This window comes from Mytilus trossulus, chromosome 1 (genome assembly GCF_036588685.1).
Source record: "Mytilus trossulus isolate FHL-02 chromosome 1, PNRI_Mtr1.1.1.hap1, whole genome shotgun sequence".
NCBI lineage: Eukaryota > Metazoa > Mollusca > Bivalvia > Mytilida > Mytilidae > Mytilus > Mytilus trossulus.
The window spans coordinates 62,906,110-63,169,927 of NC_086373.1; the positions used below are offsets into that span (position 1 = coordinate 62,906,110).

General features: G+C 31.5%; 5 protein-coding genes across 16 annotated transcripts; 3 read left to right on the top strand and 2 right to left on the bottom strand.

The window, feature by feature from the left end:
- Positions 1 to 1,028: 1,028 nt before the first annotated feature.
- Positions 1,029 to 9,970, top strand: LOC134681448 (F-box only protein 25-like). Its single transcript, XM_063541083.1, has 8 exons — positions 1,029 to 1,278; positions 3,626 to 3,725; positions 4,155 to 4,247; positions 4,733 to 4,826; positions 5,997 to 6,166; positions 6,644 to 6,909; positions 7,561 to 7,633; positions 7,922 to 9,970. Exons 1-8 carry the CDS (start codon positions 1,151 to 1,153, stop codon positions 8,006 to 8,008), a joined length of 1,011 nt encoding a protein of 336 aa, XP_063397153.1. The 5' UTR covers positions 1,029 to 1,150; the 3' UTR covers positions 8,009 to 9,970.
- On the bottom strand, positions 7,929 to 18,751 carry LOC134681455 (transmembrane protein 234-like). 3 transcript variants are annotated; one of them, XM_063541094.1, is made up of 6 exons: positions 18,628 to 18,751; positions 17,539 to 17,701; positions 17,037 to 17,103; positions 15,791 to 15,883; positions 14,809 to 14,883; positions 7,929 to 8,059 (listed from the first exon to the last, which is right to left on the bottom strand). In XM_063541094.1, exons 2-5 carry the CDS (start codon positions 17,692 to 17,694, stop codon positions 14,819 to 14,821), a joined length of 381 nt encoding a protein of 126 aa, XP_063397164.1. In that variant the 5' UTR covers positions 17,695 to 17,701; positions 18,628 to 18,751; the 3' UTR covers positions 7,929 to 8,059; positions 14,809 to 14,818. The 3 variants fall into 3 exon arrangements, with proteins under 3 accessions (XP_063397164.1, XP_063397172.1, XP_063397178.1); XM_063541102.1 differs by lacking the exon at positions 18,628 to 18,751 and adding an exon at positions 18,241 to 18,302; XM_063541108.1 differs by lacking the exon at positions 7,929 to 8,059 and adding an exon at positions 13,764 to 13,822 and having other exon boundaries at positions 18,628 to 18,750.
- Positions 18,316 to 176,819, top strand: LOC134681379 (multiple PDZ domain protein-like). 7 transcript variants are annotated; one of them, XM_063540991.1, is made up of 42 exons: positions 18,316 to 18,374; positions 21,768 to 21,829; positions 23,046 to 23,261; positions 25,038 to 25,332; positions 42,956 to 43,175; positions 51,851 to 51,985; positions 59,385 to 59,708; positions 61,210 to 61,339; positions 74,142 to 74,233; positions 79,336 to 79,471; positions 80,649 to 80,783; positions 83,166 to 83,245; positions 87,962 to 88,135; positions 91,296 to 91,685; positions 94,129 to 94,368; positions 95,800 to 96,495; positions 96,813 to 96,914; positions 101,022 to 101,093; positions 105,473 to 105,695; positions 105,881 to 106,082; positions 113,828 to 113,923; positions 124,335 to 124,513; positions 125,372 to 125,499; positions 126,030 to 126,140; positions 127,346 to 127,426; positions 128,327 to 128,510; positions 149,622 to 149,818; positions 150,829 to 150,923; positions 156,214 to 156,280; positions 157,579 to 157,677; positions 158,393 to 158,491; positions 161,169 to 161,243; positions 162,557 to 162,686; positions 163,713 to 163,873; positions 164,383 to 164,466; positions 165,006 to 165,230; positions 165,807 to 165,923; positions 166,383 to 166,527; positions 172,389 to 172,558; positions 173,038 to 173,149; positions 173,485 to 173,581; positions 174,122 to 176,819. In XM_063540991.1, exons 2-42 carry the CDS (start codon positions 21,814 to 21,816, stop codon positions 174,396 to 174,398), a joined length of 6,807 nt encoding a protein of 2,268 aa, XP_063397061.1. In that variant the 5' UTR covers positions 18,316 to 18,374; positions 21,768 to 21,813; the 3' UTR covers positions 174,399 to 176,819. The 7 variants fall into 7 exon arrangements, with proteins under 7 accessions (XP_063397061.1, XP_063397054.1, XP_063397066.1 ...); XM_063540984.1 differs by lacking the exon at positions 18,316 to 18,374 and adding an exon at positions 18,399 to 18,560; XM_063540996.1 differs by lacking the exon at positions 18,316 to 18,374 and adding an exon at positions 18,399 to 18,560 and having other exon boundaries at positions 80,691 to 80,783.
- Positions 176,820 to 186,608: 9,789 nt separating this feature from the next.
- LOC134681348 (uncharacterized) lies at positions 186,609 to 200,576 on the bottom strand. 3 transcript variants are annotated; one of them, XM_063540945.1, is made up of 5 exons: positions 200,388 to 200,576; positions 192,551 to 192,611; positions 189,884 to 189,974; positions 188,932 to 188,984; positions 186,609 to 188,239 (listed from the first exon to the last, which is right to left on the bottom strand). In XM_063540945.1, the coding sequence occupies exons 3-5, from the start codon at positions 189,972 to 189,974 to the stop codon at positions 187,331 to 187,333; spliced, it is 1,053 nt and encodes a 350-aa protein (XP_063397015.1). In that variant the 5' UTR covers positions 192,551 to 192,611; positions 200,388 to 200,576; the 3' UTR covers positions 186,609 to 187,330. The 3 variants fall into 3 exon arrangements, with proteins under 3 accessions (XP_063397015.1, XP_063397024.1, XP_063397005.1); XM_063540954.1 differs by lacking the exon at positions 192,551 to 192,611; XM_063540935.1 differs by lacking the exons at positions 192,551 to 192,611; positions 200,388 to 200,576 and adding an exon at positions 190,138 to 190,228.
- A 22-nt stretch (positions 200,577 to 200,598) lies between these two features.
- Positions 200,599 to 210,919, top strand: LOC134681364 (recQ-mediated genome instability protein 2-like). 2 transcript variants are annotated; one of them, XM_063540967.1, is made up of 4 exons: positions 200,599 to 200,717; positions 205,715 to 205,905; positions 207,312 to 207,414; positions 210,699 to 210,919. In XM_063540967.1, exons 2-4 carry the CDS (start codon positions 205,738 to 205,740, stop codon positions 210,848 to 210,850), a joined length of 423 nt encoding a protein of 140 aa, XP_063397037.1. In that variant the 5' UTR covers positions 200,599 to 200,717; positions 205,715 to 205,737; the 3' UTR covers positions 210,851 to 210,919. The 2 variants fall into 2 exon arrangements, with proteins under 2 accessions (XP_063397037.1, XP_063397044.1); XM_063540974.1 differs by having other exon boundaries at positions 200,608 to 200,675.
- The last annotated feature ends 52,899 nt before the right edge of the window (positions 210,920 to 263,818 follow it).

Consider the following 263,818-nt stretch of genomic DNA (forward strand, 5'->3'; position numbering starts at 1 on the left):
TGAGTTACTTTCGTTTGAATTGTCACACGTTTACATTTGTGATTTCGGTGTCTTTTATAGTGGACTATGTGTTGTGGGCTTCATTGTAAGTGAAGGCCGTACGGCGGTGACCTATACGTGTGCATAGGGGGCTCACGGGTCTAAATCATTTATTTTATTTATTTAATATAGGATTTCTCTATATTTTTCTATAACTGAACTTTATCTTATACTTAATAGAAAAATGAAATAAAAAAAATAGGGTCACCGTTCATTTACACTCAAACTCTGCCTCCGAAAGAAGCATACATTCTTGTAAATGTCTTTTTTTCTCTGTTGAACAAATAGAAGAAATACTGAGCGGTAATATCGAAATAAAAAAATAACTGACATAACTGAATATTACAGAAATCGCGTAAATTTTACAATTATTTAGGTTATGTACTTATTCGAAAACAACAATAAACAATATAGGTCACCAATGAGTTAAAAAGATATTTCAATGTTAATGCCAAAAAATGCATTTTTGCACCAAAGGGAGATAATTTGGAGCTTTTTCAATGATATCTACATTTCAAAAGTCACCTGGGTTTAACACGAATTAAATTTTTGGAATAATTTTTGTACCATATGATAAAGATCGATAAAGTTACAACTAATTAAGGTAATACATAAAATTTGTAATGAAAAAATAATGTTTATTTTTTTCCCTGAAAATCTTATACCACCCGCGAGCCTTCTATGTTATCCATGTGTTAATTTAATCAGGTAATTGGCAGGAAATTATGCTTATTAAAATAAGGACGTATATGACTAACATTTACGTCCTTGATTAAAATTTGATGTGAATATCCTAAAACAGTGCACTTTACTTGTTTCCGATTTCTACGGTTACTAGTACTGCTTTTGGCATATTAACAAATATGCAAGCCACTAGCAACAGACACATAATTATTATAAAGGAATGATGTAAACAAAGCCATGTGACACAGTCACATGTATTTGTTGATATATATTTTTAAACCAATCAAAATTATTCTAATTTTACGAACACCAATCAAACAGAGTTATAATCTTCAGTGCCGAAACATTTTTTCTACTTCCTGCAAAATATAAACAATTACGCACAAACCAAAACAAAGGAAAGTGAAAAGTGAAAAATTGTTAAAACATGCCGTTTCTAGGACAAGACTGGCGATCACCAGGGGATCAGTGGGTGAGAACAAAAGAAGGATGGGAAAGACTTAAGTTATGGAGGATAAAAGTGTTTGAAAATTTAAACGAAAGCATCCTTGCAAGGTAAGTAGCTATAAATATCGATCAGCTGATTTTCTTGTAATATTTCCGCACGTTTAATTTTAGTACATCTTAGTCATGACATTAGATTTACGTGTCAAAACAATATCACGATACCGTTAAAAAATCATCGCAGTTGTAAATAATGTAAAAAAATATATGCAATATTGCATTTCAAAAAATAGTTATGCTAATTTATTCCAAAGATTGACAATATTAATCGAAAATAGTTTATAAAGACTCAAGGAATAACCCAATTTCTTTTCTTAAAAGTATGCCATACTTAAGAGTGGTCTAATAAAACAAAGACTCCAATTTTTTATTTTGTCTAATAATTTTTTATATAAAATATTTTCGGCCTATGGAATGCAACAAACAGGCTGTACGGCTACTTGGCTATATCTCCATGGTTTCCACGGCGGATACACAAATAATATTTATGGAATAGTTGCGAAACAAAAGAAAGGAATATGCAATCTGATTCCCCTCATCCTAGAATAAGTGGTTTGCCCTGAAAAAAAATCTGCTCTTGTTTCAGGCAAATCTAGTTCAGTAAGCCCGGAAAACTTAAGGGAAACATTATATATATAAGTCTAAAGATTAGTACAATGGATATATAAAGATATATAAATTGTCTAACAATGTTATTTTAACATCTTATTACATCGAGCATTTTTTTAACACACTAGTATGTTCATTTAAAAATGATAAAAAAATTATAATTGCTCCATAACTATTACATAAAGATTAATATTAAGATTTCATGGATTTTTATGGTCCTCGATTCACGTTTCAAAGTACTCCAAAACCGGCTGTAGCTCTTGATATCAGTCGAAAATCACGGTTGTTTGATAACAAATTTGTTGTTTTCCATTTTCGAACGTGCAATGTTCACCAGAAGTTAGACATCAACAAACGAAAACCATGCACTGAATTACAGCCTCCTGGCTTGGGACAGGCACTTACATGTACATACAGAATGTGGCGAGGTTTTACATGTTAGCGGAATCCCAACCCTCCCCTAACCTGGGACAGTGGTATAACAGTACAACATAAGAACGAACTATAGAAACCTGTTGAAAAAGCCTTAACTCATCAGATGAGTACAAATAACATATATCTAACAATACACAGTACATGCAATTAAACGAGCACAGTTCACCAAAATTGAATGACTCCGAAGATAAGGCGAAGAATAAAAGGTTATTGACATCTAGCCACATATATCATTTGTGCTTAAATAGTTTCCATAAAAGTATGCTTCATATAGATTTGATTAAATATTTGAAATAAGACCGGCTAAATAGCAAAACTCTATGTAAAATGCCGGCAAAATAGCGCCAAGGAGGCTGTTATGCCGGAGCCGGCAACATAGCCACTGCCTATTCTTTATCTTTCTTGTCTTTTCTCTTTTTCTCGTCTTTTTCATTTATTATTTTAAAACATAATCAAAATGATGTGTCTTATAGCGGCGACTGAGATGTCTTGTGAATGGACAAAAATTGTTGGTCAGTTTGTACCATGATCGATGGTTATTTAGCCGAATATAATTTGTCAATTGTTCCTCTCACGTACGTACAGAATGAAACAGGTGATATTTAAATTGAGGTTTTCGTTCAAGTTACAGTTGTAATTTACATATAGGTAGTTTTGTATACAGATTTGTATTGACCCTTGAATTTCCTGAATTGTTATGAAAGTGCATGTATCTCGACAAACTTTGTTTTCCTGTTTGCTTGTGAAAAGGTGTTATTGCTTTCTTTATTTTAGAAACTTACAATCTTTTTTTTGTCTTCTAGTCCTTCGATATCTCCCCTCAATAAAGATGATAAATTTGTCCTCTCTATGGGATAATTTAGGTATATAAAGTGACTGCTCTCAAAACTGTGTAAGCAGGGGCGGATCCAGCCATTTAAAAAAAGGTGGATCCTAACCTAGGACAAAATAAGGGGGGTGGGGTGGGGTTCCAACTACATGTCTCTATTCTAATACATTGATCGTCAAAAAAAGGGGGATCCAACTCCTGGAGAAGACTTTATGTTTCAAAACCCTACTTACCTGCTCGGCTGCAAATGCATGGCAAGATGTATATATTTATGAGATCCATTATACGACTGTCACCGGAAAGATGTATATAGTTAAGAGATTCAATTTGCTGTTGTGTTTCTGAAACCCTCTTCCGATATGACATATAATAATACTGGAATTCAAAAAAAGAAGAAAAAATGTTTATATATCAGTCAGACTACTTGATAAGGACCACAAGCACACTTGTCTAAGCCCCCTATATACCTTAATATGAGTTATATAGGTGTTTTTTTTTTAACTTAAACCATCTTGTCTTTTACAGGTTAATCCGATTGGCTGTATTAAATTTTGAAGGCGAGAATGGCAATGACCAGTACACGCACCAACCAAGGATTCATTTCATCAAAACTTTGTCAAGAGAGGTAAGAATAACCAAGACTGTCTTGGAGAGGTAATTATACATGTAAGTACATTCGATCACACGCGAAAACGGAATCGGATATTGTAAAAGTAAAGAAAAGAATTTTGACTATTTTTAAATTGATCATCCATGGTAATATCGTTAGTTCTCTTTAACGCGAAAACGGAATCGGAAATCGTTAAAGTAAGAGAAAAGAATTTGGACTATTTAATGATCATCCATGGTAATATCGTTAGTTCTCTTTAACGCGAAAACGGAATCGGAAATCGTAAAAGTAAGAGAAAAGAATTTTGACTATTTTTTAAAATGACCATCCATGGTAATATCGTTAATTCTCTTTAACGCGAAAACGGAATCGGAAATCGTAAAAGTAAGAGAAAAGAATTTGACTATTTAGTGATCTATGGTAAAATCGTTTGTTCTCTTTCAGCGTAAAGTCGTGACGACATTGAGCGAATCTTTCATCCTTCTAGATATGACAGGTGCTGTGAAAGATATCAGAAGGTTTAATTATGTCAAAAAGGTAAGAAACATCAGAGGCAATCTCGTTATAGGAACAAAAATTGTGTACCAGTTAGCCAATATTCAGACTTTTCTCCGCATTTTGAGAATATAGATGCTGTACGCGACGTTGTCGACTCTCTAAGTTTGATTGATTGATAAGTGTTCCGGGATTGACTTAGTTGGACCTAATCTTAAGTATAGCATAATGTTACCATAATGACTGTGACCACCGTGGCTACATGTAAATGAAAAAAAGTAAACAGTCAAGTTAACTTTACTTCAACAGGTAAATTAAGTGAAATAAAGAACCGTATCAGAGTTGATAAGCACCGAAAAAGGGTTATCATAGTGATAATTGTGTGTGGCACAAAAATAGTAAAATAATAAAAATAAATAAATCAGTGAATGTTTTTTTTTATTCAAATCGAGTACCCAAGCGCCTATATGTATGAAGAAATCATGTATACTATATAACTATAAGTTCAGTATTTTTTTTTTTTATAGATACTTCATTTATTGTTGAGTCAAAGTTTAGTGAACATGTCAGGAACTTCACAGAAATATATCTTTAGTATATTAGACGAAATGGTAAATCAAGGTAAAGATTATGTTATATGATAAGGGACATTCTTAATCTTTCGCGATTTAGGAAAAAACATAATTTGGGGACTGTACACAGTAACGCTTGGATAATCATTATTTTAAATTTATACAGAGGAAATTTTCAACTTTTCTTAACTCATTTTTTTTTTTTATTTTTTTTTTTTTAAACTTTTTACTTTTCTTTCATTTTGATTAATTTTAAATTTTTTTTGATATTTTTTATGTGGGTTGTACATTCTTTTATATTATTCTATTTAACCGACAATCAATGTTTTATTTTTAAACGCCACTGCTCAGAAATTGTATTTATGTGATTGTATATTTTGCTTTTACCTTATGTATCTTATTTTTTTGTTTATTCATGTTAAGCGCTTAGGGTATTTTTTTCAAATTATATAATGCGCTATATAAATATTGTATAATAATAATAATAATAAATTGGTTTATGGCATTTGACTCGGAGGTAGTATCATCTGACTGTGATCATGACCTTCACTTTTGACCTCAAGTTCAACATATTAATTGATTTTATTCAACATTTTAAAACTGAAACAACTTTTTTATCCTATGAAATCAGCTTTGATGTTTGACACAATGGAAGTGTTGCATGTCATAATGGAATATGACCTTTGGTCTTCAAGGTTGAATAATTGATTTTTAACCGGATTTTGAAAGAAAAATTGGTTATTGCTTTGGGGATGCACAGCAGGAAATCAGGCTGGCTGTTGCAAAACCATGTCAGTTAATTTAAGATATGTTGTTCTCTACATGACAAAATAAAGGTCAAGTTCAAATTTCACCACTTTAGCTTTTCTCGTAGTGATTATAGACCCTCACAGTAGCCAAAAATGATACTTATTATGTGATTGAGTTATTTCCCTTTGAACAGAAATAAATAAGTTTATGTTTAGATAGTTTATCAATGATTGTATCAGATCAATTGATTAGGCAAAAACTTTCTATAATGGGTGTAATTGTCCTTTTATTTACTTAAATGACTTTTATAGATGAATATGATTTTAGTCAACTAAACCAGTTCACCTAGCTCATATCTAAATTGTTTTCAAATCATTATAAAAAAATGTTCTTAATTACAACTACACCTAGACAAGAATGAGTCTAATGCAGTGCATTTTCTGACCAAATATTTACTTGTAATTTTTAGTTGTAAAGACTAAGAACAACATGAAAGCCATGACAGATTTACTTGATTGTGCCACAAATTCTTTAAATGACGGTAGATATAGCCATATTGGATGTACGACCTTGTGGAACAAACATTTCCAAGCAGTTCAAAAAATGAAAAACAAATTGAATGGTTGCAAAACTTTCACGGTAAGGATGCAAGAAGGACATATAGTAGTCGCAGGAATTAATCTATTATTAGGATAAACACATCATTATTATTATTGCATTGAAGTCACATGGGTGGATTCAACTACTTTTGAAAAAAAGGGGGATTATTAGGTCCTGGATTTTTTTTTATTGAAAATATTGGGATGAATTCTATTCTTATTTATACTAATTCTGCTTAATATTTCAGTAATATTCTAAAGACCTCCCCTTTTTTTCATCACAATATAATGGCCAATACAAAAAGGACATCTCATTCATTGGCACATTGGCACTCACACCACATCTTCCTATATCTATCATTTACATTTACTGAAGAACTATTCTAGGGCACTTTTTCACTTTTTACTAGATAATTTTTGTAAAACCATAAGCACTAATGGATCGTCATATATATGCCATTATTGATTGATGATTTGATGCAGTCACATTTATATTTTTACATTGCTTATCTTATAGAGAAAGGAAGATGGTAAACCTACAATATCTGATTTACCAGAAGATTGTATAAGATGTATCTTGGAAAGACTGGCCGACCATAAAGATGTAGTCCACACTGGCATGACAAAGTCCAGTATCTTTCATATCACAGAATCACAGCTCATATGGAAACACATGAGTTTCTTCCATTTCACGGACAGACAGTTACTTACCTTTGTACCAGACCAACTTGGTGTGGACGAAGACTTTATTAACTGGAAACATATCTACAGAAAATGCTTCTTGTAGGTTTTTTAAGCAGAAAGGGAAAAGGGTGGGAAGGGATAGATTAATATGAGGAGAAAAAATATCAATAAGACTACATATTATAGTGTTGGGTATTGAAGAGATATATTTTTGGGTGAAATGTCTCGCAAAATATCATTGCATCTTAAGACAAGTTGTGAATCAATTAAACAGAGAAGATCAAATATCTAAAACCAGTGCTAAATTTTCAATAGACACAAAACAAAAACGTATAGAAACAACCACTTACGAAAAAACTACATGTAGTATTTAAAAGGCAAAAAAAAAAAAACCCTGACAAAAGACCTAAAAATAAAAGATGCTTGCTTTAACACAGTCAACATCAACAGTATACTAAAAACAGTATCAATCTATTCAGATTAAATAGTAAATGCATCAAAAGACATTTCCGTTTTCAACACATTATCAACAGATCATTTTAAACTATTGAAGCATTCAAATGTATGTAATGAAGCTGAGACTATCATGTGTTCATTAACAATTATAACAAACAAGTTAAACATACAAAACATTCAGAAATATTTTTGTGTTGATGTATAAAAGTAGGTTACATATATCTCTTTGTTATCAGTTCAATAATGTTGGCAAATTACGTTGCAATTTATTAAAAAAAATTTAAACTTGTATAGGAGATATGGAAGAAAAGAAATCTATGCAGATACATTGGCAATATGTTTACATTGTGACAACATCTTTTGGAAGGTAAAATATACATGTTGAAATGATACATTTATTGACCTAGCCTATGCTAGTTTAAAATATCATATTCATATTCTTACAATGTTTTCACAAAGAAATAGAATTTGATTAAGATTTTTGATAAAAACATGATATCCATTGGGGAGATAACTTGTGGTATAAAACATAGAAAATTGACTAAATAAAATCAGAAAATCTCTGCCAATGAATTTTTAAATTAAGTTCTGCAATGTTAAAAAATGTTTGATTGTTCTACTACATCATTTATATTTTGTATTGTTTTTATTTTAGTCAATTGGTCATCCCTGTATCAGTGAACAAGAGCCAGCTGCCAGAATCCTTCAGCCAGAAGCTTTTCTGAAACTGTTCCATTTCTGAATCTCCATGGTAACTACAGATCTCAGCGCAAGGATAATCATACAATCAGATCTGAAATCGTAAACAATGCAATAAACATTTATTGGAATACAAGTGTTCATTAAGAAAATGCAATAAATAAGTGATACTTAAATGGCTGGAAAAGTCCAAGCAACTAAAATTGCCAGAACATGACAATTTGTTATTTTAGAATCTTAAGGTCATATTTTCAAGGGCATCAAAATATTGTTGCGATTGGTTATAATTAACCAATGAACATTCAGCAAATGCAATGGCATATTGTTTTTTTCATTTTTGCTTAACAAAAACAAGATACAAATGGCAAGTCTGATTTTGAAATCCAATTGGAAATATGTTATCTTTTCTTGTTTGTGTGTTGTTTATGTTGTTTGTTTAATGTACTATTTTTTTGGTCCAATACTGTTATACATTGTTTGGATTGGACCAGTTGTATATATTAGGTAAAAATATTTTTCTATAATAGATGTGATGAATGCTTGCCTATTTTCTCAACATTAATCTGTGATATACCACTTTTACATATTAATTACTGTTGTCATGGTGATATTCTGCCATTTTACCACAAATTATTGTTGTCTGGGTATATTGTTAATCATCTAGTCTAAACTGGCTAGTTAGATAGTCTTTCATTATTGTCCCATTTAAAATTCTGATTAGTTTGTAGTACATGTGCTAATATTTTTGCAATTTCTGTTTATTTTTCCTTTAACTATTTTAAGTTCAACAATTATAACAAATTGTGTTTAAATGCAAACTTGCCACAAACTGTTACATGTTTTAATAGTATAGCAAACTTTTGTTTAATAATAATAATAATAAATTCTTTATTTAACAAAGGTAACTCATTTAACATACAATTGTTAATCTCACACAAGGCCTTCACACATTTAAATGAATAATTCATATAACAACGCATATGGAACAATAACAAATAAATATGTACACAATTACAAAATATTTATTAAGTCTTGCATTAAATTATTTCCTGTTTTAACATTATAGATCTTTGTTTCATGTTCTGTCAAAATTTAATATTACAGAGTTGCATAACATTTCAAGTTCAAAATGTATAACATAAAACTTTTAACAAACTCATTGGATATTTATTTACTTTAAACAGATCTGGATTTGCTTATATTAAATCCTAACTAGAGGCAAACATATGGTTTCACGAATAGTGAAATATGTCATGCGGCTGCCAACAATTTCCGTGCAAAACAAAAGTAGTGTAAACAATGCTTTTAAAATATTCTTGAGGGGGATAGGAGGGTCCTGATTCCAAAATCCCGGGCTTAAAAAACAAAATTCCGAAATCCCGAGGTCCTGAAATGCGAATAAAGAATTCCCAGATCCGGAAAGGGTCAATCCCGAAATCCTGAGCTTAAAAATCCCCGATCCTGGAGTCCCGATAAAGGTCCTATCCCCCCTCATTCTTACAGTGACTAGAGTAGTTCATTTGAATCTCAGAAGACATCATAAATTGTGCTGATTATAAAGAAAATTTAGTGCTTTGTCCTGTTACATTCAGGGAAGTTTTATTAGTGCATTTACTTTCATTTGTTATATATTCTGGAGTTTGAAATTTTTTATTGACCATGTCAATTTTTATATAAAAACATGAATATATGTTTTTAAATATATTCGTTCAAGTTGAAGTTTTGTCTTTCATGTTGTTGGTATGAACTGATACCAATCTATATCTATATCATTGTTACATATTATTTTACAAGTTTGTTTTTTTTACTTGTCTCAAGCATTTATTGTTGTTAAAATTTATAAATCAGAAAGTTTTTGTGTCTCTTTTTTGATGTTGTTATGTTGCCCATGCATTTGAGTAAACATATAAATTCTATTTAATGCAATATAGCTTTTTGCCTATTTGATAAACATGTATACAAATTAATACAAGATCATCAATCAAGTTTGTATATTGTTCATAATTGGGTATAAAAGTAGGTCAGCTGGAGCAAAGGTCACATTTTGCAATTAGTGCATGTATATGTTCAATTTCTGACTGTATCAGTCTTTATTGTTATATTTTTACTAGCATAGCAAAAATATGACTGAGGCCATGCAAAAATTGTTGATGGTTTCCCCTTATCCTTCTGGGTCAGTTTTTACCCTCCACCCTTTTGCTCAGTCCTCTTTTTTTTGGCAGATGAAAAAAAAATGTTCCTTCGGTTCCGTTTGACAGTTTTCAATGATGCTTTTTAAAATGATAATCTCTTAAATTTGTGTCATAATTGCTCAATTATCATCCCTTCAGCTTACACAGTTTATACCACATAATAGTATGTCTGACAAGAATTTATTATCTGAAAGTTAACAACAACATTCACTGACTCTGTATAGTGAAACTGATTTTTCACACAAGAAAAAAAAATCTTGTCTGCCTGGCCTTAATAATTTTCACATATTAGGGAAAACTAACATTCATTTTTCTTTGGCCTGATCATGCGTGAATCTCACAGACCTGAACAAAAATAAAAAGTTTCAAGTGAGGGCAAAACTGTGTGTAGACTGCAGTTTGTATGTGATATTATTGTTGTTCATTATGTTATTCTTGTTCATTTTAAGAAAATATTAAAATTTATGAAGGATGTTTTTGTGTTTTTAATGCCATATAATCATTAAAATGAACATTTTGCTGTCCTGTATACAAAAATGTGTATTCAATTCTTCATTGACACACATTTTCATGGATTTAGAGATTAAGTATTTTTGTAGATACTTGATTTCACTGTTTTTTGCTTTTACAAACAATCCTGATACATGTGTACTTAGCTCAAAAATAAAATTTGAGGTTTACTTATACCATTGCAATACACAAAAATTTGGACCAATAATTTTATATAATAATGAATTTACTGTATATCATTCAGGTTACTGTGGATTCCTTTATTTTCGTGGGTACCAATTTTCGTGGATAAGGGAACACTTGCATGTTTGTCGATATTTAATTTTTGTGGTTTCGATACAGTCTACATACAAGCCTATTGTTTGTGGTACATTTGATTTCGTGGTTCATGTGACCTGTAACCACGAAATCCACGAAAATTGGTATCCAACGAAAATTAATGAATCGACAGTATTATGATGAGGAACACAAACTACGGTGAATCATAAAAATGTCATAAACATGCATCAACAAGATAATTGATTGGTGTTTAATGCCACTTTCATCACTTATGTTCCACTTCTTGGAATTCAGTTTGTATTGATGAGAGGCTTGAGAGAACCATGACCTTTATAAGGGAAACTGACAATCAATTAAGATAAGAATCTGGCACACCTGCCACACAGAAGATACAAACTGACAACCTCAGTGTTGACCAGCTAGTGTCTGTGATACAGTAGTTTGAATACCTAGACCAATATAACACCAAGAACCCTTTCAAAAGATAAAATCTGAGCTTTTGCTCACTAGTGATGCCCACTTATGTGATAGTTATTATATAAATATAATATGAAAAGATACTTGTAAAACATTTAGCATTCACTATAATTATAACTTTCAAGTGTAAATATTAATATACTATACATTTAATACAATCTCAACTCATAAATGCATAGTTGTAATAAGTTAAAGAGACACACAGAAGTCACTAATCAATAACAAAATTTACAAAATTTCATTTGAAAAGTTAAGAATATAGAGTTATCTTCCATTAGTTATAAATTTGCTAGTAGTTCAAACATCTCAACTTTTGGGATCATATTTAGAGGTATCTCTCCTTAACTATTAAATTGCTAACACAATGTAATGGTGCAACATCTCAACAAAACTGAAATTTGCATGCTCTTTTTATAGGACCGCAAAATTTGAAATTTTTTTCGTCGTATATTGCTATCACGTTGGCGTCGTCATCTGCGTCGTCGTCCGAATACTTTTAGTTTTCGCACTCTAACTTTAGTAAAAGTGAATAGAAATCTATGAAATTTTGACACAAGGTTTATGACCACAAAAGAAAGGTTTAGATTGATTTTGGGAGTTTTGGTCCCAACAGTTTAGGAATTAGGGGCCAAAAAGGGACCCAAATAAGCATTTTTCTTGGTTTTCGCACCATAACGTTAGTATAAGTAAATAGAAATCTATGAAATTTAAACACAAAGTTTATGACCATAAAAGGAAGGTTGGTATTGATTTTGGGAGTTTTGGTCCCAACAGAATAAGGGGCCCATAGGGTCCAAAATTAAACTTTGTTTGATTTCATCAAAATTGAATAATTGGTTTTTTTTTATATGCCGAATCTAACTGTGCATGCTGTGTATGTAGATTCTTAACTTTTGGTCCCGTTTTCAAATTGGTCTACATTAAGGTCCAAAGGGTCCAAAATTAAACTTAGTTTGATTTTGACAAAAAATGAATCGGTTGGGTTCTTTGATATGCTGAATCTAAAAATGTACTTAGATTCTTGATTATTGGCCCAGTTTTCAAGTTGGTCCAAATCGGGGGCCAAAATTAAACTTTGTTTGATTTCATCAAAAATTGAATAAATGGGGTTCTTTGATATGCCAAATCTAACTATGTATGTATGTAGATTCTTCATTTTTGGTCCTGTTTTCAAATTGGTCTACATTAAAGTCCAAAGGGTCCAAAATTAAACTTAGTTTGATTTTAACAAAAATTGAAATCTTGGGGTTGTTTGATATGCTGAATCCAAACATGTACTTAGATTTTTGATTATGGGCCCAGTTTTCAAGTTGGTCCAAATCAGGATCTAAAATTATTATATAAAGTATTGTGCAATAGCAAGTCTTTTCAATTGCACAGTATTGCGCAATGGCAAGAAATAACTAATTGCACAATATTTTGCAATAGCAAGATTTTTTTTTAATTGGAGTTATCTTTCTTTGTCCAGAATCAACTTAAATCTTTGTTATATACAATATACAATGTATATTCACTTTTTACTACCAACTGATAAATGAATATAATCTTTACCATTCAGTGATAACAAGCAGTTTTTTTACATCTTAATATTTTATGATGTATTTGAATGAGTAGTGATTGTTGCAAACTCCATTAGAAATTTTAATTGAGATTAGTTTTGCAATAAGGGAAAGGGGGATGTGATTAAAAAAATTGGGTTCAATTTTTCTCATTTGAAATTTCATAAATAAAAAGAAAATTTCTTCAAACATTTTTTTGAGAGGAATAATATTCAACAGCATAGTGAATTGATCTAAGAGAAAACAAAAATTTTTAGTTCATGAGAACACATTTATTCTGTGTCATAAACCTATGCTGTGTCAACTATTTAATCACAATCCAAATTTAGAGCTGAATCCAGCTTGAATGTTGTGTCCATACTTGCCCCAACCGTTCAGGGTTCAACCTCTGCGGTCGTATAAAGCTACGCCCTGCGGAGCATCTGGTTGGAATTGGTGCTGATGAATCTTTCAGTGTGAGTAAATTAAATCAACAAAGATTTTAAAAATTTTTCATTATATCTGTGTATTGCAAAATCTTTAGGTGTTTTCCCTATGGGCAGGATGTTGGTATCTCTTTCAATCTCTGAAAAACATTTTCAATATAAGTGAGGTCATCTTGGGAGAGGTATGGTACAGTGGCGGATCCAGAACTTTTCATAAGGGGGGGCCCGCTGACTGACCTAAGGGGGGCCTGCTCCAGTCATGCTTCAGTGATTCCCTATATAATCAACCAAATTTTTCCCATGAAAGGGGGGGGGGCCGGGCCCCCCAGGCCCCCCCCCCCCCCCTGGATCCGCCTATGTGGTAATATGATAATCAATAGTTCCTCTGGCAAGGTCTCAATCATCATGAGGGTTTCTGGGAAGAAAAAGAAACATCATAAAATAAATCTACTCTCAAGGATTTAAAGACTGTATATTCAGAAATTATTGCTAGGATATTGCCTAAATGGGGGCCCACTCCAGTCAATCTTTAGTGATTCCCTATATAATCAACATTTTTTCTTCTAAACAGAGAATGGCCATATGACCAGATTATCAGTGATAAATATATGTATTAAGGTGTCATACCACCAATTACTCCCTCAAATTTAGAAAGTATGCAAAAGTAGGCCTACTTGGACAAAAAAATAGTGCATTTGATGTCATTGTTCACCTAAACTGACCAACAAATTTGCAGAAATAAAACTTTTTTTGAAAGAGAAATATATTAAGACCATTTTGAGCCAAATTTTACCTGTCTAGGAGTTTGCATTTAAAATTGAGGATTAATGCACTCCATGGTATACTAATTTAAGATTTCCAGAAAACCAGGGGTTATTTTTAGTGGTACCTCCTTTCGGGAGCTCTCTTCTTACTTATATGATTTTGAATGTATGTTGAAAATTGGCATGCAGAAAGGTGACACCTGTACAATTCAGGATATACCTAGTTTCTATGAAGTTAAACTTAGGGTAAAATATTTAGAAAGCTGTGAAAATTGCAAAATTTGGTTAAACATATAGGGACTTTTAATTGGTGGTATGACACCTTAAGGATCTACAAAAATTTGTAGTGATTGATAAGTTATTTTTAATTTCTTAAAATACATGTACCGTACATGATATTCAATATTGTAAGCATAACTGACCTGACTTGAAACATATATACATGTACTGTAATAGACAATTCATTCATAAATCATTTGGGAATATGACATCCTCACGTCAAAATTAACCAATGTGCAAAGACACAGAAAAATCCTGCATTTCTGTACTTTCAAAATATTTCACTTGTCTGGGACAAGACACAACATAAAGTAAAGCTGTTTATTTTCATGATCAACTAATAGGATAAGATACTTACTTATACCTCTTTAAACCTTATTTGAAACACACAATGCTACTCCTAATACAACCATAGCCACTCCAATGAATGTTTCTGAAAAAAATATATTTAAAAGTAAAATGCTAATGAATATCTTTCAACTATAAGAAACTAGAATGTGTCCATAGTACATGTACATGGATGCCCCACTGGCACTATCATTTTCTATGATCAGAAATTGAAATTGGGGTAAAAACTCTAATTTTGCATTAAAAAGTAGAATTTATAGAAAAATCATATCAAAGGAAATATGTACATATGTTTCAAGTTGATTGGACACCAGCTTCATCAAAAGGTACCTGGACTAAAAACTTGAACGAGACAGATGAACAGACAAACACACAGACCAAAAAACATAATGCTCATAAATGGGGTGTAAAAAATGTACAGGGCAAAATAACCTCATTGAAAATTGAAAAAAAACAATCTAAATACAACTGCAATTATATAAGATATAGACAAAGACAACCACTGAAAAGGTCTCTAAATTTTTACAGGAACTTTATATATAATGAGTAAGTTAAAATGAATGAGAGACAAAGTCTGTAATCCATTTGAAAAGAAAACTAGCATCTATCTAAGGGCATCAAAATCCTTCCTTTCTCATTAGTATATCATTGGTTCATGTTTAATAAAAAGGTCATATACTTGTGGCCCGGTATAAATCATAGTTCATACCTGCCAATTTTTCAAAATCCCCATGGGGGTTTTAAGTGCAAGAGGGTTCTTGTGGTCCCAAAAAACCTTTAAGGGGGCCTTAAAATGCATTTTAATGTTGTTGTTTTTTGCTTCTTCATACTTTAAATAGCTTAAAGCATTTATAAAATTAACTGTTTTGTTTAAGATTGTGGACAAAATTGCTCTTTCAAAACTTCCATTTGGGAGCTTTTAATGGGGGAAATCCCCTGCAAAAAGTGACTGTTGGCAGGTATGATAGTTGAATTTTAAAAATCTAACTCACCTAAACTCTGAATCTTTTCTCCCAAGAAATGACCAGATAACATAGTAAATATAAAAGTGAGAGAATTCGTCACAGGAACAGCTAAGGACAACTCTACAATTAGATCAGACAGATAAAAATTGGTTATTAAAAATCTAGTGGCTTTTATTTTAGACTGTCAATGAAAGTTAAACATATTGTGATAAGCTGATATACTCATAAAGCAATCATTATATATGTTATGAAAAAAAAGAAGAAATCCTGCATGGCATGTGAAATTAAGAAATACATTCATAGGTTCCAGACAAAAATAATATAAATTGTTTTATTCTTTTATAAGAAATGCATACAAAAATGATAGCTAATAATTTTTTTCCCCCCTTGATAGATATAAATTCTTTTTTATTTAAAAAAATCTTTAAAAAATTTGATACACTATCAAGCTGATTTTGATATACATTTGTTTCAGATAAAATAAAGAGATAAATGGTTCTGTTTGAAATTTAATTTGAGAACTGCTGAAGGGAGATAATTCACGCTTATACATATACAGCCAAACCGAGTTATATCAAAGTGTGGATATATTTGACCTGATTATTGTCTTATAGGTTTACCAATGTAAAATTAATCAGACTGTTTTTTTTCCTTCTTGAATTGTTGCACATTTAAAAGTTTTATCAACCCAGGGCTTTTTATAGATTAAGCACTTTAATTTATTGGTTATGGTCACTCTTTATTTTCCTTTTTTTTTACTGGTATATATATTTTATTCTAACATGACGTCCTTCAAACGCTTTGAGTACACACCCGTGGTAAAATATGAATATATTGTTAGGGCTGTTCCGATTGTTCTCCCACGTCATATATTTTTTTATGAATTGGCTACCCGACGTCATAGAACAATGACGTCAGAATGTAAGCATTTTACGGGATAATAAATGCCATCACAACAAGGAAACGTAAACACACGATTCTAAAATGTAATATAAGCCATTTTTTTAAACATATAAAACATATAAGTAAATAATCATGATTTAATTCAATCAAAACTATCTTAATACGTTATTGTAAATAGTTTAAGCATGTCACTAATGCAGTTTGCTCCGTTCTTTTACGCCAATCTAATAGTGAGTTTATTCATGGGAACGGCATATAGCTATCGCTCAGGGTAAAATATTTGTCATAAAGGGACAACCCGTGGTAAAATCGCGATATATTCAAGCCCCCATGAATTATTTCTTAATCAGTTTAAACTTCATGTACATACCAACTGAAGCTAGAGTCAGGTAAAATAACACAGATCCAGATTGATTCAGAAGAAATGCCATACAGTACTAAAATGAAAAGTTATATGGTGTTTCTGTAGCGTTCTGCAATTTCAAAAGCAGGTCAATAGTGTACTGTAATTAAATAAGTCTTACTGTGTTCCTCACAATAATTTGATACAACTGAGTTATTACAACAATCAAAGGTGAGTATGGGATCCAATACAAAGATATTATATGAAATTTTTTTATGTTATTTCTTCATAGACAGAAAAAATATTACAGTCATTTCTTAACCCTTTCCTCCATTGAAATTTTTTTTTTGCATACTTGATTCGCAAAAGGCGTCATTATGGAGGAAAGGGTTAACTATTTAATGAGTCACATGGTATTTTGAGAAACTGCTGCGGACACAGATTCATATTTTGAGGGTTTGTACTGTTGAGGAACTAAAATAAATATTTAAAAAAAAGTAAAATGGAATAACTACATAAAAAAACAAACCTTCCAGTTAGAAAATAGGAAATAGAGCTCTGCAAGAATCTGCTTAACTTTGCTATTTCTTCTTATTCTTTCAACTCCTTGACTTTCTCTTTTTATGAGAGGATTTGTTCCACCCCACAGGGTGGCCACAACTACAAACCATAAGACTTGTGACATAATATTTCTGAAAATAAAATCAATATTTTAAAAAATCTGATGTAAAAAATGTTTTATACTGACTAAATTTTATATAAAACTGATTCGTTACATTGTAAGTTGCAATTGGTCATCCATAATTCTATTTGAGACATATTTGCCCTTCACATATATTGCATATTTTTCTGTTACCATGAAGCTAAATTCAAGGATAAACTTCATTATATCTTAAAAAGCATAAAATGAATTTTTTAGTTGATAAATAAATATTTAAAAAGATTTACTGACAGTTTTTTTTAAAATAATTTGAAATTTAGAACTATCAGAGCTATGAGATGAGTTAAATCTACTGTTTAAAAGTAAGATGATAGGATATTTGCCATAAAGAGAAAATTTCACCTATCTCACTTTCAGTAAATAACATTTGTTCCAAAGGCAGGTGTGCATTTTACACCCATCCCCCTTTTTCAAACACCTAGCCACTGACTGAGTACTGTACAATATTTGAAGTCATGTGTAATTTTGTAAATAGTGACATTTATAAAAGCATAAGAACAATATTAAGACCTGTAGATTACAGTGACACTGTTTTATGTTTCATTTGGCAGTGATGGGGAAAGTCCAATTTAGGGAATGGGTCAAGGACGTCTGTGATTTATGCGCCACCTTCCATTTGTCAACTTCCGGTATATTTTCGAAGTGTAAGTTGTCACTTTTATTAGTTTTTCTTTAACAGACCTGCTGTATTATCTTATGTTTGTGTACATTGTGTAGGAAACCAAACTAATATAGTTAACTATGAAGAAGATAGATATATCAAAACAAAGCATTATTTACCTCCATTGTTTACAATGTTGCCCCTACTTTGCTGCAAAAATGTATGGAATGTAGGTGTAATTTACGTGTAGCCGCTAGTCTGATGTATCATTTTCAAACAAGAATTTATCTCCATACCTTGAATTAACGGACTCTCAGGGAATATAAACCGTACATCGAAAACATTAAATAAACGAATTTGATGTATTTCTATCATAACAAAGTACATGTATGCAGTGGTATGATCATGATGATGTACAAATCATATGATAACATACACATATGTTATTGTTTATGTTAAATGTTAGAACAATGTATGTAAGATAAATGTCCCAGATAAATAAATGTATAGAGTAGTGAATGTTTTATTTAAACAAAACCCAACAATTAAAATCAGATCTTAATAAAGAAGTAAAAGAAATCAGTACATGTACAATGTAGTTGCATTTCAGTCCAAAACTGTCTTGGTGCACATCATTTTCGAGTTTATGGGCGTCGTCACTTCTGTTCTCATGTTGAGCGATCATATTGAAAATAAAATTGATGCCAATTATTAAATTGCATGAATTTTCGCCAAATTAAACTTAAAGCCTTGCATAGGAAACCTCAAATCAAAAAAAATAATTCATATGTTTTTATAACTCAATGGATAGTTTTCATTATAAAACTTATGTACATATACTTTTTTCTGAAGAAAATTCTTTATTTATTCATATTTAGAAGAAGTTTACTTTATTTGAACTGCTTCTTTCCAGGAAGCAATTCCCCTGACATATTTTCTGTATGCAAAGTGACCTCAGTGTGACCCATGGTGAAAAATCCGGTGATCGAAATACGCATGGATGTCCTTAAAATAAACTATTATCTGAATTTACATGTTAAACATGTGCTCAATTTCCATGCTTTTTTGTTTATTTTTCGTTGACAAACAGGTGACAATCGTTAAACTTTGGCTTCAAAACACAAACTTTAATTACCTGCCATATTTTCACAACAATACTGACCGATTGAAAAAAAAATTAACGATTATACAAAATTTACATGAAAAAAATGATAAATTTGAGCACAGGAGACTAAGTTTATGATGTTTGTATGCATTGGTTCATAAATTGGAAGAACATTATTTTTCACCGGTCACTCGTTTCTTATGACTTTAATTAAACTAAGGTCATCAGTAAAAGAGGGTAAAAAGATACTGGAGGGAAATTCAAACACATAAATCTAAAATAAACTAATTATGCCATGGCTAAAAAAGAAAAAAGACTTACAGAAAAAACTATAATTCACAAAACACAACCATGACAACATAGAAAAGTAAAGACTAAGGCTAAGCAACACCAACACCACCAAAAACTGGGGGTGATCCCAGGTGGTCCTGAAGGATGAACAGATCCTGCTTCATATGTGGCACCTGTCATGTTTCTAATGTTAGAACAAACTCCACTAATAGGTTTAATTCGGTGGGTCACATTCATGAAAAGGAAACAGGATTGCAGTTACTACATAAGGGTTATATCCACTATCATCTGTGAAATGGATCTTCCATTAAGATCAACCAACTTCACCATTTGGAATTCGTAATTTAATAACTTCCTATTGCATGTTGTGAGCAGCAACCCTATATCAAGGAAATCATGATAGGAAATACAAGCCCTTGAATATAGTATCAATTAGGAGATACATGAATATACTCCTTGGTCAGGTGGAAAAAAGCATCAATTTTTACGATTTTTTTGTCCTATTTCTTGACCCAAAACACCCAGGGATGCTGATACAGGTATTCAGCTGTAGTCTGCATGTCGAGTGGATCCCAGTTACCAAATCGACCCCAAATTTGTAAATTGGGAGTGAAACTGATCTTGGTTTTAATAGCAGTCTAAAAAAGTTCATTTGGATAAAAAATATGGAAATTTTTTAAATTTTTTATTTCAACTGGACCTGAAACCGGAAGTAGTGATTTCCTATGATTATTTCAGTAATAATTACGATCAGTAGTTGTATGTCTACGGGTTTGCACTATTTTTGCAAGTTTTAGGCCTCTGAACTTTCTGTGTATGACATTGAAGGGAAGCCCACCCATGCAGAAAACAAACCTAGTTATCGTCCCATTTCAATTTTCCAAGTCCGTATTTGAGCTAAATATATATGCAATTTATGCATGAGAAATATGAAGGAACATGCATAACTTTCGAAATAAGTATCATGAAGTTGACTTCTAAAAGTCTAAGATCAAACTCCTTATATATTTGTTGTGCTGATTATATATTTAATACAATGTATTAAAAATTGATTTACTTTAGATGAAATTTTTATTGAATATAATAAACTGTGGTTTTCACAATAAAAATACTTAAAATGCAAACACTAGAAATGTTCAAGCAATTGAGTTTTGTGTAAATGAAATATATTGCAATCTGTTTGTTTTTTTTAACTTTATATTTTCCAATTGTTTTTCAAGTTTCACTTTGTTTTCAACAATTTCTCCTGCATTTACATGTAGTTAGAAATTATCCCTTAATATAAAGTGACATTTTTTGGCCTATTTGGTAGATTTTTCATATTTGAGCTTGAATCGGATCGTTTTTAATGACTAAATCAGCTAAAATCTTTCACATGAACTAATTGAATCAAGTGAAATAGACACTTCAGTGTTTAAAAAGTGGTCAAAATCTTTCGTCAGATGAACATGAAATTTGAGGCCAAAATCAGCCCTTACTGGACCTTCTCCTTTATAAACATGATAGAATAATGTGAAAGCCTCCAGAGCTTTGTTCACAATGTATTACAATAAATCATATAGAAAAGTCCATAAAAATCATACAATTTGTTCATGAAATTGAATGTCAAATAAAAAGTTATTTCACAAAGATTTACATAAAATGCCCTAAAATTTTTTTCTTCCAAGTTTAACACACCACAATGGTGTCGAAAGTCAAGTGATATGACAATATACATGTATATAGATCCATGATAAGATTATAATTAAATTATTAGCGTATACAACATTAAAGTTATTAATATATCATGTTTGAAAAATATTATTTTGTGAGATGATTATTTCTTATTAATAATGATGATGTTACCAAAAGGAGGATTGGACTGGCTAAGCAAAATAAACATATACATATTGTCACATGCATCAAAAATACATTGTTACTAAGCTTGATCTACACATTTGTAAATGGAACACACTCAGAAGCCTACATGTACATTCATGTACCTTTTCATGTTTATATATACATTGTACATTGTATGTGATTTATTTTGTTCTTTTTCAGATTATTATGGTAATTTGAAGATTTTATCCACCAGAGAAAATTTAAAATGTCGTTAGTGACAGGTGAGTTAAAAAAGGATTAGATATGCACTTGTCATAAAATCGTTACATTCGATCACCACACTGTGATTTTCCAGACCTGTATGAGCTATCTTCAGCTGTCAGACAATGTTTTATTTAAATACAGTCTTGTCTTATATTGTTTTCTTATGAATGAATATTTCATCATTGAACAAGTCTTTAATAGGGATAAAAGTCCTTAAACTATTTCGTTGTGTTGCTTACATGAATTTTACAAATGGTTGATTGCTTAGCTGAAATCTAAGCAATATTAAGTCATGAAAATTGCATAGCAAACTTAAAAAACATCTTAGCTTGGATAATGGTAAAGTGTCATCAAATTTCTTGTTGCAGTACAAAAATGTATGCTTTGGACAAATTTTTGTGATAGGTAATTGATTATTGAAAAGTTAGTTTTCATTTGTTATGTCATGGTCAAATGAATTTTTCTTGCTTATCAATTGCTGCAATCATGGTGTACATGAATGTAAACTGAAGCAGTTTTCTAAATTTTAAAATGTGTTGTCAGTGTAAATATTATTCATACATCAAATAGTATTGAACAGATTATCAATGAATCATTGATTTATATGGTGTAATATCCATAAAACATAAATCAAGCTATTTTGTGGGTAATCTCTTCCCTCATGCAGTGAGACAAATTACAAAATAAATCTAGCTGATACATATGAAAAATGATATGATTTTATGATGAGATACATCACTGGCAGTATCTGACAGAATGAAAAGCTGAGGTTGTGACATAGACGTCACATAGCCTATTTTTCTAAAGCATGTACAATGTATTATTGTCCTGTAGAACATACATTTTTTTTTGTAGAAGTGCAATTTATGAACTGTTACAATGGTTTTGATTTATCAAGTTGTTGAGATAAAATATAAGTTGATCATTTATATTTGGTTTGTATTGAAACCTCTGAAAAGTACAGTTGTACATGTATAATAAATCAGAAGAAACCCAAACAAACACCATTTAATTCTGAAGATCTTCTTTCACTTATATAGATAAAAAGAATTTATTGAAGAAAAACAAGTCAAATTTAAAAACGTAACTTGGTCTCAGCACTTCAGACAATGTACCCAATGTATTTATATAAAGTAAATATTTGTACTGAGTCAATGTTTTCAGTCTGATGTATTTTTATTATACCAAGTACTTGTTGGAAGTTTTAAAAAACATGTTATACATATTTTGTAGACACAGATCAAGCTTCAGGATTCCTGGATCATTTACAGAACAAGTTACGTGAGCAGGGGGACTACACAAAGGATGATGACATCACATCAATCCTTTCTATGTTGGAGAGTCCATTGTTTAAACAGCTCTTAACTCTACAAGAATCACTTCATGAACTTAAGCAGGTCACCAAAACTTACCCTGTAACTGAGAATGCATTTGAAATCTCTAATTCAGGTAAAGAAATACACTGTATCTTTTAGAGTTATTTTCATAGGGTAGAGAGAGGGGCTTCGGTGGCCAAGTGGTCTATGTAGTTCTACTACTGTGATTATTATTATTTGCCATTCAACACTGAGGTTGAGAGTTCAAAGACCGCTCGTGTGAGTGCACTCTACTCTAATCTTACTTGGCCAGGATTGTCAGTTTTCCAATCAAAAGTTGTTGTTTTATCCAGGCCCCTCCCCCTTTCCTCCACCAATAAAAAGTGGACACCATGAAATAGCCCAAATATGGTGCTTGAAAGTGGCGTTAAACACAAAACAACCAATGAATCAATCATGGTGTAGTGAGGTTTTTCCACCTTATGCAACATAAACTGATATAGTCCAATTGTAGGATTGAATAGTTTAATACTTCTCGTACCATTGTATATAGTTTTTGCAAAAACAGAAAGACATATATTGCTGGACACTTTCTCCTTAACAGTAAACTTAAATGTCAAGACATTTAAAAAATGCAAATAAGTTATACATGGAATTTTAATACCTCTTTAAATCTGTCAAATCTTTATTCCTGTCATTGCACAATAATGGAACATTATTTTCATGGTATTAAATTAAATTCCAATCTGATTTCAAGAGTTGCCCCTCCAAATTTTCATTCATACAAAATATTCCGGTCTGGAAGTCATATATTAAAAAGATACCAGTTGTAGATAAGTCTATTAGTAAAAGATTATTGTTAATGTTAGTATCAACTACAACCCCATAATATAACCAACCAAAGTTAGAATCGACTTAGTAAAGTTTTTCTGTCAAAATTTACATCAAAATTATGACATTATATATCACCTGTCATTTTAATGTGAGAATGTAATTTCTGGCACTTTCAGTTATTCATTTTCTCATTTTGTAAAATTCAGGGTAGATTTGTAAGATGAAAATATAGTGTATGCCAATACACATAGTTAACAGTGTCTGACTGGTTTAAATATGTGACATGTCAAAAATTGTCAAAATTATGACATTATATATCACCTGTCATTTTAATGTGAGAATGTAATTTCTGGCACTTTCAGTTATTCATTTTCTCATTTTGTAAAATTCAGGGTAGATTTGTAAGATGAAAATATAGTGTATGCCAATACACATAGTTAACAGTGTCTGACTGGTTTAAATATGTGTACAGTATATATGTAAGGGATTTGTAAGATAGTAATTAAGTGACTAAGTGTAGAAGAAAATAAGATACTCTAATCTCTTGACAAAAGACAAAGAAAGATAACTCTGACTCTTAAAATTTTATTTCGTATTTAGGTCTAACATTTCGATTAGATTTAACACGTTTGTTGTATAAGGAAAATATATATATGTGATATCAACATGAAACTGCATCAGTTTGTACATCAAAATATATGTCAAAATTCTATTATGATCAAATTGTTTAAGTTGATCTTTTGAGGTGATGGTTTATGTGACATGTACAAAATACATATAATTTTATAAAAAATTGATGTCAGCATAAAACTTTATCAATGTAATATTGTAGATTTAAACAAAAAAAAGTATGTGTAGTTTTATTACAAGGTTAAGGGGTCACAGTTCTATATTATTTTTTTTGTACATTTAAGCTTTGTTATTAGTGAGACATTCAACATGCCTAATGAATTCTCATTACATAGAAGCGTATAATGTACATTTTATAGTCATTTGCCTACTTTAAGAGAAAATATTAAAAGAAAACAAAATGTATTATAGGTTTTTCAAGTTCAAGTTAAATTTTTCTTTACAGGAGAATTGATCTTAAATGTACCTCCAGATGGAATCACCAATCCTAGTTTTAATGATACGACTGCTGACCATGATACTTATGCTGTTTCTGAGGGACCTATTGCCATGCCTAGTTACGATGTTGAATTCCAAAGGGCAGTTGAAAGATCAGCTCAAGGGAGAGAAGTGGAAACTATCAAGTTATTTAAGCCAGAGAACAGCAGCTTGGGATTCAGTGTTGTTGGGATGAAGAAGAAGGATAATGCTGAGTCTGGAATATTTATACAAGATATACAGCCTGGTGGAATAGCTGCAAGGTAAGCAATTTATATAGAATACTGCCGATATATTGGCACTCATGGGTTCTCAATTTTTATAGATTTTGTGAGAAAAGGTAAACCATTAATTTAAGTGTTCACAGAAGTTCACATTTTCATTAGGCTTGTAAATGGATCTGGGCTGATCCTTGAATTCAAATATCCATGAAAATACAAATAATCCTTCAACCAGGAAAAAGTTATATTCATGAAAATAAATGAATTGCTGCAAGTTAGTGGAATAATATACGATACACACAGCCTCATGACAAAGTAAGGCATTCACACAAGATATGCAGCATAGTAGATTTTCTTCAAGGTAAAGCATTTAAAGACAGACTTCAGCCTCATGGAATCTTGAAAAGTAAGAGATTTATCCCAGATATGCAGTAAAGTAGTTGTAGATTTGCTGCAGGGTAAGGTATTAATTCCTGACAGGACAGGAAACCTCACATTTCACCTGTTTCTAAGCCATTTACAAATAGATTTTATATGCCTGGTCAATGTATAGGTGTTCTGAATATATTTAATAACACACAAATAAGAAAGCTCACTTTTGTTTTGAAAATTGAACTTCTTCTGATACGATGTATACATGTACATTACACTCAAGCATCCTCTAGATTGAATAAGGCTTTTCAAGTTCTTCCTACATGTATGTACAAAAAGAATACAAGCACTAAATAATTTGTAGGACTTTTTTTATGCCTTTTCCAAGTGCTGCAGCATTATGAAAGGTTTAATTTACCATTGTCTGTCAGTACATCCCAAAATTGGTTGCTGTTCTCTCACTGTAGTTTGCCTCAATCAAATGTTCTTAAATGTACCACCAAAACACAGATCAAGTTCAAATTTGGGTGGCATCACTTTTATTGTTCCATAATAATGGAAATTTGTTGTTTTAGCAAATGTTCTGAAACTTATATTCAATAATTATAAGTTATTACCATGGAAAATGTTCTTGAGTTATGTCCCTTCAAAAATAAAAAAATAAATGGTGACTTTGCTGTTTTGCACTTTTAACTTGACTTTGACACAACCAAATCTTCTGAAACTTATTTGCAATGCTAATTACTACCAAAAACAATTTCGAAATTGGGTGGTGTCACTTTCTCCATTCTTGAGTTGCATTCCTTTATACATTTGTACCATAAATGGAAAAATTGGTGAATTTTCAGTTTCCACACTCTAACTTTTCTTTGCCTCTACTAAATTTTATGAAAACTTAGGTGGTGTTTAACTGACATCATTCTCAAGATGGCTGATAACTGGTTGTCATTGAACAATGAGAGCACTCAAAAAACCCAAGCAAAATTTTAAAGGAAACAAAACATTAGTAGGTAAGAATTAGTATGTTAACCTTGCATATTTACCAGGATAGGGGCATATGTGCCCCATGGACACATTCTTCTATGGCCATATAATTTTACCCTTATTTGTCATTCCTTCATTCTGTCATTCTGTCATTCCATCTTTCGGTTATTCTGTCATTCTTTCATTACGTAACAAACAGTTATACAGATTCTTTTAAATGCCTTCACATTTTGAGCTGATTTTGAGTATGTAAGTTTACTATGATTCAGTTGACGTCTGGTTCTGCTCCATTGATTTATGACAAAATCACTGACTTTGAACTTTGAAAAGTTCGTGAAATTTTTTTTTTAGTTCTCAGGTTTCTACCAAAAGTTGCTTTAAGCTGTTTTTGCGAGTACAGCCATTAGTGTCGTCCTTTCATATTTACGGTAGTTTTATTTTGAAACCTTTCAAACTTTCTTCAATATCCATATAAAAAAAAAGATAGTTTGATTAAAAAAAGTAAGTTTTCAAAATGACATTCCTAAATTATAGCAAATAAAATGCAAGTACAATCTTCACACCAAATATTAGTTCTATTGATTGGTCATTTACATGTATGTTATAGGCAAACCTCATTTACCTTAGCAATCATCATTAGTTCTATTCATGGTAGCTAAGTGAAGGACTCTTCAGCAAAGTTATAATCCATAAAAAGTAAATGAATTATGGCTTCATGTTAGCTAAATAGAGCTCATGTTTTCTTTCTGCTAATAATTAAATAAGACAAAGTCAAGGCCGTAACTAGGCAAGTTATTTTAGTGAGGCAAAATAATTGAGCCGAGCGAAGCGAGGCAAAATTTTTTTTTTGGAGGGTATGAAATGAATGGTGCAAAATCCTGCATTCTAGGCATTTTTAGAAGGTTTGATAATGTTTTGAATTTGGACACTTTTTGTATAAATTTTTCATATTTTTAAGACTTTTACTAACACCAAATATTTAACAACTTTATTTAAATTTATATGTAAGATAATCATCCAAATATCACTGATTTGAGTCTGCTGTCAGAACATAGAACAAACATCGATTCAGTAGAGTTTTTTTCTATTGCTGATTCAGTCAAATCGTTTCAGAATCATAATTTGGTCTGCTGATATCCTTATCGCGATGAACATGGAGCATGGCAAGACCGCACAATCTCTCGCCACTGATGCATGCTCTTTTCCAAGTTTTCAGGCAGTCTGTGTTTCTAAGGGTAGCATATTATCATCAACACAATGATCAATGTCTTCTTCCAATTCCTTCTCCATCAGCAATTCGGTAGCAGCATCGGTAGTAACAGGGTGTTTTTTTTGCAAAAGGTAATTAAGCTTTCCTGTAAGCACCATCATACAGTTGCAGTTTCAAAAATATCAAACTCGCTTTTCTGCTGACAAAGAGTAGACAAACTAGGGATAGAATGAGATGAGATACATGTATATGATTCTATCTATAGAGTAAGTATATCTGATATGGGTACAGGGGAAATTGGAATGGAGTTTTTGACGTTTACATGTAGATCCGTAATTTCTAATTATTTCTGAAAATAGTTGGTGGTATTTTAGTTACAGAATCTATAAATTTAGGGGTTAGGGGTTGGGATGTTCGATTCCGTAACCCCGAATATAAACAAATTAAATTCCGTAGTCCCGAATAAGTAAAGACAAAATCCTGTGTTCTACCATTACTCAATAATATCAAATTGGAATATGGGATATTCTTTCAATTTTTAAGGTTAAAGAAACATGGATAAAAATTAATCCATGCATGTTTCATATTATTTATATTTTATTTATCTGTAAAGAGAAAGATTAAAGTTCGTGGAATGAATACGCAGACAGGACTACCCCCTTGCGATGCCCAGTACTTGATTTGTCAAAAGTTGGTGAAACGGAGAAATGAATACGCAGACAGGACTGCCACCTTCCGAAGACCAGTACTTGATTTGTCAGTCTACTTATCGTTTTTGGATTGTACTAATGAAGTTATATGCAATACTCAGACTCTGTTCACAAAAAAAATTAGTTTAGAATTATTCCTTCTTTACCTTCAGTATCGCTTTTCCTTTCTCTGCAAGAGCCTGTTTTTAACTAAAGATCCATGATGATTATCGTTACTAAGTTAATGTTATCGAGAAACATCACCCGTTGAGATGCTGAGTTATATGCAGGAAGAATAGTTTATAAGGAATGATGACAAGTTATAAAAATCAAGGTTAAGACAGACCAACAAATGGCTAAAACCTATTATATTCATAAATATGTATAAAAAAAAATAATCAGTGTCGAAATTTTAGTGAGGCAATTGCCTCACTTGCCTCAAGGGTAGTTACGGCCTTGAAAGTGAAATCATACTAGTTACACAATCTTGACAATTGGGACATTTCAATGAATTTTTGTATTTCCATTTTCCAGAGTTACTTCCCCTGTCAAGGGCATTTGACTGTACTTTAAGCAGGAGACATTTATTCAGAAAAAAAGAAGTTAATTTATACTTTATATTTTCTTGGTGAGAAAGTTTTTTTCTGTACTATACTTTGTAACATTTCTATTTGTTATAATTCTATTATTAAAACTGAAATGGAAATGGGGATAGTGTAAAAGAAACAACCCCAACAATGATCAGAAAACAGCTGAAGGCCATCAATGGGTCTTCAATACAGTGAGAAAATCCTGCCACCGGAGGTGTGCTTCAGCTGGTCCCTAAATTAAATGTGTATCCATAATTATTAATCAACATATGAATATTTATAAGTGTATTGATAATCATTGATATCAGTAAATGTGGAATAGATTCTCAAATGACTTGTCAGAGGCAACCAACATTTGATCTCCAGTTTTGAAAGACATTGATGAAATTTTCAGGACAAGTTTAAATTTGGCAGACATAATTTTTTTCAGATTTGGAAACAGTGCTTTGTATGTGAAACTAATGTTGCCAATAAATAATATTATTTAATGGATTTAAATAAAAATCATCTAACTTATTACTTGAAAAAAAAAAGATTTGAATAAAAGGAGCAAAATGATTACTGTCCAGTATTTTAAAGAAGGTATTTAAAGAAAAAAAAACATAAACAAAATCTTATGTTATTTGAAACAAAGTCAAGGGGTGCATATGTTTTTACCCTTATTCACAGTATCTCATGTTTCATATGAAGTGAAGTATTTATATAATAGGATTTTTTGATTTGATTACATGTTTAACAGGATGGTGACCTTAATTCTTATTTATAAATTGATACTTTTTATATAGGCTAAATATTCAGCATATTTTAAAATTCATTTTATTATATTTTCTGTGTAAATTTTTTTTTTTTATTAAAAAATCATATTAATAATATTATACAGTATTTTCTACAGTAAAAAGAGGATGTTAAACATATGTTTTAAAAGTGTTATTTGTTATCTTTCCTTTTCACAAGTCATTTGTTATTATTTTATTGTCCAACAAAACAAATCAATAAACTATATTTTAATCAGATGTGTTCAAGTTTATGAATATTAGGTTATATTGGAAAACTTGAGTTACTCCCCTTGGTTATTGCTCTTCATCATTTATCAATCAATACTATTGATCAGATGGACTTCACAGCTGTTCGGCTTCTGTCTGTCCTTTTATATTGTATTTATCTATTAATTTTTACAATTTTATTGACGGCATAAAATTACCATTAAATCACCAATTTCAAAAGGGAAAATTGGAAATAAATTAACAGGCGTCAATAAAAATACCGGTCTATTTTATTTGTCCTCAAATAAAAAAAAAGTGAAATTGACACAATTTTCTATCTATTGACAGTTGTAGCATGATTATATCAATAAGAGCTAAATGTGAATGTTACACATTTAGCATTCCCGATCAAAAGACAACTATGTTATTGATTCAATATTGGAAATCTCAATACATGTTTGTGTACACAAAAGGCAGTAATAAGAACAGAGCTTTCCTAGTCCTCTCTCGGAATCAGTCTGTTTAACACAGATTATATTGGGAATGAGAGTTAACCCATTAACCGAAGACAATCATTTCTCCAGCTACAGTTGAGTGTTTTAATTAAATTAGATGATTGGAAAATCTACTGTTTTTCATCAATGTGTCAGCTAAATTTAGAATGATTGCCAGGTTGTAAAAATTTGAGCATTTTCCACAGTCTGTTGCAGGCAGACTTTGCCAATGGAATTATTAATGTTGCGATATTAGATATGGATTATTACCCTGGATCTATAAAAAAAATCTAATTAATAGGTGATCTAAGTGTTTGTGTTGATGACTAGTGCTAATTAAACCGTTATGTTTGTGTTGGAATGTGTGTGCAATTCATCCATGTTTTCCTCGGATAAGCTCTTAAAAACAGGTAGGGTTATATTAGATGTATTTTGGCATGTTATGATTGTAGTTGATCACTGACAGCTTCTGTAATGGAGGTTGCAGATTTGATCAGATAATATTTTAGTAACTTGATATCCATGTTTAATTTCAGACTACATGTACTAAGTACAAGTTACACAACATTATCTTCCCAAGTCTAAACTTTAATTTCTGTACAATTTCCATGCAATGGAATCATTTTTGGGTGTTATTTTTGAATCTTTGGAATTCTTACATCATGAATTGTTATTTTGGAAATTCCTCCAGTTTTTACCACAGTAATTAGTGGTTGTAACATCCCTGTTTATATTAAGAAACTAAGCTATTTTAGTGTGAAGGATGATTATCTAAACACAAAAATAATTGCACAAATTTTCTTCTATAGCACATGTTAATTTTACCGCCAGCATAAAGCCAAATGTTGTCAGTTGTTCATTTGCATATTAGCATAATCAAAATAGAATAAACAAGTTGTTTAGGGTTGAGCTAATTTCGAGCTTGTCTATATTGATGATATAAACTTTCTATAAAAATCTTTTTAATACATCTTTATATTAGGTAGACTTTCTACAAAATCTCCTTTTCTGCAAACAATCTCTTTAGACATAAACTGTTATGTGTTTACTGACTGCCCTAGGGCACTGATTACTCTTAGCAGGTGTTAGTCACTTAGGGCAAACACTTGGTTATAGCGTGAAAGTATACTATTGACTACCATGGTCATAGCAGTATATTTGTAATGGGTTTATAAAAGATACAAAAACATTAGGAATAGACGTTTTGCAAGTCTACCATTTAGATTGCTGTCTCATTGACATTGGTCCAACACCTCTGTTATTTAACAATGTTTTGTACATGGAAATTCACAATTCCTTGAAATTATCTAAGCTGTCATGCTTTGATGTGGTTTCATACCATATTCTCAAGGATATTATAGTATCATTTTAATTGAGGCTGTCATAATCAATGACAGGTTTCCTTTCCTCATTTTAAAGGAGAGAAAATATGCCAAGAAAAAAATCTATACGGAAATTAAAAAGAGTGTCAAATAAATTGAATTTCATTTTTTTTAAATGGATTTCCTTGGGGAATAATTTGATAACCAGAGGTTCAAAAGGTTAAGACATGGTGCTACACATTTTATGGAGTAACACAGCTCATTTATAATGATATTTTTTTTGGTACTAGAAACAGACAGGATCTTGTATCCACACACATTTGTATGATATTTTCATAAATTGACCATGGGGTTGTCCTTTCAGCATGCCATAAGGTATGATTTCAAAAAAATTTCATTCTTGAAGACATTTGCAGCTAACTCTTTTGATGAAAAGCCTAGTAACCATTTATACCATTTTTCAGGGTGACATGTGATTTTTCTACATAATATACCACATATACTGTTCCCATTGATCCAAGAAACAGCACGCATTGTAGAGGAGGGGGCATTAAGGTTTACCCTTTTCCATCTGAACTTCCCTAGTTGGTTTCTGTTTTCTAACATTGCCTCAACCAAATGTTATGAAACATATGCACACTGCTTATTACCAGAATACTCAGATCAAGTTTGAATATGGGTGGAGTAACTTTTTAGTTTGGAAGATATGTCCTTTATAAGATTATATGCAAGCAGGGACCTCATGGACACATTCAAGTGCAAGATTATTAAAATGTAACCTTGAGTGACACCACAGTATCTATTAGTATTAATCATCCCAATAAAGTGGCTGTAGTTATGCCCCTTTATCAGTTTAAATGCAAATGGGGACATTATCTGTGTCACATGGACACATTCAACATTTATTTTTTTAAACAAAACTCCTCAACAATGTGTTAACTGTCTTACAAATCTGTACAGAGAGTTTATTTATATATTTATGCAATGTATGATTTCTCCAAACAGATGAATCTAACAGAAACCGTTTGATTATAGAAGTAAAGATCAAAAGTGCAAGATTACAGTATGTAACCTTGAATGAAACACTACAGTATCTATAGCATTAATCATCTCAATAAAGTGGCTGCAGTCCAAAGATAAATTAAAGTGAATCACCTCATCACAGCTCTGTAGGTTAGGGTTAGAAATGTCAGGAGTGTACTAAAGTCAACAACAGAAATCTTAGATGGATATAATAGGCATTGAACTGGCTGTTGTATAGATATAAAGTCATAATGGGGCTAGTTTAATGGAACCACATAAATGATAAGTGTAAACAAACTCATTTTTGTGAACAATTTATTTTCTCTACTTTCATGACTTTTGCAAGGAGAAAAAATATGCAAAAAGATCACCTCAATTTTGAGAAAATACATAAAGATAGAACAAGAAAAATAGAAAATTGTGAACATTAAAGAGCTACACGCAAAACAAAGGACATGTATTTGTGATAATAATTTGGTTTAAAGTAAAGAAATCTGAAGTCATATCAAATTTACTAGACACTTTAATTTAAGAATTAGGAACTGTCAATTCTTTTCCTAAGGCCTTATAATTAGATGTCAAGCCAGCACTACTAAATTGATAAAAATTTCAATCAGGTGTTAGCTGCTGCAATCTTTTTTACATCAATGTATTGTAAACAAACATATGATAACATTCGAACAGTATAAAAAGCATATTTCTGGAACAATATCAACAGCATTGCTCAAGATTATATTATTGGAGAATCCAACACTTGAAAATCTATGTTGCAACTTTCAGGTATCTGTTTCTCTAATTTGTCATTGTGATAATATGTGATTATGCACATTCATGTTACAGCTGTTCGACTCATGTTACTGCCTGAAGAATCATATTTGTGCTATTAACTACTACTATATTGTGAGTTCCAGTCTAAGTTACCACTGTCAATCAATTTTATAATGTTGGGTTTTGGACTAGGTTGTTGAAGTTGACCCTAGCTATGAAGTTTTTGGACTAGACTACAGTAGTTCAGTGCAACTTCTGTTTGAGTTTGAAGACTATTGCTGTGTTTAAGACCCTTTGGTGGCCCTTACCTGTTTTCTGCTCTTTGGTCGGGGTTGTTTTCTCTTTGAAACATTTCTATTCTCTATTTTATAGGTTACCGTATTCTATTTCTTCTTTGATTATTGTTTCACTAAAAGATACTGCAGTCTATCAGTGCTATGTTGGTTTTTTGAAGTGATGGTTACTGCAGTTTATTTAGTTTCAATTCCAGGTAATGGCTGTGTTTTACTAGTTATCTTGCTGAATGTGGGTGGTTATCTCTGGATACTCTCAGTACAGGGTTCTCATTAAAGTGAGTCCATGAGTCCTGTACTCATTAAAATCTGTCTGGACTCACCATTTTCAAAACTGGTGAGTCCACAGATGCATCAAGATTGAAACATTTTGTATAAACTGAGCATAGTCATTGACAGTTAAACACAAATATCATCATTTTATAGCAAAAGTTTAAAAGTGATCTGAATTTAATGTCATTTCATTAATATTGCTCTGTTAGGAAATGGAGACTAAGTTATTACATTATATTGCAATAAAATATTTTCTTCTTGCTGTTTGACTCATCATGGCTAAAAATGGCGAGTCCCTGGACTCACCTTCAAAAATCCTTAGTGAGAACTCTGCTCAGTGCATGCTACTTTATTTACCTGGGTGGTCAGTAAATCTATCCTCATAAAAAAATCCCAAGGTACAGATACCTTATCTTACTTGCAGACTTTGAAAGGCAACCAAATGAAGAAAAAAAACACCATGTTTTGGGGCATTCAATATAATTTGAAACATTTGCAATAAAATCTGAACAAATCAATTTCCTTTCACAAATAAAATTGCACTTAAAAATCTGTTTAAACATAAAGGTTAAGCTTTTTTTTTTTTATTAATCTGTAGAAATAAGGCTTGAAGACATTCTAGAATGTAATAATTTGTAAACAGTCAATTGATATTATTTAATAGCACTTGAAAAATGAATTCCCATTGGTAAATAAACAACTAGGAGTGAAATATAAAGTTGTTTGCCAAAGAAAATTATGGGTTAATAGCTCTGTTGTTTTTCATGTAAAATACAAATATTTACAAATTTACTTGTAAATAGTTTCTCCAACAAAAGTCAATACAACGTGCAGTAGAGGTTAATTACATACTGTTTGTTACATGAAGTGCCCATTGAAGCTATAACCTTGGGATTGAGTCATATGATTTTTATCTGTTTTACAATCAGGCCTTGCAGCTTGTACATGTACCTGAATATCTTGTTTCTAAATCACTAAATATATTTTACCTTAAACCTTTTACATGAAGGTGAAATAAGATATTAATTCCTGAAAATTCAAATATTATTGCTTCTATTTATTACATGTATTGCAACTTTGAAGAAAGTAGAAAGTGTGGGATAAATTATTGGGAATTCAGAGAAATCTGCACACAGATATATGCATTAGATATCAGTTTGTGAGCTCTTATTACTACAAACCTCATTCAGTCGCATTATTTGCATAAATAAAAACCAAGCAATAATTTCTAAATTTACAATATAAATTGATTGAACTACACAAATCTTGCCTAATTACAATCTGCTAAAACTTTATCCCTGAAACCCAAAACTCTCTCAGATGCTATTAAAACTTTTTAAGTCATGGTAATGCTGCAAGATGATCATTAAAACCAATAAACAGAGCTATCAGTATTGATCACTTGTGTTTTGTAATCAGATCAGTTTAACACCCCAAGAAAGTCACTTATCCTGCATTTGTTTTAACAAATTGACAGACAGTCCATTCAGTGAACATAATTTCTTGGATGCATGTGATTTAGTTATGTAAATTTGTTGTTTATTAGTCTGGCTGTCAAGTCATCTACTAAAGATCTGCTTAGCCATTTCTTAACAATTTATGTCTGTTGTCTTCAAAATCATGATGAGATTGTCTTTTAAAAATAAGAAGAAAATTGTTCCTATACATGCCATAACTGAAATCACCTGAAAAAATATTACACCACTATTCTAGGTATGGAGTAGGGTAGAGTGAACACAAACATGTTGGACTCACAAACTCGACTTTAACAGTCACAATTCGAACATTGACTTTAATAGTGTTTATTTGTTTTCAAGGGGGGGTAGGGGGTTCGTCCGAACCCCCCCCCCCCCTGGCGGCGAGTATGTGAATAGTAGTCTCATTAGCAATCATACCACATCTCCTTATTTTCATAATACCGTATAGCGGGTTATTTTCGCGGGTGTAAAATTTCGCGATTTTCATTGAATAAGGTATACGAAAAATTTTGGCGGTTATTATTTTGGCGGATTCTTCATTTTTAACATTACCTTTGCATGTGCACTTTTAAATTGGCGGAATTTATTTTGGCGATTTTGTTCTTTCCGCGAAAATAAGCGAAAATTTACACCCCGCGAAAATAACCCGCTATACGGTACCATTATTGTATTTTGCATTCACCATTATGAAAATCAAGGGAGAGAACATGACTGAAAAACAAAGCTATATTGATATTGTTTTTCTTTAGGTAATACAACTATATCTAATAAGCTAAGACATGCTTGAAAATAGCTATGGTACATGATGTTTCTTCATTCTAAAATCTAAATCCCACATGCTTGAAAATAGCTATGGTAAATGATGTTTCTTCACATTCTAAAATCTAAATCCAATATTGTAACTAACAAGTCTAAATTGTTTACACGATTGTACCTTAGCCTTCTTTAACAGCATCATCAAGTTTTTTTACTGTAATTCTTGGTTCTAATACATAGCTTAGTCATTTCTGTCTACATTCAATTGAAAATGAGTCAGCGTCTTTTAAAGTAATGTCTGAGATTGATCAATATAGGCCAGACTTCCTCTAAAGGTTTTACCTCTAGTGTGGGGATCTAGAAATAGAAAAGGGAAAATTCCAGTGGGAAAAAAGGGTCCAAGAACTATTTTTTCTTTCACCAATTCAACTCTGTAAGAATATTTAAAGTGTATGGTTTAGTTCATTGATTATTTGCCTTTATTTTATTCACTCAGCTCTGTGCATGCAATACCATAAAATCGTTTTATTTGGGCTCAAATGTCTTAAAATGAACCTATTCTTTTTTGTAAAGAAAATGTTATCAATGATCATTGATTCACACTTTATAGAACTTGAAGCCATCAAGTCCTCCCCCATCAACCAATATTCATATTTCACCTTAACGTGTCATCTATTGATGTCTTTTTTTTTTATTGAGCCAAGAATTAAATCACTACATAACTACCGTTAATATACTAAGTACATATGTTGATTAATAAGAAAATTCCTGTGCTTACATCTGTACATATTGACTCGGCTTTCATCATCAATTTTAGCTTTAAGAATCAAATTATGCTCAGCAGACCTTCAAACTTGCAGCCTGTAAGCGTTTATAAATTGCTTCTACTACTTAATTAAGATTCTAGCATTGAGAAGAAGGAACAATTTGATTAGAGCTCCTGCTTAATTACACACCGAGGAAATTGCTTTTACTTCAGTAGTATTTTTGAAAATGTTGAACTGCCTTGAGAAAATTTATTGATGATAATTATTGTTATTTAATTATAAGTTTGTTATCACCCTATAAAATAGTGGTAAGAAGTGGCATTACACTGTAATTTTATACTGAATTGCCATCTAATGTATATTTTAAAGATGGTTTGCAAGATTTCAATGCATGATTATATTTATATTCATATAACATAGAATTGAGACTGGAGATTGGAAATGTTCATTTAAGAAAAAAAATAAACTTTTGATTGAAGCACAAATGACTAAGACATAACTAACAATGGGACACGAGTCTCATGACTCAGCAACATGCTAATTATGTACAGGATGGAAACAAATTAACAACTTATACAATAGGAAGGTCCTGCAATAAATGCTATTATTAAATGATATGAGCAAATAAGCCCTAATACGGATAAATCATCATGTGCAATACTAAAAACGTTCCACTGTCGATATAAATCAAGATTTAATATTGCTCTTCGAACAGGGCCAATACGGAAAAAAACAGGGCCAATACAGAAAAAAAGCGGGAAAAAAGCCGTATTAGCCGGACGTTCACTTCCTGTTTTCAATTTTCTTACACCATTACTTAACTTTAGAAGTATCGTTATGCATAAAAACATTTGTATAATATATTTTAAATTAAAGTCATAAAATAAACAGGTTAAATGATGTGCAATGTTTTGTAACGTCTTAAAGTTTTGAAACGTAAAAAACAGGGCCAATACAGAAAAAAGCAGGAAAAAAGCTGTATTGGCCCATGGGCTAATACGGGACATTTACTTATGGTTTTTAATTCTCTTATAATCATTTAATAAAAGTGTTATAAACTGGCTGTTTCTGTATTGGCACTGGTATAGATTCTCTACGGTGTAATTTTTGAAAAAAAAATGTAGTCATTGGATTTCAAAAGTCAGTTTCAACAGTTTTTGTCTCGCATACCTACATTTGTTAGGCATGCTGTTTTCTGCTAAGACCTAGTTGCCCTTTTCAGCAACATTAATAGATTGTTAAAGTTTGTTTAAGTGGAACCAATAATGCTATGTCAATGTTTTAATTTTTATATGTTGTTGTAAAAGCATTGACACATCATTTTGACCCTGCACTCTCAGTCCTCGTCCTGTAAATAATTTGAAACTTTTCTTACTGTGATAAGTTTTAAAGAACCTACTTATGGTAGGGTAAAATAAGAATGATAATGATTTCAATTTTTTTTAAATTTTTCATGTTTAGAATTCAGAAAGCATTTCTATTTAACTGAAATATTTAAAAGCATTACTGAAAATATAGTTTGGAGACCCATTTGCTGAGAATCGTCTGCTTGATGGTTGCTGACTCGCTGTAACTCATTGAATATTTATTACTGAAAAAAACAAACGTGTACATGTCTTTTGTTTAATGATCTCTAGTGCATATGTCTCAATGCATTTAAAAAAATCATAATGAACATTATATTTCAAATGCTTCATTCTGTATAAACTATGTACATCTATACCTAGTCAATAATTGACGCTGTATGTTTTGAGGAAATCAATAGTCTTCTTTCACATTTTGTTCCAGGTTCATAATTTATTGATGTATTTTGTATTGTAATCAAATTTCTGATGTTTTTCACTGACTTACATAAGATTCAAATCAAATTATTTAATGGTATTTACGGGAAATCCACGATTTAATACTTCATCCTGTTAATTGACTGTTCAACTGCGACTAAAAATCACATATTGGCAGTCGTACATGGTATTTGAACAAGACAGTGTGTTTTAATCAAACTGTGAAAAAGCTATTCTTTTAAATAAATTGTTGTTCATTTGAGATTTTAATGAAATTTTCCTCACATAAAATGATTTGATTAAGACCATAATGGTATAGCTTGTTCAAATAACAGGCCCTTGATGCAAACACGTTGGCTTATTTTGCCTGCAAGATCGGATTACTTTCAGAAAAGATATATTTAATAGCTTGTAATTTGGTATGTATCTATTAGTGTCTTTTCTGTCTGTGTAAATAGTACTTAAATGTATTGCCAAACAGAACAATTTGAAGCTGTATTGATGTATTTGTATTCTTATTGAGGCCCGAGTGGAGTAACTACCCTAGGTCATTTGGTCATGTTTTTAAAGGTCTCAGGTCACTAGGCATCTTTTGAAACTGTTTTTAAAAAAAATTTAAAGGTCACATGCAGGTTGTCAGTTGCATGCCCACCAAACCCTAGAGGTCACAGGTTGGATTTGACCATGTTGAAGGCACCTTATAACTTTTCATTGAATTGTTTATTTCAATTGAACTAATTGCCAATAGAGAAAAAAGGCATACAATTATTATACGACCGCAAATTTTGAAAAAAATTTCGTCGTATATTGCTATCACGTTGGCGTCGTCGTCGTCGTCGTCGTCGTCGTCGTCGTCGTCCGAATACTTTTAGTTTTCGCACTCTAACTTTAGTAAAAGTGAATAGAAATCTATGAAATTTTAACACAAGGTTTATGACCATAAAAGGAAGGCTGGTATTGATTTTGGGAGTTTTGGTCCCAACATTTTAGGAATAAGGGGCCAAAAAGGGCCCAAATAAGCATTTTCTTGGTTTTTGCACTATTACTGTAGTTTAAGTTAATAGAAATCTATGAAATTTTGACACAAGGTTTATGACCACAAAAGAAAGGTTGGGATTGATTTTGGGAGTTTTGGTTTCAACAGTTTAGGAATAAGGGGCCAAAAAAGGGCCCAAATAAGCATTATTCTTGGTTTTCGCACAATAACTTTAGTTAAAGTAAATAGAAATCAATGAAATTTAAACACAATGTTTATGACCACAAAAGGAAGGTTGGTATTGATTTTGGGAGTTTCGGTCCCAACAGTTTTGGAATTAGGGGCCAAAAAGGGACCCAAATAAGCATTTTTCTTGGTTTTCGCACCATAGCGTTAGTATAAGTAAATAGAAATCTATGAAATTTAAACACAAGGTTTATGACTATAAAAGGAAGGTTGGTATTGATTTTGGGAATTTTGGTCCCAACAGTTAAGGAAAAAGGGGCCCAAAGGGTCCAAAATTAAACTTTGTTTGATTTCATCAAAATTGAATAATTGGGGTTCTTTAATATGCCAAATCTAACTGTGTATGTAGATTCTTAATTTTTGGTCCCGTTTTCAAATTGGTCTACATTAAGGTCCAAAGGGTCCAAAATTAAACTTAGTTTGATTTTAACAAAAATTGAAACCTTGGGGTTCTTTGATATGCTGAATCTAAAAATGTACTTAGATTTTTGATTATTGGCCCAGTTTTCAAGTTGGCCCAAATCGAGGTCCAAAATTAAACATTGTTTGATTTCATCAAAAATTGAATAATTGGGGTTCTTTGATATGCCAAATCTAACTGTGTATGTAGATTCTTAATTTTTGGTCCAGTTTTAAAATTGGTCTAAATTAAAGTGCAAAGGGTCCAAAATTAAACTAAGTTTGATTTTAACAAAAATTAAATTCTTGGGCCTCTTTGATATGCTGAATCTAAACATGTACTTAGATTTTTGATTATGGGCCCAGTTTTCAAGTTGGTCCAAATCAGGATCTAAAATTATTATATTAAGTATTGTGCAATAGCAAGTCTTTTCAATTGCACAGTATTGTGCAATGGCAAAAAATATCTAATTTCACAATATTGTGAAATAGCAATTTTTTTTTTAATTAAGAGTTATCTTTCTTTGTCCAGTATAGTAAGCAAGAAATATCTGCAAGAATTTTTTTTAATTGGAGTTATCTTTCTTTGTCCAGAATCAACTTAAATCTTTGTTATATACAATATACAATGTATAATGTATATTCACTTTTTACTACCAACTGATAAATTTGAATAATCTTTACCATTCAGTGATAACAAGCAGTTTTTTTACATCTTAATATTTTATGATGTATTTAAATGAGTAGTAATTGTTGCAAACTCCATTAGAATATTTTAATTGAAATTAGTTTTGGTATAAGGGAAAGGGGGATGTGATTAGAAAATTGGGTTCAATTTTTCTCATTTGAAATTTCATAAATAAAAAGAAAATTTCTTCAAACATTTTTTTGAGAGGATTAATATTCAACAGCATAGTGAATTGCTCTAAGAGAAAACAAAAATTTTAAGTTCATTAGAATACATTCATTCTGTGTCAGAAACCTATGCTGTGTCAACTATTTAATCACAATCCAAATTTAGAGCGGAATCCAGCTTGAATGTTGTGTCCATACTTGCCCCAACCTTTCAGGGTTCAACCTCTGCGGTCGTATAAAGCTACGCCCTGCGGAGCATCTGGTTACATATGAAATGAGTCCAACTTCAAATGAGACTAGACTGCAGGAATATGTCATCTGGTTTGAAAACAAGTTGATTATTAAATGTGACTGGTTGTTTTTTACACAGCTAAGTGATGTCACTGCTGTCTGTTTGAAATTGGCTATTAGAGTATTTGACACAAGATATTATTTAACGAACAAGGAAGTCCTTTTAACTATAGATGTCAGTCTGCTCTGTAACAGACTAATTCATCTCATGATTTATTTACAGTACCCAAACAATAGCAAAGGATATATTCACAATAATGCTAAATAAACAAAACCAGTTTGATTTCTTGACATAAAAACAGAATGTCAACATATACCAGTAGTCTAAGCTGGGAATAGTCGAGGAAGTGGCAAAGAATTTAATGTTAAAGATTAGACTCCTTTCAATCATTTATCAGAAAATTTATATGAGTTTATAATCCTAAAGGTTTAACAAGTCCATAAAAACAATGATTCAATTTATATATAATGGATATAGTTCAGCTTCATTGGATTGCTCAGCTGAAGCAATGTTTGTTTTCGATCTTCTTTCACATTTATTTCAGATCTCTTTTAACTAGGAATGCCAGTTTCCTGGTGAAAGGTCATGGTCCTCTTCAATTAATCTGGCTTCCTCCAGCCATACAATTTGCTTACAGGCCGTACAGTGACCTATAGTTGTTAATGTTTGTGTCATTTTGGTCTTTTGTGGATAGTTGTCTCATTGGCAATCATACCACATCTTCTTTTTTATATGATATAGCTTTGCCTTCTCCTAGAATTTTCAAGAGTTATTCCATGTTTCAGGGAAGTGTAACCTATACATATAAATAGTGAGATTGTCATTTGCATGCAGTAGAATACCGTAAAGCGGGTTATTTTCGCGGGTGTAAATTTTTGCCAATTGAAACCATCACATTCAAAGGCATTCATAAGGTTTTGAATCCGCCAAAATAAAAAAAAGGCAAAATATTTCATATACCGTGTTAAATGAAAATTGCGAAATTTTACACCCGCAAAAATAACCCGCAATACGGTAATTTCCAACCAAAAAACCATTGCTTTAATGTTATAGGGGGAAATAATGCGCAATTAAATATATATGGAATTTTTTATGTTTTTTTTGCTATTTACAGAGATGGAAGACTTAGAGAACAAGATCAGATCCTAGCTATAGATGGACAGCCACTAGACTTGTCACACCACGAGGCTATCCGCATTCTTCAGAGTGCACAGGGACTTGTGCAGTTAGTGGTAGCCAGAGGACAATATCCAAACCAACAAGGGGATCCTCCACCTAGTCCCCACAAACAACAGTTGTCCAATGTACAGTCGGAGGGTTCAGCCGATATGGTTGTAAGTTGTTGTCCTACTTTTAAATATATGCAATAGGTCTGTATGAGTTTCAGAAACCATTATTAGTTTGATTAATTCAAGTTGAGGTTATTGTGAATTCATTATTATTCATTGGATACCAATTTTTCGTGGATATCATGGTTACTGCGGTACCGCTTATTGAAATTATCAAAGAATTACAAATTTTATATTCATGCAGACTTTTGGCAAAACAAGAAATTAAAAATACACGAAAATGCAAGTTTTCCTCAATTCACAAAAAATTGGTACCCATGAAAATAAATGAATCCACAGTATTGATGAATGAATGAAAGGTATGTGCTGACATACTTATAATTCAGATTCTATTCAGGTAGTAGCTACTTTTACTTTTACCTTTTGCACTGATTAAAATATCTCTGATTCAGGAGGAATTCAGAGATTTTGTATGCATCATAGGTAGAATCTTCAATAGCGCAGTAAGAAATTGATGACAAAAGACATCAACAGTAGGTCAGTCATAGTCAAATCTGGTGGGAGTAATGTCTTTAACTACAATTTGTCTGTTTTATCTGTAGTATAACAGACTAATGATGCCATTTTGAAAATGTCATTAAAAGGAAATAATCGTTTTCTTTCCTTCTTGAATATTGTACAAGACATCACTTTATCAGATAAAGTTAAATGGACTCATTAAATGCAGTGATTTTACACATTTAAGTAGATGACTTTTATGTCTTTTTGTCCTTGTTTTATTATTAAGGACAAGTAGACCCATTTGAATTAAATAACATATACACAGTGCATTATTATTGATCAGGCTGTAACATGTTTTGTTTAATGGTATTGTATTGTTAAATGCATTTTCTGAACCGATTTCTATTGTTCAGTTTTATGTGTGATTGAGATAAAAAGGGGGAGGGATATGATCTAAAAAAATTAATAATCAAACCAAATTTTCTTGTGTCTGTCCAAGGTTATATAGATAGCTTTGAACAGCTAGATCAGACGTTATTTAATTGGATTCACACATACTTTTAGTAAGCTATGTTCTTAAAACCAAAAAACACTGTGATATGATCAGTATCTTTTGTGGTTAAACTGCTTATCTAGCATTTAAAAATAAGAGGATGTGTAATGATTGCCAATGAGACAACTCTCCACCAGAGACAAAATGACGCAGAAATGAAGATCTAATGTCACTGTAGGGTGTTCAACAATGAGCAAGCCCTGTACTACATAGTTAGCATGCAAATGTCTAGAGGATGTTTGGAGTGGATATTCTTTTAGTTTTCCCTGCTTGTGAAGTCAATCATTGAGATCTGGATTAGATAATTACAGTTATACAAGATGGCCTGTTTTATAATATATATAAAGATCTATCCAAATAGATCACCTTGACCTACATTTATTCATCAAAAACACATATTCATTGCATTGTCTCAAGGATATCAGTCAATACTAATGAATCAATGACCCCATCTGGACAGTCTTGAACCTAGAGGCTTACGCATGTCTGCCAAATGATTTGGTCATAACAACCTATATTTTTATGTATCATATTTCCACTTATATTGTAAGTTTATCAATCAAAGCATTTCTGATATAACTAATACAGACAAGTGGATTATCTCATCTAGATTCTACCATTTCTGCTTTATAACATAGAACCTGAGTTACCTATGTAAATACTTATTTGTAAATTAACAATCAAAGCATTTCTGATATAACTAAAACAGACAAGTGGATTAGCTCACCTAGATTCTACCATTTCTGCTTTATAACATAGAACCTGAGTTACCTATGTAAATAATTAATTATATCTACCTTGTAATGATTATAACAGTAGGATTACATATAAACAACAACAGACGATAAACACAACGTCTGTTTGATTAATTCTATATAATGATGAAGTAGATATATCCTAAAACCGGTACCATCAAATTAATAGCAGAGAATAATTAATGATCACTTCCAATTTTTCTGAATCAATAATTGCCTAATAGATAACAACCAGAGGTACCATTATATAGATTAAATTATATGCTTCTCAATCACAGTAGTTTTACCGTTAATTGTAGAGAATCTGGAGCATTTCATTTCGCACTCTAACTTTAGTAAAAGTGAATATAAATCTATGAAATTTTATCACAAGGTTTATGACCACAAAAGGAAGATTGGTATTGATTTTGGGAGTTTTGGTCCCAACATTTTAGGAATAAGGGGCCAAAAAGGGCCCAAATAAGCATTTTCTTGGTTTTCGCACTATAACTTTAGTTTAAGTTAATAGAAATCTATGAAATTTTGACACAAGGTTTATGACCATAAAAGAAAGGTTGGGATTGATTTTGGGAGTTTTGGTTTCAACAGTGTAGGAATTAGGGGCCAAAAAAGGGCCCAAATAAGCATTATTCTTGGTTTTCGCACAATAACTTAAGTTTAAGTAAATAGAAAATAATGAAATTTGACCACAATGTTTATGACCACAAAGGGAAGGTTGATATTGATTTTGGGAGTTGAGGTCCCAACAGTTTAGGAATTAGGGGCCAAAAAGGGACCCAAATAAGCATTTTTCTTTGTTTTCGCACCATAACTTTAGTATAAGTAAATAGAAATCTATGAAATTTAAACACAAGGTTTATGACCATAAAAGGAAGGTTGGTAATGATTTTGGGAGTTTTGGTCCCAACAGTTTAGGAATAAGGGGCCCAAAGGGTCCAAAATTAAACTTTGTTTGATTTCATCAAAATTGAATAATTGGGGTTCTTTGATATGCCGAATCTAACTGTGTATGTAGATTTTTAACTTTTGGTCCCGTTTTCAAATTGGTCTACATTAAGGTCCAAAGGGTCCAAAATTAAACTTCGTTTGATTTTGACAAAAAATTAATTGGTTAGGTTCTTTGATATGCTGAATCTAAAAATGTACTTAGATTCTTGATTATCGGCCCAGTTTTCAAGTTGGTCCAAATCAGGGTCCAAAATTAAACTTTGTTTGATTTCATCAAAAATTGAATAAATGGGGTTCTTTGATATGCCAAATCTAACTGTGTATGTAGATTCCTCATTTTTGGTCTTATTTTCAAATTGGTCTACATTAAAGTCCAAAGGGTCCAAAATTAAACTTAGTTTGATTTTAACAAAAATTGAAATCTTGGGGTTCTTTGATATGCTGAATCCAAACATGTACTTAGATTTTTGATTATGGGCCCAGTTTTCAAGTTGGTCCAAATCAGGATCTAAAATTATATTAAGTTTTGTGCAATAGCAAGTCTTTTCAATTGCACAGTATTGCACAATGGCAAGAAATATCTTATTGCAAAATATTGTGAAATAGCAATTTTGTTTTTAATTAGAGTTATCTTTCTTTGTCCAGAATAGTAAGCAAGAAATATCTAATTGTAAGAATTTTTTTATTTGGAGTTATCTTTCTTTGTCCAGAATCAACTTAAATCTTTGTTATATATACATTCACTTTTTACTACCAACTGATAAATTAAAATAATCTTTACCATTCAGTGATAACAAGCAGTTTGTTTACATCTTAACATTTTATGATGTATTTAAATGAGTAGTAATTGTTGCAAACTCCATTAGAAATTTTAATTGAGATTAGTTTTGGAATAAGGGAAAGGGGGATGTGATTAAAAAAATTGGGTTAAATTTCTCATTTGAAATTTCATAAATAAAAAGAAAATTTCTTCAAACATTTTTTTGAGAGGAATAATATTCAACAGCATAGTGAATTGCTCCAAGAGAAAACAAAAATTTTAATTTCATTAGAACACATTCATTCTGTGTCAGAAACCTATGCTGTGTCAACTATTTAATCACAATCCATAATTTAGAGCTGAATCCAGCTTGAATGTTGTGTCCATACTTACCCCAACCGTTCAGGGTTCAACCTCTGCGGTCGTATAAAGCTACGCCCTACGGAGCATCTGGTTATTGATGTTTTATTTGCCTTGTTATAAAAAAATGTGTAAGGGTTCCACGGAACCCAGTGTCTGGCCTATTTTTGCTGTAAATCGCAGGCTCAACAATTATGAGGAAAAAAATCAATAAAAATATTCCTCTTGTTACTTTTTTATGATTGTAAGAAAATCTAAGTCCATTTAAAAGTAAATTACAGAAAAAACGGAGTAATCTTTTTACCATCTTTACTTCTTGATACAATCTTATGATCATAAATAAGCTTCTGTCCAAGTTTGGTACAAACCCTGGATAGTTTAAGAAAGTTATTAAAATTTTAAAAACTTTAACCACAGAGTGAATGTAATGGTTCCCCGCAGAAAAACTAAGTCCATTTAAAAGTAAAATATGGAAAAAATGGATTTATTTATTTACAAAATTTACTCCTGGATACTATCTTATGATCATAAACAAGCTTCTGTCCAAGTTTGGTACAAACCAAGGATAGTTTAAGATAGTTATTAAAATTTAAAAAACTTTAATCACAGAGTGAATGTTTTGTTTCCCCGCAGAAAAAAACTAATTCCATTTGTAAGTAAAATACGGAAAAAATAGAATTTTATTTTTAAAAAATTTACTTCTGGATATTATCTTATGATCACAAACAAGCTTCTGTCCAAGTTTGGTACAAACCCAGGATAGTTGGAGAAAGTTATTAAAATTCTAAAAACTTTAACCACAGAATGAGTGTTTTGTTTCCCCGCAGAAAAAACTAAGTCCATTTATAGTAAAATATGGAAAAAATGGAATTTTATTTTTACAAAATTTACTTCTGGATACTATCTTATGATCATAAACAAGCTTCTGTCAAAGTTTGGTAGAAATCCAGTATAGTTTAAGAAAGTTATTAAAATTTCAAAAACTTTAACCACAGAGTGAATATTTGTTGATGCTGACGACGACAGAATGTAGGATCGCTAAGTCTCGCTTTTTCATCTTAAGTCGAAGGCTGGACAATGAGGAGATTCAGTTTAGTTGTCAATGAGAGAGCTATTCACCAGAGTTTAAATGAACTAGCCAAGGCTCCGTGTTGAAGGCCGTACTTTAACCTATAATGGTTTACTTTTTAAATTGTTATTTGGATGGAGAGTTGTCTCATTGGAACTCACACCACATCTTCCTATATCTAGTAGTAGCAACTATCGTATGGCCTTCAACAATGAGAAAAAACCATACCCTATTGCCACCTATAAAAGGCCCCTGCAGTTTATACGAGAAAACTATTTACTATAATTGATTGCAAAACAAATATGAAAGACCTGAATTAAAGACAACCACTGGCACTGTACTGTGTAGAGAAAACATAAGATTTTTGTTTGTCTGGGCCAATCCTTTTTCATCATATCAAATTGTGTAAGTGTAAAACCCATGTTATCTGTACAAGCTTTATATTACAGTCTTTGGCATATTCAGATCAATTGCTGTCTTTTTATATAGAAAAAAATCTTTTTTATTTTCTTTCATCAATGTTTTTAAACGATATATTGAAATTCTTTGATTCACATGATGTCACACATTGTAGGCACAATAGAACTAATGTCATACTTTCTAATCCTAATGAACTTGAAAAGGTTTCTTCCTGATTTCTACATGCTTATTTTTCCAATCTAAGGACAGGTTAAATTGCAAAACTGCTGAAATATATTTCTGATTCCAATTCTAACTGATTCGGGAATAATCTTAATCCATCTTAATATTCTGAAACATAGTTCGGACACATTTGAAAGTATTGACACATTTTTCAGTATATCTAAATTTCTCTAAGTAAAATTCGAATTTAATCAGAAATATTCATAAAAAAAATCAGAATGTTGTCAGCTTCATTCAGAAGAAATATCAGGATTCTAAAAAATTCAGACATTATTCCTTTTTAATTAGACATAAGATAATTGAAATAAAAACAAAGTATGTTTGTCATGGATTAGAAGACTTTGATCTTCTCATTAGTAAATGCAAGAATTCTTCTTCAATCAAATTATATACAAAATATAGTGACAGTACATGTATCTATTCCTAAAAAAGAATTGCTATGCATTGCCATTGGTTCATTGTTAAAAGGATTTTGTGTTCTTTTTTAATTTAATTTATATACATGTATATCATAACATTTAAGAAATCAACTGTTTATCTATTCTAAGCTTTAATTTCAACTCTGATTGAAAATGATGTTTTTCAAGAAAGTTAAAACAAATAAGTTTACTTCTTTAAAAAAAATGTAGTACAGAACTTAACGAAAGACAGACACATTTCTTATTAAAGAACAATTTTAATTTATTATTTCAAATCTATTTTCTTATTTAAATATTAAAGCTCTTGAATTATTGACAAGCACATACATCTATTTGTTTCAAAAGCTAGATATAAAGTAAATTTAGGTAGGGTGTCTGGTTACTCATAATGCAGCTTGAGACAATACATTTGTAGATAGAAATAAGGCAGTTGCTTAACTCTCAAGTATTGTTGATGCATAATTTTGTATTTTTAGATGTACTGCAAATTAATAACATACATATTTTCCTCTGAAATAGGTTATTTTCATCAAACTATTTTACTAAATTAATCGAAAAGTAATCGATGATTACATCCAATTCCTTGCTGTAATCGTTTAAATTACGATTTCATGTAATCGAAAATTTCTTCGATTACAGATTACAGTTGGTTACTTGAAAAAATATAATCAGTTACAATCGATTACGATTACAGATTACGATGACCCCATCCCTGATTGTGTTGTACCTTCTTGGTCATCTGTCTGTCTGTCATTCTCACATATAGGGTATAGGATTGCCAAAACCTGAACTTTTTGCTGATAAATGATAACAGTTCTATGTTAAGCTACCCTAGTAACAATTTTGCAGCTAGCAGCCATTTTCAGCCATGATTATTACAGAATGAAGCATACAGGATGTTCAAACCTATTTCCTTGCAAATGAACAATTCTATGATATTTTGATTTTATCACGAGCTCTCTAAAAAAAAAATCTGATGATGAAGCAAAGGTTAATCAAGTTGTCCATCCAGTCAGTATTGATTTTGATATATCTACCAAATTTTTTAATAGCTTTTGTTTAAATATAGACTAAATTGATCACTTGCAAGAAAAAGTTTGTTAACACATGATTTGGTTATATTGGTATATATAAATGTAAACTGAAAAATCTGTATATTTCACCAACATTTACAATGATCTGTCTCTAGTGGTATTGATAAATCAAGGACATTAGTAATTTTTGTCGCCTGCGATGGCGGAAGGAGATGTCAACAATTGCTGAGTTTTCTGCGTGGGTCAGTTTGATAGGAACTACTTAAACTTGTGATAGATCAATGATATTTTCTATAAAGTTGCATTACTATCAGTACATATCAGTTTTACAAGTATTTCCTGGCTCTGCCCCTTATGTAATTGTTAATCACTTTGACTTAATTTAATTAGATTGTCTTTTTTTACCCCTGCAAACACGTGAGACATTTCTTTGTGTCAACAGATCTTTACCTTAGTCATGAAATGAAAATAAAATACAACGTAACCTTTGACAATTCTGCTCTTTGTTTCTAATTTTGTAAACTGTTGCTTAAAATAAATGTGAGTTGTAATACAGTAATAAAGTTAGCTCAATTTGTCCTTGAAAAGAAGTACTTCCTCAAACAAAGTTAATGATTGGTTTAGATAAACTGTTTATGGGACATAGGTTTGTCTAGCCAGAAAAAAAAACCCAGTTAATCAATTCTGTCTTCAAAGCATTCTATTGAAACAGCTGCCAAATAATTACCACAAAACTTAGAAATATTATATAGCAATTAAATAAAAGGGGATGCTACAGTGACACTAGAACTTCGATGAAATAAAGTGTCGATTTATTGAAAAAACTAAAGTGTGGATTTAATGCAAATTCTTAAGTGTTTCAAATTGAAAAATAAAATGGAAATGGTTTGATGCCAAGAAAGATGTTTAAATTATCGAATGTGATAGCTTAATCCTTAATGATTTTATTTCGTCAAGTCGGTGAATATTGATGACATCAAATTATTAAGTCTTTTACTAGAGAAATGTCACAGGTCTCTACAATACCAAAGAGATGCATTTAAGAGTTGAATTATATAATATAGGAATTCGGTTACCATGGTACTTCACATATAAAACAGTAGTAATGATTACTGAAGAATGCCAAATACCAATGTATTGGACTTTGAGTAAAACATTTGATTCAGATTTCGTGCTGACAAATATTTATACACGATAATGAAGGTTAGTGTGGCATGTAAATGGCATCATCTATGGGACGGACATACCAAAATACTATCTGTGGTGCTGTACTTGCAGCCTTATGTTATCTGAAAGCTCGTCAAGATGCTCAAGAAGCATCATCGGCTTCTTCTGTTAGATCTGAACCAATTATTAAAGCAGAACCGGTAAAAATATACTTGAAATACACATATTTAGATATCGGTGATAAAAAGTAGCAAAAGAGTTTTATCCGTTAGATAAAATGTATTTGAAGTTACTACTATGTGCTATTAATTGACCACACTATTTTAGCTAGTTATGAATATATCTGATGCTAAAATGTGAACTTTTGCTTTGTAAAAAATTTGACGATCTAATAATAAGAACACATGCAAGTGTTATAGAAACAACAAAATTAAATTAAGTTTTACATTCAAATGATAAAAAAAAAGAATCAAAACTTTTCTTTTACATTTAAATTTGCTTTTTGCTTTTAGCTGAATACAGAATGGACTCAAATTGAAGTAATTGACTTAATAAATGACGGAACAGGATTAGGATTTGGTATTATCGGAGGTCGTAGTACAGGAGTAGTTGTAAAGACCATTCTACCTGGTGGTATAGCTGATATTGTAAGTACATTTGTACCTCAGACTGAAAAGGACAAACTCTCACGCAAGATTTTTGAAATACTTATAGATTATCGTTGATCATCTCAACAAGATTGATTTTCTCGCTTGAGCTGGAACAGCGAAAGTGAGAAAAGCAATCCAGTTGAGATGACCCATGATAATCTGTTTATCGCTATTTTACCTATGACAACGTTGTCAATTTCAATGTCAATTTCGTTAGCAACGCCACATGGTCTCCTTAGGTTCTAGTGATAATTTTTCCATCTCAAGCGAGAAGCATGATATGAAAATTATCACAAAAAAGATTAAAGGAAAAATGCACAAAATAGCGATAATGTGGATTCTTTTATTTTAGTGGAAACCAATTTTTGTGGATTGAGAAAATCTTACTTCTAGGACATTTGATTTTGTGCTTTCCAAAATCTGCATATAACACAATAGAAAATTCCTTTTTCATTAAACACGGAAATTGGTATCCTATATGAACAATAACTAATCCACAGTAGGCAAAGACATTACATGGTGTATGGTGTTGTATTAAGTATGTTGAAAATAATGTTAAAAAAATCTTAGAGGTGTAGATGGTAAAATATCTGTATGTATATATATTTTTTGCCACTACATCAAATGTGATACAAAATAGCTCTACTTGAGACAGTTTTAAAAATTTTCAAATTTAAAACGTGTGGCTTGTCTAGCTTTTTAAATATAGGATATTTAATTGTTTATTGAGAATGGAGAAATATTTTATTGCATTAGATTCAGTGGTTGAATAAAAAAGCAAGAACTCATAATTGAATTTATTCCAATAAAACACTGATATCAAATGAACCATACATTGATTATAAAAAAATAATGAACTGGTTGGGAAAAGGTATTACTTGGGAAAGAATTATAGAAATTGTTTAATGTGAATATAAGAAGATGTGGTATGATAGCCAATGAGACAACTCTCCTAAAAGAGACCAAATAGCGTAGAACGGTAGAAGGTTAGAAAATATCGGTCAATATTGGAAATTGTTAAAAAACATGTTTTTGTCACTGATGAAGCTTTATTTGTACTAGTGCAATATTGTATTTTATTGCATGTTTACTTTTTGTTACATTTCCTATGAATTATGTTCTTACTATACAATAAAAATTGATGTTTGTTTAAAATTTCAATAAAGCAGAAATCCATCAATGAAAGGTAAACAAAAATTGAACATTTTGGATTTACAAAGAATTTTATTGATGAGAAATTAATTCCATGCATTTTACAATTTAAAGTTTGCATTGATTTTTTAAAAGATGTCCCACAAACAGATGACTTTTAAAATAAACCTAAAAATTGAATTTAAGCCATATTAGAATGAACACTTCTGTTTGCATCAGCCTGAATAAAAAGTCACTATGTAATTTTTCCATTTTAGCATAAGCCAAATGTGTCTTCTTAAGTGGTATACTATATATAAACAACAATATGGGCAAATTCTTTACTGATAAATTGCCAAACTTCGTTTTTAGAATTGCAGTTTATTGAATGATTGTGTTTTATAAGAGGGTTGTAATGGGGTACCTTCATGACGAATAATGGTAATTTTGTTGTAAAGAAATAAAATGTACACTCTGTTTTAGTAGGTACCCTCATATAAGACAACTTGTAGACCACATACAGACAACTACACTCAAAGCTACTACTTTGTTGAATGTTTATTAAATTATGCATAGTGTCATCTTGAGAAACATATGTTGTCTATATATATCATCAAGACAATAACAGCATATTATTTGGTATCCACTGTGGGTTAACCTACTTTATTGTTCAAACGATAGGTGCATTGGTTCACAAAACCTTACAAAGTGTAATTAAACACATCTGTTTATAGTGGAGTGACAAATCACGAAAAAGGTGCTTATTTTACGAGTTTAATGGACCGGCATACCTGCAGGCTGAAAATCAATTTTTGCTAAGCCAATACATTAATCTAACTTTTTTGCCCGGTCGTAGACATTTCGTACGGTGCAAATTTTTTTGAGAGTGAAAAGAAAATGAATTTTCGATTTTAACTTGAAATGCATTCCAAAAACATTTTTTATCATGATTTCATTTTTATAATCCACAAACTCTTAATTTTGGATTTTATTAAGAGAGTAACTACACATGTATATTATAAAATGAAAATTTGTTCTATTGAACCTTATTTTTAACTTTTTTATCCCCTTTGAAAAATGCATACTCTTTTTTTATTTGAACGGAGAGGTTGCAAAACTTGTAATTCATAATTTATTGATATATTACACATTTTTTTATGTGAAAAGTAATAAAACTTCATTTTCTAAACTTATGAGACCAACTTCAGCTCCTTCGGATGAGTATATCTATATTTTTAGCAATTTATAAACATTGCTATGAAATTCATTGAATTTCCAGATTTTTAATTCCTTACCGATACGACACTATAGATGGTAAGAATACTTTTCACTCAATGGCTAGAGCTGTTTTTCAGTATCAAAATGACACATCCAACACAAGTAATAGTTCCATTAAGGTTAAACGCGGACCAGAAAGATCTCTGACGTTGGATGATTCTAATACCAAACTTATGGCATGCTTACCTTATGACAAGCCAAAAAGAACGTGATGGCCCCCACGATATGCAGATGCTTATGACAAGATTGTGTCGAGCTTTATTGATTCAAGACTAGATGTTGCTAAAATGTCTTGGGTATTCATTTGAATACTGTCGAGACGCAGTATTGATCATATTCCAATTCCCTAGAAAGTAATGAACAAATTGTCCCATTTTGGACCGGTTTCTACAAAAGATTATCTGAATCAAAATATGAATTTACGTTTGTAGCCTATGCTCCGGTCATTGACGCCAAACCTAGCGACATGGGAACAGTATATACCACCATAAAACAATGTTTAGATATGTCAAATCGTGCTGATCAACAATACGCTGTACAAACTTTTGATCAGCAATTATATGCTGTCGCCCAACAGGTGAAATGGTCTATGCCGGATGTTTTTCACTCCCATATAATAAGACTCGGTGGGTTTCACGGGCTTTCCTGTTTTATAGCAACAGTTGGTAAGTTATGGGCATCAGCTGGGCTCTCTGACTTACTTGTAGAATCTGGAATTATGCTTCAAATACAGTTAATCAAATGCTAGTTGGTAAACAGTTTAATCGTGGTGTTCGAGGATTAACATTGGCCTATGAGGCTCTTATGGTTCTTTTGTTTAAGGCATTCTTTAATTGGCGTAGAGATGAAAACCGTGTGTAAACGATTCAACCAAATGTGTGGAAGGTGTTCCTTGACTGTCATAGCTTATTTGCTGTCCCCAGCACACCACAAAGCACTGAAGATATTGAGGAGTTCTTCATTGTTTTTGAAGAACATGTTTTACCTTTGTTTGAAGAATTCAGAGCACATTATTGTAGTATATCACCAACCTTTGCTTTCTTCGTGCAGTTGAAATATTGTTACAGAATATAAGAGCTGAACGGGATGGTTTGTGGCTTTTACATTTATAGCGAACCCTATTGAACCTTTCTATAGATTCACCTGCAAGTTACCTGTCCATTTAAACTTTTGGCAGTTCTATTGTCCCATCTAACAAATACAACAGGTATTGTTCTCTGTATAGTTTATTCACTCAGATCTTTAAATTTCTTCTAAGAGAAATATATCACTCATTGATTAATCTACCTCAGTAGAAAATTTATCTGCTAAATTGATAGAAATTACATGTTTCACATAAAAAAAAAATGCCTGTGATTTCGTGTTTATTAAACATTTATAATATTTTTTTCAATATGTTCAAAATAAATAATAACTTAATCATAAACAGTTTGTTTTTAAAATAAAAAGTATTGTTCGTATGAAAATTTGCATTTTTTAGTTTTTGTTTAGTTATAGAATACTTTTAAGAAGGCCTTAATATGGAAACATCAACATTTTTAGGTTTTGTTTTATCAATTTGTTTTTGGAAATAGGAATAATGTTAATTTTTTTTAGGAATCAACTTTTATTAATGTTTAAATCAGTGTTTACATTCAACAGATTGAAAATATAATACATTCAAACTCATATACAGTTTTTTATAAATAGTACACATATTATTTCCATCTAATTTAGCAGATAAATTTTTTACTCCGGTAAATTAATCAATGAGTGATATATTTCTCTTAGAAGAAATTTAAAGGTCCTGGTGAATAAACTATACAGAGAACAATACCTGTTGTATTTGTTAGATGGGACAATAGAACTTACAAAAGTTTAAATGGACAGGTAACTTGCAGGTGAATCTATAGAAAGGTTCAATAGGGTTCGCTATAAAATCAGTGTCTGCAATGTTGCCATATTTCTTCATAACTAACTGGACAAACTATGCTAGGTGGACTCCAGCCTACGTTTTTGTCAGGTGCCCTTTGCGCTTTAGCCCTGGCTAATGTTCCAGAAGATGTTACAGTAGACAAGATCTTGGCATATCATATTGGTTCAATACCTTCAGCACTTTTCCACGATGATGGTACCATGCGTAAGTGTTGCAAATCAGATATAGTTCACCTACTTGAAGAGGAAATCTGCTCTTCCTTCAACCTTCCAAGTTATGACACAGCAAATACAGTTTTGATACGTGATGGTATGGGAATTATTCAATGTATGGACGTCAAAAAATGCTTCTGACGTGTTTTTTAAATGCTGGAACAGTGGTCGATGTTTTTGATCACTACGATGTAAAACATTCAATCAAAGCAGCGGAAAGATGCGTCGAACCTTGTCATTTGCATGGGAGCTCAAAAGGTTTATCTGGTTATTGAAGGAAGAGAATTCCGGACTGTAAAAGTCCCTTTGCAATTCAGAAAATAAACAGTCACCGATCTGCTGTTGTTGTTTTTTGTTGTTGTTTTTTTATTTGGTCGGGTTGTTGTCTCTTTGACACATTCCCCATTTCCATTCTCAACTTTACTTATGCATATTGTTATGCATTTACTTTTCTACATTGGCTAGATGTATAGGGGGAGGGTTGATATCTCATAAACATGTTTAGGGTTGAGATCTCATAAACATGTTTAACCCCGCCGTACTTTTGCGCCTGTCCCAAGTCAGGAGCCTCTGGCCTTTGTTAGTCGTGTTTATGTTTAAATTTTAGTTTCTTGTGTACACTTTGGAAATTAGCATGGCGTTCATTATCACTGAACTAGTATATATTTGTTTAGGGGCCAGCTGAAGGACGCCTCCGGGTGTGGGAATTTCTCGCTACATTGAAGACCTGTTGGTGACCTTCTGCTGTTATTATTGTTTTTTATATGGTCGGGTTGTTGTCTCCTTGACACATTCCTCATTTCCATTCTCAATTTTACTTATCAGATTACTAGGTGAGTATTGCGAACGGTATTTTGGACAGTCTCCTTTAGAGGGAGGTACCGAATTGTTTCTCGCGGGTGTTTTTTAAAACCCAGAAATTGTCAAGAGATTTTCTTGTGATGGCCTGTCAAATTGTACTGACTTATACAGCACACAAGAAGAAGCAGATACACGAATGATTTTTCATTCGGTGTATGCAGATGCCAATATTTTTTCGAATGATAGAAAAAGGTCGTTTTATCATAAAGTCATCTGACACTGATGTGTTAGTGCTCTGTGTCCACTATTTTCCTAAACTTGAAAATACAGAGGAGATGTGGTTCCAAACTGGGGCAGTATCAAATTTAAAAGATGGAAGGCGTTTTCTACCTGTTCACGATATATGTCGCTCACTTGAACCCTCAATCTGTAATTTACTGCCAGCCACACATGCCCTCACAGGATGCGATACGACTTTTTCTTTTTTGGTCTCGGAAAGAAGTCTATGTACAAACTTTTGCAGAAAAGTGCAGACAATTTCCAATCCCTTCAGATAGGTTTTTCAACGGGAGATCAGGAATCCGCCATTCATGATGGACGCAAATTGGTTGCTTTTTTATACGATCCGAAGAGGAAATTCAGTGATTTGCATGAAGACCTGAACAAGTTAAGGGTGAAATTTGCCACAACAAAAGATATGAATCTTGTTAGATTACCCCCATGTGAGGCGTCCTTTTTACAACACATCCTCTGTGCAATGTTACAGACGCAAGTTTGGATGCATTCACACATTGCAAAACTAGCAACCAGACAGCCCAAAAACTCTGGTTGGCAAGAGGGTAAAAATGGTTTACTTTCGATTTTGTTTGAAGGACCTATGTCAGCAGATTTTCTTCAAGACCTTATTTGCACATGCACGGGTAAAAAGGCTTGCGATAAAAATTCTGTCAGCAACCAGCAAAATCCAGGTTGTACAACTATTTGTTCGTGTGAAGGTTCTGAGAGTTGTAGAAACTATCTTACTCACATTCAAATTAGTGAAGAAGATGACGATGAAAATGGCGTCTGAGTGAATCATTTAAAGCTGTATATATTCATGACAATATTTTTAACAAAACGATTACATTGGTTTCTTTGTGGTTAATATCACTTCGACTAGGCGATTATTTAAACCTGTGTATTTGTTTGGTTCTTTGTTTTTGTGTATGTTTTGTTTTGCATTTGCAACTGCCCTTTATGACTGACCACTTTTTATTTGTTTTATGGGTTTCATGTATGCATAGCTGTCATGCAATAAGGGAAAGTTTGTTTTTCTATCCGTGCAATATGTATTTTTATTGGAGTACACATAACAATGACGCATTGGAATTAATTGTTTCGATCTTATTCACATACCTTTGGTGAAATATTTGCCACTGACAAATGGCATATACCATACCAGAAGCATAATTTACTCTCTTTTAATTTGAATAAGCGTATAAATCAGAAATACATCGTAAAATGTATATATGAAGAAAAAAATACCAATTAAAGGTCATAAACATGTTTATCTTGTATGTAAATATTGTTGCTGATCTGAATTTTCTTTAAAATCGCCATTTTTTAAATTTAAAATTATTTTTTTTGGATAGTCAATTGTTTCAGTTTATTGCTTCATTTAAGAATTAAATTTTGTTTATTAAGGCAAATGTGATATTATTTTTTTGATTGTTCATAACCCCGTGTGAAATAAATGTACTTCGGTGAAAAAATCGACCACTGCACTTTAACCCCAAATTAAAAAAAAATGCACCATATTTCTACGACCAGGCAAACATTAAACTTTGATCATTTCTCTATCCAAAAATGTATAATTTAGCCTGCAGGTAGGGTGGTCCATTAAAGTTGAAAATTCATCGACTTTGTCACTCCACTATTAAGGGCATAAATTGATATGAGTTAAGTACATAACAAAAAAAATATGATTTTTTTTTTAATGCTGTCTTAAATTTTGTTTTGTTTATCATATGCATATGAAATAAGTTAGCTTTAAAAACAAATATTTTGTATTTTATTTTAGAATGGACGTTTACACAGTGGTGATCACCTTTTACAAATTGGAGATGTTAATGTTCGTGGTATGACTTCAGAACAAGTTGCTCAGGTTCTACGACAGTCTGGTAGTCAGGTTCGTCTAATTGTGGCTCGGCCAATTAACGAACCGCCTACAATGCAGATTCCTCATGCACCAATAGTTCCAACACATCAGTTAGATGAACATTTACATCAGATAAATACTTTATTAGATACGACTGAGACCATTCCAGACATGGCTGATCCCCATCAGCAACAACAGCAGTTTAACCAAGGGATGGGGATGGATGGCATTGTACAAGTTCATCATGTATGTATATGTCTAAGTATTTATTGTACAAGTTCATCATGTATGTATATGTCCAAGTATTTATTGTACAAGTTCATCATGTTTGAATATGTCCAAGTATCTATTGTACATGTTCATCATGTATGAATATGTCCAAGTATTTATTGTACAAGTTCATCATGTATGTATATGTCCAAGTATCTATTGTAGAGGTTCATCATGTAAGCATATGTCCAAGTATTTATTGTACAAGTTCATCATGTATGTATATGTCAGTGTATCTTTTGTACAAATTTATCATGTATGTTTATATCTTCAAAAATTTTGTTGTAGCATATTACATTGTAAAGTCAGGTAATGTAAAGGTATTGTCCTCGTAGAATGTTATCAAAAATAGGTAGAACAAAATTATATAGCTCCTTAATAAATTATATGAATGGGTATGTTGCAAAATTTGAAGATGAGAAACATAGAGGTTCATGAGGTGGATTCAATTACTATTTTATCTTTTGCCAGTGAGACAATTATTCACCAAAGTCTCAAGGACAACGAGTACGATGTCTACAGTGTACAGGTGACAATACAATCTAATATGTTGGCCTAAAATAAGTAGATATGCCTTAAAACTATACTGGAATTTTATATATATAAATGGTAAGCTTTAAAGGGCCTCCATTTTCATCTACATATTAACATTGAAAGAAAAAGAGTATTGGTGTGTGAAAGAAAACTACACACTGGAAATAAAACCATCCACTTATTGAGCATGAAACTATTTGCATGCTAGGAATGAAATTAAACCATTATTTCTAAGGATTACAGAGTTCCATTAACAATGAAATCTAAGTGACAAAACAAATCATATTGTCCATGCTCTTTCCCCTTAGCATAATCCAACAGTGCTTATATTGTCGGAATGCTTAAGGTCTATCAAACTTTGAATGGTGAAAACATTAGTCTGATTGAACCATGTTTTTACAGACTTTTCAGAGATTATTGAGAACAAAATGTCAATACAACTTCAACTATTTCATCAAAGTAATAACACAAGTGAATTTTAATCCCCTAAGCTTGATGGTTCTGGAATTGAGAAGTTCTAGACGGAATATATATTTTCAGCTGCTGAATTTTGAAAAAAAAAAAAAAAAAAATAGACAATAGATGAAGAATTAATGTAACATTATATTTGAAGAAAAGATTTGAAGCATAGTTTTACAAAAATGTTCATGACAATGTCTTTGTGAGTATATTTCAGTTTTATGATTTAAATTGCCTTAAATTAACTTACATCAGACTTTTGGATGGAGAGTTGTCTCATTAGCACGGATACCACATCTTTCTTTTATTTCTATATATGGGATGGGGTTTGCTCATTGTTGAAGTCTATACCGTACAGTGACCTATAATTACTTACATCGTTGTCATTTTGGACTCTAGTAGATAGTTGCCATATAGGCAATCATACAACTTCCTTATTTATATACTGTTTATTCTGTAATAGTTATTTTTGGCTTCATTACAGCATGGTTTCGAAGACATGTCACCTGAATATCCAGAGATCAATTATTTTGATGTAGAGTTATTGAAGGACAACCAAAATGGTCTTGGTATTACAATAGCCGGTTATGTGGGTCGTCAGAGTGACAATCCAGGTAGGTTATAAGATACTTAGGTTGTTAGCCATGGTGTAGTGGTTAGCACATTGGACTACAAACACAAAGGTTCCTGGTTTTCGATCCCCAGTTCATGGAGAAAAATGTAGGGACGGAATTTTTGTCTCTCCCTCGAAACCATTTGTGAGGATAGTCTTGAGAAACAATAATAATCAGTCGGAAGGGGCGGATAAATGGCTGGCCCTTGTGCAGAGAAAGAATATCTTGTGCATGTAAAAGGCACCCTTCAAGATTTTGAAAAAGAGTAGGCTAATGCCGCTACAATGCAGTACTTGAATCTGCAGTACTCGCATCTGCAAAGTGGAAAGGGATGAATTTATGTTGTAATAACTTAAGTCTAATTTTCCAAATCTACTATAAATAAATATTTTTAAACCAATGTTGTTTTTCTTAACCATACAAACAACCATTAATAGATTGCTATAAACCATTTTAGCTAGGGATTTTTAATTTGTTTTTTTTAAATTGTTGCAAATGGGTCAAATTTCATAAATGATACTTAAAAAAAAATTGTCCAGAGAGTCACTTTACATCAAAAGTTAAATTTTTCTACCCTTTACAAGCTAGATTCAAAGGTTTCCAAATTTTTCCCTCTCACTTGTTCATAGCATGCACAAGAAGTTGTTGTGATGGGATTTTTAGAAACACTACTAATGTAGGTAAATGCCAAATGAAAAATATGTTCATAAGTACTTTGCATTGGGTGTTATTCCTTTATTCATACATTTTATACCTCTAGGATATGAAGTAAAATCAAGCTTTTTACAAATAATTAATTCAAGAAAAGAAACAAAAATTTAAAAATGGCAAGGTCAAGGTATTAACTATTGATTGTGTGTCTCTAATGTTAAGTTATCTGAACAGAATATACCTTGTTTAAAAGTCAAGGATGAAGCCATACAGTAATTGAAACCCTATGAAGCTGTGGAGAAAAACAAACCAGACTTGGAGATTTTTTTTTTAGTGATTTTACATTTCCAAATCAGATTATTATCTTACAGATGAATAAAGATAATGCTGTACTGTCTAGATTACAAACTACTGCGCCTCAATAAATATCTACATAAGAAACAGGTTTTGAATAGAACAAAACAATTTTAGACATATTTGTCTAAAACTCTGTAAATAGTTTTGGGATGAACTGCTTCTCAGACATAAATTTTAAACAAACATTGTCTAGATTAAATAGTAACATATATTGATTTTGTTCTTTGTTTGTTTGTGTATGACATGACATCATATTGTTACATGCAGTCATGAACTTACAAAAAATATCAACAAATAAAAAAAGTGGTAGTTCTAAAACATTGAAAAATATTACTTTTGTCATATATATATAAAATGTATAAGTTCATTTGGTGCTAGTCTCAGTGGAAAGCACCTAGGGTCAATCAATTCTTTCATATCTGATTGTATACCAAGAATAGTTGTAAAAATCTTTTAATTAAAATTAGCTGAAAAGTCAATACAGGAAAAGTTAAAGAATTGTAGGAAACTGTATTATGATTGCATTATTGAACAAATAAAAAAAAGAGAATTACGTGTTGAGAACATGCCCTGTTTTATTTATGCAACCAGGCGCTAGTGTCTTGGAGTAATATTGGTAAAAACATGCAATATCTATCTCTTAATTGGTCCACTTATTGTTAACAAATATTTCAAGGGTATTATTGTCAACAGATATTTGTTCATGCTCGTGGGTTTTGTAAATTTCGATAGCTTAAACATATTTTTTTTGCTTAAATAAGCAAAAGGGATGAAACACAAGTTAATTTAGTTAACTGTAGTACCATTGAGATTGATATTTTTGTACATGTATTTGTAATATTTGTACTTAAGTATTGTTTTAATTCATAACTTCTATTTTCTGACTGAGTAAGTCTTAAAGGATTATATTACCAGAGGCAGTTTTAAGGCCTCCCCCCCCCCTTTTGAGAAAAAAATTTGGTTGCTTATATAGTGAATCACTGAGGCATGACGAAATCAGGCCCCCTCTTAGGCAGCCAGTGGGTTCCCACTTATGAAAATTTTTGAATCCACCACTGGGTAATCTGTATTTTATTTTATTTGCTTTGTTTGGTAATTTGCTGGGAATGTTCAGTTTAAAAATATTTTTTTTTTATAAAATTGAAATTATTCTTTATAATGGACAATCAGCAAATTAGTAACTTGGAATATAACAATGTTACGAAAATAGTTATCTTTAGATTACTGTTGCCAAAGTTCTTTAGCTATATGATAATATGGAGATATGATTTGATTGCCAATGAGACAATTATCCACCAGGGACCAAAGGACTTAATAATAACAAGGGCCTGATTAAGTCCTAAATCTAGGCCACAATTTAGTCTGCATTCTTGTAAAAAAAAATGTTTTTCGTTCCTTGTAAGTTATTTAGTCAAATCTAATGTGAATGTAAATAAACAGAGATTTGAGGGTATAATTCAGTATGAAAGCTACACAAGTCAACCAAAATAGAAGTAACTATAGTTCTAATTAAAGCTTGTCCATGTTAGAAATTTTCATTTAAACCAATAACAAATTTTTATATTTCTTTATAAAGATTTTAATTGAAAACCATTAAAGAGATATGTATTGTATTGGGTTTTGATTCCACAATACTTTGTAACCATATGGGAAATCAGATTTGATTGGTAAAGTGAAAAGAACATTAACATTTAATAATTGACCTCTACTACCTAAACAGTTTTTCTTTAGAAAGAAATTTTAGAACATACAGTATAAGTCATTGTTAAGAATGAGGGGTTGTTGTATGATAACTTTCTGGTCCAAAATTGAAGGGAGAACTACTATTTACAAAATTCTGAATGGAAATGGAGAATGTCTCAGAGACACCAACCCATCCAAAGAGCAGAAAACATCCCAAGGTTATCAATGGGTCTTCACCACAGAGAGAAAATACCACTTCCAGAGATGACCTTCAGCTTTCCCCTTATAAAAATGTAGCTAAATTGCAACTAGAATTTATAACACTCTAAACTTAAAAACATATAAATACCAAAATTAAGAAAAAACATGCAAGACTTACAAAGGCCAGAGGATGTAGCATATTTGTAACTGTATTTATCTACTTGTGACCACCTATATCTCTGTTAGACAACAACAATAGGACTTTTGTTAGAAATAATTCATATTATTTGTGAGAAAGTCTGGTGTTAAGAATCCCATAAGGATATGTAAGTTGATTGGATTGGTAGATATGACCTGTTATTGTACTTTAGCATTAATTAACTTGTTTCATTCAAATTTTTGCTGACTTATGCTATTTGTGAACACTTTATATAAATGTTATGTATGTGCAGAATTGTAATGGGGTTGAAAGGAATGTGTAGCATTATAACTTGACAGTTTTAGTTTGGGACTGTTTGAAAATTTGCATAAAATACCAATAAATATTTGCATTTTAATCGAGAGAAAAAATGTCCATACTTCCTCCTATTGATTAAAAGATAGATGATAATTTTGCTCAAATCCTTAACATTAACAGTTAATTAATCGTGGAAAATATTTTGAATTTGAAAATAACTTTGAGACTTGGCTGAAGTACTCGTTGTTTAAACCATGTTGGTTCTATTAATCTGGCAAACTAAGGAGAGCTGTGGTGTAGTGGTTAGTGCATTTGACTACAAACACAAAGGTCACTGGTTCAATCCCTATTCCTGGGTGAAAATTTCAGGGACTTAATTTTTGTCCCTCCCTTGACACTATTTGCAAGTACAGTTTTGAGAAACGATGGTAGTTTGTCAGAAGGGGACAATTAATGGCTGAGCTGTGTAAAGAGAGAGCAATAGCTCTTGCCCATAAAAGACACTTGTAGATTTCGAAAAAGAGCAGGCTAATGCCATGACAAGGCAGCACTCACACCCACAAAGTGGACGGGAATAATAAATATAAGTTGTAATAACTTGTTTCCCAATCCACTATAAATAAATATATTTAAATTAACTAATTAGGCCTGCATAATCTAAAACTCCTGTATTTTTAAAAGAAAACAGTTTCCTCTGCAGTTTACATGGTCTTACTATATTTCATTGGCTTACACATGACACAGTGATGCCTTGTTTGTATATCAGTTTAGTTTAGTTTTGGTTTTCTCACACCCTAGATTGTATATAAAATAGAACTTTCAATGCAAGTTTATTTCCCGAACAACATGTGTGCAGTTCATCATAATGGTTACTATCTTAGCATACAGTTTTGTATAATATATAGCAGATAAAGAGACAGCTTTGGTTGACAGAAACATTAAGGACACACAATAGTTGTGTTTGTATTCAGACCTACTAGCATAATTCCAGTGCACCATATGTAATGACATCATGTTCATTCATGTATCCAGTATATATGGTAACATTTGTTCAATATTCTTTATGGTAGCATTAGGTTCATTGATATTAATATAAACTATATATTTGCAGTCACATTTGGATAATTTTAAAAGTATTTATGCAAGTTCCTATAATTTGCATTCAAGGTGTTGTTAACTGTTATCTGAGACAAATTAAAGCTGTTTAAAACTGTTTTCAACCCAATTTGTTAAATGTAATCAGCATTTTTGCATTTTTGTTAACTGTTTTTGCCAAAATTGAGGTGTTGTTAACATGTTAATGGACCCCCTATTGCCCACCCACCCCCTCTTTTATTTTTAGATATTTTATTTACCAGATATGACTTTTGTTAGATTCATGAGCTAAAATTTATTGTTGAGAAATTTTATGATATGAACTTGGTGTTGTTTTATTTCCTAACCCAAAGCAGCTTTTTCTTTATGTCATACTACAGGGAAAGTAAAATAACAAAAATACTGAAGTCTGATCAAATTTCTAAAAAGCAAATTCCCTGAGTAGACAGAAATTTAAAAAAAAACATCTGAAAAGTTTGAAAATCAAGCTTCTGAATATTCTTATTATTGCAGTTGCAGATTCAGAAAGGGGCCTTGAGGCAATATTTTAAGAATAAGATTGTAAAATTATTTTGTCAATTCTATCATTTTGCCAAGCTTTCCTCAATCAAATGGTAAAATAACATAAAATTCAAACAGATTTATTCCATCATCTATTTTATATCTTGGCAGAAATATCAATGTCTATATAGAGTTATAGTAGGCCTTTGGGAAAGGGGATTATAAATAGTAAAGAATGTATATACAGTTTGATGAATATTCTGTAAATAAGTATTAACAAACTCAGTTTTAATAATTGGGTACAATTGATTATGATTGATTGATTTTATCCAAATATAGAATCTTATGATTAAATGCTTGTTTTCTAATACATTTTTGTATATGAGAATAAACTCATCATAGATACCAGGATTGAAATTTTGTATTGTGGGCCTGATGCAAAGAAAGTCACGATAGTTTTTATCAAGAGAGATTATCAATAAAATCACACATACATAATATTAGTAGCAATCAAAGTGCAGATTTAACCTTTAATCCTAGATTGTTGGATCACACTAAGTAACATTATATTAGTATCAATCAAAATGCAGATTTATCTTTAATCCAAGATTGCTGGATCACACATACATAATATTAGTAGCAATCAAAGTGCAGATTTATCTTTAATCCAAGATTGTTGGATCACACATACATAATATTAGTATCAATCAAAGTGCAGATTTAACCTTTAATCCAAGATTGCTGGATCACACATACATAATATTAGTAGCAACAAAAGTGCAGATTTAACCTTTAATCCAAGATTGTTGGATCACACATACATAATATTAGTAGCAATCAAAGCGAGATTTGACCTTTAATCCAAGATTGTTGGATCACACATACATAATATTAGTAGCAATCACAGTGCAGATTTAACCTTTAATCCAAGATTGTTGGATCACACATACATAATATTAGTAGCAATCAAAGTGCAGATTTAACCTTTAATCCAAGTTTGTGGGATCACTGAACTTATAGTCTAAAAAAAATTCTCTAAAAAGATTAATGCTATTAAATGAACTTCAAAACAAGTAAAAGTTATTTAGATTTTGATTTTTATGGCCCCACAATAGGTAAAGTGGGCATTTAGTGTAATCCTTAACCATCTTTCTTTCTGCTTTCTGTCTTTCCATCCATGTTCTAATTGACAGGTTCTATCTGTCATGTTCAATATGTCATGTTCCATTTAACATGATATGTTTAAGTTGACATGTTCCAATTGACCTGTTTCATTTGACATGTTTCATTTAACATGATATGTTTAAGTTTGACATGTTCCAATTGACCTGTTTTATTTGACATGTTCCATTTGATATGTTTAAAGGGAAATTCCGCGATTTTTTACTTATCATCTAATCATGTTCATCTTAACATAAAAAACACATTTGCAAAGTTTTAAATTTATATTCCTTCTAATAACGGAGAAAATCAAGTATTTGTAACTTTTTTGGTTGAATTCTCGAGTGGGTCGTGACGTATTAGCCCGATTTATTGAATTCTGGGAAAAAATAAAATCTGTTTAACTCTTATAGCTTATCGACAATATACGTAATTAAAAGCGCACAGCTGACGAATGGTCGAAGTTATTAACCACAATATAAGAATGAACGAAAGTGAATATGCATATATATACCGTTTTGTATTGATTGAATTAAACTCCTATAAAATTATCTCTAGTAAATGTTTTTGAATAAATTTAATTAATTATTGTTGAGATTTTCTTCATAAAATATTTATTGAACATTTTTACTGATATTGAACTGAAAATATTTCAATTCTATTTACCTTTATTGTTTTGATAATCATTTCAATGCAACTAATGTGTGAGCAGAGTGTGTATATTATTTTGTAAAGGTCACTGTATATTTCTCGGCTTGAGGTCAATTCGTTTACCTTGTAGCTATTTAGCCGCAGGTGTGAGTTCAAGCGTACACAGGTATAAATGTTGTTATTTGGAAAGGATAAACAGAAAGGATTAGAAAGAGTATATGCTGCCATGATGTTAATACACTAAGATTTAATACACGATGAGAATAAAGATACAATAATTAAATTGTGTAAATTAATTGAAAATAAAATTCTGATTCGTAATTCCAAAAGTGTATAAAAATAAAAGGAAACAATTTTTGATTACTTTCTTAGCGGCAATTGGCGTAAAGATTCAAATATGAAGCAAAAAATAGTAGTTTAAATCTTTAATAAAAACTAAATGCAATATTACCCAATTTGATATACCATTGTACATCTGTTTGATATCATTGACTTTACCGGAATTTCTTAACTTGTATTCAAATCTGGCTGTGTTTAAATGCTAATAAAACTATTGCAATTTTAAAGTTTTTAATTGACAAAAAAATACAACATACAACATGCATAATTTTTTTTAGTTTCTTTTTAACATTTTATTCTTACATAATTAAATTCATTTGACAATCATTTACACGAACTTTTTGTGAAAAGAATACCAATTATCTAAGCTAAGGCATTATTTCTTTTGAGAATTTTTGAGGATTTTTTTTAAAAATTCTATGATAATATTTGTGCAATGTTGAATAATCCAAATAAGTAATACAGGGGAGCGTCTAAACACCACCTAGGCCGCCTTGGTGCACTAAGCTCATAAAACTGCACTAAGCCCATGATGGGATGGTGCTATGGATAAAATAAACATACCATGGGACGTAGTTTTTCATGAAGATAATGTTTCTGAATTTTTTAGTCATTAAAAATTGTAGTTAAGTTGTAATTTGATTTTTTCTGTCATCAAAGGTTTTGTCCGACAGCACGTGCCAGTAATTAACCAGGTAATAAAATCAGTGATCCATGAAGAAATAAAGAAACAAAACAATTACATGGCTTATACATAATTACACCTTCTTGTTTGTCGTGTTATATATTTTGTTTATGCGGGTATTTTGTTTTTGTAGGATTTAAAACAAAACTTTGTATTTCTTTTTTTTGTGTGTATTTTTTTATAAGTTATTTTGACTTTCTGATACTTTTATTGGTTTGTAATCAATACTTCATCGTAATTCGAAAGTGCACAATGAACGACTATTTTCATAAATACATTAAACGAGAGTCTTCCCAGTGCAGAAATAATCAAATCAAATCAAATCAATTAATTTCATTGTCATATAAATCTGTGAGATGTGGGGTTTAGTATTATTTAAGTTTAAGCATGTCATCTTTAGAAGTATCTTTCCACTCCGAATTGATTCAAATGAATCAAAATATTTGTTTCTATAAAAGTTATATTTAGGGCAGTTAAGAAAGAAGTGTCTTTCGTCCTCTATCTCATTCTGAGACTACTATATGTTATAGTAGTCTCAGATCTCATTACAGAATTTGCAATATCTCTGATCTCTAGGTTATGTTTTAGGTAAAATTCTAATTTCAAGTTTATCTTAATATTTTTGTATATGAAAATCTAATTACTTGCATTTAAGTCCTTTATCTTTTTTTCCAATAGATTATTGAAAAAGACACTGCAATTTACTTTAATTTGCTTTTTTATGTTATTTAAAGCTGCACCTGTATTTTGCACAGTTGTTATTATTTCTGTATCAATATCTAATTCTGTTAAAATATAAGTAAGGTTAGTATACCATGTGTATAATAATGGACCAATGAATATGGAAAGAGGAAGAACTTTTTGTTTTAAAATTCTATGGAGAGGTTCACGTGATTTATATATTCAGGAAACCGGAGATTGTTGAAGAAAAATATTGCTTTTCCCTATATATTCAATGTAATTTAGTACCCTATCGGAACCTTTTGAAAATGGCTTTTTCTTGAAAACGAAGTCGGTGACATTTTTTTTTATTACATTTTCTGATATATATCTGAGACATATATATGTCTCTGATATGTATTTTCAATATCTAATTGAGTTCTTAATTCGAAAAAAATCTATGGACTGGTTATTTACTGATTCTTGACCTTAAAATACATACTAGTATACAGAAAGTACCCAGAGCATTTTGTGAAAATATCTCTCTAAAAAGGGTCAGATTCATATGTACACTTGTTAAATAATCATTTTAATAAAAACATTGAATAAAACAGCAATTTTGTAAATTAAAATACAAGTGCCATCCTATAAAGAGTTATGAGAGACTATAGAAATTACTCTATAATTATCATTTAATGTTGACGTATTGTGCGACCTTTATTTGCTTTTATCTTCGTCATTCCATCTCTAAAGAGTGGCGGATAGTTGTCTTATTGGTAATCATAACTATCTATTTATATAGAGTATAAATTTAATAATTACCTCTTGCAAAATTTCAAGTGGTCTATCATACTTGTTGGCAATGGGTTGCATTGAACCCCACTGACTCCACATTTTAACTCTTATATTTGAAATCTTGTTAATTTGTGTCTATTCGTGCAATTATTGAAACACTAAATGGGGAAGAAGAATAGACCAAAATATACTCCGCTTCGAGTAAAAGCCAATTTCTATTGTTTTTACTATTATTTCCGCAAATCTTTTATTTCGAAAAGCGCAAACAAACACTTTTTCCAAAATAAAATTCTCACGAAGCATCAAAGAAAACAGACCTTTTATTATACTAATTAGGAACAAAGAAAATAATTCACTTGTTAAAAGATAATCCCTCAGAATTGATTGGATCAATTAACAAGGTGATCAGACATGCATTACACAAGTAGAGCGCGTGTCACGTTAAAAGTGTTTTAAAATAACTTTTAAATCTCTTTATATCATCTAACCAACATTTAACATATGTATTTTGATATAATGATTTATCTTAATTAATGAACTTGGTGCACATTTAACCTTTGCGTCATATCCTTAGTGCAGTATTTTTAATTCGTCAAGCTTCATTGGATTCAATCAACAATATGACAACTGGACACATTACACAAAATCGGCGCGTGCCATAAAAAACGTTAATAACTCTTATATTTCTGAATATATTTATATCAAAATTTAAATATAAGCTCTTTATTCAAATCTGTATCGTACTGAATGACCTTGGTGCTTATTTGACTGGTCCATCATGGGCTTAGTGCACTTCCTGGAGCTTAGTGCACCAAGGCGGCCTAGGTGGTGTTTAGACGTACCGGTAATACAGTAGTTGTAATAAAAGTTATATTTTAGTCATGCATAACAGATATTGACGAATTTATAATAGCTCGTTCATACATCGTTGTTCATGAAACAATCATTATTAGTATACATGTAAGTTTCCTGACGTATAAGAGCCATTGAGGATGAGCTCCAGAGAAATCAGACTAGTGGCGTTTCGTTCGTTTGTTTGTTGGGAAAGGAGAGGAAATGCAACCGCTTGTACAGATAAACGACAGAATTACCATACAAGCATTTATAGTCAACACAATCAGAAAGAGTTCCCATCGTTAGACGGGGAATATGAAGGCTTCCAAGAATGAACAAGTGACATGTCTAACTCTGAACAGTTAGAAAACAGACTATCGACATCGACCGCTTGTTCTTGATATTTGAAACTGTATGCATATATATATACGTATACATTTATGATATAGTGATGAGTTCTTGCATCTGACAAAAACTAAATTCCTTCATGGTTATATCTTGCCATACGTTTATATTGGTTTGTAAGGTGATTACTCAAAATCGTTATTTGAAAATCCTGTTTGTGAGATGTAGATTCATTTCAATACAGAAATTTCGTCTATATATTTCACAAGTGTATAACACGGAGAAGCTCTGAAGGTTCATTACTCCCATTTTGTTTGGGTGTGAACCATCGATGTTTACAGCAATATCAAAGAATAAGGTGATGATGGTAGAAAGAACTATGGGCGTCATGTGGCAAATATTACATGCATATCGGACAATGAGTTGTCAATCTGTATGAAAAGATTTCCAATACAACCATATTATTGAGAAGGAATGTTTACATGCTATACTCTCGTACTAGTATAACAGGGTTCTTGTGGCTTTCACCTTAGACACACATCGTTTTAACGATGTTTAAAAAAAGACAGAACCAATTTAATGTCATATTTCCCTATTTTTTAAATATAACTAAAATTCTTTTATCTGACAAGAATACCCCTATTTAGCGAACAAGTAATTTATTCTTTTTTCTGTTATTGAATACCAAGAAAGAAAATAAATCCCGAAATTAATTTGAAACTTTGATACTCAAGTTTCCCAGCAAAATATTCACATCCCCTGGGGATAATAAGTGTTCGTCCAGTGGCATATATAACAATTGTGATGACGAATTCCTTCCTTTGTTTGAGAACAATCTTATTGAAATAAAAATCTGTGATTTTCCAAGGTCCACAGCTTCAATGAACCAAAGCAAAAGTTATACATCGACCTGTATTTAAATCAAATTGGTTCTCTTCTTCTTTTGGTATATAACTGTAGTCTATCAACATTCGATGATTACATACTGTTGGCATACGTGGACTAGTCTATTTACAACACTTTAACCCCTATTTATTCAAAATATATGTTTTTTTCTTATGTTCAATGTATACACGTATATATTTTAAATTGCGCTATTGTTCCGTAACTTTCTATCCAGTCGTATAAACGAATCGTCGGCAAGTGCGTACATTTTTTTAAATCAATATTTCTGGTCTGTTCCAATCTGTCCTTCACTATTGACAATGACTATATATTACATTTTCCCAAATTCACCCTTGGAAAAAATATTTAAATAGATTTTAATTTCATCAAATCTTATTTTTTGGGTATTATGTATATTTTTATGAATTATATTCTTCACACCAGAAATGTTATTTATAAACAAGCGTATGAGTTTAGTAATGACAAGTAAGACAGAGCTGTATATTATACATCTGATAGTTCAAAATGGAAAGTTATAAGTTATAAGTTATCAGCCGTGTACACTGATCAATACCTGCAGAGGTGAAACGATGCATGAACTTGCAGGCCCGACAGGAAATCGCTTGAATACCTGGACGTGTCACCTCACACCCCTCACAATACCTTTGGAAGTAATATACCTTTAGCCATGCTGGTGATCAGATGAGGGAAGATCAAAATATATTTGAAAAAAGTTTATTACTTTAAAGAATTATGAACAAATTAGATTTTCGAAAACAATTTTCACGGAACACTTAATTATGATTTCAACTTTGACTTTTCACCTAATTCCAATATCAACAGTTTAAAAACAACAGACCATGGTATTTAAAAAAAAGTAAGAATATTTTCCGTATCAAGTTAGTTAGTCGGATTAAACAACCGTACGATTGACAAGATATCGACACGCAATTACGACTACATCGGTTACTGTAGTTTTGTTTCTTTGTGGTTTTTAGACATATCGTTTTTATTCATCGAGAAAGAAGACAAGATGGCGGATCTCGGAGAATTGATACTCTAAATTTAAAATCGATGGTGATCGCTTATCTAGCGGAATAAAACTTTAATATCTATGAATTTGAGCATTTTTATACAGAATGAACATAATATCAATTTTTGATTTTTTTGCGAAGTTTCCCTTTAAGTTGACACGTTCAATATGTCATGTTCCATTTAACATGCTCCATTTGATATGTTTAAGTTGAAACATTCAATATGTCATGTTCCATTTAACATGCTCCTTTTTGATATGTTTAAGTTGACACTTTCAATATGTCATGTTCCATTTAACATGCTCTGTTTAAGTTGACATGTTCCATTTAACATGTTCCATTTAATATGTTTAAGTTGACGTGTTCCATATGACTTAGTTCATTTAACATGTTCTGTTGGATCTTGCTGTCAGGTTAGGAGTTATTTCCCTTTAAAATTAAATAATCATTTATATCATTCTTTTACAGACGATTTATGTGGAATTTTTGTGAAGAGTGTGGCTGAAGGCAGTGCAGCAGGTGTAGATGGGAGAATACAGGTTAACGATCAGATTATACAGGTTAGTAGTACACAGGCAATTTTTACCAACATCATTTTAACATTGGAATCACAGTATATTCACATTGACCCTTCATGTGAAAAGAACTTTGAATGGGCAGAAATGTAATATTCATATGGTGAGAACCACCTAGTATAAACGTTATCACGCCATATATAAAGCCATGCACATATGTTTAACATATGTAGGAAAAATCAGGCAGCCAAATTGGTGAACCCATCTTATTAGATTGTCATTCAACAAAATAGAATCTCATTTCAGCCCATCTTTTGAGCTTTTGTAATTAATGAATATCTAAAGTTTCTATTTCATTAGATTTTCATCTTCTATATATATTCATGTCAATAGGCCATATGGTTGACAAGTAGGTGAATACACATCTGTTACTGATTGAATGGTTAACATGGAACATGTTTTTTGTCTAAATTAATGGGATAGGAAGATAAATGATGGAGGACATTTCTGGCCTATTGAATTTCAACTTTCAATAATAAACCTGTTCACTTGAAATTAGTCTGTCCAATATCAGTAAAGACATATTTGACTATTAACTTGCTTTAAGCCTTGTGACGTCTTGCAATTAAGAGAAATTGGAAAAGCTTTCAAAATTACCTCATTATTAGTTCTTGCCTTTAATAATTAAATATCAGCAACATAGTCGCATTGAAGGTATCTTTTGCCAAGCAATACCTTATATTAACATTGTAATGAGACAAGTATCTTTTCTGCAAGGCTGTTAGCTCATTTGATGAAAATACCAACAACATTGCTATAAGTATTGTAGTAATTAAAATATTGCTCTTTAGTCGGGTTGTTGTCTCGGACACTTCCCCCATTCCTATTCACAATTCTAATAAAGTTGTTTTGGCATCGGTGTTTGCACATACAGTTTCTGAAGGAGTTCTATGTTTTCTAGTAAAATATGTTCGCTAAAGAAATTTTCCATGTTTGAAAAAACTATAACACAAGTTTCATCTGAAAAGACTCATCAGTGAAGATCAAATTAAAAAACCGATCAAGGTAAAATAAAGTATGAAGTTTAAAACTAAGTCTCAAGGTTCAGACAGTATCAGTATCTTGACAAAATATTGCTCAGTCATAGTGAGTTGCTGGAGACTTGTTTCCCTTCTTTTCCATTGTAATCTGTAGGATTGTAGAAAGAACATGATAAACCTTTTATTTGTTACGGCAGTTTCAACAATCTGATAGATAGCGTTGTCCTGATTATAGAAACTTATTGACAAATGTATCAGATATCCGTAGTCAGATTTGTTAGGGCATGGAACATTAATTGTTCTCTAGATATAAGATTAAAACACCTATCATATTCGGAATCTTAGACACGTTTCCCTCCAGATTTGAAAGATATTTTAACATGAACAAATAGTTTAATGGTATAATGATAGAGTTCCAGCAGAGTAAGTCCATTGGGACATGTAATAACACTCATTCTTACAATCAATGACAATACTGATGCAATTTCGTATTATATCTGTCAAAATCTCGACATTTTCTGCAAATTATTTTCTTTTATATTCCAATTTAATAATGAAATATTGGGACATTAATTGAACAGTTTGTGAAAAAGTTTGTATCAAGGTTTATAACAACAGCGATAAGTTTCTTGTCTCTTTCTTGCAATATTTGTTAGTTCTTGTATTTTAAATTATTATTAAAGTATATTTGTTTTTTTAATGAAATTGTAGTTTAGTTAATAGAACAGATCCATGATATACAAACAACTTTTGTGTTTTATGAAATTTTATGCCATCGAGACTTCACAAGACTTCAGGTCCTTAAATTTTGACCTGCTGAAAATGCAATTTATAATTTCAACCAATACCATAATAGCAGATAAAGTGCTATTACTTGAACTTTATGCCATCAAGACTTCACAAAACTTCAGGTCCTTAAATTTTGACCTGCTGAAAATGCCATTTATAATTTCAACCGATACCAAAATAGCAGATAAAGTGCTATGACTTGAATTTTATGTCATCCAGACTTCACAAAACTTCAGGTCCTTAAATTTTGACCTGCTGAAAATGCCATTTATAATTTCAACCGATACCATAATAGCAGATAAAGTGCTATGACTTGAATTTTATGTCATCCAGACTTCACAAAACTTCAGGTCCTTAAATTTTGACCTGCTGAAAATGCCATTTATAATTTCAACCGATACCATAATAGCAGATAAAGTGCTATGACTTGAACTTTATGCCATCGAGACTTCACAAAACTTCAGGTCCTTAAATTTTGACCTGCTGAAAATGCCATTTATAATTTCAACCGATACCATAATAGCAGATAAAGTGCTATGACTTGAACTTTATGCCATCGAGACTTCACAAAACTTCAGGTCCTTAAATTTTGACCTGCTGAAAATGCCATTTATAATTTCAACCGATACCATAATAGCAGATAAAGTGCTATTACTTGAACTTTATGCCATCGAGACTTCACAAAACTTCAGGTCCTTAAATTTTGGCCTGATGAAAATGCCATTTATAATTTCAACCGATACCATAATAGCAGATAAAGTGCTATGACTTGAACTTTATGCCATCGAGATTTCACAAAACTTCAGGTCCTTAAATTTTGACCTGCTGAAAATGCCATTTATAATTAATTTCAACCGATACCATAATAGCAGATAAAGTGCTATGACTTGAACTTTATGCCATCAAGACTTCACAAAACTTCAGGTCCTTAAATTTTGACCTGCTGAAAATGCCATTTATAATTTCAACCGATACCATAATAGCAGATAAAGTGCTATGACTTGAACTTTATGCCATCGAGACTTCACAAAACTTCAGGTCCTTAAATTTTGACCTGCTGAAAATGCCATTTATAATTTCAACCGATACCATAATAGCAGATAAAGTGCTATTACTTGAACTTTATGCCATTGAGACTTCACAAAATTTCAGGTCCTTAAATTTTGGCCTGATGAAAATGCCATTTATAATTTCAACCGATACCATAATAGCAGATAAAGTGCTATGACTTGAACTTTATGCCATCCAGACTTCAAAAAACTTCAGGTCCTTAAATTTTGGCCTGATGAAAATGCCATTTATAATTTCAACCGATACCATAATAGCAGATAAAGTGCTATGACTTGAACTTTATGCCATCGAGACTTCAAAAAACTTCAGGTCCTTAAATTTTGACCTGCTGAAAATGCCATTTATAATTTCAACCGATACCATAATAGCAGATAAAGTGCTATTACTTGAACTTTATGCCATCGAGACTTCACAAAATTTCAGGTCCTTAAATTTTGGCCTGATGAAAATGCCATTTATAATTTCAACCGATACCATAATAGCAGATAAAGTGCTATGACTTGAACTTTATGCCATCCAGACTTCAAAAAACTTCAGGTCCTTAAATTTTGGCCTGATGAAAATGCCATTTATAATTTCAACCGATACCATAATAGCAGATAAAGTGCTATGACTTGAACTTTATGCCATCGAGACTTCAAAAAACTTCAGGTCCTTAAATTTTGACCTGCTGAAAATGCCATTTATAATTTCAACCGATACCATAATAGCAGATAAAGTGCTATGACTTGAACTTTATGCCATCAAGACTTCACAAAACTTCAGGTCCTTAAATTTTGACCTGCTGAAAATGCCATTTATAATTTCAACCGATACCATAATAGCAGATAAAGTGCTATGACTTGAACTTTATCCACTACTTTAGGCATTATCATTCCTAGACAAATGAGTCATCAACATTATTATTATACAGACTGTCTATTTAAAATAGATTTATCATTAAGTTCAAAGATTTAAAATAAATTAATCATTTTAAATGCACTTGCTTATTGATTTAAATGGTTAACTGATCTTCATCATTGTGTGAATCACTACTGTTTCAAAAATATTTTGAGCACATGCATTTACTCAGACGGCTCAGAGAACATCATCAAAGAGTCATTTGCAAATCAAACTCACAACGCATCAGTGGCTGAGTTGTCTAAGTAGTCTAACTGCTGTATAAGTAGCCATTCAACACTGAAGTCGTGAGTTCAAATCTCGCACAGGGCAGGTGCACTTGACTCCAATCTTAATTGACTATGATTGTTAGTTTTCCTACCTAAGGTCAGTGGTTCTCTCTGAGCTATCCAGCTTCCTCCACCAATAAAAACGGATCGTCATGTAATAGCACAATAGCGCATGCAACAGTCAGTCAGAGTTAATTATTTTTGCAAAATAAATCTGCTATTTAATCTGGTAGTACTATACAAGATAATGTTTTAATTAACATTTTTTATGCCCCACCTACGATAGTAGAGCAGCATTATGTTATCTACGATAGTAGAGGAGCATTATGTTTTCTGGTCTGTGCGTCCGTTCATCTGTCCGTCTGTTCTTTCGTCCGTCTGTCTCGCTTCAGGTTAAAGTTTTTGGTCAAGGTAGTTTTTGATGAAGCTGAAGTCAAATCAACTTGAAACTTAGTACACTTGATGCTTTGAAATTGAACTTTTGACACACTGAACTTAGAAAATGTTCAAGTTTCAAGTTAAAGTTTTTGGTCAAGGTAGTTTTTGATGAAGTTGGAAGTCCAATCAACTTAAAACTGAGAACACATGTTCTCTGTGATATGATCTTTCTAATTTTAATGCCTAATTATATTTTTACCCATTTTCACGGTCCATTGAACATGGAAAATGATAGTGCGAGTGGGGCATCCATGTACTGGGGACACATTCTTGTTTTGAAGATATTTTAGGATCTTTTGGTCATATTGCTCTTTAAATTTTTCAGTTCATAAGTATCCATGGGTTTTTAAATATTTGGTTTTGAGAGTTCTTTATTAAGGTAAATCCTGAAAAGCATTTAAGACCCATATTCAAAAAAAAAAAAAAAAATAAACCAAGCCAACATATTTTAAAGAAACCCTAGTAATAACATCCAAGAATAACAGAAAGATAGAAATAATAAATTATCTTACAAGAGTCTATTAGGAAACAGCTACAAGTCTTCGCCAATCATTTTGTCATGCCATGAAGAATAATACTGATATACAACATATGCAATCCTTACATCATGATCAGACGTTCTATATCTGTTTATTTATAGGTTGATAATCAATCCTTACAAGGTTTCACTAATCACCAAGCTGTGGAAGTATTACGAAATACTGGACAAATGGTCCTTCTCAAACTAGCAAGGTATCAGCGTGGACCAAAGTTTGAAAAATTACAACAGTATTTAGGTAAGTAAAGTGTGAGGGCCATCTTGAAAAACAATCAAAAAGATAATTTTTGAACATAAAAGGGGTAAACAGTAAATATCAAAATGTTATCCTATGGTAGTTTGAACATCCTTAAAAGAGACTATGGAGCTAAAATAAATGTGCACTCGACTCTTATCTTAATCAACTAATCCCATTGAAGGATGGTGGTTTCTCAGGGGATTCTGGCTTCCTCAACCAGTAAAAACTGACCCCCATGAAATAGCACAATAGTGTTGAAAGTGCATTAAACGTTACAATCAATCAATTAATTTAAAGTCCAGTGGCAAATTAAATGCATATACAGGATGAGAAAGTGCAATGTAATATAAGCCATGCTTTGTATTAGGAAGACAAGCTGGGTCAGATTGTTAACAAGATAGTTGCCATGTAAAACAAGCCACTAATGTCTCCCTTCCTGTTCATATTATTTTGACTCAAAGCAGATGAGTCTTTGATTTTACTCTTTAATGTTGCATACTAAGCGGATAAGCAGCCAATAGAAATTTATAAGTCTTTGGAGTATTAAAATCGGTTAGTGATTGAACCAACAACCTCTAGCACTGGAGACAAGCAAGAAAGCATCAAGGGAGTTTATAAGTTGTGAAATTAGAAATTGTAATTACTTAGAATAAAAATTAAAAAAAAATATCCTATTCCTTAGTTTTATTTTAATTAGAAAAGGCAGACAGACAGCTGAGGTCTGCTTACCTGAGAATGTATAGGTAAACTCTGTTAACCTAAGTATCATACAATCATTGATCTTATTCAAGTCATTTCTCATGCTTAAAAGGATTGCAACTAAATCATTTTAGCAAAATATGATTTATTTTATTAAAACAATATTATAAATTATCCAATTTTGATTTCGTCAATGACAATGGATAGTCGACCGAACATTTTTTTGACATTTAAAAGAGTTGATTCAGAAAAAAAGAAAAATACAATTTTAGTTTTCACAATATTTTTTCTAGTGTGTATGTCATGACTTTTAGACATTTCAGGAGCAGTTCCACTTAAGAAACTATTTACACATTTGCAAGAGTTTTTATAACTAGTACACTAATTTAACACACATACACACACAAAGAAAATAAATAGGAGTAACAATTCTAGTTATTCCATGCACTGTTATCCCTAAAACATTGTGTACTTTCAGCACACCCTAACATTAACATACCATATCCCTCTAATGGAATAGGTCCTGCTCCAGAGACAGCGCCACCAGGGTATGAATCACAACAACAAGTAGATGTGGAAGATATACCAGTCATGTTCTGTGATGAGGATTATAGTAAGTGGAAGTTGTAGAAAACTGACAGAGAAAATAGTCATTATAATTTTACTCAAAGAAATATTTAATATCCAGGGGCACTTGCTTAGTTTTCCTGGGTTTTGAATTGTAACCCGAAATTTGTTTTTTTTCTCAATCTATTTATGACTTTTGAATTCCGGTATACAACTGTTGCCTTTATTAACATACTGGTAATTGTATTACATGTATGTACCAAAAGAATTAATGATTTTGATTAGCTCTGACAACAATATCAAGGCATTTCAAAATTAGATTTAAGTTGTCAATAAAAATGCAACATTTATGACTCTGTGTGATTCCCATAACAACATCACAACAAGGCATAGGTATTTAAAACAAACAAAAAAACTTGATATAAATCATAATTTCATGGTTAAAGTATATAAATGTAGTGATACGAATTAATTGCTTCTTGATTTTGCACTCATTTTTAGTATGAAGGGCTTCCATGTCTTGCAATCTTCAGTCAGCATTCTATTCTTAATTTAATGGCCCTTTAAAACTAAAATTTCACATTTAGAAAATGGATTTGAAAATTTTCAAACTCTAGGTGCACCTAATACAAAGTTATTGATTAAAAATGAAATAATTAATTATTTTGTCTGCAAAGGTAACTATTTCTGTGTTTAATGAATTATTATGTTTTTCCCAATGAAATGAGTATAAATCATAAAAGAAAATCATATTTAATATCGTTCATTTCCTGTTTTATTTAATAACAGTTTTCTTTCTTTTTTTCTTCCGTAATGACGACTGGAAAATGATTGTTTATTGTTATTATACTACAATTTGCATATATTTTCCTTTCATGTTTGACAATTTATAAATTCTAGTATTATTGATTTTAAATTTTATATTGGAGACACTGTTGGGTCCTTGCTCCGTGATATATATACGTATTGATCATAACAGGCTGTTTTGACATTAATGAATTTGAGCATAACATTGTCGCGACCAGGATTCAGATAATTCCGTCTTAAAGTGTCCAACACACAATCCCGTCATTCCCAATTTATACAAAATAAATTTGTATTTGTTTGAGCTACATTTTAATTTGTCTACAACAATACTTTCATGGGACAACAATTATTTGTCTGGCATTTCTTATACCTCCACGACAATGGTAAAGTAATAGGAGGTTTTTAGTTGTCTAGGAGATAATTAAATCAACGAATTTTCTAACCACTAACATTTTGGCTTGTGACAGGTCAAATGTCTGTGTGCCTTAATGTAATATTGGTACATGTAATTTAATATAACTGAAACATGCTTAATATGTTTTTTTTGCAAGTGGTCAATTTGATCAATTTGATTTTTGCACCTTTCCATAGATATATTTATAATATTAAAATGGAACTAACCAGTTGCAAGAAAATTTTTAACACATGAACTGCTTTTGCTGTGAATGAATAAAACTAAAAAATTAACAACCATGAAAAATTAAAAAAAAAAAAAAATCAATCTAGGTTAAAATTTCTGTTTTTTAATCTATTATACACTTTCAATTTTTAAATGTTACCTAACAACATGGCTTAATAATACAAGTAACAACTGTACAAGTCACATGTCCTTATTTATATTTAGACAACTTTCACATTTCTGCCTGTTGTCCATCATTGTCCATTATATGATGACACAGCGTCTTGTGGAGTTGTCTTTGATTGTGTTGAGATGAGTTGTTTATTTTTCTGATTATTATGTATAAGTGTATTGACAGGGATAACAATGACAGATTCCATATGATCAATCGGTTATGACAATTAACATAGAGTATTGACACTTTGCCTTACTAGCACCACTTGTATTAATTGTTGATTAACAATGCGGAATACTCAATAATACTAGAGTTCATGGGGTCATTTGGGACAAAGCTTGTATAATTTAAGAACCATTTCTATAGTTTAATATTGTATGCCCTGAGTTATGATGAATCTAAGACTATTTAAAAACAATGTTATGTTTCTGGTTATTAGCAAATATGTATTTATCTGTAATGCAATGCCCTCATAGATCAAAAGTCTTTTATGGGTCTTTAGAATAGCTGTCCATATATGTATTTTTAAATGAAAACTGTATACCAACTTATTTTAACAGATAATATTTTTAGCTTAGTTTATTTAGTAACCTTATTTTGCCAAAATTGAATTGCTCATGAAAATTAGTTGGTTTTATAGCATTTTTCTACATTCTTAATCAGACTAATACAAAGACCATAGAAAAAGACATTGTTGAGGTTGTACAGTGACCAATTTTTGCTTAAATGACTTTTCTTTTGAATCTGTTGAATAGATGTCTCTTGGGCAATCAGATTAACTGCATGTTTTATATTAGTAATAATACCATATATATCTATATATTTAGCTGGGGAACTGTTACCAGACGTGGAAGCTGCTATAAGACAATGTTGGGAACCTATTATAGGAGAAGACTTTGAAGTCGTTGTAAGTATTACAGATAAGTTAGTTGTAAAATAGAATGAAACAGTTTTATCCATTGAAACAACACTAAAAAAAAATACCATTTGTACATTTTTCTAGCTCTTTTAGGATTTTTTTTTAAGATGAAAATCTGTATATTTCTAGCTCTCAAAGCATGTTTTTCTAGGTACTGTTAGATATGTTGATGGTGTGACTCAGGCATCAGAATAGTATAATGGTAGAAGTCTTTGGTTCATTATGTTGCAGTCTGTTCTCTAGTCTGTAAAGAAAAATTGTTTTCCCCAGTTAATTAAATAAAAAAGACACATTGTGAAGTGGTCAATATACTATATATCTTTACTTGTTTGTCACCATGGTCAGAGGCTCCTTAAGGTTGTTTTGAAAGAATTTTTAATAACCCTTTACTTAATTTCAATATTTAAGTAAAAAAATATTTTAAAAAGATTACTGTACTATTAAAAATCTGTACTTTGAGGAAACAAGCACAGTTTTATGGTTTGATATGGAAAGTTTCACCTTAGGTGCCTTGTGACCAGCTTGGCATATGATTTAATAACAGGACCTTCATTGTATAAGTTACTGGAATATATTGAATTAGACACATATAGATTGATCATATTGTACTTGACAATCTTATGTCACCAGGCTGTAGTGGTTAATTGGATTTAGGCGGGATTTTATAACGCTGAAATTAGCATTTAGTTCCAGTGGTTGCAGACTATCTGTTTTACCAATCTACTAGGCATTTAGTACAAACTCATTTTGATATGTAAGAAACAATTGATGTGCAGATGTCTTTTCTTAAGCATTTACACTAAAATTTAGTCTGGTGGTATACAATTTTCTTCAATTTGAATTTTATCTACATCTATTGAAATATCCATTAAAATTGACTATTAAAATTCAGATGAAATAGCTTAATAGTCAGGAAAATGGCAGTTGTTTTCCATTTGTTTGATCTTTTGATTTTGCCATTTGATAAAGGACTTTCATTTTTGAAGTTTCATTGGAGTTTGGTATTTTTGTTATTTGAATTTTTACTACAGGTGACTAGATTTTACTCAGTTGCATATTAGCAGTTTAGGTTTCAGTTTCTGATATAATTTGTTAACAGCTGTTTATGAAATTAAAACATGAATACAAAAAATAAGTTAACATTTGAATAAATATGGGTGTAATTAGGCATAATTATTTTTTGAAGAAGCTGCAAAATGTTAAGGCAGATAAAATTCCAGTTGATTTAGAAACTTTGCTGTACAGTAGTGTTTATTGAAATCCTAAAAAAACAGAATATCCTTCTTTCCCTAAACAATTTTTCAACCTTGCTGAAGTTTTGGAACCTTTCTTTCCTTGCAAAAATTACATATGATGAGCTATGATATTATCTGTAATTATCGGTAATTTGTACATTTTTCCTTTGATGTGTACTCGCTGATAATGTCAGTATCAGTGGACTGGCCGTGATATAAAAATTATTGGGTTAGTACGCAAATGACATGCGCGAATGCATCGCGTAAGGATCTACTTTCCCCTTTCATTCACAAAATTGCGCGTATTTTTTTCCGCAAAAACGTACGGTATTTTTGGCGAAAAAAACACTTGACATCGATTGAAACGATTGTTGTGAAAATGTGAACATAAAATGCATGAAAATAGACTTTTAAAAAAAGAATAATTGATATATATGAAGTACAACTAACATACCATACCGTCCATGATTCCATATCCGAGTTGTTATTCCGGCGTACAATATACCAATACATGGTGCTGTTCCAAGTAGTTTTCTTTTTCTTGAGAAGTATTTGTTCTACCTGTTCGGTCACTATGAAGTGTTACAACTCATATTTAAACGCAACACATAAATAGTGGCCAAAAAGGTACCGCTATCGCATCAGAGAATTAAGCTATTTTAAAGAAAAAAATGAAATTTGCGCATTTTCAACATTTTTGTGGGACCATCATACACAATTTTTAAATATGTCGTTTCAGTGTCAATATAACAGATATGCATAGAACAAAGTAGTCCAAATAATAGGGCTCTTCACGGTTAGTTCGGCCATGTTGGATAGGGGGCAGATTTTTTAGAAAGAGGTGGAAATAGTATGAAAGTATGGGAAATCCTATGTGTGTTTTCAAGCAACTGCTCTGTTTCTATGATGTTTTCCCGTATTTTTGCCCCTATCCAATATGGCCGAACTAACCGTGAAAAGCCCTATTATGACGTCTTGAAAGGCTATTATAATTTTTTTCTTTGACGCCTTTCATCGACGATTTTTTTTTTCATTGACGCCTTACATCGACGATTTAAAAAAAAAAAAAAAAATTATAATAGCCTTTCAAGACGTCATAATTATTTGGACTAAGAACAAAGAACAAAAAAGTGAACCGTAATCTTCATGCATGTATGCGGATCTAGGATAATTTAAAAAAAAAAAAGGGGGTATAACCGGGGCACCAAACTATAAAAGTCTGCTTTGACAAGAATTGTAGCCTTTTTACGGGGTGACTGTGACCCGGGTCGCCTTCCTCTAAATTCGCATCTGAAATTAAAGGTAAACGCAGGGCCTTTAAACTCTTAAGTTTCATATTTCTGGTCCGTTTTGATAAATATATAAACATGACTTTGAAAAAGCAAGAATTATAAGCTAAAAGTTTAGTGACTTCTATTAAAATGTTTAAAATAATTATGAAGTCGACAGGAAATGAGCATGTTCAGATAATTTACAGTCAGCTTACATTGCCGCGGAGAAAAAGGGGGATGAGGGTGGGCTCCTGTATAAATGTCTCCTCACACTCACAGTGCGTTCTTAAAACTATTTGAAATCAATGTGATTGTTTTCATGATGACCACTGAGCGAATCATGACAAAATTACGCAATTTTATCTACTAAACTAAGTAAAATATAGTTAAAACTTGTCGTTGAACTCAAAATGATGATCGATGTTAACTTTATCACTGACTGTCTGTCACTATAATGATGCTTTGGTTAAAAATAAAGAAACTTGACTTACTAGTATGCTACCATCATATTTGCCATTGTTAGTGTCATGTCCAAAGCAGAATATTAATGAAACGCATGCAACAATTCCTTTTCAATACTTTGTGCAAGAGAACGGCATGTTTACTGCACTGTGACAAAATTTCAAATGACGTAATGCAGCCTGTGACGTCAAGTGTGATTCGCCGTGATTCGACGCGAAAAAGAAGTTCGTTTGTTATTTTCTCTATTATTGCAGTGATTTTTATTTTTTTCTTAAATTACCGATAAACAGAATAAAGGACTTTTTGTTTTTGATACTGACTTTATCACAGTAAAATATCAGGTGAGCCCGGGCTCACCTGATATTTTACTGTGATAAAGTCAGTATCAAAAACAAAAAGTCCTTTATTCTATATATATAGAGACTTTCAGTAATCACAATAAAAAAATATATTGCTAAGTTTCCATGCAAAGATTTATTAACCTTGATTTTAAGAAATATTGCCATAGAAGAATAAACAAATCACATTCAAAGAGACATAAACATAAACTGATTTTATAAGAGGACAATAGTTCTAACAAATAAGTATTTGTAGTAAATCAGGATACATTCAGTTAAATAGATTTGTCTGATAAGGAAATGGAACAATAATATTCCATGGAAGAATTCAGACGTTTAATAATTATTTCCCTATCTGAATTATATATTTATTGATTTTGAATATTTTTATTGCTGGGATTTGATAAATGCATTAGTTTATAGTAACCGATGCTTTGAAAATTACTGGTATTAAAGCTGAAATATAGTGAAAAGCAATGGCTTAGCGTGGGCGGTTAAATCTTTGAGGAACAATAAAATGTAGTAAAATTCTAAAGCCTAAACTATCAAGAAATTTCAAAATATACTGAAAAATTCTAGACATTTTGCCTGAAATTAAAATTTAACCAAGTTATATACATTAGATGCTTTGTTCAAAATGATGAATATAGAATTTGAGATATAAATGCTAGGGTTCATCAGCAAAGATAGATTTGATAGGACTATTTGGAAGCTTGATTGACTTAAGGAAAAATGATGAATTATAGCTGTAATAAGACAGCTTAGCTTAATATGATTAAAACCTTAGATGATGACTTGATCTCCTAGAATTTGCAAAGACAAGGGGTCAAAAGTTAAAAAGAAGGGTTGTCACAATAAAGCTAATGTAGATTAAAGCGGAAAAACAAAGTACTAAACCAAAATAGTTACATTCCAAAAAATCTTAATTAATGTACAAAAAAAATAAATTAACAAATATCATGAAATATGTGAGTTTAATTATTGCGATTTTAGAAAAAGCTTTATATAGAAAAAGAATATAATATGAGAATGCTTATTCTTATTTTTCGATACTGATGAAGTAGTTTCATTTTTCAAATTTACAAAAATCTCGCAATAATTTCTGAATTTACAGAGCTAGCCATTTTTGGCAAGAATGTCTGCATTAGAGCCTTATGTGTTTGACTCATATATAGCCCTTTTAAAAAACTTTTAATAAAAAACAATTTCTAACTACCAAAACATAATCATGTAAAGTTTAATATATACAATAGGTAATGAGGACTAATATGATTGAATTATGAGAAAAAAACTAATGCAGTTTATTCAGAGTTGTAACTTCATTTTAGTATTTTTATAACCGTTACAAGTGTTCATTACTTATCAAAGAGTTAAAAAATTATATGATTCTATTTCCAGGTTTCACAGCTTTCCAAGTTTCGTGAAGGAGGAGGATTAGGGATTAGTTTAGAAGGGACTGTTGATGTGGAGAATGGTGTAGAAGTCAGACCTCATCACTATATAAGGTCCATCTTACATGATGGTCCAGTAGGAATAAATGGAAGACTTAAAAGTGGAGATGAATTATTAGAAGTATGTATATTCATATTCCTTGAATTAACCTCATCTAAGCATCTTTTTTTTTAATTGAAAATCCAAGAGTGCTTTTCAGTTAAAACTAGTGGCCATCTTGGTATTGCTTCAAAGGATGATTTCTAGACTTCCAAGATGAGGAAAAGCAGAAAAAATACAGGAAACTGCTGTACAGTAGTTGTCGTTTGTTTATGTTATTTATATATGTGTTTCTTGTTTCTTGTTTTTCATATAGATTAGACCGTTGGTTTTCCCGTTTGAATGGTATTACACTAGTAATTTTGGGGCCCTTTATAGCTTTGTTCGGTGTGAGCCAAGGATCTGTGTTGAAGGCCCTACATGTACAGTGACCTATAATTTACTTTTATAAATTGTTATTTGGATGGAGAGTTGTCTGATTGGCACTCACACCATATTTTCCTATATCTATGTTCTTTGACATGTTTGTTGTATGATTATTTCCCAAAATAATCAGGAATGCAGACTACATGTATATATCTTGTTTCTCCCTATTTGACTGGTGTACTTTTCTCTATAATCAAAGACCCAAATCTGTAATGAGTAATGTATGACTACAGACCCATCATCAAAACTTATATTACCCCAGAATAGGCTTAACACATGATTTGGATGTTGCCACATTCAGTTCTTAATTTATGTCACACCTATAAAGGAAGTGGCTTAAACTAGGCTGGCATATTGTTTTCTGTGGTCACCATCAGCAATGGGTAAAATATTTGATTTGTTACCCATGCACACACATAATGCATATCTCTGACTTTTTTTAATTATTATTCAACAACATATTGCTTAAAACTGTTAATAATTTACTCCATTAGTTCAGTGTTCCAGGGAAGGGTCCCTGTTGTCTTGTGGTAAGCATTATTATATTCGTACACCTAAAAATATATCACAATCAACAATGAAGTAAACAAATATATATAAAAGACTCATTTATTAATCAATTCTATATCTCATCCAGCTTATATGGTTATTTAAATGTTGCTTTACCATTATCTATGCCCCCTGCCTTAGTAGAGGGGGCATAATGTTTTACCCTTGATTGATATAAGTATCTTTTTGGAATGTCGTCCTGGTTTTGAAATTGTCAGTTTGATCAACTTGAAACTTAGTACATATGTTCCCTATGATATGATCTTTCTAATTTTAATGCCAAATCAGAGTTTTGACCCTAATTTCACGGTCCACTGATAATAGAAAATAATAGTGTGAGTGGGCATCCATGTACTATGGACACATTCTTGTTCATTTTTACTTTACTTCAGAAACTTATAAAGGACATTGAAGAAACGTGTGAATACAATCTTCCATTTTATTGCATTAATAACAATTTGAAATATCGTAGAACCCCTCTAAATGGTTTTTTACCAGGTAGAAGAAAGTGCAAATAGTTCAACAGAAAACTTTGTACTTATTATCTTTCAAATAATCATGAACAAACTTGAACATATAACATGATATACTATTAATGTATTCAAGGATTAACATTATCATTCATTGATTAAAACCAACAGGTACCTCAATTTCATTCTGAATTAATGATTTATGATTATTCTAAAAAAAAAATCATTATTATATATATTTCAAATTTAATTTTCCTGTTATGAGGATTTAACCATTCACTTGGAAACTTTCTCTAATTGATTATTTATATGAATGATTTATAAATTACATTTGGTACTAAAATGTATGCAGAAAATGTATGCATAATGCTGATTTTAAAAGAATTTATGGATATTGTGATGGCTATTATTATTTTTGAAAAAAAAGAGCACAAAATAAGACTGGTTAGCTAATCAATGAACTGTATACTAAACGGTTATATTAGCATGGTATGATTAGCCGATTTTATGTCTGTCAACTTAATTAGCTTTTAATTGTAGGTCAAAACATTAATTATAGAATTCAATTATAGATCAAAAGACAATAGAAGGCATGTCACAACCATTATTGTATCTGTTGTATTAACGGTAGCAACTGTCTATTGATTAGAGGTTAGACAGGACATTCATCATTACGTAGAGAGTAATCTCCGGTTTTAATTGACTCTGACGAGGTTATATAACGTCAGGAAATGGATGAAAACTTCTAACGATTCTGACAGAGTGAAGGTTAAGAAAAACAACTCTTACTTGGAATAGATTAAACCAAGCATTGGGTTGTTATTTGATCGAGAAAAAGCCCTATGATAAGTTGAAAAAAGTATTTTATTTGAATAGATTGATGCGTATGTTGCATGATGAATAGTTTGTGCAAAAGACTTCAATTACGATTTAAGATCAGGAAAGTACAATTGGCGATAGTATCAATGGCTTCTAGTTGATTAAGATCTAAAACAGCAAATCTTCTTGTCTATCCTGTTTTGTCTCCTGTTATTATATCCTTAGATGAAATGTTTCAATCTAAAGGACCATTTTGTTCGCTATCAAGGCTACAAAGAAAATGTGTAGCTGTCGTCTGCTATTCTGATTTAGATCCAACTATCATCTCTTTTGAAATTTTAAGAAAATATCTGTGACCATTTATTACATCTAAGCTTTCTTGGTTTGTTATTTATCTTCAAAATACTCTTTCGCATTGGAACGCTTTTTTCATCTTTTCCCATCAGTACACACAATTTGCCTCACTATTCTGAAAAATCATTTGTGATTTAATCACTCAATGGTCGGGTGTTAGTCGCTTTGACACATTCACCATTTCCTTTCTCAATTTTATTTACTCTGACACCAAAAAGGTTAAGCAACTTTTTCACTAAAAGGGCAATTGATCTCATTGACTGAAGATACATTCTGTTTGAATTAGAATTACTGTTTTATAGACTTTTCAAATCTATTATGAAACAAACTGATATGTTCATCATGTTCATATCGTAGATTCTTGTCATTTAAGGTATCAGATTTTGCAGGCAGATTTCTGGTAGTCTATTAGCTTCTTCATTAGTCTTGTTTTCAGGCACTTTTTAAGGAGCCTGACATTTGATTTAGACTCTTTCTAGTAATTGGAAACCAAACCTTGATCTTTAGATGTCTGCCTTGGTTTTATAATGTTATAAGGTTACTGATTTTATAGACATATTTTGCATTTTCCGATTTCATGTTGTTATTTAAAAATAACTTATGTTTTGAATTTTATTTTGTAGGTCAATGGGAAAAGATTGCTTGGACTTAACCATAAAGAAGTGGTTGGTATTCTAAAGGAACTTCCTCAACATGTGCGCCTTGTTTGTGCACGACGTGTTCAACAACCAAACAACGAAATCTATGCACAACAAGATGGACAATTTTTTAGTTCAGAACTCAACCCTGGTGTCAACGAAATGGGATTTGCAACAGAACGCCTTGTTAAAGCCAAATCAGAAATGGCCCTGGCGTCTGCTGTTGAAAATAGTACTGTACAAAACTCTTTAAACAAAATGAAATCTCGGTCTTTAGAACCACTGTCAAACTTTGCCATGTGGAGTAGTGAACCAGTTGTGATAGAATTGAAGAAAGGAGATAAAGGATTAGGATTTAGTATTTTGGATTATCAGGTACAGGAACAAAATCAGGTTAATTTGTATACATGTATTATTCTCATAACTCTTCCCCTTTGTTGATTCCATTCGAAATTTTCACAGTAACAAAATTGATAAAATGGAGAATGAAATTGGGGAATGTGTCAAACAGACAACAACCAAACCAAAAAGGAGAAAACAGCTGAAGGCCACCAACAGGTCTTCATTGGAATGAGAAAATCCCACAACCTGAGGTGGGCTTCAGCTGACATTGCAAATTTACCAAATATAACTATTAGGTAATTGCAAACAAAATGGTGTAGCAGAATCTAAACAAAAAAGATTGATTGAAGCCTATTTACGTCAATTGGCAAATGATAAATGCATCTGATTATACCCTGCTGTTTACTAAAACAACACAATTTTTTACTTGCTTGTTTACAAGATAATGATTTTCAGTTTACAATTTCATCCTTTTCTTGATTTTGACTGACTCCCAGTCTTTATTTCTGTCTGCTTGGCAGAGAAGCAGCATATATTGATTATAAAAACTTATTTATCTGACCAGGCATATGGAACCCATGACCTCTCATGATCCTTCAGAAAACAAAACCACTGAGGCTGTTGATTTAATTAAAAAAGAGAAACGACCTGTGCAAATTATTTATAGCTAGCTGATGTTTGTCATATTAAAAGTCATTTTAAGGTGATTGACAATGAAAATAACAATGTTGACTCGTATACGTAGCTGAGCTGTCTTTCATTTTGTTAATTTAGTGCATCTCCAAAATGGAATTGAAGGAAGAATTTACACACTGTAAATTCAGAAATTATTGTGTGCACTTATTATTGCGATTTTGAGAAAAGTCGTGCTTAATTCAGTTAAAATATTACAAAATGTGAGTTTTAATTATTGCTTTTACAACTCTGTCGCATTATTCGCAATAATAAAAACTTCACAATAATTTCTGAATTTACAGTATTTCAGCTCGGTTTTTACAGTGCTGTATAAAGTGTCAGTAGGTTTCTGTATATTGAATTTGTCTGTAATCTTCCTTGTGACAATACATGTCAAACTGTCGTTAAATTCCATTGGGAAAATTTCTGTGCAGATGAAAATCATTATAAGAATTAACAATTACTCTGTGCATTTACAAATGCATTGATTCAAATGATTTTATGCAAGCTCATCAAAATTTAAGTTGAAATGTGATTGAATTAAGAATTACGTCAATATTTTATTACAGTTTTAAACGAAGGGCATTCTGTTTACATGTCGCAATGTTATTACACTGCAATGTAAATTAAATTTAAGTTATTTAATATGCAGGAAGCTTTTCTATCGGAATTCCCTGTTGAATACCGCAGTTCTTGTTTTTGTCCATTAGAACCAACTCATAACTTGACTATGTATAGAATAGCATCTGAATTGATTGTATAGAATTACTGCAACAGTATGTTTTCAAGTGCAAATAATTCTTTTCTTAGAAGTAAAGAATATTTTCTGTAGGGAAGTTAATCATGCAAACCAGAATATGTGGTCGGAATAATTAAAACTACAATCAATTCATGGATAGTGTTAGCTTAGGAAATATGCAATATTGTTGGTTTATTTTATTAATTTTAGAGATTTAACACCATGCTGTATATGTCGTAGTACTTTTAATAGTGGGGTAACAGTTTTCTAGATTTTATGCCCAAGCATATATACATATTGAATAAAATTTTTATGTTTGTCAATTCAGATTGAAATTAATGTAGAAATATTTAAACAATTGTTAAAATCAGTATTGTTTTTTTTAAACAGCTGTTTTCATGCAGCGTTATTTTAAATTGAGTATTACCTATAGCTATTAATGAATGTTAATTTCAACAATTGGTATTTTTTGCTAACTTACTCATAAAGGCCATAAAGTGCACTATTCCCATCACTCAGTATAAAAAGGTGTGGTATGATTGCTAATGAGACAACAATTTAATGGTTTTTCTCTGAAAATATTTATCTTCCTTCCTGTTTATAGTAAAAGATATGGAGGTAATTCTTGGTTAAAAAAACTAGCGAAGTTAAAGATATGTTTTATGCATAGTAAGATTATAACCTTCTTTTGACCTAATCACAAGCAAGGCTAGTGTTTGGAAACTTCATTTATCAAGAATATGTTTTCTGCAATTATGAGGTTCAATTTGTTGCAAATAATGCTTAACCCTCAAGTTGCACAAGTTTTCAAAAATATCATGACCAGAATTCAAGAATGATTTGGAGCCCTTGTCAATCTATGTCTTCATGTGGTTCCATGGTAGTTAAGTTTCATGTAAAGCCAATATAAAGGAAAGACAAAAAGTTTAATTTCTATAAAAGGAATTAATTAATAACCAATACAAAATAGAAAAATGAAAACTTCTTTCCTGAAGGGAAGAGGAGTTAACAACAAAAATGATATTTTTAAAAAGACACAAACTTTCCCTCTTTTTTTTGTAGGATCCAGTAAACCCTGGTGAAACTGTGATAGTAATCAAAAGTCTGGTACCTCATGGTGTTGCTCAACAAGATGGCCGCCTGGTTCCAGGTGACAGATTAATGTTTGTCAATGAGAATAACCTGGAGAATGCTACACTAGACGAAGCTGTTCAGGCATTGAAAGGTGCACCTCAGGGAACTGTAAGAATAGGTGTGGCCAAACCCTTGCCATTTCCCAGTGGTTTCCCTGGACAGAATCAGGTATGTCATCATCAGAAGTAATTTATAACTCTTGATTTGGAGTGTGGATATTTAAATGGGTTGTTATTTTCCTGATTTTGATGCATAAACACTTCATGCATGGATTGAATTTATGCATCAAGGACCAATTTTTAATTTATATTCATGATATTATTGCCTTCTAAATATAAAAATACGGAGATTGCCAATGAGACTACTTTCCACCTGAGTTCAAATGAAGTTTGTGTAAGCTATTATTTGTCACTTAATTACCAAATAATAGAACATATGTTCTTCCACAATGAACAAAAACCATAAAGTCTAGTAAGTTATAAAAGGACCAAACGATAAACAAACATGATGAATATAATTGAAGGACAACCACTGAATTGGGGAACTCACTTCAAAAATGTGGCATGGTTAAAAGCAACTTATTGTATGGGAATATTTGTCGCACAGTTTACCTGAACTGTGTATGAAAATATTGATGTTTACAGTAATTCATTACTCATTTATGATCACTGCAAATAATGGCAAAGCAAGCAATGACGAAAAAAGAATGAAAAATCATAGACCGTGTATGTGTCATTTCAAAGTTTTATTCACATATTATTTTTCTGATGTCATTTAAGCATTCAACTAGACAGGAACAACGAAAGATAATATACCAAAATAAAAGTTTTTTTTTGGTGTGTACAGTGTTCCTGTATTAGTTTAAGTATCACAATACACTTACAAATCAAATTAAAGATTGGCAATTGAAAATTGAGTTGGTGTCTTTCTAACTTGGAATTATAGGTGAATTATTCATTTTTGGCAACTTTTAAACACATGCCCTTTTGAACATTAATTTCATGAAAGAATGTTGAATTTGAATGATTACTTTAATAATTTTGTGGTTTACTATAAAATACATGGGTATTGTCAATGCTAATAACATTGATAAATTGTTTTCTGTTCAGAGCTAATAATTGTATCAAATAATCTATGTTATGTACAAAGTATTCATTAATTACACAATGAGAGAACTGACAAATCCATGATAGTTATTAATTGCAAATCAATGTTTACGCTGATGTTTTATAATTTTGCTCGGAGTATCTCAAGTTGAAAAATATAGTTCACAAGAGATATTACTTAGCATGTTATAAGTTGGGTGTAATGATATATTTGAAAGAATTACAAGTGATGTTTTAATGTATGGATTATTTTTGCTTCTAAATCTTTTTACTTTATCGCATAAGGCTTGCTTATATTTTCAATTATTTTCCAAGTAAATACTCTGAAATGACTTTTTAGCTGAGTTTTAGCTGGTGGCAGTTGAAGCTTTATTGTTTTTATTAAGAATTAGTTTGAATTCATTAAAATAATTTGTCTCATTTGTAAAGCTTGTGGGATTGCATGGTTTTATAGATTTATGCTTATTATTGCATGTCTTTTATTCCTTGACAGAATGCAACTTTACCATTCACCCATGCTGCAAATTATGATGTTGGTTATGGTTTCCCAAATGCACCTTTCCCTGCAAAGCATGCTGGGTATCCCGCCGAAAACGTACAACGACAAATCATCGGGGATGAGAACTCATATACTTATGCTTCCGTTAAGAGAACTGAATCGACTTCAACCAGCGGAAAAGAAGATAAATCCAATAGAGACAGCTTTTATGAAAGTTCTGAGGATGAAAAACAAGTGAAATTGAAGCCAGTTGTCTCCCCTCGAACAAATATTCCCCCTAAGAACAAATACATAAATTATGAAAATGAACAAATTATTGCTGAAATCAATTCTACACATGTGCATGCAGAAAAACCAGCTCATTTGCCACCAAAACCTCATCCTAGAACTTATATATCCGATTATCTCAATACTTCCCCTGAAGTCACGGAGCCTAAAGAAACAGGCCCAAAACCTACTGCTGAGGCGTCTCCTCGTGCTCAATCTCCAATAGATTACGAAAATACATCACCTGTATTGCCTTCTTATGAAGAGGCAATCTCAGGAGACCTAGAATTTGGTATGGATGATGCTGCTGCACCACCTGTACCTCCTAGAGAGGAGAGTAACCTGATCAATGAAATCATGGTTGCTAATACGTTTGAACAAGTAGAAGAGAAAATTATTGAATCTGAGATTTCATCTGATGAGGTATTTATTTTTTTAAGAACTTGACTACAATTCACAAAAATAAATATGATATTGAAGAAGATTTTTTTTAAATGTTATTTTCAATTTTGTTTTTTTGCTTTTTATGGTATGTCTTGTATGGTGGCTTTTTAATTTTTTATTGTTTTAACTGCATCATGTTTTTTTTATTTCTTTGTCTGCTTGAACTGTTGTAGTAACATTTGGGTTACGGTTCGTAAAATTATGTTCAGCAAATTTATTTTTGCTATGTTTTGCTGAGTGTGGCTGTTCATAATGCTATAGAATATTAATGTGATAAAAATATGATATTTCCGTAGCAATCTGTGAAATCACCAAGTAAAGAGTCGCCATTGATGCGATCTCCGCCCCCTATTCCACCTAAACCTGTGTCACCCAGGATTCGACAATTAAAGACAAAGGTAATATGCTGCCATAACTAGCTTCACTGGTAGAAGGAATGCACATTAATGAACTTTTATTGTAAGGACTGCCAATAGTATTATTTCCTTATTTATTTTCTGAAGTAATCACATTATTGTTTACACAAAGTACTATTCGAGAATTTGGACCTTTAAATTCCAGGTTCAAAATGTACAAATGTTTTTTTGTGAACTTTCTGTTGAAATTTGTTTTGTGAATTTTTTCTTTTAGATTAATAATGATTAATAACTATAAAGCTCAATTGGAAAAGGAAAAAAAAATGTTTTGGTTACAAATTTGAAAAGTATGGTTATTCAGTTTATTTTTTTCTTGCTCATATTTTTATTTGAGCTAGCATAACCATTTTACAAACTTTTTTTATACAAATTATGAATTAAATATGAATTTGAAATAACTTTTTCTTTTTGCAATATTTATATGATTACCTTTGTTCATTCTGTAATGTAGTATGTTCACAGAAAGACAGGACTAATCATTGAATTGTTAAATTCTAAATAAAAGTTTATAAATGATGGTTATATATTGGTAGTCCTACAATATTAATTTTTCTTGGTACTGTTTGTATTACTAAAACTAATTTGTTTTACTAAAACTTATTTGTTGTAATTATTTAGCATTGATCCAAATTTAGCTTCCTATTGCAAAATAGCAAATTCCAGTAATATATGAAATTTGGGATCTCTACAATGTAAACCATACAATACATGCGTCACCTAATTTTCTTGCAACAGTCAGTACATTTCAATTTTTTTTCCATTTCTTTTTTTATAAACAACTAATGTCAAAATTGACACTGCTTTGTTGAAATGTTTAACTTTACTTAGCTTAGATCCGTCTAAGGAAGTTCAACACCAGAAAGCTAAGAAAGTCAAACAGAATTGAGTACATGCAAGTGTGTGGTTTATGGTTGTAAATATATCTTTTTCGGTAATTAGATATATCTGGAAATCTGGCCTAAATGGATCTTTGCTTGTTAGTAGAAACAAATTAACAATTTTAGTTTCATATGTCATTTTTATGGCTGTAACCATAACATGTGTAAAATTTATTAATATTATGATTAACAAAGTTTTGTATATTTTTTGTTATAACTTAATAGTATGAAAAACACCAGCTTTCTCATCAGCTTTTGTGTAAACGAAATTTTCTGAACTAATAAAACACTAAACAGGAATTTGTTTTGAAAAATAATGATTAATTGGCTTGATTTACCTGTGTGAAATTATTTTTCTTACAAAATTATTTCTTCATTTGTGTATGCCTGCATGGCTTTCAAAAGTGGATTTAATATTTTATAGTCTTTTTCAGCTGAAATAGTTCTTTTTCTGAAATAATTTTGAAAGACATGTTTGAATATTTGCAAAAGATTATCATTAGGTAAAAAGTTTTTTAATCCAAAATTGAAAAATAAGTAAATTTCTTTAAAGATGTTTAAAATAATTAATTATTTTGATTAATAAGCATTGCCATGATTTTCTTTTTTTCTTGGAAAGCATGTGTTTATTTTTAGCTCACCTGGCCTAAAAGGCCAAGTGAGCTTTTCTAATCACTTGGCGTCCCGCGTCCGTCGTCCATCGTCGTTAACTTTTACAAAAATCTTCTCCTCTAAAACTACTTGGCCAAATTAAACCAAACTTGGCCACAATCATCATTAGTGTATCTAGTTTAAAATTTGTGTTTTTTGACCCTGCCAACCAACCAAGATGGCCACCATGGCTAAAAATAGAACATAGGGGTAAAATGCAGTTTTTGGCTTATAACTCAAAAACCAAAGCATTTAGAGCAAATCTGACATGGGGTAAAATTGTTTATCTGGTCAAGATCTATCTGGCCTGAAATTTTCAGATGAATCAGACAACCCATTGTTGGGTTGCTGCCCCTGAATTGGTAATTTTAAGGAAATTTTGCTGTTTTTGGATATTATCTTGAATATTATTATGGATAGAGATAAACTGTAAACAGCAAAAATGTTCAGCAAAGTAAGATTTACAAATAAGTCAAATGACCAAAATGGTCAGTTGACCCCTTTAGGAGTTATTGCCCTTTTGATCAATTTTGAACCATTTTTCGTAAATCTTAGTTAACTTTTACAAAAATCTTCTCCTCTGAAACCATAGTGCCAAATTTTACCAAACTTAACCAGAATCATTATTAGGCTATCTAGTTTAAAATTTTTGTTTTGTGACCGGGCCAACCAACCAAGATGGCCGCTGCGGGTAAAAATATAAAATAGGGGTAAAATGCAGTTTTTGGCTTATAACTCAAAAACTAAAAATAAGTCAAAATGACCAAAATGGTCAATTGACCCCCTAAGAAGTTATTGTCCTTTATAATCAATTTTTTAACAATTTTCATAAAATTTGTAAATTTTACTAACATTTTCCACTGAAACTACACGGACAAGTTCATTATAGATAGAGATAATTGTAAGCAGCAAGAATGTTCAGTAAAGTAAGATGTTTAAACACATCACAATCACCTAAACACAATTTTGTCATGAACTGTCTGCTTCCTTTGTTTAATTTAAATATACCAAGGTGAGCAATACAGGCTCTTTAGAGCCTCTAGTTTTAATTCTTTTTGGTTGTTGGACATTTAAAAATTGATAGCCTACTGGTTTCTTAGTCGTAGACTAGATGATATAGGCTGCTTTGTTAAGTGGCAAATATATCATGGATTAAACTTATTTACAATGCATATTACCACCAAACTCAAATCAAGTTTGAGTTTTGGTGGCTCACATCCACTGTTCTTGAGTTATATCCCTTTATTAAGTTTCAAAGAAAACAAAATATCAATATGATTGAAATAGTACATCAGTTCTTTCATAATCACAAGCATTGGGATCTGTGCTTTTAATGTTTCATGGACATGTTCCTTATTTAAATTTATTTTAGCATGTTATATCCAATAATTTAGCTTCCAAGGCATGAAAAGGTTTATCTTGAAATTTATAATTATATACATGTGTAGAAGTGGTAAAGTTATATGTAGAAGTGTTGCTGAGATTTAGTGGGTAACCAGGTGTACACCAAATAGATTTACATGCACCATAGATGAATCTGTATACAATGTATGTAATAAATCATAAACAAGTGATGTTCAAATTCAAAATAGCTGATTCCATATAGAAGTATATTTTAACTTTTATGTAGCATTAACTAAATATATAATAAATTGAAAAGAACTTTACATAGCAAGACCAAATAGCTTTGCTTTATAAATATCTTATTTATTAAATAGCATAATCAGTTTTAATAGAAATATGGAGAGTATATTAAGATCCCTAACCATACTCATTTAGACAAGTTTTCCTGTAATTACTATCACTGCAGGAATAATATAGGTTGGAGTTTGAAAAGTTCGGCGTTTGACCTAAATACTGAATGTATTCTCTGGACAAAAAGTTCAAAATCACTTGAAATTTGGAAATTAGAAATTTAGACAAAAACTTCATTTAGGATGACAGCAACAGGTCTGTATGATGCTTCAACTTCATGGATCTGCAACAAGGCTACTTTATTAAGTCTATAGTTGGATCAAGAAGAAATTCCATTATGGTGTTGTTGCTATTTTAAATTTTTGATTGTTGCAGACTTGATTTACAAGAATGCCTATACTGCACATAATAATTTAAAAAGATACTTTCTTGAATTGGTCCACTCTAATAAGATTTGTTTTCCTTATTCAGCCCAATATTCATTTACTATGTAAGAAGTAAATAAGGTGAATAAGTAATTAACCATTCATTAATGATGAAAAATTACCTAAACTATGAATTTATAGGTAAAAAAAAACAAGATAGGAAATTTTACATCTACTGTCTATTATCTAGTGACTGAGTTTCAAATGATAATACAATGATTTCACTGCTTATTTTTCAAGAATATTAAACAGATTGAATAGGTTTTCAAATTGGTATGATTCTCATAATGATGCATACCATATATGATGAATTTTAAATTCCCCTTTTAATGATTCTCAATCTTTAACACACTAAACCAACAATTCTGAAATCCATGCAAAGCTGTTAAAATACCTCCATAACAAAACATTAATAGATATTTAACCTCTTTTTCTTCCAGGAAGCACCTCCACCTTTGCCAGTTTCCTCACCACCTCCTTTAGACAACAATATGGTCAATAATTCCATTGGGGTAGGTATCTATAATACAGCAAATAGATCTAGTTTAAGCTTTATTTCAGTAACATGTTGCATTAAAAAAGAAATTGCTTTTGAGTTGTGTCCCTTACATTGTAGAACTATATATCAGGGTAAATAACACTGATGGACTTGCTGAAAAAAGAGAGTTGTAGTTCTTTGTGTTCACATAAATGCAGTGAGAAGTAGCTTGTTCCCTGAACAGTGTTGTCCTAAAACTAGATTTGACTTCATACGTTTTAGGTTGACTTAGGAAAATTTCTTTGTGCAATAATACTGCATGTATGGAGTGGTTGATCTGTGGCAATAATGTATGCAAAGGATATTCCTTTGTTTACACATCATCAAAAAACTTTCAAATACAGTTCTTCTTTATTATGTCTGTATAGCTCTATAGGAATAGTGAAAAATTGTTCTTTTTATGATTCGATATGGAATAAAAGTAATCTTTATTTCTGATATGCAGTGATATCTATGTGTTGGGATAAACAGGTGCCTAAAATAAAATTTTGCAGTTTAGGAATGGAATTTCAATGATATTCCTTGAGAATACTGTAAATTATAGAGTTTCATAGAATAACAAATTGTCTGTTATGCTCATTCTATTTTGTTATTTTAATCCTGTAAGTAAAAACACCTGTAGTAATCTTAATAAAATTGATTGATTGATTTATAGATAGTTAAAAAAGAACATTCTGCAGGAAACAAGTCAGTGATTTTCTGTATTTTCACCCTTAATTCTTTTTTTCCCAGCCGCTGTAATCAGAATCTTTGTCCTATCACTTTTGCAGGTTTATTTTGTGCTCATTCCATCAATTTTTAGATTTTTCTGTTAAGGCAGGAATTTTCTCATATTAGTGTAAAATTTGACTTATGGCAGCATAGATTTAACAAACACTGATTTATGATCTTCCAGTTAATATCACCATATAATTGTGTTAGTCTTGACACTAAGATTACCCTTTATCAAGAACTATAGTAATACTGTAGCCATTTTGACTACAAATAGTCAGGTTAAATTTATTGAGTAGTTATCAGTGGATAATGTATCTATGGGGAAATCAGAAACCATGTAAATGTCAGACGACACCTGAAACAAGGAAATATTTGAATCTGGAATAATTTTAAATTCTGGAAAATTGATAAGAAATGCATGAAGAAGACTAACCCAACTAAATAGAGATAGCCATGCACGCATGGCTAAGGTTGAATTTACTTTTCTGAAATTCCATGATATATCCATATGAACTAAGTAGACCTCTTAAATTGAGTTGGTTTCCATCATACATTTCTGATCAATTTTCCAGAATTCAAAATTATTTTAGATTCAAATAATTCTTTTTTAGTCTACCGCCAAAACATAGAAAACTTATGATTTAAGCAACACAAAACCAACAAAAATCTACCATACATTGTTTTGTTACCTGATTATTACTGATAATTAAATTGGTCGTTATCTAGAACAAGGAAATAGGATGAAATTGTGCCTACGACTTTTTGAACAGTTGAACATATCCGTTTTATTCTGTGTTACACAGATATTCTATTACATTGGATCATAACCTGATGTGATCTGCAGAACTTTTGAATTAAAGCTATAGATTCAATTTACCCATTAAGGTTAATTTAGCTTCAATAACTTGACAAATGACACTTAAGGGAGCTTTAACATTAGCTGTAATAGGTTGTATTTCTTGTCCATTATATTGTACAAATTAGCATTGTCTGAACTTTTTCGCAATAATTAAATATTCCTGATTATCTCCTTACTCTAGTTATTTTTCCTGTTACTAAATTAATAGGTCAAGGGTGTTTTCCTAGAACAGTAAATTAAAGAGCGGAGCTTCTATTAATTTGGTAATGACATTTGATTAGCGTATAATGTATTACTTGATGTCCTTGAACTTGAGTATGAAGAGTTGACAGCTATCTTGATTTAAAAAGTCTTGCTTGTAATATGTCTAATTAATAAATGTGACGGAGATCAGTTTGATTAAAACAGAGTTATCTACACCTTATTGATTTTCGTCCTTATCCATTAGTTATTGGCGGAAGATGGACTCGTTGGATTGAATCTGTGTCTGCTATCGACATTCTGTTTAATAAAATGCAGTTTTGATGTTGACATCGTTTTACCGCAACAAGGGACGGCTGTCAAGATGTCAACTTCAAGAACATCAACTCATTAATGTGGGATTTGATTGGCCGGAAAATCAGATACATTGATCTGAATAGATGCAGTTATGATGAAAAGTTTCCAAGCTTTGTAGACACAATTGCCATTGTTATTCAGTTTCATATGAAATTAGTCCCTTATAAATTCACTAATGATAAATGTCCCTGCAGTATTGATCATAGATGCTTCAGTGTCTTTGTTTGATTATTTGTACACAGAATAGTAGTTGGTAATGTTTGTCATGTTTTAATTCATATAAATATCACAGCTGCCCAACAAAAAGTGACCCCATATACAAAAATGTTGACGTGAAATTTGTGGCTTCAAGCATTTTTTTTGTTTTGTAAACCACACTGAATTGATTTTTAGAAATAAATTTATTGAGAATTCATATATACTAGTATATAGGCATATTTATAAAATATAGTCAAACCAGTGAACCTTAGGTAATGGAACGCCTTGCACTTATCTTTAGAATACACCTTATCGCTATTTATTCCATTCCGGATAAGTTCTAAAATTACACAACTTTTTCATCCAGTTGAAGCTATCTGGGACCCTGTTTAAACAATTCACCATGCATGATACTTTTTAATGAGACCTGTTTAAACTACCTTAAATACTTCAAACAAAATATGTTTTTACTTCAATTTTAATTTCGAAAAAAGTGGATCATACTATATCACCGTTTCTTGACAATCACTTTCTAAAGTTTTTTCTCCCTCAGCTCACTACTGTTGACCTCCATTTTTCGGCCAGTGATCCAAACAGAAAGTTGTATAAATGAGGGTTTTTCCAGGAATGGACTAAATAGCGATAAGGTGTATTGGTTTATACTTATAACTCAGGTTTTGCTCATTGTTGTAGGCCATACAGTGACTAATGCGCTATAGTTGCATATTATAACAAGCTAAAAAAAAACATATTTTAATTTAGGTAGACCTTACTATGGCCCAAAAACTACTGCAGCAATCTAATAGAAAAAAGGAACATTGTAAAATCATTCTGTGTCATACAATTAATTTATTTCTTATTTTCTTATTAAATCTTTTTTCTGCAGTTGTAGCATGTCAGGAAAGATTTAAGTTTTCGGCTTTTCACTTTTATCTCTTATCATTATAGAGAATTAGTCTGACTTTCAAAACGTTTTTTTTTTAAATTTTTGTCTCTAGCGACCCAGTGTCCAAAAAGAGTGTCAGACATATTAGCCAGCCTTCCAAGGATAAAAGTATGCTTGAGAGTTCGCAATGCTGTACTTGACTTTTATAACACAATGTCTAGTGTTGTAGATAACATAATTACAAAATATAATTCTCTAGAGTTGTTTCATTAGAAACCTTACAGATTCAAAATTGATCTGAAAATGCATTCGCGAGATTAAATAATGTAGCATAAAGTACAAATGAACTCTGAAAATTAAAGTTCATTTTTCAGGAGAGTTTGAAGTGGAAGAAGGATCAATGAATTCCGTTGTCGAGTCAAATTCAACAGGTCCTCATGCATTGTAAGGTTGTCTTAAGGATTGCCAATGTCTCTCCCACTTCATGTGTAGAGAGACATATTGTTAATTATAAATGTTTGTCAAGGCAAGAACTCTTACAGCCCCGCAACCAATATGTCTTACTGTTAGGTCAAAGAAGTCATAATGCTGCAATTTATATAGTCAGACATCAATTACAATCTTGATTTTTGAAGTCTTTATTAGTATATTTTTGGAGGTGGAGGATAGGTGTATGTCTGCGAACAAATACATTTATACCATGTTATTTTTTTTTTTTTTTATATAAAATAAATCTTTTATTGCACATGTCTCTGCTGTTTACAACTTACTTGACTCACAACATTCAGTCGGGTATCCCTGTAAATTAGTTACTGTTTAACCAGGGAGATTATACAATAAATATTAGATCTATTAAATATTATTAGTTATACAATATTGATATATAAATACATTGATTTTGACAATTTGTTTTTAATTTCTACATGTAGTGAAATTTGTCTATGCAAATTGTCCTAAAGTTTGCATTTGAATATTAAAAACTTGACATGATAGCTATATAATATGTGTGATTGTATATTTGAAAGATTAAAAACCTCATGTTGGAGATAATTTTTTAAGTGTCAGTATCCTTCATTTTAACAGTATGAAGGGGAAGTAATACAATTTTCTATCTCAAAAATAAAATTTTGTTTTTCAGAGTCCAGACCAAGCCGATGCAGCAGGTTCTATACCTATACCACATTCCTCTCCTCAGCCAATCACAAGTGACCTTAAACAAGCTTCTCCGTCATCATCATTGTCTCCGGGAAGATCACCGATTTCCTCGCCAAGTCTCATGAGAACACTGTCAGGGGGAGCTGATTCATTACCTGTATCATTAGAAAAACAAATCAAAATCAAAAAAGGAAATGATCAACTAGGTAAGTTGACAGGAGTTCATCTATAATATATAATAAATTCTCTGGCTTCCTCAACCAATAAAAACTGGCTGCCACAAAATAGCCCAAAAGCGGTGCTTAAAGTTGCGTTTAAACACCAAATTTCAATACAATGTGTCAACAGTTAATTCAACTAAATTGTGACAAAACTTTTTCTTTTTAATTAGGTCTAACAGTTGAATCCACAGATAAAGGAATAAATGGATGCCATGTTAAATCCATTGCCACAAACAGTGCTGTTGGAAAAGATGGAAGAATTAAAGTTGGAGATTATATCGTAAACTTTAACAACGAGAGTACCAGAAAGATAACTAATGCTCAAGTCAGGGCCATCATTAGAAGGGCCTCTTTATTAGGATTTGATATTAGGTAAGTTAATTAGTTCAATCTTCAAGAGAAAGGGATATGACGTTAGAAATTCCTGGCAGGCTGAGCCAATGAAAACTGATACATGTTTCTATATTTCAATGACTTACCGTAGTTTCATTTATTTATTTGTGGATTGAGTTAAACTTGCATTTTTGTTGATACAATGTACTTGATTTCATTGTTTTGCCAAAATTTGCATACAATCTTATAGAAAATATGTTGTTCCTTAAACATTTTAATTCTTGGTTAATTGGTACCAACGAAATCCATGAAAATTGGTTCCCAGTAAAGATTAATGAATCCTGAATATTGCATTGAAAACTACTTCCCCTATCCAACATACCTGATTTTTCTATGAAAATCCCCATCATCCTGGTTTGTATATTATGATCTATTCTAGTATTTATTCTTTATTCTTTATTGCTGTCCTTGCAATGCACGAACTATTTGCTTTTAGGCATTAAAAAAACAACAATCAATTGATCACTTACAATTTTCACAAGTTTTGGGTTAGTGATGTTGATTTTGGTTTTGTGGTTTGTAACTAATACAGAATATCAAAAAGGAAAGAGACCCATTGTAAGAGGTACATTCAAATATAACCTGTTGCAATTATTTCAATCAGCTCTGAATGAATATAAGCAACAAAATTTATTAAAAATTGTCAATCATATGAGTATTTCAATAAAAAGGTTCATAAATTTATGCCATCCTCTTATTTTTTATGACAGATTGATTTTGTCATAAAGTGCAGGATCTGTAAAATCTTATCAGACATGCAGATTTTATGCTAAAAGAACAGCTAATGCTTTTCATGGTAGTGTTATTCTGTCTCTAAACCAACAAGTATTTTATTCACCTCAACGCTGCATGCTCAGTACCTAGAGATGTGGCAAATACCATTTCTTATGTCTATAGTTTACCTAGAGATGAGGCAAATACCATTTCTTATGTCTATGGTTTACCTTGAGATGCGGCAAATACCATTTCTTATGTCTATAGTTTACCTAGAGATGTGGCAAATACCATATCTTATGTCTATGGTTTACCTAGAGATGTGGCAAATGCCATTTCTTATGTCTATGGTTTACCTAGAGATGTGGCAAATACCATTTCTTATGTCTATGGTTTACCTAGAGATGTGGCAAATACCATTTCTTATGTCTATGGTTTACCTAGAGATGTGGCAAATACCATTTCTTATGTCTATGGTTTACCTAGAGATGTGGCAAATACCATTTCTTATGTCTATGGTTTACCTAGAGATGTGGCAAATATGGATTACCTAGAAATGTGGCAAATACCATTTCTTATGTCTATGGTTTACCTAGAGATGTGGCAAATACCATTTCTTATGTCTATGGTTTACCTAGAGATGTGGCAAATACCATTTCTTATGTCTATGGTTTACCCAGAGATGTGGCAAAAACCATTTCTTATGTCTATGGTTTACCTAGAAATGTGGCAAATACCATTTCTTATGTCTATGGTTTACCTAGAGATGTGGCAAATACCATTTCTTATGTCTATGGTTTACCTAGAGATGTGGCAAATACCACATCTTATGTCTATGGTTTACCTAGAGATATGGCAAATACCATTTCTTATGTCTATGGTTTACCTAGAGATGTGGCAAATACCATTTCTTATGTCTATGGTTTACCTAGAGATGTGGCAAATACCATTTCTGATGTCTATGGTTTGAGACATGACCATAGATTGAACCTTCAAGCTATCATGCCAACACTAGTCATACCAAACAAGGAAATTTGAGTGTTTACCATATGACCATAGATTGAACCTTCAAGCTATCATACCACCACTAGTCATACCAAAAAAGGAAATTTTAGTGTTTACCATATTGACTGTAGTTACACATGGTCAATAGTTGTTACAAGCTGTGAATGTGTTAATGAAGAACAAAGATCTTGAAAAAAGTCATGGCTCAACTCCACAAAAAGACAATAAACAAGAAAAAGCAGTCACTATGACTATTGTTGTATCTCCAGATCAGGTTTATAAGTACATGTACTAGCATACGTTCAAAACAACCATTTTCATATTACCAACTTTTGACTCATGGTTCTACAATTTGCCGTTTCAGAATCTAATGCATCATGGATAATATTTTCAATAGTGTACACCAAAACATTCTGATTAATTAAAAATGTCATAAACAATGGATATTTAACCAATGATGTGACGTTATTTTCATTTTGGGGTACAAACAATGAAATTACCCATGATTCTTTAGATTCTGAAACTGCTAATTATTAGACAGGACATAACCTACTCTGTGATTAGACATCCTGGTACTCTGTCAATAACGAGCAACCAAAAGAAGTAAAATCAAATATATGATCGGTGCAATTTGGGGGAAATGTACTTTTCCAACGATTAAATTATGCATAGAGAGCATTTGAACAGTTAAATTTCCCTGAAAATAGCACTGATTAAAATCTTGAATTTACTTATTTATATAAATGTTGCTCTTGCTTGACCCAGTACCAGGATGTCCTACCACTTAGAAGATAACTTGAAGAAAAAATATAAATTCAAGATTCCAACGTTTTTACTATGAAAATGAACTATTTGAAATAGTAAATCCAAGAATCCAGAAAATGTCTTAATCCCCTTAAAAAATCTGAAATCAAACATAAGAAATTTTTGTTTAAGGTTAGGTTAATAAGTACTATCATATCTTCAATTTCAAATATTAAATTCAAGAATCCAGAAAAATATCTTAATCTCCTTAGATAATTCTGAAATCTAACATTAGATATGTTATACCTATCATTTGTGTGACAGAGAGTTGTTTAGAAGAAATGTAATTATTTCCCAAGTAAGTAGTGTTTATATGGAGTGTTATTCTGTCATTACTACAAGAGGTTATATAAGTACGTTATTGACATGAAGACGGAGACATATATCCCATTTGCAATGAGAGACGGAGGAAATTATGCCTGCCCTTGGGTTTTCATTATGATCGTATCAGGCGGTGAAATGTTTGTCATGTTTATCATCATTAAGTGTATAGATTTCTGTTAGTGTGATATTGTATTAATTATGATAGAAACCAAATCAGGTCATTGTGTCATTTAGAAAGTGGCTTTAACTATTTTGTCTTAAAAGAGATGTTGATAGATACTTTTCCAATGGGTGCCAGCTTTTCCAAAGTGGGGGTTCCAATTCTGACCGTTAAAAGAAATGGGGTGTACACCAGTAGACCCCCCCCCCCCCCCCCCCTTGATTTGCTTTTTATATGAACTATTAGCCATTGACATGATGCTGGCAAGATGATGTTGAAATGTTTCATCAATATATATCCAATATTGTAAGCACTCTTGTGTTTATATTTCATTACAGATATCAATTAACCTTATACAGAAGATTTACAGTACCGATATGTCAGTCAAATTAGAAAATTAGTGCAATTTGATAAATCCAATAATTTACAATATTCTAAGTCTATTTGAAAATTCATGATTAGTTGTCCACCCATATATATAAGTCCTGTCAAAATTTGAAAGACCTGTCATGCTAATATTTCTTTATGGATTTTAATCTAAATTATATGAAAGCTTTTATTTATTCTAGTCAAGAGATGCTAGGAAAATTCCCAAATAGTTATTAATATTTTACTACCAATACTCTAATGTATTTCTTTATGCCCCCACCTATGATAATAGAGTGGCATTATGTTTTCCAGTCTGTGTGTCTGTTCTTTCATCCTTTTGTCCATTCCTTCATCTTGTCAGCTTCAGATAAGGTTTTCGTTCAAGGTTGCATTTTATTAGATTGAAGTCCGATCAACTTGAAACTTAGTACACATGTTCCCTATGATATGATTTTAATGCCAAAGTAGAGTTTTTACACCCGTTTCATGATCCACTGAATAAAGAAAAGAAAGAGCGAGTGAGGCATATGTGTACTATGGACATATTCTTGTTTATCAAACTAAGTTTTTTACTTCACTTGACCCTCTAATGGATAGTTGTCTCATTAGCAATCATGCCATATCTTCTTTTTTCGATTTACTTTATGATAGCCCAATCAAGTAGAAATGTGGGACTTGGTCTTCTATTATTCAACACCCTTTTTTAGCTCACCAGGCCCGAAGGGCCAAGTGAGCTTTTCTCATCACTTGGCATCCGTCGTCCGGCGTTAACTTTTACAAAAATCTTCTCCTCTGAAACTACTGGGCCAAATTTAACCAAACTTGGCCACAATCATCATTGATGTATCTAGTTTAAAATTTGTGTTTTTTGACCCAGCCAACCAACCAAGATGGCTGCCATGGCTAAAAATAGAACATAGGGGTAAAATGCAGTTTTTGGCTTATAACTCAAAAACCAAAGCATTTAGAGCAAATCTGAAAGGGGGTGAAAATGTTTATCTGGTCAAGATCTATCTGCCCTGAAATTTTAAGATGAATCGGACAACTCGTTGTTAGGTTGCTGCCCCTAAGTTGGTAATTTTAAGGAAATTTTGCTATTTTGGGTTATTATCTTGAATATTATTACAGATAGAGATAAACTGTAAACAGCAATAATGTACAGCAATTTAAGACTCAAAAATAAGTCAAAATGACCAAAATGGTCAATTGACCCCCAAAGAAGTTATCGTCCCTTATAATCAATTTTTAACAATTTTCATAAAATTGGTAAATTTTTACTAACATTTTCCACTGAAACTACACGGACAAGATCATTATAGATAGAGATAATTGTAAGCAGCAAGAATTTTCAGTAAAGGAAGATGAACAAACACATCACAATCACCTAAACACAATTTTGTCATGAACTGTCTGCTTTCTTTGTTTAATTCACATATGCCAAGGTGAGCGACACAGGCTGTTCAGAGCCTCTAGTTTAAAGTAAAGTAAGTTCGTTGATAATAGTGTCCAGTAATACATATGAACTCTGAAACCCCCATCCCCCACATATAATTTAATTTGAGAACAATTTATGTTACTTACCTTAACCTGCATTTATTATTTATGAGAACTATTCAATTTATATTGTGATGCCTGTATAAACTAAAATTCTTATATGAGATCCATTCTTTGAGTTTACAATTTTACAAGTATAACAAAAGATCTTGGGACATTAGAGCCTCTAGTTTGTATACAAGACCATGTTTTAACATTGATTTATCTATTAAGCTATTGGTCAACAGATATATATATATCTATATGTAAAAGACTGTCTGACACATATGAGGGATTATATTTTAGGAAAAGGTCAGCACATCAGAGTCAACAGACATTCATATCAACTAACTGTCACATATAAAGGATAATGTTTTAGCTCCGCTCAGTCCAGCAGAAATTGTATTTTTCTTCCGACTAGACAAAGCCAATGAATAATTACAGAACTATTTTTCGAAGTTTATGGAATTGTACAAAGATTTACTTCCCAATACATAAAAGAAATAGTGATCTATAGATTAAATGCAGTCACTCACACGAAAAACAAGAGTCAGTGATTGGATCATTTTACTTAAAGACATTTGTGTTGGATCTCGAAGACAAAATCAATACTTTGGGTTGTTGTTAACTTATTGTGAAGGCCTATGGAACAGCCTTGTCATTTAAGGGCAAACTTCTATCAATATATGACATTAAATGCAAATAATTGACTGCCTCAATTTCTTCTTAGCATTAAATGGTAATAGAATTGCCCGAACTTGTAGTAGTCTTAAATTTTAGGACAACAATGCCAGTATACAAAATAATATTAAAGGAAATACAGGCAATAAACAAAAGAAAATTAAAGAGACAATATATGGTTTATTCTGTATCATTTGTTCGGTTGTGGGTTTGGAGTATTGATTTTTTCTGTGTTACATGCTCTAAATGAAAAGCTTTTAGACTATCAGATAGAAAGTCGCTTGGTTCAGGTAACAATCCCCTTAATGTCTCATTGTTCTCATAATCAACCAATCAAAATCATTGTTTCGAAAACTTCAACTATTTGCCATGAAAATTAATTCCGTTTAACAAAAATTATGGCATTTTTTCTTGTTTATCCATACTTTTGATGAGAAGATGCACTTTTACGATTCCAATAATTGTGTTGTTGAACAAAACAAAGATTCTTTTAGAAAAATAAACTTCTAGTCATAAACCTCTCATAGCGGTCTCGTTGCTGTTCTTAGTAACAGCCAATGGAATACATTGATCTGAAACTTGTAACTACTTTACAATGCAAAGCTCATTCCATTTAACGAAAATTATGACTTATTTTTTTCCCCCATAGTTTTGATGAGAAGATGCACTTTTAGAATTCTGATAATCATGTTGTTGATCAAAACAAAGATATTTTTTTTAGAAAAATAAACTTCCAAGACATAAACCTCTCATAGCCGATTCATTGTTGTTGTTAAGAGCCAATGGAAGACATTGATCTGGAACTTAATTATTTAATAATGCAAAGCTTCTCCATGTAACGAAAATTATGACTTATTTTTTTACCACAGTTATGATGAGAAGATGCACTTTTAGGATTCTGATAATCCTGTTATTGATCAAAACATTTTAAAAAAACCTAAACAAATAAACAACAAACAACAGTTTCCAGTGATAAACCTCTCGTAAAAGTCTAAAAGCCAATGTAGTACATTCATCTGAATCTTTTAACAATTTCATGAGGAAAAGTTCATTCTATTTAATGAAAATTTGACTTTGATTATAATAAAATGCACTTTTACGTTTCTGATCAATTTGTAATTGTGTTGTTGATGAAAACAAATGAACAAGTAATAAACCTTGTATAGAATATATTGTACAGTAATAGTAACAATATATATACAATTTTCAAGGATCTTTTGTTATGAACTAAACAAGATTCTTGCATTAAGCAATTAGCAACCTGATTTATTGTCTGAAACATCACAAATTGTGCTATCTAATGCTCAATCTAATGTCAACTCTTATCTCAAATGTATGGTAAATTTAAAATTAAAAGTACATAGCAAATTGAAGCAATGATATTAAATATGGGGATAATCCTTTAATGGATACTTAGTGGTAGACTACAGCCAATATAAAAAGGTCACTATTACCCTAGTATATCAAAATGTTACAAATGTCTTGTTTTAAGGAATTTAAACTGTTTATTTCTATGATGACTTTTAATTTTGACCTCTCAGCGGAGGGGGAATTAAGTTTTACCCTTGTCCATCTGTACATCCATAAGTCGGTACGTACTGAAATTGGTTTCTGTTGTCTCAACTTTATTTTGCTCTCTTGAAGTATTCCAGTTTTCCCATAGTATAAAAACTGATCCCATGACAAAGCCAAGTGCTGAAAATAGTGTTAAATAAAACATAACTTGTATTTTTTTCTCTCCCTCTCAGTATTACCTAGATATCCAGTTAAAATGCTGCTGTTTAATAAATAAAAAATATCTTATTTTTTTCTCTCACTCAGACTCAGTTTTACCTACATAATATATCCAGTGAAAATGTTGCTGTTTTAAAATAAATAAAATATCTTATTTTTTTCTCTCACTCAGTATAACTTACATATCCAGTGAAGATGCTGCTGTTTAATAAATAAAATATCTTATTTTTTTCTCTCACTCAGTATAACTTACATATCCAGTGAAAATGCTGCTGTTTAATAAATAAAAAATATCTTAGTTTTTTCTCTCACTCAGACTCAGTTTTACCTACATAATATATCCAGTGAAGATGCTGCTGTTTAATAAATAAAAAATATCTTATTTTTTTCTTTCTCTTAGTATTACTTACATATCCAGTGAAGATGCTGCTGCCTACAAGAGCTCGAGAGTTGATGACACGTCACCTCCCCCTCCAACCATGATGCCTTCTCCAAAGTAAGTACACATTATAGTTATACTTGTATTGTCTTTTGTTATGCAGAATAGTTCAAAATTTTAGTTGATACAATTCAAACGTTGCCCAATATTTTAGACCTGCTTGCCTTTAGACTATATTTTTGCATGTTTTGGGGTGTTTTGTTACAAAGTCTTAACCAATTTTGCAAGTTTCCAATTCAATTTAAGTTTTTGTTGAACAGTTAACAAATTTCAGACGTCAAACCTATACCTGTTCAGATGGAAATCAGATTGAGTCCACAGAAATAAGCTGTTTCATCTGAACAATTTTGATTTCAATACCTAACAATTGTTTAGATAGCTCAAGATAATATTCATTTATACTCTACAATTTTACAAGTATTGTAAGGTTATTGCTTGTAGAACATTTGTCTATATTTTGATTAATGAATGCATTGATGCCAGTGCATTAACGTCTACTTTATTAAAGTAATTAGAAAATTCTATTCAACTTGGGTTTGAAGTGATATATTAAAATAACAATTCTCTGCAAGAACATTCGGTAAATGACCTTTAAAAAATAAAAAAGTGCAGAATAAAATGAGAAAGTGAACTCATTAGCTTTGAAAATTGAAGCACTTGTAGACCTGAAATTACTAGGTGTAACTATTGATCAAATATATAAAAATGATAATTTGTCACATTTATATATACCATGTACCTAATTTCATGCTTCAATAAAGGATCTTTCCAAAACACTATCGGTAAGAACTGCATGGACTTAGTGCACTCTCTATCTCTCTTTCTCAGTAGTATAATTGGCTGGTTTGCTATACAGGTGAAGGGTAGGGTTTGGTAGACGAAAATTAAATTAAATTTGTAATAAGTTCAGGATTAAATTGAAAGAATAGTTATAGAGCATCAGTTGTGATATTTCAAATGAATAGACGAGTGTATACAATGCAAGATATAATAAACATGCTGTAAGTTGTTTACTATTGCAGCCTTCAAAATAACAGCCTGTCTATACCACAGAACGTGTTAATTATGTCTCATCAATAGTTTATATGAAATATATTGACTTTCCTGTTGTTTTTCTCAGGTCTGAGATTTTTTTCTTTCACTAATATTACCAGCAAATAGTTTTCTTCAGCTGGTTTTATAAGAATGGATTAATGTTAAAACAGAATATCTTGTTTGACCTTCCGTATGTTTTTGAATATCAATTTGTTGGTGAAAGAGTAAATATAAACCCAAGAAACACATTATGGTAAATTTATTATTTTGTTTGGGTTTTAGTTTCAGTGAGAGGTTCTTTTTAAGGGGTTACCTGAAAACCCATTTTGCTCATTTACTTTTTTTTCCAGACTAAAAGTTCATTACCAAACTTTCTATACTTATGTAGTAATTTGATTTTGGAACTATGGCATTCAGGCTGAATCAGATTCATTTTTTGAGGCCATTAAAGAAATGTAGACTCAGAAAAATAAAGAGGTTGTAATATTCTTCAGACACTTGTCTCCTGTTGAATACAGTATATGTATTTAACCAGTCATGTATTTAGATTTTGTTTATGTTGTTATGGTTTCTGTCTCATTGATGTAAATGCCATCTTCAGTAGTTCATACCATGGTCATTCCACATGAACTTCTATCTCATTGATGTAAATGCCATTTTCAGTAGTTCGTACCATGGTCATTCCACATGAACTTCTATCTCATTGATGTAAATGCCATCTTCAGTAGTTCATACCATGGTCATTCCACATGAACTTCTATCTCATTGATGTAAATGCCATCTTCAGTAGTTCATACCATGGTCATTCCACATGAACTTCTATCTCATTGATGTAAATACCATTTTCAGTAGTTCATACCATGGTCATTCCACATGAACTTCTATCTCATTGATGTAAATGCCATCTTCAGTAGTTCATACCATGGTCATTCCACATGAACTTCTATCTCATTGATGTAAATGCCATCTTCAGTAGTTCATACCATGGTCATTCCACATGAACTTCTATCTCATTGATGTAAATGCCATTTTCAGTAGTTCATACCATGGTCATTCCACATGAACTTCTTTTTTTCCATGATGGTTATTCAAGGCATAATTGCTAAGTTTGATGTATCTGTGACCTAGCTTTCTGAAATATATGAACAATGACTGGTTTTGTTTATGTATCACAAACTATGTTCAGTATTTAATAAGCAAAGGTTTTATTGAGTAAGATTAAAATGGTCAAAATGTTTAGAAGCAAAAAACAATGTAAGAATGTTTAGAAAGTTTTATACTCCTTCATAAGCAGTGAATGAAGATCACCATCAAATAATTCTTGCTTGTGACTTTAAAATAAAAATAAAATTCTGAGATTTACTATAGAGGACATGAAGTGCCTAATTGTTGAGTGTAGGTAACGTTAGTCAAATAATGGCAGCAGATATCGATTTCTGATAGATTTTATTCTCTAGATTCCATAAATGCTGATTTCCAAAGTACTATTAATATAAGAACTTATAGTCGTGGTAATCTGAAAATATAGAAAAAAGCAACCAGCCTTATATTGATATGTTGTGAATTTTGTTGATTTTGATCACATTATTCTGTATTCTTACATTTGTTTTTTGCTTCTGTATTTAGCACATCAATTTGTTTTATTATATTTTTTTTTCATTTTTAGAAATTTCATTTTTATCTTTGTGTATTTTTTAAATTCAAACTAGCATTTTGCCTAATATATAAAGGCAGACACTCTGTTTTTCTCTCCATGAATTACCACACCATATTGTATGTTATATTTTCTGATTTGATTAGTACTTTGTAACTGCTTTAAACATTTTTTATGTGAAATTTGAATAAGATACAGATATGTGTCCACACTTTGTTTACAAAGTATTTGACAATGCTCCATTTTATTTTCTGTTGTAATTATGATTATGTAAAAAAGAAGATATGGTATGATTGCCAATGAGACAACTATCCACAAAAGACCAAAATGACACAAATATTAACAACTATAGGTCACTGTATGTCAACCAATAAAATTTAAAAATAAATAAATTTGAAAGTATGTTCATTACTACAAAATTTGAGGATACCAAAAAAAATCCTCTTCTCATCAGAATGTTTATATGCAAACTTGTCTAGAAAGGTCACCCACAGGACCAGAGAAAACCTTTGAATGGGTTCAAGATGTGAAGCCATTATTAAATTGGAACAAGAATAGGTTGACCTGACTAGACAGATTTTGGCTTAATACAAGTGACCTATATAGGAGGGTTGACAGAAAATCAGAGCATTAACAGATCCTGTCTGCCAAGTTTGGACACAGTATAAATATTTTGAGCAATTTTTTATCATTGGTACTAGCTGTAGCAGTTTCAAACAGGCCTATACGTCAAAAATTATAAAACATACATTTGCAAAATAAAGAATAGTAGAAGTAAATGACAATATCATGTTCTCTATAATCTTTACAATTAATTATATAAACCAATAATTTAAAAAAAAAGAAAAGTGGGGGAGTTGGGAATCACTACATAATTTTCTTTTAAACAGTGTTCTAAGGAAAAACCATGTGATAAAATCATAAAAGAGATAATGGTTTGTGTAATTATAATATTATTCAATAGGTTTGTTTGGGAATTATACAAGCGCCATCATAATTTTATCATTTAGCTCCAGACACCACATGATGCCGCTCTGGGCTCCTTAGAGCAATGTTTCAGGTCTCTAGCTCAACTTATATGGCATCATGCTTCAAGCTCAAATAAAAGATAAGCCTTTATATCTGGTCTCAAGATAACTGCATGCTCTCTAGGAATTGTGGAGCCAAATTGATATTACACAAATTTGTAGGCGTACTGCGTTTCACTTACGGTAATGCTTTTTCATTTCATGCAACAGCTATCATTAGACTTTGATGCAACAACTTTCAAGCCTTGTATCAATAAATCAAAGAGTATATAGAAATAAGACATGCATTTGATTTTACTTTTATTGTCATTTTATGTAGCAAAATTGAATTTTGTTTGATTAACACTGAAATTTAATACAAACTTTGTTTTTTGTCAGTATTTTGTACAGTGATTTCAAAGGCATCTTTCTGACTGAGATGCAAATTGACTGACACACACACCCACGCAAAATTGTAACTAGACTAATGATGTTATGTAATCGTATCCTACGGTAGAATAAGTTAACCTACTAAAACTACTTCCTAAAACCAAGTTAATGGGTATACCGATATGAAAGTTTTTCTTTTGCATTTAGTACCCACTTTGAAAAGAAATATAAGATACTCAAATCTGTACAATGAAGAAAAGGTTCTTAATTTTCTTTGAATTTCTTCATGTAATTAGATAACTAAATCGTTTTTTAATGTAAAGTATATAGAAGACTATCTCAGTAATAATATACAGAAGAAAATACAGAAAAAAATATTTTTTATAACCTGTTATATAATTATATCATTTTCTGGTTTCATTGCAACATGGATATTCTTGAATTATTCATACGTGCATTTGGCTTCCTAGATAGAATAGCCGAAACTTCAATTTCCGAGAAGTTAATTGAATGGACATGTTATACAAATGCTAATCAATTTTGAAAATTTATCTTCATCGGTAAAAACAACTTTCCAATTCCTGCATATTCAGATAATTTGAATACACTTAAAGATTTGTAAAAAATCAAGAAAATGATGCAATAAAAGAGGGACGAGAGATACTAGAGGGACAGTCAAACTTGTATATCGAAAATAAACTGACAACGCAATGGCTAAGAATAAAAAGACAAACAGACAATTAATAATACAGAAGACACAACATAGAAAACTAAAGACTTAAAGCAACACGAATCCCACCAAAAACTAGGGGTGATCTCAGATGCTCCGGAAGGGTAAGCTGAGATCCCTTTGGGCCAGGTGAGCTTTTCTCATCACTTGGCGTCCGTCGTCTGTCGTCTTTAACTTTTACAAAAATCTTCTCCTCTGAAACTACTGGGCCAAATTAAACCAAACTTGGCCACAATCATCATTAGTGTATCTAGTTTAAAAATTCATTATTTAAAACTCAATAACCAAAGCATTTAGAGCAAATCTGACATGGGGTAAAATTGGTGATAATCAGGTCAAGATCTATCTGCCCTGAAATTTTCAGATAAATTGGACAACTGATTGTTGGGTTGCTGCCCCTGAATTGGTAATTTTAAGGAAATTTTGCTGTTTTTGGTTATTATCTTGAATATTATTATAGATAGAGATAAACTGTAAACCGCAAAAATGTTCAGCAAAGTAAGATTTACTAATAAGTCAACAGGACCAAAATGGTCAGTTGACCCCCTAAGCCCTTAATAGTCAATTTTAAACAATTTTCATAAAATTTGTACTAACATTTTCCACTGAAACTACTGGGCCAATCATTATAGATAGAGATAATTGTAAGCAGCAAGAATGTTCAGTAAAGTAAGATCTACAAACACATCACCATCACCAAAATACAATTTTGTCATGAATCCATCGGTGTCCTTTGTTGAATATTCACATAGACTAAGGTGAGCGACACAGGCTCTTTAGAGCCTCTAGTTTCTCTTACCTTCTCTAACTTTAGTTTACCTCAACCAAATGTACCGTAATGAAACTTATACACAATACTTATCACCACAAACCTCAGATCAGTGAAGTACACATTTGGGTAGGGTCACTTTTACCATTCTTCAGTAATTTTAATTTATAAGTTTTAATGATATGCAAGCAGGGACATCATCTGTGTCCTGGGACACTTTTCCCATTTATTTACTTATTATTTACGCTCGATTCAAAATAGCTAAAAAGGCAAGCATTTATTCTTTCAATTTGGGCTTTTAACTAAGTGATAACAGATCATAAGAACTTCATTGACATGGTGCAAAATCTTTTCTTCAATTGCTACTTCAAAGACCTTGGAAAAGTAGACCATGGTAAACTAGGTTAACCAATTAGCCTAACACATATAAGATATTTAGATCAGAATTTCAGATGAGGTCAAAACATTATACTGTGGAATCTTTTTTTTTTCATTGGTACCAATTTGTGGATTGAGGAGGACTTGTATTTTTGTTTATATTTGATTTCTTCTGGTTTTGCCAATATATGCATACAAGCCTTTAGAAAATTTGAAACTGTCTGAACATTTTAATTCTTGGATCAGGAAGCAGACACAAAAATGAGCAATATATATATATATATATTTTTTTTTTACCTTGCTTAATGTAATTGTCAGATTCTACAGAATTAAGATTTTTTTCACCTTTAGAGTAGAAATTCCATATAATTTCAACTTATTTATAATTGTGATTTATAGCATTAGTCAATATCTCTTGACAGTAAGCCATCTCTTTTAATAAAATATTCGAAATCCCCTTATCACTGATATTTAATGTAAGATTTTATAATAACTATTGTAAAATGACTTTGTAATTATTCTAATGATTGTTTTTGAAAGTTAAGACTCAGTTTGAATTCACTCTCTCCTTAAAAATACATCATTTTTACATTAACAACCTAAAGAAAACTAGATTTAAAGTTTGAGAAGAATATGCTGTGACGTTAATGTTGATCGTACGTATGATGACATTTACAGTTGTTCGTACTGTGTAGGTTTCTTTCAATTGATTTGACCTTTATAAATTAATACTAAAAAAAGTAATTTACCGTTCCTTACCAATTGATTAACAAAAAATGTCTTTTTGTTTTTATTTATCTGGCTTTAATCCAGTTTATTCAAACAAACATTGTTTATCTACATTTATATACATCCATTAATCAGACGGTCACTAGCTGTATCATTTATTAACTTTGCCATATAAAGGCCAAGAGGAAATGTGTTTCACTTAATTAGATAGAGATCCATTTCTCTTTGCTTGTAATCGAATAAAGTCGTATTGACCAAAGGTCAAGAGTGTTTTTTCCTCCCCCAACTAATAATTTTTTCATGGCTTTATTGTTCAAACTCTATTGTCATTATTAATGTGTATTCATAACAGAATCTCAAGAAACCAATATTCTGCCATGTCAGCTATCGTATCAAGTTGATGAAGTACTGATTCCAAACCTTGATCAGCAGACTGACAAAAGATTTCCCCAGCAAAATAGTGTTCCAAAGCAGTAGCAACATTCTTTGTTTCGGTCTCATTTTTATTTAAATTAATAAATTGAAAGCTTACTTAGCTTGTCATGCTGTCAATTAACTACTGAACCAATCTCAACCAAACTTGGGGTGAATGATCTTTAGGGTATCTACTGTCTGGTTTTTGCCTTTTATCCCATCAGCAATATATAACTTTTAAAAAGACCAATACAACAGGCCTAGCGGTCATAAAACTTTTGAGTCAGTTTTTTGTACTCATACTCCAAAATCAACCAATCAAAATGCTGGATTTCATGTTTCGAGCATGATTTTTGTGCTCCAAGCACTGAGCAAATTTTTATGAATTCAATCCCTGATAATGTGATGACTTCTTTTTAAATCAGGATGTGATTGCCTTTTAATAACAATTTTTAATTATTTTTATGTATTTTTATGTTTTAGTATCTTTAAAATATAACAATAAGGAAGATTGTGCAAACAGCAAAAGATATCCTTAAAAATTCCAATATAGCAAAAACCATTGGATGTCTCCTTTACAGGTTATTGCCGTCTAATTTTCTGTATTTTCTGCATTTTTGGAAAATTCAGTACATGTAGTGCAAAGAGAAAATTGAAAACAGCAACAATGATAAGCAAAATAGATCAACAAAAGAGATATTTTTTAGTATAGAAATCCAAAAGTTGGTTCATTTGTAACTCATGGCATCATATAGGCCATGTATGTCATACATTTGATACAAACTGTAGAAGTTTAGAAAATTCTTCAATTATCTATCATGTAAAAATAAAGATTTTGGCTTTGATATTTTAAGGAGATCTTTTCAAATATATTTTAACAATCAATCATGTTTTTCAGTAGACAACATCTTTTTTTAATTATATTCTTTTGTTCATATGCCATTCAAATTCAAACTTAGAGAAAAAGAACACTTTTAGGCCTTTTTTCCCCAATTGTAGTCAATATTCAAGTATATCTAATCCACAATCTGATATGTATTGTACTTTACAGTATATTAATTTTGATTTCAAGTCTATGTTTTGACCAATTTTGTCATGGTTATTAAAAAGACAGACGTTACTACAAAAATGTACATTCGATCATTAGAAGAAATGATATTAATTGCACAGAGTGGCTTTGTTCTATATATCAACTTTTAACCTTTTCTGTTTAATTATTTTTAGATTTACCGTACTATGAACATGCTACATGACCATCAATTTTGTTCCCCCACAATATTAATACTTACTATAAGTGGACATTAAGCATGTTAAGTAATTAATGAACAGTCAATGAAATTTACTTTTTGTAGGCATCTCCCAATTTCATATTATTTCCATTAATCAAATAGTGTGAAAGAAGTCATGATTGCAAAGTTGTTAATATGCTGTTTTCAAAATGTTTTGGTCCCATTTACATTTTACCTTAAAAAAATTGAGTTCGATAGAAGAATTTTTTTTTTAGGACAATATTTGAATTGTATGGATGAATTTGAAAAGAAGTTATTATTTTTTTCTTTATTCAATTATGATACTTGATATTTGTGATGTTACTTCAGTATCAGAAGGGGTATCTTATGTACAATGTATACTAGAATCTATCGATATACATATACAATGCTTTATTTTCAACTTGTACTGTTTCCCTTTGATCCTGTTTGTTCAGATAGCAAACAAGAAAGGGTTCTCGAAAACATAAACAATGACTACACATGATAAGGTAGTAACTTTTTGTTTGTACAATGTCCAGATGCATCAATATTTAAATGAAATGCATGCAATGTTATTTCTACAACAGAAAAACTATCCAACATTTTATATAAGTAAAAGTTTTATGATCAACTATATATACAAGAAACATATTGTGAATAGAAGTTGTCTATACAAAATAATGGTGTTTTTATTTTTTTATGCTGACTTAATCAGGAAGATTATTAACATTAGATCATAATAGATGTGGATAAAATTTGTAACAAGTTTTTTAACTTTTAAATTACAAAATTGATTTTCAGTTTGACAGAACTTGTTTGTTCTGAATGGTTTACCAGGAAGCAATACTATTATGTAATCCTAATTTAATAGGAATACTTCATTAGCATTGAAGCAGTAAAATATAATGTAACCAACAGATGGCACCATTGGATGATGTAAGCAGATTTGATGATGGGTGTATTTTTCACCTGCTTTACACATCCTCTGACATAGTACCTTGAATCTGTTATTTTTGCCAATTAATTTTGTTTACCTGTTTTCCTGTTCTAGATAAAAGTTCTATGTTTTTGTCTTTTTGATAGCTAGTAATATGTGTAATTTACTAAATGATGTATAAAATAAAATGTACAAATCAAAGGTTTTATAAAGATGGTATACCTACATGTATAATCTTTCATATGCCATTTAGTTCAAAGTTAATGATTGTGTTATACATTGTATTGGCAAGACATATATCTGTGTCAGCAGTTTATTTTTGTGTGTTTTTGGTTGCTGTCTACTCAATGAACAGGAATACCCATGTCTCCTGTTATTCTAATATACAAATATAGGATATAGAATTAATAATTATTGACTGTATATTGATATATAGATTCTACCTCTGCATTGAGTGTGATACGATATTTATCCACTCGATACAGTTAAATTTTCAAATTTAAAACGCGAGACGTGCCAAGCGTTTTAAATATTTAAAATTTAACTGTTGAGAGTGGAAAAATATCGTATTACACTGATTTTGTGGTAAAATCTGTTTCTTAAATGATTTTTAAACAATATGCAAGCAAACATATTCCTTCTTTGCGACTGATCTTCAAAAAAATGTGCTCTTTTTATGCGACATCATTAGGCATGGTCGCCTTTTTTCATGCCGACACAATAGGAAGTTCAGAGGAAAACAAGAAAATTCGATGTCATAATCCGATTTTAACCAATGAAGAACTAAGATCAAACGAACCACACATTGATTAAATTTTTTTTATACAATGGGTGCAGGAAGGGATAAATTAAGGAAGAATTAGAGAAATATATATATATAACACTGAATATGCTTATACTTTTTTGTACAGTGAAACCAGTATATTTAGACCACCCTTAAGACCATTGACAACTGAATTTATAAGATATAAGAGAGGTGACTTTTGAATTAAAATTCAAAATGCATAGATAATCTGACAAAACAAGATTTTAGCTTGATAGAGGTGTCCTTTATAACTGATTTGAATGTAGCAAATATTATAACTGCTAAGATATTTTAAACTGTTGCATGTAGTTGACTTATGATAAGATTTGGACCAATAGTATTTTTAAATACGAATTTCTGTGTTTTACAGTGCCAATTTATCACCGCTGGCTCAACCTAAGAATGAAATTAACAGTCCGGTTAAAATTGAAGCTGCTGAGAAACTTAAGACTGCTGAAGTAACTAGATTAGGACAACAGACATGGGGACCACCCAGAACAATAGAACTATATCGTCAACCAGACAAAAGTCTTGGAATAAGTATTGTTGGTGAGTTATAATTTTTACTAAACCTGAAATTCAGAATCAGAATTTTGACAAAATTCAGAGTTCCTGACAAGTGGTGATCTAAATCGTTTGACCACCAAAATGTTGTAAAGGATGACCAATTTTGATACTTTGCAATAGAAATAATAGTGAGGACCAGCAGATTTTCTTTAAAGACCATCAGGGTAAATTTTTTTAGAGAACTCCGCTAAATATCTGTTATTTTATTAGATTATAAGTTATGCTTTCCGTAAACATGTTAAGGTAACAATCTTGATTTAATATATATATGTAATGTCAATTAATATGACTGTATGACATAAAAAATCTTGTATCAGACATATAGTAATCCTGTACTTGCTTATGATTATTGTAAAATTGTACATGCTGGCAATGGAGATACCATCATCAAAACAATGTGCAGACATGTTATTTGTGTCAGATAATAAAATATTTGTTCTCTGGCCTCAAAAATTAGAAAGAATATTAATAGTCATTTATAGAGGCAGTATTCTGAAGTAAATTCTGTAGGTTAATGTACTTCAAAAGTAAAGCAAGGTTTTGATTACATTTAATGGAGAGGAAATCTAGACTTAGCTTTTGCTATTTATATCTAAAGTTCGTTAAAAAGTTTTGCCACACTATATAAACGAAATGTAATCAAATTTAAGAACAATTTTTTTTTATTACTTTCTTATAGTAAATGTAATGAACTTTATTATCAGTGGATAGGTTTGTTTTGTTTTTAATTATTATTATTTTTTATTTTTTTTTCGGGGGGGGGGGGGGGGGTGTTACTATCTCATTGACAAATACCCCTCATCTTTTCTTTATAACTGTAAAAGCAATCACATTTTTCAGGTGGAAGAGTGGATATGTTCCATGTACAACCAGACCATGTGATCTCAGGTATATTTATAAAGCAGGTGTTAGAGGATAGTCCTGCTGGAAAAAATGGAACTCTCAAAACAGGAGATAGAATATTAGAGGTAATTTTAGGGAAAAACTATTCTCAGTAATTAAGATTCAAACAAACAATCTTCACTTTTTTCTTCAACTCTCTTGCTGAGTAATTCGTCTTGCATTTGTCTGTTGTCCTAACTAACCTCATTTTCATGGTTCACAGATTGCCGTTACAAATTGTAGTGATTTTTTTTATGCCTTGATTTTTTTGGCTATGAGGAGTATTAGGACACATTGAATCATTACAATAAATACATTTCTGTCAAATAGCTTTTACCTGACCTTGATCTCATTTTGTGGATCTTTGATGATGCTATGATTATGTGATACCTGAAGAAATCCTTTGACCGCAAGTTCAATCAAATTAAGCAAGCAAGATAATTAAATGTGTGCATTCTTGTTTTAAAAAGCTGCTCATATCATTGATGGGTTTTTATTTGCCTCTTTTTTTATAGGGTTCTAAGGTTATGTTTTAGTTAAAGAAATATTCTATAAATGTCTATGTAATAGCCTTTTGAATGATAAGTCAAACACTTTATCTTATTATATTTCCTAGGTTGATGGTATAGATTTACGGAATGCATCACATGACCAAGCTGTAGATGCGATCAGGAACTCTGGTTCTCCAGTCAAATTTGTGGTACAGAGTCTGTGTGATGCTGCCTGCGTAAGTTTTATACATTTCATGTTAGCTTTCTGAGCAGATATATAAAAAAAGTAGATGTGGTATGATTGCCAATGAGACAACTCTCCGCAAGAGACCAAAATGACACAGAATTTTACAATTATAGGTCACCGTGCAGTCTTCTCTCAAATGTAAAAAGAAGCTGTTTTTCTGCTGATTAGTTGCAACTACTGTGGATTCACTATATACATGGATATCAATTTTTGTGGTTTGGGGAAAATGTGCATATTCATGGATATTTAATTTCGTGGATTTGGCAAAGTTTGCATTCATTTTTTGTGGTTTGAGGAAAATTTGTAATTCGTTGAACATTTAAATTCGTACCTACAAAATCCACAAAAAATATTAATGAATCCACAGATTCCACAGTAAGTGAATGAAGAGTAAAATTACACATTACAATAAACTTCCAACTGGATCCTTATTTTTTTACCAACTGACCATTTATAGCTTGCTTTTTTGATTTATGATTAGCAAATTTTTGAAGGCCTTACAATACCCATAGTTTTAGTGTTGATAAATTTTACACTATTTGATCTCTTGTGAAAAGTTGTCTCATCGAAAATTATACTATCGGTACATGAAATTGTTTTTAAATAAAACATTCCTAGACCTATTGTTTGTTTTTATATAAATATCACACGTTTGTTTTGTTTTATATATAGAATTGTTTTAAAAGGGTAATGACTTGGTTTAAATTTGAACAAATATTTTGTCAATTTAACTACAATTACAAAACAAATTTCATCATGCAACATTTTAATTAAAATTTTGATTCTTTTTTAACATTACTGTTCCAAGATAACAAAAGGAATGATTAAATGCTTACAATTTTGCAATCAATACAAATGCTGGTAATATTGGATGTCACAAATCAAATATTTTCTGGTCACCATGTCCCAAGACACATTTTTACCCCAAATGAATCCAGGTCAACCAGAGCAGTTCATTCATGAAAATGAAATTGGAAAGTCGTCTTTTTCAGTATCTACTGGGAGAGAAAAAAAGACCTAATAACAATGACAACATCTATATAACCAGAAAGCAGGTCGATTCCTCCTATAGGTTTGACTGTTGACTATCAATACCTATCTGAAATTTGGCTGCAATAGTAGAAAAAATAGATGCAGTTAATTTTGAATCGTTCCCTGATAGGGATTATTCAGTTCTTTATTTTTCCTTTTCAGCCAAATGATTTGGAGACTGAAATCAAACCAGTACAGTCATACGACGAGATACAGGCAGCAACAAATGCACCATTGACTCAGGTATTTTACCATTTAAGAAAATTGTTGTTGCCACCTGTCTATTCTCCAACAGGGTTGAAGGAACATGTTTTTTTTCTTCAAAATTTGTCCTAGTTCTGAAATTTGAAAAAAAGTTGATCAAATGTAAATATTTGGTTATGGTTGATATCAGTGTCATTGATAATTAATTACTTTTTGATCTAGCTAATATGCTGATTTTGGGATTCTATTACCTACAATTTCTTAAAGAATAGACTTGGCTGTTGTTTTCTCAATGGTCAGGTTGTTGCCTCTTTGACACATTCCCCATTTCTATTCTCAATTTTATTAAGTATTGTCTGTAAACTGTACATTAGCTTCCTATGTATGTGATAGAATAAGGAGGTGTGGTATGTTAACCAATGAGATGACTTTACACCAGAGTTTGAATGACAGGGATGTAAGGAACAGTAGATCATCATACAATCTTTAACAATGATCAAAAACCATACCTTATAGTTAGCTATTATTCCGTTTGTACCTTATGCAACCCATGGCTATAAAGGTAGTTTAAGTTGTAATAGTATAAAGGTATAAAAGACTTGGGTATGAAATGACAAACTCATCCTCATATGAATGAAGAAATTTAACCGTAAGATAAGTAATGTTCAATATTGCTTGAAGCATTCAGCCTAAAAAAGGGGGGTTCTGAACCCCCAAACCCTCCACTTGAGGATTTTGTCAAGAGAGACAATTGTATGTACACATGTATAGAATCTTTCTAAATTGTGTCTTATACACTTTGAGTTTTACAGGGGCAAATAGGTGTTCCATTGTCTTATTTGATGTGAGTTTAAATAATGCAAACTTTTGAATTTAAAATAAAATAAGGATGATTGTCAAAATGGGATAGCAAAATGAATAGAATTTTGGCCTTTTTAGACTTCAACTAAACCTGACATACCACAGAAACCAATTCTCAACAAGCCAGAGTTAGTAGAAAAACAAATTGTGAATAAACTTGAGATTATACAGAACCAAGTCGATGATGATGAAGAGGTAGAGGAGATAGAGGAGGACGATGAAGAAGACAATGAAACAGAAGATGAATATGGATACACACACAGTAAGTCATCATATTGTCTTTGTCATTTAGATATTGTCACTGAGACATAGAATAACTGCAGTCTGACAGTGATTATAGTTATACTGAACAAAGTTACATAGGGTACAATGTTTTTGATCTGTAAGACTGTCCATCATTACCGTCAGTCTGTCAGTCTTTTTTTTGTCATCTCAACTCCTCTGAAACTCTTCAACAGAACCTTTGTAGATGCTAAGGACAGTTTATGTAGATGTGCATATTGACATGAAATAAGGATTAAGTTGATTTTTGTAAGAGTTATGCCCCTATGAACTTAGAATTTTGGCCAAAATATATACAACTGCAAAAGTTTGCAAAAGCAAATCCCCTGAAACCACACAACACAATTTTATAAAACTTTGTGGTTGATGATGAAACAATATGTAGATATAACCATCTGTTTAGAAATTATTGGTTGACTTTTGTAGGAGTTCTGAGTCTTTGAACTTTATAGGAATCTGTAGAAATTTTTGTTTGTCCATTGACAATATTGGGATGTGGGGTATTTCAGCGTGCTCATTTATCAATGGATGGATCAAATGACTAACAGTGGTTAAAGCATACATGTATGAAAACATTCGTGGTTTCAGTGACTGACAGTGGTTGAAGCATACATGTATGAAAACATTTGTGGTGTCAGTGACTGACAGTGGTTGAAGCAAACATGTATGAAAACATTTGTGGTTTCAGTGACTAACAGTGGTTGAAGCAAACATGTATGAAAACATTTGTGGTTTCAGTGACTGACAGTGGTTGAAGCATACATGTATGAAAACATTTGTGGTTTCAGTGACTGACAGTGGTTGAAGCAAACATGTATGAAAACATTTGTGGTTTCAGTGACTAACAGTGGTTAAAGCATACATGTATGAAAACATTCGTGGTTTCAGTGACTGACAGTGGTTGAAGCATAGTATACAATGGAATTTCAATTTCCCATGTCTTTTATCTTGATATTTGGAAAAAAATGTGTTGTTTCAGTGTTGATGTGTTTTGTTTTAAAAAAATGACTTAATCTCTATGCTTTTATTCACAAGCAAGAAAATGAGATAAAGCTTTCTGACATGATAAGGCAATATAAGCTTTTATTTCACTTTGATGGTTCTTCAGAGGGCTTTAAATCATAAACCTTTATGTTTAATTACTTTCTGAAACCAGTTTCATGTTTTAGAGATTTAAGAAATTCTCTATATAATAGGATCTTCTTTCTTTTTGTAAGAAGATTAAAACACCTGCATTGTATGCAATATAAGTAATAACAGAGATTTTTACTTATTTATTAGTGTAGATTTTATTCCTCAGAGAGGTCAATGTATCTTTCAAGTTTCTTCTGATATTATTGACAAACCAGTCAAAACTATGTATAAATCCATAAATATTTTAAATATTATTAGAGCTATGAATTAACAAATAAACTTTTTAGACGATTTGGAAAATTGTATTTCTTTTTCCTAACTATCTGTTAAAAATTATAATTTTCAGCTCAAGAATTTTACATAAAATAATAAGGAAAGACAGAAAACAAGAATGAACGTTGGGTCTCCTCTTCCAATTCTGACACTAACAATTTAATGTTTGTTTATTTGGCGTTTATAACCTAACATCATACAAGGTCCTTGAATCAATGTTTATGGCTAATTTACAAGTAAGAAGATGTAGTATTATGATTGGTAATGAAACAACTATTCACCAGAGACCAAAGGACAGACATAAATAGTAGCATGATGTCACCACTTTTAATTTTTGGTTGACAGAAAGTCTGATTTACTGAACTAGAGCTAGTGGCTAGCAATATCAGCAATGTACATTCCAATTCTATGAGCTCTTTCAAAGGGAGGGGCCAAAGTTTTTACAAATAGGAGAGAAATATCTGTATTTCATTTTTCTGTGGACTTTTTACTTGACTATGGTTTATGGTTATCATTTTTACACGTGCGTCAGTTAAAGCACACTATAAATTTCTGTGATTGACAGAAACGTGAAGTACAGAATCAGATATGTCTTCTGCAAAGTTTGTTTTTCTGTCAAATGATAGAAAAACTGAAATAATTGATTGTAAGCAGAATTGATCTGGCGTTGTATAATAGTAAAATATCTTTATTTGTGCATTTTATACAAATATGAGTCACTATATTAAAAACATGCAGATTTTACCGGAATGATATTATTAGGTTTAAGTTGTAATATAATCTATCTTGTAGTCACAATCATTCCAGTGAAGTTTTCTGTAATCTGGAATCCTTCTTTTATTGTGGGTTATGTATATAAAATGCCACTAGTGTTAAAATTTTGTCTGAGATGAAGAAAATCTTTTATTCTGTCTTGATGAAATTGTCATACTGGATCAACACATTAAATGGTATCAGAATCTGTATTAAAACAGGCAATTTATTGATTACTTTGGTTGGGATAAAACTAGGTCAGTTAGCATCTCTTAGACTTTAATGGCAAAAAAAGCTTGCATAGGTATAAAGAAATGGGACAGTGGCAGATCCAGAGGGCAAAGGGGGTGGTTCCTGGGGTTGGAAGGATTGAAACTCCCCTTTTTTTGTGACAATCAATGCATTTGAATGGAGACATTTGGTTGGAATGTCCTTTTATCCTGGGTTGGGAACACCCACCCTTTTATTTTAAGTGGCTGGATCTGCTCCTGGGGAACAGAACTAGTAAAATATTGTTGGAACATGCAGCAGGTGCAGCATTATAATATAATACTTAAACCAGAGGAGATATAAGGTAACTTTCCCCAAAAAAGTCTCAAAAATTCATTGTATGCCATTTGTCTGAGCTGTTCAAAAAACATAAAAGTCTTTTGGATAACTACATTAGAATGTAATAATGAGACTATAAGGAGCAAATAAAAAACACAAGTACTTGGTTGCTATTTTTTTGAATGTACAAGAAAAAATTATATTTTCTTATAATAAGAGATTTTTGTCGAGCCTTCGACTTTAGTCGAAAAAGCGAGACTATGCGATCCTACATTCCATCGTCGTCGGCGTCGTCAACAAATATTCACTCTGTGGTTAAAGTTTTTGAAATTTTAATAACTTTCTTAAACAATTCTGGATTTCTACCAAACTTGGACAGAAGCTTGTTTATGATCATTAGATAGTATCCAGAAGTAAATTTTGTAAAAATAAAATTCCATTTTTTTCGCATTTTACTTATAGATGGACTTAGTTTTTTCTGCGGGGAAACATCACAATCACTCTGTGGTTAAAGTTTTTAAAATTTTAATAACTTTCTTAAACTATCCTGGGTTTGTACCAAACTTGGACAGAAGCTTTTTTATGATCATAAAATAGTATAAAGAAGTAAATTTTGTAAAAAAATAAATCCATTTTTTCAATATTTTACTTTTAAATGGACTTAGTTTTTCTGCGGTGAAACATTACAATCACTCTGTGGTTAAAGTTTATAAAATTGTAATAACTTTCTTAAACTATCCTAGGTTTGTGCCAAACTTGGACAGAAGCTTCTTTATGATCACAAGATAGTATCCAGAAATAAATTTTGTAAAAAGATAACTCCATTTTTTCTGTATTTTACTTTTAAATGGCCTTAGATTTTCTTTAAAGTTAACATTACATACAGTCTGCAGTTAAAGTTTTCGAAACATTTATTAGATTCATTAACTATCCTAGATTTTTACCAAACTTGGACAGAAGCTTCTTACAATCATAAAATAGTATCAAGAGGAATATTTCTACTAAATTTTTTTCTCATTTTTGTTGAGCTTGCGATTTACATCAAAAGTAGGCGAGACACTGGGTTCCGCGGAACTTGTACAAATTTTTTATATTATTTCTTGTATTTATTTAGTCTTGAAAAGATAACTTAATTTGATTTAGTTAATTAATAATGACCAGAGCTACTTAGTACTTTGAAATTTTTATAATTGCAAAGCCTATATTCTTTTTTGCCTGGCCTTTTAAATTGTTACATTAAAAATTTGTGCTTTGATTTTATAAATCTCTAGTTGCATTTGTTGAAACAAATATGGATATCAATGTTCTAGAATATTAAACTATATTGTTACTAATACTGAAATTTCCATTTGTCAAGCATGATTCAATGTTTAGTTTGTTTATGAGAATTTTATGTGCATTTTGCTTTGTGACAAAGCCATTTGGTTCTTTGATTGAAAATCAATCTGTATATGGAGAACCAGTTAGGATTAGAATAAATATGATTTCATAAAATGTTGAATTGTAGGACTACATTTTGACCTTTGTTATCTTAATTGTGTATCACGCTATATATTTAAACTCCCTTTTCTAATTCTTTCTTTTATAGAAATTTTCCTAGTTCCCAGTTTTTCAATTTCCTATTTCTATCTATCCTCTGTTTCACTTTTTTTTCACAATTTTAGAAAACTTTCCCCACCCATTCCGTCCCCCCTTTTACCCTCTAATGGTGTTCCCCATTCCTCTTTAATGTTTGTAAAGATGCATTTTGGATGATGAGAAATATATTGGTAACAGTACGAATCCAACCAGGCAACATTAATCTGAAATTTAGATGTGAACAACTTTTGATATTTGTCCTTGAAGCATTAATCTCAAATTTAGAGGTCAAGAACTTTTGATATTTGTCCTTGATACATTAATCTGATAGTCACAGGTTTTGCAAGTGACATAAAACATATTAAGGCTCTAACTTGACACATATATAAAAAAAAATATACATGTATCTTTGCTCTTTATATTTGATAATTATCATTGCATTTTGGAGATCTCTTATTTGATATTAAATGACATTTTTATAATTACAATGAGCAGATGGTAAAAGTATGATTTTTTTTATATAACTGCATAATAAATTGACATTTACTTAATAAAACAATACTTTTACAATTGATGTCAAACAAAACAATGATGCAAACAAGTCAGACATTCTTACCTCAATACTAGTATATTGGCCACAGGCCATGTGAGCTGTTCTCTTCAATTGGCTGGCATGCAGCCTCAGTCTCTGATAAAGTCTTTCATATTTTTATCATATTCTGGAAAACCATTTAACAGAATTAAATCAAACTTGGCAGAGATGTTTCTTACAATTCCTTTTCAAGTGTTGTAACTATAACATTGGTGCCAATTCACCAATGATCATGGATGCAACTTGTAATTAGCTTTATTTAGGAAACCTTCTCAAGAATGGCTTAAAGCTATGAAATTTAAATATACTAGATTTATGTTTCAGTAAAGGTTCTTCACAAGTTTCAAGATTTTGGTGATTATTGGAAATTTTGACTAGCAAGCAAATGAGGTCAAAGTTAATTACTTTTAAACCCTTTGGGAAATTAAATGTACACACATTTTGCTATTCTCTGAAACATTTTTAAAAAAGAACTAAAAGAAAAACAAATTATCTGAAAATGTTCCTTGGAAGATACTCATTTTAGGCTTCAGAGGCCAAAAGGAGGTAGGGTTGTTCAAATTTTCAAAGATCACCTTCTCAAGGACTACTGAATCAACTGAAACCAAGCTTGTTTAATATACTCCTGTGAAGGCTCTTAACAAGTGAACTTTGTTTGATTCTGATCTGAAATTCAAAATGGCCTCCAACTGGAAGTCAAAGTTTATATTGAAACCCTATATTTGAAATTACACTTATTTTCATATTTTTTTCCTTTAAAAAATGTTGAAAGGACTCATATGCAAGCTGTACAGAATGTTGTTTAAAAGGCACCTGGTATATGTTAATGAAAAAATATTTTTGATGTGTGAGTATAATCATTTAGGCTCTAATGATCCTCCAGTTTGATGTAAAAGGTAGCAAAAGGGTATTTGGTTGCTTTTTTTTTTTTAAGAAATTGAAAAAATGCTGATCTTCTATGAAGTGCTTTTCTGTACTTCATGATTTTGCCTCAAGAAAAATTGTTGCCTTATGCATGTGGTTTGTCAAAACTATATAGGTACCCCAGCCCAACTTCTTAACCTTGTCAATGTGTCATGCTCCAGATACTATGGATCAGTTGCAGGTTCTTGGGACAGTAAAACAATTTTCTTGTATGGAATAACACCTGATCCTTTCAAAAATCCTGAATCTGCTCCTATAGATGCCTTAGGTACTAGAGCACTTCATAAGTTTGAAGTCATTAATAATCGTTTGTAGAATCTGTTATCTATTGAACTGTAAACTAAACCTCTCTTTTCTGAATCAGATCCAGAAATAATAGAGGACAAACAGTGATGTCTTGATTATAAATATTTATACAAGAATTGAGAAGGTTTACACTGACGGAAAAACAAGTTTATAAACATGAACATTCTGTAAAGATTCCGTAAACATTGCACTACAATACCCAATCAATAGTAATCATAGAAAATATGAAGTGCTCAGATTTCACTGGTCTGGTTGCTGATCAACAATTTTATGCAGTCTAGCTGCGTTTATCCGCTCAAATCAGGAAGAATTTTAAAAATCTGTTGCATGATATGGAATTAAAAACATCTCTCTCTCTCTTAATTTGATTGAATGTTATCCAAACACCCACCCAAAATCAGTGATCTTGAAATGCTTCTAAGGTTTAATGGGGAAAACGTTGAAAATGTTGAACAGCTTGTGTTTAATTAATTACATCCTTGATTTCAATAGCTTAAAATTATGATTATATTGACAGACATCAACAGTATATCCTCAATATCCCAGGAATTTCATAAAACGACAGGAAAAATTGTATGATTGGATAAAAGTTTATATTGTGAGGGAGGGAGAACAGATCAATAAGCCATCATATATACTATGTGATCTTGGCGTTTATCACATGTAAAGATGGAATTGCGTGACAAAGATTTCATTCACACTCTGATTTTATGTAATGAAGAGTCGTTAATCATTACATGCCTGTAGCTTGTTAATCCAACACTTGCTTCACGATATGTGCCATGTTTCGTTGAAAATTATTATTGAAAATTGTGGATTATGTTTTATAACATTGTGTCTAATTTAATAGTATGTGTTTGTGTTTTTATTTTAAAATGGAAGTAGATTTGATTCTGTGAATGAACTTTCATTTTGATCAAAGTCCAACAGGTAATACTTATTTTGAATTTTTCTTCTTTTCTATTTTAATCTTTTTCTACCTGCAGCAGGTTATAGTTATTGATAGAAAAAAATACATAAATTTAATGTTATGACTTTTAACTCTTTATTGAACATAATTATTTGAATGTTTGACAACAAATTATGTGAATATTTCACAAACTTCTGACTTTAATGATATTTTAATTTTCCAAACTTACAAAAATTTGTATATTTAATAAAAATATTGCTTTGACATTCAAAAGTGAAAGAAAATATGTTGTTAAACATTCTAGAAGGGTTGTCAAACTTTAAAATGCCATTATGATGATAGTAACAACTGGTAGATTTTTTAAGTCCAGCAGCAAATATTTAAAAGTAAATTAGGGATGATACCCTGCCAAGACAGATTTTAATATGCTAGCTCATTAATTCTGAGTTGTCTTCCATTTGTATCAATAGTATTTGTACTGTTGCCATTATGTACATAAATTTGATAAAAAACACTTTGGTTTCAGTAGTTGGCAGAATATTATGCTCAGAATCTTGCGTATCTTGAATTTGAGAGGTTATTGCAAAAATTTTGAAAGATCAGTTATCCAAAATTGAAATGAAAACTATTTGATGATGACCCAACTGCTAACAACATAATCCATGCTGGACTAAAAATTGGTAAAAGTAATAAAATATATATGTATTCTTTATGGAATGGTATATATTCATATAGAAATATGGGTAATTGATCAATATGATTGAAAATCTGAATGTTCTTCTTTTATTCCCTCACTTCTTTCAACTGTTTGTCCTGTTATCAGCTCAAAAGGCTTTAGCATTGTTTGACAGAGGAATGGAGTAAGGTCTCATAAAATAGGCTGTACTAAATCACAAATAAAAAGCTGCCATTTTAGATACAAGAGTAATTTGGAATATCCCCTAAGTGACTAAGTAATGTAGGTACTAATTGGTATATGTACATATGTATATAATCTACCTTTAACATTTATAGTCTATTATCACCATGGTATAATTGAATGTCTCACCACGGCAGACATTTAGTAAAAAACATCCTTGTGTTTTTAACTACTCTGCTATGTAAAGAAATTTGTTAGATACTGGGTTAAAATGTACTGTTAATTCCAAAGATACTTATTATTGCTAAACTTTGATGGGTTTTGGGGTTGTTTCCTGTTTTGTCTTTTGTATCTTAATCACTGTGTAGGAAGTTAGAAACCGGTTTAACACCCCAAACTAATACAAAAAGGCAATATTCACAGAATTTTAAGATTTTATAGGATATGTTCAAATGAAATCATACATGGTTTATGTTGAGGTCTTTTCAAATGCATTTCCCAAAATGTTACTTTATGTCAAGTTGAGCAAAGTTCAAAAAGTATATTGCATAAAAATTCTGTACACTCAAACTGTTGTCACAATTGGCCCGAAAACACATTTATTTCATAGTGCATTTCTTTTAGACAATAAATTCAAATTAAAAAAATCTTACTTGCTCTTTCTCAAAACGATTTTTACAGTGTAGTGTACTACCAGTGAGACAAATAATATCAAAATTATAGAAACTTCTACCAGCTCTAACTATAAATATTGACAATTCTGTGTTATAAGGGTGTAAAATTCAGTTTGACAGCTTCAAACTGGACCCTGCTATTGACAGGTGCGTTTGACTGTGACCTTAATTGACCAGGATTGAGAAGCTTTCTGCCAAAGAAATAGTTTACTCTAGGCATTCAGTCTTTTTACCCCCAACAATCCCTGACAGTCAGGGAATAGCTAAGAGTACTGACTCATAAAATAAAATTGAGAATGGAAATGGGGAATGTGTCAAAGAGACAACAACCAGACCAAATAAAAAAAACCAGCAGAAGGTCACCAACAGGTCTTCAATGTAGCGAGAAATTCCCGCACCCAGAGGCATCCTTCAGCTGGCCCCTAAACAAATATATACTAGTTCAGTGATAATGAACGCCATACTTATCAGTCTTTTTACCCCCAACAATCCCTGACAGTCATGGAGTAGCTAAGAGTATTGAAAATGTGGTGTTAAATACCAGCAATCAATCATTTAGCAAAACAGAATAGAAATTACTGAAATGTTAAATTCTTGTAAGAGAAGCATGCATGGACTTAGGATCTATATTGTAAAAAGACCGACTGTGATCACAAGTATTTTAATTTGAAAATGTTTAAATTGGATTGGACTAGATTACATCAATTTTCATTCAAACTCAGTAAATTATGTTGCCATATTTATTATTAATCTCAATATATTACATATTGAATATTTAATTGACCTTAAAGCTAGAATTAAAGCCAGGTTTAAATTAGATCTACACATTTAAAGTGAAATTAAATTTCTGTAGTATATATACTATAGAAAGCAAATGCAAAATGCAAATATGAAGAAGTCATAGTATATTTTCTGTGCTGTATCCCAAGCATGCACAGGGGGATCCAGCCATTTATAAAAGGGGTTCTTAACCCAGCCTATATAGCAGGGATCCAACTAAATGTCCCCACTCAAATGCATTTCTTGTGAGAAAAAAAGGAGGGTTCCAAGTTCCAACAGCCTGAACCCTAACCCTTGAATCGTGACTGGCATTATTATCTTTTTAGTTTATGTTCTTCCTTTCAAATATTAAATAAAATGCATTTCAAGGTTTTGAGCTGTGGTATATAGGGATTTTTGTCCAAGTTCTTAAAGTCTGTTCACATTTCGTATCCATTAATCTTCCAAAAACAGTGCTGGATATCAGTTAGACATTCTGTGAATCTTTATTTCAAATGGGAGAGAAAAGTTATTAATATATATAAAAAATATTGTGGAACCCTGTCCTTATGATCATAAAACTTTCTAGTCAGTTTTTTGTACTTGAACTCGGAAATCAAGCAATCAAAATGCTGGATTTCATGTTTCAATCATGATTTTTGTGCTCGGAGCACTGAGCAAAGTTGTATGATTTCAATCCCTGCAATGATGCAATGCACCAATTTTTCACATGATTTGTAAACAGTTGCCAAAAACCTTGAGCTACACATTAGTACTCCACTAACTAATAATCTTGATTGGCAGTGACAAATAATTTTAGTTATTCTTTGGTTGTTGAATTTTATTTCGTATTTGTTTAAAAGTTCATGCCATTATTGTTTATTTTTTGTTGTCAGAGAACAATATTAAACAAATGTCAAATTAGTAAAATGTAAGGGTATAGTTGCTTAGGTTCCAATTTCGAGAAGTGTCAACTTTTCAAACCTCTGAAATCCGAGATTTACTATAGGAATCATTTTCTACCATAGTTTATTAAAGATTTTGAATGATAAATAGTACTAATGGTCTAGAGATTCTTTCAATCGAAACCTAAATGAAACCAATTACTAGAAATAAATCATAATTTGGGTAATAAACAAAGGTAATATTGATTTGTAATTGGTCAACCAAACAAATAAGCAAACTTTAATTCATTGTGCCTCTTACACATCCACATGTAGGATAATATTCTAAAAGCTGAAATGGTTTTAAAACAAGGAATTATTTAAATATGGAATTATTTTGAATTATGGCAAGTTGATAAGGAATTTATGAAGAAAACTAACACAACTATTTAAAGGAGGGTTAGACATGCCTGCGTGGCTATGGTTCATGCATCTTTTAATGATACTTCAGTATGAACTAACTGATCCTGCTGTTCTTGCATGTCTAACTCTACTTAATTGTTTTTTTTCATACATTCCTTGTTTTCATAACAAAAAGCAAAATGGAGCATTTAATGTTAGTTCATTGTATAAATTAAAGTTTGGACATAGGATCTTAAAACTTTCAAGAATAAAATAAATCATATTTCTGGGTTTAGTACGACGTCTATTATCACTGAAATAGTATATATATTTGTTTAGGGGCCAGCTGAAGCACGCCTCCAGGTGCAGGGGTTTCTCAGTGTTGAAGACCCATTGGTGTATTTCAGCTGTTGTCTGCTCTTTGGTCAGATTGTTGTCACTTTGACACATTCCACATTGCCATTCTCAATTTTATTGCAGTTTAAGCTCTATGGTACACTATCTATCTTGTTTTCCTTTATTATTATAATGAATTAAAAGTTTTTAATATGCGTCAATAAGAAAGCAGCACAACAAAATTGCCCCTCTAGAAATGTTTTTATCATGTTTCTCAGAGTTCGTGAAAACTTTTCCCCCTGGTGGTCCTTGAAGAAAATTTGCTGATCCTCACTATTAATTCTATTGAAAAATACTGAAATTGTGTCAGTCCTATGCAAAATTTTGGTGGAAACATCCTAAGGGCTGCCACTTTTTGCGAACTCTGGTTTCTTGATAATGTGTTGATTTGTTGCTCTACTAGTCATTTCCCTAAAAACTTATTGATATACTTTGAAGTTTTGTTGATTGCTTTGAAACAATGTCACTACAAATGATATATAGACTTTTAACTGATTACTTTTTTGTAAACCATTGGGAAATTCAATTTTTCTGTGTGAGCAATTGAAAAAAAGTAAAATCACAAAAATACTGAGCTCTAAGGAAAATTTAAAAAGCAAAGTTCCTAATCAAAAGGCAAAATCAAAAGCTGAAACACATCAAACAAATGGATAACAAATGTCGTATTCTTAACTTGGTACTGGTAGAAAATGGTAGATTAAACCTGGTTTTAAAGCTAGCTAGACCTCTCTCTTGTATGACAGTAGCATCAAATTCCATTACAAATGTCATATTCTTAACTTGGTACTGGTAGAAAATGGTAGATGAACCTGGTTTTAAAGGTAGCTAGACCTCTCTCTTGTATGACAGTAGCATCAAATTCCATTACAAATGTCATATTCTTAACTTGGTACTGGTAGAAAATGGTAGATGAACCTGGTTTTAAAGCTAGCTAGACCTCTCTCTTGTATGACAGTAGCATCAAATTCCATTACAAATGTCATATTCTTAACTTGGTACTGGTAGAAAATGGTAGATGAACCTGGTTTTAAAGCTAGCTAGACCTCTCTCTTGTATGACAGTATCATCAAATTCCATTACAAATGTCATATTCTTAACTTGGTACAGGTAGAAAATGGTAGATGAACCTGGTTTTAAAGCTAGCTAGACCTCTCCCTTGTATGACAGTAGCATCAAATTCCATTATATTGACAATGATGTGTGAACAAGAAAAATAGAGAGTTAACAATATTTATGCTGACTATATTTATAAGGTTGAGATGGATCCTGCAAATGACAGCAACTTTATATGCATTTATACATACAATGACAGCTTTTATTGAAGTTTCTCTAAACAAGTATAGGAAGTGTATTAGTTATAAATGGTTAATGTTGAATGTTTCACAGGTTATTGTTTGGCAACATGTTAATGATGATATTGTTGTTGGAAATATTTGAGGAAGATATAAGTTATACAGTATATAATGTTGAGTATCTGATTTGTTGGAGTGTACTAGAACATGGTACTGCATGCTCTTATGCTCTCATACTGAACTGAGGTCAATAGGGTCAATATGGAAAATGACATATCCTATATATTCAGTATGGTCTGTCATGTTGAGGGTTCATCTGGATTTATACCAAATATCCATATTGGACCTTTACAACCTTTTGTCTTACTACTGTAAATTCAGAAATTATTGCGAGGTTTTTATTATTGCGAAAAATGCAATAATTTAAACTCGCATTTTGAAATATTTTATATGAATTAAACAGGATTTTTCTCAAAATCGTAAAAATTAAAATCGCATTTAAGTCCTAAATGACAAAATCGCAATATTAAATGCACACAATAATTTCTGAATTAACAGTAATTAAGCAGCATTTTTTTTTGTGCAGAATCATCTAACTTCATAAAAAGATGTAAATTATTGTTTTTCTTTATATATTCATATAATTAAGGGTCATCCTTTTTGTTTTAACAAAAGTATTTCTATCAACAAGGAAAAATGTCAAAGCTGAATATAAATGTTGGACAAGTTTTGTTGTTTTACTTGTGTGGAGGACTCAGAAGAACAATATGGAAAATTAGATATTTTTATTTTTTACTCAGTTTTCATATTATTGTGAATTTGGCTATCAAATTCTCTTGAAAGAGAGAGTAACAGTTCAAACAATCTTCTAAATTGTCATATGAATATTTATGAAATAGCATTTCCGTAACTTAATGTGTTATTTCCAGTATTCAGAGTAGACAAATTTGATTCCTTATTGTATTCATGTTGCTATAATTCATGGAAAAATACAATAATCCAGACAAACAAATGAAAGCAGCTTAAGTGTAGTTATAAATTGTTTGATTGTGAAACATCACGTTAAATGAAGTAAAGCATTGATAAGTTTAATTGTTATTGATCCACTGTGTCAGTTTATTCTCTTACGTGTAGACTGAAATCGTAGGCTTTTGTAGATACAAGTTTTATGAATTTTATTTTTATTTTCTTTCAAAATGATTATATCATAAAAGGAAATTTAATTGTTTTAGCTATGCATATTGTATGACAGTTTTATTAGCCGATTATTTGTATTGCATAGGAGCCTGTTATGATTTATAAAGCTTTCTAAGATAGTTCAGCCATTTTGGAGTCACAAAATAAACTGGGGTTCAGTTTTGATCATTCTTTAAATTACTTAATAATAATTGAAACTGCTCAAGACATAACTAATAGTTATGCGTTTTAAGACAGTACATGTAGTATTGTAGTCATAAATTGATTCAGAAGATGCTAAACCATAATTCATTCTTTTATATAAATATTAAGGACTTTAGTTTTCACATTTGAATTGTTTCGCATTGTTATATCGGGGCCTTTTATAGCTGACTTTGCAGTATGGGCGTTGCTCATTGTTAAAGCCCATTCAGTGACCTATAGTTGTTAATGTATGTGTCATTAGGGACTCTCTTGTGGACAGTTGTCTCATTAGAAATCATACCACATCTTCTTTTTTATATGACAAACAAAAACTCAAGAATCTTGACATGAACTCAAAAAGGAGTGACTTGTGCGTTCTATCAGAAGACCTTTTTGATATACACAATTTATACAAACTATACTTATACCCCCGCTTTATACTGTTTTACCTCTGTCCGTCTGTCAGTCCATCCGTCCGTCCGTCAGTCAGTCCGTCCCATGAAACTTTCGTCACATTTTTCTCAGGAACTACAATACAAGGATTTCTGAAATTTGGTTTCAGGGTTTATCTAAGTCAGCTTTACAGTGTGATGCGTTTTCAGATTGATCACTTGACAACTTCCTGTTTACCGAACACTTGTATGATTTTACACATGATAGCCAAGTTGAAAATTTTCGTCACATTTTTCTCAGGAACTACAATACAAGGATTTCTGAAATTTGGTTTCAGGGTTTATCTAAGTCAGCTATACCGTGTGATGCGTTTTCAGATTGATCACTTGACAACTTCCTGTTTACTGAACACTTAATTGTATGATTTTACACATGATAGCCAAGTTGAAAATTTTCGTCACATTTTTCTCAGGAACTACAATACAAGGATTTCTGAAATAAGGTTTCAGGGTTTATCTAAGTCAGCTTTACCGTGTGATGCGTTTTCAGAATGATCACTTGACAACTTCCTGTTTACTGAACACTTGTATGATTTTACACATGATACTTTTTGATAGCCAAGTTGAAAATTTTCGTCACATTTTTCTCAGGAACTACAATACAAGGATTTCTGAAATTTGGTTTCAGGATTTATATAAGTCAGCTATACCGTGTGATGCGTTTTCAGGTTCATCTCTTGACAGCTTCCTGTTTACCGAACACTTGCATATTTTTACACTATTAATATTATCCACTTGCAGCGGGGGTATCATCAGTGAGCAGTAGCTTGCAGTTTCACTTGTTATACTTACAATAGCCAGATGTTTTTAAGGAAAAAATCAAAAAAATAATATGAAAATACATCATTTAAACTTTGTATGGTGCTGTGCATACATTTACAGGGTTGTACTGTTGCAACTGATTGACTAACCAAAATAGTTACAATAAAATTGAGAATGGAAATGGGGAATGTGTCAAGGAGACAGCAACCAGACCAAATAGCAGAAAACAGCTGAAGGCCACCAATGGGTCTTCAATACAGTGAGAAAATCCCCAACCCAGAAGTGGGCTCAGCTGTCTCTAAAAAAAAAAGAGTAATAGTTAAGTGATAATTGAGAATTCAAGAGATCCATTGAAGCTGTAACTTCTTTTTTTTAAATCAGAGGGGAAAATTACTTCTTTTAGGTGCCTTGAAAATGAAGATTGTGAGTTGGATGAAGAGTTGGATGAAGAGTTGTCTCATTGGCACTTATACCACATCATCTTATTTATATTAAGTGATCAATACAGGCTCTTAAAACAGTTATTTTAGATTTCACTTGTAACAACTGACAGATGTTTTATGTGCTACAGGATTTTCTAATATTGATCATGCAAATCTCTGAAAAAAAGGGTGCGGTTAATTAACGGGTATATGTCATGTAATCCTATTATTTTTCCTGTCATCCAGGATTCATGTGGTGAATTTAATCAATTATTTCAGTGATAAACCCTTTTTAATATTTTTTTAGTTCCATGACAATATTTTATGGGAAGATATGATTGTGATAAAAGTATAATTGAAGGTGTTAAGACATGTGGGAGTGTTGCAAGTATCCTAAGTACATTCCTTGTCAATCAGCCCTGTTTTTCTGAGTGTCTCATTGTCTGTTTATTCCCTGTCTTGTTTCCTTTTCTATCTACATATCTGTTTTGTGTCCTTGTCTGTCTTTCTTAACACCTGTCGTGTTTCCTTGACTGTTAAAACACCTGTCTTGTTTACTTGACTTAAAACACCTGTCTTGTTTGTCTAAACACCTGTCTTGTTTTCTTATTTTCTTGTCTTGTTTTCCTTTTCTGCCTAAACAACTGGTATTTTTCCTTGTCTGTCTAAACACCTGTCTTGTTTCTCTGTTTGTCTAAACACCTGTCTTGTTTACTTGACCGTTAAAACACCTGTCTTGTTTGTCTAAACACCTGTCTTGTTTTCTTATTTTCTTGTCTTGTTTTCCTTTTCTGCCTAAACAACTGGTATTTTTCCTTGTCTGTCTAAACACCTGTCTTGTTTCTCTGTTTGTCTAAACACCTGTCTTGTTTACTTGACTGTTAAAACACCTGTCTTGTTTGTCTAAACACCTGTCTTGTTTTCTTATTTTCTTGTCTTGTTTTCCTTTTCTGCCTAAACAACTGGTATTTTTCCTTGTCTGTCTAAACACCTGTCTTGTTTCCTTGTATGTCTTGACACCTGTCTTGTTTCCTTGTCTATCTTGACACCTGTCTTGTTTCCTTGTCTGTCTTAACACCTGCCTTGTTTCTCTGTTTGTCTAAACACCTGTCTTTGTTTCCTTGTTTGTCTAAGCACCTGTCTTATTTCTCTGTTTGTCTATAAACCTGTCTTGTTTCTCTGTTTGTCTATAAACCTGTCTTGTTTCTCTGTTTGTCTATAAACCTGTCTTGTTTCTCTGTTTGTCTATAAACCTGTCTTATTTCTCTGTTTGTCTATAAACCTGGTTTTTGTCCTTGTCTTTCTTTAAACCTGTTTTTTCCTTGTTTGTCTAAACACCAGTTTTGTTTCCTTGTCTGTCTATACATCTGGGTTTTTTTCCTTGTCTGTCTTTATATCTGTCTTGTTTTCTTGTCAGTCTAAATGCCTGGATTGTTTCTCTGTCTGTCTATACACCTGGATCGTTTCCCTGTCTGACTTACATTCTTAACTTATTTTATGCTAATAAGCTTTCTTCAGCAATGGTTGAAACGTATCATCTGTTTATCAGATTGGAAATAAATGAACTGATATTGCACCTCAAAAATGGATGGAAAAAAATAGAATTAATTTCCATAATAATGCAGCACAATTTCATTTTCTGGTACTTGAACTTAAGTTTGTTTTTACAAATATGCTCTGATAACTGTTTGTCAAGTCATGTATATCTGAAGCTTTAAAGTCTTTTAATGGTAAATGTGATTTTTATGGGGAACTGTCTTAATTGATAGTTTTGAGTAAAAGGCTTGTGGAAATTAAACATGACTTAGAAGCATTAAAAAAGATCGATTATCAGATCAAAAAAAATTTTGAGAACATTTGTCTCAGATTTCCTGAGTACAAAGAAACTGAACAAAATAGCTTTGTATTATGGCCCCGCAATGAAGTTCTCGGTTACCCTTGTCTCTCATTCTGTCATACAAATCATTATACAGAGTTTTTTTTCTAAATGCCTTCAGATATTGGGCTGATTTTTGGTATGTCAGTTTACCATGATGAGTTACAGATCAAGTTGAAGTTTGGTTTGGCTCTGCTAATTTTTGCTGAAATTACGGGCTTTGGACTTGGCTATATGGTATAGGTTTTGGTCATTATTGAAGACAGAACAAAGCATCATTGTTCTTTGGTCTTTGTTATATTTTTACCAATAAATGTCTTCCAATTTGGTAGTCATACCACATTTCTTTATTTTGTTATCAACAAAAAAGATAAAATAACTCAATCATATTTGAAGGTTAAAACAAAAGTTGCAGCAGCTGTTCAAGATGTATATCGTTTATATATATGATGTAACACTGAGGAGTTTATGATTTATTAAGCTGACATTGCATTCCAATGGTAAAGCCCAAGGTGATTGTCTGATTGACCAAAATGTATGTTTTATGACTCTCAGTAGATCTAACCTAAATATTTAGACTGATGTAAAATAGATATTATAAAAAAAATTGGCATGGTATTATGTATAACATCTTTTTTTTTTATCTCAACCTCTGCATGCCTTATAGTCTTGATCAGGGGAATTTAACAAAGATGTGGAATGATCATAGTCTCAAGTTCATATAGTGCTTTTATTCATATTTTTGAAGACCTGGAATGACTAGAGTTTCTGCTTCAAAGATTGCCAATAGTGTGTCAGAGGTTGAATGTCCAGCACCCCTTGTTCATAGATTGCCACTTGTGTGGCAGAGGTGGAAGGTTAAGAGCCTCTGCTTCATAGATTTCTATTAGTATAGTGAGCTTGAATGATAAGTTATACTGCAATAATTGTTATTAGTCTGGCAGAGAGTGAATGCCAGAGCCTCTCTTTTATAGATTGCCACTTGTGTGGCAGAGGTGGAACTCCTCCCCCTGGATCTGCCACTGAATATGGATTACAATTGTTGATCATTTACATAATCAGATGCAAATGTACTCTACCATAAGTGTGCTAAACCCCGATAATCTAGAAATGAGTACAATCAAACAATCATTTAATACTATGTCTATTATATTAATAGACATTGTAAGCATGTAATAAGAAAGTCTTATTATATAATTAAGATATACAATGATATAAATCCAAGGTCATCATCTATTACAGAGGGATTTGTTATGTTGTTGCATAATAGGTATAATAGACATTGTCTAAGCATGATACCATATGTAGTCAAGGATAAAAATAAAATAAATGTTTTAATGTGATTGCTGAAACCAAAACATTGCAAAACAAATTGTGTAGTCATACTGAAAAGGTTAATCATATAGATGTACTTTTTTTAAAAAATGTCTATCAGAATTGATTTTCATGAAATTTAAACCATTTTTAATTAAAAATGTTGCAAACGTTTATTCAATATTCAATTACAATGATAAAGAAGATAAAAAGAAAAAGGAATACCCTCAAACAGAAAATATTGGCTGGTGATAACATTGGACAAATCTAGATAAATTTTAATCTTTTGTAAGGATGCATTTATTTTAATATCAAGGTCATGTTGGTCGACCTCTTATTTCATAACATCTTGGTGTTATATCACAGTCATATAGTTATTTACAATAGTATTATGATCACTATTTTTTTTATACAGCTTTTCATCTTCCAATTATTTTCACCTTTAAATAATTAGCTCATCTAAAGATCTTTATGTAATTTCATTTATGCTTTCATGTGTGATTTTTTTGTCTTCTGTGTGAAGAGCTACAGATGAATTTCTCTTTTTTTGTCTTCTGAGTGAAGAGTTACAGCTGAATTTCTTGTCAGCTTCAGTAGCTCAAGGTCTATTACTACATCAAGATGTGACTTTGATCCATCAGGGAAAAGTATGATTATCTTTGTAATTATTTGATGTTTATCTGGTCTGTTAATTTAATCAGAAAACATAGTGTAAAACTTATCAATTCAGAAGTGAAGAGTGTTTAATGAGGTTTTCTGACAACAGGAAACCACATCTAGCATTTTTTAGCTGAGTATTACTTTTCCAGAAAACGCAGCTTTGAAATACATTTTTTGTATTTCATTTTTGACATCAGATAGTGGGGTGTCTTGCCATAGATGCTTTTTAATTCATTTTCAGGTCATTATATCTCAATTCTATCTATCCCTTGCAGGAAGGTATCAAGATTTTTATACTTTTTTGTTTGACCTTGACCAATTTTAATTCTGATTAAGTTTAACCTTCAGTTGAGTTATGTTTTTAGCAGTGTCTCTCAGATGGCAAAACCTAAATTTCACAAATTGTTTGTGGGCTTGCATGAGGACAGAATAATTTGTCTGGGTATGGGGAACTGTAATCTAGGGGATCAGAAAGATAAGTCGAACAAAGCATAATACACTCATGAAATTAAGAAAGGAAATGGGGAATGTGTCAAAGAGACAACACCCGGACCATAGAAAAAAATGCTTATATGACTCTAATGTGATGTCATCCTGATTATGCATGTAATTTTGTCACAAGACATAAGCGCCCATCAATCAATCAATCTAGCTTTTCCCATATTCAGAAATGTTCTTGTAATTGCACATTAGGTCCAGGGATCATCTTGTCTGCTTAATTATCTGATCCCCTAATGTAGAAAAACAAAAACAATATTTAATTGCAGTAGTTTTCAAAATGAAAACAGACATGACATCTCTGTACTCTACCAGGATGTAGTTAAAAAAACTTGTATAAGATGACATGATTTATGGTAACATAGCCTGTGCTAATTCCAAGATTCCAAGAATCCATGTGGTGAGACACCGATAGATCTGTGTTAATTTGTGACAACGATTTGTTTTATATTAAATACAAGTTCTAATGAACTGTAGAATATAATTGAATCCTGTTTATTAAGGTCAAACAATATTGTAATCAGGAAGTATTGCATTGTGGGACTTTTATATAACATTTATTAATTGGCTCCTAAATTTGTATTATATATCAGGTCTATTAAAGAAAATGGATAACCTAGAAAAATGCTTTTAGGGTATTTTTTCACTTCTAGTGTATTATTTTTTTTCTACACATATATGTTAAAGTTGAAAGTGTTAAAGAAATTCCATGTTGTTTAGAATTTGAGTTGGCTTCTTATAGTTATACACCCAGGAAAAGTGTTTTAGATAACCCTTATATAACTTGCCATGTAATAGTTTGTGGCACTTTTAAAGCTTGAATTATTGATTTTTCTCATTGTTGAAGGTCACATGATGACCTATAGTTGCTTACTTCTTCATCATTTGGTCTCTTGTTGAGTAGTCTCTGGTGGAGAGTGGTCTCTTTAGCAATCTTACCACATCTTCTGATTTTTATATTAAAACAGATAGCACTCATCTAATGAGTTAAGCCCTTTCCAACAGATTTAACAATTTGTTGTAATGTTGTACTGTTACACCACTGTCTCGGGTTAGGGAAAGGTTCAGCACTCAAAAACATGTAAACACTATTACTTTCTTTATGTGCCTGTCTCAAAGTAGATGCTTGTAGTCAAGTGTTTGTTGTTTGATGTCGTCTGCCATAACTGTTTTACATTTAATGATATTATCTTAAATCAGACTGTGGTTTTCTCTTTTGGATTGTCTCATACTCTGTTATTCTAGATTCCCACAACCTTTTCTAGCTTTTTATTCCATTTTGGATTTTGCTTTTTGTTGAAGATTATATTGTGACCTTTTGTTGTTTACATCCTTGTCCTTTGGTCCCTGGTGAATAGTTGTTTCATTGCAAATCAAACCACATCTCCATATCTCTATATTAAGATAATTTTATTATATATGTATTGTATTTTTATTTGCAGAGAGAGTTCTCAGAAGATATGGTGACTTAGGAGGTGAAGTTCATTTGGTGGACTTAACAAGAGGAGGCAATGGGTTAGGGATCAGTTTAGCAGGGAACAAGGATCGTAACACGATGAGTGTGTTCGTGGCTGGTATCCAACCAGAAAGTGTGGCAGCTAAGGATGGACGGATTGAAATTGGAGATGAATTATTAGAGGTATCAGTTGAATTCTTAATTTATTCAGGAATAAGAGTTAGTCAAGTTTAGAATGGTAGAGTAAAAGAACTTGACTTTACTCTAAATGAAACTTAGAGTAAAGTAAAGTTCTTTTACTCTAAATGAAACTAATTTGTCACCCATTTTCAGATAACAAGAAAACAGGAATGTGTACCTTTTCAGTTATACCCCATGCTACTAAGTTCTTTAGAGGGAGGATTACTTGTTTTTGACTGATTATTCTGTAAATATAAAAAAAGAAGATGCGGTATGATTGACAATGAGCAAAGCCCATAATGCATAGTCAGGTATAAAAGGCGACAAAAAACAAATGTAAAAAAAGTTATAAGAGAAAACTAACAGCCTTATTTATGTAAAAACAAATATTTTACACATCAACAAATGACAACCACTGAATTACAGGCTCCTGACTTGGGACAGGCACATACATACAGAATATGGCAGGGTTAAACATGTTAGCAGGACATGTAAGAGGGACTTTTTTGCTTCTGTAGCCAGTTATTCTAGTACTTTATATTGGATTAGAAACTAACTTTGATATAATAGTCAAATGTAAGCTTAAGGTCCTTTTGATTTTAATTTTGAGGTTATCAAGTAAAAGATTATTTACAAAGATACAAAATATTGCTGATATAAAGTATAACTTTAAATTCTCTTTAGAAGTCATTTTAGGTCATTATAACTGAAACATGGAATAAAAAAGCAATAAAAGTTCAAATCACTTGATCTCAAAACATTATTTTATAAAAACAGACATAAATTGTTAGAAATTACATACATTCTAGCTGTGTTTAATTAAATTTAAATCAGAGACATATATATTAGTGAAAGTTGAAATAAAACATAAATCAAAAATGAATAAAGCTAACAGATTTTCACTTGAAATAAAACAAATCGTTATTATTGCTTAATTTGTACACTATGTTCAAATTACATTGTTCTTGGTGAGAAAATATTGATTTGAAATATGAATTTGATTATAATTTTAGGTTAATGGGCAGGTGCTATATGGCAGAAGTCATTTGAATGCCTCAGCTATCATCAAAATGGTATCTACTAATGTGGTAAAAATAGTTCTAGTCAGGTAAGGATAGAGAAATAGTGCAAACTAATTTATTTCCTTTCATTGAACATTTTCTAGCAGATGTTGCAGAAATCTAGTTTCACAATTTCAACTCTGTTCATGCATTCATAAAAGAAAGGGTGAAAGATTGACAGTTGGTTGGTTTACTGTAGTTTTAGCAGAATGATAAGATAGAAAGGAACTCTTAGGCTGAATTACACCCTCCAAGCTCTGTGGGCAATAGCATCCCTCAAAATCTGTAGGCAATAACATCCCTCAAACTCTGTTGGCAATAACATCCTTTAAAATCTGTAGGAAAGAACATCATTCTAACTCTGTAGGCAATAACATCCTTCAAACTCTGTAGGCAATAACACAATAACATTCTTCAAACTCTGTAGGCAATAACATCCCTCAAACTCTATAGGCAATGACATCCTTCAAAATCTGTAGGCAATAACATCCCTCAAAATCTGTTGGCAATAACATCCTTTAAAATCTGTAGGAAAGAACATCATTCTAACTCTGTAGGCAATAACATCCTTCAAACTCTGTAGGCAATAACACAATAACATCCTTCAAAATCTGTAGGCAATAACATCCTTCAAAATCTGTAGGCAATAACATCCTTCAAAATCTGTAGGCAATGACATCCCTCAAGCTTTGTAGGCAATGACATCCTTCAAAATCTGTAGGCAATAACATCCCTCAATTTCTGTAGGCAATAACATCCTTCAAATCTATAGGCAATAACGTCCTTCAAAATCTGTAGGCAATAACATCCTTCAAACTGTGTAGGCAATAATATCCTTCAAACTGTGTAGGCAATAACATCCTTCAAACTCTGTAGGCAATAACATCCTTCAAACTCTGTAGGCAATAACATCCTTCAAACTGTGTAGGCAATAACATCCTTCAAACTCTGTAGGCAATAACACAATAACATCCTTCAAATTCTGTAGGCAATAACATCCCTAAAGCTTTGTAGGCAATAACATCCTTCAAACTATAGGCAATGACATCCTTTAAAATCTGTAGGCAATAACACAATAACATCCTTCAAATTCTGTAGGCAATAACATCCCTAAAGCTTTGTAGGCAATAACATCCCTCAAACTATAGGCAATAACATCCTTCAAAATCTGTAGGCAATAACATCCCTCAAACTCTAAAGGCAATGACATCCTTCAAAATATGTAGGCAATAACATCCTTCAAACTCTGTAGGCAATGACATCCCTCAAGCTTTGTAGGCAATAACATCCCTCAAACTCTGTAGGCAATGACATCCTTCAAAATCTGTAGGCAATAACATCCTTCAAACTCAGTAGGCAATAACACAATAACATTCTTCAAAATCTGTAGGCAATAACATCCTTCAAACTCTGTAGGCAATAACACAATAACATCCTTCAAAATCTGTTGGCAATAACACAATAACATCCTTCAAAATCTGTAGGCAATAACATCCTTCAAAATCTGTAGGCAATAACATCCTTCAAAATCTGTAGGCAATAACATCCTTCAAAATCTGTAGGCAATAACATCCTTCAAACTCTGTAGGCAATGACATTCCTCAAGCTTTGTAGGCAATGACATCCTTCAAAATCTGTAGGCAATAACATCCCTCAATTTCTCTAGTAGGCAATAACATCCTTCAAATCTATAGGCAATAACGTCCTTCAAAATCTGTAGGCAATAACATCCTTCAAACTGTGTAGGCAATAACATCCTTCAAACTCTGTAGGCAATAACATCCTCCAAACTCTGTAGGCAATAACATCCTTCAAACTCTGTAGGCAATAACATCCCTCAAACTCTGTAGGCAATAACATCCTTCAAACTCTGTAGGCAATAACATCCTTCAAACTGTGTAGGCAATGACATCCTTCAGACTCTGTAGGCAATAACATCCTTCAAACTCTGTAAGCAAAAGCATCCCTCAAGCTTTGTAGGCAATAACATCCTTCAAACTCTGTAGGCAATAACATCCCTCAAACTCTGTAGGCAATAACATCCCTCAAAATCTGTAGCCAATAACATCCCTCAAACTCTGTAGGCAATAACATCCCTCAAGCTTTATAGGCAATAACATCCCTCAAACTCTGTAGGCAATAACATCCTTCAAAATCTGTAGGCAATAACATCCCTCAAACTCTGTAGGCAATAATATCCCTCAAACTCTGTAGGCAATAACATCCCTCAAACTCTGTAGGCAATAACATCCCTCAAACTCTGTAGGCAATAATATCCCTCAAACTCTGTAGGCAATGACATCCCTCAAAATCTGTAGGCAATAACATCCCTCAAACTCTGTAGGCAATAATATCCCTCAAACTCTGTAGGCAATAACATCCTTTAAAATATGTAGGCAATAACATCCCCCATGCTTTATAGGCAATAACATCTTTCAAACTCAATAGACAACGAAATCCTTCAAACTCTGTAGGCAAATACATCCTTAAAACTCTACAGGCAATAACATCCATATACATTGTTAACTATGAAGGCGAAAACAACTATGAAGGCAAAAACAACCCCCATTGTTCATAACACCCTAGGGCAAAGCTGAAAGTACTTATGAGTGTAAAAATCTTTTTGAAAAATAGAAGACTTTGTATTTATTTATCCCTTTTTAGCTCACCTGGCCCGAAGGGCCAAGTGAGCTTTTCCCATCACTTTGCGTCCGGCGTCCGGCGTCATCCGTCGTCTGTCGTCCGTCGTCGTTGTTAACTTTTACAAAAATCTTCTCCTCTGAAACTATTGGGCCAAATTGAACCAAACTTGGCCACAATCATCATTGGGGTATCTAGTTTAAAAAATGTGTGGCGTGACCCGGTCAACCAACCAAGATGGCCGCCACAGCTAAAAATAGAACAAAGGGGTAAAATGCAGTTTTTGGCTTATAACTCAAAAACCAAAGCATTTAGAGGAAATCTGACATGGGGTAAAAATGTTTATCAGGTCAAGATCTATCTGCCCTGAAATTTTCAGATGAATCAGTCAACCTGTTGTTGGGTTGCTGCCCCTGAATTGGTAATTTTGTGGAAATTTTTCAGTTTTTGGTTATTATCTTGAATATTATTATAGATAGAGATAAACTGTAAACAGCAATAATGTTCAGCAAAGTTAGATTTACAAATAAGTCATCATGACCGAAATGGTCAGTTGACCCGTTAAGGAGTTATTGTCCTTTATAGTCAATTTTTAACCATTTTTCTTAAATTAAAGTAATCTTTTACAAAAATCTTCTCCTCTGAAACTACTGGGCCAAATTCAATCAAACTTGTCCACAATTGTTATTGGGGTATCTAGTTTAAAAAATGTGTCCGGTGTCTCGGTCCACCAACCAAAATGGCCGCCATGGCCAAAAATAGAACATAGGGGTAAAATACAGTTTTTGGCTTAACTCAAAAATCAAAGCATTTAGAGCTAATTTGACATGGGGTACAATTGTTTATCAGATCAAGATCTATCTGCCCTGAAATTTCCATATGAATTAGACAACCCTTTGTTGGGTTGCTGCCCCTGAATTGGTAATTTTAAGGAAATTTTGCTGTTTTTGGTTATTATCTTGAATATTATTATAGATATAGATAAACTGTAAACAGCAATTATGTTTAGCAAAGTAGGATTTACAAATAAGTCAACATGACCGAAATGGTCAGTTGACCCCTTTAGGAGTTATTGCCCTTTATAGTCAATTTTTAACCATTTTTCGTAAATCTTAGTTATCTTTTACAAAAATCTTCTCCTCTGAAACTACTGGGCCAAATTAATCCAGACTTGGCAACAATAATTTTTTGTGTATCTAGTTTTAAAAATGTGTCCGGTGACCTGACTATCAAATCAAGATGGCCGCCACACCTAAAAATAGAACATAGGGGTAAAATGTAGTTTTTGGCTTATAACTCAAAAACCAAAGCATTTAGAGCAAATCTGACACGGGGTTCAATTGTTTATCAGATCAAAATTTATCTGCTCTATAATTTTCAGATGAATCTGACAACCCATTGTTGGGTTGCTGCCCCTGAATCGGTAATTTTAAGGAAATTTTGCTGTTTTTGGTTATTATCTTGAATATTATTATAGATAGAGATAAACAGTAAACAGCAATTATGTTCAGCAAAGTAAGATTTACAAATAAGTCACATGACCGAAATGGTCAATTGACCCCCTAAGGAGTTATTGTCCTTTTAAGTCAATTTTTAACAATTTTCATAAAATTTGTAAATTTTTATTAACATTTTCCACTGAAACTACTGGGCCAAGTTCATTATAGATAGAGATAAATGTAAGCAGCAAGACTGTTTAGTAAAGTAAGATTTACAAACACATCACCATCACCAAAACACAATTTTGTCATGAATCCATCTGCTTCCTTTGTTTAATATTCACATAGACCAAGGTGAGCGACACAGGCTCTTTGGAGCCTCTAGTTTGAGGCATTAAAGTTTTTTTTTATCATGGCAACAGGATTCATTAGAAGACAGAATAACAATATCTTATACATTGTATAGGGATTCTGTTGACAGATTAATTTTGTAAACAAATGATTTTACAAGGTTAAATGAACTTATTGTACTTAGCTATGGTTAAGAATGAACTTATTGTACTAAACTAAGAGGTTTTTTTAGAAAATAATGATGCATAACATTTTGATTTATCTTTAACTGAAAGATGGTGTAACATTCAAACTACAAAGCATTTCATTTCCTGACAACAAAACTATCTTGTGAAACAAATCATGCTCAAAATAATTAATTATAATATATTTGCATTGTGATCTCTTTAAATGTACTGAAAATAAGAACATTTTGTGTTCAAAATAATGAAGAAAAATGTTATTAACCCGAAATAGAGAAAGATGAGTTTTCCATGCTTATATACATGGATATGAACAAGGTTATGGATTTTTTGTTTCTGTGGATTTATTATAAAAAAAAAACTAATAAGTTACTAATCTGAATGTAGAAATTATTATTATTTGGAAATAAAGTCATGGAAATAAAATGTAAAATTCAAGAATTAATATGGCTGAATTTTTTTTTTTGTCATATGGTCAAAGCAAATAGTTTGATAAATTTCATAAAAATTTATTCTAGCCAAATTATTTAAGTCCAGTTGTTCAGTAAAAAATGTACCACCTTAAGAAAAACACACAAAAAGAATTGTTTTCAAGTGAGTGTCAGTCAATATTTTCCTTTCACAACCTTTGTACCTTTTCAAATATTTAGGTATCTATAATTGTATCTGTATAATTAAACTTGTTTTATTTTTGTTTTAAATTGGATGATTGTTGTATTTTGTAGAAGAGAAGATAACTTAGATCAAATGGCAGTGAAACCTCTGAGATCTTATCCTCCAGGATCCACAGAAGTAAGTTCATACACGTAGCCAGGGGGGGGGGGTTCGGATGAACCCCCCTTGAAAACAAATAAGCACTGTTAAAGTCAATGTTCTGTTCGAATTGTGACTGTTAAAGTCGAGTTTGTGAGTCAAACGAACCCCCTCTTGAAAATTCCTGGCTACGGGCCTGAAGTTACCATTGGTTAGATAATGAAACAATGAATAGGTCATCATACTGTCTTCAACCATGAGTCAAATTCATACTGCATAATCAGCTATAAAAGGTCCTGAAATGACAAATATATAAAACAGTTCAAATGAGAAAACTTGATTTATGTACAAAATAAAATGAAGATAAAAATGACATTTTTTTTCATGTACTTACATTTATAAAGAAAATTAATATACCAGTATTTGATTTACATGAGGTGTAATTATAAAACTGCACTTACGGGTAAACGTTTTTGTTCAGTGATCAAGATGTTGAAAAGTTCTTTTTTTAAATATACAACTTTTGTAAATGGCATATTGTATTGACAGTAATGTTGATGACACTTGTGACAATTTCTATGATGAGTTAATACAAATTAAATAAGACAGTAATCCATTTTAATAGCAAAATATAATGAACACCTAGTGTGGCTTTTAATGATAAAATTGTATTTTACATTTGATTATTGTATATTTATTATTCCATTACATTAAATCTTCAGTCAGTGACAGTTATAAAAATGAAGTAAACGATTACTTTTGATATTTGAGCTTCTTGCAATAGAAATCAACCTTATGCAGGTAGTAATACTTTGCTTGAGTTTGGAACATTCAAAACTTGAGTTTGGAACATTCAAAAATGAAATAATAGATGAATGTTGGTCTGTTTTGTGGGGATCTTATATCAGCTCAATCTTCAAGCAGTCATAGACTTTGCATGTAGGTTTTTTTTCAACCCAAAATAGGTAAACAGATGTTTTGATATTTTTTGCATAAGGACAATTTCTATCAGTCGCAGCTCATTTTATACATGTATATATATTTATCGCTATATTGTGCATTTTTCCTTTGATCTTTTTTTGTGATCATTTTCATATCATGCTTCTCGCTTGAGATGGAAAAATTATCGCTAGAAACTAAGGAGGTCACGTGGAGTTGCTAACGAAATTGACATTGAAATTGACAACGTTGTCATAGGTAAAATAGTGATAAACAGCTTATCATTGATCATCTCAACTCGATTGCTTTTCTCACTTTCGCTGTCCCAACTCTAGCGAGAAAATCAATCTCGTTGAGATAATCAACGATAATCTATCAATATCTTATTGTAATTGCAGGATATATCCACGTCCCCTTCACCTCCTAAGAAGCCAGTTACCTCCCCTGAAAACATTCCTTCTTCACTTGATGTTGTCCAAGTAGTCTCCCTTATAAAGGTATGTATAAGTGTATGGCTAGTTACTAAGTACAAGAAAGTGTTTGCGGTGATTGTATTATGCCAGATTCTGTAATATTGATGATCTCAGGAAAAAAGTTCGTTGATAATATAAATATATTGTTTTTTAAAAACTCGTTCAAGATGGTAAATTGAATTACTATTGCATAATTGAAAAAAAAATAAACTGTAGAAAAATTTCAATTGTTTCACAATAATAGAATTTTTTAAGTTTAAAGCTGGTTTGTTTTTGTTTACTTTATTTGCTAGCTTAGTAATTTCAAAATATTTTTAGGTCATTCAGAATATCTCTTTGCTATTATTCATTCATTTATCATGAATTTGTTTGTAAATCACTTGTTTTTTTAATATTATAGCTATACAGCATTCAATTAATCATCTGTCTTTTCTCCAGATTGTAAATTTTTCTTACTCAAGATTTATATTTTGAATTGGGTACTAGTTTGGCAATACAATGTACCAAAATAAAGTGAGTTATTCAGTGAGTTTGATTAAAAGAATAGTGAGTGATTGAATGAGCTGAAATAATAGAATACATGTATAAAAATCATGTTCCATCATATTGCAATTTTTAAATGTGAAAAAAGATCTGGAGAAAACACAGATATATGTGAAAATAATTCAGCTTTGAAGTGAAAACAGTTGATGATTTATATTAATGCCAGGCTCATAGAATTGTATATGTTTTAATGTAGGGAGTGTCTGGATTAGGTTTTGCAATAGTAGAAGATATGAGGGATAATCGTCAAGGCATTTATATTCGCAGTATAACACAAGGTGGTGTCGCAGCTAAGGTATGCTATTTGTAGATACTGTGGATTCATAATTATTCGTTGGTTTTGTGGGTAAAAGTGAACCACGAAACAAATGACAGGTTTTCTATAGACTTGTATGTAGACTTTAACAAAAGTTAAAAACCATGAAATCAAAGATTCACCAACATGTAAATTTTGCTTAATCCACGAAAATTGGTACTCAGGAAAATAAATGAATCCAAAGTTTATTATACCCCCGATTTAAAAAAGGGGGGTATACTGTTTTACCTCTGTCTGCCCTTCCGTCAGTCAGTCCGTCCGTCCCATGAATATTTTTCGTCGCATTTTTCTCAGGAACTACAATACAATGATTTCTGAAATTTGGTTTCAGGGTTTATCTAAGTCAGCTATATGGTGTGATGTGTTTTCAGATTGATCACTTGACAACTTCCTGTTTACCAAACACTTGTATGATTTTACACATGATAGCCAAGTTGAAAATTTTCGTCACATTTTTCTCAGGAACTACAATACAAGGATTTTTGAAATTTGGTTTCAGGATTTATATAAGTCAGCTACACCATGTGATGCGTTTTCAGATTCATCACTTGACAACTTCCTGTTTACCCAACGCTTGCATATTTTTACACTATTAATATTATCCACTTGCGGCGGGGGTATCATCAGTGAGTAGTAGCTCACAGTTTCACTTGTCATAATCCTGAATCTCTAGTAAAGAATCAAGTCTCTTAAAGTAATCTGAAGTGATCAAATATAGTTCATGATATTTCAAGAAAACACTTTTGACAATAACTTGTGTCAGTTAGGTAAAACAATTTCGGGAAATTCTGTCATTTGATTTTTGAATTATTTGTGTCTTTTAACTTCATCTTGTTAGATTTTAATTCTTAAATGTTAGAATATTCAAATTGTTTTTGTTATTTCTTATTAAGTAATAATGTTAAATTCAATTCTGCAATTTCTTTATACATATATCATTGTTAACATCAATTGAATTAGCATATCCAAATGATAGTATGTCATTAATAGAACTTGAAAATAAATTGTAGTAACCGTTGTACCCAGAAAATAGAAAATAAAATAAAATGTACTTTAGCTTTTTTCACCTTGATTACTGGTATACACATAAAGGATGGACCGATTTCATTCATCATTGAAATGTTTCAGTCATTTAAATTAATAAATAGAAATGTGCTACTTAAAGGATAAGGAGGTTTTAATGGAGAAGGAATAGGTACAATTGATTGCTACCTCTTCTAAATCAGTTATCCATTACGAATTACTACAAACTTGGCTATAATTTCATATATAATCACCTAGCTTACAGGAAACAACAATTATATCCAAATTGGGCATCACTAAGTGAGTGGTTACTGACTGTGTGTATTGATGTAGGCAAACTTCTTAATTGTATAATTATTGTATGTTACATAACCCTTCTCTGTTAATTTTAGTTGTCCCAAATTGGTTTCCTCTTGTTATCTGAAATCCCTCTAATAAGTTGATATGATATTTAAAACATTTAATAACTGTTTAAAATAACACTTTCCATTTATAGATAAAACTTGTCTCTTATCATAATGACTCTGGTATTTAAATGCCAATTAATTATTTTGGTCACATATGGTAAATTGTTATCATTACTTAGCTGAATAAAGACCTGAAATGGGGGGTCCATTTAAATCTTTCTAAATGGCTATAAAACTCTCAGGTAAATGGAAATTTTATTCTTTTAAGAAAAACATTTTGTTTTAGGCTAATCATGAAAGTAAAATGAAAAAATCTTATATCTACATTCTCATAAACCAAAGTAAAATAGTATAGAGACAATGGGATGTACCAGTTCTAGTAAGGGAGTTAAAGATTGAATTTTATTTTAACGATTTGTTGAATTTGAGTAAAGCATTCCTAATGAAAAACGACAATATTGACAGCAATATAGTTAATACAAATATCATTAAAAATATACTCATATCAAAACAATGCTATGTTTGAGAGAATAAAACCGAACATGCTTTTGTATTTATGATTTTATCCATATTAAATTAATATATCACCCACACAACTTTGTCCATGGAAATGTCACATCCTCTGGGGCCATAATTTCATCAACATTAATTTGTACAAGTTTTGAAAGAGTTGTGTTTTAGAAAATGAAAAAACTTTTGATTAAAGAGCTTACTAAAAATAACTTTAAAGTGGGTCTCATTGGGGTCTAAGCGTGACGCGGGATTGCCTATTTTTTGTAAGCGTGACACGGGAAAATCAGGTTATTGTGTAAAATGGGAAATGAGGTCTTGCGGGACCCAGGAAATGACAAAAAAAATAGAATTGCTTACGTACATAGTGTAAGTGGGATACGGGAATCTGTCAAAACAGTAAGTGGGATCAGGGATCGGAACCCCCCAATGAGACCCCCTTTAAAAGTTTTAGTAAAAAGAATTTACTGAAAAAAACATTGAATTCACTAAGACCCCAAAACATGTTTTAATTAGAGAGATAAATGAAAACAAAATTTACTTTATTGAATTCACTTTTACACCAATATGTTTAAGTAGATTCACTTTTCATCTCTTAAATGTACCAAAAGTTCAGATTATATTATGCATGTTTCTGGTAAGTTTTTGTGCTATATTACCCATAATGCATTTGAATCTTAAATGGTGAATTGAGAGACTGTTTTAATCCATTGCAGGATGCCCAGTTAAGTGTAGGTGATCAGATATTAGAAGTTGGTGACAAGGAGCTCTATGAAGTGCATTATGACAAGGTATGTATATGTTAATATACCATAAGCTTTAGGAACAGAAAGGTCTGTCTATACTTATCACCAGTCCTTTTGTTCCTTATTTCCTGGCAACATAAGAATGCAGTCCTGAGGAAAATTATAAAAAAAGTTTTAATTTCATCAAGGTCCGAAGGAAAAAAATGTAAAAAAACAAAGTACAATTTAAAAGTTATACAAATTAGCAATTTAATATATATAGATTCCACAACTGCAACAAGTGTGTTATGATATTTATCCACTCGAGACAGTTAAATTTTAATATTTAAATCTTGAGGCTTTGCCGAGTTATAGTGGTGGAATCTGTTTCTCAAATGATTTTTATCATTCTTTTTCAAAGATTTGAAGAAAGTTATGTACTTTTTATGTGACGTCATGAGGCATGGTCGCCTTTTTTCATGGCGTCACAATAGGAAAAATCAGAAAAAAACAAGAAAATTTAACATTACAATAAAATTTTGACCAATCATTTGCTGATAACAATTTTTACACTAGAGATTAGAAATATTTTTCTCACACCGGTCAGGAAATGTGAAAATAGCATGAAAATTAGAGAAATTAAATCTCCTAACTTGGTGTTGTTATGTTTGAAGTGAAATACCAATAACAAACATAACCATCTTAGCAACTTTTAAGGATTGGCATATGTTTTGAATCTTGTGATTTTCTTAGAAGTCAGTTGAATTAGTGTAGTGAGGACAATGTTATCTTATCTGTCACAGTTTTGTCTGAACAAAAGTAGGTGTGGGGTTAACAATATTAGCAGATGTGAACTAATATAAATGTAAGAGACAACTCCTACTACACAATTTATTCAAAGAAAACATCTTCATCAAACCTGTACAGTTTCAATCATGGACAAGTGCCTACAATGTTTGAAAGATTTTTAATTGCCCTGGTTTTAGAACTTTTTGTATGATTTTAGCCCACAATAGAAATATCATAAGATTTTCAATTGCTAATTTAAAAAATGCCTAACGATGGCTTTAGACTGCAGTCTTGATAGGATTTCATTTTAAAAAAATTACAGGGTCATATATGTTAACACAGTATATATATATGTCATATGTTTGAAAATGACATTGGTAAAGTTCAAAGTTGATAATCAACATGACAATAGTAGTTTATGTAGAAGCTGGCAAACATCATTAAAATGTAAACAAAATTTTGAATATTAAAGAATGCATTGTTTATTTTAAAAGTGTAATTAGGAATGCTTTAGACAATGGTATGCATGCCCTGTTTGTTTTTGACAGGGATATTTTGTAGAAAATTTATATTGTTTTCATAATTTTTAGGCAATAGAAATTTTAAGAAATAGTCAAGGAAAAGTGAAATTAAAAGTTAGAAAATGTGGAGTAGACACAATAAATTACAGCGGAAATAGTTCACAGCCACCTCCAGTCTTTCAGTTGGACAGTATTACAGGTAAAGTACACTTTTTGTACATATACAATCAAACACGCTTTAATTTTCTGAGAGTATCAGCATTTTAGCCAAGTTGAAGAAGTTAGATTTTTAGTAGGTTATGAACAAAGTCAATGAAATATAGAAATATGAAGATGTGGTATGATTGCAAATGAGATAACTATCCAAAGACCAAAGGACAGGGATGTGAAGAAATGCAGGTCATCATATAGTATTCTACAATGAACAAAATTCAATCAGTATAGTAACCTTAAAATGGGATAATAGAAAAAAGGAATCTAATCAGAATAAGGTGGGTTAGGAGGGGTCCTGATCCCGAAATCCCGAGCTTAAAAACATGAAATCCCGAAGTCCCGAATTTAAATACAGTTAAATCCTGGATCACGAAATTTTAAAAAAAGAATTCCCCGGATTCCGAAGGGGTAAATCCCAAAATCCCGAGCTTAAAAACACCCCATCCTGGAGTCCCGATAAAGGTCCTATTCCCCCTCAAAATAGTATACCAACTGACAACATCTGGATAACATGCTACTGGCTTTGGATGGGCACACAAAGAATGTGGCATGGTAACACATGTTTGGTAGTGCTTTACCCACCACTACCTGGGACAATGATGAAAGCACGCAATATAATTACAAACTGTAAAATTTATTTACAAAGTTACTCATCAGATAAGTACTAAGCACAAACCAACTTTCAAAAGAGCAAAGACATAAAATATAAAATACCCATCTTATACTACTCGTTAGTTCAAAACCTAACTTCAATCATGTTTTCTCATTGACTGTGGATTCATTTATTTTTGTGGGCACCAATTCTCGTTGATTGAGGAAAAATTGCATATTCATGGATATATAAATATGTGATTTTGGAAAAGTTTGCATACATTCCTTTAGAAAATTTGTATTTCATTGAACATTTAAATTTGTGGATCTTCTGTTACCACACTATCCACGAAAATTGGTATCCACAATATTAATGAATCAACAGTATAATTGAATAATACTTATTATTAATATTTTTTAGGAGAATCTTCCACGGATCCAATGGAAGAAAAAACTCCTCAGCCAGAAACCAATGATCCTAAAACCTGCGCCATCATTCCAGGAAGAGAAACCTATATAGAAATAGAGAAAGGCAGGACGGGACTGGGATTGAGTATAGTTGGTGGCAATGATACATTATTGGTATGACTTCATTTTAGTCGTATAGTTTCAAACTATTCATTTTCATTCAATATGTTTTTTCACGACACTTTGTTAAATTATCAAAATTGAATCAAATACTATTTTAAAAGATATAGAGATGTGATATGATTGCTAATTAGATTACTATCCAAGCTCAAATGATGTACAACCTTGAACAATGACAAAAACCAATACTGCATACTGCACAGTCAGCTAAAAGAGGCCTTGACATGAAAAATATGAAACAATTTAAGCGAGAATTTTGAAAGAACAGTCTGATTTAAAACAATTCAATGTTAAAAAAAAATATGACCTGCATGAAACAGCAACATCCTCTGAATAACAGACGCTTGAGCTCTGGGACAAGCACACAGCATGTGACTGGGTTAACATGTCTAAAAAAAAATATATATGTATACAATTTTTAAGGATACAATAACACTCTGAAATAGTTCAAACTAAAATGATTTTGAAAGATGAACTTGTTAACTTTAACTATTTTTTCATAGGGTGCTATAATTGTACATGAAGTTTATGAAGATGGAGCAGCTTCCAGAGATGGGAGGTTATGGGCTGGTGACCAAGTGTTAGAAGTAAGATAAAGCATACAATCAATTTAGAAAAAATCTATACCCATAATATTGAAAATATTGCAATTACAAAAAAAACATGTAGCTCAAAACCATGTTATCAGTTATGAATAGCTAATTAAATAAAAGTTGAAATAGATTATTGCAGATGGAAGAATGTTTATGCTCCTGGTCACGGCTCCAAAATGTTGAAATAAACGAAGAAGTCTCTGATACCTTATATTTTGTTGTTTCATTATTTAATGTATATCTAAGGCACCCATACAAAAGTACAAATTAAGGTTGCAAACATAAAATATAAATTTTTGGAAGCATAACATTGTTTATTTCACCTTTTATAACATTTAATGGTGCTTTATGTTAATATATTAAGTAGAAGCTTTCTTAAGTGAGATATGACAAATGAAATGTTAAATTAAAAATTAGTTGTCCATGAAAACAAATTAGCTTTTGTGTTGTATGCACAGAAAAAAACGTGGTTATGTTTTATGAATAATATAGCATATATATCCATGTATACTAATTGATATATTGTTTTGTAGGTGAACAATGAGGAATTACGAGAAGCTTCACATGATTATGCAATACAGGTGCTACGTCAGACTCCTGCTACCGTGGGAATTCTTGTCTTCCGTGACGATAATCAAGTCAAAGAAGAGGACATTTATGATATTTTTACAGTAGACCTCAATAAAAAACAAGGCCGTGGATTAGGTCTCAGTATTGTGGGCAAACGTAATGATGTTGGAGTTTATATATCTGATATTGTAAGTGATAAATTACCTTGCTGAAAACAGAGTAACAATCTATCAATTAATTGACAAACAGAATCCAGAACATTATGTTCGAACCCAGGCCACATCAAATTAGATTGGTAAAAAATTGATAGTACATGTACAGTAAAAAAAAAAGAACTACATGTAATACTTTATGAAACAAAATCAGCAACATCCCTTCTAGATGTTACCATACTGTTTCCAGATGCAGTGATATGACTTACTAAAGGCTTTAATCTTTTATTTTACCATCAAAACACATGTTATTTTCTTTTTGATCCATTGATTTCTTTTTTACATTTTTGTGGAAACAAATTGAGTTCAGTTGTGTAAACATGATTTCAACACATAAATAAAATCTACTGATGGTGTACTTTCTTTTTAATTTCACACAAACTTCTTACATTTTACACTTTATGTTTACTATATACAACAACAAAATGTTTGACATAAAGCAAGTTAAACAAAAATTAAAAAATACTGAAAATTAATGTTTTGTATGTATGTTAATAGAATGAAATAAGTTTTCACTTCTTCATAATTTGACCTATTGATGATTTGCTACAGGTGAAAGGTGGAGTATCAGAATCTGATGGTAGACTGATGCAAGGTGATCAGATATTGGCTGTCAACGGTGAAGATATGCGAAATGCAACTCAGGAATATGCAGCTGCTGTCTTAAAGGTAGATAACTATGTATTGATACAAGCAGATATTCAAACTGTCTCTTAGATTTAAGAACTATTTTGACTGCTAAATCTGCAATGAAAATTGACTAAAATTTGTAATAATTAATGAAAGATATACTTAAAAAATAATTTTAGTTGTGAATACAATATAATATTAGGAGATGAGATACTATAGCCAATTGGACAACTAACTATCCAAGTTAAGATAAAGTGGATGTATACAATTATCTTTTAGGCAACCATACAGGCTTCAACAATAAGATAAACTTATACCATTTAGTTGGCTATAAAAGGATATAAACAAATTTGTTTCTTAACAATAGGAATAAAAACTATCAAAGAATTGTGGTATCAATGGCACTTTTAAACAATGTGATACAAATATAAAATGAAAGAAGTATGTTTCTGTTTGTTTATACTAGTTTTTGATACTAACATTTCTCCTGTCTTGTAGACATCACTAGGTAAAGTCACACTAACTGTTGGAAGATTAAAAGCTGGATCACGTGCCTCATCTCGGAAACAGTCAAACCCAGGTGGTCTGAAAAAGTCAGAATCTACTGCTAGCAATAAATCTAAAGGAGGAAGACATTCTAAGAGTAGGTTGACTTATACAATATCATACCTCCAACTCACTGACCTCACCCATATATTTATTTTTAGTGTTCAATTATTCATTACAAACTTAATCCAACATTTCTCTTTGAGTTTAATTTTCACAAAGCACCAACGAAGAATTAAAAGCTTTTAATGTTTTCTTTTCTTTTAGATTTTGTACCAGATTGCTAGTTAACCTTTAGTAAAACTATTTTTCTTGTGTTGTTGCAGTGTTTTCTATAACGCTTTATATTCATCACTGCTTTTATTAAGAGTTTGATTTTCAGAATTTACCATTTTTCTAAAATTTATTTTACCCTCGCTCAGAATTTGATAAAACAATCAGTACTCTTGATAGTTTTTTTCTAGATTTTCTATTTAAAGAAAGTAAAAAAATCAGTACACTATATCTGTGTTATAATTTTAGATTTTTTCGATCTCTTTAAAAGTAATAAATTTTATTACTTTAGTCAGGATATAAATGAACAATTTAATGGAAAACTGTTTTGTGGCAATTATACCTGTAACATTTCCCCTATTTTTTATTCTACAATTAAATTTTTCTAAGATCAATAAGCAAATGAAATATTTTATTTATTTATGTCAAAATAAAACGAAATATTTTTTTTATATAAATCTGATTTTTTTCTTAAAAAAACAAAAAAAAACTACCTGATCAACTTTTGCCTTTGTCTTTAAGTTTTTATAAAGTTAAAACACATAGATTATTTTGGATTCTGAAAATCAGAGATTACTGTTTCAATGATGTTGTGTGCTAACTATTATTTTATGATTTTTTCCACAGGTCTTCCTTCTTCAAAAAGCTATTAAACCTGGTTATCATTGGTTTAGGCAAACTAATAGGACATTTCAATGTTTTGGCCTTTGCCTAAAATTGACCTTGTAAACATTTTGATAACATTCCATCTATACAGATGTTGAATATATTTGTTATTTTCTTTAAAGAAACATTGCATCATTACATTTCATACTCTTTAAGTTGGTTGACAAGAGGAATATTACTAAGTGAAATTTTAGTGAAATTTTTTAATAATTATAAATTTTTATTGTTGTAATGAAAAATGTATTCCCTATTTGCAAATCAATCTTTTTGTTGAAAATATTGAAGTAAATATCTTGACAAAGGTTATTCTCTGAAAACTAACTATGTTTGCCATTCAAAACACCTTTATTGATAAAAGATAGAGAATTCTGAAAAGAAAGATAACTCATGATTGAAGAAAATGATTTGCAAATAGGAATTACAACTATGTTACATACTGTTATGAGAACAGATTTATTTATGGTTGCATTAAGCACTGTTGCTTTTTTGTGATAAGATTTTTGTATTTATTGAGATTTTATTTATACTTTTAAATTTGGAGAAAAACACAACTTGCAATATTTTGATAATAGATTTGTTTCCCCTTGTCCAGTAAATTTTTTATGACCAGTTATAACCAGGGTATTTAGCTTACATGAGTAAGTTTTAACAGGGCATGAAGGAGTATAATGCATGTTATTAATGTTGCAGGCCTAACATCTGAACTGAACCAATTCAAAAGCAGACAAAACTAAAAAAATGTTCACCTTTAAAATACTAAAATTACGTCCTTAAATTCGGGAAAAATCATTTAGATATGATCGTTTTTTATTTAGACCCTTTATAAAAGAAAAACAAAAGTATGTTCAAACAATTTATTTGAATAATTGTTTTTCCTTATTTGGCAATAAAGTGTTTGGCAACACTGCGGAAAAGGTTAATACCAAATTGTTGAAATTTGTCTCTAAAAGTCATGGAATTTTTTGTCAAAAAAGATGAAAGAATACTTTGACAGGCCTTCTATAATTTAGAAATTTACATGTTATAAGTACCTAAGTGTTTAGCAAAATTCCACATTACAGATATTTGATATAGCATTATAAATTATCTCAAAGAAATTCTATTCATTCTTTTACAAAAACACATTGTGCAACCCAATAATTTGAATCTATGATCTATTTTTGAATTGGTTCACTTAATATAGTGACATGGCGCCTTATGAATATGACAGTAAAAAAGAAATTAGATAAAAAGATTGGTTGAGCTGAAATTTCAAAGTAGTAGTTGCACATTGGTAAATTGTTCTTCACAAAGCATGGTAAAGCTGTGTAGTTTTTATTAACCTTTATTTTTGTACAGGTATTTTATCGTCAAGATGTTGTCTCAGTTGATTTTTGTTGACCCTGCCATCAGACTTGATGTTATTAAACAAAGTTTTATGTTTTTTCCTGTGTGCTCCTGTTTTGGTTTTGTACTGTTTACAAATTTTGCACCATGATTATTCATTTTGAGGTTTTGTCACATATAACTTTGAGACTTTTGTTCTTGACTTTTATCATACACTTTTAATCAAACAAGGAAGTTTGTTGTGTAGAAAATATTCTAAAAAAAATTAAAAACTGTTAGAACTAGCTAGTAAGTAAGCTTAAATCACTTTTTTTTACCATTTCTGTTTCAAGATCTTTTATATCATGACAGATAATGAGCTCTTCAGTTCATAATTAAAGATCTTCAGATTTTAAAAGTTTTATTGGGGTTTTCAAGAATTTCATATGATTGCTGTTCTATTTACAAAAAGTGTATATGATCACGTATCTCCTGTTTCTAGTTTTTTAAGGGAGAGTAATTTTACTCAGAGAAGCTTTTGTAAAAGAAGCTTCATCAATGCATTAAATTGTTTTATGTAATTCAGAATTTGAATAATCTGAGTTACCTAGATTCTAAAAATGTTTGACATAAGGGTACCAGTAAACCTAGGTCTTTTTCCATGATAGAGATTAAAAATAAAGAGAATTCACATGAGGAGGGATTAACATCCTTGTTTAGCCATTTTGGTCTGGTATATTAGACTTAATATACTGCTAGGAATAAGTAATCTAGAAATCAATATATATTGCACATGTATAAGGCAGTATTATCAGTATAGTGAAAATAATTCTATACAAGATTTGTGATCACATAGACATTTGCTTAAATAAGTATTCAGCAATACTCATTTAATAATCAAGAAAAAATGGCAAAAATATACCAGCTAGTGGAAGATCCTGAAAATTTCCTAAAAGGGGGGGGGGGGGGGGGGGGGGGGTAGTATTGTAGCCATGCTGCAGTGATTCCATAACTAATCAAGCAAATTTTCCTACAAAAATGTGGGGCCCACAACCTCCCATCTGAATTCCTCTCTTGAACTTCGTTTTAGTCACATATTTTATTTTGTTAAAGAAGGAAAATGTAATAATTTTGTCAGAATTGAAATATTTCCATCTAAACAGAGTTTCCATGTTGGATAGATGTTGGTCTTATGACAACTACAAATCATTTTTTTTTTTTTTCCCTTGTAAGGGTAAATTAACATCATTGATTTTAAAGATTTTTTTTATTAAACCCTTACTTTTTCTAAACTGGAGGGATAGTCCAACAGTTATCTTTGTTATGAAACATGCCTGTATAGTTTTTGAATATACCGGTATGTGGATTTTTATTTGCAAACCTCATCCATTTTACTAAAGTCTAACACATTTCTACATTGGAGTAGATAACATCATTGGCAGGAAGTGGAGCATGGCATTTTAAATGATCATAGAAGATTTTGTTCAGTATTTGATAGACTTTTCATTTGTAGCAGGTTTTAGTTCTTCAGTTTTATAAGTTCTATTTTGGATTTTGAAAACAAAGATGAATATTTAAAATTTTCATCCAAACAATTGTCTGATATATTAACAAATGATGAAAGGTTTCTGCAACTTTTCATGCTGAATTTTTTAAGTAAAAACTATTGGTTCAATAAGTTTTCTATTATTATGTATAAATTAACATTACCTTGAATTGTGAAATATTTGTTTATGTGTTAAAAAAAAGAAAAGAAACGCTGCTTTATAGTGCTTACGCAAATTGAAAGCTTAGATATTTGGACAATGTGTGACATCATACCAACTCTAAGAATTAAGGCCAATTTTCCATAAATTTATTTCACACCAGGGCAGTTTTAAAAAATAACATCCAACATCTCTTTATTTAAAAGTTTTGCAGTTCCATGTACATTGAGGTTTTTACAATACTTTGGCTGATTTTTAAACAGGGAAAAACAAAATTACATTTCAATGGTAGTACATGTATCTATTTCTCCATTTTCAATATCACACTTTAAAAATGAATAAAAAATGCATCTTTTTTTTTCATTGAAGCAATGATTGTGTTCATTTTAAACTCATTTTGTCATTCACTTTGAATATTATTTAAATAGTAAATTTTATTTGTCTGATTAGTGAGTTTATTTTATTGCCTTGGGGATAAAAATATGGGTTCTCATTGGAAAGGCTAAGTTACTATATACAACAGAAGTTTTATCGCCATGAAAACAGAGAAGTTTCCATGAGGTTGCTTTTTACTTTTATATATTTTTGTACTGTTGTTAGTTATTATGTTTGTAAATAAGATGTTTCTGTTCATGGTTTTCTTGAAGTATATTTTAGGGTTATGGAAAATGTTAATAAATGAATAAATCAGAAAATAAATTTAAAACAAGATATTTTGTCATTGTTTGTTTTACTGATTGCCAACAAAGTTGGGCAGTTAATGTTTAAAAATAGATTGCAAAAAGTCTTGTACTGTAATGAAATATATTGTGGAAAAGAGCTTAGTTTTTTTTCTGGTTGGTTTGACCTAATAAGGCTTACAATGAGTTATTTTTTGGCTGATTGCAGCATTTTGGCAAGATCCTTTTGTTTTATGACTATTCTGATAAGCAGCCATGTGCTTGTACTACGGAAGGAGACAAACTAAACAAAATTTGCACATTAGTATAAAAAAGAAGATGTGGTATGATTGCCAATGAGACAACTATCCACAAAAGACCAAAATGACACAGACATTAACAACTATAGGTCACTGTACGGTACGGCCTTAGTATGACTGTTTTTCAGGAGTAAACCTGATACAGGCTTATACAAGATGGTGATTTAGAAAATAAGAATATATTTTGGTTTTGAGTCTTTTGACACAAAATTCCATGTTGCAAGTAGGGTAATAGGGTTAGAAGTCAATTTTCAGTAGCCCTTTAGATTTTTTTTTATTTTTGATAAATACTCTCCATGTCATGTTGGAATCATCAGTGATGTTTGTTGAGGCAGTTAAAAAAATGGTAAGCATAATGTAAATGTCCATTTAACTGTATGTAAATTGTGACATTTTAAAGGAGAAGACTATTCTTACTTCGATGTAATCCTGCTTTAATTTAAACATTTATAATTTAATTTTGGATGTAAAGCGTCTTCTGATTGCCTAACGTTTTTTTGTTATGAGCCCATAGACATAATTTAGTCATGTGACCATGACGTCATCAACGTTTATTCATGGTTTTCTACGGTTTAAAATGGAATTTAGAATTAGATTATAAGTATTGACTGTAATATTTTTTTTGTCTATTCAAAATAACATAAAAAATGTGGTTCACACTGTTAAATAACCCGCTACGTGCGTTATTCAGTGTGCACCAATTTTTTTATGTTATTTCTTCACAGACAGAATTTTTTTTACAGTCATTCCTTAAATAATGTGAACAATTGCATCAGATTATTGAATTATAAACTTATTGTTTGAATACTTGAAAAAATGTAATAAGTTCACATATCCAAATTGTAGGTTTTGATGCAAATTCATGCAATGAGTCACTTTTGATTTCGGGGATGACATGTCTTCTTTAATTATATAGAAATGAAAATTCCAATCCAGGGCCACTGTCATTATATTTTTATATCCAGACAAAGTTTATTATTTGTGGTGATTATTGATTTAATTATAAACTTGCCATACTTTTTGTTTTAGCTGTGAGTGAAGACTTGAACCATGTAAGAATTGTAGAACTTACCCATGATGTATCAGGCTCCCTGGGATTGAGTATAGCTGGTGGTATAGGAAGTTCATTAGGGGATACTGCTGTTTTGATTGCTAACCTAACACCAGGGGGAGCTGCTGCCAGATCACAAAAGCTTAAGGTATGCCTTATTAGTAGGGATCGTTACGCAAAGGTTCTAATATGGCTGATGGTATAAAAACAAGGCATTGAAACAGATTAAAACATGGTTGCATTTTATGATTTAAGTTGTTAAAAAATTCTTAAACATTAAAATCATACTTGTTATAAATGTATGAAGTGAATTATTATTTATTAGTTTTTAAGTCATCAGAAATTATAGATGTGATGACACTTTGCTACAGTATTTTTCTATTTGCAGCAAACAATAAGAATATTTTTCACATCTAGATTGATATAAATAAGAAGATGTGGTAGGAGTGCCAATGAGACAACTATCCATCCTAGTAAATATGACTTTATGTAATATATATGAAATATCTTTAGAAAAATACTGTTCATGAAAGTTTGATTGTTACAATGTATTCATATGAGAGTTAAAACTGTATCATTTCTTTTTACCTTTAAAAAGAAGTTAAAAACTTAATGTGTATATTACAGATTGGAGATAAAATTATCCAGATAAATGACAGAGAAACAGATGGAATGTCACATGATGATGCAGTGCAGTTACTGAAATCTGGTGGTACAGTTACCTTAATGGTAACTCAAGGTAAGTTAGATGGTATTATGATGATGAGATTTTGTTACTATAATCCGCTTGACCATCGACATGACTGTCTCAAATACCTCAACTAATTTTGATGAATACATTTGTCAATTGATATGATAAGATGAAAATATTTCTTTTCGCTGTAAAGTGTTGCAATGAAAATTATAAAAACAAACTTCTTTTGTTCAGAATCAGCAAGGGTTTGAAGGATTTTTAAGCAAAGCAAATTCCAAACACATCATCTGTTTTTCAATCATATTGTTTTTTAAGATGAAACTTTCATGCTTGCTGAAAATATTGAAGCTTGTTACAACATATGCATGTTATAATTACAGGAGAAGAGACCCGAGTGAGTGTGACTGGTGGAAAAGCTTCCAGGCCAGTTAGTGCTGATATGACACCACAAGATAATGCTGTATTTGATGATGATGGGTTAGTACTTTATTTTTCAACATTGGTTTATAAATACAAGAAGATGTGGTATGAATGCCAATTAGACAACACTCCATCTAAGTCACAATTTGTAAAAGAAAACCAATTATAGGTCAAAGTAGGGTCTTCAACACGGAGCCTTGGCTCACATCGAACAACAAGCTATAAAGGGCCTAATCAAATGACAAGTATGCTTAAGTTATTGAAAAATTACAATCAATATTTCAATTAAGGGTGTTAAATTTATGAAATTCATATTCACAACAAATAAGAACTATTTCTTTCACGCCATGCTCTTTTCTCATTTTATCATAGACAGGCATTATATATGTCAATACGTATCTGTAAAACCTAGCGTACAGTGGAAAGGATTTTGATTTTCTTAAACTTGTCTTCTAAAAACCAGTTCAAAATAAGTCTACTATCTGTACTGTTTAAATGACGAGAAAAGAAAAAAATTGTCAATATAGTATTTAGTTTGTCTTTATATATTTAAACATTTCAATACTTTACTAAAAAGCTTTAATCCTTTGTTTACAGAGCTCCACCTCAGTGCAAGACTATAACATTGAACAGGGGACCAGCTGGATTAGGGTTCTCTATTGTAGGAGGTCATGGAAGTCCACATGGAGATTTACCTATCTATGTCAAAAGTGTGTTTGCACAAGGTGCTGCATCAGTGGAAGGGAACCTCAAACGTGGTGACCAGATATTGTCAGTGAATGGACAAAGTTTAGAAGGATGCACACACGAAGAAGCTGTTAATATTCTCAAAAATGCAAAGGGAAATGTGACTTTAATGGTTTTAAGCTCATAGCAATTTTTATCATGCAACGTAGAAGATTTCATTTATACATAGAAGAGATTAGAACAAAAGAAAGATCTGAACATTTATTCCAACACTGATGTGTTCATGGATATGTTTTGCAATAATTACATTACAGTTTACACATAATGTTTGTTAACCAATTTTCTTCCAACTGGTGAGATCAATATCGACCTTCAACTTCAGTTGTTTTAAGAAAAGTATTGTAATCATTATTGCTCAGGTAAATCTGTTTGCTTCAAGTGATTTCATAATAAATTTACCTGAAATCTCTTTTAATGATGCAAATTACAGCACTTTTTTAAATAGAAATGGAAAAAATAAATTAGAATTAACATTTGTAAGAAAATTGGTTAACGTTTGCTTGTTTTTGGTTGTAATTTTGCAGAGTTGGTGCTCTACATAATGTTACAATGTAATTACCATTATAATCAGTCTAACCACTGATTTTTTTATTTCTAAAGCTCACACAATATTTGTTTTTATACAATTTGTATGAAGTGTTGATCACATATTTTTTTAAAGCTAGCTTATAGATAAATGTAGAATTTTCATTCAGTCTGTCAGTTAAAGCACTCAATACCATAAACTGACATACTATCATAAATTAATGTTAGGAGATTTTGTATTTTTTATTTATGGTTTTAGTTTAGAGTTTGGTTGTGTTTTAGTTCATATTTGGTTGTTGTTGAAGGGGATAATACATAAACTTCTCATATAGGAGTACAGTCAAGGGAGGTAATTAGTCTGTGTAATTTGGTTGCAATAACATCAAATTACTCATTGGACAAAAGAAATAAAAAGACCAGCATTGCTTTGTCACTTACATGTATGCTTTTAAGTGAATATTGAAGAAGATTTTTTTTTTTTTTTTTCAAAGAAATTAGAATTGCTCAAATAAAGATCAGTGTTTAAATTTTACCAAAATTACTGGAGTTTTTTAAAAAGTTATACTAAATATGGCCTTCTTTGAGAAAACATGCTTTTCATTGTGTAAGTCCAATTTGCATGTTTTACAATATGAGACGTGTGTGTTTTTCCTTAATATTCTTTTCTTACCAACAGCAAAACTTCTTATCAATTAATGTTATGTCTGCTTGTAGACTTTGGAGATTTTTCAGTTTATCAGTTTATGACTTATAAAGTTTAAAAGTAATAAACTGATAAACTGAAAAATCTACAAAGTCTATAAGCAGACATAACATTAATTGATAAGAAGTTTTGCTGTTGGTCAGAAAAAAAGTTGTTTAAAATGTATTAGACTAAGTATTCAAATTATAATCACAAAGTAAAATGTGTATGCTCTGTGTTATCTTATCAGATATGTAAACATAATAATACAGTATTTTTTTTGTGTCCTTTCTTTATCAAAAAAGTAACATTAATACTTTTAATAGCACTTTGGTTCACTTAAAGTTGAGCATGAACTTTTTCTCCCATGCTTTTTGTTATTGACAATAGGGCTCTTCACGGTTAGTTCGGCCATATTGGATAGGGGCAGATTTTTTTAGAAAGAGGTAGAAATAGTATGAAAGTATGGGAAATCCTATGTGTGTTTCCAAGCAATAGCTCTGTTTTAATGATGTGTTCCGGTATTTTTCACACCATTTGTACCTCCATTATGAAAATCTGCTCATTATCCAACATGGCCGAACTAACCGTGAAGAGCCCTATTGAAACCATTAATTTTGAAACACCACTCATTATTCTAAATCAAATCTGTCCATCTGTACTATCACACATTTTGATTTTATCTAAATCATGCTGCAACAGGTCTTTGTAAATGTAAATGGAGTTTTATAATGCAGGAAAATAAATTACAACTAGAATAATATTCAAGTATTAATATTCAGGGCAAGACATAATTTAATCTGGTTTGAACTCTATAAAATACACAGGAAAATTAGGATGCTATAAATCTTGTATCGAATTTACAGAATTTCAACTTATATGTTTAAACAATATTTTTAAAAGCAATCAATCTCATACTTAAAATGAAAAGGCTGTAATGGAAAATGTTCAAATTGGCAAATTATCACAATTTTTACTTAATAATGAATGTACAATGATAATTTGTGTACTCTGAGATTTTAATAGAAGGCATACTGACTAGGTCAGACTTGATGGTTGTTCATATATACTATTTTTATCTATTTTAAAGTCAGTAAAATCTTTATATCAAGCTTTAGATGGTATATGATTTTATATTTTACCATTATTCATTTACATGAGGTTGTGTTTAAGTTTGATAATCAAATTTTTGTACAGATCAATAGGTTTAAATGTTGATTTTTATTTTCCAGATTTTAGAATTGTTAACATATCATATCATTTGATCATTTTTCAGTTGTTATATCAAGATTTATACCAATTTATATATTCATCAAATAATTAAAAACATAATTGATTTGGTTTTTCTCTTGTTTTCTTTTTAATTAGACACATGAAATGATAGATGTTTCTATCAATACTCAATAGAGATGTCCTGAGAATGATTTATATAAAAGTAGGATTATTGATAGATTATTGGTTTTTTAACGCCACTTTTAAGTGCCCTTTTTGGGCTATTTTGTGGGGGCAAGTTTTTATTGGTGGATGAAAACAGAGTGCGAAGAAAAAAACATGACCTCTGATAGGAAAGCTGGCAATCCTAGTTAACTAAGATTGCATCTGCACTAGCGGGGTTTGGACTCAAAACATCACATGTTGACTGGCTTGTGGTTACAGTAGTAGAAATACATTTTTTTAGACCACTTGGACACCAAAGCCCCTATTAGCCAGGAAATGTGGTATGATTGCCAATGAGACAACTGTCCACCAAAGTTCAAATGAAGTGGATGTAAGCAATTAAAGGCAACCATACAGCCTTCAAAATGTGAAAAACTCTTTAATATACAGCAATAAAAGGCCCTGATATGAAAAAATGAAATAATACCATTATGAAAACTAAAAGCCTGATTTACAACAAAACAATTTACGAAAAACAAATATGACTGGCATGAACCAACAATAACCACTGAACTTCAATATTGAAATAAAACTACCAGTTCTTATTAAATGACCAACATTTTCTATAGCATCTTGATATACTTAAATGTTGATATCTGTCTTGACACAATATCCATTTCTGCTGAAAGTCCAGCTGTTTTGATAATCTTTTTAGTACTATTTGGATCATTTGGTCTTGAGTTTTCCTAATTCCAATTATTTTGTTTCTAACAGACTAGATGAGAAATAATTTTTGAAATGTGGAGTGTGGATAGATTTATTTTTGGTGGATACCAATTTTCATGGATTGAGGAAATATTGTATTTTAGTGGATCTTTCAAAGTCACCATACAGGCCTATAGTAAAACTCAATTTGGTTGAATATCTTAATTCATTTTAACTTTACCAAAGAAATCCATAAAAGGTAATGAATCCATAGTATATATTTAGCATCAAACTTGATTTTGATATTTTGTAATTTAATATTACTATGTCAAACTTGCCTGACTAGCACTTTTCCACGACCTTAATGATTAAACAAGGATTCACAGAACTTAACAGAATGACAGAACGGATGGTGAAATGTTGTTTCATACATACCATACACAAACCCTACTGTTCCTAACAATTTGGAAGTCGTGTTTCTGTGTTTCCCATGAAAACTTTTGAATACTTTATCCATATTAGGCTTGCTTAATACTGAAGCTTCCTCGAACTGAATGAAAGAAGCTAGAATTATATCATAAGTTCACAAGTTCATGTTACACAGGGTTTGCTTAATTGTAGACAAATTGAATCTCCTGTAGTTCCCTGAAAATGTAAACACCTGTGAAAATGTCTCCACTTCAAAGTTTATAGTATGGACAGTCTCATTAAAGAAAATGTGACTATTACCCTAACTGAAACGAATTATGCAAATTGACTCATACATGCATTGTCTATACATCTCCCAATTGATAGGGTATTCAAGAGCTAGTATTTTCTATACTTCATAGAAAGTTATTTCTAATGATCATGATAAAGCTCCAGGATAGAGCAACATGATGGATGCCACTATTTAAGCAGATTCTGCTTACCCTTCCGCAGCATCTGAGATCACCATTATCAACTTCTGTGTGTAGTGTGTATTGATCAGTCCTTAGTTACCCTTCCGCAGCATCTGAGATCACCATTATCAACTTCTGTGTGTAGTGTGTATTGATCAGTCCTTAGTTACCCTTCCGCAGCATCTGAGATCACCATTATCAACTTCTGTGTGTAGTGTGTATTGATCAGTCCTTAGTTACCCTTCCGCAGCATCTGAGATCACCATTATCAACTTCTGTGTGTAGTGTGTATTGATCAGTCCTTAGTTACCCTTCCGCAGCATCTGAGATCACCATTATCAACTTCTGTGTGTAGTGTGTATTGATCAGTCCTTAGTTACCCTTCCGCAGCATCTGAGATCACCATTATCAACTTCTGTGTGTAGTGTGTATTGATCAGTCCTTAGTTACCCTTCCGCAGCATCTGAGATCACCATTATCAACTTCTTTGTGTAGTGTGTATTGATCAGTCCTTAGTTTTCTTGGTAATGTTTTATAGATTTTTATGTGGCTTTTTTTGTTTACTGATGTATTCTTTAAGTAATGACTTTTTACTGCCTCTTGGTTTCTGCATCTTTCTACTTTTCTCCTCAGATTTTATTGTGAGAAAAAAATATATATTGACATTTTAAAATCAAGGGATTTCATAAAGTAAAACTTGGCTCTCAATTATCAAGTAACCAGTGCATAATCAAACAAAAACACACACATGACTTCCTAGAACTTTATTATTATACAGAAATATTTTAGACTAGACTGTATATCCTTACTCAATAACAATAATTACATCTTACATTGTTTACTTTAATGCTTTTATAGTACTGGTACATGTACTAACAAATTTGGCAATTTATTTGACATACTTATATGAAGACCATCTACTATTTTTTCAGATATTTTAAAAATGTAAATTCTTTTAAAATACTATTTTTGTCTACAAACTTTTTAAGGAATGGAGCAAATTTTGGAATGTTTTTTTAATGGAACAAAATTATTTTTATCATACAGTTCCTATGACTTAATCAACATGGACAGAGAGAATGAGAGATTTTTTTCCAATTTCAATTTCTTTAAAATGGTGTTTAATCAAAATTTGCCAAAAACAAATTTCACATTAAAACTTTCGGATTTAAACGTTGCCATGCCAAATTTTTTCTATGTCAAAAGTTCCAAATATCCCCATAAATAGATATATTTCCCAGCTTACTGAGTATCACATTAAAAACTTAAACTATTTCTGAGCACATCTGAATATTTATTTTATTGGACTAGGTATACAGGACTGATCTAGATGTTAAAAAGTAAAAAAACTAACAAAATTTAACAAAAATGCATGCCACAATTTGTACATGTATAAAATGCAATTATGTAAAACAACCCTAATTGTAACCATAGAAACACTTACCCTGGTATATATCTACTATCAACAAAGATCAAGTTTATAAACTGTATACTTAGCACCAGTTAAGACAACATTGCACAAAAAAAGAGTGCAGTATTAATTTCACTCTTTTGACAGTTTGAACAATCACTTTTTAATCTAACCGTCACTTGTTTTCTCTCATACAACTTCCAAATTAAAAAGCATTTTTGTTCATCACCCAACAATTTTTTCCAGAAACCATGCTATTATGATAACACTACATTGAATTAATGAGGGAAATAAATTGGGATTCCTTCTCCATGCCACTTCCATCCCTTTGTGGAAGTGGTGAGCATCACATTCAGTACCAAATCATTTTCACATATTTTGAATATAAAAAAGTTGTACCATATATCATATATGTTTAAACCCAACAAATAAGACCTATAACCTCACAGTACTCAAATTGCACCAAGGTTCTAATTAAAACCCATTTCTAAAATAAAAATAAAAATTGAAACACACACATACTTTTTCTATTAAATTAAAAAACAGTAAAATTTATATGCAAAATTCATGCATATAACTTTAAAAAATCTGGCAATAAGTATTTAAAATGAAGATAAACATGAAAAAAATATGTTATCTTTATCAAGTAAAAATTTTGCAATTCATTATGGAGATAAAATTCAAAGAAACTAATAAATGGCTTTTCAAGAAAAAATGACCTTCATAAGAAGTTGTTGTTTTGTTGTCGCAAGGTAGCCACAAAAAATCTACCAAGGTCACGGGTAGATTTAACTATACAAGAACTACATAGAGGGAGCATTTACAATAATCACAATCTCTTGATTCAATATAATTGCAACAATACATTTTTCCTATGTACCAAAAATTATTGTTTCTGGAAAAGCTCATAATAATTTCAAACTTGGTTAAAAATAAAAATATATAGAAGGTTTGATAACACTAACTTTTTGGCTCCTCGAATTTGAAAATCAAACAGTGATTTAGTTTATAAAATAGCATTCTTTAAACATTCTAGCCTTTTAGGTCAATTTAAGCATGTTGCTGAAGTCGAAGTGATATCCCCTAAAATCTTAAGTTGTCAGATATTATCACTATTTTGTGCATTTTTCTTTCCATCTTTTTTGTGATAATTTTTCATATCATGCTACTGGAAAATTATCGTTAGAAACTAAGGAGGCATGTGGCGTTGCTCATGAAATTGACAATGTCATCAAAGGTAAAATAGTGATATACAGATCATCATTTGTCATCTCATTTTAACTCGATTGCTTTTCTCACTTTTGCCATACCAGCTCAAGCGAGAAAATCAATCTCGTTGAGATGATCAACCATAATCTATATAAATATCACAGTTTTCGTATGACAGGAAAAATGAACAGACCTTGTATTTTTTTAAGATTTGGAGAATTTTACTATTTTAAATTATCAGGGGTTCAAAATGGCTTTCATTTATACCTCCTCCTTCAAATAAAAGAGTTACAAATAAAAATTATTTCTTTTTTTATGGCAAGAATAAATTAAAAATAAAATTGACTCTTTTTGGCAAGTATAAATATGCAAGTATAATACCTCCTCCTTTGATTAAAAGAGTTACAAATAAAAATAACTTATAACAAACAAATAAAAATAATTAATTTGTTATTTCTTGGCAAGAATACATGTTGAAGTCTCGCTACATCAATATAGAGGTCACTAATCCCTTAACAAAATAAGAAAGATAACAGGTTATTTCCTATTGCAAATCATTTCAGAAGTATATTTTTATACAACAGTTACAATAACAATTTGGCATTACGACTTTAACAATATTTCACATATTCCATCAACAATTTATACATGTTAATATTAACTGACTATTAAATGCAACAACACTTTCTCTGGGTGAATAGGAATACATGTACATTGTATGTTTCTATTGAACATCATGCCCAGCTCATGCTATCATTTCACCAGTGTTTAGTGTTAAACAATAATTTAATTTTGGATGTAATGCGTCTTCTGATTGGCTGACAGTTTTTTGTTATCAGCCCATGGACATAATTTAGTCATGTGACCGTTACGTCATCAACGTTTTTTCATGGTTTTCTACGGTTTAAAATGGAATTTAGAATTAAATTATAAGAAATGACTGTTATATTTTTTCTGTCTATTCGAAATAACATAAAATATGTAGTGCACACTGTTAAATAACCTGCTATGCACGTTATTCAGTATGCACCACATTTTTTATATTATTTCTTCATAGACAGCAAAAAATGTTACAGTCATCCCTTAATTAAACCAAAATATATATTTGTGAAATCTGGTTATTATAATTTTTCAAACATTTACATAATGTATTATTTCTCAACAATTTGTAAATTCCATATATTCATTTAGGACACAATTGCAAATTATCATTTTATACATTTTAATTTGAGCTAACTTGTAGTAATGCTTTATGAGTAGAACACATGTTCATGTATGTTATAACATGGAATACGTATATAAATGAAACCTGAGGAATAAATCACAAAAGTTAAAGTCACTCAAACTTAAATTGTTCATTAATAGGCAGACAACAATTGAAAATTTTCATTGCAAATTCTGTACTTGTTGTATACAGCCAATTTTGCATAGGTACTATTTTTGTAGTTCTAAAAATTTACTTTTATAATAGTACTATTTCTTTACTTTAAAATTATTGTACTCTTTAAGTACCTGTATTTTACAGTACTTGATTTGTACTTACAATTTTGGTACAGAAATAATACCAAAAGCGATCACAATATTTCATGTTTGAAAACCATAATTTTAAGAGATTTGAAATAGACATACTATCAAAATGCTTAAATGTAACGTTGTAACCAAAAATATGTAGTACTTAAATTTTCAAGTACAAAACAAGTATTGTAAAATACAGGTACCTAAATATTATGCCAGCTTTAGCTGGCACTTATGGTAGAAGCATCGTTTTGGGACAAAGAACGATAACTCTTGCTAGACGACCCATCTGAAAAGTTTCGTCACTCTCGTTAAATCTCGTACGATTATTTTTTATTAATGGCTGCCAAAATTCTCGTTTAATCGCGATCTTGTAAAAACAGGCAGAACGGAACAAATTCGATGTTAAATACGACATAAATTTTTATTTGTTTGCAAAAACAAGAATTCACAAATGTTGGCTACTTGTGTAGCTTATTTAAATTTTATTGTACCACGGAAATTACCGAAGTAATGACAACAACATCCGACGCCATGTTTCGTCTGCTTCAACATTCCATTATCAGTGAGGTCAAAGCAAATTAACTGTCCTAAATAATCACAGGTACTTCATTCAAAAGTCACAAAATCATAGTTAACGAAAACATATTTAGCGTAAAAGTTCCGTCCAGCCATGGGAACACAGAAAAAAAACTCTGCAAGCAATATATTTCGCATTTCTTTTTACAAATTGACCATGTCGGGCATGCGGGGTAAACTCCGGTGCACTGGTTGACCATGACTCCTTATGTTCATCTGCCACATATCATTATTCCCCACACCAAGGAACAGTGATAATTATACAGTTGAATGTGATCACGGTTATTCATGTAGTCAATGGCGAATCCAGCATTTTTCATAAAAAGGGGGGGGGGGGGGGGCTGACGGTGCGCTCCAGTCATGCTTCAGTTATTCCCTATATAATCATCATTTTTTCCCCAAAGAAAAGGGTCTCCCTCTGGATCCTTTGGTAGTCCACAGACTAATTCAAAACTTAACAAAAGTTAAAACATTCAAATAATTCACAATCTTCTTATTCTGTAATTTCTAAATGGCAAACTCTCAAGACATCTTTTCATTGATTATGTCAAACCTTATACAGTCCCAGGAAATGGAAACTGTTTTGTTTTCTCTCTCTTAGTTTAATCATAAAAGGAGACTTGAGTCTGAGTAGTACATTTAGAACTGACTACTGTATATATTGTATGCTTCAATATTGTCCAAAATTGGATTTTATGGGAAGATGGAGTTATTATGATAACCCATGAGAATAAACCATGATGTGTATATAGGGCATGTTACTTGGAAGAATGTGGGCTACATCCTTTAAAATTCAAGCTGCAGCAGTCGCCTGCATATTTTATGCATCAGTTTATCCCTGATCAAAACATTTTCACTCTACCAAGTACTTTATGACTATATCACTATCAGGTTCACATTTCAACCTACATTGTATTTAGCAATACACACTTATGATATAACATCACAGTACAAAAATTGTACTCAGTAACCAAATTGCACCTATTCAACAAAAAATACCTGCAAAAAACTTACAAGTTTTGTTTCACCATGTGAAATTATCTTATTATCATCTTTTTACTCTGGTACATTAACTAATAAGTGATAGATTTCTCTTATAGAAGAAATTTAAAGGTCTGAGTGACTATAAACTATACAGTGAACAACACCTGTTGTATTTGTTCAATGGGACAAAAGAACTGCAAAAAGTTTAAATGGACAGGTAACTACCAGGTGAATCTATGGAAAGGTTCAATTGGGTTCCAATAAAATGAGCAAATTAAATGTGTTACCATGAACATCCTTTTCTTCCAAAAATAATAGTTACAGCATGAAATAAAACAAAATCTCTTTTTATATCCCAGTTTAAAGGATTTGAAATTAACCATACATGTAAAGATGTATGGAATTTGGGTTCCTGTCTTATTACAGGATCATGGATTGTTTGGATGTTATTTCAAACTAATTTTTCAATGACTGTACATGGACTCAAAATTAAATTGGTATAACTCTATTGTAAACAAGGGAAGTCTACAAAATAAGCACAGAATAAACTTTTGTCTGGTACATAAAAAAAAGTTTGTTAAAAAAAACTGACAATTTAGGTAAAATTAGGGTATTCTCATGTTAGCAAATTTATTTTCATGACCAAAAAAAAAAAATGCAAACCTAAAGGCAATAAAATGCTTTGCCATGCACAGCCTGCTACGACTGCAGATGTATATTGAGCATATAAATAACACCATTTTTTTTTTTATGTCAGTTGAAATCAAACATATTTTAATTTTAGATCCTTTAGATCAATATGGACTAATTTGAAAACAGGCACAGGTAGACCCACATATTTCTATTCAGCAGAATTCTCGAACTACATGTACATATCTCCTTAATTCCATATGAAAGTAAATCCTACTAACTATTGAAAATGTGTACATTTAATTTTTTTCTAGCTCCTCTTGTGTGAAAGCAGAACCTTTTTGGTCACTATTTATGTGTTGCGTCTAAATAAGAATTGTAACACTTTATAGTGACTGAACAGGTTAAACAAATACTTCTTAGGAAACAGAAAAAGAAGACAACTTGAAACAGCACAGCCATGCCAGTATATGTATGTATAAAACTCAGATCAGAATAGCATGGACTTGTGAATTTATTGTGAGGAAAGTTATCAATAATTCTGCAGATAATGAAATTTATTCAAGTGTTTTGTACATTGCTGTTAAGATTTTCACACAATCAGTGAAACATTCAAACAAGCTAAACTGAATTTTTATTACTGAAAGTTTCAAACATTGACAAATGTTTTATTTACCAAATAACTCATGTGTTTCTGTGAGAGAAAAAAAATCATGTTCAATTTTTGGAATTAAAAGGGAAAGATGATCCTTTTCTCGCTCTGGTGCATGTCAATTGTGAATATATACTTACGGTTACCAAATATATTTTCTTTATCATGATACTCACATCAACATTATCAAGAAGTACATGTACATCATAGGAAAAATGCACAGACTACAGATAAAATGTTTAAAACACCATATTTTGAGTGCATCTCCTGCCAAATCTGTACTAGATGAGTATAATTGATGTAAATAAGGTAATTTTTGGAAGAAAAACCCAAAATAAAAAAATAAAAATACCTCCAATAATGTACTATAACCCCAAAATCAATTCTTATCTTCCTTTTGAGTTTTGTGTATGAACCTCCTGGTAAAATTTCATGGAATTCCATTTACTTAACTCAAGTTATTGTCTGAAACCAAATGCGTTTTTTTTAACATACTTGTATTTCCCATTTCCATTCTCAATTTTTTTTTGCTATCATATAAGAACTTGAAAAGTAAGCTACATTATGTACATGTAACAAAAAAAATATATGCAAGAAATGACATAAAACTGACTCTGAATTAAATAGTACATGTCAGATATTGATGTAGAACTCACAAACTGAAGATGATCAGAAATACAAATGTTTTTATTCGAGTCAGATTTATTTTTACCGAAGCCCTTCAGCGCTATCATTTAAAATTATTTAGTCAAAATTTAACACTAGTATTAAGGTTTATCATAACAAATTGGCAAATGCAGTCTTATTATCACCTAAAAAATACTGTGTACAGACTGACATGTGCGGTTTGGGAAGTTTTTATGTTTTTAGATATATAAAAGTTAAATTTAATTTGCATATCTGAAAGATAAAATCATTTTTGGCAAAGATCTGGATTCAAAATATTTTTTTGTCCTATGCTTTTTTATTCATCAATTTGGGAATCAGAATATTTTTTTCAAGAAAAATAGCATTTTCCATCTGAACTTATAATTTTATTTTAGATATAAACAAAACGTTATTGTAGCCTTGGACATTCGTTCTGAACATGCATGAAATATTTGCCACTGAACGTTAAACCACCAACAACCAATCAATATCTAGGACATTATAAAGCTGGCATTTAAGGTAGCGCCTTCCTCATATTACAATAATTTTAGAGTAACAAAATAGTACTGAATATTAGAAGTAGATTTCAAGTACTACAGATTTTTGGTACAGACATATAGTACCTATGCAAAAGTAGCTGTGTAGTACACCTCCATGGAACATGTAGAACAAAACAATAAAACTCATATCAATAAAACACATATCAATAGAACAACACAATTTAAGAAAGCACAAATCAATAACTCAAATCAATAAAAACACATACTTAAAACAATAAAAACACATACTTAAAACAATAATAAATAACAGAAAAACTGTTTAACAAACCTAATGAATCTGCATTACTGAATTCAACAATACACTGTATATCAATAGAAGTTGACACACACATATTGGTACCGTGAGCAAAACTAAATCAAAGCTCACGTGAGCAATGCTCATGAAAGATTGCATTCATTTTGACATTGAAACTAAAAACTACATTATATATCAAGTAATAAAGACAATACTGTGGATTTCTAAAAATGTATCATGGCTTAATTTCAAGTATTGGAAGGCTTTACTATGGATTGGGAATGAGATATCTACTTTGTCCATATTTGTAGTTAGTTCCAAAACTACAATTACAGACAAAGAAAGATAAGTCAGATTGTACATACTACTTAATAAATAAACACTGACATCATTGATATTTTTAAAACAGATACCAGATTCATGTACAATTTGTGTAACTTCCATAACAACTATGCATATACCTTCATTACAAAAATATACTACTTGCTATAACTTCACTTAATTTTGTCTTTTTTCTTACGAAAAATAAACTACTTTCTCTACAGAGGTCACCAAGATAGAACCATAACAAACGACTCTGGCTGTAAAATCTCTGGATTGGTATTCTAGGCTGGAATTGAAATTTTGGCGAGTACATACAGTAGAGCACCTGCTGGTCTGTGTTCATTATATTCATTGCAATTAATTTTTCAACTGCTTTTTTATAATCTTCAACCATAAGAAGTAAATACTCAGGTCTTCCAATGAATAATCCACCTGCTAAAAATACACTATTACTAAACATAATTTCTTTTGGCGTCATGTCAACATACTTATCAATCTGTACAAAGGCTATATGATCGTCTTTAAGATTTTGTGGAGGTTTTAATGAAAAAGTACCTTTTTCATTTCCTCTAAAATAACCTATATCCATCCATGCTAAATATTTAGTTTTTACTAATTTTTCCTTTATCACCCTCTTTATAAGATCATACTTTACATGCATGGCACATGAATAAGAAGCCATGACTGTATTTGGATACCATTTCGGATAGTTTGTTTGATTGTAAATTTTCTCAATTTTTGATTTTAACCCAAATGCCCAAAATTCACTTGGCTTTACTAAAAATATTCTTGTCATATGTGCAGGAAAATGTGATCGTTCGGCTTTAAATCTAATTGCTAAATCTTCTAAATCTGTGTATAGAATAATTTCATTGTACACAAATGCATAATTCTTCATCCAGCTGTAGTAAGTTTGTGTACTAAATGTTTTGAACGGACCTTTCTGGAATTTTCCGAGATTAAAATAAGCTGTGACAAATGTGATATCCTTGCTTTGATTGCGTTTCAAATACTCCTCTGCTCCATCTAACACGTCTGGTGGTACAGGATTCTGAAAGCAAAAATAAATACCAGGTTGAATCTACATACAAGTTATAAAGTTTAAAATTCATTGAAAATATAGGTCAAATGAGGCTCTTTCCAACCCTGTCCGTTGTACTTCCCCTTGGTTGTGGCCGTTGGCTTCTTTTTATTAAGTGCATGTTTCCCAGTTGTATATGCCCTTGTTTCCAGTAACAGTAAACATAAGTAAAATAACTTTTACAACAAGGATATGATTACAATAAATTAGTCAAAGTTTTAAAAATATCTTTATGAGGTATGACTGTCTGTATGAATTTAACTTATTTCAGACAAGCATGTGTTTTTGTGTAGCTGTTTACAGTATCATTAAGGCTTCAATGTGGTTACATTTAACTGCATTTTAATAAATATTAAATTGCCATACTATCAACAATTATGTATTTTTTTCGGAACGTGAAGCTGTTCTGTTAAAGTACTTTGGATTTATTGTTCATTGCATACCAATTTTCTTGAATTTTGTTGGTTCAATGTATAGATAGAACACAGACTTCAATTTTCAATGATGTAAAAATTTCTAATAAGATTGTACAAAAACTTTTGAAAAATCATGAAATCAAGTATCACCAAAAATATAATTCTTCTTTAATTGACCACAATTGGTACCCACAAAACTAAATGAATCCACAGAAATTGCATAAACTTTGACCTTTCTGATCATACCTTAAAATTAATATCAGACCATCCCTCTGTTATTATATAATCTTGGTAACAATCTGTAAAGAAACAAACACTAGAAAATATAGCTTAATATACAAGAAAATATAGCTGTATATACCAAAGAAAATATAGCAATATACACAAGAAATAAAACTCATGATCCTTTTTTATGTAGTTTTATTCTGAATTTAAATACATTTTTTTCTGTTAATTTCAGGTAGTCATCCACTAGGCTTCCATTGGTACATTTGAATCACTGATACAAATTACTAACAATTATCATTAGCTTAAATTGGGACATTGGATTCACAGACAAAATAATGACAATGAAAATATGCAAATAAGGTTAAATTGGTACATTGGAATCCCTGATATGAAAAGGTTGTAACAGTTAGCAAACATAAGTACATTACAATTCTGAAAAGGTGGTACCTAACACTACAGGGAGATAACTCTGTAAATTCAGCTTAACGTTTTAATTACTTTGTGTTGTTAAGGGAATATTAAGCTTCTCAATGATCAAAACCAGTGTTTGCCAAATTGCAATATGACCAGTGTAATATTTCTGACAAAATGGTTGGTTCAAAATTTTTTAAATTTTATATTTTTGTTAAAGGTTCAAAGTAAATACTTTGTCAAAATTTTATGAAAATTAAACGAGACAAATTAATTTTAGTGAAAGTGTTTGGTACCATCTTAAAGCCACATAGGAATTAGCTGGATCTGCTTAAACTTTTAAAGAGTACTGATATCACCTTCTGTTTGATGAATGGTTCTTGTCCCTTAGTCTTTATAGTTATTTATGATGCACTATATAGGCTGTTGTTTGTCTTTTGTTTTTTACACAATGATATTGTTATTTGGTTTTCAACTTATAAGTTTGAATATACATGTATCTCTTTATTATCTTTTACCTCTCTTTTATGAAACTATAAGCACATTAAAGCCTACTTACAGAAAACTAACATTACCAGGTAAATGGCTGCTGGTAAAACATATGGTACTGGTCCTAAAAGTTTTATCCATACCTTGACCCTGTACAACATCTGAAAAACATCAATTTAAAAATGGGTAAAGCATGTTTTGAAAGAAAACAAAAATTACTGGTTTCTATTTACTGCTTTGAATAATTCTGGTAAACTATGCACCACATTCTCTTTCCTCAAGCCAATTATGAGCATTTTTTTTAAAGAAATTGTACACTCTTACTTTTTCAAGCCTACATGTATTTATGGTTTTTATTTTCCTCCTAAAAAGTCCCATTTTGTAAAAGTTCTAAATGTATATAATTTTATAGGTATTATACAATAAAATATTGGTTCAATTTATCACATCTGTTTTTGATTGACTTTTAAAATTGATCATTAGTAAAATGTAATACTACATGTTAAGTAACATGTGTGAAAGTGTGTATGAGGTCAATAAAATCAATATAAATGGGGAAAACATAAAGAACAGAGAATAATGGGGTGCTAATTAAAATTACAAATATACAAAATGAAGAATAACTGCAAAATTTTATAATTGGGAATATAAATATACTGATTTACATACTGAAAAGAACAATAGCCAGAGTACAGTTATCAAGTACTGTAATTACAGAATAGCCCTTTTGTTTAATGATATAAATGAATAATGAGGTCAAAATTAAAGAATACAGAGATAAAGACACCCCCCCCCCCCCCCACCCCACCCCCCCACACCCACACACGCCATCTGTTCCCTTATGTGTAGCTGTAAAATCAGGAAAACTTGTTCTATTGTTCTATATATAAACATTACATATACATATTATAATTACAATAAAAACAGATTATTAAAGAAATTCATTGATTTTTATTTAAGCATTCGAATTGTTTTCACTCACAAATTGAAAAAAATTAAGACAAAGTTCTTTTGAATTTAGACATTTAATTATATAAACTCGGCTTTTAACTGTCAGTAATGAATTTATTGTGTGCATATATAGAAATGCAAGGTTAATATTGAGATAACAGGATAATCTGCATACAGATATGTCACATTTTATGTGTGCCAAATATAGGAATGCAAGTTTTTATTCCTGGGAAACCCATCTAATAGCAGAGGCAGATTTAGGGAGGGGGGGGGGGGGCTTTTTTGAAAAAAATTGGTTGCTTATATAGTGAATCACTGAAGCGTGACTGGAGCGGGCCCCCTCTTAGGTCAGTCAGTGGGCCCCCACTGATGAAAATTCTTGGATCCGCCACTGAATAGCCTTATTCATATTAACAAAAATCTTAGTTTCTGAATTTACATTATATGGAAGAAGAAAAACTTATCTAAAGCAAAGATCAGCAAACTGCAACTTTAAAAAAGAACATTAGACTTCAGTCAAGTCTTCATATCCTAAACCTACCCTTTTAGTGTAGAATATGTATGCAGTGGATTTCACACATAAAAACTAGTTATATAAACTTATATCTCTCTCAGAAAGTACAGTCCTTAGAAGTGAGAAATAACTTAAATATCTCCATCAATACATAATGTTGAGTATTTCTGAGATAACTGCCCCAAGTAATTGATACAATAATAATTATAAATTCTTTTTTTTAGAGATTGTAATTAGAAAGTTTCAACAACTTATTTTCCCTGAGGCCCTTGTGTGTAATAAAGATGTACTCATTGTCAAATTAACGATCAAAAGTAAAGATATTAAAATGGTAACCTTTTATAAAAATATAGGTTTTTTTTGTTTTAAGTATACCTGTAAAGATCATATACTCTAAAAACAGTAATTTATGAAAAAAGTAAAATAATAAAACAACTGAACTCCAAGGAATATTCCAAATGGAGAGTGCCTTACTAAATTGCAAAATCATACCTTTTATAAAAAAAATATTTTAAAGTATACATGTACATGTCAAAATTGTATACTCCAAAAACAGTTATCAGCATATCTGTATATGCAAAAAAGTAATATAACAAAAATACTAAACTCCAGGGAAAATTTTAAATGGAGAATGCCTTGAAAATGGCAAAATCAAAAGCTCAAACATATAAAACAAATAGATAACAACTGTCATCTTTCATGAATTAGAACAGGCTTTTCCTTATGTAGAAAATGTTGGATTAAAGCGGGTTTTATAGCCTGCTTGACTTTTCACTTATCATGCTTGTTACTAACCATCACATACAATTCCATTGTATTGAAAACAATATGTGAGCAAAATAAACACATAAACTGTAAAAAATGTCAAAAAATAGAGTATACATGTAGGAGTTACCATTGTGTTATAATCTTCATCACTATAAAACAAACATCTACATGTATGTCAACTTATCAGGAATTACCAGGAATTGGGTTGGACATACAATGTATATACTTTTTGTAAACTAGCAAGTTAAAAACTGCTAAAGTTGATATAAAAATAGGACTATTATACTAATATATTATGTCCCAGGTATAAAGCAGTGCTAAAAGCATATGTACAATGTAAGCAATAACAAAAGCTAAAATTAGTTCAAGAAAAAAATAGAACTGCATTTGTGATAGAATGGTTAAAACATAAATTTATTTGAAGCATGTGATGAAAGCTGTTTCACACCATACATAAATGTGCATATTTTATATATTACAAGCGGTTATTAGGTGATCTAGTACCTAAAACTGTTGCATGCCTTTCTTCAGTCATTATGACTTTTTCTCCCTTCATTTCGAGCTGCTGTAATAAAAAAGCTATGTATGTTTATCTTCTATTTGTTTTACTTAAATTCAGGATAAGTCTGTATATATATATATAATTTTGAATTTCACAGGTAGATACAACAAACATTGTTAAAAGCATGTATGGATAAATTCCAAATGATGTGTTATTTCGGGGAATAGGATCAAAGGAGGGGTTGGAGACATGAAAAAAAATAGGTTAATGAAAATCTACTCTGACATGCATATCTAAAACAACTGAGTCTAAGATATGTTAGACAATAAAATTGTGTGTTTTTGATTTTTTCAGTATCCATCTAATGAGTTAAGCCTTTTCAAATAATATTTATAGTTCATCCTTATGTTGTGCTGAAACATCATTGTCCCAGATTAGGAGAGGGTTTGTACCTTCCACATTCTGCCACATTCTCTATGTGCCTGTCCCAAGTCATAATCCTGTAGTTCAGTGGATTGTAGTTGGTTCATGTTTATCATATTTGTTTTTTTTCCTAAATTGTTTTGTTATAAATTAGACGGTTAGATTACACAATTGAATATTTAACAATTGTTGCATATTTTTCATGTCAGGTCCTTTTAAAGCTGACTTTACAATATGGGTTTTACTCATTGTTGGGCGCTGAACTGTTGCCTTTAATAGCTTACATCCACTACATTTGAACTTAGTGTATAGTTGTCTCAATCGTTCCACATATCTTTATCTCTTTTCATTTATCAAGTATACACTGATCAATATTCACATTCTAAATACCATCCTAGCTTAAATATGACAAAATTTTGGAGTCAATATAGATGACTTTTAGTTTTTGGGTAGCTGTCTCATAAATGCACACCTAATTTTTTCTTTTATTCATTCACAATACCTTATTATTATCGTAGACTGACCTATTTAACCACACAATTAATTGAACAACTGACACCACAGCAAGACCAGAAACCTGCTATTGCTAAATTAAGGGCTTGGACATGCATATCGAAAGTATTTTACATCCTAATCATGCAAAATATTTTTTACATTAACATGCTCTCGAAAAAGGGTCAATAAACTAAATAACACAATTTGAAAAACATCAAACTTAATATAACCATTAGCCAACAATAAAAAAGCTTAAGGCCAAAAAAAATAAACAGTTCACCACAGAAAACTTAATATTAATAACACATAGATTAGGGAGGGTAGCCTTTAAACTAATTTACAATGTAACCCCACCACATTCTGTATGCATATGTCTGTCCTAAGTCAGGAGCCTGTAATTCAGTGGTTGTCATTTGTTGCTGTATATCATATCTGTTTTTGTTCATGATTTTGTACATAATTCATTAGTTTTCTTGTTTGAATTATTTAACATTTGTCATTTCTGGGCCTTTTATCATTATAACAGCTGACCATGTGTAATGGGTTTTGCTCATGATGACCTATACATTGTACATTTAGTTGTGAACTTCTATGTTATTTGGTTTCTGGTTGACAGTTGTCATTAGCAATTATATTACAGCTTCTAATTTTTATCTATACCGGTAATGTAGATGAAACTTAAAAAACGTGGATGTTCTTAAAAAACTTTTCTCTTGAACCTAAAATTAAAAAGCTTATAAAGTTAATGACTGTTAAATGATGGCAACTATATCTACCTATCAATATTTACCTAATGCGGGGAAATATCTGCATGCATTTTAATGTACTCATAATTCTATGAAATCGTCTCTACCATGCATTCATTACCCGCTAAACTTATTCCCATGCATTGCCTGGCAAACATTTTGCCATGAATTATCTGGTAAATATACATTGTATTGGCATGCATGCACCACTTAGAATACACATATTGCCATGCACTACATCTATTTACAGCTCAGTTCTAAAATCAATCCCACATATAAATAAACATTTCCATAAAACATTTATTACTTTCAAAACTTTAGCGTGTTATTTTTAATGAAAAAAAGGGTTGTCCTACATACTCTTCAATGGTAGATTTTTTCATGATGCACAGTTACAAACATAGTTTAATTTTATGATTTTTTTTCTGTTGAAAATCATGGAAAAATAATCCTATAGATACATGTATAGGAAGATGTGGTGTGAGTGCCAATGAGACAACTCTCCATCCAAATAACAATTTAAAAAGTAAACCATTATAGGTTAAAGTACGGCCTTCAACACGGAGCCTTGGCTCTTACCGAACAACAAGCTATAAAGGGCCCCAAAATTACTAGTGTAAAACCATTCAAACTGGAAAACCAACGGTCATGACGGTCTAATCTATATAAACAAAACGAGAAACACGTATATATTACATAAACAAACGACAACTACTGTACATCAGATTCCTGACTTAGGACAGGTGCAAACATTTGCAGCGGGATTAAACGTTTTAATGGATCCAAACCTTCTCCCTTTTTCTGAAACAATGGCATAACATCACAACATAGAAAAACATACGATAAAATATCAATTGGCAGGCTTAACTCAATCAAAAAACGTATGATTACACAATGGACGAATAAACTTGACATTTAGTATGAAAACAGGCCAAACATAATTTCAAAAGGGCTCTTAGGGACATTTAGACAACTTCCTGTTAGGGTCAAGTGTTGTAAAACAACTGCATCATAAGGCTGAGGGAGGAAAACGTGTAAAAAATACACATTTAGAAAAAAATATATGTAATTTATGTCAGATCCAATTTTTTAAACACAAATTAAAGTAAGAAAAATTCTTTGTTCATGATTTATTGAAGCCTTACATGTCACAATGGTTTCTAATGGGATTGATTTCCTTTTAGTAGTAAATGTGGTAGATACTTAGTTAGCTGTACGCATAAGTACTTCTGTATAGCTCAGTCGGTATACCACTGTGTCTAAACCACACCGGCAAAATTTGCTCGGACTCGATGCTATCTAACATCCGGCACAATGACGGAACACCAATAGACAAAAGAAAGGTAGGTTTCTCCTTATTGTTTTATTCTTTTTATGATATCGAAGAATATATATACATATACAACTATTTTCTATTGTGAGATGCAATAATTTCTACAACCGTTCTCTATTAACGGAGAAATAAGTCAAAATGCATGTCAAAATGACGAATTGAGTGAAATTGTTTAATTTCTCGTTAAATTGTTCACATTGTACGGAAAGAAAGGTACTGTCAGATAGATATTGACACGGAGATTGCAAATTTAGTTATTATGAGCATCTCAATAATTGTAACTCTGTGTATGGAACGAAAGAAATGGGTCATGTCAAAATCGAACTGGCCTGTTTCGTCAATGTATACAACCCGGTTTCGTCATAGATTTCAAAATGCATAACCCGGTTTGGTCAAATAAAAAAAATCATAATCGCATTACATTATAATTGATTATTTAACTTCAGCGTTCAAAAGGAGTTTTGTGGGTCGTTCGAAAACAGCGGCTTATTATTTATATGAGTCTCAGATTCAAATAAATAATAAGCAAATTCATACTCTTATAGCCGACACATATATTTTAATTTTACTTTGCATTCCGAAATTTTTTAACAGCATATTGAGATCAAAGCTCTCTAAATATGTTTTTTCTATATAAGTTATGGGAAAATATGTTGAACATTTTTAAACTTGAAATTAAAGTTTACGGTCTTAAAAATCGAAACACACAATTGAAATGTGATTTTCTCGCAAAAAAGAAGGGACACCTTTATAAGTAATCTTATCATTCCATGTATGTAATCTTTTCTACCTTTGTTATAAAAAATAAATCTTCTTAAGGATAAACGTTGATAATAAGACAAATGTATATGCATGCATAATCGACATAGAAAAACGAATGTAGGGTTACAACTACCATGCATTAAAATAAAATTTATTTATCACTATACTGCTATGTACAAATTAGTATAATAGTCTCAGGTCATCGATATAATTCAATAATAATTATGTTGTTAAAATTATTAAAAAAAAAACGAGTCTGCACTGTCGCCATTGTGTTATGATGATCGTACACTGATGTTGGTCAATATATTTTGACAATATATACAGACAGACGAATTCAGTTTATTTCAAAGTGGGCGTATTTCGAACAACTTTTACATACCGCCGAGCGTAGCGAGTCGAACAATATTTTGATTATTCTTTGCTTTACAAAATCTTTAAATACAGGAATCAATAAAGTTTTGGCAACCAAAGGTGGGGTCGGGGCGTGCAACATATACGTCATCTAGATTCAACACTTATCTTATAAAGTGTATACCGAATTAAAATATTGTTAGAAATGAGAAAACAGGGACATCCGGGAAATCGGATTATGTCAGTTGGATTATGTTTCTCATAATAAATGCCGAATATCAAGTTCTTTTTATCGATTTCTATACATTTTTTTCCAAATATATATAAAAGTTATATAGGAAAATGATAAGGCAGACACATATACAAATAAATCGACTTGGCCGATATCCTAATAAAAATTATTGACCTTTAATTACGATTTTTTTCTCCATTTCTTCGCGTTTTTACACGCCCGTCCCAATTTTGACAGGCTGTATTATTGTATGCACCCGTCTAACCGTCCGTCCTTCCATCCGTCCGTTCCTCCATCTATCAGTCATTCTGTCCGTCCGTCCGTCTATCTATCCGTCTGTCCACCATAAACATGTCGCACCGTAACTTCAGGACAGCTTATCTTATTTTCTTAAAATTTAACATGATCTGTAAACCTCTTAGGGAAAATCAAATTAAATCTTTTTGAGTTACAGAACATGTAAGTGAAACAGGAAAAACATCAAACTTTATACACTTCTAAGTTATATAAATACTATAAACTTCTACTTGCTTTCGATTAAACTAGAAAAATACCATTTTAATCATTTACTTATTACACTTAGATATATTCAATTTAAATCTAATTTGTTTAAATAATGATTATTAAAACTAATTGTTTGAAATGAACTAATTATATCATATTTTGTTCTGTAACATTAATAACAATGCTTATTCATGATATTATTATTATAATGTGTATTATCATTAATCTTATTTGTTATATTAGTGTTTTATTCTATCGTCTTTGAATCACTAATAACTTTATATGAATGAAATAAATGATAATAATTTTGGTGATGTTTAAAATTTTGGTTTAGAGGTTTTGATTTTTTTTTGGTAAAACAAAAACAAAAAGGGGGGTGGGGGGCATTTAAACATGAACAATTCATAAAAATTCCAAGCGACAACAACCTGACCATAGAGCAGAAAACAGCCGAAGGCCACAATGGGTCTTCAATGAAGCGAGAAACTCCCGCATCCGGTGGTGTCCTTTAGCTGGCCCCTTAATAAATATGTATACTAGTTCAGTGAAAGTGGATTTCATAGTAAACTGCAAATACATGTATATATATCATATTTAATGGATAATTTTAGCTATGATACAAGTTTTGGCAAAAATCGCGAATTTACTATAAAGGCTCTGTCATAGGACGAGTTAAGGTTTATTCATCATTTTTTATTATTTGTACTTTGTACTGTTTGTGCCAGCGACAACACTTTGACTCAGTCCATTTCCCGAGTCACAGGCTTGTAATTCCATGGTTGTCTTTGGTTGCTTTATACCATATGTGTTTTGAACATAAAATAGGCAGGTAGTTTTTTTGTTTGAACTGTTTTACATTTATAATTTAGGGCCCTGTTATAGCTTGCTTTCATGCAGTTTGTGTGTTTTTCTCATTGTTTAAGGCATACGGTGACCTAAACTTGATTAATTCAACATCATTTTTGTGTCTAAAAGAAAGTTGTCTCATTGTCAATGTGTATGGGATAAGTGGTTACCGTCACTTCTTCTAAATAAGACCTAGATATAAATGACGGTCATGTTTTGCAAACCAACTTTTATTCACATTGAAAATACAATACTGTCAGATATTGTTTTCGAAAGTTATCTTGAAGTTTCAATTGAATTCGAACTGTAAAAAAGATGAATTTGAAATGTAAAAAAAAATGAATTTGAACTGTAAAAATAATGTGAAAAACATGCCTATAGGAAAATAAAATGCCTACCAGAAACGGGGAGAAAGTTACAAATCTCATTGCTATGTTATGGATGCTTAAGTGTGAAAACTTGCTTTAGTGCGCAAGGAACACAGTATATATAGTACCAGAAAATCTGGCAGGACTGCATGCATGATAAACTTGTGCAGAACAGTATAGACTATAGTCGGTTTGGGACTGTTCGTCAATGATTGAATGCATAGTGTATATAATTTAGTATAATAAATTAAAATTATGGCACAATCAAAACACATACTTTTATTTTTCATCTTTACATACTACTATTATAAACAAAGAAAATATAATAATTTTACAAAATATTAAATTAGATACCAGTGTTTGATATTGAGAATCAATATTCCATTTAAAATTAGTTTGAAGTTAAGTGAAATAAGGGATACGCCTTTCATTAGGAAAATGTGTATTATCATAATTAACTATGTCCAAAAGTGCCTGTTTAAAATAGATTTCAACACGCCAAGTTTACCTTACAATAAATATATATTCAAATTCTCGAAATACAATGTTCAGATCCGTGCCAAAGTTGCTTTTCATAAATTGTTTGTTAAAAAAAACAACCAAACCGGGTGATATATATAGACGAAACCGGGTGATTGTGTAGTAACAACATTGACGAAACCGGTTTATTTTAATTTGACATGACCCTTTTCTTTCATTCCATACACAGAGATACAATTAATGAGATGCTCATAATAACTTAATTTGCAATCTCCGTGTCAATATCTATCTGACAGTACCTTTCTTTCCGTACAATGGGAACAATTTAACGAGAAATTAAACAATTTCGAGGCAAGGTTCACTCAATTCGTCATTTTGACATGCATTTTGACTTATTTCTCCGTTAATAGAGAACGGTTGTAGAAATTATTGCATCTCCCAATAGAAAATAGTTGTATATGTATATATATTCTTCGATATCATAAAAAGAATAAAATAATTAGGAGAAACCTACCTTTCTTTTGTCTATTGGTGTTCCGTCATTGTGCCGGATGTTAGATAGCATCGAGTCCGAGCAAATTTTGCCGGTGTGGTTAAGACACAGTGTATACATGCTGCCTTGTACAATTTTGTTACACAGAAGTCATGGGTTAGAGTCCGGAAGGAGACAACTAAATTTGTAATGAAATACATGCTCTCCAGTTACAGGGTATTAATAAAAACTCTTAGAAAAGTACAGTGTTTAAACAAAGCCCTGAATAGCTTCAAATTGTTTGGAGAGTTGTGTGATTACTATCATCCAACGGCTGTTTTGTCAGACAAGCTGGGAAGTCTGAGTAATCTCAGACTACCTACATTGTATTACAGTGGAGCTTCTCTCAAAGAGAGAACACAGGAGTTTCAGATCCTAGCAATAAATTAAAGCTAATTGAGAGAATCTTGATAGTCGTCCTTATACACCTTTATCACTGGGAATTCAAAATCCTGTGGCTTTAGTGTAAGCGAGGATTTGTATAAAACTATAGCTATACAAATCCTTGGTTTTACCGTTTAAAAAACACACTGATCATGAACTTGTTCAGATTTACAAATCATTTTTGTTTTCAGGTTTACAAATCATTTAAACAGTGTTAATGTTGTTACACAGGGATTTAGCGTGAAGTCAAATCAAACACACATCTTTGATCTCAATATCTCAACAGGATAAACACATTCCCTATTTCCATTCTCAATTTTACTACATAATAACAGAGACATATAATAATGTATTATATGTCTCTGATAATAAGTACATACATTGTAAGCTTATAATTCGTCACCGGTCTTCACTGTGAGATTCAATCGGGACATCATTTAGTTGCCGCTACAGGATGTGTCCAAATCTTCAGGCATCAGATTATGTAAACATTGGTGGGGGGGCTCATGATGTCATGATCAGAAAACGACCCAGCCTCATCCATCTTTAAACCGGAAGTACAATAATATTGATTTCATTCCCCTTCACCTATATTATCTTTATAATTTCTTGTTTATATTTGTGTTTCTCTACAGATGGTATATCGGAGTTCGTACATATAATTTCATGTAAATCAGATCAACACAGAATATGTGGTTATGATACTAAACGTAATTTTTCAAAGTCCGTCCAAGGATTTGTATAGTTAGTTGTCTAACTATACAAATCCTTGGTCCGTCTATATAAAATATCAACATAATTCATCTTTACAAGCCCCCTCCCCCCTTTACAAATGCCCTGAAATTTATGGACAAAAAATAATAATGAAAATTGCATTTGTCTGTATTTACTCCTCAAAACGACTCTTAGCACATATACTAACCTGTCCAGTTTGAAAAGAATAAAGCAAAGCATCCACTTGATATATAAAAAATCAAATTGATTTTCTTCGTTCCTGCAGAAGGTGTGAAAATAAACTAAATGAGGATACATCTTTGAGATGCTCCCTCTAAGGTAACATTCATTGAATGGATATTTACACAACAGGTGATTTAAAGGATGCAGGTGTCACTGAGGAATGAAGGACAAAAAGTCACATACTTAGGACAAAAAGTCACAGTTGACATTATTTTAATAAAATATTATTCTTCGTCTTATCTTATACATATTTTTACAATAGTTTTTATAACATCCTTTGAAATTAAAAAAAAAGACAATTTTTTTCATTATAGTATTTGGATGATATATTTATTTATATCTATTAGTTTCTCAAGAAACAGATGAATTTCAAACATGATATAATTAATGAATATATAATTTGTTAAATGATTTAAGAATGTAGCATATTTTTGTAAAATAATGGGGGATATGAATTAGTATTTTTTTTTTAAATATTCTTCTTTATAACTAATAACTTAATTTGACAGTATCTATTGTCATGATTGTGTTAAAACGAATGTAGAAAAGAAAGTCACTGGAAAAAAGGTCACAGGAAAAAAGGTCACAGGAAAAAAAAGTCAAAGGGAAAATTAGTCACAATATATATTTTGTATGTGCATGGATTTGTACACCATACAGACTTTTTACAATGAGCAACCGATATCATACTGTATAGCAAGCCATAAAAACACCTGAGACAAAAAAAATGAAAGACAATTTAGTGCATTGATTTGTACACCATACGTACCGACTTTTTACAATGAGCAACCAATACTGTATAGTAAGCCATCAAAGCACCACACAAAAAAATGTAAGACAATTTAGTACAAAATTTATACAGACTTTTATCAATGAACAAAGATCTAGAGCAAAACTCATATCATATATAGCAAGTGATACAAGACTAGATGAAAACAAAAAAAGACATCTTAGTACATGGATCTGTTGTTCAGACTTCAATTTGCATTATTAGAGGTTTCTGCGACAAAATCATATTTTAAAAGGAAATTATTTTGTGACATTTTGTCCTTTAATACTAATCTTTGAAATTTCCATTTGTGATTTTTTTTGTCTGGTGACTTTTTGTACTACATGTACTTAGCTCAAATTGTCAGTTGTGACTTTCTGTCTGTTTACCTAACTGCTTGGACAGAAGTAACAATATCAAATGCTATTAACGTGTTTGTATATTTTTACGTATATACCAACAGCATTTATTATCTTTCTGAAATACAAAATTCATTCATCTATTTATTATATATCAAGTGGCTGCCAGGCCAAAACATTTTTCCAACTGGACAGGTTAGTCTGAACTTAGTGTAGTATTTGAGGTGTAAATACAGCCATTTTTGACCATTTGTTTTGATGAACCTTAAAGACAAATGAGATGTAAAAAGTCTTCTTGTAGTGAAAATTTCTTCAAAAATCCTTGGATGCAATAAACCACTGCCATAAAAAAATAATTATACAACATTTGAAACAAACCAAAAACCTTTTGTTATGCTAATTATGGAGTGGACAAGATGGCGGTGTCTGCTGTTTTCAATACACATACACAAACGTTTTATAATATATTATATATTGTTTACTTATAAACATTTATAGCTTTTTATTCACCATTAATACAATTAATGGAGACCCGTATCCTATCTCCCTGTTACCTGAGAGATAAAGTAATCTACATACCTGTACTACCACCAGTATTGGCTGTATATGATGAATGTTAGATTACACATTTCTTTATTAAAGTCAAAATATATGCAACTTCATAGCAGTAAGGCAGAATAAAAATTTACATAAATATGGGTTTATAAGTGAATGGATTATTTCAAATTATTGTAATTAACTTACATTAAGAAAGATTTGCAGATATATATATTGCTGAACTGGACATCAATGTCACTAAAAGTGCTAATTAAACTAGCAAGTTATCAGGTCCAAAATTCCAGCTGAAAATTGTAAAATCTCTAGTTGTGGCTTAAAGCATGGAAATAATATTACTTCCATGCTTAAAGCAGATACACATATGTCTCTGCTTAAAGTAAGAACTGTGTATGGTCTGATATTTTTTATGGCAATACCCCAATTCCAAAAAGTGACACCCCAATTTCCGTTTGACATCTTAATTTTCCATAAATTTCAGTTAATACAAAATATATTTCTAATATAGATTAAATATATGTCAAATAAATATATTTTTTCTACTTTGTTGAACATTTTGGGTGGGGTGCCATAAAGAACTCTTACTATAATAATACATGTATACTGCAGTCATTTTTTGTAAAGTTCAAATTCAAATTCAATATACAAATTTACCTTTCTAATAAAGAATTTGACATCTGAAGTGAATATCCTGTCAACTCTCAGTGTATACATTTTGGCCATTGATAAATCAATTCATTTTATTTGAAAGTCAACCAGACATTTTTCTACTCTGTTGAAGTTGCTATGGTAATTATAGATCAAAGATTTGAAAAAGAAAATATTCATTATATGAATTAAATTTAGTTTCTATTGTATATGCCTTTAAGTTTATTTCTCAATTTTTTATTAAGTATTCACAGATTTCTCATTAAGTTAATATATTGCTGTCTATAAGGTAGTTTATTTAAACCTTTATCAATAAAATCAATTTAAATGATGATCTAACAGTAAGCAAACAAGACTTTAGGTGCATTCATTTTATTATTTATTTAAATTTTTGAACTTTAATTTTTTTTGTAGATATGATTCAAGACCTAAGTTATATGCCTTAAGGGCATACGATACAGTTTTGATCCTGTATTTACAAGTTCATGTAAATTTGCATATAGGCTATTTTTTACCTGATTAAATCAAATATGTAATAAAAAATATACCTTCATGTGCTACTTTTTGCGTAAAATGGGGTCGAAATTTTGGATATTTGCTTGAAATTCAGATTTGTAGCCGTAATTTCTCCTTCGAAAGAAAGACATTACTTTTTTGTTATAAAAGATAAAAACAAATTGTTTTTTGTTAAATAATCGGTAATTTCTGTATTTTATAAATATCTTTAAAAATATGGGTTTTTTTTTATTCAGAAATGACTCATATTTATCAAATGTTCATGAATTGAGGAAAAAACGTATTTTTGTACTGCATGTTTATCACAATTAAAAAAAATCCTCTATTTACAGTTTCATAAAATTTGGGTCACATAATCTCCCTGCAAAATGAAACCAAATGCCGTTTTGAAAAATAGGGGTCCATGAACTCGTTTTCAAATTAAATCAGTTTCAATGATAAAAATCAGTCGAAAAATGCATCTTTTCCCGATATGTCACAGTTTAACGTCGCGAAAATAACAAATTACGTTAGCAACGTCATTACCTTCCCTGTAACTGTATCGTATGCCCTTAATGTATTTGGGGGCACACAACTATTTTCTAATATTAGTAAGGCATAGCTATATATTTCTGTTTTCATAGGTAACATAAAACTATATTTCCTACAATATATCTCTGCCTACACCAAACAAGCAAGCTGTACCTTTGTCATACAACTATTTTAAAATATGTATTGCAGGAAAATTGAATGTGATTTTATCTTGCTTTATTTAAACACTTGTTCTAAAATTATCCCATCTCATCTATGGTGAGGTTTATATGTTTGATAATGATATTAACCCACAGAAAGTGAAAAGCCAGTGTATATATGTAATGGGAAATAACTCTAAATAATTTTCAAATTTTTATTTTTAAATTGTCTCCCCTAGAACAAAAAACATCTTTCAAACATTATATAGATATAGGAAGATGTGGTGTGAGTGCCAATGAGACAACTCTCCATCCAAATAACAATTTAAAAAGTAAACCATTATAGGTTAAAGTACTGCCTTCAATTATGTTTATTATATTTTTTTTTTTCTCATATGAATATTTGTTTTTAGGAGCCTGCACTCAATAATTCCTTGGCCTGAAATGTGGTTAAAAATCCAAACTATTTTGTCATTTTCACCTTCACCAAATTTGGTATTTTTGGGTCTGTTATGGTTGAAAATTCAGATGTTAATGATTCAAAGAAATTTAAGAAAAGCTCTACAATAGTTGTTTAATTTCACTTTCTTACAAATCTTTTTTGAATTGGAACATCTCTTTTTTTGTTACTATTAATTTTTTAAGTAGTTGGGTACAAATATGGCCATACTGCACGCTTATTAAGTCTACCATGAAACAGTTTTACAAGACTTCTGAGAAACTTATATTATTTTCCTAAGTTCATTAGTTGCCTTATGTCGGAACTTTTTACTTTGTAAATTGAAAGATATTGGGTAATTGTTACTTTGTTTATATTAGGATTCTCTGGACTCTATTCCAGTATAAAAAAAATTTCAATATCTAACATGGAACCATCTTTTGTGTTAAAAATATGTCACAATGTTATGCAAAGTGAATTTAACATAAAATTAATTGATGTAGGTCTATGTACATTGTATTGAAATTCTTGGCCAATTGAATAAATACAAAATCTATAGTTCTCTGTGGAGTTCATTTAAAGGAAACTTTTAATTTCTCCTTGAAAAAAATTCATTATGATTAATTTTGCAATACAAAAAAACAATCTTCTAGTAATTGAAATACATGTACCAATACTGAATAATAACACTGTGGAATCATTACATTAAAAGGGATACCAATTTCATAGGTTTATTTTAGACTTTCAAATATTATTTGAATGTTCATTAAGATATCTTTTTAAATCTCTTTAGACGTGTAGCTACAGAACCATAGAATGTCAAAATTATTGGATTTGCCATCAAAAAAGATTTTTATAAGAGACTTACAGCAAGCAGTAAAATGTGTAACAAATAGCACAGAGAATCAACAGAAAAGTATAAAGGAATGGCAATCCAAGGGAAGAACATTTAGTGTTGTTTGGATTCAGGGGACAGTACTTCAGGTAAGTTTGAAAACCCGTTTTTTGTGTGTATTTTACTGATCAATACTGAAAAAGTAAACAAATAAAGAATCTTAACTTCAAGGGAAATTCAAAACTTAAAGAAAGTCCTTAAAAATGGCAAAATCAAAAGCTCAAATACATCAAAAGAATTGAAAACAACTGTCCTTTTTCTGACTTGGTACAGGAAATTCCTTATGTAGAAAATAGTGGATAAAACCTGGTTTTGTAACTAGCTAAACCTCTCACTTGTATGACAGTCCCATAGAATTCTGATAGATGAACCAAGTTTTTTACAATTAACTTTTATCAAACATAGTTCAGGTGAAAAATTCAGACATAGTTGTTTTCTTTTTCGAAGGCTGTACGGCACCCTACTGTTGTTTCATATATTCAGATAATCTGAACTTTGTTGAATAGTTGACCAATTGCCAATCATACCACATCCAATTTTTTTACGAAAGCGAAGGGAAGCTCTGTAAAGTTATGATATAATAAAATTTTAATACATATACATTTTTTTTTCTTTCTCAATTTTTTTTGTATTTAAAAATTATATTACCTCTCCAATATTTTTGATGAATCCTTGGGAGCGAACCTGCATAATCTAGTCAATATATTTATATTGCACGAGGAAGTGAGTACATGTATGTTCTCTAAGTTAGGTTTGTAACTACATGTTGAAACCTTGCAAAATACTTGTTGATCAAATTTATTAACTTTGTGGTATGGCTTGGTCGAGTAAACATAAAAACAACAATTTCTTTGAAGCCAGTTATATAACCCGGATCAATTAATGTACCTGGTATGGCTTTTTGACTAAATTCCTCAAAATTCTAATAAGGGGGAAAATTTCTTTGTCAAAAGAATTTTCTCTAAACAACAGTGCGACATATATCCTATTATTCACTTAACCATTTATTCAAGAACACAAATATGACATTGTTTGAAAAAACTAAATTTCTCCCGACTATTATATTTAAAAAAATAATCTTTAATTAAAAATTAGGCATTTCTCAAATTGAAAATTTTATATTCATCTCCTCTCTTTGTAAAATTTCTAGTAACCAGAAGTTAACAATACAGTGTTTGAATGACATTTGATTTCTGGAAAAAAATCCCATTTCAAATGTATACAAATGGAATCTTGTTCAATTTTTGAGAATTCATCATAAAAAAGCATTGGATAAAAATGTTTGTGAACTGTTTTCCAAATGTTTTCAGTCCACATTACAATTTTACACTGAAAGCAGCTTCACAGATGAATTACAGATTCCATGGAACCCTTTTAAAAATTTTAACAATTGAATGAAAACTATGAATATGGAATTTATCGAAAAAGTTTCCTCTTTTATACTAAAATTATATATCCATGATTGCATTTAACATTTTCATTTTGTTTTCAAAAGGTATCACATGACTCTGACATGATGTTGATAGATGATGGAACAGGGGTAGTAAAAGTAATTGGATGCTGTAAAATACCTCATATGCCTGAAAAGTTGAAACATGGTAATTCATATTTTTAATATGTACAGCCATTTATATAAAAGGACAAGGGATGATTAAAGCCATTTTTTAAAAGCTTTCTTACTGATGAATTTTTATGCCCCACCTACGATAGTTCGTCAGTCTCTTCCGCTTCAGGTTAAAGTTTTTGGTCAAGGTAGTTTTTGATGAAGTTGAAGTCCAATCAACTTGAAACTTAGTATACCTGTTCCCTTTGATAAGATCATTCTAATTTTAATGCCAAATTAGAGAATTTAATCCAATTTCACGGTCCACTAAACATAGAAAATGATAGTGCGAGTGGGGCATCCGTGAACTGTGGACACATTCTTGTTTACAAATGTTTTATTATTTAATTACATTACATTGATTATCACAATTTTGAAGTTCTGATGTCATACTGATGGTAAAAAAAATATGGATTTGATGGCAAATTGTAAAAAAAAAAATGGTCTGAAAGTGCTTGTTTGCATGATTTCAGCAACAGGTTATTTCAAAATTAAGCTAATCATTGTTGTAGGACTAGCATAGAATGACATTCAGAATAATATAAAATTTCTTTTTCCCTAGATTTTCTCCAACTTTTACTTATTGTTAATTGTGTCCATTAAATTCATAAATTATTAGACACCATTCTCAGGGATATTCATGACCTGTTTTATGACACATTGGATCACTTATTTGTTGTCTATGAGACTATGACACATGGGATCAATTCTCTGTTGTCTGTGAAATATTGGGACCACTTCTATGTTGTCTGTTACATACTGAAGTAATGCACAACTCATTGAAAATAGCTTAGCAGAATTACCACAATTTGAGATAATTCAATCACAACATCTAAATGGTTAATTGTTTCATATAGCTAAACATAGCTGTTGAAAGTTGTGGGATTCCTAAATGTCTAGATCTACTATCACTTTGAAATACTTTTCAGCTAATCAGCTTTAAGATAGTTTCTTTAGTTTTGTTTTAGATATCTGGTTCCCATAGTCTTGTATATTGATTTTTTTGGGAATGATTAATGATCTGTTAACCTGTAATGTACTTTTCCAACCTTTGATCTGACACTTGAAAAATTGAGTTATTGTTGCTAGCAAATATGTTGACATAACTGCTGATCATTAAAGTGCAGCTTAACAATTACACTTTTTGATGGTGAAAAAAGAAAAAAAATGAATAACTTTCTTTGCATGATAAACTTGTAAGAGTTATCATTGATTGAATAGATTTCTATCATTGATAATTAAGAACAATATCAATCAGGAAATAGGAATTGTGAAAAGATGTTGAGAGGATAAACAAATTGTGATTGATGGCATAAAAAATTACACGTCACAACATATATTATTCATAGAATTACTTTTATAAAAAGTCATCACAGATATCAGGCTTGCAAGTAAGTATGCAAACACAAGTCTTATCTTCACAAGACTCATTGGTGCTAAAATCTAACCAATAGAAAGCCTTTTTAATTTATTTTTAAACATCTTTGGTACTGGTACATAGGACAATTTAGGTTTTCAACTTTATTTTCTAAAAACAAATATTATCATGAACATATAAAAACAAATTCTTGCACCAACTATCAATTTCAGCAGAGAATTGTGTCTTGGTTATTTGACAGTTGTGATTTTACTAAACAGTATCTTACAGCTATTTTAAAGTTCATAGTACTGGGAACTGTGCTACAGACAACTGATGGTCACACGACAAGACAGTGTGCAATCACCAATAAATATTCATAATCATTTGATGTTTATATAACAAGACAATATATAAGTTATCAGACATTTCATGTTTAATTTACTAGTATACCTAATTATTGTATAATATATTATTATATTAAGTAAGCTATGATTGATATAATAGGATATTGAATATTTTGCACTTTATATTGCTATATCAAATACATTTATGGTGATTGGACAGTTGTTGATCATAAACCAGAACAGAACACTTCATAATTTCCCAGTTGAGAAATATATTATTACTTCAATATTCATAGGTTATTGAACAGTTGATGTTTATATCTTGCTATTAGTGTTAATAGTTTATAAATAAAGTACTAGTATATTGTTCTGGTGTCAACAGTTTATATGAAAGTATATTATGATATAGGTGTTAATAGTTTAAATTACTGTATAGTATTATATAGGTGTTAACAGTCTAAATTACTGTATAGTATTATATAGGTGTTAACATTCTAAATTATTGTATACTATTCTATAGGTGTTAACAGTCTACATAATTGTATAGTATTATATAGGTGTTAACAGTCTAAATGACTGTGTAGTATTATATAGGTGTTAACAGTCTAAATTACTGTATAGTATTCTATAGGTGTTAACAGTCTACATAATTGTATAGTATTATATAGGTGTTAACAGTCTAAATTACTGTATAGTATTATATAGGTGTTAACAGTCTAAATTACTGTATAGTATTATATAGGTGTTAACAGTCTAAATGACTGTATAGTATTATATAGGTGTTAACAGTCTAAATTACTGTATAGTATTCTATGGGTGTTAACAGTTTAAATGACAGCATTGCATGCTATAGGTGTTAACAGTTTTTATCAAAGTATATTATCCTGGTCAAAAAAGTTTATATTGAAGTATACTATGTTATCGGTGTTAACTGTTTATATTAAACATAATTTTCATAACAGTTCATATCAAAAATATTAATTATATGTTATTTAATTAGTATTTACAGTTTATATATAAGTATAATATCCTGGTATTAACAGTTCATACTAAAAGTATAATATGCTGTTTGTGTAAACAAATATAAGAAGATATGGTATTAGTGCCAATGAGGCAAACAAGTCACAATTTATAAAAGTAAACAATTATAGGTTAAGGTACGGTCTTTAACACAGAGTCTTTGCTCATACAGAATATCTAGCTATTAAGGCCCCCCCAAAAATTACCAGTCAAAAGGGAAAACCAACGGTTTAATCTATATAAAAAAAACAAGAAACAAAAAACACTAATGAAGCACATCAACAATTGACAACTATTGAACATCAGATTCCTGACTTAGGACAGGTGCAAACTATTGCAGCAAGATTAAACGTTTTAATGGTACCAAACCTTCTCCCTTATCTGAAACAATAGTGTAACATCACAACATAGAAAGACACACTATAAGATATCAATTGGAATGGCTTAACTCAATCAAAACAGTTCATATTAAAAGTATATGCTATTTGTGTTAACCGTCTGTATTCAAGTATAATATGCTCTATTGTTATTTACCAGTTGATGTTTATATTACAGGGCAATATGCTATGGTTATTGGGCAGTTGATGGCAGTAGGAAATATCCCAGTACTGAGGGCTCTTAAATTTCAGAACTTAACAAACCACTTAGTAGACCTAGAAACATGTTGGATACTGGAAGTTCTGGAACACATACAGAATGGTGAATAAAAACAATGACTATTACACACATTTTAAAATGTATATTTTCTTATAAATAAATATATTTTTCAAAGCATACATGTAATTTCTCCTTATTTTGATGTTATTTAATATTATTTATTTATAATCTTTTCAAATTTACTTTTGGGTACAAATACATATATATTTTCAAAGCAAGGACATGTTTATTTGATAAACGAGCAACAGGCCCTAATACATTTTTTGTAATAATGCAACTATTAACCAAAGCTCCTTCATAATTATATAGGTTCACCTGCTTCAAAGGAAATATTTACAGTTATATGAATGCTGAGTTGTTCAGGTTTATACCTTATTATATCAGCATATATAAGGCAATTTGGTAGAACTGCCAATAAAATTTCAATGAACTGAAAACATATTTTGATTAGATTTTTTGATTAATTCTTCTATTAACACAAGAAATGGAAAATTAAAACGTATAAGTCCAATAGAGATGGATACAATCATGGCACTATAAGGGAGCTACCATTTGATTTTTATGGGGGGGGGGGCTAGGATGAAATTTGAAAAAAAAGGCAGGACAGGATCAAAATATGTTTTCAGTTCATTGAAATTTTATTGGCAGTTCTACCAAATTGCCTTATATATGCTGATATAATAAGGTATAAACCTGAACAACTCAGCATTCATATAACTGTAAATATTTCCTTTGAAGCAGTTAAAAAAAAGGCAGGATGAGTAACTTGGCAAAAAAAATAGTCAGGATGAGAATTGTAAAAAAGTCAGGATAAGCTAAGAAAAAAAAAAAGGCTGGACCGAATAGACTGAAAAATAAAATGGCAGGACAGAGATTACAAATTAAAAAAAAGGCAGGACACAATTTTTCATCCTAGCCCCCCTCCCCATAAAAATCAAATGGTAGCTCCCTAAGAAAGGAAAAATAATAGTTAACAAAATATTTCCATCAAAACTAAAGAGAGAACAACTGAACTGAGGTTGATCCTAGGTGCTCAAGAAGGGTTTGCAGAATCTGTCCTTCATATGACTCCTGTCATGTTGCTCATGATAAGTCCAAATTCACTGATACCTCATTTGTGAAATAACAATTGAGAATAGGAAGACTTGAGAATTGCTACAAATATTGGAACATATCCAAAGGTGTATGTAATGCAGATTTTCTATAATGGCCAACCAACACATGATGACACCTGTCAAACTTTTATGGGATGACTTCCAAATTAACAACTAGAAACTCTTAATTCAACCGCATGCTTGTAATGAACAAACCTCCATGAAGGACATAATGATAGGAAACACAAGCTATAGAAAACCGTATTAACTTGGAAATGAATACTTAATATTCATGTGCTGCTTGAATTTTGTTGCATTACAATTGTAACGTCACAATTGGTAAGCTGTCATCATCTCTTTTGTCCTGAAAATTTTGTTGTAACTTGACCTTAATTGTCAATATCTAATTGCAAGTTATGTAACTGAATCTGTGGTATCCTTCATTTCACTGGGTTTGATATAAGAATTAAACAGTCACCAAATTTTGAATTATTGAATGAGAGGAAATCATCTATATAGCAGAAGGTAAAGTTTAAGAGATAATGTTAGCCTGCTTTCAATCGTCATAATGAAATCCAGTGTGAACTCTGCCTCATATGAATAAAAAAGCAATACGACAAAAGAGTTACAGAGTTGATTCCCATATGAATGATGCATGCGCATTTATGTTGATAAACACACCCTCAAAACGTAACAATTATGTTTTTGAATTTAAAAAAAAACAACAAGCATCTGCATAGTCTCTTTCAGATATTTTCTATTCGAATTAGACAGATTTTTACATCTTGTGATTTAACTCTTCCTAAAACAAGATATCTGTACCTAGAAATTGATTATCTTTCAATTCGGTTCTATTGCCATGTATGCAGGAGGATCTACAGTCTGTTTATATGTATGTTTGAGTTTGCTTATGTTGTAGTTCAGTAATTCTGTTGTTCAGTTGTTTTCCTCTTAGTTGATGTGTTTCCCTTTGATTGGGGTTGTTAAGCGGATTTTGTTATGATTACTCGAATTGTGCGTTTGAACAGCGACTTGCAACTGTTGCTTTTCATTATGAAACCATTCTGGACTATTTTTCTGCCGACAAACTTGAGCCTCTAACAATATAGTTATATATAAAATTTCTTATTTGGACTATTTTACTAATTTTGATCTCTCAGCATCACTGGGTATCCCAAATATGATACACCAACATAGGACATTAAGAAAATCACCAATCTGTCCTCTGTTTTGGAGAAATCATTTTATCAAAGGAGGAAGAATATCCCCGACTTAATTATGGACACAGAAGCTTTACAAAAATCCTTATTAAAAATGTATGTCACGTAGGTTCTTCATCTAAACATCTTTATAAAATTCTTAACACTATCTAGCATATTAATCTATTGCAATGAAAATTCATAATTTCAAATAAAATTTGTAGATTAAGCTAACTAAGTCCTTATATTTGTATAAAATAACATTCGTTTATAGTGGAACATTGTTTTAACAATGAATTAGCTACAATTAAAATTTGCTAGCTAGTCCCTCTGGCTCAATTCCCAATCAATCTATCGTAATCTATCATGAAGGGAAATAAATTCATACATTTTCAATCATAGTCTATTTCAAAAATGATAAAAAGTTCTTTATATTGGTATGTAAAAATTTTAAACGTTTCTTTATGAAATTATATTCGTACATCAATTGTTTTGATACATCAATAACAAAAACTGAAATATATTGCATTGATTCATTTTGTAATTATTCAAAATTATATCAGAAACCTAAACATAATTAAAAAAAATGAACCTGTTAAGGGGAGACAATTTTCGTATAACTTTTTTCGAATTGGCACATAATACACGGAATGTCACTCATCATACAAATGGCACATCCATATAATTAATTAACTGCGCAATCGTGCTCCATCTTCAATGATGATTCTGAATTATAAATATAACCAAAAGTTGTTAATCTATAGATAGTGAAGACTTATGAAAGCTAACCCACTGTAAAAATATTTTTTTGCACTTTTTTAAAACTTCCTCAGAAAAATTCTCGAGCCACTTGACTTTCATAGCTCAAAATTAACGTTTTTACAGAATATTTGCATAAAGTAGTTACAGATTATTCGCTTCTCAAAGTGTAAGACGCAATAAAAATCGTATGCTTGCACAATCTTACCGAAATACGGATTTAATAAAGTCCTAAACATTTTGACATTTCTTCGTATTTTTTTTTTTATCGAAAACCGGTTTAAACAAATCACAAGTACGTGTTAAGATCCGACTAAATACCTATTTCCCGATATGGTCATGTAAAATTGCTACACTATCCATTCTACGGTCATGTATGGTCATCAGAAATATAATAAGAAGATTTAATCCACCAGAATTGTCAATAAAAACTCTAAAGATCTACTACAATATATCCAAACACAACATATATAAACTTTCAATTACCGGAATTTCAAAATTCGTTCTCGTTGCACGATTTGTGATTTGTGGAAAGCCAAAATTACACGAAAACATATAACCTAGTACTTGGTTTTGTAAAACCTTTATCAGTAGATTAGGAAGTTGTACATCAAGTTTGTTTTTTCCGATTGAACGATGCTTGCGTATGTTATGACACAATAGCATAGAAAATGGCTTTAGAATATTAGTTTCTTGAGAATGACAATAGCCCCTTCATAAAATAACTGTTCAGGTACAACTGGTTATTGATAAACTCATCATAGATACCTGGATAATATAGATTTGCCTAACTACATAATGAACAACTTGATAATTGTTCTATGTAACTATAAACTCATCAAATGGAAACATTACAGCTGGTATGGGACATTGCAGTGCATGTGCAGAATGCTTTTTTCGTTTCAAAGATATAACGAGCAACCATGGTTCAGCTACAAATCAAAGATCATCATCCCCAATGATATCTTTTCAAATTGTTACAGGTCGTGTTAATGACGTTTTTGGTTTTCAAACACATTGTATGTACTGTCTTCGTTTACAATCTCTATGTGCTGAAGTAGCAAATAAAACGGTAATGCACGTACTAGGAATTTTATTGTAATGCGCCATTATGCGAATAATCCAGGGATGTTTCATTGGAAAAGGATGGGTAAAACAATCACAAATGACCTGAAATGTGTTGGTTTACCAAAATCACATGGTTTTTTTGTAAAGATAATCATTTGTTAACCGCGGGAAAATACATTCTCAATTGAGATATAGCATTTATCATCTAAAGGCAATAGTTGTTAACCAATGTTCAAATGTATAAAAGGATTACACTATTTGGGCCATTAAATAAAGGACAACAAAACTTTTCTGTCACAATTAATGAATTTTCTATATTTCTTTTCATGCACGTGTATGAAAATATGCACATGCCTTCTTGCATAATCATAGAACTAATCAATGATAGAAACTAGTGATTTTGAGTAGAAAAATTCACCAGCATGGCACTATTTAATCACAATGATCAAACATGTTTCAAAATATTTTCAAGGACTGTCAAATATTATTTCATGTGTATCTGGTTATGTTTCACTATCCCAGATGAAGGCAAACGTAACTAATTGATGTTCAAATCTCTTGCTATTCATACTCAGTTAAAAATAAAATCTAAAAAAAATGAACTCCGAAGAAAATTCAAAACGTAAAGTTTCTATTTAAATGGCAAAATCTAAAGCTCAAACGTATCAAACGATGGAATGACACGCATTTTCTGATATGATGTAGAAAATTGTGGGTTGAACTAGGTTTTATAGCCAGCTAAACCTCTCACTTGTATGACAGTCGCATCAAATTCCTTTAAATTGACAATAATGTATGAACAGAAGAAACAGTAGGCAACAGTAGTATACCGCTGTTCGAAATTCATAAATCGATTGATTGAAAAAACAAACAAATTCTGGTTACAAACTAAAACTGAGGGAAACGCATTATATATAAGAGAAGAACTACGACACAACAGAAACACAACATAAAAATTTTAAACACACAGAAACTAACTATATATAATATAACAACGGCCGTTTTCCTGACTTGATACAGGACATATTAAGAAAAAAAATGGTGGGTAGAACCTGGTTTTGTGGCCTGCCAAACCTCCCGCTTTTATGGCAATGTTAAATATAACATTAAAATGACAACATTACATGACAGGACTACGATACTGTTACAAATAAATGGCAGAACATATAGGACAGATAAACACACGAATAATAGCTAACAAAAGGTACCAGGTTTAAAATTTAATACGCTGGACGTACGTTCGTCCACACAAGACTAACCAGTGACGCTCAGATGAAAAAACTTCGAAAGCCAAAAAATGTTGAAGAGCACTGAGGACCAAAAGTTCCATAAAAATGGTACCAATACGGCTAGGGTTTTCTGCCTGGGATAAGAACATTCTTATTATTTAGAATTATTCAGACTTTTGCAAACAGCAAATTTTATAAAATGACCAAAAGGCATGCAGACAAAGCACATAACCAAAAAAAAGGGAAAAATAATTTATTTTACAGAATCACAATCGGTAAAATTACAGATCAGACGACAAATCTGATATTTGAAGATATAAGACCGCAAAATTATTTTGTAATAGTGACCGTACAAATAATGTAAAGACGATTTTATTCTTTAATCATCAAAACTATGTGAGAAAATTTTTTGTTTAAATAACACACTCATGTTCATAAAATCCATATATTGATGACGACTAACATTTTGAATAACCTTTTGTTTCTGATTGACCGTTTTTTATCGTTGGGTATGTGACTCCTTAGAAATTTAAAGCTTTACAACTAGAAACTTGGAAATCGTCTATTTTTGTCATGTATTTTAGTTAGAAGTCTATTGATGGCGACGCACCAATGTGGACGATGCATATAGTTTTGTCAAATTATAACCCCGGTTTTTTCATGAAATTTTATCCATGTCCGTATTTCTTTTAAACAGTTTTTGTTTTGTATTGGCTGCATCATTTGATTTGATTTTTGGTACAGACATTAAGACAACAGTACTTTACCGATGTACAAATCAAGGCAACTTCAACCTGATATAGCACGAATTCCAAAAGAAGCACGAAGGATGCGTTGGCAGTGTTGTTGTCTCTTGACATGCATGTACACCCGCCATGCCAGTTCATCCTCAGCTAGAATGTCTCAATCGGAAAACTACACACTAGACGACTATTCTGGTATCGAAAGACCAAAGCCGACTAGTCTCTAAGACTCGTTACTGAGTTTATGCACATACATATCAAATTGGTAAAGCTAATCTCACTGACAATGACAAAGTTATATATATACTTAACCCATCAACACCAACACAGGTAAATAAGCTAGGATCCTTTATAAAAAAGTCAATGGAACTGAGGACAGGGGACCCTTAAATATTTACCTGAATTTGTGTATATATATTGAGTTACTTAGTTATTGTCTTTATTTGTTTTTGTTGTTGTTATATTATGTAACAAACTGTAAAGTTTATATGGCAATAAAACTTTGAATTGAATTGAATTGAATTGGTAAACTAATTCGTGACGGAGAAAGTAAAACTTATGTTGTGTCGATTCAGTCGTTCTTCTTAATGTCTATGTTGTGTATAATGAATGATTAAACTTCAAATTTTCGTTTTATTACAGTTGACCTGATTTTGAAGTTATGAGTTATGAACTTGGGACTATACATTTCATGAATATTTTTATAGTCACCTTTTTGTGAGATTTTAAGTCAGGGGCTTAATTTTGACACGTTAGTATAAATAATACAACACGAAACACACTATTACATTGCTTCATCGTAAATCACATCACGAACACACAAGATTTTGTAGAATATAAAAGTTATTCTTCAATGTTATCTGCGTACTCCTATTTTGAGGAAGATTTCTTTGTTCTAGGTATGTTCTTACTAAATTGTAAGACTTGTGCGAATACATTTTTCAGTTTTATTGATTTATTTTATTCCGACATAACGATTACTTATGTCTTGAAAACGTACTAAAATTTGATATTGTTTAGCAAAGTGTTGGATATCTCTGTTTTGAACTTGATATCAAAACGTCACCAAAAAGCATAGAAACACGATTTTCTAGATATCCTAGAAGTTTTAAACTTTATATGACGAAATGCAGTATAGTCTTTTCTCAACTACCTATCAAGTACCTCTTTCACGATAACAAAACAATATGCCAAATTGAAAAATTCTGCATAGTATTGCAAATGTTTACTTATATAAAACATATTAAAAGCAGGTGTTACAAGAATAAACTCCCGGATGATCCGATAATAAAATTAAATGTTTGCATTTAGATATGCATTTTTGTTCATCATCAAAAGAAACAGTTTTATACCTTTGAACTTAACTAAGGATATATATAATAATACACTTATGACGAGCAGATGTAATTAAATTTATTGGTTTTAAAAAGGTTTTGTATCATAAAATTTCGAATTCGAGTACAGTTGATTCGGTGCTACTGCTGGACAGATAGTCATTGGTTCGGTACTGACATTATTTATAACAAACGTTTTTGAATCCTCCTTTGATAAATGAAGAATATTTTTTTTAACCAAGGTTACAACTAAATATATAGCATATGTGATTTTTCTTGTATATATGTTTATGAAAAAAAATCTACTTGTAGGAGTGACAATTCTGTTGTTTTTCATTTAAACTCCAAGAAAAATATCAATAAATCACAAAATAACGAATTTTAAAATTCAAAATAAAACGATTGGAATGTTTTTATTGATCCTAAAATACTTTTTGCATACAAACATATTTCAATGAAAACACGTCTAAAATGATCTGATGAATAAATTTTCATTGAAGATAATGTCCCCAACGAGAAGTATTTTTTTATGTCATTTTGTTATGCAATAATGTCATATTTCATAATAAAATGACGAACATTGTTAATTTCTGCCTTTTCTCGGTAGTATTTGAGGTCATTTTCTTAGAAAAGTTGTAAGACAATACATTTTCAATGCCTACATTGTTTCTGGTAAAACGTTTTGAATACTTTAGATTGGGGTTAATGGTTTTATTTTGTCTGCATATGCTTGAACCGAAGTATAAATACAGCAAAAATTCTTTTGACGACATTTATGGTGGCTTCAAATTCAAATGGTATACCTTATTTGTGTGTAAGGATGGAGAGGAAAATACAGTTCGCTTGTAAGTATTTTATTTTACGAATAGGGGGAATATACCGGGGGATGATTAAACCACTTATTTAAGAAAACAGCGTGGCCTTTAGAAAGAAAAACAAAGTGACAACAAACATAACACTACACTACATTGAAAATGTATGATTGAGTAAGGCAGCAACCATTTGATTTTCCTGGGGGAGGGGGGATATGTTTTTTTTTTGGAAAAAAAGTTTGTTTCCAGGTTTTGTTGAAAAAAATCATTTGTTTTGGACCCTGAGAAAAAAAAATTGTTTGTTTCACCCTCAGCTGCCCCTATATTGAATGCTAAAATTGAAAGAAGAAAAATGTTTTCGGTTTGTCGCTAAAAAATAGATTGTTCTTCGCCGAAGGCGAAAAAAAAAGAAGTTTGCATAGAAAAAAAAAACCCTCCCCAGAAAATCAAATGGTAACTGCCTAAAATGAGCCTATCAACAAGCCACAAGCCAGATCCTGCTCCAAGAGTAGCACTCGTCATGATGTTCATGCTTATACAACGGTGTCATATTTCGTTTTCATTCTAGTTATGCGACAATATAGATAATAATAATAATATATAGAAAAGAAATATTCGTTTGACCATCTAAGTCAAATTTTCAAAATTTTCCGTTACACGATGTAGACGATTCGTAGATGTTACACCCCTCAATTTGAAAATTGAGTAAGTTATTCATATTTAATCATTAATTCTACAAAAGGGATGTTTATATTGAAAATATGCTTTAAATAATGATGGGAAGAATTAAAATATCAGTAGGTTTTCTCTCCAGTTCTGTAAACATTTTCGCCGAAATTTTCCTTTGACCGATGCAGACGATTCTCACATTACACCCCTCAATTCGAGAACCGTCGGAGCTCACCATCATGGTATTTATATTTAATGATTAATTGAATATCTTACCTCAATGGTAAGCGGAAGAAGGGATCCCGTAGACCGCCCTACGTCACGATTCATGAATTATGCATATTCTAATTATAGACTATTTTTAAGCGATACGGAAAATACTAATGCTAAAAATAGAATTTTCTTAACATGTAAAACTGAATCAAAACTATCTTAAAAAAAACGATGCAAAGTCATTGACTTTCATGGAGAGTGGTCAAAGGGTAATTTTCGTGGAACGTGATCCCGTTTTTTTATTTCACGTTCAACGTGTTTTAATTTTTTTATTTTACGTTCAGTTGTGCAAAACAGCTACGTGTTCAACATGTTCTGCTTATGTAATTTGGTCTTCGTTTCCCCTGTTGATTATTTATAATAAAGCTACATGTTCTATTAGAGCGTTCTACGGGATCTTCTGGGCGGTCTACATGATCCGCTGTTGTCTGAACCTTATATTTCTACTATAGAACGTTCTATAGGATCTCCAATATTGTTTGTTTATCATGTGTGTATATAGCAAAGGACGTTCTACAGGATCCCCTGTTGTCTAAACATTATATATAAACTATAGAACGTTCTATAGGATACCCTATTGTTTGTTTTTGATGTAACTAATAGAGGACTTTCTACGGGATCCCTTGGTCGGTCTGTGTGATCCCCTGCTTTCTCAACATTACGTATCTACTACAAGACATTCTACAGGATCCCCTGTTGTTTGTTTTCAAGTATATACTAAAGGGCGTTCTATAGGATCCCTTGGTCAGTCTGCGGGATCCCCAGTTTTCTCAACATAAAAAATCTTACATAAGACGTTCTATAGGATCCCCTATTGTCTGTTAATCAAGTATATACTAACGGGCGTTCTACAGGATCCCCTGGGCGGTCTTCAGGATCCTTTTTTGTCTGAACATTATATATTTACTATAGAACGTTCTACAGGATCCCCTGTTGTTTGTTTATCATGTATGTACTAGAGCGTTCAATAGGATCGCCTTGGCGGTCTTAAGGGTCCCTTTTTGCCTTCACATTATATATCTTTTATAGGACGTTCTATAGGATCCCTTATATTGTTTGTTTATTATTTATATACTAAAAGGGCGTTCTATCGGATCCCCTGTTTTCTCAACATAATATATCTACTATAAGACGTTCTATAGGATCCCCTATTGTTTGTTTATCAAATATATACTCAAGGGCATTCTACATGATCCCCTGGGCGGTCTTCAGGATCCCTTGTTGTCTGAACATTATATATCTACCAAACTACATTCTATAAGACCCCCTGTTGATTGTTTTTCATCTTTATACTAAAGGGAGTTCTACTTGATTCCTTGGGCGGTCTACAGGATGCCCTGTTAATTTTTTTTATGTTTATACATGTACTATAGGGCGTTCTACAGGATCCCCTGGGCGGTCTACAGAATACCCTACTGTCTTTACATTATATATCTACTATAAGACGTTCTTTAGGATCCCCTATTGTTTGTTAATCATGTATATACTGAAGGGCGTTCTACAGGATCCCTTGGGCGGTTTACAGGATGCCCTGTTGATCGTTTTTTTTTTATGTTTATACATGTACTATAGGGCGTTTCACAGGATCCCCTGGGCGGTCTACACGATACCCTGCTGTCTTTACATTATATATATACTATGAGACGTTCTATAGGATCCCCTATTGTTTGTTAATCATGTTTGTACTAAAGGGCGTTCTACTGGATCCCCTGGGCGGTCTACAGGATGCCCTGTTGATTGTTGTTTTTTATGTTTGTACATGTACTATAGGGCGTTCTACAGGATTCCTTGGGCGGTCTACATGATACCCTGTTGTCTTTAAAATATATATCTAGTATTATCTACTATAAGACGTTCTATAGGATCCCCTATTGCTTGTTAATAAAATATATACTATAGGGCATTCTACATGATCCCTTGGGCGGTCTATATGATACCCTGTTGTCTTTACATTATATATCTACTACTGTAAATTCAGAAATTATTGCGAGGGTTTTATTATTGCGAAAAATGCGACAGATATGTTAACGCAATAATTTAAACTCGCATTTTGAAATATTCCGAACAAACTTAACGGGATTTTTCTCAAAATCGTAAAAAAATAAATCGCATTTAAGTCTAATTTACAAAATCTCAATAATAATTGCACTCAATAATTTCTGAATTTACAGTATAAGACGTTCTATAGGATCCCCTATTTTTAATCATGTATATACCAAAGGGCGTTCTTCATGATCCCTTGGGCGTTCTACAGGATACCCTGTTGTCTTAACATTATATCTTCTATAAGACGTTCTATAAGATCCCCTATTGTTTGTTAATCATGTATATACTAAAGGGCGTTCTACAGGATCCATTTGGGCGTTCTACTGGATACCCTGTTGTCTTCACATTATATATCTTTTATAGGACGTTCTACATGATCCCCTTTATTGTTTGTTTATTATTTATATACTAAAAGGGCGTTCTACCGGATCCCCTGGGCGGTTTACGGGATCCCCTGGTTTCTCAACATAATATATCTACTATAAGACGTTCTATATGATCCCCTAATGTTTGTTAATCAAATATATACTAAAGGGCGTTCTACAGGATCCCCTGGGCGGTCTTCGGGATCCCTTGTTGTCTGAACATTACATATCTACCAAACTACGTTCTATAAGACCCCCTGTTGATTGTGTTTCATGTTTATACTAAAGGGCGTTCTACTGGATCCCCTGGGCGGTCTTTAGGATCCCTTGTTGTCTGAACATTACATATCTACCAAACTACGTTCTAAAAGACCCCCTGTTGATTGTTTTTCATGTTTATACTAAAGGGCGTTCTACAGGATCCCCTGGGCGGTCTGCAGGATACCCTGCTGTCTTTATATTATATCTATACTATAAGACGTGCTATAGGATCCCCTATTGGTTGTTAATAAAGTATATACTATAGGGCGTTCTAGAGGATCCCTTTGGCGGTCTACAGGATACCCTGTTGTCTTTACATTATATATCTTCTATAAGACGTTCTATAAGATCCCTTTTTGTTTGTTAATCATGTATATACTAAAGGGCGTTCTACAGGATCCCTTTGGCGGTCTACATGATACCCTGTTGTCTTTACATTATATATCTACTATAAGACGTTTTATAGGATCCCCTATTGTTTGTTAATCATGTATATACCAAAGTGCGTTCTACATGATCCCTTGGGCGTTCTACAGGATACCCTGTTGTCTTTACATTATATATCTTTTATAGGACGTTCTATAGGATCCCCTATATTGTTTGTTTATTATTTATATACTAAAAGGGCGTTCTATCGGATCCCCTGGGCGGTCTACGGGCCCCTTGTTTTCTCAACATAATATATTTACTATAAGACGTTCTATTGGATCCTCTATTGTTTGTTAATCAAATATATACCAAAGGGCGTTCTACAGGATCCTCTTGGTGGTCTTCAAGATCCCTTGTTGTCTTAACATTACATATCTACCAAACTACGTTCTATAAGACCCCCTGTTGATTGTTTTTCATGTTTATACTAAAGGGCGTTCTACTGGATCCCTTGGGCGGTCCACAGGGTGCCCTGTTGATTGTTTTTTTTTATGTTGAAACATGTACTATAGGGCATTCTACAGGATCCCCTGGGCGGTCTACTGGTAACTTTGGGTGGCCTGCAGGAATCTCTGTTTTTCAACATGATATATGTACTATAGGACGTTCTATAAGACCCCCTGTTGATTGTTTTTCTTGTTTATACTAAAGGGCGTTCTACTGGATCCCCTGTGCGGTCTACAGGATGTCCTGTTGATAGTTTTTTATGTTTATACATGTACTATAGGGCGCTCTGCAGGATCCCTTAGGCGGTCTACAGGATACCCTGTTGTCTTTACATTATATATCTACTATAAGACGTTCTATAAGATCCCCTATTGTTTGTTAATCATGTATATACTAAAGGGTGTTCTACAGGATCCGCTGGGCGGTCTACAGGATCCCTTTTTGTCTGGACATTATATATTTACTATAGAACGTTCAACAGGATCCCGTGTTGTTTCTTCATCATGTTGTTTAATAGGATCCCCTGGGAGGTCTACAGGATCCCCTTTTGTCTTTACATTATATATCTTTTATAGGAAGTTCAATAGGATCCCCTATATTGTTTGTTTATTATTTGTATACTAAAAAGGCTTTCTACCGGATCAATTTGAAAATGAATACATATATAATGTAATTTTATTATTCTTTTATTGACAATATATATGTGGTTTTTGGCTTGATCCTGACCAAATTGAATGCTTAGATTCCAAATATATATGTATGTGCCTCTATAATTGTTGTTGTTACCAATTATGTAAATCAATTGTATCTGATTTTATGCCCTTTATGGGCCCTATAATTTTGGGAAAAAATATTTATATATGATCCCATATTGTTTGTTTATCATGTATATAATAAAAGGTGTGTTTCTCCAGATCCCTTGTTGTCTGAACATTATATATAAACTATAGAAAGTTCTATAGGATACCCTATTGTTTGTTTTTGATGTATCTATTAGGCTATGAGAACGTTCTATATAATCCCCTGTTGTTTGTTTATCATGTTTATACTAAAGGACTCTCTACTGGATCCCTTGGTCGGTCTGTGGGATTCCCCTGTTTTCTCAACATTATATATAAACTATAGAACGTTCTAAAGGATACCCTTTTGTTTGTTTTTGATGTATCTACTAGGCTAAGGGAACGTTCTACGGGATCCCCTGTTGTTTGTTTTTCTAGTGAATACTATAGGGCGTTCTACATGATCCCATAGGCGGTCTACAGGATCCCCTGTTTTCTCAACATTATATATCTACTATAAGACGTTCTACAGGATCCCCTGTTGTTTGTTTTTCAACTGTATAGTATAGGGCGTTCTACAGGATCCCCTCGGCGGTCTACAGCCCTCATGTTTTCTCAACATTATATATTTACTATAAGACGTTCTATAGGTTCCCCTGTTGTTTGTTTATCAAGTATATACTATAAGACTTTCTACGGAATCCCTTGGTCGGTCTGTGGGATCCCCTATTTTTTAACATTATTGTTAACTATAAGACGTACTACAGGATCCTATGTTGTTTGTTTTTTAAGTATATACTATAGGGCGTTCTACAGAATACCTGAGCGATCTACAGGATACCCTGTTTATAAAAATTATGCATTTTAGATAATACTTTCAATAGGTTCCCCTGTTGATTGTTTTTCATGTTTATACTATAAGAATTTCTATAGGATCCCTTGGTCGCTCTTTCGAATCCTGTGTTTTCTCAACATTATATATCTACTATAGGACGTTCTATACGGTCCCCTGTTGTTTGTTTTTCATTTTATACTATAGGGCGTTTTACAGTATCCCCTTGTCGGTCTGTCGGATCCCGTTTTCTCAATATAATATATCTACTATAGGACGTTCTATACGGTCCCCTGTTGTTTGTTGTTCAATTTGTACTATAGGGCGTTCTACAGTATCCCCTGGGCTGTCTGATGAATCCGCTGTTTTCTCAACATTATTTATCTACTATAAGACGTTCTATAGGTTCCCCTGTTTTTTTCAAGTGTATACTGAAGGGCGTTCTACATGATCCCCTGTTTTCTCAACATTATATTTTACTATATGACGTTCTATAGGGTCCCCTGTTGTTTGATGTTCATGTTTATACTATATGGCGTTCTACAGTATCCCCTGGGCTGTCTGATGGATTCCCTGTTTTCTCAAAATTATTTATCTACTATAAGACGTTCTATAGGATCCCCTGTTGTTTATTTTTCAAGTATATACTAAAGGGCGTTCTACAGAATACCTGAGCGATCTACAGGATACCCTGTTTATAAAAAATATGCATTTAAGATAATACTTTTAATAGGTTCCTCTGTTGTTTGTTCATTATGTATACACTATAAGGCTTTCTATAGGATCACTTGGTTGGTCTACAGAATCTTCTCTTTTCTCAACATTATTTATCTACTATTTATAAGACGTTCTATATGGGTCCCCTGTTGTTTTTTGTTCATGTTTATACTATAGTGCGTTCTACAGTATCCCCTGGGCTGTCTACAGGATCCTATTTTGTTAAAAAATTACGAATCTGAGATAGGACATTCTATAGGTTCCCCTGTTATTTGTTTATTTTGTATATATATAATATAGGGCTTTTAAGATCCCTTGGGCGGTCTGCAGGATCCCCTGTTGTCTTAAAATTATATATCTTCTATAGGACGTTATATAAGACCCCCTATTGATTGTTTTTCATGTTTATACCATAAGATTTTCTATAGGATCCATTGGTTGGTCTGTCGGATCCCGTTTTTTCTCAACACTATATATCTACTATATGACGTTCTTTACGGTCCCCTGTTGTTTTTTGTTCATTTTATACTATAGGGCGTTCTACAGTATCCCCTTGGCGGTCTGCAGGATCCCCTGTTTTCTCAACATTATATATCTACAATAAGACTTTCTTTTTGATCCCCTGTTGTTTGTTGTTCAGGTTTATACTATAGGACGCCCTATAGCAGATTCACGATTATAAACAATAGGAGATCTTATAGGCCGACCGGGGATCCTATAGAAAGCCCTATAGCAGATGCACAACTATTAAACAACAAGGGATCCTATAAAACGCCCTGTTATTGATGCATGATGAACAACCAACAGGGGAACATATAGACGGCCCAGAGGATCTTAGAGAACGTCTTATACTAGAAACATAATGAACAAACAGCAGGTGGTACTAAAGATCGCCCCGGAGATCCTATAGAACGCCCGACAGCATGCAGATACACGACCATAACACAGCAGGGGATCCTATAAAACGCCCTCTAGTTTATACGTAAATAGATACATGTTTAAACAAAACAGTGGAACATATAGAAGGTCCTATCCCATACAAATCAAACAGGGGATCCTGAAGAATATAATTCTCAGACAACAGGAGATCATGTAGAACAGCCTATAGTATAAACATGAAAAACAATCAACAGGGGATCCTTTAGAACGTCCTATGATAGATATATAATGTTGAGAAAACAGGGGATCCTGCAGACCGCCCAAAGGATCAAAAACGCCCTATAATGTATACATACTAAACAAAGAACACGGGAACCTATAGAATTTCCTATCTCAGATGCATATTTAAAAAAAAAAGGAGGATTCTGTAGACTGCCCTATAGTATAAATATAAAAAAACAAAGAACAGAGGAACCTATAGTATTTCTTATCTTAGATGCATATTTTTTTTGACAAAAGGGGTTTCTATAGACCGCCCAGGGGATCATATAGAACGTCCGATAGTATAAACATAAAAAAAAACAATCAACAGGGCATCCTGTAGACCTCCCAGGGGATCAAATAGAACACCCTTTTAGTATATAAATAATAAACAAACAATATAGAGGATCCTATAGAACGTCCGATATTAGATATATAATGTAAAGACAACAGGGGATCCTGCAGACCGCCCAAGGGACCATATATAAAGCCCTATAGTATAAACATGAAAAACAATCAACAGTCTGATATATAGAACGCAATTTAACAAACAATAGGAGATCCTATAGAACGTCTTACAGTAGATATATTATGTTGAGAAAACAGGGGATCCTGTAGACCGCCCAGTGGATTTTGTAGAACGCCCTTTAGTATATACATGATTAACAAACAATAGGGGATCCTATAGAACGTTTCATAGTAGATTTATAATGTAAAGACAACAGGAAATCCTGTAGACCACCCAAGGGATCCTGTAGAACGCCCTTTAGTATATACTTTATTAAGAAACAACAGGGGATCCTATAGAACGTCTTATAGTAGATATATAATGTAAAGACAACAGGGTATCAAGTAGACCGCCCAAGGGATCATGTAGAACTCCCTTTTGTATATACATGATTAACAAACAATAGGGGATCCTATAGAACGTCTTATAGTAGATATATAATGTAAAGACAGTAGGGTATTCTGTAGACCGCCCAGGGAATCCTGTAGAACGACCTATAAAACATGTATAAACATAAAAAAAAAACAATCAACAGGGCATCCTGTAGACCGCCCAAGGGATCCAGTAGAACGCCCTTAAGTATAAACATGAAAAACAATCAACAGGGGGTCTTATAGAACGTAGTGTGGTAGATACATAATGTTCAGACAACAAGGGATCCTGAAGACCGCCAAGGGGATTCTATCGAACGCCCTTTAGTATATATTTGATAAACAAACAATAGGGGATCCTATAGAACGTCTTATAGTAGATATATTATGTAAAGACAACAGTGTATCCTGTAGACCGTCCATGGGATCATGTAGAACGCCCTTTAGTATATACATGATTAACAAACGATAGGGGATCCTATAGAACGTCTAATAGTAGATATATAATGTAAAGACAACAGGGTATCTTGTAGACCGCCCTTTAGTATAAACATGATTAACAAACAATAAGGGATCCTATAGAACGACTTATAGTATATATATAATGTAAAGACAGCAGGGTATCCTGTAGACCGCCCAGGGGATCCTGTAAAACGCCTCATAGTACATGTATAAACATAAAAAAAAACAATCAACAGGGCATCCTGTAAACCGCCCAAGGGATCCTGTAGAACGCCCTTCAGTATATACATGATTAACAAACAATAGGGGATCCTATAGAACGTCTCATAGTAGATATATAATGTAAAGATAACAGGGTATCCTGTAGACCGCCCAAGGGATCCTGTAGAACGCCCTTCAGTATATACATGATTAACAAACAATAGGGGATCCTATAGAACGTCTCATAGTAGATATATAATGTCAAGACAAAAGGGTATCCTGTAGAACACCCAAGGGATCCTGTAGAACGCTCTTTAGTATATACTTGATTAACAGACAATAGGGAATCCTATAGAACGTCTTATAGTAGATATATAATGTAAAGATAAGAGGGTATCCTGTAGACCGCCCAAGGGATCCTGTAGAACGCCCTTCAGTATATACATGATTAACAAACAATAGGGGATCCTATAGAACGTCTTATAGTAGATATATAATGTAAAGACAACAGGGTATCCTGTAGACCGCCCAATGGATCCTGTAGAACGCTCTTTAGTATATACTTTATTAACAAACAATAGCGGATCCTATAGAACGTCTTATAGTATATATATAATGTAAAGACAGCAGGGGATCCTGTAAAACGCCCTATAGTACATGTATAAACATAGAAAAAAACAATCAACAGGGCATCCTGTAGACCGCCCAAGGGATCCTGTAGAACGCCCTATAGTACATGTATAAACATAAAAAAAAAACAATCAACAGGGCATCCTGTAGACCGCCCAGGGGATCCAGTAGAACGCCCTTTAGTATAAACATGATTAACAAACAATAGGGGATCCTATAGAACGTCTCATAGTAGATATATAATGTAAAGACAAAAGGGTATCCTGTAGAACGCCCACGGGATCCTGTAGAACGCCCTTTAGTATATACATGATGAACAGACAATAGGGGATCCTAAAGAACGTCTCATAGTAGATATATAATGTAAAGACAAAAGGGGATCATGTAGAACGCCCGAGGGATCCTGTAGAATGCCCTTTAGTATATACTTGATTAACAGACAATAGGGGATCCTATAGAACGTCTTATAGTAGATATATTATGTAAAGACAACAGTGTATCCTGTAGACCGCCCATGGGATCATGTAAAACGCCCTTTAGTGTATACATGATTAACAAACGATAGGGGATCCTATAGAACGTCTAATAGTAGATATATAATGTAAAGACAACAGCGTATCCTGTAGACCGCCCTTTAGTATAAACATGATTAACAAACAATAAGGGATCCTATAGAACGACTTATAGTATATATATAATGTAAAGACAGCAGGGTATCCTGTAGACCGCCCAGGGGATCCTGTAAAACGCCTCATAGTACATGTATAAACATAAAAAAAACAATCAACAGGGCATCCTGTAAACCACCCAGGGGATCCTGTAAAACGCCTCATAGTACATGTATAAACATAAAAAAAAAAACAATCAACAGGGCATCCTGTAAACCGCCCAAGGGATCCTGTAGAACGCCCTTCAGTATATACATGATTAACAAACAATAGGGGATCCTATAGAACGTCTTATAGTATATATATATATAATGTAAAGACAGAAGGGTATCCTGTAGACCGCCCAGGGGATCCTGTAAAACGCCCTATAGTACATGTATAAACATAAAAAAAAAGATAAACAGGGCATCCTGTAAACCGCCCAAGGGATCCTGTAGAACGCCCTTCAGTAAATACATGATTAACAAACAATAGGGGATCCTATAGAACGTCTAATAGTAGATATACATGTGAAGACAACAGAGTATCCTGTAGACCGCCCAAGAGATCCTGTAGAGCGCCCTTTAGTATATACTTGATTAACAGACAATAAGGGATCCTATAGAACGTCTTATAGTATATATATAATGTATAGACAGTAGGGTATTCTGTAGACCGCCCAGGGGATCCTGTAGAACGAACTATAGTACATGTATTAACATAAAAAAAAACATCAAGAGGGCATCCTATAGAACGCCCTTTAGTATAAACATAAAAAAACAATCAACAGGGGGTCTTATAGAACGTAGTTTGGTAGATATATAATGTTCAAATAACAGGGCATCCTGAAGACCGCCAAGGGGATCCTATCGAACGCCTTTTAGTATAAACATGATTAACAAACAATAAGGGATCCTATAGAACGTCTTATAGTATATATATAATGTAAAGACAGTAGGGTATTCTGTAGACCGCCCAGGGGATCCTGTAGAACGACCTATAGTACATGTATTAACTTTTAAAAAAAACATCAAGAGGGCATCCTATAGAACGCCCTTTAGTATAAACATAAAAAACAATCAACAGGGGGTCTTATAGAACGTAGTTTGGTAGATATATAATGTTCAGACAACAAGGGATCCTGCAGACCGACAAGGGGATCCTATCGAACGCCCTTTAGTATATATTTGATAAAGAAACAATAGGGGATCCTATAGAACGTCTTATAGTAGATATATTAGGTTGAGAAAACAGGGGATCCGGTAGACCGCCCAGGGGATCCGATAGAACGACCTTTTATTATATAAATAATAAACAAACAATATAGGGTATCCTATAGAACGTCCTATAAAAGATATATAAGGTGAAGACAAAGGGAGATCCTGAAGACCGCCAAGGCGATCCTATTGAACGCTCTAGTACATACATGATAAACAAACAACAGGGGATCCTGTAGAACATTCTATAGTAAATATATAATGTTCAGACAAAAAAGGATCAGGAAGACCGCCCAGGGGATCATGTAGAACGCCATTTAGTATATACTTGATTAACAGTGAATAGGGGATCGTATAGAACGTCTTATGTAAGATATATTATGTTGAGAAAACTGGGGATCCCGCAGACCGACCAGGGGATCCTGTAGAACGCCCTATAGTATATACTTGAAAACAAACAACAGGGGATCCTGTAGAATGTCTTGTAGTAGATACGTAATGTTGAGAAAGCAGGGGATCACACAGACCGACCAAGGGATCCCGTAGAAAGTCCTCTATTAGTTACATCAAAAACAAACAATAGGGTATCCTATAGAACGTTCTATAGTTTATATATAATGTTTAGACAACAGGGGATCCTGTAGAACGTCCTTTGCTATATACACACATGATAAACAAACAATATTGGAGATCCTATAGAACGTTCTATAGTAGAAATATAAGATTCAGACAACAGCGAATCATGTAGACCGCCCAGAAGATCCCGTAGAACGCCTTAATAGAACATGTAGCTTTATTATAAATAATAAACAGGGGAAACAAAAACCAGCACCCCAACCCCCACCCCTTCTACCACCACCCCCTCACACCCCGTAAAGGAAATGTCTGGTGTCTAAGCTACATGTTTTTTTCAACTTGCCTACATCAAATGACTCTATTAAGCAGATAATAAATATATTATTAACTCCATAGTATATTCATAGACATGGAATCACGTGCATGGGACATTTGCAAGTCTTTCCAACATAATTAAGGCACCAGTATTGTGTGTCATATATATGTGAAATATCATTTATATCTTAAATAGGAATATGTATTTGCTTAATGAGGGCACAATGATATATGCCACTGTAATGTGAAATAATGTCTGTCATGAACGTTGCACGAAAAAAAATAAAGTCTTTAAGGTGAACCTTTTGTGACTGAGTCACTGTCCTTTTGTATATATGAACTCTCTGTTTTACCTAATATTCCCTATTTAGTGTGTACACATTTATGATATAAATAATTTACAGCTTTTAAAAAAGTATATTAAGATATTCTGAACTTTTAAAATGCAAATAAAAGAACAACATCATTGGCATCATCGCCTGATCATTTCTTATCACGGAAATTAAATCAATTTCGTTCTATACTATGTTGACGATCCCTGTCTAGTGTTTTTTTTTTTTAAGCATTTGAATCACGAAGCACGTATAAAAATTACATAAGCAGAACATGTTGAACACGTAGCTGTTTTGCACAACTGAACGTAAAATAAGAAAGTAAAAACACGTTGAACGTGAAATAAAAATACGCGATCACGTTCCACGAAAATAACCCTTTACCACTCTCCATGAAAGTCAATGACTTTGCATCGGGTTTTTTTTAAGATAGTTTTACATGTTAAGAAAATTCTATTTTTAGCATTAAGTATTTTCCGAATCGCTTAAAAATAGTCTATAAATAGAATATGCATAATTCATGAATCGTGACGTAGGGCGGTCTACGGGATCCCTTCTTCCGCTTACTATATTATAACCGTCTGTCTGTCGTCAACATGTGGTACAATAACTACAACCTGTGTTTTAGACGGGACGAATTAGGTATACCGTTGTTTGGCCGTTTGTCTGTCGTCAACATGTCGTACATTAACTACAACCTGCTCTCACGATTTCCAATTTAAAGCTTTGGTGAATTATTTATTTCTATGGATTTAAGCTCCCTCTCGATTTAAAAAAAAAATCATATTTAACGTTTTGAATATAAATGGGGTGTATAGTTTTCAGAAAAATCAATCAAATGTTATGTAAATATCTATTACAGAAACTGTCCTTTTGTTTTGAAGTAAAACTGAAAAATTACTTCTCTAAAAGCCCAGAAACAACTTTTTGCCTAAAGCCGTACATATACTTGCAATACCATGAATCTCTGATACATCATTAAAATATATAGTAATCACTGCAATTTATTAGTGGAAAAAAAACTTTGTAAACAATTAAACTGAACAAAATTAACTATTTATATCTTTATATTTGCTCTAAATATGCATGAAATCTTTGCGACTGTACATCAAACAACCAACCAATAAGAGTTCATGTATGTGTTGCTAATTATAATGCTAAATATAAACAACTGACTTTGAACAAACCAATGCTAATAAATGATCACTTTATCAAAAATTGAAGAACTAGAAAGACTTTCGAAAAATACACTTAAAATTGAAACATTTGTAGTAATACGAAGCTTTTGTTATTCGTTATTTAATCACACCTTCTCTGTTGGTATGACGCGTTAAGGTATTCCACTAAGGATTATGTACCCCTGTGTTGATACATTGATAAACAGATAAACATGAGGAAATTCTTACAGAAAATCAACAGCACTTCCCCTTGTACTCTCATATTTGGCAATTCGGTGCTTGATAGAGATAGGATTATTGAATGCAGTGATAGCAATGCTTTCCTTAAAACAAGTTTATAAATTTAGATATTGAACATTTAAATATAAATCGATTCAAGTAGACCTTCTTGGGTTCGCTCGACTTTATTGACTCAGTACGAGGTAATTTGGAATTTAAAGGTTGTTTTGGACTTTTTTCTGTAAACAATAAATGCCAGCACATCATAGAAAAACAAGTGAGTAATATTTGTTTAAAATTTTATAAATAAAATCTCTTTCATAAAGTCTGTGGAGTTGTTACAATAATCTTTTATTTATTTGCCACAAAATCCCCCTTTTCTATTAAGGATAATGTACCCTTGTGTTGCTTCAATGCTAAACATATGGAAATTTTATAGAAAATCCACAGCCTTCATCCTTGTTCTATCATATTTGGCAATTTGATGACCGATAGATATAGGATTATTGCATGCAGTGCTAGCATTGATTTTCTTAAAACAAGTTTATTAATGTAGTTATTGGTTAGAACAAATACAAATATGGACCAAATCTAGTACACCTTTTAGGTCGCGCTCGACTTTAGTGACTCAGCACGAGGTATTTTGGAATTTACAGGATGTTTAGAACTTTTTGCAAAAAATAAACACTAGCACATCATAGAAAAGCAAGTGAGAAATCTATGTTTCAAATTTTATATAAACAACCTCTGTATTAAAGACTGTGAATTTTCTATAAAAATCTTGATTTATTTGCCACAAAGTACTCTTTTTCTATTAAATGTAATGCAACAGTAGATAGTAATGCTTTGCATCAAGTTTCCCCCTAGTATATGTTCACAATGGCCTGTTTCTATTATTCATTATATCTGTAGTTTTGATACAATTGATGTTTAAAAAATTTGTAGAAAAATGGCAACAGAAGGGTACATAAACCTTAATAACTGCAATGAAACAATAAATAATAATGCTTTGAACCAGGCTATTAGAACCAGGTTTAATCCACCATTTTCTACATTTGAAAATGCCTGTACCAAGTCAGGAATATGACAGTTCTTGTCCATTCGTTTTTGATGCGTTTTGTTTTTTGATTTTGCCATGTGATTATGGACTTTCCAAATTGATTTTCCTCTGAGTTCAGCATTTTTGTGATTTTACTTTTTGCACGAAGTTTCCCCTTGCTATATGTACAAAAAGGTCCCTCTCTGTCATTCATTATATTTGCTGTTTTGATACTATTGCAGTTTGAAAATGTCGCAATTCACATGGCTACAGGTTCAATTTAAAATTAAAATACACGTATTTGAAATAATCACTTTCGTAATGTCGGCTATTAGAGGATCTAAGAGCTGTTGTACAAAAGCTCGTTTATAAAGAATACCATTATTATGTTGTTTTGCCAATTTTTTTTTAGAAAGTTTAATCAGCCTTTACAGTCAAAGGGCCCTTGAAAGGGGCGTAACATGTCAAATTGTTGTTCACCAATTTGACTCAAATACATGTACTTAAATTCGAGTTATATCATACTAAAACGGATATTTAAATAAATAAAAAAAAATGTTTGATTTATGACATACTAAAACGTACACCTCCAAATTCTAAGGTAACTTCCAGATAAAATTAGAAAACTGACAACTGTAAAATCAGATATTCAATTTTAATGTGTTGAATATCATAATTGCGGTTCACATGTTGAAACCCCTGAAATCAACGAAAGTTGGTATCCAAAGAATAATGCTGAATTAAAAGGCTATTAAAAAAGGCATTACAAGAACAAGCGGCAGTTGAATTCAACAATTAAATAAAAATGTAAATCGAGAGATGACTTAAGCATCACAAATATGATGAAAATTCTTATGATATTAATCAAAATTTAAGATATTTACGTTCAGTTGATTTTTCTACAGTTCAATGATTACAAGTGAACTGTACATACATTGTGAAATCTGTTAATTAGCGTACATTTGTTACATTATATATTAACAATGACTTAAGGATTATCACAGTTAGTACCCTTTATTTCATCTCTATTTAATATTTTTTGTGCATACACAATGTAAGATTTATTTTAGCTAACTGAACATAAAAAAGGTCAAGAATATTAAAAAAGTTTAATGCAAATGAAAATGAAAAAAAGTTGGTTCTTTATACAGGTATATATTGCAAATTGTAAAATGTTAAAAGACCGGTGAAATATGACATTTTCATTGCAATAAAAGGCATAGATTTTCTTATTTAATGTTGTACTCATACCTAATGAAAATTATCTGAAGGGATGAGTAAATAATGATAAAAAAATCTGAAGGGATGAGTAAAGATAAAAAAAAATCTGAAGGGATGAGTGCCAACCTTTCTCAGACAATGGTAGACAGTGGAGTTGTCCCTAATGGACTGTGGTGACCACAGCCCTGACGGAGTAGAACTCCTATACTGTCATAGCCATTTTGAATATCTGTCATAATGATATTTTCCATGCGGATAAGTCGTATACAGAGTATTCACTGGGAGAGGAGTTGGGGTCATGAATAGGAGTAAGGGTTTGGGTCGTGTAGGGTGGGGTACATGAATATGAGTAAAGGTTAAGTGTCGTGTAGGATGGGGGACATGAATAGGAGTAAGGGTTAAGTGTCGTGTTGGGTGGGAGATATCCCGGGTTTATTTTTAGTAGTACTGTTAGTTAACGCTATAGGTTATGGGTTAAGTGTAAGCATTGTAAACTGTGATTGTGGGGTGCTAAAGTATAAGGTTGGGCTTAAGTGACGGGTGGGCTTATCTGAAGGGCAGGCTTAGCTGAAGGGCGACCTTAGCTGAAGGGCGGCCTTAGCTGAAGGGCGGGCTTAGCTGAATGGTGCACTTAGCTGAAGGTGAAAAAAGTGGACAATGAGAGACAGTAAAGTAGAGAGCGTGTGAGAGAGAGGAGTGTGTGAGAGAAAGGAGTGTGTGAGAGAGAACAGTGTGTGAGAGAGAGGAAAGTGTGTGAGAGAGAGATGTGTGTGTGAGAGAGAGAGATGTGTGTGTGAGAGAGAGAGAGAGGAGTGTGTGAGAGAGAACAGTGTGTGAGAGAGAGATGTGTGTGTGAGAGAGAACAGTGTGTGAGAGAGAGATGTGTGTGTGAGAGAGAGATGTGTGTGTGAGAGAGAGTAGTGTGTGTGAGAGAAGAGAGTAGTGTGTGAGAGAGATGAGAGATGTGAGAGATGTATGTGAGAGAAAGCTGTGTGTGTGAGAGAGAGCAGTGTGTGAGAGAGAGAGATGTGTGTGTGATATGAGAGGGGAGTGTGTGTAGAGGGGTGTGTGTGTGAAAGGGGAGTGTGTGTGAAAGAGGGGTGTATGTGAAGAAGAGGGCAGTATGTTTGAGAGGGGAGCGTGAGAAAGAAGAGTAGAGTGTGAGAGAGAGAGGAGTGTGTGTAAGACAGGAGAGTGTGTGGAAGAGAGAAGCATTTGTGTAAGAGAGAAGACTGTGAGAGAGAGAATAGTATGTGTAAGAGAGAAGAGTGTGTGAGAGAGAGAAGAGTGTGTGAGAGAGAGAATAGTATGTGCAAGAGAGAAGAGTGTGTGTGTGTAAGAGAGGAGAATAGAGAGTTTGAGAGAGGAGAGTGTTTGTGAATGAGAGCACTGACTAATTGGGTGGGGGTGTTTTGGAGAGAGGAGTGTGTGTAAGAGACAAGAGTGAGAGTATGGAAGGGTTTGAGATTTAGATTTATGAAGTCAACCATATCAAATTGTGCCAAAAGTTTTGAAATATATTACTCCATTTCAACTGTAACTTGAATTTTCAAGGCAAGAATGCATAATAAATTTTTTTATGTGCTAATCAATTATGAGGCTTAAATGATTGCCCTCTTTTCAGTGATATTGATTAACGCGTAAAATTGCCCTTTTTTCAATGATATTTACGCGTAAAATTGCCCTTTTTCTGACTAGCACCCTGCCCTTTTCAAATCCTGGCTAGAACACTGAGTGTGTGTGAGAGGTGGATAGTGTGTGAGTGAGGAGACTCAGAGGAGTGTGTGTGCGTGGTTATATTAAGTGTGAGAGTGAGAGGAGGAGTGTGTTTGTGAATGAGAGGACTGACTAATTGTGTGGGTGTGTTTTGGAGAGAGGAGTGTGTGTAAGAGACAAGAGTGAGAGTATGGAAGGGTTTGAATGGAGACAGGGGGATTGAAAGATATTGAGTGTAAGTGAGACAGTGATTAGATGTGGATAAAAACTCTAACTTGGCATTAAAATAAAGAAAAAGATAATATTTTAAGGCATATGAGTACTGAGATGCAATTTGGTTGGACTTCAACTTCGTTTAAAGCTACCTTGACGGACGGACGAACGAACGAACAGACGAACGAACTGACGGACAGATCGAAAAACAAAGCCCATAAATGGGACATAAAAAGTATGAATAATGAGGTAAACACGTGTATAGCATGTACAATAAGATATAGTTGCGTCTGGCGTATACATAAAATTTAGTCCTGGTACCTATGATGAGTTTATCTATTTCGATGAATGATTGATGTTCTCTCTGCCAAGTTGGTTTTCCCTTCGCACTTGCGTATTGCGAATACCGGACGTTGACGTGAAAAGTCACACTGAGGTTTCTGCATACAGAAAAAAATGTCGGCGTATTATTTATTGTATGGAAAGCCAACAATTAAAAAAGTAAATTTCTTCTCAATTTGGACAAATTAAATCTTCCGAAAAAAGTACATGTAATTAGTGTTATAACAAAAAGCCATTTAGTTCTAAAAAACAAATACATCATTTGTATTTAATTTCAAGTTCCATATGACTTTGATACATATAGTTTAATCGAAACATTCCTTGTGATAATATTGAGGGTCATATCTAAATTATGGCGCCGAGAAAAAAAGGTAAGTAGGCAATATTCAAAACATAGAGCAAATAAAAATATCAAAATTTGAAAATATAAATACATGTCCATTTTGTATGTGCATGTTTTGTACGTGTTGATTATAAAGATACTTACAAAAATAAAGGATTCAAGTATTTTCTTTACTCTTTTAAATCGGCTTGTTTGCTGCTTGGCTGCCCCACCTATTATATACAACATATTTGTTTTATTGTTATGTTTTTGTATTTCCTACTTTGCTGTTTTAGACAAATATCTGCTGGATATCAAATGTCTGCTCTGTTGGGGAATCATAGACCTCAATATGAACTTAAGTGGTATATGTTGGCATTTAAATGTGTTTCGTGACATTTTATAATTGCTCTATAGATGCTGACTGAACAAAAATCGTTATTTTTTTATTGATGAAAAATGTAGAATAGCAATTTTATCTTTTGGTTGATGCTTTTCATATTTAAATGTTACTTGGCAACATAATGGCGGTCTCTGCAAATTTGATAATAAAGTAATACAGATATATATACATGTATTTCTCTTATGTGTTAATCAGTAGTACTTCAATGTACTTATGGCAATGTAGCAAACCACCAAATTGCGCCAGAAATACGAAGGTATTGTCTACTTTATGTAGGAAAATTATTTATTTTATTTTTCAATTCAGTTTATCATTTGCAATCTGATTGGTCAGTATCAAACATCTTAAATGATAATTCTAATGAGCCTCATCGTATGACTATTCTACTTATACTCGTTCCACACTCATTTATCACGTGTTATCCCCGTCACATACTCGTATGCATATTCCTAGTCAGGAACTTTGTCAGCGGTTGTATTTTGCGTAATCATATTATTTTTGATTTATTTGGGAAACTTGTGGTGATGTTTCAGCTTTGATACACACTGTCTTTAAGTTATTAACGATTTTTCTAGACTCATAGCTTGTTGATTTTTATATTAATCCTTCCAAAAGAGAGTCGAAAGATAACAAAGGGACATTCTAAATATCGTAATCAATAACGGTCACATATTATTCCTACTCCGTAATAAAATATGCCTCTGTTGTAAGATCAAAACAAACATTAAAAAAAGCAATCGCAGTGAAGAAGCCAAAAGGTAACTTGACTAAAAATTCCTAAACAGATGCTACTGTTTTCCGAACTTTTAGATAATTCAGCGTAGAGTAGCAGATACAAAGCTGCCTCTGCTTTATGAGTTTTCCTCAAAGTTTGCTCTCTACTTAAAGAAGTTAGTTAATTTTGCTACATCTATTGGTTAAATACAGCCTCTCAAACACCTCTCTCAACAGGCCTCTCAAAAAAGAACAAAATCCAAGATCATCTCTTCTCTTGTGAATAAGCAGAATCATGCGATAAACGAAAATGTGACAGTTGACAAAGAACGGAGATTGTATAAACCTTTTGCTCTGACTAACAACTCGTATAGACGGCCGTTGATTGAAAATATCTTGACTTGTTAGATCTTATAGTAACTCAATTTGAGATATTGATGTATTATATGATGGATCATAATAATTGTGTAAAATAATAGAATTCAACAAATACTGTTAAGATTGTGATTAAACAGCTGTTTTCATATGGTAAAATAGTGTGAAACTTGAGAAACTACAACTGTTCATCGATCATTGATAACTTCCAAAGAATTCAGATTATCTACAAAGACAATTTCAAAATACTAAGGTATCGAAAGAATAATAGCATACATTTCATTCAATTTTCAAGTATTGAAACTAATCTTGTGAAAGGAAGTGGATGACTAAGATATATATATATATATTTCAAATATAGATCTTAATTTGCATTTCACATTTCCTTTGTCCTGTTTTCGCAGGTTTCATGAATAGTAATTTCTGGTATGAAGATGTTGTCAGTTTTTGTAAACAATCTATATTGTTTGTTTTGTTTACAATAGAAAATATAATTTGGCAAATCCGGCTTTGTATTTTCGTAGATTTCACGATAATATTTCTGGTATGAACTCATGTTTTTGAGGTTTTAAAAACATATATTAATTAGAGATGTTATTTCATCCATTACATACATATTGAAATTCACAAGTTTTAATTGATTATGTTTAGTTAGAATAACTAAAATGACTAAACATCAATCTATTCCTAACACTGTTATCTTGGTAGACTTTTAGTCTTTAAACTATGATGGCATTCTAGACATAAAAGCTCTAAATAAAGTCATCAGTAGTATACCGCTGTTAACTAGTCATAAATCGATTAAGCGAAAAGAAATCCTGGTCACAAACTAAAACCGAGAGAAACAAATCAACTTTAAGAGGTAAACGGAAAGACTGAACTGCTACATAAATCGTGAGGCCAACATACATAGGAATGTCCTGTAACAAGTCAGGAATATGGCAGTTGTTATCAAATAGTCCGTTTTTGTGTATGTTGATGTTTTTTTGTTGTTGCACTTCAGTGTTTCTGTTATTCAGTTGTATTTTCTTAAAGCTGCGGTTTTAGTTCGTATATCGAATTTGTTTTCATTCACTCGAATTATGACTTTGAACAGAAGAATGCTACGGTTGCCTTCATTTGGCCAAGTTTGTAATAGAATGTATTTTTAAAAGTCTAACCAGTTAAAATTTATATGTTCCACTTGTTGGTTGTGCATTTATGGTCAGTTAATTGCCAGACATGTTAATAATAACTATGGCTTATAAAAGCAGTTCTTCTGTAACATACATTTCTTTCATTTACATTTTAATAAACACAAGAAAGATTTTTGCTTTAATGATACCATTCTTAATTACATAAACCATACAACCGGCATAGTTGAGTCAGTTGACTCTTGAATGCATTAAACAATACCCTTTATCTATTGAATATTCAATTGAAAAAATATCTAATGAAAAATTAGGAAAAGATCAATTTCGCAAGTTCCAAGTAAAAAGACAGACATCACAACGATCAGAAGAAAAAGGCGAACTCATACAAAATCTACTAAACCTTCAAAACAGGAAACTAATCATTTAGCAAATTGAACCTTTCAAATTCTTTGGAGACTCGTGAGGTTGAGTCGTAAATCTTCTTTGCCTGGTGTGTATAACTCGAATAAGCCAGTCGTTTTATAAATCCCAAATCATTACGACCAACCCCTTAACCTTTTGAAACGATAGGTGATGGAGACCACTGAAATATTAAAGTTGGTGTAATTGTGTGACGTGAACGAAGAACGGCGTTGGCTGCGACAATAAATGCATAATGGGATATTTTTCACACCACAGGTTAACTGCCAATCTATGGAATATTTTATAAACTATTTCAATAAATCATTTTATCATTGTAAAAATAGGTTTTGTTGTGGCTTCTCTATATACAGCAATTTTCTATGAATAAGTTTTAATTCTAAAAAATCAACTGGGAGATAAACACTTATGCATGTGTATAGTTTCAACATATATGTGACATATGTATTGAAAAATATATTTTGTGGAATACTTATTTCTGCCAATCCTTACTTTCTATGTACATGTGAAATACAGGTATGAAGCATCCATACTTTTCAGCAACCAATGGTATATATATATTTCTCTAATTCTATGGAAATTTATCCCTTTTCGAACCCATTGTATAAAAAAATTTAATCAACGTGTGGTTGCTGGTGATCTCAGAAGATCATTGGATGATTTTAAGGGTCATGACCTTTTTGGCTGACTGGATGAACCAAAATATGATAACAGGTGTTAATGAAATTGACAACTTCGTGCAATGTGAAAGGCACTCGAAGGGGATTTTCGGTAAACAAAAAAAGAAAATGTCTGTTTAATCATTAGAGAAACAGATTCTTACATAGTTACTCGTAGATTATCGGATTTATCCAATCTCGATAGTTAAATTATAAATTTTAAAGTACTCGCCGAGGCGGCTCGAACTTTAAAATTGATAATTTAACTATCTCGATTGGATAAATCCGATAATCCACTGGTATCAATGTAAGAATCTATATGTATATAGGAAATATAAGCAATGTTAAGCCCTTGATATCATGTAGGACGAGAGAAAACATATGATGCCATCTTGGAACAAGTGCTACTAAAATAAGATCCAACAAGAATACTCAAGACGAAAAGTTGGGATTGAAACAATGTATAGACAATTGTGAGCACAATACAAGGAAATACCATGGACTAAAAGTCAAACGCGTCGAAGTTGATGTGACTGTCCCAAATTATTGAGAACCTCGTTAGTGGTTGACTACTCAATTCATCACAATATTTTTATTGAATTGAGTCTTTCACGTCTGTAAACCTTTGTTTAAGAAAAACTGATATGAAGCCGGATGCTTGTCAAATTGTTAAATTCCATTTAAGGGATTGATATTGCATATTTTCATATTAAATTTGTTATAAAATTTAATTTTTAGAAAACCGAATTTATACAATTTATACAAGTTATAAATGCACAGATGTGATACTTAAATTAAACTCAACTATAATGTAAATGTAATGTTATCTAGATTTTTCTGGGAAAGCTGACTGACTACTGTAATGATATCTTTACCTGTAAATAAGCAGAGAGATATGCGATAAACGTAACTATAACAGTAAGCTATCAATGCAGATATGCAAACCTTAAATCAGACTAAGATTAAGACGTTGATTGGAAGTCTCTTCACCAATTAGTTTTCATCAGGATTCAAATTGAGATAGTGATGTAGTACATATTTGATACGTTATAATCTTGTAAAATAATACAAATCAACAAAAAATGTTAAGATTGTTATTGAACAGCTGTAACAAAAGTAAATGTTCAAAATAGCGTTTCCAGTGACTTTCAATTAGATACTAATCAAAGAGTTAACTTATACTAGATCAAAAAATAATTTTACACTAAATCAAGGTGACCTACCAGTCACATGAGACGACAACGGAAGTTTTGCGACACCCGTAACAATAGAATATTATCAACCATTATTATACCCCGTCTATAGTTATCAAAAGTACCAGGATTATAATTTTATACGCCAGACGCGCGTTTCGTCTACATAAGACTCATCAGTGACGCTCAGAAAAAATTAGTTAAAAAAGCCAAATAAATGCAAAGTTGAAGAGCATTGAGGACCCAAAATTCCAAAAAGTTTTCTATATAAAATGAGTACATAATATTTTTACTATTTTTTTCAAATTGCAAGCGTTGAACTATTGGACTGGTCAATAGTTTGCAACTATTGGACCTCGATGAAACTATCTGACCGCAAGCGTCACAATATTTCGCGGAATTTCCAATGCAGCCACGGGATTGGAGGATTTAAAAAATACCGCGTGAGTAACGACGTCGCATTTTACCTACTGTATCTAGGGTTGTCGTCAGTGCAAGACTTAGCCTTATCATTGCAGAATATTTACGAAGTTAACGTGGTGGTTGTGTTTCTGCTTTTTATAATTCAATAGTTGATTTATCATGCACCGCCATTTATTGTATCTCGGCTTTTTCGATATAATAAAACACTTGCTGACTAGATATTCGTGGAATAGAAAGTTTATTGTCCCCTCTGATACACCTATTGCCCTCGGCTACGCCTTAGGACAACAGTTGCACCTCGGGGGACAATAAACTTACTATTCCCTCATACCCAAGCAATAAGTATACACTATAGTCTTTTGAACTTTGAACATGCAAAAAACAGCAAGAAATTTAAACAATAGTACATTAAATATATCCACAGAAAACAAATATCAGTAACACTTTATTCATGGATAATATATGCGTCAAGTACATCAAAATAATTGGAGTTTCTAACATTGGATTCAGTATTCTTTTAAACGGAGTGTTAAAGTACATATTGTTGTGTGGTCTTTTTTCCATATTGGTTAGAGGTATAGGAGCACAAAACACGTTTGATATTGCTTCATTTTCCAAAGACAATAGCTTATGACCTTTGTTAAACTTTGTTTTTTTTAAATGTTGCTTCATTCCCATATTTCAGAGTTAAGTGTGACGTAAAGTTTTCAGTGCTCAATTGGTATAAATTATTGCTAGGGGTAAGCTGAAGCACGCCTCCACTTTCAGGATTTTCTCGCTGTGTTAAAGACTCATGGTTGGCTGTTTTTCTTATCTTTGGTCGGGTAGTCGTTTCTATTTTTAGTTTCAACGTTATCTTTCCTCGTCCATGTAAAATTTTCTGATTATCTTATTTTGGTCAAGCTGTTTTCTATCCTCAAGGTTTTTGGAACCTGTTCATCACATTCAAAGTCAACGTTTTTCTAGTAATAAATTAAATCATTGTAAATGAAAAATCTCTATCAGCCTTTATCCTTACCAAGGCTGACACCACCTTGAAGCTTGCACAGCAGGTGTTTACCATGTAAACTGTTTAGATCTTTTGAAGGTTTATGCAGTTCTTTTAAATACAGAAACTATTACTGTTGTTTGATAACGTCCAATCATAATTACTTCTCTACTTCTAATTGATATTAAAGGTATATATCACATTTCATGCGTATAAACGTTTCGGCCAATTTCGGTATCAAAAGCTAATTAAAGCTCAATCAGTTAGAATTAACATGTTCCACATGTTGGTGATATATTAATGTTCAGTTAATTGCTTATCACAACTTCCAGACAGCTTATTAAAGATTGAACTAATTACGGCTTATTGTTAAAGTGCTTTAGGAGCATAAATTACTTTTATTAACATTTTAGTTTAGACAATAAAGCATATTTGCTTTTATATTGTCAGATGTAGGATAGTACTGTTAAATACTTAAAGCCTGAAACCGGCTGGATTGGGTCAGTTAACTTTAAGGTGTATCAAAAGATAACTATTATTTTTGGTCAGATATTATTCAGATCAACAAATCACCAAGACTATTAAAAGAAAAAAAAATTAAACAAAATTCAATTGAAAATAATAACAGGAAACTAATGATTGATCAACTTGTCCACTCCAAAGCTGTGATGAACTCGAGTGTTCCGGAAAGATAAGCAGTTCCTTTCCACTAATGGCATTTCCGCTCACAAGTTAAAATTGCACGATTAGTTGTTTCCAATGACGAGTCGTTCACCTTGAACGTGGTGGTGTCATTGTGTGACATGTACGACGAAGATAGTGACTAGCTACGACGCAGAATATGCTTTTGTCATCTGTGATACCGATTTTTCTACCAATCTATTATATCGGTTGTAAAACCATTTTTTGGCAAAATAGTTATACCATTAACAAGATGGTTTATTTAGTGGCATTCATACTGACAGACATTTTCTATGAAATAACCAATATTTTGTGACAGAGTTCCTGGATTATTGGTTCACAGTATCAACTGAATTGCAAAAGGTGTTTCTTGAAATTTAAAGTTTCAACACGAACATCTTATTTGAATCATCTCCAGATCTTTTTTGCAATATTTTGATTTTGATTTATTTTCCACTCTCGATGTACATTATGTCAAAGTATGATAAATCCTTAGCTTTAGACAATCAATTACCGGTATCAGAAATCTAAGCAATAATAAACTGTATATTTCATCTAGGAGGACAATTTTACACGAGAGAGAATAATTGCGGTAATAATAGATCACTATATACTATATACAATATACAAAAGAATCAATATACACCTATTTTTATCTTTGAATCTATTTCGTTTTCAAATGAATCTCCTTCGTTATTGAGATTTCTTTATATTACTTTTTATTTTATCAAAAAACGTATAATACAAATTCTCAAGACGCATGACACATTTTTCCTGATATAAACGTCAACAAGATATCCCGAACTAAAAGTTAGGACAAAAAGGAGTACGGATAATTGTGACCATTATAAAGCAAGTGCATAAACCAACAGTCGAAACCTTCACGTGCATGTCTAAAGTTAGGAACCTCGCTAGTGGTTTTCTATTCATATCGTCGTGTGTTCGGAATTCAATGTACAGGTTACTCAAGAATAAACGTATGGATAGCCCCTTCTTAAAAAAAAACCCACCAAACATTATTAGGTTGAAACCATTAGTTCTAAGAACGGCATGTGCCCACTCAGAAATAATTCAATAAATTTGATTTGAACTGTCTGGTAGATTCCACTTGACATTTCATACCACGTATAATACCAGCTGAATATCCAACACTTTTTAATATGTTAACATAGAATATCAATGTGTTTTTGTTCCTGTAAATTAATTATTCAATAAATTTCGAATCATTCCAAACACTAGGGTTTTTTATTCCCCAAAAAAGATAGCCTTGGCTGTATTTTGATACAATTTTGAAAATTCCGATATGCAGTGCTTTTTAATCCAGTACGATTATTCCGGAAAAAATGATATTCTACTGGTATTCATTTCAGACTCCCTTATCATTCATCAACCATGAACGTGAACATGTCCCAGATTAGGAACCTCGTAAGTAGTTGTCATTTGTTCAATGAATCTTATTACTTTTGGATCATTATGGGAAATTGGTTGTGATGGTTTATACTTGATACAGTATCTCTCCAAGTTATCGACGACTTTTGTAGACGCCTAGATTGATGTATTGTATCTAAACCAATTCTTGCAAATGTCATTTCGAACAAGGGTCAAAATTGTCTGACTGTGTCGCATAATTAAACAAAAAATCAAACGCAAGCAGGCAATAGTAGTATATGGCATAGAGAAATATAAAACACAACAAACACTGAAACAGCTGCATGTGACGTAGTTTTGGGTAAACTGTTAGATAAGTCAGTGGAGAAGATGCTACCTCTGTCACGAAGTTTGGTGCAAAAGCCACTAGCTACTAAAGGGGTTAGCTAAGATACCAACAGCTGTTAGTTGGATATATCTCAAAGGAAAACACAATAAAAAAGACTATCACCAGCTTTCCGATTCATCACGTAATTTTTACTTAATCTAGATAAACTCATCATAGATACCAGAACTAAATTTTGTATATACGCCAGACGCGCGTTTCGTCTACTAAAGACTCATCAGTGACGCTCGAATCCAAAAAGTTAAAAAGTCCTAGAAGGAGCATATACTTGTGATTTTGATTTGGCACTGAACGCTTGAAGAGGTGAAGTTTCTTTTTGGGTTTTTCTTGTGTGTCTTTTTCTAATATTTTTTTCATTGCAGAGGTTTAATAGTATTGTATTTGTACCGACGTACATTAAACACATATAAAATGAAATATAAATATTATATAAAAGTACTTTTAACTAGATTCTAGAGGAAAGTGGACTGACTTTCATTAAGATTTTTGGTAAATATGCAGAGATATGTGATAAACTAAAAAAACGAGAATGTTGGTCAGAAAAGAATTTTGTATATTTAGTTTGTTCAGAATACCAACTCGTTGAGACGTTGATTGAACATTTCTAAACTTGTTATAGTCTTCTAGAAAAGGTTTCATTCATTAAAATCACGTAAAAATCAACAACTGATGTTACAACATTATGATTGGACAGCTGTAACAAAAGTAAATCTCTCCATATTGTGAAAAAGTGTATAAGTTTAAATTGAGGAATAACAAATGTTCATCGATGATTGATAACTTCCTAAGAATTCAGATCAGCTATACAGCTTAATCTAAAAGCCGTTTTAAATATTTCATCACACCTGTATTGTTATTTACTATTTTTTTATACTTCTTTAGGGGGAAAGAAAACTAATCAAGGGACTCCAGGCTTATAATGTGGTACAATATAAGCGTTTCCATTCTTATTACTTGGACAATTAGGGGAACTCGATTGTGATGGTTCATATTTGATACAGTTTCTCTAACTTATTGTCGACTTTTCTACACTCGTAGCTTGCTGTATTGTTTTTCCTATTAAGTTCGAAATCTTTAACAGTACACTAAATATATCTACACACAACAAATGCCAGTAACACTTTATTCTTACATAATGTAAACTCAAAGTACATCAAATTAAATGTATATGCATTCTCATTGAAATATAGCTGTATAATTTTGAAATATTAACTATACTATTTATAAAAGTCTGATAAACTTTGATATCTATTGTTTTTGTTCGAATTAAACGAGTTCGTTCCGAGTGTTTTAAAGTTTTTTTTTCTATTTTAAAAATTCTTCGTTCTCTTTCTTAATCCCTGTAATTGTTTAATTACCTAACTTTGGCTTAGCTTTTTCTATCCTTCAGTAATTGGAAACTGCTTGTCACATTCAAGGTCAATGTTATTCTTGTATCAAAATAAAATATTTTTGATAAAGAAACCCCACCTCAAAGCCTTAATAGCAACCAAGGCTGACACCACCTATAATGCTTGCATTCCAGGTTTTTACCTGAAGGACCCACCTGTTTATATCGTTTGAACGTCTATGTTGATTTTTTTTTATACATGACTTATGCATGGAAAGCTAGATCTGATATTATTGGTTAGCTTCATTATGTATGTTATTATTGTGTTGTTCTCTGTTACCAGTCTTTTGTCACATTATGTAAATATTATGTATTGCCATAGCATGTTCTTTATGCTTTTGCAAATAAAATTCGTTCATTTAACTATTACTGTAATTTGATAACGTCCATTCGTAGATTCTTCTCTACTTTCAAATAATATCACAGATATTCATCGTTTCGTACATTAGCATGTTTTGCCAAGCCCATATCAAAAGTAAACTTAAGTTAAATAAGAAAGAATTAACATGCTATCCATGTTTGTTGTATACTGATGTTCAGTTAATTTCTTATCTAAACTTTGAAACAGGTGATAAAAGAAAGAACTAATTACGGCTTATTGTTTAAGTGCTTTAGTAGCATATATTACTTTTGTAAACATCTAAATAGTTATCAAAGGTACCAGGATTATGATTTAGTACGCCAGACGCGTTTCTTCTACATAAGACTCATCAGGGACGCTCATATCAAAATCTTTATAAAGCCAAATAAGTAAAAAGTTGTAAGTTGTAAATCAAGACAAGAAAGGATTTTTTTTATATTGTCAAATGTTGGATAATATTGTAAAGTACTGAAAGCTTGAAACGGGCATGATTTAGACAGTAACATAAAGGGGCATCAAACGATACCAATCATGACGGTAAGATATTCAGTTCAAAAATACCAAAAGGAGTAGGTTCAGTAAGACCCCTTTTTGGCCCCAAAATATAACAGTTTAACAAAATTGTCAGAATGTAATCTTTTAGCTATTTACTGGAAAGTATAATGCTTCTGCTACATAAATATGGGCTGTTTTTAACAATACAATGCACATATATCGGATACTAGCATCATTAAGTCATGCTAAAATATTCACAATTTTGGCATTTAAGTCAAATTTTAGACGGTTTCCGTCTTAAATGAAAGTGTTTGCATTCGTGTTCATTCATAATATTGGAATGTAAGCTGTATTTTATATTAATACATAACATATTGAAGGGTTGGGGATTAACACGGATGCGGCCACTTTACTTTTTGACAAAAACTATCTGAAAAATGACGGTTTTTGGCATATTTGATAGATTTTTCATATCTAAGCTTCAATCGGAGCGTTTTTCATGACTAAATCAGTTAAAATCTTTCACATAAACTAATTGAATAAATTGAAATAGACACTTAAGTGTTTAAAAAGTGTCTTAAACCTTTCGTTAGATGAACCTGAAATTTAAGGCCAAAATCGGCCCTTACTGGACCTACTCAGGATACAATTAACGAAAATGAAATGAAATAATAGATATGACCATGACGAAAGAGAAAAAAATGAATTAAACTGATTCCACAAAATCATATAAACAGGAAACTAAAGATTGAGCAACTTGAATCTTTCAAAACAGGGATGACCTTGAGTGTTCCGGAAATATAAACAGTTCCTGATCATCTAATGTTAAACCGATTTTTCTACAAATTTATGAGATCGTTTGTGATGATTTTTTTGTGAAATGATTGTACTATTACCAAGATGGTTTATTAAGTGGCATTCATTTTGACAGCCATTTTCCATTTTTCTACTTTTAAGGCAAAGGCTATGGGTTATCGTACACATGTATCAACTGAATTGGGTCAAAATCTTTAATTGTTTTTACATAGGCGGTAATGGTAACGATTTTTCCTGTAGCTCAGTCTATATCGTTAACTTGGATATGTATGATAGCTTGTTTCGAAGCTGTGACATTTTCGCATATGTGGTTAAATTTTCGGGGTACGAAGTGAGATTACTTTTTCCGTAAATTAGCAAACCCCGAACATCCTGTTGTGATGCGGATCTTTGTGGTAAAATATCCCCTTTTTAACACAATAAGTTCTTTGAACACATTCAATAGCTCCATAGATTTTACACATTTATTATATGTTCCTCTACTTTCCTAATCACCACAAATAATTAAGTTCAGTCATTTGCTAAAAATAGAAACATGTCCAATATCACTACACAGAGATTTTTTCTTTACACGTGACTTTTGAGTTCCTCATTTCAAGGCGCATTAGGGATGTTGCCCCAATTGAAGATGGTCAATATAAATATAATGATAGAATAAAATTTGAGATCTTTTTATCAATAATTTGATTTCTTTTTATCTTTCCTGACTCTCCACGTTCATGTGAAGTAGATGTATGAAAAATCCCTAAATTTTAGCAATCAAATATCGATATCGAATATCTCAGCAAAAATGAGCCATAAACATCATCTAATACGACTCATTTACACGAAAAATAGAAAACAGTTACAGTCGTTAATCTCATTCTTTTCTGGTTCAATCAATCACTCATATAAAACTCCATTTTCTTTATTTTTATTATTTGGTGTTAAATTATCATAGAAAAGATTTATTGAAACCAACAGAATATAAATATGTATACGGGGATACTAGTAATAGAAACTGTTCTTACATAAAAATGATGGAATAGTTAAAAAGGTTATATAAAAAAACAAAGCTACATAACGGGACTTCCATTTTGATTTTTCCTCTGGAAATTCATTATTTTTATAATTTTTCTTTTTTTAATGAACAACTAATTTTATCTTTGCATTTTTTTGTTTGTCAAATGAATCCCATTTGTTATGTTGATTTCCTTATTTTGCATTTTGGAAGGAAAAAAAATACGTATGATACCAAATTGAGGACTCGTGACACATGTTCTTTTAATAAACTTCAACAAGGAATCTTAAAACCAAACGTTTGAACAAAAAAGGAGTATTGATAATTGTGAGCATTATAAAACAAGAGCATTAAAGAAATACCAGAACTGTCACGTGCCTTTTCAAAGTTAGGAACCTCGCAAGTGGTTTTCTGGTCATATCAAAGTGTGTACAGAATTCTCTGTCGTGACAGACTTTTGATAGACTTAATTAACCTGGCAATTGTTTACATTTTTATTGAAAAAAACATTATGTTGAACTTTATCTGTCTTTTGGTTGTTGTTTCTAGTAATTAACATTCGGTTCAATTTCACTGAAATCTGAACCATATTTTTTTTTCTATTTGTGAGTTCAACTTTAAACAAGGGATCTGCTACTTAAGTTTTAGTAAATATATAAAACATAAGGTGAAATGTACGTTAAGGGACCAAATGTTCACCAGCAGCGGTCGGTATCAAGTGGTACTTAAATATGCATACCGATTCCAGTGCGCAATTTCACGTGTTTCTTGAATTATCTTCGCCATATCAAGAACAAGACCCTTTCGCTGAAAAACCCCTAATATAAAACGTAATTTAGGTTGAGACCGCGATGATAAGATGAAGGCATGCACCAATTCAGTTTGTAATACAGTATTAGTGATTTGAACTTTCTGGTCGATACCAGCGCAATAGTCAGCACTTTGACATGAAATGGCAATGATATGATATGTATCTGTAAATGAAATATTCAATATATGTCAAATTATTTGAAACACTTAGTTTTTCTATTTACCTTAAAGAATAGATTTCCCTAGATGCATTTCGCACACATTTGAAAATGCCAAGTTTTTACTGCGTTGCAACCACGTACTGGTTTAATTTGTTCTCAATCCAATTCGAATATTTCCTAAAATAAAAGCCGAAATACAAATACTATACTAGTATTGGTTTCAGACACTTTAGGCATTTATCAATCATGTTATATGAACGTGCATCTCCAAAATCAGGAATCTCGTCAGTAGTAATATATCTTTACTCTTTTCACTATTGAATCATTAAGGGGACTCCGTTGTGACTAATTTCTAGACTCGTTTATTGATGTACTGTTTTTCATAAACATTCTCACAAATATCTTTGGGAATAACGGTCACAATTTCAGCCTTTTCGGTAAACTAAGCAAAATACCAAAACGCAAGCACAGTGCAGCAGCATATAGTTTTACATGACATGGTGAAATATAAAACGCAACAAACACCAAAGCAAATTTGACATTGCTTTTGGGTTCACTTTCAGATATTAAGTCAGCGTAGCGTTAAAAAGAAGACGGTATCTCTGTTTCGGAGCTTGAGACAAAACCCGCTTGCTACTAACGGGAATCTAATTCAGGTACCTACAGCTGTTAGTTGGATTATTTTCATATATTTAACATTGACACCATCTTCCTGTCAAAAGTCATTAAAAATAGCAAACAATGGTTTTTATAAAAAGTTTTTAAATTACTTTTAGAACTATATCATATGCATAATGCAATACAATTATGATAAGAAAAGAAGGGACAGTGGTTTTTTATTGGCACTACATAAATAAAACTAGAGGATTGTGAATATCTGACAAAAAGTCTAAAAACTAGCGAACATCCTAAATAAGTGAATCTAGAAGGGGCGTGTACTTGTTTTTTTTTATTTGACACTGTATGAACGCATGAAGAGATTAACTTCCAACAATTGGGTTTTCTGTGGTGTTTTTGTCTGATAAATTTCTCATTACAGAAGTTTGAGAACGTTGAATTATATGCTTAATACTTACATCAACACACAAATAAAATATAGATTATACAAATATATTAACTAGGTTTACACCGGAAAAGAGACGATAGATTTTACTGTGAACAAGCACAGACCTGAAATAAACGTTAAGGAAACCAGAAAAGGAGATTGTAAAAATCCTTTGTTCGGAATAACAACTCATTAAGACGTTGATTAAAAATCTCTTGGAATGTTTGAGTTTACAAGAATACAAATTAAGATAGGGATGTATAAAGCTATACTTTATTGTAGTCTTAAATAAAGGCAACAGTAGTATACCGCTGTTCAAAACTCATAAATCCATGGACAAAAAGCAAAATCGGGGTAACAAACCAAAACCGAGCGAAACGCATTAAATATAAGAGGAGAACAACGACACAACACCGAAACGCAACACACACAGAAACGAACCAATCGGGATAGGCACATATATACAGAATGTGGCGGGTTTTATCATGTAAGGGGGATCCCCACCCTAAACCTTGGACAGTGGTTTAACAGTACAACATAAGAAGAAACTATAAAAATCAGTTGAAAAAAGGGTTAACTCTTAAAATTGATAAAAAAACAAGTGGATGTGGACGGGTTTGTAAAAAACATACACGGTTTTTGCTGCTCTTTTTTGCTAAAAAGTAACAATTTTTGTACTCCTTGCAATCTAAAAACTGTTAAGAGTCTTTTGAAGCAGTCACGTTATTTCCACACATGGTATTTCCCAATTGCCGTGGTATTTGCCAGCAAATTCACCGGCACAAGGAATTTCCCAATGACAAATACACCGACAGAAAAAAAGAAAATCTCTATACACATAACATTTGTGGAAAGTACAATTTCTCTCATCTAATGAAAATACAGCAATATTATATAAGGCGGAATTATTCTTATAATATACCTTTGATCAAGCAATTTTCTATTGTTCGGTTATTGGAACCTGCTTGTCACATTCAAGGTCAATGATATTTTGGTACCGAGCTAGAAAATTATCAATAATAACCCCTCTAAGCTTGAATATCAACTAAGGCAGACACCACCTGTGAAGCTTGCATAATAAGTGTTCACACTGAATACGCACCTGATTGGATCTTTCTACGTCTATGCAGTTTCTTTTTTAGACAGAACTTATTCAACTATTACTGTAAATAGTTATCAAAGGTACCAGAAATTTAATTTAATACGCCAGACGCGCGTTTAGTTCACATAAGACTCATCAGTGACGTTCAAATCAAAATAGTTATAAAGCCAAACAAGTATATAGTTGAAGAGCTTTGCAGATCCAAAATTCCAAATACAGCTAATGTAATCTTTGCCTGGGATTAAAAAAAACTCAGTTTTTCGAAAAAATTTAAGTTTTTATAACATGATAACGTCCAATCGCAAATGCTTCTCTGCTTTGAAATGATATTATAGAAATCACACGTTCTGTATGTTAACATGCGTTTGACCATGCCTTATTCAAAACTTAATAACAATTAATTCAGTAAAAATTAACATGCTACACATGTTGGTGGTATATTGATGTTCAGTTAATGTCTTATCTAAACTTCCGGACAGGTGATTAAAGATAGAACTAATTAGGGCTTATTATTAAAGTGCTTTAGTAGCATAAATTACTTTTATAAACATCTAAATCAACACAAGAAAGCATGTTTGTTTTATACTGTCAGATGTAGGATAGTATTGTCAAGTACTTCAAGCCTGAAACCGTCATGATTCAGGCAGTTAACTGTAAGGTGCATCACACTATACCCATTTCGATGTTTGGTTAGTTCAAGAAATACAACATTGATCAGAATGCAATAAATGGAAAGCGAAAAATCAAACGAAAAGTCACACACATCACCAACAAAAAAGGAAGATCAAACTTTATCCACAAAACATATAAAAAGGAAAATAAAAATCGAGCAACTTAAAACCTTTAAAACCCGGGGTGAACTCGAGTGTTGCGGAAAGAAAGACAGTTCCTGGTTCTCTAACGGCACTTCCTCTTACAAATTGAAAACGCATGATAAGTCGTATTTTTCTACAAATCATGATATCGTGTGTATACAAATTTTGATAGAATAATTGTACCATTATCAAGATGGCATATTAAGCGGCATTCATGTAGACAGTCATTTCCTCTGAAATTAATACTAAAGAAAAGTTTCAACATGAATATAATAATAGAATCATATCGAGATCTTTTGACAATATTTTGATTTTTCATCTATCCTCATTCTCCTTGTACATGTGAAGTAAAGGTATAAAAAATCCCTAGTTTTTACAAATCAATTTTAGATATTAGAAATCTAAACAATACTAAGCCATAAATATCACCGTAAAAGAGAAAGAATACAGTAATAATAGTTCTCTGGTTCAATCTATTTTTATTGTAAAACACCATTTTCTTTATTTCTATCATTTAGTGTAAAATTATCATAGAAAAGTTTTATTGAGACAATCAGAATAAACATGTACAATAATAAACTGCACTTAATTAAAAAATGTTGGAAGACACATGTTCTGAAGAATAAAACCAAATCCAATGAATCAATAAATACCCTTTTTATCTTTGAACTTATTTGGTTTTCAAAAGATTCTCCTTCGTTTTTTTCCTTGTTTTATTTTTTTTATCACAAAAAATGTATAATACCTATTCTCAAGACGCATGACATATTTTCCTAAAATAAACTCGAACAAGATATCCCAAACCCAAAAGATATGACAAAAGGAGTACAGATCATTGTGACCATTATAAAACAAGTGCACAAACCATCAGTCTAAAGTTAGGAACCTCGCTAGTGTTTTTCTATTCATATCATCGTGTGTACGGAATTCAATGTAGATATGCTCAAGACTAAACGAATGAATAGCCTCTTCTACACAAAAAAAACAACATCAAACGTTTTTCGGTTTGAGCCCACTAGTTCAGAGGAAGGCACGTGCCCACTCAGAAAAAAATCAATAAATGTGATTTAAGCTGTCTGGTAGATAGCACTTGACGTTTCATACCAAGTATGATACCAGCTGAATATTCAGCACTTTTTAGTATGTTGACATAGAATATCAATGTGTTTTTGTTCGTGTAAATTTATTAATCAATAAATGACGAATCATTCCAAACACTACGGTTATTTGCCCCAAAAGGATAGATAGCTTTAACTGTTTATGGTACAATTTTGAAAAATCCGGTTTTAAGTGATATTCAACTTATTGACAATGTTGCGTAAACGAAACAAATAGAAAATTTCAATTTGTAGGTTTTCTTTTGTGTCCTTTTCTGAATATTATTTCATTGCAGAGGTTTAAGAATGGTGTATTTGTTCCGACTTACATCAAACATTTAAATGAAATATATATATTATATAAAATTATTTTAACTAGATTTTAGAGGAAGGTGGACTAACTACCATTATTATTTATCTATGAATATGCACAGACATGCGATAAACGTAAAAAAGATGGAAATGGAGATTGTTTAAATATTTTGTTCAGAATAGCAACTCGTTTGGACGTTGTTTGATAGTCTCTTGGCTTGTCAGATTTACAAGAATTCACTTTAAGATAAAGTGCAGTACATGTTTCATTCATTTAAATTATATAAAAAAAATTAACTACTGCTGTTAAAAGATTGTGATTTGACAGCTGTAATAAAAGTAAATCTTCATATTGTAAAATAGTGTAGAAGTTTAAACTTGAGGAATCACAAATGTTTATCGATGATTGATTACTTCATAAGAATTCAGATCATCTACATAGCTTAATCTATAAGCAGCATCAAATATTTCTTCAAAACTGTATGGGTGGTTGTTTGTTTAAAGGGGTGAGGGGTGAGGGGGACTCATGAAAGATATGCCAGAATTATAAAGTGGTAATAAAACAAAACGCTCAAACACATCAAACAAATGGATAACAACTGTCATATTCCTGATCTGTTACATGCGTTTTCTTATGTAGAAAATATTAAATTTGAACCTGGTTTTATAATAAGCTAAACCTATCACTTGTATGACAGTCGAATCAAATTCCATTACATCGACAACGATGCGTGAACAAAACAAATAGAAATAGTAGGCAAAGATGTAAACATATATTGTACTCAACATTGTGTTATAATATTCATCACCCAAGAAACAAACAAATATGTAACAAAGAAGCACAAAATGGCATATATACCAAGCATATTAGCAAAAATTAAAGACACGATAACAAAAATTTGCCATAGTACAATAACACAATAACGGTATGTACAGACCCATGTCATATACGCCTAATGACACAGAAATTGACAACTAAAGATAATCGTACGGCCATCAACAATAATCAAAGCCCATACCACATAGTAACATGCTTTACTTGGGGAAAGAGGATTGGCTACCGTTAATATTTATCTATGATTATGCAGAGACATACGATAAACGTTAAAGAGACATTTAGCCAGAAAAGCAGATTTTGTATTTATTTTGTTCAGAGTACCAACTCGTTTAGATGTTGATTGAGAATTTCTTGGCTTGTTTGTGTTAACAAGAGTTTGAAATAAGATAGGAATGTACTACATGTTTCATTCATTATTATCGTTTAAAAATCAACAAATGATGTTAAAAGATTGTAATTGGACAGCTGTAACAAAAGTAAATATTCATTTCTGAAATAGTGTAGTAGTTTAAACTTGAGGAATTACAAATGTTCAACGATGATTGATAACTTCCGAAGAATTGAGATCATCAACATAGCTTAATTTAAAAACTGTATCTAATATTTCATCACATTTGTATTGTTCTTTGATCATTTTTTTCTTGGGGGAGGTGAGGATGGGAAACTCACTAAAGATACCAGACTAATAATGTGGTACGCTTGAAGAGTTGCAAATCTTTATTTTTTTTTATTTTTTTTTCTTTTTTCTTCAAGAAATTACATACTAGTAGTACAGTATTAGACACTGAGAATAAAGAGTTAAGTAACACTTTTAATATCGATAAAATCATAATGGTATAATAAGATATACATATTACAATTGATTTTGTTAATTAAATGCTGCTTCCAACAATTGCCACTTCTGATCTATTTTAATTTTTGTGCAGGGGTTAAGAAACAGTGCATTTTTCTATATTCATCTTATATTTTAAATATTCTATCCCACCATATTTTGTGGGCAATATGCTGTTACATATACATTTGTATATATAGAATTTTAATAACAACAAGATATTATTAACTATATTACTATTGACAAAATCCTCAAACTCACCTCAAATGACATCTTTTGCACTGAAAGGCAAGAAGATGTCATAATTTCTACATAATTTCTCATCTAATCTATAATGGATAACCAGTAGTTTTGTTTTACATAACATTTCCATGAAATGTGATTTTTTTTCTAATTTCTGAACAAAATGTACATAGTTTAGTTTCTTTTAAATTAAATTTCAAAAACAATTCACATAGTAGAATCCTATGAACAATATTCAATCTGCATATTGAAATCTATTTCCCATTTATTACGGGCAGATAATGATGATACTTAATTATTCTCCAGAAATAATTAATGGAAAAATATACAAGATATTGGTTCTTTTTTAACTTCATCTACTTATTTGTTTTCAATATTATTTAGGACTACCTTCTTTCATACTTTTCCATTCATTTGGAATTATTATTACTTTAAGACTTTTACGGAAACTTTGTAATGACGGTTCACATTTGATACAGTTTCTCTGTAACGTATGGGAGACTTTTCTAGACTCGTAGCTTGATATTTTGTTTTTCCTATGTATTTCACAATCTTAACCAGTACATTAAATATCTCTTCAAGCAACTAGTTACATTTATTCATAGATTATGTAAACTCCAAGTATATCAAATATATGGACTTAGGAGGTTGACCATCCCTTATGTATACATTCTCTCTTGAAATATAGCTGTACAATTTTGAAATCTTAACTTTATCATTAACAAATCTAAGTCTGATAAACTTTAACCCCGCCACATTATTTATGTATGTGCCTGTCCCAAGTCAGGAGCCTGTAATTCAGTGGTTGTCGTTTGTTTATGTGTTACATATATTTTTTTCGTTCATTATATAAGAATAAGAATAAGAATAAGAATACTTTATTAATCCAATTATGGACCCTTGCGGGTTTTAAATTTCATACAATGATTACAATGATTTGTTATAACAATGAAATAATAAAATGAAATACATGACAATAAAACTCTGAACAGTTATTGCATGCACATGGAATAGAAAGTAATATGGGAGACAATCAATCAATTTCTGTAAGGATTATTCCCCTTTAAACAGATAGGGTGTTTTGAGTTGCATACAAATGATATGCAGCCCCAACTGATTAGATATAAGGGTATTTTTCTCCCATGTACACACAGCAACCAATTACTAGATATTTATGTATATAATTATATTTTTTGACAATTGCAGGAATATGATAAGCACCTTAGAGTTTTACTGCAGTTTGTTTATAAGCATTTACATATTAATAGAAGAAATATGCATACACATAGAGAAATGTGCACTAAAATTAATTTTTTGAATTTAAAATATATATATATAGATAAACTAAAAGAGATTTAGCCATTAACAGAATTTGTGGATCTCAATTGAAAACTCTGGATAAGAAAAATGCATAACTTTTTCAGTATATGTTGATCTTCAGTGGTCATTAACCATAAAAATTTTGATTTGCAGTCCAAGTTATTGAAATTTTGACAGTGTTCATGAGCTTGTGCAAACAGTGATTCTCTACATTGATTATACAATGGACAGTTAAATAAAAAATGAAACTCATCTTCAATATCATTATGAGAACAAAAGTTACAAGTCCTCTGTGACCTTTCTATAGGTTTGTTCTTATGTCGCTCTTTTTCTACTCTTAATTGGTGAGCACTTATGCGAAATTTACATAAAATTTGTCTTGATTGAAACTTTGAATATCAAGATATTTTTCCATTTGGAAATTACTTTTATGAGAAAAATATGTATCTAGCTTTCCATTAACATTATCTTTATCATTGAACCATGCTTTTAAAAATAATGTCTTTAACTTTTTCATAATAAGTTGTTTTAATCTATTAATTGAATAATCAATACAATATGTTTCTTTCAATTCAAGCTTTTATAAAATAAATTTAACAGAGGAATACCATGTTATAGTGTTATTTTCATGCATATCTTTGTTACATAAAAATGCTTCTTTCAATAAATTTGAGTTACAATGATGTAATCTATGCAGATAGCTTATCATAGATATAACAATATTAAAATATATAGGAAATCTACCTAATTCTGATTGTACAGCAACATTTGTACTTTTATTATTTAAGCCTAGAATATGCTTACAGAACTTTAAGTTCATTTTATCAGCAACATTATTCTGGTATATTTTTTCAAGCACATTTGTAGCATCTTTTTTACAGGAAGCAGAGTTGGTTTTAAACATTCCCCATATCTCTGAGCCATACAAAATAATAGGTTTAATGGTATGGTCAAACAGATGTAAATTTGTTTTAATACTATCATCTGAGCCAGATAAACATCTATTAAGTTTATATGAAGCTTTTAAAGATTTATTAAATAAGTCTTCTTATATATTTATATAAATAAGACCGTTAGTTTTCTCGTTTGAATTGTTTTACATTTTCATATCGGGACCTTTTATAGCTGACTAGGCAGGATGGGTTTTGCTCATTGTTGAAGACCGTACGGTGACCTATAGTTGTTAATGTCTCTGTCCTTTTGGCTCAGTTGGCAATCATACCACATCTTCGTGTATATATTTGATGTCTAGCTGTATTATTTATTCTAAAATGTTGTTTCTATTGTTTTGTAATCTTTCAGTTGTGTGTGATTAAATGTTTTTTTGAAAAGGCGGCATTCCATAAAATACATTTTAACAATAAACCAACAGATTCTACATATTGTAAAGGGACTGTTTCTGGTTCTTTCTGATTTTTTTTTCTATTTCAAAGTTTCTACTTTATTTTTCTTAATCCCTGTTATTTTTTATTACCTAACTTTCAGTTACTCTGTTTTTTATTCTTCATTTATTGGAAAGTGCTTGTCACATTCAAGATCAATTTTATTCCGGAATAAGAATAAAACATTTGCAATAAAATCTTCAAAGCAACCAAGGCTGACACCACCTAAGAAGATGCATACCAGATGTTTAAGGACGCACCTGTTCAGTTCTTTTGAACGTCAATGAAGTTTCTATTCAAACAGATCTTATTCAACCATAAGGTTCAATTTGCAATGTTTCTCTAATTTCTATTGATATGACAGAGTTTCCGTGTTTCGTACTATAACATGTTTTGGCCAAATCTATATCAAAACTTACAGATTAAAGTCAAATTAGTAAGAATTATTTTGTTACACATTTCGATGGTATATTGATGTTCAGTTAATTGCTTATCACAATGTCAAGACAGGTGATTAAAGCTGGAGCTAACTATGGCTTATTGTCAAAGTGCTTTAGTAGCACAAATTACTTTTATAAACATCCAAAACATCCCAAGAAAGCATGTTTGCTTTAAAATGTTTTTAATTGTAAGATGTAAGATAGTATACAAGCCCAGTAGTCATCACTTTTTGTGCTGACATGAATTATCATTGATATTGTTATATTTATAAATTAACTGTTTACAAAATTTTGATTTTTTTTTTAAATACTAAGCCTTTTCTACCTCAGGCATAGATTACATTAGCTGTATTTGGCAACACTTAGGAATTTTGGATCTCAATGCTCTTCAACTCCGTACTTTGTTTGGCTTTTCTCAACTTTTTTTTGGATTCGAGCGTCACTGATGAGTCTTTTGTAGACGAAACGCGCGTCTGGCGTATATATAAAATTTAGTCCTGGTATCTATGATGATTTATTTACAACTACTGGGTCGATGCCGCTGCTGGTGGAGATTTATTTCCCCGAGGGTATCACAAGCCCAGTAGTCAGCACTTTTTGTGCTGACATTAATTATCCTTGATATTGTTATATATATAAATTAACTGTTTACAAAATTTAGAATTTTTTGAAATACTAAAGCTTTTCTACCTCAGGCATAGATTACCTTAGCTGTATTTGGCAACACTTTTAGGAATTTTGGATCTCAATCAATGCTCTTCAACTTCGTACTTTATTTGACTTTTCTCAACTTTTTTTTGGATTCGAGCTTCACTGATGAGTCTTTTGAAGACGAAACGCGCGTCTGGTGTATATATTAAATTTAGTCCTGGTATCTATGATGAGTTTATTTACAACTACTGGGTCGATGCCGCTGCTGGTGGAGATTTATTTCCCCGAGGGTATCACAAGCCCAGTAGTCAGCACTTTTTGTGCTGACATGAATTATCATTGATATTGTTATATTTATAAATTAACTGTTTACAAAATGTAGAATTTTTTGAAATACTAAAGCTTTTCTACCTCAGGCATAGATTACCTTAGCTGTATTTGGCAACACTTTTAGGAATTTTGGATCTCAATCAATGCTCTTCAACTTCGTACTTTATTTGGCTTTTCTCAACTTTTTTTTGGATTCGAGCGTCACTGATGAGTCTTTTGTAGACGAAACGCGCGTCTGGCGTATATATAAAATTTAGTCCTGGTATCTATGATGATTTATTTACAACTACTGGGTCGATGCCGCTGCTGGTGGAGATTTATTTCCCCGATGGTATCACAAGCCCAGTAGTCAGCACTTTTTGTGCTGACATTAATTATCCTTGATATTGTTATATATATAAATTAACTGTTTACAAAATTTAGAATTTTTTGAAATACTAAAGCTTTTCTACCTCAGGCATAGATTACCTTAGCTGTATTTGGCAACACTTTTAGGAATTTTGGATCTCAATCAATGCTCTTCAACTTCGTACTTTATTTGACTTTTCTCAACTTTTTTTTGGATTCGAGCTTCACTGATGAGTCTTTTGAAGACGAAACGCGCGTCTGGTGTATATATTAAATTTAGTCCTGGTATCTATGATGAGTTTATTTACAACTACTGGGTCGATGCCGCTGCTGGTGGAGATTTATTTCCCCGAGGGTATCACAAGCCCAGTAGTCAGCACTTTTTGTGCTGACATGAATTATCATTGATATTGTTATATTTATAAATTAACTGTTTACAAAATGTAGAATTTTTTGAAATACTAAAGCTTTTCTACCTCAGGCATAGATTACCTTAGCTGTATTTGGCAACACTTTTAGGAATTTTGGATCTCAATCAATGCTCTTCAACTTCGTACTTTATTTGGCTTTTCTCAACTTTTTTTTGGATTCGAGCGTCACTGATGAGTCTTTTGTAGACGAAACGCGCGTCTGGCGTATATATAAAATTTAGTCCTGGTTTCTATGATGAGTTTATTTACAACCACTAGGTCAATGCCACAGCTGGTGGAGATTTATTTCCCCGAGGGTATCACGAGCCCAGTAGTCAGCACTTTTTGTGCT

Excerpts from the sequence above, each read along its gene's own strand:
- LOC134681348 (XM_063540935.1), bottom strand. The coding sequence starts at position 190,191 with ATGGGACTTTTTAGGAGGAAAATAAAAACCATAAATACATGTAGGCTT. Across the intron at positions 189,975-190,137 it reads ATACATGTAGGCTTGAAAAA|ATGTTGTACAGGGTCAAGGT; the intron begins GTAAGAGTGTAC and ends GATGTTTTTCAG. Across the intron at positions 188,985-189,883 it reads CCTGGTAATGTTAGTTTTCT|ATTGTTACCAAGATTATATA; the intron begins GTAAGTAGGCTT and ends GTTTCTTTACAG.
- LOC134681448 (XM_063541083.1), top strand. The coding sequence starts at position 1,151 with ATGCCGTTTCTAGGACAAGACTGGCGATCACCAGGGGATCAGTGGGTG. Across the intron at positions 3,726-4,154 it reads TCAAAACTTTGTCAAGAGAG|CGTAAAGTCGTGACGACATT; the intron begins GTAAGAATAACC and ends GTTCTCTTTCAG. Across the intron at positions 7,634-7,921 it reads GTGACAACATCTTTTGGAAG|TCAATTGGTCATCCCTGTAT; the intron begins GTAAAATATACA and ends TTTTTATTTTAG.
- LOC134681364 (XM_063540967.1), top strand. The coding sequence starts at position 205,738 with ATGTCAAAATTATTGGATTTGCCATCAAAAAAGATTTTTATAAGAGAC. Across the intron at positions 205,906-207,311 it reads TTCAGGGGACAGTACTTCAG|GTATCACATGACTCTGACAT; the intron begins GTAAGTTTGAAA and ends TGTTTTCAAAAG. Across the intron at positions 207,415-210,698 it reads GCCTGAAAAGTTGAAACATG|GGCAATATGCTATGGTTATT; the intron begins GTAATTCATATT and ends TTTATATTACAG.
- LOC134681379 (XM_063540991.1), top strand. Across the intron at positions 61,340-74,141 it reads TCGTCAGAGTGACAATCCAG|ACGATTTATGTGGAATTTTT; the intron begins GTAGGTTATAAG and ends ATTCTTTTACAG. Across the intron at positions 164,467-165,005 it reads CTGGTGACCAAGTGTTAGAA|GTGAACAATGAGGAATTACG; the intron begins GTAAGATAAAGC and ends ATTGTTTTGTAG.
- LOC134681455 (XM_063541094.1), bottom strand. The coding sequence starts at position 17,694 with ATGTCACAAGTCTTATGGTTTGTAGTTGTGGCCACCCTGTGGGGTGGA. Across the intron at positions 17,104-17,538 it reads TCCTATTTTCTAACTGGAAG|TACTGTATGGCATTTCTTCT; the intron begins GTTTGTTTTTTT and ends TTTTCATTTTAG. Across the intron at positions 15,884-17,036 it reads CCTGACTCTAGCTTCAGTTG|AGTTGTCCTTAGCTGTTCCT; the intron begins GTATGTACATGA and ends ATCTAATTGTAG.